Genomic DNA, 288358 nt, shown 5'->3' with positions numbered 1-288358 from the left:
GCCGGTCGGAGACCGCCAAAAGACCGCACCGCGGTCAAATGACCGCGGCGGTCATTCTGACTTTCCCGCTGGGCCGGTGGGCGATCTCCAAAAGTGGCACCCGTCGCCATTTTCAGTGTCTGCAAAGCAGACACTGAAAATCTTTGTGGGGCCCTGTTAGGGGGCCCCTGCACTGCCCATGCCAGTGGCATGGGCAGTGCAGGGGCCCCCAGGGGCCCCACGACACCCGTTCCCGCCATCCTGTTCCTGGCGGTAAAAACCGCCAGGAACAGGATGGCGGGAAGGGGGTCGGAATCCCCATGGCGGCGCTGCTTGGATTCCCTGGGCCAGGGGTAAACCGGCGGGAAACCGCCGGTTCCCCTTTTCTGACCGCGGCTTTACCGCCGCGGTCAGAATGGCCCAGGAAGCACCGCCAGCCTGTTGGCGGTGCTTCCGCGGTCGTTGGCCCTGGCGGTCGGTGACCGCCAGGGTCAGAATGACCCCCATAATGCTCTCTTTTCTCCAAAGCTCAGGTGGTAATTTGCAAAAATCTTCTTCTTTCTATCAAGTACATTAAATGCCTCTAATAAAAGTTCTAATGTTTCTAGTAAATGCTCAGTTTGCAATTGCTAATAATCACATCCAGCATATAGGCCCTCATTATGAACATGGCGGTCCGTTCCGCTCCTCCGGAGGTGGCAGTAGAAACCGCCAACAGAGGAGCGGGCCGGACCACCAAATAATGAACCAAACGAAACACACGCATCCCGCGCACCACCCACTGCCAGGAAAGGAGTCCCGCTGACGACGGCAGAGTCCGCCCACAGGCCGTCAGAAAGGCCCAAACCGCCCATCAAATTATGAACCACCATTCTGCCACCAGTTCCGGGGCGGGAACCACCACCACACAAAGCCAGGTGGAAAAGAAACAAATAGAAGGAAACACTCACCGGAGTTCCACAAAACGTGCAGCTGCAGCCATGGACAGAGAGCTGCAGATCATGCCAGCCTTGCTCCTTGCCATATATCTACACAACCGAGACCGCCGATGAAGACAACAACAGTAAGTACTGCAACCTACGACAAAAGGGAGGAAAGGGCAAAGTTACATACCCACCCACTCCGAAATGCTCCCCCAACCCTTCCCAGCAGCATAAGTCAGATACCCCACACCAAGAGGGACGTCCCCGACCGAAGGCCACTGCAACTTGGCCATAGTACATACAATACCCCCATACACATAAATAATTAAAAAAACACCAGGGTGGAACTGCGTGCAGCCCAAACCGAGGCCACACCGAAACTTTAATATGTAGCTTACTGAGCAAAACAGTGCCAACAGGGCCATAGAAAGTCAATTGTCTTTGGCCACAACTGGCCACACCTGACTCCCACAAATGCTGGGTCCTCTACTGAACAGGGCACCTTATGTGGATCCAGGCACCTCACGGAAGTGGAGTAGTGGGGGTGGGGGTTTATGACGGGGTGGGACTTAGACTTACGTGAGGAGGTTGGAGGGGGTGGGCTTCTCGTTTGAAGGGGTGGGGGCTGTTTGGTTCGGGTGGAGCTGGATGCCTTAGGCTCTGAGCCAGCCTTCTTCTTCACCGGAGAAGGGGCACGGGAATGGGAAGGCTGGACCGGGGTGGGCTGGGATATTGAAGGAGCGGAAAGGGCAAGGAGGTGAGCACATTTCGGGACAAGACGGGGTGGGCCAGTGGGTTCGAACAGCTCTGCACAGGAGAGGAAAAGTTTTTGGGGAGCAATTGGGGTGGACGTGGATGAGGGCGTGGGAGTGAAGGCAGAGGGAGTGGATGTATGGGGTGCAGGTGTGCGTGTAGTAGGTGCAGGTGACTGCTCAGTATGCTGTGGTGTGGTGGATGTCTGATGGATGGGTGTCTTGGTGCGTTTGCGTGTTTTGGGAGGTGGGGGGTGGACACAGTGGGAGAAGACAGACAGCTAGTGTGGATGTATGTTGGGTGGGTGTCTGCAAGTCGAGTGAGTGTGCTGCATGTGTCAACTACAGTGGAGGTGGTGAGTGCAGGTGTGGTGTATGGGGCGCATGTATAGCTGTCTGCTATTGTGGTGAGTGCAGGAAGAGGAGCAGTAAGAGTGAGTGAAGGTGCAGTGTATGAGGGTGTGGATGTAGAGGGGACAGACAGGCAGGCGGAAGAGGTGGGCACACTGGGGGAAGTGGACGTTGTTGTGTGTGCAGGTGTCTGTTGGCTGTGTGAATGCTTGTGGTGGGTGGTGTGGTGCTTGTGTTTGGAAGTGTGCTTCTTGTGTATTGATGTGCCTGTAAGCGGGTCGAATTGTGTGCTTTGGATGGGTGAAGGGAGTGGGGTGCTGGAAGGGGTAGAGGAGGTTGGAGGGGGGACGGAATGGCCAGGGAAACTGGCTGCCGTCCAAGAGGAGGCCAGACCCTGAAAAGATCTCTGTAGGGCAGACACGGCACTGTGAATGCCATTCAGATAGGCATTGGTCTGCAGCACCTCAGAAGCCAGACCCTGGATGGCATTGACAATGGTTGTCTACCCTACAGAGATGGTTCTCAGGAGGTTAATAGCCTCCTCTGGGAGAGCAGCAGGGCTGACTGGGGCAGGGGAGTAGGTGCCTGGGGTGAAGGAGATGCCCACCTTTCTGGGTGGGCGGGCACGGGCAACTCGGTGGGGAGCGGAAGGGAGGGCGTTGATGGTATGGGGGGTAGCGGAAGATCTCACGGTAGTGGTTTGTCTACTAGGGTCTGCCACCGCCGGAGGACCCTCATAGGAACAGGTCTCAGAGTCACTACCACCTGTGGTAGTAGCCTCCCCCGTGGAAGTCCCCTCGCCCTCCCACCCACTGGTCCCCTGGGCGTCCGTTGTCTCTGCCTCCGAGGATCCGTGGGTCGCTGCCTCCCCACTTGCCAGTGCCTCAGCTCCCTCGCCTGATGTTGATGCTGTACCAGACAAACACAAGAGAACAGGGATGGGGAGACAAAACAGGAGAGACACTCGTAAGTAGCTGAATGCTGATACACAATGGATAGACATACACCTACCCAGCAGACACACCCAACAGGCAGCACCGTGCACTATGCCCAGGGCCCTGACTACTGAGCAGTATACTGACCTACACCCATATCATGAAATTGTATTGGAGCTGAGGTAGGTGAAACCTGACAGGGGCACCCCTACGCCCTTTGGGGAGCAGACGGTAGCTGGACACCAGTCAACTTCCCACTCTAAGCACCATGAGCCCTATCGCACACACACGCATCCTTCCAGGCTGAAGTATGGTCTGTGAGTACTCACCCCCTTGTGACTGCTGTGCAGCCTTCAAGCGCCCATCCAGGTCTGGGTACGCCACCACCAGGATCCTTCACACGAGGGGGGTCAGTGCCCGATGGGCACCCCTTCCACGTTGGGAGGACTTCCCCAGCTGGGACTCAGTGATCTTCCGCGCCCAGCGCCGCAGGTCCTCCCACCTCTTTCGACAGTGGGTGCTCCGCCGGTTGTAGACCCCCAAGGTCCATACCTCCTTGGCGATGGCATGCCAATGTGCCCTCTTCTGGTGGGCGCTGACCTAGTAGGGTGACACAGAAATGGAACACAGAGGTAAGCACCTGCACGATGGCAACAGCTGGCAGATTGTCAGACATAGGACAGACAGTACCCCCAGACATGCAGGACAGTGGCACGCAGCATTCCCTGCACTGAGGCCCATCCTGGCTCACAGGAGCACACATCTGTGCAATCCACTCCATCCACCACTCACACAGTGCCCCCCAAACCCAGACTCACCTGTATCTCTGGCCGGCCGTAGAGTCTGCCGTGCATGGGCAGGACCCCTTCCACAAGTTTCTTCAGTTATTCCTGGGTGAAGGCCGGGGCCCTTTCCCCTGCACCACGTGGAACATCCATAGCCAGAGGCAGGCCACAGCAGTACACAGAGTGGAGTACCTGTCCACACAAGATCTGGGAGTCAAGTGATCAAACAATGACGAACGCGCGTACGTTCCGTGGCGGTCTGCACCGTCACTGCCGGCGGTGTTCATGATACGCCAGGATTCCCTATTGGCATCCATGTTAGCCAATGAGGGTGCAAACAGCTGTCAAAACCGCCGTACGCTGTGACGTCAACCGCTAGCGGTATTAGGTCACTTCCACAACAAAGGGGCAGAACTACAGTGGGCAGACATTTTGCCATCACCTACGCATCTCGAATGTATTACTACTCACAATTCTGGGCCTACTAGACATATGAAGCACCTAGGCCTCGATCCATTGAGTATATGATCACACATGATTTACTCCGTTCCCTCCTAGTGATGTACATGTACATCTGTCAGGTTGCAGTTATTGTACAGACACTACTATGAAGAATGCACTGCATGTATGTAGCAAATCTGCCATTGTATGTGTGCACATCACTCCTTTCTCTTACCTCTCATACGTACCGCCCCTTGTGGTGAGGAAGGGCACCATCAGTGTACAGACCACTTGTGGATATGGGGACCATGGTGGAGCGTCAGATCATAATCACCTACAGACTCACACGTGCAACTATTCAGGACCTATGTGCATTACTGGATCCTACACTGACTCCTGGAAATCGTAATCAGCATGCCATTCCAACTGAGGTGCAGGTGCTCTCCGCACTCCATTTCCTGGCCACAGGCTCATTTCAAGTGACAGTGGGCATGGGTGCTGGTTTCTCACAGCCAATGTTCAGCCGGGTACTGACAAGATTTGTGAATGCATTTGTACAACATCTGCAACCCTATGTGCGATTCCCCCAAAGTGCTGACCTCCCTGCCATCAAGTCTTATTTCTATGCCTTTGAAAAACATTCCCCATTTCATAGGTGCCATCGATGGCACCCACATAGCTATCATCCCCCCAAGAGTGAGTGAACAGGTGTACAGAAACAGGAAGAACTTTCACTCCATGAACATCCAATTGGTATGTACTGCAGACCAGTACATATCCCATGTGAATGCCATGTTGCCGGGTTCTGTCCATGATTCATTTGTTTTGAGTAAAAGTAGTGTGCCACAGAAGATGGAACAACTACAAGAGGACAGAGGGTGGATCATCGATAAGTTTGCCTGTCACAAACTGGCACATTGCAGAAAAACAGCCTCTCTGACTAAGGACATTCCAATGATGACTCTGTATTGACCCTTTCTCTAGGTGATTCTGGCTATCCAAACTTGCGTTGGCTCCTGACACCAGTGAGGAATCCCGGGACAAATGCAGAGAGGAAATACAATGAGGCCCATGGACGTACTAAGAGGGTGATAGAGCGTACTATAGGTCTCCTGAAGGCCAGATTTCGGTGCCTACATATCTCTGGGGCCTATGGGCCTGATAAGGTGTGTAGAATAGTGGTGGGCTGCTACATGCTGCATAACGTGGCAGTGAGACATTCAATCCCCCTTTTGGAGGTGGAGGGTGCTATAGGTCATGATCAGTTACCTCAGAGAGGTGAGGAGAGTGATGGTGAGGATGAGGAAGGGGAAGATGTCAATTCCAGGAACCAACTGATACGACTCTACTTCCAATAACTGTGTGGGACTTAAGCCTGTAATTGTGGTTAGTGACTGATACTGTAAGTGTGGCATGGCATATAGGGGGAATTGTCATGATAGGCGAGACATGGACCTCTTCAGCATGGTGCTGACAGACAATATATGCATTACCTCCTTGCATAATTTGAAACACACATTACCACCCCCAGGCACAAATTGACAATAAAGTTGTTCCCTGCCAGTTGCATCCATACTCCACTTTGTTCAACATTGAAGACAGGGGACAGTGTTACAGGTGTGAAATGTTGTTTATTTGTCGAATACAGTGAAATGTGCTATGCACAGTGATGGAAGTCGTAAGGGTTGGGTGTCAATTGTTGGAGGGGGGCTTGTTCTTAGCTGGGTTACCAGTGCCATATCTTTGCCTAAGACTACGTTTGGGCGCCTGCTGTGGAGCTGCTTGGGGTGGCATGGTTGGCCCTTGTGATTCCTGGGAGGGTATTTCCTGTGCTGTTTCTACTGCTTGGGTTATCTGTTGCTGGTTGTCCAGGGCAGTTGTGGGGGCCTCTTGTACGGTGTGGGTGTCTGACTGTTTGTTGACCAACTGCAGCAGTGTTTCAGCAATGGTGGCCATTGTGGCATTGTGTTCTTTCCACTGCTCCATGGCCTGTTGGTATTGTTCCAGCTGCATCCTCTGATTTTGCTCCAAGGTGGATACAATCTGTGCCAACCTGTCTTGGGTATGTTGGTAGGCCCCCAATACCTTTGCAATGACGTCCTGGGCTGCTGCATCCATCCGGTGCCCTACCCCCTGATCCACTGGGGCACTTGACCTTGGCCTGGCCCCCTGTGCCTGTGTCCCCTGCGCAGGTCTTGACGTGCCACTTGTACTGGGGACCTCGCCTTCCTGCATGTTGGGAGTGTGAGACTGTGGCCTCTGTAGCTGTGTTCCACCTGTCTGTGACCTGGGTTCACTGGTGTGGGTACGCCTCCCCTGGCCTGCTGGTCTTGACTGGGTGTTAGGGGTGACAGTGTTTTCCTGAGTGGGGCTGCTGCATGGTGAGCATCCAGGGCTGTGTGAGCGGCCTGCCTGCTCATCAGTGTCCAGGGGTCCTTCGCCAGGGTCTTGTGATGTGCCTCTGTCTCCCTGGAGTGCTGTGGCACTCCTTGTCCCCTCCGTTGGGGTTGCATGGGTGGTGGTGCCTGTTGGGGGACATAGGGATGTCTGTTACATATGCATGAGGGTTTGAGGTGTACAGAACTGTGCAATTTTGTGCTGGTGTGCCTTTCAATGGCCTTCCAGGGTGTCTTTGTGATGTGGTCATTCCATTTAGTGGCAGTGATGGGGTTACATTGTGGGTACGTGCAGGGGTGGGTGGCTGTGCACAGAGGTGGTGATGTGGGCCTGGTAGTGAGTTGTGGGTGATGCAGGGTGGTGGATGTGGTGGGTAACGGCTAGGTGGGGTATGGGTCTAGGTAGGTGTGGGTGGGGTGGGGTGGGGTGGTGCATGCATTACAGGTATGGTGTATATGGGATAATTGTAGATGACTTACCCGAGTCCATTCCTCCAGTGAGTCCAGTGAGTCCCTCTGGGTGCGGGATGGCAAGTACCTTCTCCTCCCAGTCGGTGTATTCGGGTGGTGTCAGTGGCGGTCCTCCCCCAGTCTTCTGCACTGCGATGTGGTGCCTGGATGTCATGGCCCTGACCTTCCCCCGCAGGTCGTTCCATCTCTTGCGGATGTCGTCCCTGGCGCGTGGATGGTGTCCCACTGCATTCATCCTGTTGACAATCGTCTGCCACAGCTCCATTTTCTGCGCAATGGGTGTGTGCTGCACCTCGGACCCGAATATTTGTGGCTCCACTTTTAGGATCTCGTCCACCATGGTCCTTAGCTCCCTTTCGGTGAAGCGTGGATTTTTGGGGGGGACATGGTGAGGGTGGTGGATGGCGTCTGGACTGGGGATGGGCTGCTCCTGTATGGGTCGCTATGCGTGTCCTGTCTGCTGCCGTTCTCTGTCTGGCTCTGGTGCTCTCCATCTTGTGCTCCTGGTTTCGTTGCAAGGGATTGTGAGGTGTGTCTGGGGGTGTTTTATAGTGTTCTGGATTTTTGTCAGGTGTGTGGGTGCTAGGCCTAGCCAATGTGTGCACTGGTTGCTGTTGGGCACACGTGCCGCCTGTGGCGGTTGCAGCCGCCAATGGTTGTCCGGCCTCCACTGTCCGCCGAGGTGATTTGTGCATCATTATTTGGAGGGCGGGATGTGGGTGTGCTTGGCAGTGGAGGGGTGGGGTGGGCTGGGATTCCTGCCGACAGGGTCCTGGCGAGGAGTGGTGGTCTGGAAATTTTTGGCGGCGTTGGGTTTTTCTATCATTATATGGCGGGTTTCCATTCGCCGCCGCCGGCGGGTTTCTGTTCACCGCCGCCACGGCGGTCTTTCCCGCCATAATCATAATGACCGCCATAATGTCTCAGCCTGTCAATTAGCAATGAAATTTCAAAGTTCAGCTCCGCCACAAGAAAAGAAATTTAAGGAGGCTCAACTGGATACGTATTGTTAAAACAAAACAAAAGTTTGCAAACTCCTTCTCCAATTCATTTGCTACAGAATATGTCCCATCAAGGGCTGCATACTTTTGACAAAGTATTCTCCTTCATTTCGATCTCTGAGCTACTGGTCTTTCTGTATCACTGTCACTCTGAACCAACTCTTCTGTTCAGTTTGTTCACTTGGCCACTGATCTTCAGGCACAACTCTTGTTGCTGCAGCACTATGGGGCTCATTCTGAGCCCGGCGGGCGGCGGGAGCCGCCAAATGACCGCACCGCGGTCAAAAGACCGCGGCGGCCATTCAGACATTTCTCTCCAAAAGAGCGCCCGCCGGCCCAGAGGAAATGCCCCTGCAACGAGGACGCCGGCTCAGAATTGAGCCGGCGTAGTTGCAGGGGTGCGAAGGGTGCAGTTTGCACCCGTCGCGTATTTCAGTGTCTGCATTGCAGACACTGAAATACACAGTGGGGCCCTCTTACGGGGGCCCCGCGGCACCCCCTACCGCCATCCTGATCCTGGCGGGAGACCCGCCAGGAACAGGATGGCGGTAGGGGGTGTCAGAATCCCCATGGCGGCGGAGCGCGCTCCGCCGCCATGGAGGATTCCCTCGAGCAGCGGGAAGTCGGCGGGAGACCGCCGACTTTCCGCTTCTGACCGCGACTGAACCGCCGCGGTCAGAATGCTCATGGGAGCACCGCCAGCCTGTTGGCGGTGCTCCTGTGGTCGTTGGCCCTGGTCAGAATGACCCCCTATGTCCTTTGTCAGCATCTGAGCTTTGCAAAGTCAACTGCGTTGTCTCGATCATTCTGCACCATCTGATGCTGTTGACTCACTTAAACCCCCTCAGACTGTAAATGTGTTGTCTCATTTACTTGCTCATCCCCAGCAGCTTGACTTACCTGCTCCCTGTGTCTCGCTGTAACCGGCCCCTCAGGGACAGATGCTGTTTCATCAAAGGGACCTGGAAATTTGCAAGTATGTGCTGCATGCACCCAGTTAGGGAGACCAGCACGCTTCACAGCTGTTGTTGTAAAAAGTACTACTTGGAAATGCCCCTTCCACCGAGTTTCCAAGCAGGACTTTCTTACATGATTCTTGACCATGACTTAGTCACTTGGACACAGGTCATGACACAACTCCTGCTGCGGCAACCTGATGAGACACAGAACAAACCACATCAGCCAGTCCTTTGCAATAATCTTGTACCATGTAATTTGTAATGTTCACAAGAGCATTTGCAGGTTCCGTTAGTAGCCTCATGGCACAGTTTAGTCAAGAGGCGATAAGCCTGTTTTCCTGTCTGGAGTACTACAAAGACTCATCAACACAAGAGGCAATGCATCAGGCCATTTCAATGAGGTGGAAGCATAAACTTTTGCCAACCTGGACTTTAGAGTACTATTTACTTGTGCCACGAATTCAGAAGATTCCGGCCTGTAACTGCAATGTAATCTCTGCTCAACTTGTAATGCTGCACACAGTAATTTCAAAACCTCACTATTAAGGTGGTCTTCTCAGTCTGATTCTAGAGAAGTTGGAAAACCAAACCTTGCTATTAGCTCCCTAAGCAACAGTTTTGCTACTGTGAGTCTGTCATTTCTCCTGGTTGGGTAAACTTCAGACTAATGAGAGAAAATAACTACAATGACCAAGACATATCGCAGTCCATTTTATACAGGTAGCTCAGTAAAGTTGAGCTGCATTCTGTTGACGGGTCCTCCTGATCTCCCTATATGACTCATTGTAACTGCAGTACATTTACCTACATTCATCGGCTGACAAGAGTTTCTGCCATCAGTTTGAATCTAGGGTTAAACCACATCTGCCAAAAAGTTTGCATCACGACCAATATGAGCTAAACCATGGGAATGCCTTGCCATAGGTGGCAACAAACTATTAGGCATCACGTCTCTTCCATCACTTGAAATCCAAACATCATCTTCATCTCTTTTGACACAGCCTGCATTAATCCAACTCTGCATTAATCCAACTCGGCTGTTCTTTCTCTTACACTTCTTCCTGTAAACTTTTAACTTCCTCCCATGTATCTGTAGAAGTTAACAATAGACTTTAATCTGTTTCATCATTGCCTTCGTATGATTATTCCCCATTAAAGGCAGTGCAAATGAAGGCACATTATTTAGCCATCTGAGTATAGCTCTTGGCAACAGCTCAGCATAGCTATTGTTGAGAGAAACATAATCAGTGGTATTTCGATGAACGGAACACTTCACAGATGCAATTTTGGCAGGCAACTGCAATGCATTCAACAAGTTATAAAATTTTTCTCCAATGTGTATCAGTGATCCAGAAGAGGTCATAAAACCTCTCTGAAGACCATAAATGCCCAAAGTCATGTGTGACACCAAAGATAAACTGCCGATTGGTGAAAATCTCCACCTTCAGCTGTTCAGGAACACAGCAGGCTCTCGCAAGAGCAACTAATTCAGCTACTTGGGCAGAAAGGACTCAGTGAAGCCAGGTGGGTTTGACCACACCTGAGACAGTACAGACTGCATAAGCAGCTCTCAGGGTACCTTTATTGTCTCTCAAACAGGAGCCATCAACAAACATCACATAATAAGATTCATGAAATAGAGTTTCCTGAATATCAAGCCTTGACTTGGTGCATAGTTCAGTGACATCTAGACAGCCATGCTCAATTTCATCAACATCACTTGAAATGTCATCATTAACAGGCAAAGGAGGTAGCGTTGCAGGATTGAAAGTCAAACATCTCCTTATTGTAACATTTGGAGCAGCCAGAATGGCGTACTCATAGCAAGTAATTTTAGCACTCGTTAAATGTTGTGTCTTGCTACGTGCTACAAACTTTCCACAGAGTGGGGCACAAAAACATTCAAAGGATGACCCATAACAATGCTTTTGCACTGATCAATGCTCACACTAGCACCAGCAACCGACTTAAGACAGTCGGGCAACACTGAAGCAACAGGATCAAGAGTGGCAAAAAAATAAGCCACTGGTCTGTTTGCATTTCCAGGCAACTGAGTCAAAACTGGGACAGCACCACTCTCCCTTTCAAAGATATACACAGTAAAACATTTATTATTTCCAGGTATTCCCAGAGCTGGGGAACAACAGAGATTTTTCTCTCAGCTCTTTGAAGGCACAAATGCAGTTGCATCCAATGATACCGGATCAGACACATCCTTGTGTCAGCCTCTTGAAAGGCTTTGCCAAGAGGGAAAGGTTTGGAATGCAATGACAGCAGTAGCCAACCATTCCTAGAAACATCCTGACTTCTTTCTGAGTTGTTGGAGGATTCATTTTCAGAATTGCTGAGATTCTTTCTTGCAACACCTTCCATGCACCTTCTTAATGTGGTGTCCTAAGTACAAAACTGCTTTCTTACAGTACTGTAATTTAGTCAGAGAAACTTTATGTCCATCTCAGCTAAGTGGTTCAACAGGGCGACTGTATCTCTCCTGTATACTTCCTGGGTATTTGATGCAACTAATAGATCATCTATGTACTGGATTAGAACTGAGTGATAAGGTATTTTAGATGACTCTTTTTCAAAATCTGGTTAAAGAAGGATGGACTCTTGGAATACCCTTGTGCGACTCGGCACCATGCCAAAACATGACTGGCAAACTAAAGTGGGAAGAGAAACTGGCTCTTCCCATGCAACGGCATAGAAAAAATGCTTGGCACAGGTCAATCACAATGAACCACTCGGCATCACATGGAATTTGAAATAAAATCACTCCTGGATTGGGTACCACAGGACAGCAAAAAACAACAATTGCATTCACCTTTCTCAAATCCTGGGCCAGGTGGTATTTTCCATTGGGCTTCCACAGTTCCAAAATGGGAGAGTTACATGGATTTCCCATTATCTCTTTAAATATTCCCCATTCTATCAATGACTCAATCAATGGAGTAACCCCTGCAATTGTCTTGTGACTTATTATATTGCAGTATTCTTGGATACATGTCATTTGTCTTCACAGCTATTTTGACAGGCTCAACTTCTTTATTGAGTCCTATCTCTTTTCCTGAAAGGTCCCAGACTTTAGGTGACACAGCATATCTAAGATCCATGGGTATTTCATTACAGATCAACACAGGGTACAAGGTGACACGAGGTTTGACTCACCATTTTAAACGCTGCATCCACATAATTTGTCTGCATCTCACTTCCTCTTGGGGTGAATCAAATGGAACAATTGAACTTGCGGAGCAAGTCGCATCCGAGCAAACTCACAAGACTTGAATCACACACAAAAAATTTGTGCTCCTCTTCAAAAGAACCTAGCTTTACAGGGATAGCGCCTGTACAGGGTTGATCAACTGCTGATTTGCAACTCCTACTACTTGGATCTGCTTTCCTGAAAGTGGCAAGTTTGGTACTTCTGCTGTTCTTACAGTAGATCGAGTAGTTCCAGCATCAACTAGAAAGGACATGTGATAACCTTCCTGTCACCATCAACATATGGACCATGCTGATCTACCTCTAGGGCTGCTCCAAGCACACATTCATCATGTTCTTTCGGACACCACAACTGAAAAAACGTCTGAAAAATCCTCACCGCCTGAATCAATCAGGGGAAACCAAGTTGCAATCTGATTTAAATCTACATTTGCAACTTGATTTAAGTTCTGTTCGGAAACATTTGACTGTTGTTAGGGCATTGAAGCTTGAGGAAGTTGCAGCTGTTGTCTTTGGGGCACATTTGCATTTTGCATTCAGGGTCTCTGTACTCTCTGCATTTGGTCCTGGTTATTTCCCTGCATTTGAGCAAATCTATCGTTCTGCAACTGATTATTATTTGCATTAAGGGAACACTCCCTCTTCCAGTGTTCCAATTTGCTGCATATGTGACATAGATTAGTTCTTTTGAAAGTCATCACATTTACAACTTCATTCTGATCTGCTGGAATACCTCATACTCTACCTTGCTGCTGATAAACATTATTTCCTTGCATCATCTGAGCTCCCTGCTGATACACTCCTTGCATTCCACCATTACTCCCTGTAAACTGTGGATTATGATTCCGCTGTGCAGCCTTTAATCGCGTCACCACCATCTTCTGTTTCAACGTTTTCTGCTTCATTTGCAATTCATCACTGAAATATTTTGCATATCGCAGGATCTCATCAATTGGTTAATTTAGCCAACAGATCAAATGCTGCTGAACCATGGTACTCACTTCTGCCTTTAATCCCTGAACAAATCTGAAAAGAAAATATCCATATCTTCTCCCTGTACGGTTCCAATGCCACTGTAATGCTTCAAAGCTTGCAACAATAATGGGAATGTATTGACTCCTGAGTCTTGTGAGTCGTTCGGTTAATTCTCAGCCAATCAATATCCTTAAGAGCCACCTTGGCTTTCAAAAACCCAACTACCTTCTGACACGTTTCCATTACTTCTTCAGATGGCGCATTTGTCACTGGATCTCCTGGAGGTTCACTATCAGGCCAGTGGACAGCAACCTTACATTCAATACAGAAATCACTTGGAACCACAATGTGAAACAGTGTATTCAAATTTTCCCACAGGCACTTTGAAAGCTTCAGAAACCTATCAGTCTGCCTTTACCATTTTATTAGTTTTTCTCTCAATTTTGGGAAATCATTTGTGAAAGACAGAATGTGATTCCTACTCCAAAGTACATTTACATATCCTCCACCATGAACTTCTCTCATGGGAAGTATCTTCACATTTCATTCACTCTGACCTGCACCGGCTGGAGGCAGATCTGTTTTCACTCTCTTCTGATCTCTTTTATTTGTCCATCGTCCTTCCCACCTATCTAAGGCACCTAATTTTTACATATAACAAATAAATTCTTTGTTCTGTTGTTTCATTCCCAGAAGTCTCACGTTCATGATATCCCTGTCACTGAATCCTAATCAATAGCTCTTCTGTAAAGGTTTTGATTTTTCCAAATTGGCATGTCTCAGGGATAATTGAGTTAGTCTTTTGGAAGCTTGTCCTGCACGCTTTGTAACGTTTCTGCATATGAATCACAGTTCATCCTCTCTGTAAGTGTCTAACTGAGTCATATCTGTGGTTCCCAGTATCATCTCATTTAATTCTAATTTTTGTTGGGCTCATCTAGTTGTCTCTCTCTCTTTGGGGTTTGTACTGACCTTCCATTACAAATCGTGTTTCCTGTTGTACCTGTAGGGCTCAAATTATTCAGCCACTCATCTAATTCCTGGGCATTAAGACCTCACAAACTTATTAGATGATTTGACAATGCTTCTGCTCTTGCAGAACTCAAATTTTCCTGCTCAGGGGTGTTCGAAATAGACATGTCTTCTCCCACAGTGTCAAAAGGTAATCTCCTACTTGGGGTACTACAACCAATGGTCTCAGTAGGTTATAATCTGGTTACAAAATATGGCGAGGATCTCTGAGGAAACCCCGCACCCAGAGCAAATCCTGTCGGACTTGTCACTGGAGTCAGATCTCAAATACGTGTTTGGGTCAAAGGTCTCAGAAGAGAAATAATTCTTCCTATTTCTGAACCACTTGGGCTAACAAATCCCTGAGCATGTGTTGAAGCAAGACCTTTTAGAACAACTGGAGTATTTGGGCCATTGTGACCCTTTGGACCATTTAATGCATGTGCATTATTCCTTATCATACCTGGAACATACAAAAGTACAACTGGACCTATTGCCACTGAAACTCTCAGTGCATCTGGATTAGGAAAATTCATTGTAATTGATGGAACTGTCATCCCTACACTCTGTCCTGTCAATGGTGTATTTAGACTATGGCCCTCATTACAACCCTGGCGGTCGGTGGTAAAGCGGCGGTAAGACCGCAAACAGGCCGGCGGAAAAAAAAATGGAATTATGACTGCGGTGAAGACCGCTGGGCTGGAGATTGCGGTCTCCAGCCCGGCGGTCGTCACTAGACCGCCGACGGTATCAGGACCCTGCATACCGCCATGGATCTCGGGTGGCTGGGAACCACCATGAGATCCTTCGCGGTAGGCACTATCAGTGCCAGGGAATTCCTTTCCTGGCACTGATAAGCGTCTCCTCCAACCCCGCTACCCCACACAAATCCTCCCCCCTCACCGCCCACCCCCCTGGCATCCCCCAAAGGAGCACAACCCCCCCTCCCAACCCCGACCCAGAACATGCACATATACACACCCCTACACGCACACACCCCCAACATGCACATATACACACACCTACACGCACACATACACCCCGACAACACATACCCGCACACATACAAACAGACATGCACACCGTCCGACCTGCACACATTTCCCATACACACAGCACCCCCGCACGCATACACTCACTCACTCACCCCCTCTACACTCTCACACGCACACCCCCATGCACGCACACAACACACAACACCCCCCACCACCTTCCCTAAGGGACGATCAACTTATCTTGTCCGTTGATCCTTCAGGAGGGGACGGGATCCATGGGGGCAGCTCCGCCACCAGAACACCGTCACCAGAACCCCGCCACAACGAATCATGGGACGTGATTCAGTGGGCGGTGTTCTGTTGACGTGGCGGTGAACATTGAGCAACCTCCACTTTCCCGCCATCCGCCAGTATGGCTGCTGGTGGCTTTCCGTACGAAAAAGGACGGTGGCCTGCCAGCGGTCATAATACGCGGCATGGAAGACCGCCACAACTGGCGGTCTTCAGCACAGCAGTACCTCGACGGTCTTGTGAAAAGACCGCCAAGGTCGTAATGACCCCCTATGTCCTGTCTGATTTTGATTACAGCTCTGTTCGATTTGATTCAAATTTGGGCCCTGGACTGTCTGACTAGGGTCCTGCTCAGCAGGTGTGCTTGGTATATCAAAGGTCACATTTCTCGATGTCTCACCTTGCACTCCTGTGTACTCAGAATTGAATGGATGCAGACGATTTAACAGTAACTGATGTTTAAAATCACCATCCGAATCACTCTACCAAACATTTGCCTTTTTCTCTTGTCTGCTCTGCCTTTTCTATCTTTTTCTTTCCCTTTGGTTTAGTGTTTTCTCCTTCTTCACTCATTAAAGCAGGATACAATCTAATTACTCCTACTATATCAGCTCTCTAAGCTTCCTGTTGATTATCCCATCTTGCCTCTGCAACAGGTCGTATGGCTTTCTTCATTCTACCTTCATTCTTCTCTATCTGTCTCCGATGAGCTATGTGTTCCCACGTATTTAGCACTTCAAATTGTGTGGGTGGGTCTCGAAGGCGGTTTTATCTCATATAAAATTTGCCTCAGGTTCCATATAATTCTCAAATTAAATGTTCCATAGCGTGGAAATGCTGATGCACCTTCTTTTTCAATAATCTAATGCCATTTTACAAGCCACAAACATGCATGAAGAACTATGTTATGCAATGCATAATGACCTGGAGTACCTTTGGGTGGAGTCTCTACTTCTTCTCTAACCAGAATAAATACATCACCTTTTAGCAAGCTTTTCTATGCCTTAAAGAACTTCATTTTCAATCAATATTTCAATTATATATTATACAATAAACCTTTTGTTTGCAATCAGGAAGTAACTCTGTTCCCACAATGTGTGTTCCAATACCCACAGCCAATAGCAGTACAACACTCTAAGAAGCAGTCCACCAATACCAGCGTGGCTTTACAACAGCCGACCCATATCATTGTGACACAGTGTGACGTCAATCCAACTCCTTGCAGCAGCTCACCCTCCTTTATAATTTCTCTCACAATCACTCTTCATGCAAACCTAATGCGAACTAATGGGGGGAAAAAAACCAACAACTGTCTGCTCACTAAAGGATCAGGTAACCAAACACTTCAAAAGCTGTTACAGAGCTACGCTTTCTGACTATGCTTTCACAATGCCACCTCGTGATGGGGGGGTTGGGCTGCCGCACTCCAGGTGGTCCGACCGCCACATTACACCCCTGGCAGTCCGACCCATGGTTCCCGATGGGCTGATGGAGGTCTGACTCCTGCTCAGCCATGGCAGCGCTGAGTTCAACACTGCCATGCTTAGCACGAGTCCCCTTTCTGTCAGGCTTTCCATGGCAGTTCAACCGCCATGGAAAGGCTGGTGGAAAGGCTGCGCAGGGGCCTACAGGGGGGCCCTGCACTGCCCATGCCCATGCCCAGCGTGCTGGTGTGCTATGGTATTCGTAAGGGAGCCGAGACCAATACTGTAGTACTGTTCCCACCAGCCGGACCGGTGGGAACATCATAATACAATGCTCCCGCTGGTCAACCTAGCAGGAACTTTGTCATACAATGGGGGGATACTGCAGGAATGATGGTAGTGTCCTCCCTGGGGCTTTGACGGTCTGGCGGTGGGACCGCCAAAGTCATAATGACACCCTAAGTCTCCTCAGCTAACCCTTAGGGAAAGCGGGGTAAGAGCAAAGATGTCTGTACCTCTCAATATCTCAGGAAAGAGAGCCCCAAACCCAACTGGGAAATGGTGAATTCAAATCCAAAGTAAACAATGATTTGTCCATTGATCACACAAAACGAATTGGAAGGTTGAATTATTCGATCACAGTCCGTCAGGCAACATGCATATGTATTATCAGGGAAGCTTCCCATTGGCATCATGGGAAGGCATCTATCTTTTCTCTCCTGCACAACTTGAAACAATTGTATACTGTCCATGTTCACAGTATCTCAAAGTGGCAGCTTCAAGGTTATTTTCTCAGACTTTCTACGCAAAAAAAGGGCATCTATTTCCAAACTAACATTTCATGTGAAAGAAGTCTGTAAGAGATGACACGTTAGTAAGAAGAAAAACATTTTTCTCACACATTTTATGAAACAGGGGCTTAGAGGCCTCACATAGACTAACTAAAGCAGATTAAAGTGGTACATTTATTTATGTCAAATAAAGCTCATATAACATCGTATTTATGAATTCATCTTTAATAAATCTTGTCAATGTTCATGTTACAGTAAGTGCAAAATAAAAACAACTTGTTGATCATAACTACAATGGGTAGCTAAAATGTCAACATTAACATGTGACATTTAAAACATAGGCCCTCATTACAACCCTGACAGTCGGTGTTAAAGCGGCAGTAATGCCGCCAACAGGCCAGCGGTAAAAAAAATGGACCATGGCGGTTACCGCCATCCAAAACCGCCACTTTGACACACCGACCGGCAGTGTGGTAACAGCCGCTGGGATGGAAACTTCGGTCTCCAGCCCGGCGGCCACCACAATCCCACTCTCAGGATTATGACCCGGCCTACCGCCATGGTTTTCGTGCCAAACATACCACACGAAAACCATGGCGGTAGGCACTATCAATGCCAGGGAATCCCTTTCCTGGCACTGACAGGGGTCTCCCCCGGCCCCCTCCCCCTCCGCAGAGTCCTCACCCACCCTCCCCCTCCCACTCCTGCCCCCGCACATATACACACCCACATGCGCACCCATATACACTCATGCACACACGCATACCCACCACCACCCATGCATGCACACATGCATACCCACACACCGCAACACGCACCAACATACCTTGTCACACACATGCATTCACAACACACAACACTCACAATCACTCATTCACGCATGCATCTTACGCGGCTCACACCCGCATGCATGCATACCAATACATACATACACAACCCCCCCACATACACACAACACACCCCACCCCCCTCTCCGGTCGGAGAACCCGACTTACCTGCTTGCAGGGGGTCCTCCGACTGGAGATGGTCTGCGGTGCTGCTGTCAGCTGCTGCGTCCGCCAGCAAAACACCCCCAGGCCGTATCCTTGCTCCTGATACGGTCGGCGGTGTTTTGCTGGCATGGCGGTGCTGCTGTCAGCAGCGCCGCCTAACCGCCATCCTCCGCCATGACCGTCGACGGTGTTCCGCCAGCATTCTGGCAGTCATGATACCGGTAGACGGCTGGTAGCCACGGCGGCTGAATGTTTGAGGCCGTCGCCGTGGTGGTAGGCGGTCGATACTGCCAATGTTGAAATGAGGGCCATATTCTTTTAGAAATTCATTATCATTTACATGAAAACTTTTTTTTACATACCTAAAGAAACATATGAAATCAAACCATGTGACTATTCTTTTGTTAAATTCTCTATGCCACGTCACATTAGATCACTAGTCTACAGTGAATGCAATTTAAATATATGGTTTCAGTGCACTACTTCACAATTAACTTGTTAGAACTTCCCACATTCAAATATCAACATGGTCATATATAGATCAACACTGTAAAATCAAATCTCCACTGTATCAGCACCAAAGAATTTAGACTTGCATATGGAATGAGACTAGGTTGTGTGTAGGCCCTTTGCTCTTTTGTTGATTTTTAAATGATATTACCAGCCATCATGACTTTCTAAAACTAGCTATGCCCCCTTCTAGAAGAGGGAAAGATTGCTTTGCTACTGTAGGAAGACGATTTCATCTTTTTTTCCTTGACCAAGATCTTAATTGATCACTTCTCAGGGGGTTGGAATAATTATTTATTGAAAAGAATCTGTTGATTAACATTGGTAAAAAAAAATAGAATACACTTTTATCAATGCAAAACAACTACCGAAAAATGTCCTTTCTCTAGAAGATGGGCAACTTTGACTCCCTGGACATGAGAACAGACTCTGACCTGTACTGGGCCATTAAAAATAGTAAAGTTGAGGGCTATGCTGAGGTTGAAGAAAATACAAGGTAGGAACTCTTTAATCTCTATTATTCAGCAGGTCTACATAGCAAAAAAAGTGACCACCACTGTGTATGACAAATAAATATGGGTGTACATTAAACCATTGATATTCAAGGCAAGAAAATATTTTGCTCTAACATTTTCTGAGCCTGGCTTCAGGGACTGAAGTAGCTGAGTTGAAACTTGAAGTTCACCTCAATCACATCTGATGTAATTGCACTATACCATGTCATGATATGGATGAGGCTACAGTTTAGTTACCATGCTAACACCTGGAGAAGGACTCCCTCTGCCATACTGTCTATGGAACATTGTAGTAGGTGCCACTGGTTAATCCATGTTGTGAAAGACCTAAAGTGGATCAGGTGAGAAGATTAATGCGATAACCCCAAACCCCTTGAGTGATAAATTGTAGATAGTGGCCCAGCAAGCCAGAAGAGCAATTTCAAAACAACATCGGAAGTCTTCTGTTAACCCTTTAAGTGTGGGCATCTGACACCGTCCAACACCTGCACTCCTTCCCCCGTGCATCTACCGGCCGCTGCCTAGCGCTTGGGAATGTTTAAAGGAAACATCTGGTGCTTGCACCAGAGGTTGCATTTTTCGAATTTCCAGGGTGCGGGGCGAAGAGGAATCACTTCTTCTTGTGCCCTCACACTGAAGTCACTGATCTCCACTGGAGCAGGGGAATGAGGTGAGTCCTCTGCTTCTGGGATTTTTTTAGCCTCTGATTCCTCCCCATGTTTGCACGATCATCCCCCCAGGGAAATACAAAATGGCAGCCACAATTTTCAGTTTGGGGGAATGAGCCAACCACCGAAGGGGCATAGTTATTTATTTAGCAGTTTGGTTTTCTATGGGGGGATGATTGCTCCACAAAGGATGATAAGATTGCGCCCCCAGGGGAAAACATAATGGCAGCCAGGATTTTCTGTTGCTTGGGGGGGAGTGTTGAACCCTCTGTGAAAGGGCCGACACTCCCTGAGGCATAAATATTTATAGAAATGTGTGTTTTCTTGAAAACAAGCCTACCCCCAAAGGGGCATAGTTATTTATTTAGAAGTTTGGTTTTCTCTGGGGGCATGATTGCTCCACAAAGGATGATAACATTGCGCCCCCAGGGGAAAACATAATGGCAGCCAGGATTTTCTGTTGCTTGGGGGTGTGTTGAACTCTCTGTGAAATGGGCCGACACTCCCTGAGGCATAAATATTTATAGAAATGTGTGTTTTCCTGTGGGTGGTGGAATTGAACCCCCATGTATTTGGTTTTATTATAATAAATAAGATCCAGACTGACAAAGATTATGCATCATGTAGCGTTACTATTTATCATGCATACCTGATGCTAAATCCATGTTGGGATTTTATAAAACAATACAAACGGCTATTTGTGTTACTTTGTAAAAAAAAAATCACAGAGCATATTGTGCTGCCTTGCATTTCTTTGCATCCGGAAGGCATTCAATGGGTGGTACATGGAGGTTCCTGTGCGTCCACACTTGGTTTTTTATGCAAATCTGTATCTACAAAGCCTTGTAGACATAGATGTGTGACAAAATCAGGCATCTGCCTAAGGCTGGAGTAACAAGTAGAAATATATTTATGTTATTTCCTGTTTGCATTCTGAAGCACACATACATACTGGAATGATATATATATATTTTTTTAACTTACCATTCACCCATCGCCGCTGCTTGCCACTTTGCTGCTCTGCTTTCTTGGTGTCCCAGAAGTCCCTGGGACACCAGCGCAGGCTCCCCACGCAATCCTGGTGTTGTTCTCATGCTATGCTAAGCATGAGAGCAGTGTCAGGATTGATCTGAGTGGCTTGGTTTGCCGCTCAGACAGTTCACTGGGTCTGTGCAGTCTCTCCAACCTGGCTGTGAAATACAGCTGGGTTGGAGAAACCTATGTACAAATGTCAGTTTGGGCAGCCTTAGCCAGCTAGCCAAACTGACGTGCGCACTTGGTGCACTCCACTCCTCCTCCCCCCTCCTCCCTCCCATGACCCTGCCCAGCTCTCCCTGCACATGCTGGCTGAGCCAGGAGCTGAAAAATAAAACAATAATAAAATATTATTTTTGAGCTGCTGGCTCAGCCAGTGTGGTGACGCTCCTTCGCCATTGCGAAGGAGTCGCCCCTGTGTTGTGGAATTGTGCATGTGGCAAGTTGAAGTAATACTTTATTTTTTGTATATTTTTCATATGTCTAGAGAAGCTGGAGCAGCATCAATAAGCTAAATGCTTTTTTGCTTTTACGGTTTGTCACCCACGTGTTACAGTTACACACACCCATCTACTGAAACCAAGTGCTTGTTTGATTTTTAGCTAATACACTTTATCACGCACGTCTCACAGATATATGCACCCTCCCACTGGTTTTGAACCATACTTCTGTCTTCTACGTATGCCAAAGTGTTTCTGAAGGAAGGTTTTAGACAGGTTTCAGAAAGTTTTTAGACAGTGGACAGAGATGGTGCCTCGGCGGCTGGCTGCTGCCCAGGCCCTAACACGAGTTATGGAGACCAACTCTGAGGCAGGATCAGATACTGAGACAGCATACAAGGATTTCCCCCTGTGTCTAGTTTTCAGAAATGTGCAGGTTGGTAGGTTTTCCAGGTGCTGGCTGAGTTAGGGCCTAAACTCCACTGCTAACAAAATTGCAGAAAAGGAACAGTTTTCAGTGGAAAACGTTTATGTGTCCAATGCTGCATTTTGATCCTTTTCTGTCACGGAGACTAAGTACACCCTTACAAGTAAGGGCCTAGAAGGAATACTGTGTAGTAGGAATGTTGTGGCTCCAAAGCTTTCTCTGACAGTAACATGAGCAAAATGTGTGTTTCTAGTCAAGGTTTGAGCTTTGCAAGGACTTCTCTGTAAGGCAGAACATGGTGAGAGCCACTCATGTTGTGCTACCTGCAGTCTCCTGTGTGTCTAGCTTTAAAAAATTTGCAGGTTTGTTAGTTTTCTATAAGCACTTTTGGCCTTAGGGCCCAATATCGACACCTACCCAAATAGAAAAAAAGGGGTTGTTTTTTAGTGAATTGTTTTTTTCCATGTCCTTGTTGCATTTTGGACCCTTTCCTGTTGCGGGGGCCAAGCCCATTCACACATGTGGGGTACCATTTTTGCTGTGGGCCTTGAGGGAATGCTGGGTGATAGAAAATTTGTAGATGACTGTTAGAAATGGGGTCTTTGGTTGACAGTCAGGTTACCCCCTGATCAAGCAAGGACCCTCACTCTAGTCAGGGTAAAAGAGAATCACCCTCAGCTTATCCCTGCTTACCCCCTTGGTAGCTTAGCAGAGCAGTAGGCTTAACCTCAGAGTGCTAGGTGTAAAGTATTTGTATCAACACACACAGTAATTTAATGAAAACACTACAAAATGACACAACACCAGTTTAGAAAAATAGGAAATATTTTTCTAAACAAAACAAGACCAAAACGACAAAAATCCGACATACACAAGTCAAGTTTGAATTTTTAGAGATTAAACTCAAAATTAGCACTTAGAAACAAAAATGCTTCGATGAGATGTTAACACGGCGTCGTGACGGAGTCGTTCCCAACAAGCCGACACCAGCGGCGCCGGACACGGAGTCGTGTAGACCCCCAAGTACAGTACCTATGATGAAGAATGAGAACAAGCCGATGCGCGAAGTTGGAGATTGCGGCGTCTGTGCGAAACGTTGAATCCGTGCACTTCGAGCGGCGTCGGTCACGACGTAGTGCGGCGACTTCCACGGAGTCGCGGACTTCAGCGGGGCTGCTGCGGCGTCGGGCCTGCGAAGAGCGTCGCGTTCCAGTGAAGGTCACGGCGTCGGGTGCAGGCGGCGTTACCGGATTCAGCAGCGGCGTTGTTCCGGAGTCGTCCGAAGTCGATTTCCTTGGATTTCCACCAGCTTTCCTTTCAAGGGCCCAGGAACTGGATAGGGCACCACTTATCAGAGCAGGAGTCTCTCCAGAGACTCCAGGTGCTGGCAGAGAGAAGTCTTTGCTGTCCCTGAGACTTCAAACAACAGGAGGCAAGCTCTAACTGAAGCCCTTGGAGATTTCTTCACAAGATGGAAGGCACACAAAGTCCAGTCTTTGCCCTCTTACTCTGGCAGAAGCAGCACTGCAGGAAAGCTCCACAAAGCACAGTCACAGGCAGGGCAGCACTTCTTCCTCAGCTATCAGCTCTTCTCCAGGCAGAGGTTCCTCTTGGTTCCAGAAGTGTTTCTAAAGTCTGTAGATTTGGGTGCCCTTCTTATACCCATTTTAGTCTTTGAAGTCACCTTTCTTCAAAGGGTACTCACACCTACTTGTGAAATCCTGCCTTGCCCAGGCAAGGCCTCAGACACACACCAGGGGGTTGGAGCCGGCATTGTCAGAGGCAGGCACAGTCCTTTCACATGAGAGTGACCACTCCACCCCTCCCTCCTAGCAGAGATGGCTAATCAGGAAATGTAGGTTACACCCCAGCCCCCTTTGTGTCACTGTCTAGTGCGAGGTGAAAAACAACCCAACTGTCAAACTGACCCAGACAGGGAATCCACAAACAAGGCAGTGTCACAAAATGGTTTAAGCAAGAAAATGCTCACTTTCTAAAAGTGGCATTTCAAACGCACAATCTCAAAATCAACTTTACTAAAAGATGTATTTTTAAATTGTGAGTTCAGGGACCCCAAACTCCACATGTCCATCTACTCTTTAGGGGAATATACGCTTTAATCATATTTAAAGGTAGCCCCCATATTATCCTATGCAACAGTGAAAAACAAAGTTGGCAGTATTTCACTGTCAGGACATATAAACCACATTACTATGGGGGTGATTCTGAGTCTGGCGGGCGGCGGAGGCCGCCCGCCAGACTTCCCCCAACAAAATACCGCTCCGCGGTCGAAAGACCGCTGAGGGTATTTTGGGATTTGCCCTGGGCTGGCGGGCGACCGCCAAAAGGCCGCCCGCCAGCCAAGGGCAAATCAACCTTCCCACAATGACGCCGGCTCAGAATTGAGCCGGCGTAGTGGGAAGGTGCGACGGGTGCAGTGGCACCCGTCGCGTATTTCAGTGTCTGCAAAGCAGACACTGAAATACAAAGTGGGGCCCTCTTACGGGGGCCCCTGCAGTGCCCATGCCATTGGCATGGGCACTGCAGGGGCCCCCAGGGGCCCCGCGGCACCCCCTACCGCCATCCTGTTCCTGGCGGGAGACCCGCCAGGAACAGGATGGCGGTAGGGGGTGTCAGAATCCCCATGGCGGCAGAGGATTCACAGGGGCAGCGGAAAACCGTTGGGAGACCGCCGGTTTTCCTTGTCTGACCGCGGGCGAACCGCCGCGTCAGAATGCCCTGCGGGGCACCGCCGGTCTGTCGGCGGTGCTCCCGCCGACCCTGGCCCCGGCGGTCTCTGACCGCCGGGGTCAGAATGACCCCCTATATGTCCTACCTTATCCATACACTGCACCCTGCCCTTGGGGCTACCTAGGGCCTACCTTAGGGGTGGCTTACATGTAAGAAAAGGGAAGGTTTAGGCCTGGCAAGTGGGTACACTTGCCAAGTCGAATTTACAGTTAAAACTGCGCACACAGACACTGAAGTGGCAGGTCTGAGACATGATTACAGAGCTACTTATGTGGGTGGCACAACCAGTGCTGCAGGCCCACTAGTAGCATTTGATTTACAGGCCAGGGCACCTCTAGTGCACCTTACTAGGGACTTACTAGTAAATCAAATAGGCCAATCATGGATAAACCAATTACATACAATTTACACGGAGAGCATATGCACTTTAGCACTGGTTAGCAGTGGGAAAGTGCTCAGAGTTCAAAAGCCAACAGCAACAGGTCAGGAAAAATAGGAGGCAGGAGGCAAAAAGATTCAGGATGACCCTGCATAAGCAAAAGTCCAACAATGACCATAAATTCCATATCTTTCCATCACATAAAGGTGAGGAAACTATGCAGATTGCTGGCGGTATGGCTGGCTCCCTATTTTGACATTTCCGCTGGGCCAGCGGATGGTAACAGAGTTACCATCCGCTGGCCCAGCGGAGAAGTCACATCAACATTGCCGCCGGCTCGTAATTGAGCCGGCGGCAATACTGATGTGCAGCGGGTGCAGTAGCACCCGTCGCGCATTTCACTGCCCGAAATTCGGGCAGTGAAATGCGCGACGGGGCTCTGTCTGCGGGCCCCTGCTCTGCCCATGCCAAGTGCATGGGCAGTGCAGGGGCCCCCAGGGGCCCCCTGAGTCCCCTTACCGCCAGCCTCTTCCTGGCGGTGCAAACCGCTAGAAACAGGCTGGCGGTAGGGGAGTCATAATCCCCAGGGCAGCGCTGCCCTGGCGGATTATCACCGCCGGGGCTAAAATGGCGGTATACCGCCGGCCCCGGCGATGCGACCGCGGCGCTACCACGGCGGTCCAAATACGCCGGGAGGCACCGCCAGCCTGTTGGCGGTGCTCCCGTCGTTTTGGCCCTGGCGGTCAAAGACCGCCAGGGTCATAATGACCACCTATGTGTTTTAAACACAGTTTAGTGTTTGCAAGGGCTTTTGGGGGAAAACACTTCATTAGAACCACAGAAGTACATCAACCTGGACACCTCTGGATGTTTAGTTTTCAGAAATGTCACAGTATTGTAGATTTTCCTGGTTGGTGAACAAGCAAGGCCTCAAAGTCCACTGGTACCCACATTGTAAACAGAGCATGGTTTCTACTGGATGAAATATGATGACTCCAGGTCGTGTTTTGGGGTGTATTGTGTCGCACATGCTGGGCCTTGTGACACAAGAACAGTTCCTTTTTTGTGGGGAGAAGCGTGGGAACACAGAATAGTAGAACATATGTTATTACCTGTTGCATTTCTATGCATTTGTGCCTTCCAAATGGAAGTCGGTGTGTAAGAAAGAAGATATTTTGCAAAATACCCTCTGATTCACATGCTAGTATGAGAAACCACAAATTCAGGGACATACAAATATCCAATGCTCATAAACTCTGGTGTACATTTCAGAAATACATAGATTTCCTGCATACCCGTTTTATACTCTTTATATTTTACCACATAAATTGCTCTATATTAGGTACACAGTAAAAAGCCTTTAGTAATTGATGCTCAAATTGGTGGCTCTAGGTACCTCAGATTCTTGAAAAACATGCATACCCTGTATATCCTTGAGACTAGAAGGGATTATTGGATGTACTGTGTATTGCTTTTATAAATCAGCCATTGTGATAAGAAGTAACAGATGAAAAACATGTCACAACTGTCTGTTTTTTCCTACTTATTTTTCATATTTTTGCATATTAACAGTTATTTCCTTTGGGAAAACTTTGAGGGATCTACACAAAGGCCCCTTGCTGAATTCAAAATGAATTGTATCTACTTTTAGGAACATGTAGCTTTCCAGCATCACTCATGAGTTTCACATCTGTTTCCATTACAAAGTGGAAATATGGTGAAAACACAAACATCAGAGAAAACGGGCAACCTCTTTCAAAAATGCAAAAGCTGTGGTTAAAAAATGTTTTTATACAGTTCTACATGTTCCTGAAAGCTGTGACGATGGTGATTGTAGCACTGCAAACCTTCCAGTGGTGCCATTTGTAGGAACAAAAAACAGAGACACTTTCTTGTGTATCAACTTTTCTCATTTTTCCTCCAAAACCAAAATGTAGCCATACTTTGGCTATTTTCTCAGTCTCCTCCAGGGAAATCCACAAACCCTCAGTAACTTTAGAATCACCATGAAATTGGGAATAATGGATGCAAATTTGATGTGAATACCTTATGTGGGAAAAAAGCTACAGAGGCATAGGTATAATGTACCTCAAATAGACATAAAAAGGCTTCGCACTGGGGTGGAAAAGCATCAACAGTTAAAGACCAATATGGGATTTGAATTCTATTTAGATGAGATGGCCCCAGAGCTACATCACACTTATTAAGGGCAATGTAGGCTTGGCCAGCTCCCAAAATGCACCTATGCAGCGAAATGAGAACCACAGTGAGTCTCAAGGATACTGTGACTGTGAGCAATTATTTAGCATTTTATGCTAATTTATTCAATAACAATTGATCACTGCAGGTGAAAATTGTTAGGCTTAGTCAAATACTTTTAAATAAAGACTATACAGAAGCTATGGCATTTTGTTACAGAAGAAATATATTATTTATCACACCTTGTATATATAGAGAGCGTGGCTAAAAAGTGGGGATCATTTTACGAATAGACTTGCTAAGCTGGAGGCAATATTTTGGTATGTGTTCTATTGCCTGTTGTTTTAGGTTTAAGATCTCTTTTATTGATTTGGAATATACTCAACAAGAACAACAACACCCACCTACATCCAAAGCCTGGCGGGACAATACTATACATATGCAACAAGAAGATGGAGGATAGAGAAACAAGGGAAACGGGGTCAGGGTACAACATCCTGTGACGAGTGTCTGTGATACTGAAACACCTAGTAAGCAGATTAGAAGGGAGAACAAATATAGTAATTGGGCAGATAACAGGTTTTTAACAAGCCACTCCCGTCCAACTAGATTTGGCCATTGTCATTATTTGTTAGGCGAAGAATATGTAAATATAAGGGGCACGTCAATTCCCAGGACTCATTCTAGAGGTAATGGATACAGGGCCCCCAGGTTCTATCAAAAAGCATCAACGACTGTGTTGCAGTCACCATCAGTTTCTCCATTCCCAATGAGTCCCCCAGTTTATGAAGCCAGTCTGCAAATGTTGGGATTAAGTCCGAACCCTATCAGGAAAGAAAAAGTTGTTTAGCAGCCCCCAGTGCCAAGGGAATGGCACAGCCTTTAGTAGATCTAAAAGGATATGTGTAAGGGTAAATTTTTGTCCACATTGTCACCAGCATGTACTATCACTGACTTTCATTAAGCCGGCAATCCTTGCCAGGGTATAGTTCCAATAATGGGCCACTTTAAGGAACAACTCCTTAGTAGCTGCGTTATGCGCTGAAACCTGAGCGCGATGCAGTAAATCATGCCACTAGCTGTTTGGAAATGTGCATTCACATTCCGTCTCCCATCTACATCGTGGAGGGGTTCTGATCAAGTGTGATTAGAAGGGAATGTATGTCGGAAAGGAGGCATTTGTCAGATGTACAGGTAAGCAGCCATTTCTCAAGCTATGTAAGGGGTCTGCTGGCATGAGAGCAAATTGAGGCAGGGATACCAACATCTTACGGCTAAGTATTGCCAATGAGCCATTGCAGGAAGGCCATTTCCTATCTGGGGCTGAGTAGAGTCCATAAGTCCATCAGCATTGAAGAGGTCACCTACCCTTTTGCAAGTGGTTTCCTGTCACACATGATAAGAGGGGTCTGTCAGAGTGGGTGAAAAGTCCAGGTTCCCTATAATCAGGGTCTGGGGAGATATGGGGGTGGAAAGGGTCTTCCGTGTTAGTACCCTAAACCAAACTCCCATCATGGCTCAGGGAGATGTACACTCCGAGTGGAGGGAGGGGTGTTTTTGGTAGTCAAGGCACTTTCGAAATATGCACCCCTGCCACCGCTTGATCAATAAAGCACCAATTATTTGTGGAGCTCGGGCGGGACCATTCCACCATATAGCACAGTTGGGCAGCTTGATAGTAGCTCATGAGATGAGGGACTCCCAACCCTCCCTCTGCCTGTGGTAAGTAAGCCTGTGTTTTCCCCATTCTTGCCTTCCCAGAGGAACTCCCAAATGAGGTTCTGTAATTTGTCCAATAATTTTGGGAGAGGTTGTAATGGCGATGTCTGCATGTATATATCACCTTTGGCAGATGCGTCATCTTGACCACTGCCAGACAACCCAGCCAAGAGAGGCTTAGCCCTTCTATTTAGCCAAATCTGAGTGAGCATCCCTCAGGAGTGTGGTGTAATTGTGTTCTACCGTGGATATTGGTGTAAGGTATCTGTAGGCCCAGGTATTTCACCACTTGTTTAGCCCAGGTAAATGGGAGGGTGGCCTCCAGCAGAGCTCTGTCAGCCACGGGCACGGTGAGGTTCAGAAGGGATGATTTGTGTAAATTGCCTTTAAACCCCGATACCTCCCCAAAATGTGCACGTTTTTCCATGACAGCTGGAAGGGAGACCCACGGCTTCAACAGGAGGAGCAATACGTCATCTGCATAGAGTGCTAGCTTTTGTGCTTTGTCCCCAATGGGTATACCCCATATATGTGGGTGGCGGCGTATCCATTCAGCAAAAGGTTCCATGTACAGAGAAAATAATAAAGGTGACGGGATAGCCCTGTTATGTGCCCCTAGAAATGGAAAATTGTCAGGACAGGGTTCCCTTAACGTGCACCATGGCCTTCGGTAACTCAAAATTGCATTGAATCCACTTACGAAACCGAAGCCCAACCCACATCGAGCCAATCCTGCATGCAGATAGTGCCAGGCTACTGGATCAATTGCCTTGTCCGCATCGATGGATAGGAGGAGGGTGGGCATTCAGGAGAGTTATGTCTTGTCCAGGGGGTGGCAAATAAACTTGGTGTTGTCGCTGCAATTCGTTTCAGGGATAAACCCGGTTTGGTCCGGGTCTACCAGTTCCTGCATATAAGGGCCAAGCCTGTTGGCTAGAATGCTTGCAAATATTTTTGCATCTACATTTAGTAGGGAAAATAGGACGAGCATAAGTAAATCTACTTGTTGGCCCAACTCACTGACATCTTTCATGAGTTCTTTGGCCTTTGCCGCTATTTCCTGTCTGGGGGTAGCAAAATCTTCCCTGAGGACTCCAAATAGTTGTTTAAGCAATGACTGCCTTATCGGGGCATTTTCACCTTCCAGTACCTCCGCTTCTTCTGCTGAACCCAAGTTTACAGTATTTTCTTTAGTTAAGTTTGCCTTTTTCCCTGGGGTCTTAGTGAAGAGGTCTTTAAGAGTGCCCTCTTTTTTGGTATGGCGCTGTGAGGTCATTGAGATCCGTGGTGGGTTCTTATTTGATGAAGAGGGGAGTGCAGGCTCAAGCACTGGGGGAGAACCAGTTCCCCCATCACCGCCAGGGCAAGCAACTCCATTCCCCAGGCTTCCCCTAATGTTCACTGTGGTCTTGTGGGTTTTGTTCTGACAGCAATGAAAACACCACTATATTGGCATATGTATAGTTGCTTCTACTCCAGGTGCCCGAGTGCCACTTACCTCAGGAGAAACCAGTTCAAGCCTACCTATTCCACATCGTCAGTTCAGGATGCTTTGGTGCATTGGCCCTGCTCAGAGTCTTCACTTTTGCAGGGCCTTAATACTCGGTCTCCAGTAGCGACAAGAACTAACAGTCTCACAACAAGCACAAAACTGATTCCTGGGCCCTCACCTTTGCCCAGCATCCCTCGGGTATCCAGTGTTCACTGTTATGTCTGTTCTCTTGGGTTAATTATGTGCCTGACCTGGCTTGTAGGCAAAGTGACTCTGGCTTCTTTTCAGATCCTATCCTGAACACCTGCACATCAGTCCCCCAGGTGCAGTGGGACTATTGATTCAATTTATAAGTGTCCCCAATAGTTTGCTGTGAGCATCAAGGTCTGATCTGTGTTGGTGCGCAAAACACAGTCTGTGCTCAAGGCCTCTTGACCGTTGGCAGCTTTTAGCAGTCACTGGGGTGGGGTGCATAGGCCGAGGTCTAAGTGTTTGTGTTTTACCGCAGGGCTGTTGTTGATGTGGCAGGTCATCTGGTTCCACATTTGCCTCTGCCATCACTGCGTTCCTCTGACTCTGGGTGGGTCAACACCCCAGGAAGCCCTCCATGGATCCGAAGACTCTGGTTCTCATTCGGCTACCATGTTGGAGGCGCCCCAGCTGATCCGAACAGGCCACGTTGTTGTGCCACAGCTTTGCTGTCTGCGGCAGGTCTGGAGTCCCTCGCTGGATGGCTGATCTCTGGGGACCCAACAAGAAGCGGACCAGCCCAAAAACGCCACAATGGTGGCCAAATTTGCTCCTAATTAATCACCTGCAGCAGAGCTCCAGAGAGACGCTCCTACTTAGTAACCATCTTGGCCACACCCCCACTTGTTGTTTTAACCTTAAATTAATTTGTTGAATGTGTTTTGTGAAACATGTTTTAAAGAATATTTTAAATATTGTACAGCTCAGTATCTGAAACAAAGTTTACCCTAATAACTTAAGAGGTACACTGTATATGCTGGCAAAAATTGAAGCGTAGCTGATCAGCTGGCCATCTGGAGAATCTTCACCTCCCTCATAGTTAGCCACAGGAATTTCAGCTGTAAGTACATCCTGGCAGGTTCACAGTTGTGTGATAACAACAAATGATCTTCCTATGGTGTTCTTACTGGATATTTATTTTTATTCCAGGTCCAGTGTCTATGTGACAGCCATCATAATCAGCACCTCTCTTATCTCACAGATAAGTTCACAGTCTCTGGAGGTTCTCAGCACACTTGAAGACAGGACACCATCAGAATGTGGCCTGAGAAAGGTAAAAAAGAAGGTAGCAGTTCTTTTCCATCTATGCACCTAGGATCTCGAACAACATTCCCCAATTCATCAGAACCGCACAGCTCTTCTCCAACTTAGGTAAGAATTTAAGACTCACCTCTTTAAAAAAGACTGCACCACAGTGCTGTAACCACCCACAAACCAGCCTCCTCTTCTATTACTCGTTAACTGTATGCTTTTGTTTTACAATGTACAGCACTTTGCTGCCTTGTGGCTAGGTTTGCCCTATAGAAATACGATATACATACATCCAAACTGACAATAAAGATCTGATCACTTGGATCAGAAAAGCACATTAGTATAATTTGTCTGACGCTAATGTGGCGTTAGATTGACAAAAATGCCACGCCATAACTAGAAAGTGGAGCAATAAATGCATTGCGCCACTTTGCGACCCTTTGCGGCGCATTATGCGTAAGCAATACCTAATGTATGCAAAGGGGGCAGTTTGGCGCAATGAGACCCACAAAAATGGCACAATGAAATTTACAGGATTTCATTGTGTCATTTTTGGTGCCATTTTTAATGCCTGCTGAAAGCAGGCGTTAAAAGGATGCACCTATTGGATTCAGTGGGCCTCCTGGCACTTTGCTCCACTAGCGTCAGAATTTCTGATGCTAGTCGAGCAAAGCGACACAATAGTGTCAATAATTGTGACTTTATTGTTCCTAATACTGCCATTGTGCGCCGTATCTTCAACACGATGCATAAATGGTGGCATTAGGAGGGTGTAGGGGGCGCAAGAAAGGTGGCACCTCATGATAGGAAGTTCCACTTTTCTTAAATCTGTGCCAAAATACTTTGCCTAGACATAATTTAACATTTTTCCATTTTTGTGCAACACACATGCAAAGTAAATGTTTTGAGAAAATAAAACTTTTCTATAACTTTATGCTTGCTTCGTGGGAACGTACATTTTTGGAGCAAAGTTCTGTCTACCCTTCTTAGTAGACATTAATTTGCTTCAAAGTACACAAGTGGTTGCATGGGAACACTCATGTACCACCCATGGAATGCTCCCTTGACGCATAGTCGCATAAAGTAGCACAAAGTGCTGCTTCTTTGTGTTACTTTGGGGTTATATTCAAATCAGGATTTGCCCTGAAAAGTAAATCCCAGTGCAATATGTTGGTAAATCTGCCTCTAGTGTTTTATAACCTATTGTGGGACCCTATATATATATATATATATATATATATATATATATATATATATATATATATGTAATGATGTTCATTAAGGGCGAGAGCAGGCAAAAAACAACACCTGCACGTGTTGCTGTTTATCAGGCCCCTGTTGAGCAGTCCCGAGTGGATATATACACATTGAATGATAAATGCAGCCTTTTTGTGTGTTTGCCACAGAAGGTGCTGCAAGAGTTTGTGGCTGTTATGCACATTCCCGTGCCTGAGTAAAGCCTTGACAGGTATGCATTAAAGTGAAACCTCCCATTGTAGCAACTAGTAGCCTGTGACAGCGTTGCACCCATTATACAATAAGTGAATCTTTCCTGCCTGTGCTTATAAACATTGTGTGTGCCATGTGTCTTCCTGCCGAGGTCTAGCACTGAAGTCATAACTGCAAGTGTAGGTACATTATCGGATCTTGTGTGTCACTTTAGATCATTGTTTTGGCTTGCCATATTGATTTAAATATGATCTCCAGTGTCAATAAGGAGTTGACTTGCAGGAGGCATTCTTTACGTGTGTAACCAGTGACAACCCTTGAGTATTCATTACTGGCCACAATACAGTCAATGTTCAGGTAAGACTACTGCACTGTATTGTCATATCAGATTATATTGACATTTATCTGCTGTACCTAGGCCTTAGTGAATGCTATCAATTATATTTAATTTCAAAGTCTTCCCTTGATGGACAGGTGCTACATGTCTAAAGGGCTTGTGAAAAATTGAGTTGTACAGTGTGAGATCAATTGGCCAACTGTGAGGGCTGAAGGGGGCTAAAGGAGGCTGTCCAAATGTTTTAACATCTGCTTCGACTAAGCTCCCACAGCAACCATGGGGATGGAACTTACAGAGGCAAACCAAAGCCTAATTTATCTTACTGCAAGTTAGCATAGTCCAGGTTCAGGGCTTACTGTAATAGAGGTGATGGAGCCACAAATAAACAGTTCAAATTAGCAGACAATGGAGAACAAATTATCATCATGCTCTTTGACTCAAATTGAAAACCTTAGTGGATATGAAAATTCCAGGCAGAATATCACACATGTATCCTTACTTGGAGAGGAAAATGTATAGGGCCTTATTATGAGTTCGGCAGACGGTTTAGGCTGTCCGCCGAATTTCGGATGGTGAGATTGCCACCGTAGTGGCTACCTCCCCGCTGGGCCCGTTAAGAGTTTCCAGCTAGGTCAGCAGGTGGAAACCTTGGTTTCCGCCCCCTGGCCTAACAGGAAACAGCCTATAGCATTGTCTCCAGCTCGTAATCGAGCCAGCAGCAATGGTGTAGGATTCAGGGAGCACCAGCACCCTCGCAGCGTTCTCTGTCTGCAAAGCAGACAATGAACATTGCAAAGGTTGCTGGCCATGAGGACCCCTGCACTGCATATGCTAAGTGCATAGGCAGTGCAGGGGCCCCCTGGGGCCTCCTGCACTTGTTCTCCACCAGCCTTTTCATGGCAGTGCGGCCGCCATGAAAAGGCTGGTGGAGAATGAGGTCGTAATCCGCATGGCAGATTAGGACTGCCGCCACAGCCAAACCGACAGGATCTCTGACCGCTGTGGTCAAAATATAGCACTCGGACTGCTGCATTGGTGGCAGTCCGCCCGCCATCTGCGATTCTGGTGGCCAAGTGACCGCCAGACTCATGATGAGGCCCATAGTAATAAACATTTATTACATGAAAAGGTGGGAAACAGAATTACACATTGAAACTTCTGATCAGCCACAACCTTATATGGGAGAAAGCGGTTAAATCAGCTAACTGTAAACATCATAAAAAGGTTGTTATAATTGTGACTATCAATCCGGTTAGACTACATTCGATGTTCGCTGGAACATCTAAACAAAGTCAAAAGTTGTGCTACTCATCATGTTTTCTAATATGGGGCCAGATGTACGTAGCTAATCGTTTGCCATTACAAAATAGCGGATTCTTGCGATTCGCTATTTGGTAATTGCAAACACCCATGTACAAATGTGTGTATTACACATTTTGCAATTCCCAATGGGTCACAGTTAGACCTACCTCATGAATATTAATAAGGTAGGTCTCAGTTTGTGACCCATAGGGAATTGCTAAAATCACAAATATGGTGGCCTGCTGGGGTAGCAGTCCACATGTCTGTGATTGCTTTTAAATAAAGCAATCCTTTTTTTTTTAAATGCAGCCCATTTTCCTTAATGAAAAAGAGAAAGAAAAGTTATCTTGTCATTTTTAGGTCGAACGCAAGTTCTCTGATGTGTTGTAATCGATCTGTGGGCTTTTACCCACCCCCACACCCACTGCCCGACCATCACTATCACTCGTTCATGGGCTTGCCTTTCAAAAAACCTTTGTAATTATTGCTAAATGCTTTACGTTTGTCCCTCCTTGGGACAGTTTTGTTACTGCCTTGGCCATCAAATCTGTTACATGGATAATTGCACGTTTGCCAATACGTTTGACTGCAAGTGAACTTCTTTTTCTTTTTGTTTGTCTCCTCATGGAGGCCGTGGCGCTTTGAATTGGCTTGCTTGTGTCAACTGTTTTACTTTTCATTTTCAATATATGTGGCAAGAAGAGTTCAGTTAGGAATTTACAATGATAATAACTCTAACTTGAACAAACGTGAGACCCATTGCATTGCAAATGCTTGTCTAAGAGTGGGCAGTGGTCTGTGAGACCACTGCCTGCTCTTAAAAATGTTTTTACAACCAGGAGCCCTATGGGGACCCCTTCCTATTCTTATATGGGTTACCACCTATTTGAAGTGGGCAGTAAAATGTGAATGTTTTACAACCACATTTTGGTTACAAAACATTCAAATACCACTGCGATTCGGTATTAGAAAGGGACGCCCTAAACACAACCCTTCCTAATACTGAATTGCATACCCAATTTGAGATTCAGTAATAGGTTACCCAATTGCAAATAGGCCTTTATACACTCAGAATAGACTTTTTGGCTGCGCAAACGGGACGATTTGGTAAATCGCCCCATTTGCTTTGTACATCTGGCCCATGGTGTTTTGGTAAGTCAGGAGTGCAAATGCTGTCCCTTTTGAGCACAAACGCCCATATGTGTGGTTGGCCTGCAACGAGTCTCACTATGACATAATACCTCTGAGAGTCAGAGAAGAGAAATTAGTCTAGTTTTTTCCACTCGAACATTGCTTGCACAGTCTTTAGGTACTGGGTTAATGTAAACTACCCACACAAATTGAGAAAATTTATTTTTGTTTTATTTTAATGGAGAGACTTAAAGAGTGCAGACCTGACTCTGAGGGCAGTGGTGTACTTTATACAGTAAGAGAAACATGTGCATTGTTTGAGACTTTATCTAATCATGTGGGAACTTTACGTAGCAAGGAGAGAGTGTATTTCTATGAGGGGAAAGGGTGTGCCAGAAGGGGGTAGTTTAGGGGAATCAGTATTCTGTGATAAAAGTGTGGGGAAGATGGGAATCTTGAGATGTATCTTGAAGCACTGTACATACTTATTTATTTATTTAGTGAGTAACATCTAGCTCAGGATTCCGTCTGAGAAAATAGGAGACACACCATGCTCCAGGATGATGTCTTTATTAAGTGACCTGAATGGACTGGCTGTAAAACCCTTAATTAAAAGCACTGTAGTCAAGCCCTAGCCTTTATTTGAGTAAGTAGACGAACTGGAAAAGATGTATCGTGGGCCTAGTGTAGGAGGAGTGTCCAGAGGTATACCAATGAGTCATGAATAGAGGTGTGCTAAATTTATGTAAGCAAAAGTATAGCAAAAATTATGCAAAAATTAAATGTTATAACACATAAACAAATCCATTATTTGCCACTTTATTGTATTGTGAAATACATCCTTGCAAGAGAATGAATTTTGCACTACAAAAAAAGCATAATAAACACAAGCTGTGGGAACATGTGCAACTCACTGTTTGGTTGTTTCCATTGTTCCCACACTATATTTGACACTAAGGGGCAGATTTATACTTTTTGATGCAAACCTGAGTCTTGACAGTGTAGTGCCATTTTCTGGCGCACAAGCCCCATGGACATGGCTCCTGTCTTAGTAAAGACAGGAGCCATGCCCACCACCCCAAAGGGCATGGCCATTGGGGCCAGCGCTGTGCAGGGGCCCCAAGTCAGGGTCAGTGGTCAGCAAAAAAACACAAATACTCACCAGACTTACCTTGGATGGGTCCCCCATCCTCATGTGACCTTCTGGTGTGGGTAGGGGTGGGTGAGGGTGTCCCTGGGGACAGGGAAGGGCACCTGTGGGCAATTTCCATAGTCTCCGACCATGGAAATCTACCTACAGGTCCCCTTACGCCTGCCCAGACCCAGGTGTTCAATAATGGCACTAAGCAAGATTAACACCATTATTTAAGGCCCCCATCCCCCCGTGCTGGATTTTAGCACGGGGATAAATATGGCGCAAAGGCCATATTGTCCTTTTCTGGACGAGAATGCCTACCTTGCATCTTATTGATGCAAGGTAGGTTTTCCCCTCCAGCAAATGACGTAAACTCCATAACTTTGGCGCTAGACGTGTCTAGCGCCAAAGAGTAAATATGGATTAAGGTTTGCTCTGAATTAGTGTAAAAAAAATGACGCTAATTCAACGCAAACCAAGTATAAATATGGGCCTAATAGCGGCATAATCATGTGACGTAATAGCATAATTTCAGGAATATCATGTAACAAGTGTAATGGGAAAATTCTAAAATTATGTAAATTATGCTGGAGTAATTTAAAATTCAATGATAAAAATTGAGAGTAACCCCTCACACCAAGGGGACAGGGTTCTGGCAACCAAAAAGTATTAAATTCCCCTAGGTGCCCTCCCTTTCTTTAGTTGAAACTCCAAGGGCTCCAAGGCAAGCGCGAAGAGCAACAGCGACAATGGACGGCCTTGTTGTGTCCCTCTGCCCATCTTCTACGAGGTCGAACACAAGCGGCCCACTTTCACCCTGGCAATGGGTTCTGTGTACAACAATTGCATCCATGATCGGAACTGAGATCAAACCCCATTGCTTCCAGCACACTCATCAGGTCTTACCGGTCAACAGTATCGAACGCCTTGGCTATATCTTTGGAAATTACCACCACATCATCTCTACTGTCTTCCACGTCATGCATTACATGCATTAATCATTGTCATGTTCCTTCGAGGTATAAACCCACATTGATCTAAATGTACTAATCTTGAGACCACCAATCTCAGTCTGAGGGCGAGTAATTTGCAAATGATTTTTGTTTCTGTGTTAATTATTGTGAGCACTCGATATGAGGATGGGTCTGAGGGAGACAAGCCCGGTTTTAATATCATAGTGATACATCCCTCCCTCATGGATGGGGGGAGGATTCCATCCTCCCTAGTCGCTAAGTACACTGGGCATTGTCCACTGAACAAGCTCGGTAAAACTATGCGGGGAAGTCATCACTGCCTGGCGACTTCCCCCAGGAAGACATGCTAGAGCATCTCTTCTAATGTAAGGGCCACATCTAACTTCTGTGGTGGCAATTCCCCCCTCTTGTGGCAAAGTTAGATGCACTAAGAAACTCCTTCACCCTTTCCGGCTCCAAGTTGTGCGACCTGCTATACACCAGTTCTAGGTGATCACTGAGTGTATGTAATATGGCACTCTGCGTGCAGTCATCAGCCCGTGTAGGGGTCTAAAGATGCATTATAGGAGAGCAAGGCACTTCCCTGCGTAGCATCTAGATGAGGAAGCACCCTGAGCTGTCCCCATCTCTGTGTAGCAGTTGTCAATAGGACCTCAAGGTGTAGTCCTCTAATCGGTTCCTAGAAGACATCACCTGACATTGAAAAGTGGCCTCAGCACACCTCCCCTACTCATCATCTGAAGACAACCTTTGAACGGTCGCCAGGTCCCTTTCCTTGCTAAGGAGCTCAGACTGAAGGGCATTGGGCACCATGCATGATAGGTCCATGCACTGCCCCCTCAGTTCCACCTTCATCACCTCCCACTCCGCAGCACGCGTCTGCGTACTCAACCAATTATCTGCAAAGTAATCTTTCAGCACTTCCTCCAGTTTTCCCTGCCATGTCTGTCTTTTAGTATATGGGTGGGGAATCACATGTACTGTGTAACCTAGGGGATACCCCCCTGCAAATATACATACACAGGTGCGTTATCAGATAAATAGCAAGAGAAATGTACCACCTCATTGATCCTAGGGACCAAGTGTTTCAATGTCAATATACGATCCAGCCTACTAAATGTACCATGCTTTGGTGTGTGATGTGTATTCCTGCTTTATAGGGTTTATTTCCCTCCATACATCATTCATCCCCAATTGCATCATAACCTCTTGCAATTACGTTGGCATCCTTGGCTTAGTGTTCTGGCTCGGAGGATGCCGATCCAGTTTCCCATCTATTATGCAATTGAAATCTCCCACCTAGAACAGATGTTTGCAACCGAGACACTAAGGCCCATATTTATGAAAAAGTGGCCCATCAGAGCTTATGTGCTATTTTTTCTGTGCCCCCTACTGGGACCTAACGACACCATTGTTTCTTCATATTTACAACACAGTGTATCATGGCGGTCGTTAGCACAATAGCGCCAACATTTTTTATGCTATTGTGGAGATTTACTACACTAGCGTCAAAAAAGTTTACGCTAGTGTAGCAAAATACAAGGAGGCCCATTGGTTTCTATGGGTTTGTCATTTTAATGCCTGCTCTGAGCAGGCATTGAAAATGACACCAAAATGGTGCAGTGAAACCTGTTAAATTTCACTGTGCCATTTTTGCAGCCTCCCAGCGCTGGAACGCTTCCCTTGCATACATTATGCCTGGCACTAAGGCGACGTAAGAGCTCTTAAATATGCCCCTACGTCTCTTCCAGTGTTTTAGCATAAACCATCATCCACATTTGGTCCGAAGAGAGTTCACAAAGGCCACATCTACCCCATCTAATCTACCTTGTATCGGCCCTCCTCATCAGCTTCCATGTATGTTAGTGCAAACGGTACCACTGGAGCAAACCCCATCAACACCCCTTGGGAGTAGTACGAATAGTTGGCATAATATACTTGACCCCTCCATTGTTTGCTAGTTTGCTTTCTTCCTCATCCATGAGATTCGTCTCCTGCAAGCATGCAATACCTATCCCATGCCATTCAAGCAGGGACAACACTCTGTATTGTTTTTGGTAAGAGCCCCCACACATTCCAGGAGAGGAGTTTCAAATTAGCCAGGATAGTCATTAATGATTAGTTGCAATTGGTCCATTCAGATAAAGCTCATCATGTCAATATGGTAGTGACCCCAAAATGATAACCAGATAATCAGCCCAACAGGAACTCCTCCCCTCCCATCTCAGGACAAGAAACAGCAAACAAATACTGCATACCTGACCACAATACGTGATGTAACATGACTTGCACCATTGTCCCCCTTGTTAGATCACGTGTAGGCGTACCGTCCCACGCAGCCTACTGAGGAATTCCCCTCCCACCCAACCACCCAAGTAACAATGTGTTAAACAAATCTACATCAATTTAAAATATGTGGTTCAAAACATTGCATATTATGTCCATTTCCCAAAATTGTCACTCTCGCAGTGCATCACAATGAACCAAGATGGCAGACAGTGATAGTCTTCCAGCCTACAAGCTCTCCTCAGCTGCTTGCCTCTTGCATTCCACATAGCTAATGATTCACCACTCAGGAAAGCAACAGTATATAGAGTTGTTTCATACCCAATTGTCAGGGACCCTCATCAAACCCATGCATCCCGTCCATGTCAGACACACTTTTCCAGCTCCAATCAGCCCCTCTTGCATCCCTCTCAGATGACCCTACGTATGGTTCCTCTTATACAGTCACAAGACTCTCCCCCTCTCTCAGCCTCAGCCTCACCTGCTTGGTAACATGTTGACTATATTTTTCTACATCTTAACATAGTTTGAGACTGAACCAGTGTGTGTGCCCCTTTCTCCCATACACAGCAACAGAGTTGCCAAGGCTCAAGTCTCTGTTTCTGGTATGACAATTCCGATTCTGGAGGTGAGACTGGGTCCTCGACCTCACTGAAGGAAGCCTCCCCCTCAGTCTTGAAGGCCCTCTGACATTCCACAGTTGGGGTGGCCATCATGCCATCCTCGCAGACCACCACTCAGCCAGAGCTCCCCTCTGTAGGAAGCGTCTTCCGAGCAGGGTGGCGTTTAGGGGCCTCAAACTCTCATGTGAGGTGCCTCTACTTCTGCCAGTGGCCATCCCTTGGTGACATCAGTCATGTCCAGCCAGTTCGACACATCGTCTGGTTGCTCAAAGAAGTGTGATGTACCAGCATATAATAATCTTAGGTTGGCTGGGTAAAGGAGCATATAGCGGAGTCCCATAAGTGTGAGGTGATTTTCACTTCAAGAAAGGTTTTGCAGGGCTCCTGTACTTTGCACGTCTGGGTAAATTGCAATATTCCACCCCTCAAATTGTGGCTGCCCTGAAGATGACATCTCTGTTCAAGATGACATCCCTGCTGCTGTAATTTAGAAGTCTGGCTATAAGGGCCCAGTTAGGGGCACCCAGCAGTGGTTTTGGGGCCAGTGGCCTGTGTGCCCATACTATCAAAAAATGTCCTGACATTTCAAAAAGGATTCAGCTCTGACTGCACCCATTTCTCAAGGAACTGTTCTGTGGACTGCCCCTCTACCCCTCAGCGAATCCCAGGAGGTGGATATTGTTCCTTCCAGAGTGCACCTCTGCGTCCTCAGCTCTGCCCTGTAAAGCAGAGGTGACTGTTGCCACGTGTACTACTTTTTGTTTAAGTTTGCACATCTCAGTTCGCAAGGTTGTTATGTTTGATTCTGCCTCAGACACCTTATCAGCCATCTTGTGCAGATCTGCCCATAGGACATTGACCTAAACCTATACTCTGGCAATCTGTCCCTCCAGTGCTGGTTTTGAACCCTGAATGGCCACCAGGGGCCTAAAAAAGGAAAGGAGGAACAGAATACAAAGGTGTGCCCGAGTGACATTGTAATAACGTCGCTTGGGTGTCCATCAGGGAGATAGGTTCAAAATTATTTAGTGAGCAAATAACTGTAAGTGTTAGGTCATTATCAGTGAATAGAATTGGAATAGGTAAGTATTTGTGTGGAAGCAACAAACTACGCAATAATATAGATGAAGGTCCAAAGGTCAGGTACCAGTTGTACTGTGAAGCCAAATCTAAACATCCATGCAGGTTAATGAGTGCCTTCCTCCCATCTGTGCTGTTGTCAGGGGAGAACATAATTATCTAATTATCTAACATACTTTAATAGCATTACAGTTTCCCGTGTGTGCCCCTAAAAGTTCAAGATCAGGCTGCTGGATTAGTAAACAAAATGATCACAGCTGCATGGAGTGCAAGCACTTTTTTGGAAGCACACAGCTTTTACCCAATCAATACGAGTAGTCCTAGCTCCCAATAAATGGGTGGAGTTAAAGCCTCTCTGTAGTAATGGTCACATAATTTCTGACATCAGCAGCAGTGTCAAGCCAAACAATAAAACACTGTGACATAAACATAAAAAAGCAAGACTCACTGAACAAGTGTAACCTTCTCTAGTTCAGCCAGCAATAATAATAATACACACAAAAGTACATAGAAAAGGAGAGTGTGCTTGGTGAAAACTAAAATAAATTACTGCCCACAAATACTGTAAAGTTAAAAGCCAGAAATATATAAAAAAATTAATACTACCACAAAATTGTCAGCTGTCTGATTCTGATAAACAAATTGCTATTTGTTTTCTCGTGAAATTAGGATTAGGGCAAGAACAACATAAATTACAGATGAAAGGAACAACATAAGCTGCATATGTGGAAAGGCACATTTTCGCAAACTCATTGAGAAAATGTAAAAGTTCAGTGAGGTGAAGTGATAGATGTGGGAGGAGAAAAGAACACCCCTCTGGTTTGCCAATATAATCTTTTTAGTTATTCCTTTCTGAGTAAGGCATGGTAGCTTGAAATGGCAGTGACCACTGAACAAAGTTAATATTTAAAGTACCGGAACACTATACCATTGTCTACTTGATTTTGAATGCCACTGACCATTGTGGTGCATTAGATTGTTGGGAATAAATTGAATTTCATGCGTTTACCTTACATTTACACACCAGAGGGATACAATATGGTGAGAAACATTTATCTGCCATATCTATGTGAAATGACTAATGAAAAACCGTGTCCACACCAGATTGGAAACAAAAAACAGTAAAAAAGGGAAAACCAGAAAACAAGCCTTCTGGATCTAGACTCCAAGGATCTGGAACAACATTTCCATCAACATCAAAACTGCACCAACCCATCTGCAGTTCAAATGGAAGCTAGAGATCCATTGACCATTCTCTTCAGAGAAGATTATGGGGGTCATTACGACCCTGGTGGCCGGCGGAAAACTGGTGGTAACACCGCCAACAGGCTGGCGGTGTTCTGCCGGTGTATTATGACCGGCCCCTCCACTATACTGCCAGGCTTCCGCCAGGCGGTCATAATCCCCAAGGCACCGCTGCTGGATTATGAGTCCCCAACCGCCAGCCTGTCCATGGCGGTAAACATGGAAAGGCTGTTGGTAAGGGGGACTCGGGGTGCCCATGGGTGCCCCTGCCCTGCCCATGCATTTGGCAACCAACCCCCCCCGACAGAGCAAGGCATAGAATTCAGAAGTAAAATCAAGTAGAAGTACCAACTGCTAGAAGCAAAACATCAGGGACTAAAAAAGTAGCAAATGGGTGAAGGGTATTAGAATTCCAGCTGTGGTCACTATGGCAAATGGTGTCATTTTCCTAACTAGATGTTCCCATGACATACCAACTTTGGAGTGTTTCAGAAACGTTTGTAGATATGCCCATTCTTGTCCAGCTGGAATTAGGAAACTGTGCATGTTGCAGAAAATCTAAGAGCATCAATTTATGCTCACTGTTCAAGAACACTGTTTTGAAAACTCCTATATACTCAAAGAAAACCTGGCTCCATTGACCAGGAAGCATGTCTGGTTCAGGTGCCACTTATACATTTGGATTTATAATATGAATACCTTTAACAAAGTGCGGTCATTACACCCTATCACAATGAATTCATGACACCCAGTGCAGCCACAAACCTGTACTTGCCTTGGGGCAGCACATTAGTGAAAGCCAGGCTGGCTGTTTGAAGCCATCTGTCTGCCTTTCACCATGTGGGAAGCAACTAAGCCTGCATTTTTTAAGGGGCACAGAAGTCTCCTTGCAGATAGGTACAATGAGTGAGAGCACATACTAGCAGGCTGATGTCTGGGGATCCAGGGGTCCTCATTTCCCCCTTTTCAAGGTATGTCCTTGGAGTGCACTGACTCTGCACCACCTCTGTGTGGCACACAGTCAGTTCTCCCCCTGACAGTGCCTTGGTCTCGGTGTCTGCCTTTAATACAGCACAGGTGCAGAGGCACACATTTATTCATCTGGGTGCGGTCAGGGCCAATGCAAATAAGGACACCACCTTTAGATCATGTTGGCCCTTCATGATAGCTGGTTCAATCTGTGTTACAGAAGGGGACATACAAGAAATTATAGCCCCTTCTGTAATACCAAAATTCCCCAAGATGATAAAAGCTGTGCACATTGCTGTTCCACCACTGGGCACTTTTGATACCAGGGCTTCTGATCTTTAAAAGATGCCACCTTCAGATTAATTTATTCACCTCTGGGAACCATCAGCCTCTTCTTGAACGTCTTGATAAAATACTTCAATATACCAACCTGAAGTTATTCTCTGAGTCTACTAACACAGCTTTCAAGACTCAGGGCTTGATTTAGATCTTGGAAGATGGGTTACTCTGTCACAAATTTGATGGGTATTCCGTCCACCAAATTACAATTTCTATAGGATATAATGGAATGATAATATGGCGGCTGGGATATCCATCACCTTTGTGACAGAGCAACCCCGTCTGCCAAAATCTAAATCCTTAGCCACATGAATGTCATGCAAAAAAGGGCATAGCTTTTTGTAGCTTACTTGCACAGGTAACAAGTCATCTCTGTTGTGTTGACCATTCTTCACTCTCTTTTTGTCAGGCATCACTGCATAACCTGAAATGCTTTGTAATATTTGAAAATTGTCTTCATCAACATCCAAATCATATGAATATTAGTTGTTTCACGGCTATATTTTGTTAATCATATTTATGGCTATTTCACATTCCCATGGACACGGCTAATAATTGATCAAGCCACTTAAATGGATATGTTGCATATGCACACCAAGAACTAAAAGAAAATATATCTTGCCCATGTATCTTTGAAACAATAACTTAAACCTACTGCTTCCTCTCTTATTGGTGTAAAGAAGATAGCTGTATATTGCACTGGGGTTTTCAATATTGAGAATGGTGTTACTATGTTCGTATTTGCGGTGGTTTCAGTGTTTAGAGTGAAATATCTGCACATTCAGACGCCTGTAGACATCTAAGCCACAATAAAAAAATTCCTGTGAGACTTGATCCGAAAAAGATGCACTGAACCAATCATTATAGCACTTTATGGTAATTATTTCTATGTGGAATTACAATGTTGCGCCTTTGCCAAAGTTTTTATTGTGAAAACCTGCCAAAAAACCCTCATAATAAGGTTTCAACTCCCCAAAAGCAAATCAGCTGTCAGTATTGACATACTGTATTTGGTCCTCGCAGACTTCCCCAATATGAATTAATAATGTGCTTTCCATTCACTCGGCTTCCTTGAGGATTGGAAAATCTGTTCTCACGGTGTCCTTGGCTGCAGGCTGAAACATGCACAGTCAAGGTTCTAGGTTCTCTGAGGATTTAGCTTGTGAGTCACTTAGTTATGTGGGCCTCTGTTGTATTTTTCTGTCTTGATTGTTGGTATTTCCTGTTTGCATGCAAATTGAAGATTATCGAGCCTTGCTCCTCTTCAGACAGTGCATTCGCAAATAGATTCATAAGAAGGCATGTGCAGTTTTTAAATTGCACTAAATTTGAGAAATTATTGAATTGTGCATTATGTAAATTTGTGATATTCAGAAAATGTAGTGCTATGAATTTTTGTGTATTTTGTTTGCTCACGAGAGACTGGTTTCGAGCACAGCATATCTTGCCAGTGCTCAAACTAGTCTCCAGTCAGTATATCAGATAACGTTTTTGGCACGGGATGCCCTCACATGAAAATTTCATGCAAGCAACTTGTGAATCCCATTTCACGCTATTTCCTTAACTTTGCATGGATTTTGTGAAATTCCACATAATTTTGTCAAATTATGCAGATTTACACATAGTACTGCAGTATATTTATGACTTGGATCTGATTCATAGGGGTAAACTTACACTTTTGAGTAAATTTACTATTTTTTGGTATGCACAAACTAATGGGCAGATTTAAGGAAAGTGGCATTGCACCCAGTGCAGGGCCACTTTCCTTGCGCCCCATAGGGCCCACCTACCAGCCCAATGTGTGTGCCTTATTTCAAATATGACACACCATGGCGCAGGGTAGGGGGCAATAGCACAATTTTTTGTGACGCTATTGATGTCCCCTGCATGAGTAGCACTACAATGCTGGCGTTACTCCGCAGAGTACATAGAGGGCATTATAAATAATGGTATAACCCCTTTTAAGGCCTGCTCTGAGCAGGTGTTAAAAGTGCTGAAAAAATGGCGCAAGGAAATCTCCTGGTGCAGGCATTATGTAGCACAAGGGTTTACAAAGTGGCGCAATGTAGGCATTGCACAGTTTGTAAATACGGCGTGTGGGAAATGCCACCTTACGCTACATTTGCGTCAAAATGAATGTTACAAATGTGGCGCAAGGTGGCGCTTATAAATATGCTCCTAAGAGTTTAATATGGAAAATCCACGCTCGTAGAGGGTACTCCTCACATAAAAAGGCATGTCCTATCTTTTTATGTGCAAAGGTTTCTGCCCCGACTGCGGACTTTCTGCAGTTGTAAAATTACTATTAGTCAAATTAAACTCTCAGTTTGTGAATAACAAACAATTAGTAAACTTACTGAAAAGTGTAAGTTTATCTTTGTGAATCAGGCCTCTACTTTCAGATTATTTCTCTTGTCAGCTTCTTACAAAGTGCAAGCATCCAATTTAGTGTCACTGCCAAAATAATAAGGTCAATAAGAGAGAATTTCCTTAAATGTAAATATAATAGGTCGGTCTTTCCTGCGTGAACAAGAGTACAGAGAAAGTTTAGGTAGCACTGTAGGGTGCCAGATTAAAACTGCACTTCCCATTTCTGCCAGCTGTGGGAGACATTTTTACAATATCAACTAACCCATTTGTTTAAACAGTTAGGCCTAGTTACAATTTGGGTGGCAGGGCATTCCCAAGGTGGGTACCACTCAGTCTGATTATGAAAGGGCTGGCGTTTCCGCATCTGGTAACTAGATTGGGGATCATCAACCTAATTTTACCTGTGATGAATTAAGGCCTGTAAAATCAAGTGCCTCCCTCAGTCTGCAGTGATCACCAGACTTCCATTTACCCACTAAATGTAGGTGGTAAATGTGAGGGGAGAAGGACTGGTTACTTCACACTGTCTGCAGATCCCCATACAGATTTTTACCTGCTAAAACATAGTCTGCATAATATTCCCCATTCGGGTGGTATTCATTGTAATTGCTGGATTTAGATTTGGAAATATCATTTGCAAAAATTAATTCCAGGCTCCCATTGTCCCCTCATCTAAATCTGGCTAACCTTTATTAATCGGGCCCATTTTGTAGAGTGTGCGTGTCTCTTGTAGGGCAAGCATGGACCAAACTACGTCACATTTTACAAGATATGCATATAAAACACATCTATATAAATTAATCTAACTGGAAAATTTGTACAAGGTATTTAGCATGAAAATCTGGCACATTTCTAGCCCTCCTTCCTGAACCTATATTTAACATCCATGCAGTAGAGTTTAGAAACTATAGCATGAATCCATCTGCATCAGCTTCTGCAACATTTCAGCTGGCAGGCAGCATCCTGGGTGCATTTGAAGGATATACACACCAGGGGACTTGCCTAATGCTAAATTTGATAACTTGTAAGTTGATGGAGGTATTAATTATAGTGCAACTTGTGTACATGGTCTGGTAGCCACCAATAATCCTTCCTCAAATTGTGGGAAAGTGTAGTTCCTGTTTAAGTGGAAGGAGGGTTGGATGTGTGAATATCTGCGGAGGATCTTACCTCTGTGGTTGATGCAGATGTGACTAGCAATAAACTGCCCTAGGTCCAAAGGGTGCATATCCAGTACTGGGAATCTTCCATTCAGATGATTGAAAACTAGTTCAGGGTGACTTAAGATGGTTGTCACTTCTGATTGCTGTTGTCCTAAATCTAGGACATTGTAACTTAGAGAGGCACAATTTTATCTGAGTTTATAAATGTAGTCCTTCTTTTTGCAATGTGTTTTGGCCATTGAAATATGCCATGACATATGGAAATGGTCATATTGTGTTATACTACAAGTTAGAATCTTAAAGGACGAGACACTTTTATCTGTTCACTACTTGCACTGTGATAAAATTGACCAATAGCTAGTACTGAGACAACTCAAAAAACTAAAGGAATTGATGAAATTAATGTAGTATAAAATAATATAGCTGTGACATACAAATAGTAGACATGCTTCATGTGTGATTTTAATGTTGACCTGTGGGGAGATTTATCCAATGTATGACTAGATAGATTGTATTCACGTGATATATGTAATTAACAATAGGGAGAGGTTAGGCATAGTGGACTGATATGTCAGTTGACAGCCGTACAACATGCTTATACATGTTGGCCAGCTTGGCTAATGGAAGGAGAGGAGCGACATATAGAATTGTTAACTGAGTTTTGGAACTTTGAAATGTACAAGTATCTCAATGGAGGTACAATAGAGGTGCAAATCATATTGAATCTGGATTGTGGAGTAAATATGTGTTTTTTTCTGTATGGTAAAAAAATAATAATAAGACCATCCTCTCTAAATAGCTCAAGCAGTCTGATGTCCTTAGTGAGACAGCTCCTACTCCGTTGGGTTGTTGGAATACGTTTTCCAATGCCATAGTCACAGGGGCAACACCATCAGAAAACTGACAATCCACTGACTCTAATAGAGTGGGTGGATTAAGGGTTTGGCAGACAAATACACCGTCACATTTTTGACAGAGCACTCTGACTTCCAAACTCTGATCAATCCCCATGTCTAACAATGAGTAATGTAGATTGAAATATATTCTCACTGAGTGCTGCAATGTAAGGTAATGTTAATAACTGATTTTACTGTGACTTGGAATTTGCAAAAGCTGTGGCATGAAGTAGCAAATATAACATATTATCATATATGGTGGAAGACAGTGCACAGTTGTTGGAGGCAGCATGCTGTGTTTGGCTGAGGCAAGGCCCTAGCCAGGCAGAACCTACCAGTCCTGTCAGGGGTGGGTGATTAGACTAACTGTATAACCTGCAGTCACCCTTGGGTAGCTTGGCACAGAATAGTGAGGCTAATCACAGAGGCAATGTGTAAAGCATTGGCACAGCAAGTCCATACAGTAAGTACACTGAGTGTTACAAATGAGACTTCATTCAAGGTGCATGTAAACAAAGTTTGCACTCAACATACACATGAATTAACACCACATGAACATCAGGTAAATCTGGGCATAAATCACATTCATAAAGATCACTAGTAGTACGAGACCTAATAGTGTTAACATGACTTCAGCTGCATGTAAGTTTGAGAAAAACAATACTTTCCCTCCCTACATCCACATACTGTATTATCATGTTGGCAGCACAAGACTGACCCAGCGATCACCCTAGTTCAATATAAAATAGTTATAGGATGCATCCCGGCTCCCAACAATAGCGGCAATTTATAGATGCATAGAACTATAAGACTTTTGAAAAAGGTCCTTGGCATAAGCTCCACCAGTAGACGTCAATGCCAACACCTATTGTCAATAAGTGCACTGCCATGCTAATGCACTGTGAAATTAAGCTCAAACACTCGCTCCCACACTCTGCCTTTGCCCCACAGGGGTCTCCATACCAGCCTTCTGGCATGGGCTCTAGTCTGCAAAGCACAGGGGGAAGGTCGCCTTGGGACATGCTGTTCACAGTGATGCCCAACCCAGCCAGACACTCCACAGATAGCTACCAATCTGGGACCTTTCAGGAAAGGAGGCTCTGGGGTACGATGACTTGGACAACCGCAGGTGTCCTGGTTGCACATGAAGAGTTTACCAAACTCCATGCCCTCCTGGTATGGGCACAAGGTGTGGTGTGTGGTGACCTGAGTCGCACCAGACATTTCCGAAAGAACACGCCAAAGTGCTCAATGCTGTGCCTCCCTGGATTGAGGCACAGCATCAAGTGCACGATGACTTGAGTCCCATCGGACAATCCCGCTTACACCCAACAAGTTACCAGTGCTGTGCCTCCCTGGAATGAGGCACAATGTCTGGTGTGTGATGACTTGAGCTGCAACAGACCAATCTGGTCACACACATAGAGACACCAGTTCAGTGGTACCGCATGGGGTAGAATGCAGCACTGCTCTGGGTACGTCCCCAACTCTGAGGGTCGCAAGCAATGACCATGCAATCAGGTGTCACATGAGAGAAATTCGGCACACTCACAACAGCGGGCCACATAGGGCCCTGCAAACAGTCATCTGTTCACTACCAACCAAATGCTTATATGTGACATGGCCCCATGATGAAGGACCACACTCCTTGAATACGGGCAGTACTTGGCATGCTCCACAGCAGGCAGATCTGGTCTCCCGGCACAATTCTTAGTTCTATGCTCACATCGCTGCTGCATGGTGGAATCCAGCAGATGACATAGACAAGTAGGAGGGCACAGCTCTCCAGCTGGCACAGTAAAAGTTGTAGATTGCTGGAACAGGGTCTCTGATGTCCCTGAAACCTCCACAAAGAATAGGAGGCAAGCCAACAAGCCCTTGGAGAGTACCCTTCAGAGTGTCATACTACAGCAAGCAGTGTTCCCAACCCAGCCACAATGCAGGAAGGGTGCACAGTCGCACGCAATGACCATGCAATCAGGTGTCACATGAGAGAAATTCGGCACACTCACAACAGCGGGCCACCTAGGGCCCTGCAAACAGTCATCTGTTCACTACCAACCAAATGCTTATATGTGACATGGCCCCATGATGAAGGACCACACTCCTTGAATACGGGCAGTACTTGGCATGCTCCACAGCAGGCAGATCTGGTCTCCCGGCACAATTCTTAGTTCTATGCTCACATCGCTGCTGCATGGTGGAATCCAGCAGATGACATAGACAAGTAGGAGGGCACAGCTCTCCAGCTGGCACAGTAAAAGTTGTAGATTGCTGGAACAGGGTCTCTGATGTCCCTGAAACCTCCACAAAGAATAGGAGGCAAGCCAACAAGCCCTTGGAGAGTACCCTTCAGAGTGTCATACTACAGCAAGCAGTGTTCCCAACCCAGCCACAATGCAGGAAGGGTGCACAGTCGATTCCTAGGGCAGTAAATACTCCTGTGCACAACAGATTCCTCTGGCAGTGTGCACTCAATTCAGGGACTCTGTCCTGTGCTCCTGCAAGTGTATCTCTAAATTGCTGAAGTGTGGTATCAATACCAAATATGTTCCTTTGAAGTTGGCAATGGTTCAAAGGGTTCACCCTTGAACCACAAATGTCTGCCCCTAAATTTAATCCTTCTCTGCCTTGGAGCCATGGAATATAGATCTTTATCGTTAGTGGTGCCATGATCTGATTCTGAGAGGCCACGTGTCAAAACCTCTCCCTCCAATTTATCCAGCCATGCCCCTAACTGACAGAGGTCTGTCATTCCAATTGCCAAGTTTTATAGATGTCGTCCAGGAATACAGATATGGTTTCCCCATTTCCTCACGCAAATGAAGCTTGAAATAAAAAGGCACTCAAAAGGGAATTTAGAACATGGAAATGTCCACTTTCTAGAAGTTGCATTTCCAAGGTATTTCTGACAAAACCACATTTACCATTGGAACACGTTTGTCTTTAGGAATCTATTGATAGTAAACATGATGATGCTTTTCCACTCCAATCCACAATTATGGCTGGGATTCATTATAAACTTTCCCACATATTAACCTATGGGCAGAGCAACTCTAAATGGTAGAGAAAACACACATTGGCATTTTTCACTCAATGGGCACATGTGCCCTGGTGCACGCACAAGCCTGCAGGGGCTGGCTGGACACAAGCTTTGAGAGCACCACAAGGGTGCAAGTGTGCTCATACAGGCCTGCAGTATCAGGCTCAGTATATATACAAAAACAGTAATGTGCAAGTGTGCTCATACTGGCAAGTTGTACTAGACTCAGTATATACATATGAAAACACCAATGTGAAAGTGCACACATACTGGCAGTCGCCACTTCCTAGCAGGGAAGGGCCCACACACTTTCATACTGTACTCACAGTGGGAAAGTGCAGAGGGCTCGAGGTAAATCCATACAGAGGAGCATGTTAATATACAGTATCTGGTTTCTAGCACCCAGTTGTTTTGCATTAACATTACGAAAATGGCAACATCTCACATAACAATGACTTCCTCATCAAGAATCATTCAGCTAGCAGCCCTGCCATTTGTTTACATGTTCTTGCATGCATTATTTATTTACTTTAGTGGTCCTCACTGTGTAGCTCATGAGCAACATGTTGCCCCCTGGACCCCTATCAGATGTCCTTCTGATAATTCAAAGCCAGAGTATCTTTGTCAGAGCTATGCTGTGAATGTGTTTATTTTCTTTTGAATGGGAGGATTAAGAGACTTTCCTGATTCACTGTCCTCTGTGGTACTACTCTGCTTGTACCTGTTCCCCAGGGTCATTGCCTGACAAAAAGCAATTTTCCTGAATCACAAGATTTGAAGCTGGATTCTTTTTATTCAGAGTTTGACATCTCTGAAAGGGTACTAAAGTCCTCACCAGATTAAGGAGCAGGAAGTATCAAGTGGCTGCTGATGGACAAACATTTGGGGGAAGGATGAGTGGCATTGCAGAAAATGGCAAAGTGTGCTTGGACTGTTACATAAAGTTTGATGACATTCTACTCAGTGCCACAGAGTTACTGGTCATATAAACTACAAAATATCCCTCTGGAGGCAGGGCTTTAATATCCTTCCATATTGTGAGCAATGTCACTAGACTAATCTAGTTAAATTGCACAATTTACTGCCATTCTTTGGATAGAGCAGCCAACCCTCTTCATGTAATGTGATCCTGTAATCTAATCAGGTTTGACCACTGTTGCTTGCAGAATGAGCTCTAGATCTACAATTTGCGACTAAATTTGCAAAAGGTTCTTAGGGGGACAATCTCCAAACTTCTTCCCATATATGTATTTGGGCCCCAACATGTTTTCCTTAATGTTGCTGTATTAATGTGCTTCATACTGCACCATTTCATAATATATTTCCCTAACATTTATTCGACACATGGCCCTCTCCGTCTTCACAGCTGCACCTTCTAGTGGTGCAAACAGAGCACTGTTTGACTCACCCGCACCACTTATTGGCTGCAGTGCTGGCAAGTTGCACAGTACTCTGGTAGTGACACTAGAGGGCTCAGCTGTGAACTTCTCCGACACTAACAGAGCACAGTGAGACTTGCCCTCACCGCTGCCAATCAGCTACTTGATGCAGAATGGAACGAGCAGAAAGAATATTGCAAATCCAGTCTACAAAGAAAATAATTTATCTGACTGCTGAGCAGCAAAGAAAGAGGAAATGCTTTTCCTTGTAGAATATTTTACATGGAGACCTCGGGTTATGATTAGCGGAATCTTAATCCTATTTCGTGACTCATGGTATATATATCCCCAGTGTTATTGCGTTGCTGCAATATTTTTTTTAATGGGTTGCTGAGCAACTAAATGAAGAAAGATGTTGCATAATCTGAACCTCTGCCTTGGTTTAGAATTCCCTCTCTGATCTAAGTATTTCAAGGCAAGAAGCTCACCCACTGATTCAGTGACAAATATCCTAATCTTGTCAGACTATTTTACTGAGCATGTGCTAATCACCAGTTTAGATATTTCACATTCAACATCCATGTACAATTCTGGAGAACCTATTGACTGTTCAGGAACTGATACTTCAGCTACTGTGGGCATGGGAACTTTAGATTCTAGTTAGTATTAAACATTCAATTGATCAAAGTTCTCATCAGACATAGCTAATCCTCCTCCGTGTCTTTCTGAGTCTAATTCTGAGTCTAGTCTTCAATGACTTTGAATAAAATTCTCTTCTCAGACAAATTTATTTTTTGAGCTTTCCTCCTACTTTAAGTTTTGGCTGAATTTCTTTCTGGATTACTCAGTGCAGTTTTACATTTGGTACTAGAACTTCTCCATTTCAGCAAATGATTGCTAGCTGGAGATCTAAAGTGTCTGGGATTATTTCTTGCACTTTGTATGCAAAGACGTATTTCATTTTACAACCAACCTGATAGGGTTAAGATGATCATTTAGCTTTTAGTTTATTTTCTCCTCAATATCCAACACAATGAACAAGCACTCTGTCAACAATGTGTAGATCTTGTTGCTTTACTCTCTGTTAATACCTTACCTTTCCCCTACTGGCATTCTTGATTGCAGCAGCAGTATCAAGTAGATAAGTTGATCCATTTTCTGCTTCTCATTCTTTACTCTGTGATTCTGCGTAGTCTACAACTGTCTGTTTTCTAAAACATAAATCTATTGGAAAATTTGCTGTGGAGCATTGTTTTCAATAGTTGTATGCATTAACTAGACAAATGACATTGTTGTAAAGACTCTCATTACAGTTACAAGACTGCTGGTTTTGGGTGGCAGCACCACCGGGAGCTGGGAAATGAGTCTGATCCCACCAGCTAACAGCACCTCACCAGTACCCAAGAGTAAAAGGTGATTTGTGACAGTCCTTAGCATGTCATCTGGATTTCTCAGGGAAATCAAGGTGGAACAGATATTATCCCTTTCTCTCAACCCCCCTTTCTCTCAGCCCCCCACCCACCTCACCCCTGTTTTACAAATATGGAGGCAAAACAGAAGCAGGACTAGGTTCAATAGATTTTATTGAATCAGCTGCATTCTATGTAAAAGGGCATGTATTGCAATTATGAGGATAATAAAACATAATAAAAGCAAGGCAATGACAAGGAAAGTGAAACAAAGGAACAGTCCCACCATACTGTTACAACAATGGTTCTAAAATCCCTACCTACGCTACTGAGATTCTCTAAAGAATGGCAGTGTAAACCCTAATCTGCCCATAAGCCCCCCCCGGAAGAACCCCATTCCCCATACCAGTTATTTTATGCAGAAGAGGTCTGTTGGTTTACCACCAATTCTCCCACAAGGAGGTAGAGACTGCATCAGGTCTCGACAGAAACTTGCAAAGGCGACGTGGAGTGTACAATGGCAGCTGGTTTGAATTTCCCTCTATCGTGTGGGGAGCAATGAGGTGTTTTATAATAAAACATCTAGGGCCATATGTACGAACACATTTTCCCATTGACACAGAATGGGAAAAAACCTTTGCTACATCTGGCCCCTGGTGTTCTGAGAAAACTGTCCTGACATGACAACACTTATATTTCTGTGTAGAAGAGTTGGGGACATGATGAATGCTTTGTACCAGCAATAATTTGTAATTTATCGCATACAATCTTTGATAGAGCACAGAATAAGAATGCTGTGCAGAGAAAAGAATTACAGAAGACTGTACAAAAGGACAAGCTGATAAAATAATAAAAACATCTCCACTGAAAGAAAGCTTCAGTTAATAAGGCTTCAGCTTTCAGAAAAATAAACATGCATACCTCAGAGTGAAAGGGCGCAAGCTGTAGGCCTAGGCTAAAACAGCATGCCTGTTTAATAGCTAAAGTAACCTCACAACAACATATTGGCTCTGGTTTTCATTTGCACTTTCTTTAGGATGATATGGAGTTGTCCTCGTTTTCTTTAAGCCTACTGTGTTTAAAATCTGCTTGACCATTTCGTCTTCACAGTCTCACAGTTCTTGAAGTTTAATGCAGTTTTCAAAAAGAATTTTAATGACTATGGGTGTCTTCTGCCCTTTGGTCAGGAAAGATTCTCATATCTGTTCTATTTTAAACTGAATATTATGTAAAACCTTCTGATTCACCTCCAAGGATAGGAAGTCAATACACAAGATCCAAGGACCCTGTACTTTCCAGGTGTCCTATAGGTGCATCTATCCTGGGTACTGACTTGCACACAATGCTGTGCATACAATTTATTACTCTATTTTTTCACATCTCGTCCTAGGTATTACAAGTGAAAGTTCTTCTTCACCAGTTCAGGTGTCTTGTTTATGGCAAGATTTTATATCTCAGGTTGATGAATAATGATTTTATAGTTCTTGATTTTGATATGTCAGTCCATTTTGCTGCATGTGGATGGATGAATTAGTGTGACACTGGATCTGAAAAATGTACAAGGATAGAGAAGTGAACCATCTGTGCAAACGGCTTAAAATTTAGCTTTCATCACCATGTGTGTCAAAGGGCTATTGCCAGTTCATAATGTGAGCTTGGTTTCCTGAAGTCATTCATTGTCCAGTTTGTGAGTAGGGTAATTATTCTCAGAAACAGATAAACCGCTGCAGCAAAACAACTGCTCTTGACGCTGTACCTATTTCTTCTTGACTAGAAATTATTGTGGAATATATATGGTAACCATGGATCAGCATCAGCCAATACTTTGGCTGTTGAGTTCTTCAATAAAAATATGTTGTATATATGCTGATGCATTACAGTACAGTGCAGTACAGTGATGCTGTACAGGTCATTTTAAGTAAAAGGTTCACCCACTTTGTAATATGGTGTGTCATCTTTATTTTTACATTTCATTTTCTTTCTAGTATGTGGATTTCATTTTGTTAAATCATTGAGTGGTCTGAATATTTTTGGTAAAATCCTGGTACAAATCTTCTGCAGCGTCTACAAAATGTAACAAACATTGTTTGTCCCGGTGTCAGAAACCGGATTATTAATTTGAAAGCAGATAACCCCTTCCAACTTTAGAAACATAGGCCCTCATTACAACCTTGGCGGTCAGTGTTAAAGCGGTAACACCGCCAACAGGCCGGCGGTAAAAAAATGGAATCATGACCATGGCGGAAACCGCCAACACATACAGCCACTTTAAAACTCTAACCGCCATGGCGGTAGCAACAAACACTGCGGTGGTAACGGCCAGCAGACAGGCAGAAGACAAGGTTCCACCCACTGTATTACAAGAGGCATATCCGCCACCTTTTACGGGGCAGTACCAACGTCATCAAAAGCACGGCGGAAACAGAACACAGGAGGGAAACAACTCACCTCTCGACACTCACGGAAGAACCACGACGCCATGGAGCATGAGCTGCAGGTCTTCCCCAAGCTGGTGTATCTGCTCATACACCAGGAGCACCAACGCCGGTGACGACGACCACGGTGAGTACTGCACCTAGCACAAAAGGGAAGGGGGGAGGAAAAAGAGAGTGACACACACATGCAACACCCCCACCCCCACCCTCACCCCCAACACCATACACACAAACACATGCAACAACATTACGTATACACCCAGTAACCCTCTGGAATAACACAAGGACAAAAGGAAAGGAGTCAAATGAGTGTAATTTTAGAAATAGTTAGAAATACATTCAGAAATCAAAAACAGTATTTACAATATATACAATATAGACAAAAGGCGGGACAATGTCCACTCAAAATGTCCGTGGCCCACTGGGACAAAATCCATAGGCCAAGCCCACACTTGACTCCTGCCTCAATACAAAGAGAACACTGCAGAGGCATCAGGTCGAAAACACACAGGCACCCCAGGGAGACGGGGGATGGGGGTGCACCTCAGCCAGAAGATGGGACAACGCCACTGCACCTGGAGGGGGCTCCTTTCCCAATGCTTGGTCCTGGGGAGTGCAAAGCCACAGTCTCTCAAGTGGGTGGTTTGCCCACTGCTTGGTCCTGGGGAGTGCAAGGCCACAGTCTCTCAAGTAGGTGGTTTGCCCACTGCTTGGTCCTGGGAAGTGCAAGGCCACAGTTTCTCAAGTGGGTGATTTGCCCACTGCCTGGTCCTGTGGAGTGTAAGGACACAGTCTCTGTTCTGGAGGGGGCTTTGTGCCCAGTGTGCTTCATCCTGCAAGGATAGGGTGAGTGGATGCCTTCTTCCGCTGGTTCTGGATGGGGCTTTGTGCCCAGTGTGATTCATCCTGCCAAGGATAGGGTGAGTGAATGCCTTCTTCCACTGGGTCTGGAGGGGGCTTTGTGCCCAGTGATGCAGCACATGGGGAGTGCAAGGTCACAGTCACTCACCTGGGTGTCAGACCCACACGATTTTCTGTGGGCAGGATGCATGACACACCATGGAGGCAGGACTACAGTCCATCCGCCAGCGGAGACAGCTGTACAGTGGTTGCAGTGCTGGTGCAGGTGTCTGTGCTGTCAGTGGTGGGAGGAGGCTCCAGCCCTTCCCCTGCAGCCTTGGACAGCTGCCAACTGGGGCTGCTGCTGCTGACAGTGGTGCTGCTGGCGGTGCAGGTGGTGGTGATTGCAGCGGTGCTAGCGGTGGTGCAGGTGGCAGTGCTGGCCGTGGTGCAGGTGGCGGTGCTGCCAGTGGTGGGGGGAGGCTCCAGCTCTTCCCCTGCAGCCTCGGACAGCTGCCCACTGGGGCTGCAGCTGCTGGCAGTGGTGCTGCTTGCGGCGGTGCAGGTGGTGGTGCTTGTGGCGGTGCAGGTGGCGGTGCTGCCATTGATGGGGGGAGGCTCCAACCCTTCCCTTGCAGCCTCAGACGGCTGAAGTGCCCCGGCTGGTGTTCTGTGCCCCTTCCTGCCCTTGGCAGATGGTGGTGCCTCCTTGCTTTTGCCAGCTGGAGTCTTTGCCTTGGCCTTGCTGGCTGGTTGTGCCTCCTTCTCCTTGCTGGATACTGTCCCCTTTTTGCCCTTTCCTGGTGGCGGAACCTTCTTGGCATTGGCAGGTGTTGGTGGCACATTGGCTGGGCTGACAGGTGCCTCCTTAGAGCCTCTCGGAGCTGCAGAAACCACAGCGGACGTGGACTTGGTGGTTGAGGTGCTGGGCTGGGTTCTGGCCACCGCAGCCTGAGGTGAAGGACGGGAGGGGTAGGGAAGAGGTCAATGTTGGCTAGGAAAAGCTTCTTAGGGACATTGGGGCAGAAAGAAGGTGAAGGTTTGGAAGTGGAGGAAGAGGGAGTGGTTGTAGGAGGTGTCAGTCTGCTGTGTATGGGTGCAGGTGCATGAGCTGTATGCTGCTGTGAGGTGGATGGCTGTTGGGTGGGGGTGTGCTTGCGTTTGTGTACTTTGGGAGGAGGGGTCACAGACACAGTGGGACAGGACACAGGGGATGTGTGCATGGATGTGGGGGTGGTGACTGCCAGTGAGGGGCCTGTAGTAATAGGCGTGCTGGTGATGGAGGTAGTGGATGAGGATTTAGTGCATGCAGGTGTGAGTGGAGATGCTACTGGGAGGAAGGTGGACGAGGATGAGGAGGGGGACACAGCGGAGGCAGTGGACGTTGGTGTGTCTGCATGGGGATGGTGCTTGTGTGAGTGCCTGTGAGATGAAGTATGGTGCTTGTGTTTGCCTGAGCAACTTCTGTGTGTTGATTTGGGTGAATGCTGGTCTGAAGGTGTGCTTGGGATGGGTTGGGGTTGAGGGGATTGGGACTGGGTAGAAGAAGTTGGAGGGGGGAGGCTGGAGACAGGGACAATGGCTGCCATCAGTGCGGAGGCCAGAGCCTGAAATGCTCTCTGCTGGGCCGCTACGCCAGAGTGAATGCCCTCCAGGTATGCATTTGTTTTTTGCAAATGACTTTCAACAGTCTGGATGGCATTCAGTATGGTTGACTGCCCAACAGTGAGGGATCTCAGGAGGTCAATAGCCTCCTCACTGAGGGCAGCAGGGCTGACTGTAGCAGGGCCTGAGGTGCCTGGGGCGAAGGAGATGCCCACTCTCCTGGGTAAGCGGGCACAGGAAACACACTGAGGGACTGCTGGGAAGGCGGTGCTGGTACGGGGTGGCGGCTGTACCTGTTGTTGGGTTGGGCACAGAGGTGTCTGCCACCGAAAGGGAGCTTCTATCGGATGAGGAGTCGCTGTCTGTAGTGTCCCCTCCTGTCTCTGTCGTGGTGCTCCCCTCGCCCTCCGTCCCACTGGTGCCCTCACCGCTGGTGGATTCGGCCTCCAGGCCCATGTGGGATGCAGCTCCCCCCGTCATCGGTGCCTCTGCTCCTCCGCCAGATGATGCCAATGCACACAAGCATAGGGTGACAAAACATGAACGGGGGGAGATACTGAGGATACACTTGGTCAATGCCAGCAACAACACTACAGTTGGCATACACAACACACAGGGATCAGCCCTATGCACTAGGCCAGTTACAAAGCTAGTCATCAGCCCATGGGGTACATTTCCCACCGCCACTGGCTGCACACCTGAAACCAACAGGACCCTGCCCAGCAGTAGAAGCCCACTAACACTACTGGGGTTGGAGTGCTTCAAAGCCTGCCCAACAAGGGACTTAACCCTGACAGTTTGCCCTGGCCTAGGGGCACGCACAGCCCACATGCCCCACCCAGGTACAACCTAAACACGCGCAAAGTAATTATTCTGAATCTGTACTCACCCCCTTGGGGCTGCTGTGATGCCTTCAAGCATCCTATCCAACTCCGGATAGGCCACCGCCAGGATGCGGAACATCAGGGGGGTCAGGGTACTACGGGCACCCCATCCTCGTTGGGAGGCCAGTCCCAGCTGGGCCTCCACCATTTTCCTTGCCTAGTGCCGCAGGTCCTCCCACCTTTTGCAGCAGTAGGTGCTCTGCAAGTCAAAGACCCCCAGGGTTGGCACCTCCTTGGCGATGGTACGCCAAATACCCTTTTTCATGGCCCATGCATCATGCTCACAGTGTACTCACCTGTTTGTCTGGAGGACCATAGAGTAAAGTATACTGGGGTAGAACCCCATCCACCAGTCTCTCCAACTCCTCTCCGCCCTTTCCCCAGACACCCGAGCCATTGACGTTTCCAGACACAGGTCACAGCAGCACTTGCAGTGTAGGTTCTCTCCTATTGAAGGTCAGGTAGCAAGTGATTGAACAGATAGAAAATGGCGGTCACGTCCGCAGCGGTGTGTACCGGCACCACCGGCGTACATCGCCATTGGCTCCTGGAACCCATAGGGCCCAATGATAACCTATGTGGTGTTGCATGGTGGTCGCCGACCGCCGACCGCAATAGCGCACAACGCCAGCGGAATTACCTCATTTCCACTTGGTTCTCCTCACAGGTCAGGCAGCCGCCATTTCAGGGGAGCACAGGCCATGGCACCTAACTGCGTCACAGCAGACATTGGTACATCAACTGACTTTTGTATTCATATACTGTTTCTGTAAAGGAAGAAATGCATTTTTATTTTCACATATGTGTGAATATGACCATCTGCTCACCGTTTTCCACCCTAGATTTCAACCGCTGAGGATGAATGGGAGATGGAGACCACCCCGTGTACAGACCCCTGGTGGACTTGGCGACAATGGAGGACAGGCACATTATCCTTACCTACAGACTTGATAGGACCACAATCCAAGAACTCTGTGTCCAATTGGAGCCAGACCTGATTTCAGCTATCCGCCAGCCCACAGGTATCCCCCCTCTTATGCAGGTCCTGTCAGTTCTCCATTTCCTGGCATGTGGTTACTTCCAAGTAACAGTGGCCATGGCATCAGGGATGTCTCAGCCAATGTTCTCCAACGTGTTGACCAAAGTGTTGTCTGCCCTGCTGAAACACATGCGCAGCTACATCGTATTCCCCCAGGTGGAGGATTTGGCCACAGTGAAGGCTGACTTTTATGCCCTGGGACATATCCCCAACATCATTAGCATTTGTCCCTCCCACCCCCCTGGAGAAATGAACAAGTGTTCAGGAATAGAAAAAGCTTTCACTCTCTGAATATACAGATGGTGTGTTTGGCAGACCAGTACATTTCCATTGTGAATGCCAAGTATCCTGGCTCTGTGCAAAATGACTTTATCTTGAGGAATAGCAGCATTCCATATGTGATGTCTCAACTCCAGAGGCACTGGGTGTGGCTAATAGGTGAGCCCATGGTCCCACCCAGTCGATGTAGGTATATGGGTGTGGGTTTGGCCCTAAGGGTGAGTGTGTGTCTAACAGGTATCCCTCACAAGTGACTCTGGTTACCCCAACCTCTGATGGCTACTGACCCCAGCGAGGAATGCCAGGACAAGGGCAGAGGAACGTTACAATGAGGCACATGGGCGAACAAGGAGGATAATTGAAAGAGCCTTTGGCCTCCTGTAGGCCAGGTTCAGATGCCTCCATCTGACAGGTGGATCCCTGTACTACTCACCCAAGAAGGTGTGCCAGATCATTGTTGCATGTTGCATGTTGCACAACCTAGGCCTTGAAACGCCAGGTGCCTTTTCTGCAGGAGGATGAGCCTGGAGATGGATACTACTTCCAGTGACACACAGGTAAGGCACTGTAACTTCACTTTCCATTGCAATTTTGTGTTAGACATTGGACATGGCAGCCTGATTTCCCTATGTCTATGGCCACTTACTATACCCTTTAGCATCTCTATTTTTCAGATCTCTGTGCCCCACTCTGGCTCCTGGTGTGTTTACTGCTGCCTACTACAGGTCATACCTATATTTATATAACTGTGCATATGAATTGCAATGCTTACAGCTTGTTAAACTAATACATATTTCAATCAATTGAGAGACTCCATACTTGTATTTGTTCCAAGGGTGTTTATTTAAGTGCTAATAAGTAGAGGGGGACATGCAATGGGCTGGGGTGATGGTGGAGGAACGTCCAGGATAGAGTCCAGTCTATTTGTATCACATGTGCATTGTCCAAGGGGGCATAGGAAGTGGAGCAATGTCAGTTCAAGGTGGACGGGGTGACGGAATGGGACATATGGGTGATAGTCAGGAGAATCTTATTTCCTGGCGGTTGTCTTTGCAATGTTCTCTGGCTTCTGCCTGGATCGCAGGGACCATTTGCGGGGTGGTTCTCCTTCTGCAGGGGGTGGGGTTCTGGTGGCCTGTTGGTCCTGTGGGGGGCTGGGGGGCTTTTGTTCACTAGCACCGGCTGAGGTAGAGGGCTGTTCTTCCGTGTGGCTAGTGTCAGGGGCCCGTTGGTGTGCCACTGCCTCCCTCATGGTGTTGGCCATGTCAGCCAGCATCCCCGGAAATGGTGACCAGGATGCTGTGGATGTTTTTAAGGTCCTCCCTGATCCCCAGGTACTGTCCCTTCTGCACCTGCTGGGTCTCCTGCAACTTGTACAGTATCTGGCCCAAGGTCTCCTGGGAATGGTGGTATGCTCCCAGGATCCCTGCAAGTGCCTCATGGAGGGTGGGTTCCCTGGGCCTGTCCTCCTCCTGTCGCACAGCAGTCCTCCCAGCTTCCCTGTTGTCCTGTGCCTCTGTCCCCTGAACCGTGTGCCCACTGCCACTGACCTCAGGTCTCTGATTGTCTTAGGTGTGTGGGGTTGCCTGGGGTCCCTGTAGTGGTGGACACACTGCTGATTGATGTGTCCTGGGGACAGAGGGATGGGCCCGCTGGGTGGGTGCTGTTCTGGTGTTTCCTGAAGGGGGAGGCTCTGTGGTGGGATGGGACTGTGGCAGGGAAACTGACTGTCCAGAGATCCCTGATGGGCAGGTTGGTCATCGTGATTCAGGCGTGCAGAGCTGCTTTCATCAATGTGGGGCTCTTCGGTGGGGGGACTGGATGTTGGTGGCACCTCCTCTCCGGTGACCTTGAGTGGGGGTCCTGTGGGGATATTAATGCAGTGTTATTGTATCAGCGTATGCCATCTTGTGCATGGATATGTTTCCCTCTATGGTTGTTATTAGCAAGGCAGCTTTGGCTTGTGTGAGTTGTTATTGGTTTGGCTATGTGATTGACACTAGTGTGCATGCTGTGGTGATGGGTGTCATGCAGGTCTGTGATGGATGTCCATGCATTGGTGTTGCATGCAGGGCTGGGTATTGGGATGGGTGGGTTGTGATAGTGGGGTATATGTGAGGTGGTGGAGTGATGGGGTGAGGGTAGGGGTAGGAGTTTGTGATGGCATGCAGGCAGGGGGGGTGAAAGTAGTAAAGATTTGACTTAACAGAGTCCAGTCCTCCTGCTATTCCTGCATGGCCCTCAGGATGCATGATCACCAAGACTTGCTCCTCCCATGTTATTAGTTGTGGGGAGGAGGTGGGGGTCCACCGCCAGTCCTCTGTATGGCTACCTGGTGTCTTGCAACGACAGAACCCACCTTCCCCTGTAGGTCGTTCCACCTCTTCCTGATGTCATCCCTTGTTCTGGGTTGCTGTCCCACGGCGTTGACCTTATCCACGACTCTCCGCCATAGCTCCATCTTCCTTACAATGGACGTCTGCTGCACCTGTGATCCGAATAGCTGTAGCTCTACCCAGATGATTTCCTCCACCATGACCCTTAGCTCCTAGTCAGAGAACCTGGGGTGTCTTTGTGGTGCAATGGGTGTGGTGTGAGTGGTATGTGTGGGGCTGTGTGGGGTGATGCGTTGGGGTGTGTGCTGTGAGGTGCGTGGATGGAGTATGGGTGATGGTGTAATGTGGCTCTGATTCAGTGGGTGCTCCTGGCTTGTCTCTCTCTCAGTTGGCTATATTTTTTATCATTGTGAGGGTTTGTGGGTAATGTGGGTGTGTGTTTTATATTGGATTGGGTATGTGGGTGTGTGTATGTGTGTCTGGTGTGTATAGTTTGAATTGTCCAATGTGGTGTTGTTTTGTTAGTGTGTGTGTATTTTGAGTGCGACGGTGTGGACCGCCAATGGTTTACCGCGGTTAAATGACCGCTGCGGTGATTCATGGGTCATGATGCTGTGGGCGTATTTCTGTTGGGGTAACGGTGTGGGTTTTGGTACTGCTGGTTTATCACTGACCTTTGGTCTGGTGGACTTGTGAAGGTGGCTGTATAGTTGCGGATTTGTCTGTGTGGGTCATAATACTCGTAACGTTATACCGCCACGGTCACGGTATGTTGGCGGCCATCAGCACAGCAGTCGCCGGCATTTACCCACAGGGTTGTAATGAGGGCCATAATCTGGTTAGGCCAAATTCAGCTCAAAGGGAATCTCTGCTCAACACCTGGTAGCTATTGTGTGAGCAGTTTTTGAAGCTCCATGAGGCCAGATTTACAGCAAGATCCCAGTGACGTATCACCTGATTTCAGCACTACAAAATGCTTTGAGGTTTTATTGCCCACTTGAGTGCAACCTCCATGGGCAAGTCTCACTAGCTTGTCCTGTTCTTCTGAAAGTGAAAAAAAATGGCTAATTCTCACCTTTTGGGAAGGTTACTTGTAGCCTGCCCTGCAGCCCCTAGATCATCAGAGCTACCTTCAATGTACAATTTTTCCTTTGGCATATCTCCTGCAAAGGGCTGTCTTCTGTGGTTAGCTGGACCGTCTGGAGTCTTTCTGCTTTTTGTGTCAGTGAAGAAGGCAAACAGGAGGTCACCCACTTGACCACTGAAGAGCAGTTTCAGTCCCTAGATGTCAGTAGGAATCATGAGTCCTTGAGTACTTGAGCGAGTCCTCTTCAGAAGTCAGGTGTTTTCTTTCTTTCAGTAAGACCTCCATTTCAAATGTAGTCTTTCCAGGTCAAGCAATATTCAAAGGAGGCAGTAGATGAGGGCCAGAATTATCCTGTCCACTAGTTACTGAGTGGAGAATTTTCCCATCTCAATCCTGGATACTTTCTCTCCCAGCAACCACCTCCATTTGCAGCACTTCTTCTTTGTCTTACTAAAATTGCACAGGGTATCCTCTTTTAAAACATCAGAACACTTCTGCCACTAGACATGCTTCTCTTAAGCTTCCTAGCCACTCCCCTATATAAATGAGCTCTCCTCAATCTTGACATGGTGCAAGCTGGGTTTCTCCCCCACATGACTGCAGACAGACTACCTACAAGGGTCCTGGGAATGAACAGCAAAGCCCCTCTCTGGCAATTCCAGTTGAAAATAATTAATGGCAAGGCTACATTTTTTCTAATGGCTGTTTTGCACCCCTCCCAGATGCCTCATACCTGCTAAGTTGCCAGCAGTTAACACCACTCTGTCCTTCCTGTTGCATGGTCTTCTGAATTATGGCTTTAAACTCTCCTGGAAAAGCATCTGTATTCCTGCTCTGGAGGTTGTGATGAGTGGCAGAACTTTCTTTATGACAATCACACTTAGGTAACCTAAAGCAATGTTTATAAAGTTACTTTTCCACTAAAGTTATAAAAAATCTGATTTCACTATTAAATCAGATTTTTAAAAGTCACTGTCACACAACTTTGAATGGCTTTTCTATCATTTCCCCAGGTGAAGACAGAAAATTAATATTTGAATCCATTTAGGCCATTCTTTTGGAAATGTAGCTGAAACTGCATAGTGGAAATAACTTTCTGGCTTTCAGTCATTGTAAGAGTACACTATCTAAATATATGGTGTGCAATGTTTTTTTTAAATCTCAGGCACCTTGTCTTGTGGGATAATCAGGCACTCTATAGAGGTGAGTTATTAATATATAAAAACAGTTGTTACTATATGGCAAAGGGCCTTTTCTTTGCCATGTGTTACTGCAGTGCCTTTAAACAACAGCCCTGCAAAAGAACAGAGTAGCTCCTTACAGCCATATATTTTGTCATATTTGTGCGTGGTCTATCTACACACCACAGCACACATATGGCATTAACAACATGGCATTGTCACATTTTCAACATCATCTACAATGGTTTTATATAACAGTAAATTTTACTACAGCATTTATAGCCAGACAACATGCATTGTGGCACTGATTATCATTGTCGCAGAGTCTTAATGCCAGCAAACATAAAGCACAGAAAAAGGTACACAATCTGGAGTGACCACGCATAAGAGGTTAATTTGTTGCTGCTGTGTGGTAAGTGCTTCCATTTGGTGTAAATACTGATTAGCACGTCTGCTGATTTAATGTGCCCTATCCATTTGTCCCTGCTTTGGCAACATTGGCATTCATAAAAAAATAACTTTATCTTGTGATTTCAGTGTAACACCTTCAGTAATCTGTTGTGTTCCTCTGTGTCATGTCTGCCTATCCTTTAATGTGCAGAGTCTCTGCTGTAAGTGCTGAGTCTCTGCAGTTTCTACTCGTAAAATTTGTTTTTGAATTGCAAGAGTGTAAGTTTGCCTTTGTGAGTCAGGCCCTACGCTATCATGAAAGTCCACTAGCACATTCAAAGGATTCACATCTCCAACAGTCTTTTCAATGAAGCACTGCAATGCTGCAGTGGCTACTGACATGCCTCAGGGAAACCATCTGGATTTGAAGTATGCAAGCAGAAATGTAAATGCAAACATATCTTCATCTTGAAGATACATAGGCATTTGGCAATATTGATGTCTTATGTCTAAAACTTCTTTACCTTTAAACAGTGTTGTTTGACTTCAAAGCTGACAGTTGTTTATTGTTCAGGTATGATTCAGCTATTCAATCAGATATAATTGATGCACACGCTTACATTCTTGCTCTTCTTTCTATAAATGACAATCAGAGAGGTTTAGGGACTTCTGGATTCTTTAGTGATTCCAGCTGCCAGAAGTCACTTAAGAAATTTTCCTGCATGTAATACATCAGTAGGTGCAAGGCAGTATGATTGTACTCCGAGCCTGTATTGTCAGACAATCTTAAGTTATACTCCACCCTATTAGTATGTTTAAGGTCCACTCACACAATGAGAATATGACAGCTTTGTGCTTGTAATTTTTACTTCTCCCCCTTATGTAGAGGTGAATCTTCAAATTCAAACTTTTCAGGATTAATTTCAAGAGAAATCTCCTGCATGCTAGCAACTTGCAAATTGATGGATGTCAAATGAAATGTAGACATTTTGATTACTCCAGCCAGAATGATATTGTGTTGTTGATAGCATTCATTGTAGCAACATGAATTGTCCACTATTTCCCCTTCTTGGAGGCTAAGATTATACTTCATCAAAAGTATTAATGATGGTGTAGGTTCTGCTGGTTCTTCCATCACCACAACTTGGTCTTTTTCTGTTCTATAACTAGATTTTCTGATACCATTTCTTCCATCACCACAACTTGGTCTTTTTCTGTTCTATAACTAGATTTTCTGATACCATTGTCTACATCCTCAGTCATAATTTTAATGACCATTGTCTGAAAAAAACAACTTTCATCACTGCTCATTTAATTACTTTGTTGGGTCCTTTCTTTTGTGTGGATATGTCTGTTGATGTAACGGATTCATATGGTTATGTTGCTGTAGCAAATCTGGTTTCACTCAGTAGGTGAAAATAAAATGGTGAATTTATTCTATTCTGTTTTTTCATCCACCAGTGTCAGTGATCATCTTGATTGGCTCATCTAATTGATTTCGTAGAGTCTTGCTTCCAGTGAAGCTTTGCATTTAACTATAAAGTACAGAATTAGCTTTCAATGTCTTAGATTCCTCTTCTTTTCCTCTAAGAATCTCCTTTCAGCATAAGATGTTGGGTTTCTTAATCTGTCGCTTGGCTTCAAAATCACTGCAGTCAAGAAAGCTGATCTTGTTCCCCAGGGAATGTATTTTAATTCCAGTGAATCAATTTCATCTGCTTGTACTCCATTCTTTGAGTAGATCAGTTGTAAAATATTCTCTAGCCAATTTTCATAACTGGACACATTTGCTTTTTTCTTTATTTTCTATAAAGGTAAAGAAGTGAGAGCTTCTTTTCTAGTATACTTTTTAACAGATCCAGAATATTTGTTGCAGCAGTCTTTGGTTTTATTGGCCTTAAAGATTTCACAGTTCTTCAGTATGGACTCAAAGGCTTTTCATAATGAATTTCATTTCTCAACTTCTGATACTTGCCAGTCTGACCACATCTAGATGGTAAGATCATACCAGGTACCATATTATGATCACATGTAAAGCCCTGGCAGGAGCAGAAGGGGTCAATGCATTTGTTTTTTTCTGAATGTTTACAGCAACTATACTAATTATTTATTTTATTTGAATTATCTGTTTCTATTGAATTATCACTTGACTTTGTTCATCTCTGTGCATGGAGAACTTTCAGGCTCGCTAAGAGCCTGGCAGGTGACCCTCCAGTACACCAGGTCAAAAGAGGTAATGGCCTTCGTTGCTACTGGGGAGGACCACTCACCCTACTCAGAGATGCCTGCCTTGAAGGCTGAAAGATCTCAAGCCTTTATTGAAAACATTGGTATGGAAGTTGAAGTAAAGGCTTCAAACATTTCCAAGTGGCCTTCAAGTTTGTTGTGGTTGATAAGCAAAGTGTTTTGTATTCCAGAAACAAATCTTTCAGGTGGGGTTTTGTTGCTGAAGAACAAAAGTCCTATGGCCCTTACATGCATGGAGGTTTCTCCTTGTGCATGGGAGGCATTGAATAATTCCTCTGCCTGGAATCACCATACCTTCCATGACTGTCCCACACAGGGAAATATAGTTAGGGTTGCCCCACCATAAAAAGGTTAGGATGACCGCCACTGTGACATAGTGGCCCAATAGAGGGTGGGTCGCCAGATCAGAGCACTCTGAGGCTCAGTCAATAGAAACCCAGTTCTTCCCCCACCTCTAAATGGTATGGAGTACTGCAAATTTGAAGGAGTGAGGTGGGAACAACACAGATTTACAACAGCGACCCTCCCTCTCCAAAAGACTCCATCATTGCCCAAACTAGTTCATTTTTTGACTGTCAGTTCTCTTAGTAAATCTCTAGTTCCAAACTCTATAGATTCATACTCTATAACTTGCATGGTGTGAGAGCGCATTATCAGGAATTTTAGCTAGCTTTATTAGAGTTTTCTCAATTATTAGGTTTATGACTTTGGGATCATCAACATCCACTAGGGATTCCCTTGTACTAGGTTTTTGTGTCTCTATTGTTTAACTGTTCTCATCCATGACTCACACATTTTCTTTGATGTGTCTAAAATCACACCACTTTATAAAAAGTATTGTGCAGTGTGCATTAACATATTAACTCAACGTACTGGGTATTTACCTCAGTTCAGTGCCTCCACTCTTTTATGTGTGTACAACACTGCCTAAGCAATGGCAAGGCCTATAAATGCTAATCAGGAGCACGGGCGGTCACTTTCAGGGTTTCCACTAGAGTAGGTAAATTTGAATTCTTTGAGGAATTGATCATTAGTAATGAGAGTGTGATTCCTCATCCATCATTTCACATCTTTCTTTAAGTTTGCTGTGATCATGGTGGGGTGAGGTACACGCTGAACATTCCTCAACTTCATGTGGATTGCTATAGATCCATGTAAGGTGGAGGAAAGACCAAAAAAGCAACCACTTCCCCACAACTTGTAACAGCAGTGAAGGACAATTTGTTTTTATTGCTGTGATGTAATAGCAGTGAACTACCAGATTTTGAATATCAGTTTCATTCTAAAAGCATAATTTCTTAGCAAATGCGACTTGGACATTCTTGCAATGCAATTTATTGGCACAGGTATACTGATGCTGATGGCAGTGCGGTATTCCTGGTACAGAATTGATTGTGTACCAATGCGTGCATTAAACGCTTTTTCTTGGTTTCCCAAGGGTAGGTCTACCGGAATTCCTTTAGCAGATGGGAACAAGTAATGAAACATATTTCCTCCCTGAGTGACAGCTTCAAAGAAATTCATAAAATTAACATTAGCAATAAATAATTGCTATATTGTCTCCACTCAAAGGACTACCCACCTTATTACAAGTCAGGTGAAATAAAATGAACATATTTTGCCTGTGTTAATTTTGCTGTGCCTGATTATCAGTAGTTAGGTTTTTTCGCACCTGGATTTGCCCAGTGTGGAAGAATGTAAACCGATTTTTTTCCGGCCACAAAAAAACAGCTGGAAAAGTCACATGAGTCTTCGGCTGCAGCGGTAGTCAACTCTTATGCCCCTTTAATAATGAGGAAGCCTGTAAGGTGTGGCACATGCAAGAAGTGCATACAGAAAGAAAGTATTTTTCACCCGACGTACAAAGGTTTTTTGAGGTCGCAAATGGCTGATTTGCAGAATTTTGCCATTTAGGGCAGCAAAAAAATATATTTTACTGTACAAAAGGCAATTTGCGATTCACTATCTTATTACAGAATCTTAACTTCCATCTATGATTCAGTATTTAGAAGGGCCTTGTTTAGGGGGTCCCTTCCAAATATCAATTCACAGTAATATGTATTAATGGTTTGCGACCATATTCTGGTCGCAAAGCATTAATACTTTACCACCAAATTTCAAAGTGGTGGTAACCCATTCGCAAATGGGAAGGGGTCCCTTGTGACCTCTTCCCTTTTGAGAATGTAAAAAAATGTATATTTTAAAAAGTAGACAGTTGTTCCAAAGATCACTGGCTAAACTTAAAAAAAACATACCCTAAACATTTTCTTTTCTTTATTTAAACACAGGCTGTTGGACCAGGATGTTTTTTCAGTGTTATCCCCAAACTTTTTGCCTTCTTCCTCCTTTTTTGTCTGAGATGTGTTTGTTGGCTGTAGGACTCTGGGCACCTTACCAGTGCTAACCGGTGCTAAGGTGCATATGCTCTCTGTCTAAATTGCATTGGTGATTGGTTTTTCCATGATTGGCATATTTGATTTACTAGTAAGTCCCTAATAAACTGAACTATGTGTGACCAGGGCCTGTAACTCAATTGCTACTAGTGAGCCTTCAGCACTGATTGTGCCACTCATATGAGTAGCACTGTAAAAATGTGTCAGACACTGCCACTGCAGTGTCTGTGTGTGCAGCCTTACACTGCCATTTCGACCTGGCAAGTGCACCCACTTGCCAGGCCCAAACCTTCCCTTCTACTATATGTAGGTCAACCCTAAAGTAGGCCCAAGACAGCCCCATTGGTGGGGAGCAGTGTATTTTGAAAGTAGGACATGTACTGGTGTGCTTTACATTTCCTGATAGTGAAATACTGTTAAGTGTGTTTTTCACTATTGCAAGGACTATGTCACCCACAGGGTAACATGGGGATTGCAGTGTAATTTCCCATTGGGAGCAGATAGAGATTTAGAGTTTGGCGTCTTTGAACTCACAATTTAAAAATACATATTTTGGTGAAGTCGGTTTTTGAATTGTAAGTTTGAAAAATACCACTTTAAGAAAGTGGGCATTTTCTTGCTTAACCATTCTGTGCCTCTGCCTCTCTGCTGAATGCACGTCTGTGTCAGAATGGCAGTTGGGCTATTTGTGTATTCACTCTGGACAGTCACACAAAGGGAGCAGAGGTGTGCCCTGCATATCCTGATGGCCCATCACCAGGCTGATGGGCCTTCCTGAGTTAGAGTGGTGGGAGGAGCTGACACTTGCACCTGAATAGGGCTGTGTCTGTTCTCACACAAAGCAGTCTCCAACCCCCTGGAGTGTGTCTGGTGCCAGGGCAGGGAAAGGCAGGGTCTTATGCACTACAAAGACTTATTTTTTAAATTTGCCTTCAAACAGGGTGGGTAAAAGTATTGGATCCCTGACCTCACATAGTTAGAACACTTGTGGACCGAGGGCATTTGGCCAGGAAGAAGAACTGGATGCTGTAGGAGGGACTATTACTCTGCCTTTTGCTTTTTTGTGCTGGCCTGCTGCTTCTGTCCTGGGAGTGAAAGGATTAGACTTTGCTTTCTACATCCTGCTTTCCAAGGTTCTCCAAGGGCTTGAACTGAGCTTGTCTCCTGTTCAGATGTCTCAGGGACATCAAAGGCTTCATCTGCCAGTGCCTGGGCTCTTCTGCTGAGAGTCCTGATTTGCCAAGTGGTGCCAACTCCAGTCCCTGGGGCCTTGGAATATTAACTGATGTGCTGAGGCTGAAAAATCGATGCAATGCCTGCAGAATCTGTCTCACAGTTGAAAAATTGATGCAGTACCTGTAGAATCGACACAGTGCCTGTTCAATCATGGTTCCTTCATCACAGTGTGTCTGGATTTTTCAGGCTTCGTCCCTGGGTGTCAATTTCTCATCGAACCCTCACTACAGTAAGGAACTGAAACTCCATTTCCAGAGATCAACACATCTCCTTTCCTGCGAGGAAAAATTGACGCATCACCTCCCTTGCCGTAAGGAACTGATGCATTGCCTCACCTTCGTAGAAGGAATTAATGCTTCACCTCCCCTGTGCAGTAAGGAACCAACACATCAGTTTGCTTTTTCAGCACCTCATCTTCCCTGCGGCCTGCATCGTCTTTGTTTTTGATGCATCCCAGGTACTTTGGGCTAAAAACAAAGAACCATTAATTCCTACGGAGTAAGACTCATTTAAACCTTTAAAAAGTGATATCTGTACTTGTGCATGTTGGCTTTTTGTCATTTTGAGCTTGTTTTACGCAGATAAATATTGTCTATTTTTCTAAACTGGCATGAAGTCCTTTTGCAGTGTTGTCACTGCGTTACTGTGTGTGTGTGTGTACAAATACTTACACATTGCCTCTGAGATAAGACTAACTGCTTGAGCCAAGCTACCAAGGGGGCAAGCAGGGGTTATCTTAATTGTGTGATTTCCTTAGCCTGCTAGAGTGAAGGTCCCTACTTGGACAGGGTGCAAGCCACTGCCAACTAGAGACCATATTTCCAACACAGCCTTAAAACTAATGCAGACATGATGGTCGGCTGACCCCAGTAGGCCTCCATCACTGTAATGGCCGTCATTTCTAATGGGTTGCAAATTTCAACCTATTTTGTTAATGTTTATAAGGCAAGTAGATTTGTGACCCACTAATTAAAAAAAAAGTTACAAACATTAGGAACAGCGATTTCCTAACTGTGATTTGTAGATAATCGCAATTAGTAAATCACTGTTCATAAAGTTAGTACATCTGGCCCTGTGTAACTGATGTATGCTTAGGCTGTGATGAAAATTCACTTTCACAATATGAAGTACAGAAGGTACTTGATGTTGTGAAGGAGGCATAAATCACCCTAACTGGGAGAATGCATGAGCGTGTTGCTTATATTCGTCAATGTATTTAGTAGTATTCCTATTATTTTTCTAGAAAACTTTGAACCCAACACTTGGAGGTGGTGCCTATTGTTTCAGATCCTACCAACATCACTCTAATTTCCTTGGCCTCTTTGGTCATCCGTATACTTTGCATGCAGAGTTGGTACACTAGAAAGGTGAGCTTGAGGGCTATCCCTTGTAATCTGACTAACAGCACATACCTTCTCTGTTCAGAGTAGGGAAAACTGTACTAGCAGGCAGCTACAAACCTTACAGGGTACAATCTGATATAGAGTTTATATGTGCTTCGAGGTGGGGGTCATGATGGATGTTCCCAAGCTCTAATGGAAATCAAGGGTTAGTACTTATTCTGCTTTCATGAGATGATACAACCAGTTGAAGGGGTCTGAGTTAAATCATTTCTCCTACAGGCTACTGTGCCGAATGGTAGGTCAGTTTCTATTCACCATACATCTCTCTATCTGGGTCCTTCAGAATACGGGTGTACTGCATAGTGACCATGGAACACAGTTGAGGCAGATTCTGCCCTGAGTGCAAATACATCCTCGTGTATTCACTGTTGACAGTTCTCCTCATTTGAGGTTTTTGTTCTTAACTTAATGTGTGGAGCTGGCCCTTCTGTGACTGCCATCTCTTTCTCTTTCCCTTACTAATTCTTTCTGCTTCCATTTTGGAAACCCTGAGATTGGGGTGTCTTTGAAGTGGCTTGACATGCTTACGCTGTTTCCAGAAGTATGGAGACTTCCAGTTTCTGAAATAAATGCTCATTAACAGGTCAACACGGTATAGGATTGAGGGTAAAATGTTATGAAGGAATTTTCAGCCCAGCCCTTCCTCCACACAGAGTGGGCTGATTCCTTTCCAGTCTACCGTCTTGAGCCTTCCCCCCACCACTGAGGCAATGAGTGCAGATATATTAAATAAAGAAGCACAATCTGCTAAATAGAGCCTGATTCACACAAACATTGGTAAAGTAATTAGGTATGGTTTGCATTTTGAGTCCTTGACTAAATTATTTAAAAATCTTACAGTAGTGAAATGCATAACAAACATCAAGGGCTTTCTGTATATGGTACTGGATTATTGGTTGGGGGTTGAAGCCTCAGTCAAGCAACAACCACAGTCCTCGTTAGGGTAAACCACAAAAGTCACTCATTTAACCTGTCTGGTAGCTTTACACAAAGGCAGTCAGCCTAATTTAGACTAAGGTGGTCATTACAACCCTGGCGGTCGGTGTTAAATCGGTGGTAAGACCGCCAACAGGCTGGCGGTAAATAATTTGCAATTACGACCGTGGTGGAAACCGCCAACAAAGACAGCCACTTTAACACTCCGACCGTCACGGCGGTACAGACAAACAGCGCGGCGGTCACCGCCAACAGACAGGCGGAGGACAATGTACTGCCCACACTATTACAACCCACCAATCCGCCACCTTTTCAGGGGCGGATTCACCGTGGATAAAAACACGGTGGAAACAGGAATTCCGAAGGGAAAACGATCACCTCTACACACCTCACGAGGACGAGGACACCATGGACCCAGAACTCCAAATTCTCCCTGCGATAGTCTTCCTGCTCCTCTACCAGGAGCACGAACGCGGGCGGCGAAGATCACGGTGAGTACTGCACCTACGACACAGGGGAGGGAGGAGGGAAAAAACAGGGACACACACACACGCAACACCCCCACCCTCACCCACTACAACAAACACACTAATGCATATTGATACATCACAGTTACACCCACCAACCCCCCTGGAAAAATGCAAAGACAATAGAAAATGAGTGTAACCATTGTAAACTATTAAAATCAAGTAGACAAAAATATATATATACAGCATGTACAAAATATATACCAAGCATAGTAGTCCAGGTAGTGCTCCAATTAAGTCCGGGGAACACTGGGCCCACACAGTATGGGCGAGGCCCACACAAGATCCCCGACCATGATGGAGAGAACACTGCAGGGGCATCAGAGAGCAACAAAACAGGCACCTCAGGGGGAGGGAAAGGGGGGGCACCTCAGCCGCTTGAGTGCACGACGCCAAATCCACGAGGGGGCCACATGCCCACTGTACAATCCTGGGGAGTGCAAAGCCAAAGTCCCTCAAGTCTATACAGTGGGTGGTTTGCCCACTGTTCAATCCTGGGGAGTGCAAAGCCACAGTCTCTCAAGTCTCCACAGTGGGTGGTTTGCCCACTGTTGAGTCCTGGGGAGTGCAAAGCCACAGTCTCTCAAGTCTCTACAGTGGGTGGTTTGCCCACTGTTTAATCCTGGGGAGTGCAAAGCCACAGTCTCTCAAGTCTCTACAGTGGGTGGTTTGCCCACTGTTCAATCCTGGGGAGTGCAAAGCCACAGTCTCTCAAGTGGATAACAGTCTCCACTGGTTCTGGAGGGGGCATTGTGCCCAGAGTGCTTCATCCTGCTAAGGACAGAGGTAGTGGATAAATCTCAGTGCTTCATCCTGCTAAGGACAGAGGTAGTGGATGTATCTCTCCACTGGTTCTGGAGGGGGCTTTGTGCCCAGAGTGCTTCATCCTGCTAAGGACAGAGGTAGTGGATGCATCTCTCCACTGGTTCTGGAGGGGGCTTTGTGCCCAGAGTGCTTCATCCTGCTAAGGACAGGGGTAGTGGATGCATCTCTCCACTGGTTCTGGAGGGGGCTTTGTGCCCAGAGTGCTTCATCCTGCTAAGGACCGAGGTAGTGGATGCATCTCTCCACTGGTTTTGGAGGGGGCATTGTGCCCAGAGTGCTTCATTCTGCCCGTGACGGACTCAGTAGCGTCAGTGCCCTTGGCGCTTATGGGCCAGCGGTGCCTGAGACAGTGGTGCCCTGTACAGCGGTGCCTGAGACGGCGGTGCCCTCTTCACCGGTGCTTTAGACGGTGGTCTCCATTGCAGTGACTCAGCTGCTGGTGGACCTTCATGGCCCAGCGGGTCTTTTACTGGCGGTCCTTCATGGCCCAGCGGGGCTTTTGCTGGCGGTGGCCTCCTTGGCAGCTGGGCTGGTGCTGGCGGTGGCCTCCTTGGCAGCTGGGCTGGTCCTGGCGGTGGCTTCCTGGGCAGCTGGTATGATGGCCGTCTTCTCCGTCGTGCTGCTCTTCCCAGACTTGCTGACCTTCTTGTGGCCCTTCCCCACCTTGGAAGGTGTTGCAGCTGACTCCACACTCCCACCTGTACCCCTGGTAGCGGCTTTGGTGGCTGGAGTCTTCCCCCTCTCCCGCCGGGCACTGGCCAACTTCTGATGCTTCACAGGTCGGGGACTGTCTGTGCTGTGGCTCCGTGCCACACTGCCTGCCCTGGTGGCTGGTGCACTCCAGATTCCGGTGACTACAGGCACCACTGGTCCCGGAAATGTTGTGGCTGAGGTGCTAGTTCGGGACCTAGGAGACGGACGGGGTGGGGGAGGTGTGGGAAAGAGGTCAAGGTTGGACAGGAAAGGTTTTTTGGACACACTGGGACGGGTAGCTGGAGGGGGTTTGGGAGTGGAGGAAGAGGTTGTGTTTGTAGGAGGTGTTCGTTTGTTGACTTTGGGTGAAGGTGCATGCGCTGGAGGCTGTCGTGAGGTGGATGGCTGTTGGGTGGGTGCCTGCGTTTGTGTATCTTGGGAGGGGGCATCACAGTCACACTGGGAGAGGACACAGGGGACGTGTAAATGGTAGTGGGGGTGGTGACTGCACGTGAGCGTGGTGTGGTGGTGGGTGTGCTGGTGATGGTAGCAGTGGCTGTAGAGGTAGTGCATGCAGGTGTGAGTGTAGACGAGACAGGGAGGGAGGAGGGAGACGAGGAGGAGGGGGACACAGTGGAGGCAGTGGATGTTGCTATGTCTGCATGTGTGTGATGCTTGCGTGAGTGCCTGTGGGATGTGTGGTGTTTATGTTTGCCTGAGCTTCCCTTATGTGTTGATGTGTGTGCATGCTGGTCTGTAGGTGTGCTTGGGATAGGCTGAGGTACAGGGGATTGGGTCGGGTGGAGGAAGTTGGAGGGGGGAGGCTAGACACAGGGACAATGGCTGCCATCAGTGCTGAGGCCAGAGTCTGAAAAGCTTGCTGAAGGGCCGCCTGACCAGAATGAATGCCCTCCAGGAATGCATTTGGTTGTTGCAACTGCCTTTCTACACCCTGGATGGCATTCAAAATGGTAGACTGCCCAACAGTGAGGGACCTGAGGAGGTCAATGGCCTCCTCACTGAGGGCAGCAGGGGTGACAGGGGCAGGGCCTGAGGTGCTTGGGGCGAAGGTGATGCCCACCCTCCAGGGTGAGCGGGCATGGGGTGAAGGCTGAGGGGCTGCTGGGAGTGCGGTGCTGGAGTGGGGGTGGCGGCTGTACGTGTAGATGCGGGGGGCACAGATGTTGCCGCCACCACAAGGGAGCTCCCATCAGAGGACGAGTCTGTGTCACTGGTTTCAGCTCCTGTCCCCGCCTTGGCGCTCCCCTCGCCCTCCGTCCCACTGGTGAAGTCCGATTCTGTAGTGTGACCCCCCATGGCCATGTGGGATGCAGCCCCCTCGTGCTCCGGTGCCACTGCTCCTCCGTCTGATGATGCTAATGCACACAAGAACAGGGAGACCACAAAAGGGGGGGGGGGATTACAGAAGAAAGACATGTTGAGTGCATGCATTACCGCTACCGTTGGTGGACACAACAGACACAGAAGCCCCCTGCACTACGCCGCGCTCTTGGGCTCCACTGTTCAATTCCTGGGAAATGGCCCACAAGGCTATGGATGACATCTGCACACATGGATGACACAGGAGCCTGACTAGGTGTACTTGGCACTCTACAGATGGGGGGTGGGGTGCCACATGGCCTGCCTTACGGAGGGACCTTGCCTACTAAACTCGCCCTGGCCTAGGGAAACCCACAGCCCGCCTCCCCCACCCAGACACCTCCACTGCGCTCAAAATCAGCAGAATGCAAGTGTACTCACCCCCTTGTGGCTGCTGTGATGCCCTCAAGCGCCCATCCAACTCCGGGTACACCACCGCCAGGATCCTGAACATCAGGGGGGTCATGGTGCGACGGGCACCCCTCCCAGGTTGGGAGGCCATCCCCAGCTGAGCCTCTGCCGTCTTCTTGCTCCAGCGGCGAATGTCCTCCCATCTTTTCCGGCAGTGGGTGCTCCGTCTGTGGTAGACCCCCAGGGTCCGGACGTCCTTCGCGATGGCACGCCAAATATATTTTTTCTGGTGGGCGCTGACCTACATGATTTGTACAGGGGGAAGAGAAACTTATTACCAACTGCACCGTCAAAGTGATTGGCCCCCATCCCTACCCTTGCCATGTGGCATATGCACTCACTGTCGTTTCATGCACGCCACACTCTTCCCCCTTCCTTCTTACATCCACCCCTGTCCACAGAGGCATAGCCCATACAGCATGCTCCCAGTGTACTTACCTGTTTGTCTGGAGGACCGTAGAGTAGCGTGTACTGGGGGAGGACCCCGTCCACGAGTTTCTCCAACTCCTCCCATGTGAAGGCAGGGGCCCTTTCCCCAGACACTCGAGCCATTATCTCTTCCAGACCGAGGTCACAGCAGCACTTGCAGTGTAGGTCCTCTCCTGTCGAAGATCAGGTATCGAGTGATTGAACAGATAGAAAATGGCAGTCACGTCCGCGGCGGTGCGTACCGTCACCGCCGGCGTACATCGTCATTGGCTCCTGGGACCCATAGGGTCCAATGTTAACCAATGCAACATTGCGCAGCGGTCTTCAACCGCCTACCACAACGGTGTACAACGCCAGTGCAGTTACCTCACATCCCATTGTCCCACTTTACAGGTCAGGCAGCCGCCATTTCAGGGGCCCACATGGCTTCATTTTCAACTGCGTCACACATACCTAGGCCTAGACTGAACACACATACAGGCCACTTTTTGATTATGAATGGTGTTCTGTGTAAGCTGTGGGTACGTGCCTCTGAGTTGTTTGACTCTGTGCTCGCTGTTGTCCTTCATAGGCACCGTCCGCTGGGACATGTGAGGAGATGGCGGCATCCTCTGGTGTACCGACCGTTGGTGGACCTGTCGACAATGGAGGAAAGACATGTGTTAATCACATACAGGTTTGACCGTGCCACAATCCAGGAACTGTGTACTCAGTTAGAGCCAGACCTGATGTCAGCTATCCGCCATCCCACAGGAATCCCCCTCAAGTGCAGGTGCTGTCAGTGCTCCATTTCCTTGCAAGTGGGTCATTTCAGACAACAGTGGCCATAGCATCAGGGATGTCCCAGCCTATGATCTCCAACGTGTTGTCCAGAGTGTTGTCTGCCCTGCTGAAACACATGCGGAGCTACATCGTTTTCCCACAGGTGGAGGATTTGCCTACAGTGAAAGGTGATTTCTATGCCCTGGGACATATCCCCAACATCATAGGTGCCACTGATGGGACACATGTGGCTTTGGTACCCCCCCACAGGAGTGAACAGGTGCACAGAAACCGGAAGAGTTATCATTCCATGAATGTACAGATGTTATGTTTGGCAGACCAGTACATCGTCCATGTGAATGCCATGTTCCCTGGCTCAGTGCATGATGCCTACATCTTGTGGAATAGCAGCAACCCTCATGTGATGGGTAAACTCCAGAGGCACTGTGTGTGGTTATTAGGTGAGCACCTGGAAGCTAGTCAGTGGGAATGATTGTCTGGGTCTGGAGATATCCCTCCAGGTTAGTGTGTGTCTCACAGTTGTCCCTCGCCATTTGCAGGTGACTCTGGTTACCCCAACCTGTCATGGCTACTGACCCCAGTGAGGAATCCCAGGACAAGGGCAGAGGAACGCTACAATGAGGCCTATGGGTGAACTAGGAGGGTGATCGAGAGGACCTTCGGCCTCCTGAAGGCCAGGTTCAGGTGCCTCCATATGACAGGTGGATCCCTATTCTACTCACCAAAGAAGGTGTGCCAGATCATCGTGGCCTGCTGTATGCTTCACAACTTGGCTTTGCGACGACAGGTGCCTTTTCTGCAGAAGAATGGTCTAGATGGCGGTGTTGTTGCAGCTGTGGAGCCTGTGGACAGTGAAGATGAGGAAGAAGACATGGACACCAGGGACTCAGTGATCCAGCAATATTTCCAGTGAGACACAGGTAAGAATACAAACCTGCCTACTACATGTCCTTAAAACCTATTACCTCTCAACTGTCTGTCGTTGTCACCCAGTGTATGGTCACTGAGTTGTCACTTTCCCTTACGATTTCACAGATTTCGGTCCCACTGTGTGACATCTGCTTTGAATTCTCATGGACTAGAGCTGTGTGACATAGGTATGTTGACATTACCAATGAAAATGCTTTTTGCCACAGTTATTGCCAATACAGTATTCCGAAATCACAGACAGACTCCAAATTGTTTTGTGCTTTAAGGGTGTTTATTTCAGTGCTCAATATTGGAGGGGGTTGTAAAATGGTGAGGGGTGATGGTGGAGGAATGTCCATGGCAGAGTCCAATCTATTAGTCTCACAGGTGCATTGCCCATATGGGCATAGGAAGTGGAGTTGGGGCAGTTTAAGGATGGACAGGGTGACAAAGTGGGACAGTAGGATGACAATCAGGGTGGTCTCATTTCTTTGCGGGGGTCTTGGCATTGTTCTCTGTCTTTGTCCTGGATCTCAGGGACCGTTTGCGAGGTGGTTCTCCCTCTGCAGGGGGTGGGGTGCTGGTGTGGTTGTCCTGTGGCAGTGCCTCCTGTCCACTAGCGCCGACGGAGGTGGTGGGCAGTTCATCGTCCATGCTAGTGTCAGGGGCCCCTTGTAGTGCCACAGTGTCCCTCCTGGTGTTGAGTACTTCCTTCAGCACCCCTACGATGGTGCCCAGGGTGGAATTGATGGTTCAGAGTTCCTCCCTGAAGCCCATATACTGTTCCTCCTGCAGGCGCTGGGTCTCCTGAAACTTGGCCAGTACCGTTGCCATCGTCTCCTGGGAGTGGTGGTAGGCTCCCATGATGGAGGAGAGGGCCTCGTGGAGACTGGGTTCCCTGGGCCTGTCCGCCCCTGTTGCACAACAGCCCTCCCAGTTCCCCTGTGTTCCTGTGCCTCCGTTCCCTGGACCGTGTGCCCACTACCACTGCCCCCAGGTCCCTGTTGTTGTTGGGGTGGTGGGTTAGCCTGGGTTCCCTGTAGTGGTGGACACACAGCTGATTGACGTGTCCTGGGTACGGAGGTATGGGCCTGCTGGGTGGGTGCTCTGCTGGTGTTTCCAGAGGGGGGAAGCTCTGTAGTGGCCTGTGACTGGGTGAGAGGAACCAACTGTCCTGAGGTCCCCAATGGGCCGGGCTGGTCATCTAGATCCAGTTGGACAGTGATGCTGTCATCACTGTGGGCCTCTTCTGTTGGTGGTGTGGACATGTGTGGGTCCCTCCTGTCCGGTGACGTTGGGTAGGGGTCCTGCAGGGGTATAAAAGCATGATTATTGCATCTGTGTGTGTCATGGTGTGCAATGGGTGGGTGACCATGTACCCCAGTGCTAGCATTCCTGTGTGGGACCTTGTGTGATGATGGTTTAGGGGGGTGTATTGGTATGTGCAGTGGGCATGCTTTAGTGATGGGTGTCCATGCTTTGTTGTTGCATGCAGGGCTTGGTGTTAGGATGTGTGGTTTGTGATGTTGGGACATTTGTGAGGAGTTGGAATGATGGGGGTGAGAGTGAGGGTGGGGGTATGTGGTGGCGTGCAGGTAGGGTGGGGGATGTAATAGTTAAGATTTGACTTACCAGAGTCCATTCCTCCACCTACTCCTGCGAGGCCCTCAGGATGCAGAGTCGCCAAGACCTGCTCCTCCCATGTTGTTAGTTGTGGTGGAGGAGGTGGGGGTCTGCCGCCAGTCCGCTGAACCGCCAGGAGGTGTCTTGAGAACATGGAACGCACCTTCCCCCGTAGGTCGTTCCACCTCTTCCTGATGTCCTCCCGATTTCTTGGGTGCTGTCCCACTGCGTTGACCCTGTCCACTATTCTTCGCCATAGCTCCATCTTCCTTGCAATGGAGGTGTGCTGCACCTGTGACCCGAATAGCTGTGGCTCTACCCGGACGATTTCCTCCACCATGACCCTGAGCTCCTCCTCCGAGAACCTGGGGTGTCTTTGCCGTGCCATGGGGTGGTGTAAGTGATGTGTGGGGTGGTGTGTGGGGTGATAAGTGTGCTGATATGTGGTGGGGTGTAGTGTGAGGTGCGTGAAAGTTATGTGGGTGATGGTGTTGTGTGCCTGTGGATGCTAGTGTTGTTGATGGTGGTGTCTCTCTCTGGATTTCGTTCGTGAATTTTGGTCGTAAGTGTTTGTGGGTGATGTCGGTGTGTGTTTTATATTATATTGGGTGTGTGGGAGTGGTGTGTGTTTGTGTATCAGGTGTGTGCATTTGGAATTGTCCAATGTGGTTGTGTTTTGTAAGTGTGTGTGTATTTTGAGCGCGGCGGTGTGTACCGCCAATAGAATACCGCGGTTGAAAGACCGCTGTGTGGATTCGTGGGTCGTGATAGTGCGGGCGTATATCTGTTGGCGTGACGGTGGAGGTTTTGTTATCGCCAGTTTATCACTGACCTTTGGTGTGGCGGACTTGTGTGGGTGTCTGAATTTTGGCAGATTCCGAGCTGTGGGTCATAATAGCTGTGGCGGAATTCCGTGGCCGCGGCGGTGTGTTGGCGGTCTTTTGCATGGCGGTAAGCGGCTTTTACCGCCAATGTTGTAATGAGGGCCTACATTTTTAACCCCTTCTGTGCCCAGGACGTAATGGTTACGTCCTGAGGCACAGTGCTCGTGTTCCCAGGATGTAACCATTACGTCCTGGGCACAGAGCCCAGAGGGAGCACTAGCAGGGAAGCCCTTCCCCTTCCACCCGACCCCCCCCACCCGAGCGAGCGCGTGCTGATTGTCACAGAGGGCCTCCTCCCATCCAGCGCAATTGGAAGAGAAATGCAAAAGCATTTCTCTTCCGATCACGTGGAGGAGGCAGAGAGACTTCAAAGGGAAGAAAAGTTATTTCCTTCCCTTTGAAGTCTCTCTCAGCGTTGCAATCCGGCTGTCAAGACGCCCACTAGACACCAGGGATGTTGTTTTAAAATTAAATTGGCATGAGGGGAGCAACCCCTTGGGCAAGAGTCGCTCCCAGGGGGGGCATTTTTTTAAAGGCCTTTTCTGGCCCCTGGGGGCAGAATCCACTAGGCACCGGGGATTTTTGTTGTTGTTGTTTTACAGATGGGGAGTGACCCCTTAGGCAAGGGTCGCTCCCCTGGAGGGGCAAATTGTATTTAGGCCATTTCTGCCCCCTTTGGTGGCAGATCGGCCGATTTTAGGTCAATCTGTCCCCAATGGGGGCAGAAACAACTAGGCACCGGGGATTTCTTTTTAGAGCCAATGTCACGCAATGGGAGCGACCCCGTAGGCAAGGGTCGCTCCCCGAAGGGGAGTTGGGGGGTTCAAATATATTTTAGGCCATTTCTGCCCCCCGGGGGCAGATCAGCCTATTGTTATTAGGCCGATCTGCCACCAAGGGGGGCAGAAACCTCTAGGCACCAGGGCTAATTTTTCTATTTGTGTTTTTTTTTTTGTTTGTTTTTTTAGAGATGGGGAGCGACCCATTAGGCAAGGGTTGCTCCTCTGGGGGGCAAATTGTATTAAGACCATTTCTGCCCCCCCTTGGGGGCAGATCTGCGGATTTAGGTCAATCTGCCCCCAAGGGGGGCAGAAACAACTAGGCACCGGGGATTTTTTTTTTTGCGCAAATGTCACGTAAGTGGAGCGACCCGGTAGGCAAGGGTCGCTCCCCGGCGGGGTTAGGGGGGCAAATTTATTTTAGGCCATTTCTGCCCCCCCTGGGGGCAGATCGGCCTATTGTTATTAGAAACCTCTAGACACCAGGGCAAATTTTTTTTTTGTGTTTGTTTTTTTTTTTTTTAGAGATGGAGAGCGACCCATTAGGCAAGGGTCGCTTCCCTGGGGGGCAAATTGTATTTAGACCATTTCTGCCCCCTAGGGGGCAAATCGGCTGATTTTAGGTCAATCTGCCCCCAAGGGGGGCAGAAACAGCTAGGCACCGGGATCTTTTTTTTTTGTGCCAATGTCACGCAGGAGGAGCGACCCCGTAGGCAAGGGTCGCTCCCCGGGGGGGTTGGAGGGGGGCAAATTTATTTTAGGCCATTTCTGCCCCCCCTGGGACTGGCTGATCTAGAGGCCAAAATCCACAGGTAGGCACTTTACAAAAAACACCTCTGTTTTCTGTGAAAAAATGTGATGTGTCCACGTTGTGTTTTGGGCCGTTTCCTTTCGTGGGCGCTAGGCCTACCCACACAAGTGAGGTACAATTTTTATCGGGAGACTTGGGGGAACGCTGGGTGAAAGGAAATTTGTGGCTCCTCTCAGATTTCAGAACTTTCTGTCACCGAAATGAGAGGAAAAAGTGTTTTTTGGGTCGAATTTTGAGGTTTGCAAAGGATCCTGGTCAGAGCCCCACAAGTCACCCCATCTTGGATTCCTCTAGGTGTCTAGTTTTCAAAAATGCGCTAGTTTGCTAGGTTTCCCCAGGTGACGGCTGAGCTAGAGGCCAAAATCCACAGGTAGGCACTTTGTAAAAAACACCTCTGTTTTCTGTGAAAAAATTTGATGTGTCCACGTTGTGTTTTGGGCCAATTCCTTTCGTGGGCGCTAGGCCTACCCACACAAGTGAGGTACCATTTTCATCGGGAGACTTCGGGGAATGCTGAGTGGAAGGAAATTTGTGGCGCCTCTCAGATTTCCAGAACTTTCTGTCACCGAAATGAGAGGAAAAAGTGTTTTTGGGTCAAATTTTGAGGTTTGCAAAGGATTCTGGGTAACAGAACCTGGTCAGAGCCCCACAAGTCACCCCATTTTGGATTGCCCTAGGTGTCTAGTTTTCAGAAATGCACTGGTTTGCTATGTTTCCCCAGGTGCCGACTGAGCTAGAGGCAAAAATCCACAGTTAGGCACTTTGTAAAAAACACCTCTGTTTTCTGTGAAAAAATGTGATGTGTCCACGTTGTGTTTTGAGCCATTTCCTTTTGTGGGCGCTAGGCCTACCCACACAAGTGAGGTACCATTTTTATCGGGAGACTTGGGGGAACACAGAATAGCAAAACAAGTGTTATTGCCCCTTGTCTTTCTCTACATTTTTTCCTTCCAAATGTAAGGCAGTGTGTAAAAAAGACGTCTATTTGAGAAATGCCCTGTAATTCACATGCTAGTATGGGCACCCCGGAATTCAGAGATGTGCAAATATAACCACTGCTTCTTAACACCTTATCTTGTGGCCATTTTGGAAACACAAAGGTTTTCTTGATACCTATTTTTCACTTTTTATATTTCAGCAAATGAATTGCTGCATACCGGTATAGAATAAAAACCCATTGCAAGGTGCAGCTCATTTATTGGCTCTGGGTACCTAGAGTTCTTGATGAACCTACAAGCCCTATATATCCCCACAACCAAAAGAGTCTAGCTGACGTAACGGTATATTGCTTTAACAAATCTGACATCGCAGGAAAAAGTTGCAGAGTAAAACGTGGAGAAAAATGGCTGTTTTTTTCACCTCAATTTCAATATATTTTTATTTCAGCTGTTATTTTCTGTAGGAAACACTTGTAGGATCTACACAAATGACCCCTTGCTGAATTCAGAATTTTGTGTACTTTTCAGAAATGTTTAGCTTTCTGGGATCCAGCATTGGTTTCTCACCCATTTTGGTCACTAACTGGAAGAAGGCTGAAAGCACAAAAAATAGTAAAAATGGGGTATGTCCCAGTAAAATGTCAAAATTGTATTGAAAAATTGGGTTTTCCAATTCAAGTCTGCCTGTTCCTGAAAGCTGGGAAGATGGTGATCTTGCCACCGCAAACCCTTTGTTAGTGTCATTTTCAGGGAAAAAAACACGAGCTGCCTTCTGCAGCCCTTTTTTCCCTTTTCTTTTGAAAAAAACAAAACTTTTCACTGTATTTTGGCTAATTTCTTGGTCTCCTTCAGGGGAACCCACAAAGTCTGGGTACCTCTAGAATCCCTAGGATGTTGGAAAAAAGGGACGCAAATTTGGCGTGGGTAGTTTATGTGAACAAAAAGTTATGAGGGCCTAAGCGCGAACTGCCCCAAATAGCCAAAAAAAGCCTTGGCACAGGAGGGGGAAAAGGCCTGGCAGTGAAGGGGTTAAAGTATTTTTGCAGCACACAAACACTAATATAGTCAAAACACAACAGACAAAAATTTCCAAACCAATTATGAAAAATACAATACATTTTAACAAATAAAACGATACCAACACAAAGTAAATCCAATCAGTATAACAGGAGTTTTTAACTTTTTAAAGTTTTCAGTGTAAATTGGTGTCTTAAGGATTAAAATGCAACTGCAGTATCGAGGTCGAGGGATACCAGGGCTAAGTCAAAAGCTAAGGCTGAGTGCAATGGCATGTGAGTCAGGTACATGAGGTGGATTAGGTCCAGTCTTGGTTTACTTTTGGACATAAAGAAATTTTGAAGAAAAGCTCCTGAGAAGGGAAAGTTCACTTCGGCAAGGCAGCAGGCTTTGTTCGAGGAGGAGTTTCTCTTACATGGGAGCCACTGGATGAGGTTGTGGTGAAGTCGTAGACAGTGGCAGGACAAAACTACAAGCAGGAAAAGGTGGATTTTCCAGGCCAAGGAGGTAGTTGTCGTCGATCGGGGGGGGATTGGTTGCTGTCGAGCCCAGTGAGATTTTTACCTTCAGACTTAGACAACCTTTGGAAGTCCACAGCCTTCAGCGGGACAATGCTGCTGGCTGTAGAAGAAGAGGGCTTCACAGGCTGTATACCTTTGGTGAGCGGTCCTGCTGAACAGGATTTGCTGCTGCAGAGAAGAACATGGCAAGAGCTACTGCAAAGTCAGGAAGACCGGCATCGCACCTTGAGCAAGATCAGATGGCAGATTGGTTCCGGTCTGCTGTCAGTTCACAGGGCAATTTGGGGTGGAAAGTTTTCAAAGTCCTAACTATTAGGATAAGGCAGAAGCACCACCTCTACTACTACTTCCAAGGGTCCAGGACCCGGGGGTAGGACTCCCTCCAGTAGAGGCCTGTTGCAGGGCCCAAGATCTCTGGGGCTTGGTCCCGATAGCTCACACAGTAGCCCAGCCAGCTAGCCCTTGCTGACACTGGTGGTTCTCGGTTCGAAGAGATCCTTCAAGCAACAATTCAGGCCTTCAAGCAGCAGGGCAGTCATATGGTAGCAGCAGGGTAGTCATCTAGAAGGCTAGCCAGTCCCTCTGAAATCTTCCATTGGTCCAGGAGTGTACTGAAGTTGTGTTCTGAGAGTCCAATATTTATACCCGTGCCAGCCTTTGAAGTGCAGGGACATCTTGGGTTATCCAAACACCTGGTTCTGGAAAGTTCTTCCCTTCACCTGTCAAGGCTCAATAAGTCTGTGGTGGCAAAAGACTAGTGTCAGGTTTCATTGTGTGTGTCAGAGGCAAGTCCCTTTGAAATGTAAGACAGGGAACAGCTTTTTCCTCAGCAATCCTGTCAGGATGGCCCATACTTTCTGTACCCTGTTCCCTTTGTCTCACTGCTTGGCAGGAATAAACAAACTCCAAAAGATTTGTGAGTTAAAATTCAACTTTACCATTAAATTCATTTGAGTCCAAACATGATCTTTCTACCTGCTCTTAATCAAACATTTTCACCTATTACAGGTAATAAGATATTAGGGGGGTTATTACAACTTTGGAGGAGGTGTTAATCCGTCCCAAAAGTGACGGTAAAGTGACGGATATACCACGAGTTCCATAGGATATAATTGACTCGTAATACGGCTGGTGGTATATCCGTCACTTTACTGTCACTTTTGGGATGGATTAACACCTCCTCCAAAGTTGTAATAACCCCCTAAATGTAATAAAGTAACCCAATGTTATTTAATGGGAGAGGCAAGCCTTGCAATAGTGAAAAACAAATTTAGGACTTTGTCACAACCAGGACATGTAAAACTTAAACTCACAGGTCCTACTTGTTAAAAAACAATGCACCCTGTACTACAGGCCTTTATGGCATTCCTGAGGAGTGACATATGTATAATAAAGGAATGATGAGGCCTGGCAAAAGGTTTATGTTGCCATGTCAAGATGTCAGTTTGAAACCTGCACTACAGGCTCTAGTGACAGGCCAGAGGCAAATTTTAAAGTGAAATTTCAGTGGGTGACACAATGAGTGCTGCAGGCCCACCAGTAGAATATAATTTAGAGGCTGGGTTACATGAAGAACAAATCTTCGTAGAAGTAAATTAAATAGGCTGTTCAGCTGCAGGTCAATTTTACCATGCTTGAGAGAGAGAGAGAGAGAGAGAGAAAGAGAGAGAGAGCACAAACACTTTAGCACCAGTTAGCAGTGGTAAGGTGCACATAGTCCTAATGTCAACAAAAACAAATGTAGAAAACAGGAGGGAGAAGGCAAAATGATTTTGGGGAAGACCACATGAAGGATGTCAGGTCTAACATGGTGCATCCATGAGATAAAGAATAAAAGATCACATGTACATAGCATTGTAGCGGTCCCAAACTGTCCAATTTTCAGAATCAGGATGTTTGTGAGTGCTAGAAAGCTTATTGGTATGTACCAAGGCCAAATTGCAATTCAGTAACCTGTTACTGAATCGCTATTTGGCTTTGGGATTCGGTAATAGTAAAGAATGTGTTAAGGGCGTTTCTTACTAATACCCAATCACAGTGGCAAGTATGAATGTTTTGAGACTGAGATGTGGTCGCAAGCCAGTCACAGTTTACCATCAATTTCAAATGGCGGCAGCATATTCACAAGTGGGAAAGAGTCCTTAAGGGACCTTTTACCATTTGTTAAGGTTTGTAAAAGCACTTATTAGCAGGCAGTAGTTCCGGGGACCACTGCCTACTCTTAAAAACAAGCATTTGCATTTGTAGATTATAAACACCACCTAATCTATAATGGGAACGGTGCTTGTTACACGATGCAGAGTGCATCGCCCCTGCTCGTAGTGATTGATCCTATTAGCACAGCATAGACATAGATATACTACATGCATTTCAATGTGCCGCTATCCTGTGTTAGTACAGGAACACTACACATTCAGAGACAAATGTACAACAGAATGTAACAAACACTGGCAAAGCCAATAGGTTGCTCCTATGCAAGAGCTATTGGCTTTGCCAGTGTGTTTTAGCCATGTTACACACCAGCATGGCTGATGTTCAGCATTGCTAAACGTTAGAGGCGTAGAGGAGGGTGAAGTGGAGTATCATAGAGTGGAGTGGTGTAGAGTGGAGAAGAGTGACTTAGAGTGGAGTGGCATAAAGGGGAGTGACATAGAGTGTCACGGGGTGGCAAAGAGTGGAGTGGGGAGTTGCGGAGTGGTGCAGATTGGAGAGGCATGTTATGCAGTGCTGTAGAATCGAAGTGTCATAGAGTGGAGTGTCATGGAGTAGGGTACAGTGGAGTGTTGTGTTGTGAAATAGAGTGGAGTGTCGTGAAGTATAATGAAGAGTCACGGAGTAGAGTGGAGTAGAGTAGAGTAGTGTAGACTGGAGAGTGTAGCTCATTAGCTATTAATGTTGATTTGCCCATTGAAACCCCTTTAACCCAGGTATATGTTTCAAGTAAGGCCCTAACAACCCAAAAACCTCTGTTGACAACACTTCTGTCATGGAATGCTGCTAGCCTAGGTCAAAAATGGTTCAGCCTGACTGGAACAAATTAATTGAGGAACATGACATTTGCTTGCTCCAAGAGACGTGGAGTGTTAATCCAGCATTCATGTCCATGTCCCAGTAAACCCAGTCCATTTGGGAGAGCATCAGTGGGACTAACTGCTTGGATAAGAGCTTCACTTAAATGTAAAATTCTGCAACTAGATATTGTCTGCCAGGATATCCTGGGCATCCAAATAACGATGACGAGAACACTATTGTTGCCATTTTTAACATCTATGCCAGTGGGTCAAGGGTGGTTTGGACTCAAAAACTTTGCAAGCTCTCAAGGATTGCCTGAAAGGGATCCCCCCGATATCTTTTTAACCTAACAGGGGACTTTAGTACCATCCTTGATCACCTGGACAATGAAGATGCTCAGTTAACTTTTGAGGTGGATGAATTATGAGCCATCCCTCAGCTGGATATTGCTCCCATAAAAAGGTGGACTCAGGCTGCTCTCCAGTTAAATGCTCTCTCTATCGAACTTGGGGTCAGGGCCTCCAATGGTCACAGATCTCACAAAAGGCGGGCCACCACATTCAATAAATCCCACCATACGAACTGTATCAACTATATTCTGGTAGATTTGAGGTTGAGGTCACTTGTTGAGTACATGGTTATTACTGAAAAATCAGGGCGATCACAGCCCATTGTCCCTTTATATGTTTGCTCTGTGTCTCAGTCATCAATTTGATTGTCTTCCTCCCTCATATACAAGGGTCATTGAGCCACAACTGATATGTGATGACTGAAATGGCACCAAGTTTTAGCTCATCCGGATATGTTGCCTGCCATTAGTCATGATCTTCAAATGGTGCTTTCCAAAATGCATGGTGGTCCGATTAATGAGTGGACTTTATGGCCATTAGCGATTTTCATAGACACTTTTTAGAGCACATTTAGGAATACTTTACTATTCATGCTGCACATTCCAAGGTGCGTGTCTCAAAATCCAGCTCTCGGTTTAACAGGGAATGCCGTGAATTCAAATGCACTTTGGTGTGGGACATTAAAGTAAAGGACACCGATCAAATTCCTGCCAATAGGGAGGCTTATAAAATGTATGTGTTTGAGGCAAAAAGGGACTGGGATGAGCAAAAGTGGCTGGATCTTAAGGATGTCTCGTCTGTTAAAGATTCCACCAAATTTTGGTCCATGGTCTGGTAATGCTTCAGGGTCTAAACCAACTAACTACGTCTCTCCTTCTGATTGGCTTGATTATTTTAAGATTGTAAACCATGACAGTATTGCTGTTCCTACTGAGAGGTCTTCCTTGTGACAGCACCTTCGAGTAATGTCACTCCAATGTTTGATTTAAACGACATTCAAGAACCGTTTAATGCTATCACAGGAGGCAGGGCCACTGGGCCCGATGGCATACCTGCTGTTATATTTATTCACAAGGTAGAAGCTTGGTCCAAATATGTTCTTATTCTTGCTAATGCCATTGCCAGGGGAGCGCATGTTCTGGGTTCCTTGATGGGTGCTATACTGATTCATATCTATAAAAATGGTGATAGTAATCAACAAGCGACCTATATACTAATAAGTCTAATAGATTGTATTCAAAAAGTTTTTAGTCGCTGTGTATAATTTAAAATCCATGACTGGATGTATAAAATTGATGTCTTAAATCCCTTTCAAGCTGGGTTTCAGAAAATAAACCTCCACCATCGACCAAGTGTTTTGCTTTACAGTAATACATAAGACTGTAGTAACTGGCAGAGTCAACCTTTATGTTGCCTTTGTCGATCTAAAATCAGCATTTGACTCTGTCCCTTGCCCCAAACTATGGCAAATTCTCAGTGACATGGGCATGCCCTCCAGCATCCTCTCTCTAGTCATTCGCCTTCATGAATACAATCATGCTAGAATCCATTGGGGAGCACAGGCCTAGCTGACCCCAACGTTGTTTTTGATGTATTTATATGATATTGTGCACTTACTATCGCTGACTCACACTTACGCCCCCTCACTAGCCAACATGAAAACTCCTATCCTTTTTGCCTGTGATACTTTATTGATCTCCAATATCCTGAGTGAGCTGCAACAACTTTTGGCTCAATTTAATACGTTTTGTTATCCTTGTGGGCTGGTGATCAACATAACAAAAACCAAGCCTATGTTTTTTATTCAGCACAAAACACCCAAAGGGAGCCTAGCAATAGAGGGGACTCAGCTTGAGAAGGTAGACTCATTTAACTACCTGGGTGTCACACTTTTCTCTAATTTGACATGGAAGTCACGTATCAATAAGGTGGTTGTCAAGCATAGACAGATAGTAGGTGTCATCCTTGAAGAGCCCTGTGCTTCCTTTACTAAACCTATAGTTCCTGCTCTTCAGATCTTTGAGGCTAAAACCCTGGGCTCTGCCCTTCATGGTGCGGAGCTCTGGGGCGTTACCAGCATTAATGAACTGAGCAGATCTGAGAACAAACTTTTCCAAACTCTTGCCCTTCCACACCCTAGTATTCCTTCCCACCCCTTGTCATTGGACTTGAGTATGAAATGAAATAAAGGAAAAGCGAGGTTGTGTCCTTTATTATTCTTGAGGAGACCATGGTCCACTCCTAAGCTTGCCTATGATGCTGCTGCCCTGCAGGACGCTATCAAGGAATATTGTTTCAATAATATTACCTGGCTTTTATACATTAAAAAAAAGTTGATGCCCCTTGGTATGAATGATTTATGGGAATCTCCACACAGCAACTATAGTCCATCTGTTTCTGAAAAATCACTACTTGTTAAGTGTAATGTTCAATGGCGCCCAAAAAGCTGCTGGTGCCACTTTGTCTTGGGAATTTCTTGATTTTAATCCCTCTTGTACCTTTGAGCATTTCTGGGACTCTATAGCAATGCTGCTGGACGGGAGGTTGTACTTCCAATTTAGAGTGGGAACTCTGCTGTTGAAGTTGTTTCCCTCTAAACGGCTGGCATTGGAATCTCCGGTTTGCCCAGCATATGCCCGTTCACGCTCTTTTTGATGCTTGCCTATTTTTAGGCAGGTAGGCACTTACAGGCACAGTGTTTCCTCACAAATTTTTAGAACTGTGTTGTGATGTTCCTATTACTTGGGATACGTGTGTGCTAGGTCTAGAGTGGGCTAGGCCTGGAACCTCGTTGCATTCTATGTTCCAGGACTTGATTCCGGAGCCTGGAGAAGCGAGAGGTTCCAGGAACGACAGTTGGGAGTGTTGAGGATGGATGCTTGGGGTTAGATGTAGCTGACATGGATTCCTGTTTGGGTTGGCTGAATCTTCAATAAAACTTACCATATTTCCAAAGCGTTGCTGTCATCTTAACACTGGCGACGAGGGGCCAACCCTGAACCCACGGAGTTACCGGTGTGAGGATGTTCTGTTAACCTTGGATCCGCGTCCTTCCTTCTGCCGAGTTATTCTGCCTTCCGGAAACCCCAGATGCTTTGGACAGCCATCGATCCTCTCTGGACGAGCGTATGAAGTTTTTTTCTTGTTTCTCTCTGTCTGTGTTTCGCCTTACGTTACTGCGAGGCTCGAGATAAGCTTGTGCTCCGTTCGCGCGCACGTTCGCGCGCACGTTCGTTCCAGTATCTTCAGGCTTGTGTTCTCCTGCACTCTTGGACTCTTCTGACGCAGCGTAATTACTTCCTGTTTCTGCAACCTCTCTGGAATTTAGACCGCGCACCACGCCTTTGTTTCATTCAGGAAAAGACGATAACAAGCCACTTGTGGTTTCATTTTCTTCATTTTGTGATCACCGCAACTCTTGACAATTACATTATTATTTCTACTGATTCGTTTTATCCCCTCACTATGTGATTTCATTGTGGGACAAACACTATTCTGCCTTTTCTGCCACACCACTGTTGTAGACAAAGGAAAATAATAAGGAAAAAGGAAACTAATTTCTCCACGTGTTTACCACGATCGCCACACCTACTATGTCTCAACCACCTCCTTTTTTGTCGGACAAAGGTGACCCCATTCTGCCCTGGAAACGATGGAAAAATCTTTTTGACTCTTATCTAATAGCCATAGGGGGAAAAAAATTCTCTCCAGCTAGGAAACAAGCAGTTCTCGTACACAATCTTGGGATTGAGGGCAGAAACATATATGACAGTCTTGAACCTTTGAGCATTGGTGGGTCGGATGGCGAACCCAGGGATGTTTATGAGATGTCTATAACAATTCTTGCGGCACATTTTGAATCCAAATTAAATATAGTGTTGGAAAGACATAAATTCTTCGCCAGATCTCAGGGTAGTACAGAGAGCGTGGGAAATGATGTGGCTGCTTTACGCACACTAGCGCGCACCTGTGATTTTGGTGAAATCACAGATTCCCTAATTCGTGACCAACTTGTACGTTGTACCAATAACAAGAGAGTTCAAGAGAAACTGTTGACTAAGAACCCTGACTTGAGAGAAGCAATTGCTATTGTCGAGGGAATGGAGAGTACCAGCAATTGGATCAAAGAAATGAACCATGCTGAAGGAGACTGTCTCTCTGTTGTGCAAGCACCAAGGAACCAAGAAGAAATCTTGAAAGTTAGCATTGACAATAAAGCTCAAGGGTCTTCGCAAGCAAAGAGAAGAGACATTAAAGGTTTACGTTGTTATCGCTGTGGCAACATGGGTCATATGGCGAATAGTACCAATTGCTTTGCACGTAATTCCTTATGCAGGAAGTGTGGAAAGAGAGGCCATTATGCCAGAGTTTGCAATAACCACAAAAATAATGTAGACCTTGTCACAGAAAATGTCAATAAGATTATTTTATATGTTGAACAAGGAAGTGACCATAGCAAGCATAATATTAACATGGTAGATGAGGGACCTGTGATTATGCCTGAGTGCTCCATAAAACTTGATAATAGTTAAACTGTTACCGTTTTAGCAGATTCAGGTTCGCCCTATACCATGGTTGGTGATAAGAACTGGCAAGATATTTTTGGAGGGTCTCTCAATTCCCTTATTAAGCCTGATATCAGCCCGGTCAGTTATGGGGGTGCCAGAATAGAAGTAATTGGTTACAGAGTAATGAAAATTCAATTCCAAGATAAGGTCACCATAGGTAAGGTTTATGTAGCCAAACGTGGTAATAATCTTTTAGGTTGGTGACACCAACGGGACATGGGTATTAAGTTAGACCCCAATTCTGACAATCAAGTGATGGTGGTAAAGGATACCAGTGACTCTTTGAAAATGTGTAAAGAATTTCCTGGTGTATTCAGTGATAACCTAGGGTGTTTGGTTAATTTTGAATACAAGATCATTCTAAAAACAAATACTGTACCCATTGTACATAAAGTCAGAAGAGTACCGAGGATGATGTTGGAGCCTCTGAAAGTAGAGCTCGACAGGTTACTTGGGGCTGGGGTTATCGAGGAGATTGAATCGTCGGAGTGGTTGGCTCCAGTAGTTTTAGCACCTAAGGACAAAGGGAAGTGTATCCGCATGTGTGTGGATCTCAGAGACCTAAATAAAAACATATGGATAGATCGCCAACCTTTACCTAATATAACGGAGGAGTTGTCATGTTTGGGTGGCTCGAAGGTGTTTAGGGCCATATTTATACTTTTCGACGCACAACTGCGCCAACGCAGTTGTGCGTCAAAAAATTTAACGTCGGCTAACGCCATTCTGAAGCACCATGCGGCCGCCGTATTTATTCAATGACGTTAGCCGGCGTTAGCCGTCGGAGCTGCCTGGTGTGTGTAAAAAAAATGACTTACACCAGGCAGCACCGGCGTAGGGGAAAATGGAGCTTGGGCGTCAAAAAATGGGGCAAGCCAGGCTGAGGCAAAATTTTCGCCTCAACCCGATTTGCGCCATTTTTTTTTACTCCCAACCCCCATTGAAATGACTCCTGTCTTAGCAAAGACAGGAGTCATGCCCCCTTGCCCATTGGCCATGCCCAGGGGACTTATGTTCCCTGGGCATGGCCCTTGGGCATAGTGGCATGTAGGGGGGCACAAATCAGGCCCCCCTATGCCACAAAAAAAAAATATATATATGCTTACAAGCACTTACCTTAATGTCCCAGGGGTGGGTCCCTCCATCCTTGGGCGTCCTCCTGGGGTGGGCAAGGGTGGCAGGGGGTGTCCCTGGGGGCATGGGAGGGCACCTCTGGGCTCCTTCCGAGCCCACAGGTCCCTTAACGCCTGCCCTGACCAGGCGCTAAAAAATGGCGCAAAAGCGGCTGGACGTCATTTTTTTTGACCCGCCCACTCCCGGGCGTCATTTTTGCCCGGGAGTATAAATATGGCGCACATGCCTCAGAGTCATTTTTTAGACGGGAACGCCTACCTTGCATATCATTAACGCAAGGAAGGTGTCCACGCTAAAAAATGACGCAAACTCCATGAACTTTGGCGCTAGATGCGTCTAACGCCAAAGTATAAATATGGAGTTCGTTTTGCGTCGAATTTGCGTTAAAAAAAACGACGCAAATCCGGCGCAAACAGAGTATAAATATGGCCCTTAGTGTATTGGATCTATCCTCTGCTTATCATCAGATTGTTTTGCACCCTGAGTCCAGGCACCTCACTTCCTTTGTTACACCTTTGGGGGCTTATCAGTTTTTGAGGATGCCTTTTGGTGTAGCCTCTGCGGCTGCGTGTTTTCAACGTATCATGAAATGAATCTTGGGAGATATCGTTGGTACGTTATGTTTTCAGGGTGACATTTTGGTGCATGGCAAGTCTGTGGATGAACATGACAAAATATTAAGGACATTTTTAAGCAAGCTAGCAGAGGCTGGACTTACTGTCAAGAAGGAAAAGTGTAAGTTTAGAGTTACCTCAGTGACTTACCTAGGACATACCATTTCTGTAGAGGGAATCAGACCCAAGTTAGAACTTGTTGATTCTATAATTTACACACCTGAACCCAAAGACAAGGACGATGTGAGGTCATTCCTTGGTTTGGCAGAGTACTACTCCAAATTTATTCCCAACTTTTCCAGTGTGACACAACCGTTAAGAACTCTTTTGAAAAAGGTTGTGAGTTCATCTGGGGGAAGGATTGTGTGACAGCTTTTTCTTTTGTAAAAGACTGCATTGGAGCGATGCCTACTTTAGGGCACTTTGATGTGTGTGCGAAAACTTTTTTATACACTGATGCTAGTGTCAAGGGTTTAGGAGCTGTACTTATCCAGAAGGTAGGTCAAGAAGAGAAAGTAATAGCATTTGCTTCTCGTTCCCTGAAGGAGGCTGAACAACACTATTCGGTCATAGAAAGAGAGGCACTTGCTTGCATGTGGGCGATCAAACACTTTAAGTTCTATTTGTGGGGGCTACCTTTTGTTGTTAGGACAGATCACAGACTGCTTGTTCATATTTTTTCTCCAAAAGAAAATTAAGGGCTGACCCCGAGAATTCGTAGGTGGACTGAAGGGTTGTTGGAGTACAATTTTGTTGTGGAATACGTGCCTGGACCAAAAAAATTTATAACAGATTTCTTGTCCCGTTCTTCGGTTAGTAGTGAGGAGGAGGTAGAAGATGAACTTACTATCAATTGGGTAAGAGAGATGGCTATCAACAAAGAGGAGTGGGAAATGGCTTTGGAGAGGGATCCGGACAGACATAAGCTTAGAGAATTCGTTGTTAAGGGGTGTCCAGAGTTTAAAGATGTTCCTGATTCATTGAAGGGCTATTGGAATGTGAGAGATGAACTTTCTTTGAATGGTAATGAGTTATAAAGGGGAGACAAATTCGTACCTTCTTAGGACTTAAGGAACAAGATTTTGAATTTTGCTCACGAAGGACATCTGGGCAGGAGTTTTACCAAATCTAGACTTAGAGCCATTTATTGGTGGCCAGGGTTGGATAGTGAAGCTGAAGCGATTGTAAAGGACTGTTTGAACTGTGCGTGTAACGATAAAAACAAGAAGGTGGTTAGAGCGCCCCTCTCTCCTGTTGTGGTTCCGGAAAAACCCTGGGTTAAACTTGGCTTAGATTTTATGGGTCCTTTCCATCTTTTACCACCGAACGAACATTATGTTATACTCATGGTGGATAATACATCCAAATGGGTGGTGACCAAATGTGTAAACACAGTTGATACCCGTACAGTAATTGAATTTCTTGAGGAAGAATTCTCTAGAGAAGGTATTCCCAGTCATTTAGTTACGGACAATGGGGTACAATTGACTTCACTTGAAATGAAGCAATTCTTAGATTCCCTGGCTATTGTACACTTGAAGACAGCTTTTTATTTGTCACAAGCTAATGGTCTAGCTGAGCGGATGAACAGGATGGTCAAAGCTTGTGTGCAAGAGGCTATTGTGACTAGAACTCCTTTAACTAATCTCCTGAGGGATTTGTGGTGGGCACATCGCAGCACTCCAAATACTGTTACCAATATAGCTCCTTTTGAGCACATGAGAGGAAGAGTGGGTTGCACAAAATTGTTCCTGGCATGGTTCAGTAATACCTTAGCACCGGCCAAATGGGATCTGACTAAATTTGATAAGGCACCAAGTCTCTGGGAGAAGTACCAACATAACTACAAGTTGCGTTTTGATGCCAAGCATGGTGTTGCTAAAGTGTGGTGGAAGGTAGGAGACCTGGTGTTAGTAAAGGACCCGTGTTTTAAAACCAAAGGTAGATCATCTTTTAAAGGCCCTTTCCGTATCAGAGAGATAAAGAAAAATATCGTGATCTTAGACAATGGAGATGCGTGGAGCATGTCCAGAATTGCTAAATGGACAGACTCTCCAAATTTGGATGATCAGAGAAGGAATCATGTCACAGAAGCTTCCAAGGAGTTCCCGCGCACCTGTGTACCATCCAGGACACGTTTCCAACCATTCTGGATGAAAGATCACTTATCTTGACACTTTGCTTGTCAAACTATTTCTATTGTTTCTATAAATTTGTTTCATTTGTATTGTTATTAATTTTAGATCTTTATTATTCAATGTATGGGGGGGGATGTGTTGTGATGTTCCTATTACTTGGGATACGTGTGTGCTAGGTCTAGAGTGGGCTAGGCCTGGAACCTCGTTGCATTCTATGTTCCAGGACTTGATTCGGGAGCCTGGAGAAGCGAGAGGTTCCAGGAACCACAGTTGGGAGTGTTGAGGATGGATGCTTGGGGTTAGATGTAGCTGACACGGATTCCTGTTTGGGTTGGCTGAATCTTCAATAAAACTTACCATATTTCCAACACGTTGCTGTCATCTTAACAAACTGCCTGTCGCCCTTATTTGGCTGTGCGTTTGCCAAATACTTGAGCGTAGTGTGGCTGGTTTGAAGGAACACTCTCCTCCTTCATCAGAGGCAGGGCTGATCGCAATGAAAATTGTCCGATATTTAACAGCGTCTTCTCTTTATTCTGTAACGTTTTAGCTGATGTTTGTACAGCCACCCCACTTGGCTCTTTTTATATATCCATTGAGTTGCATTGGCTGTTGTACTGTGCTGTGATTGTCTGTGATGACTGGCTCTCTCATAATCATACGAAGCTTGCCTGCACTCTACTTATTATTAGGACATATTGCATCCATGTACAAATTTGTTGTTTTTAATATGAATATTTTCGTTTTTCGCTATTATTACGTATTTTGATGTCGCTTGTTTGAACTTTTGTGGCCTTAGCAGCTGAAATAGTTATTTTTGACTTTGAATAGAGTGGAGTGGTGTAAAGTGGCATAGAGTGGAGTGGTGTAGGGTAGAGTGGAGTGGTGCAGAGTGGTGTAGACTGGAGCAGAATGGCCTAGAGTTAACAGGCAAAGAGTGGCATAGAGTGGAGTAGAGAGCCGTGGAGTGGCATAGAGTATCATACACTGAGGTGGCACAGAGTGGTGCAGAGTGATGTAGAGTGGAGTAGTGGAGTAGACTGGAGTAGTTTATCGTAGAGTGGAGTAGCTTAGCATGGACCAAAGTTGCATGGAGTGATGTAGGGGGAGTTGAGTAGAGTGGAGTAGAGTGTCATAAAGTGGGAATAAAAAGTGGAGTAGAGTGTTGTAGAGTAGAGGTACATAGAGAGGCGGGGCATATGGTGGAGGTGCATAGAGTGGAGTATAGTTTCGTAGAGTGTCATAAATTGGAGTGATGAAAAGTGGAGTAGAGTGTTGTGGAGAGCCATAGAGTAGATTGGAGTGAGGCAGAGTGGTGTGTTGTGGCATAAAGGAGAGTATCATAGAGTGCCGTGTTGTAGAGTAGAGTCTCATAGATTGGAGGGTCATGAAGTCAAAGAGCATAGCGGGAAGGTTGTAGAGTGTCCTGGAGGAGAGTTACGCCTCACCTGGGGAGGCATTGGATTTTGGCTCATTCCCTGGTTAACCAGAGTTATTAAATCTGGGAATGCGTCCAAAACCAAGGGAGTTGTATGGGAATACCCATAGAACACTTTTCTAGCGCAGAGGAAGGAAACACAGAGATTTGCGCTGCATAGCCTTACTATTTTTTAAGCCATTCAAAGCCACGCAAAGTGGCTTTGCATGGCTTCAAAATATGACTTAGTGGTTCGCACCATGCATGTACCCCATTGCGTGGTGCAAGCATGGCACCACAAACCCCCCCCTTTAAATATGCCCCTAAATATTTTTCCCCATACCGTGTTCTTTGTTCCAAATCATTGTCAGCAGCTGTGTTACCTATATTGGAAGTTATTATGAATGTCTGGAGGAGAAGTCTGTATTTATTTTACCTGATAAAATCAGAAACCTCAGGATTCCTCATTTGTCTGGTGTACCTATTCCAAGGTTTTTCAGGTAATGGTGAACAAAATGAATATGAAAGAAGGTGTAAATCTGTGGCAGCGCCAAAAGTGAACGCCACCCCAGGGGTAACGTTAGCATGGCGCAAAGAGGTTGAATACTTTTGTTCCTCCTCGTTTTTGCTTTTTCCATGTGTACTGCAGAATGCAGCACACATAGAGCAAAAGGCCATGAATGATTGTTTATGTACAGGAAGGTTTCCCTTCCTGCACATAAACAATCATTCAAAAATGAGGATTTGATACTTCTGTGTGCTGCATTCAGGTTAAGGGTGAATAACATTAATATTTTGGTGTTTACCACACCAAAAAATACATGTCCCCGGTAATTACCTGGCTATTTCCCCTGTTAAAATTCAGGCAAGTTTGCCCTGCCGAAGATTAATAGTGTGTGCGACCTTCATCATTCCAGGTAATTAAGGGGTGCAATAAACTTGGCACACTTATAATTGCGATCCCTGCACGCGTCGCAGTTTAACAGGGCTCCTCTAATAAGGCCCACGTGCGCCTTGTTTTACTTATTTTGTAAAACATTGCTTTCATTCACTTTAAACTAAAAGGTACTATCTTTACTCATTTGACAAATTGCAAGTCTTTGCTCATATATAGACTCCTGAATGCACATTCTTTATGTATGTGAAACAACCTAAGTAGAGACTTAAGGCCTCATTGCGAGTTTGGCGGTGGGGATTACTCTGTCCCAAAAGTGACGGATGTCCTGCTCGCCGTATTACAAGTTCCATTGTGTCCTATGGAACTTGTAAAATGGCAGACCATAATACCCTCCTCCAATCTTGTAATGAGGCCCTTAGTGGGCAACGTATTCCACACTTCCCAGAAACGCGTGATTGTGATTAATACAGCAGTAAACAGCCTTGACTTCCTTTTTCCTATTTTATAAAAAGACCCCATTTTTAGGGTTGAGCCTGTGTCGCATGCGCTTGCACATGCGTTTCGCTTGCAAGACGCTTTAGGAGTTATAAAAGGGCTCAGAGCCCCGTCCACATCACATCAGTGTCTTTTATTGGTTCGTGGGCTTGCCTGTTAAAATCTGCTTGCTTTCATTAGTGGAAGGCACGCATCCGTCATGCCTTTTCCTGTGGTTAGCCCTCCTCGAGCGCAGCGACCAAGGACTGAAAACATGCGAGGCTCGCTGTTTCCCATCAGGTTTGTGGACTACTTTTTATCTTTTGTTCTCAGCGCAATCTCACTTGCCAGAAGTCGAACGCTTTGCATAACATCGACCCTGTTACATAGTTAATTGCACTTTTGCCAGTTATGTAGATAATTGCACTTTTGACGATAGGTTTCATTACGAGTAAACTGTAGCGGCGCAATTGCGCTGTTTTTTGCTTTTAATGTATTAACATTTATATTGACTACAACAGATTTCACAAGCACAGCACAAGCGCTGTGAAGGCGAAACCTAAAAAAGAAACACAGGTTTGGGATGTCTTAGTACAGATAACACAGTAATACCACTGAGTGCCGCCAAATGCAATGTTTCAACTTTCCCACGAGTACGTCTTCCGAATTAGGAGCTGCTTTTTTGTTCAGAAACCTAAAAGTGACCTTGCAAATATTTTAGTCCCCAACAAGGGCGCAGCTTCCATTGGTGCAGCAGGTACAGTGTCTTCGGCCAGAGGCCTGAGGGGCCCACTAAGCTATGAATATTGTTGTATTACACAGTTCGAACGGTGGCCATGGACTCATTTCCTTCTTTACAGTAGGGCCCATGACACACTAGCTATGCCACTGACCCCCGCCCCACCCAAGTTTGTGACACGGCTGCTAGATTACGGTAGTCACTTACCCGAGGGACATGGTCATCCAGTTTACCCAACGATGTCTTTGATCACAAACTCTGGGGTGCTAGTGAGTTGGCTATGACTGTGATTTACTACCTCCTGCCTCTATGCTCGATCAAATGATCCGTCCAGATGTTTAGAGAATCCTACTATTTTTGCGAATGTCCAATATTGTTTTTTCGCTCTGCACTTCCTAAAATGGGCTGTTGATTCCAGCCACTTAGTGATTCCCTCTCAGTACCTTATGACAGAGTCAACTCAATGTTTATAATCCGTAAAATATTTCTCTTTTCAGCCATACATCCCTGTATTTTGTCCGTTTTGCTTGCTTTTTTAAGACATTTAAAATCGTCCATTTATTTCCAATGCCTCATAATTAGAATGTTTGCGTGAGCATGCACTGCCAAAATTGAACATTTGGAAGTGACAGCATAAAGATTATATAATAAATTGTACTGATGTTGTCGGAATAATAATGGTCTTATTCCCTTCCGCACACACACTCAAACAGAATAGTGGCGGCTGGTTCCACCCTGCAGGTGGAAACGTTTTCTGTATTTGACGCTGAAACATGTTGTGGGCTGTGGTGCTAAACAAAAGCAAATTCATAATTAGGACGTCGAGATAAAATCTGTAGGGTGTTGACCGTGATGTAACAAACTGACCAAGTGATGCACATCAGCTCAGGGCCTCAGTCTTTAATAATGGAAAGATAGCTCTGTAGAGTAGCCCAGGAAGCCTCAAGCCACACAGAAGATGGGTAATTGCATTAAGTGTTGTCCCTGTGCTTTACGTTTCACAAAGACTACATCATAAATAACTGTTTCCAAATCTGACATAAGAAGTCCCCTCTCACGTGTGTCTTTAATTGCAGACTGCTGTTAAATTTGGCAGAAGTGAAGGGATGTTTGTACTGGGTTACGGTATCAGAGATAAGGGCGATGCTGTGTTTTTTTTATTTCAAGAGTGTTTTATTGACATTTTCTACCACAGAAGACTAATATAACATAAAGGTATAAAAAAGAAAAACAATTCAATGTATGGTACCATCAGACCATGTGGGAACAGCAGTGTAGGATATAGCATAAGGAGTTAATCCGCATACTTAAAATCAGAGAGTGGATATAAGTGTATTTGTTTGTAATGATGAGGTGAAGTTGATCAGTGCGTGTATGGCGAGGGAGGGGTTTTTAGGTCGAGCGTGGAAGCGCTCTGACATGTTGCAATCTATCTGTGGTGGTTATCATTGGTAAATGCTTTATGTATGTCCCTCCTTGGGGCAGTTTTGTTACCGCCTCGACCATCGACCCTGTTACATGGATAATTGCACGTTTGCCGATATGATTAACTGCAATTGAACTTCTTTTTCCATTTGTGTCTTTCCTTCACACTCGCGCTCATGGTGACCATGGCCCTTTGAATTAACTTGCTTATGTCAACTGTTTTACTTTTATTTTTCAATTTATGTGGCAAGAAAAGTCCAGTTAGGAATTTACAACACTAATGGCTCTAACCCGAGCAAACGCGAGACCCATTGCATTGCAATGTTTGTTAAGTATGGCTGACAAAATGCCTGACCTTTACTATGAGAATATTGCTATTTATTGAACACCATATGCATACACAAAATACACGTTAAGTGCTTAAACACTCGATGCATCGAGTGATACTTAAAAACTGCCAGTCGGTTATTAATTAGAGCACGTTTTAAGTGCAGTCTGTTAATGTCTGGCCCATGTCCAAGTGACAAAGTAGCTGAGATGAATGTATTTTTCTCTGTGTTTGCAGCTGTCCAATACCTTCCGTCATGCAAAACAATAATTATCGCTTTACCTCTCACTGAGAGTCGTAAACAGCCTGTCTGACAATGCTTTCAAAATGGTGATAAAAAAGGCGCACCTGTAAAAAGGACACGACTATTAGCAGTTTTGCTCCCAACCTGACAGACATGATTTCTGAATATTTTTGTGGCATTAATTTAAATCAGTGTACTGTTTGAAAACATTTCAGCCGCTCAGGCAGCTAATGAGGCTTAGATTCAATTATAAGAAATAGCAACACACTGTCAACTCTTTTTACCAAGTCATTAGTCAGGGATTTATGAAATTGCATAGGCACCAAATGGCACTCTGTGCAGGCTGACAGTTCTAATTGATGGAAAATGTTAAAGGATTGCTAATGAACTAGAGCTCTGTTGGGCCTGAAGCTTTCTTCAAGAATGGAGTGTTTTTTTCCTGAAAATGTTCAAGAGATCAAAGCTTGAAAAGGCAGACCATTTGCTAACTTGTCAGCTGCGCTGAGTGAAGCTGCTTGGATCCAAGAGGTGCTAGCCAAAACTTTGATGAAGGAACCATGTCAACAGGACTCCTACCTCAACATTCTCTAATGTGTCAGGAAAAAAATATAGTAAATATTCCAGCAGAAACAAGATATCACTTGGGGCACTGAGTGGCTACTGGGTAGTTCGTTTTGCCACTTCTATCCCAGGACCTTGGGCACTATTTCACTGCTCATTGTTTGCAAACTTTGGCACCCGGATGTTGCAGTCCTGACTCTTTATCCAAGGACACTTTTCAAGATTGGGGACAAAGGCACATACTTATAATGGGAAAAGCAAGTCTTCAATGTCGCAGCATGCAAAGTGTCATTGGCTTATGAGCCTGGGATCAAATCTAGGTGTTACACATCACATAAGACCACTTAGCAGATAAGTTGCCAGGTGTCTGTGATTAGATCTTAACTCCTTATCAGGTATTGTGGGTGAGAAATCAAGGCTTAGTACTGGAGATGATTAGGGTTGGGAACTCAGTGCAGTGTATGACACAAGTTAATGCCACTCAATGTGAGTCTTCCTCCATTGAGGTCACTACATTCTTTCATTGTGGATAAAGGTTCATGCCATTGTTTATAAATCAACTACCACCAGCTATCAGTTTCCCCCTAACGAGGTGAGGGAACCAGAGCTCTAAGTGCACCGGGCAGGGACGGCTCCTCCATGAGAGAGGAGGAGCATTGCCCCTCTGGAAAAATGCCCCAGAGCAGCTGAAAAACAAAATGGTAGTAAAGTTTATTAATTACCATTTTTTTTCAATCAATCAATCAATCTGTGCTTGTAAAGCGCAGCTACTCACCTGTTAGGGTCTTAAGGCGCTGGGGGGGAGGGTAGCATATATGGGATAGGTGGTTTAAAAAAGCCATGTCTTCAGTTCCTTCGTGAGGCCGAGGAAGGAGGTGGTTTGTCTGATGTGGATGGGTAGGGCGTTCCAACGGTGGCTTCGAGGTAGGAGAAGGAGCATCCTCCTGTTCTGGTTTTCCAGATGCGGAGTACTTCTGCGAGAGAGAGCTGGGCTAAGCATAGGGCCCTGTAGGGTTACGTGGAAGTTGAGTCACTGGTTCAGGGAGGCTGGTCAGTTTTTATGGAGGGCTTTGTGTGCGTGGGTGAGGATCTTGAAAGTGATTCTTTTCACTATGGGGAGTTAGTGCAGTGTACGTAGGTGTTGCGAGATGTGGAAGTGTCAAGGACCAGTCTGGCGGCAGCATTCTGGATGTTTTGCAATTTGTGGGTGAGTTTTTTGTTGATTCCGGTGTAGAGAGCGTTGCAATAGTCCAGTCTGCTGGTGATGAGGGTGTGTGTGACGGTCTTTCTATGTTCGAGGGGGATCCATTTGAAGGTCTTGCATAGGAGGTGGAGGGTGCTGAAGCAGGTGGAGGTGACTGAGTTGCTTTGATGGTTCTCGCTGAGGTCAGGGTCTAGGATGATTCTGAGGTTGTGGGTGTGGGCGGGTTTCTGAGGGTGGGTGGCCACCAGGAGTCGCTGGGTTGAGGGCCCTTGATGAGTACTTCTGTCTTGTTTGTGTTGAGTTGAAGGCAGCTGTTTCTCATCCAGTTGGCGACTGCTTCCATGCCTTGGTTTAAATTGTGTCTGACCTTTTTGGGTTCATTGGAGAGGGAGAGGATGAGTTGGCTGTCGTCGGCGTAGGAGATTATGTTTATTCTGTAGCTTCTGATGAGGGTGGCTAGCGAGGCCATGCAGATGTTAAACAGTGTGGGGCTGAGGGGGGATCCCTGGGGCACTCCACAGGTGGTGGGTGTGGGATCTGAGAGGAAGGGGGAGAGTTTCACTTGTTGCGTTCTGCCAGAGAGGAAGAATTGGATGCAGTTGAGGGCCTTGTCTCTGATGCCGGCTTTGTGGAGTCTTCTTATCCGGGAGTGGTAGGAGACTGTGCCGAAAGCCACCGAGAGGTCTAGTTGGATGAGTGCCACCATCTCTTCTTTGTTTAGTAGGGAGTGGATGTCATCTCTTGCAGCCAGGAGGGCTGTTTCAGTGCTGTGGTTTGACCTGAATCTAGATTGGGAGATGTTGAGGATGTTGTGGTCTTCTATAAACGTGGTGAGTTTGCTGTTGCCTGCTTTTTCAATGACTTTCAGCACCCGTCCTGTACTGAGAGTCAGGACAGGGCGGGGCAATTGCAGCTGAGTGGCAGCAGGGAGCTGTGCACTTTGTTTAAAGTGTGCATGTCCTTGCCAGGCATACACACTTTAAAAGTCTCTAACCTAGCTGTCTTATGACAGCTGGGTTACAGAAAGCACGGGGAGAGCCCGTTCCCTCCTATCCTGACGCTTCTCCAATGCATGCAAAAAACAGCTTGAAAGCAGTGCCAGGACTGGTTAGTGCAGTTTCCTGGCTCTGGAGCTTCGAAGACAGTAGACCTTGGAGGAGGAGGACGTCGTGGCAACTAAATAAGGTAAGTGCACTTTTTTAAATTATGCTGTTATTGCTGCCCTGCCGCTTTCTGCATATGGCAGCTGCTACTGGGGCCGAGTCCTGTCGGTCCTCTGCACTGGCAGTTCTAAAAAACAGGTGCTGAGATGGGTCTCTATTGGGTGACAATGTGAAAAAAAATCTTAACTTGAACTGCAGTACCACCCATCACAGGCCTTTGATGAAACTTCAGGGAGACTCCTCTGTTGTTCATGCTGCCACGGTCAGCAGCTAATTAGAAGCTATGATCACCCGATAGTGATTTGGAAGCACCCACCATGGAATCCGCAGAAGAGCATGAAAGGTGAAGAGCAGAACTCAGGCTCTAAATGTAACAGGTCTAAAGCCACTTCATAGTCTGCTGTTGCCTAGTATTGGCATCTTAAAGAGATTGTGTAAGCCCACAATAAATAAAGCTAAATATCTTACGAGTTTGATTTGAAGTTGCTAATGGAAATTTACTGTAATTTCACAATCTCATAATTTCAGAATTGAAGCATGTTCAATAATATTTACAACAGAGTCATTGTTGTTACTCATTTATTTTCTGAAGCTAACAACCATTAGCAAAGCCAATAGTCCTCACATGTTTTAGGTGTAATTTCAGTCATTGTATTACATATCTGAATGTAATAACAGAAAGAGATAGCAAAATATCAGATCATTAGGCCACGCCCCTTTGAGAGACACCTCAATTTTTTCATCCCACTCACAGCCCTGGCGGGGAGAATAATTGTCCTACACTTCCTATGTGTAGGGTGTTTTTTGTGTGTATCCAATCCACCAGAAGGGTAGCATTCTCCTAGGGGAACCATACAATTATTGTGGAAAAAAACAAGCCAAGCAATTTCACACAAAATGGTGCCTGGATGTCACTAGCAACTAACCACAAAGGACTTTCATCCCAAAAACGAAATTGGGCGATATATCCTCATTATGACATTTGTGTCTTCCATAAAAAAATAAGCTGATACAATATTGGAATGGTGCATGTAAACGGATTTTATTGTATAGAGGAATACATATATACTTTGTACCTTAAAAGACAAACAGAAAAGGGAATTTCTTTCTCTTTTCTACTTTCATTATTGAATGGGGCGGATGTATTTTTCTAGGAAGATCACAAAAAAGTTGATGTAATGTTGATGTAGATTTCAATGCCGCAAAAGTGGTCCTCATTACCAATGTGAAGTAGAAACAAGGAAGTAAACCCTTGCATATTAATTTTGTAACTAAGCAGTCCCCTGTCAATCTTTGCTCTCTGAAACAGAAAACAAACTGCTGATCGGAATTACACCTACCTTACCATGAAAGTAGATCTTTATTCAAGGAATTGCCTTTGGTTGGTTTGATGTAAACCCATGAAGTATTTTTTGAAATATTAATGTTTACATAATGTTTCGTGTGGGCATGAAATAACTATATAGTTTGAGACTCACACACCAAATGCAATGCGTGAGACTGCACAATACTTACAGTAATAAGAAACAATATCTGTGACAAAATGATCCTATTTGTATGGTCACCCCTATTTCTTGCTGAATATTACTGCTGTTATTTAGGCTCTGCACAATGGGGAATTGCTGTCCAGTGTAGAATGTATGAGCTCTGACCCCCAAAACCTGTAGAAATTGGCTAATCCCTAATTGATTTACATACGCCTCTCATAAAATCATAGAATATGGTGTAGAAACAGCACCATGGCATGGAAAGCTAAATGTCACCTGTTAACTGCAGCTCCTATTGCGATAGGCACTAATATGACAACGAAAAGCTACCATTGCAGCCTGACTGCTGCAGTGTATAACCTGCCACAAGACCTGTTAAAAAAAACCCTTTAACAGGTAAAAAGCCTCCATTTTAAAACTCACCCCCATGTAATCCTTGTAGCACACAAGGTAAGTTGCATGGTATTTAATAGTGGGATAGGTAGAGAATTAATGCTACCATGTCCCTTCTGTGACAAGCCCCTAAATGTGATTTTCACGTTGGGTGCCTAGCTGACATATGTAGAATATCATACTTCAGATTAATATTCTATATCAGGAATGGGACCAGCTAGAAGCATAATGACGCCATTATTGTTAATAGTCATTAAATAATACATTTAAAGATGGAGTCAGGGTGTTTTAAATAAGTAATAAGGTGAAGTAATTTTAGAAAGTTTACCTTATGCTCCTGAATTGTCAGAAGGCTACTTAGCATTAACCTTTGCCTACTCACAGCCTGTCCTGAGCCTGGGTAGTGGTGTGAAAGAGATGTGAAAGTCCTCCAATGAGTACAGAATAGGCTGACCTGAATGGGCAGAGATGACTTCATGAGTTCAATAAGATATACAGGTAGGGGGCTGTGCCCCTCCGGTTGACACCACCATGTCAAATCCTACACAGCAGGGGTGTCTAAAACATATATGTCGGTTTTGCAATCTTCATAGGAAACAAAGAGGATGTAGGGACAATTCTTATGTATCCCCTGTCTAGTTGCTAAAAGGCCCTGCTTTAGTCTTACCAGACGCCTGTCTCTAGGCTTGAAACTCAATTTTGTCTTAGATGTGGGATGACACTAGGATTACCATAGTACATTCTCTACTCTCCCCCTCCCTCCCCCCCCAGACTCAGAGCCCAAGTTTAAGGTAGCCAAAGACCTTCAATGTCTTGGATTTGCCCTGACATGTTGTATTTTGGGCCTTTTTGCAGAAAAGCAAACAGGAACTATGGCAAAAGTTCAGAGGGCAGGACCTAGGTACATATATTCCATTGGTCAGAGAGAAACTCAGGGCGTCTTATTGTGGCCCCACCCACTGGTTAGAGAGCCTTAAAAAGCTAGACGCTTTCACATCCTTCCTCAGAAGACTGCTGGACTTGAGAATGGACACCAGGTGGACTGAACCTGTTGCACTTGGCATCTGTGACCTGTGAGGACATGAGGCGGTTGAACCCCTTTCCACATGGAATACATGGACGGAAACATCACCAAGAATCATAAGACTGATCTCCTGGGTGGCTTCATGAACATAAAAAACCTACAGAGAACATTGCTGTGAAGAATCCCAGCTGACCAATTGCTAGTAGGCCGGAAGTGAGCTTTGCTGTTTCCCTCTGCCTGACATCCTGAGAGTTTCAAGGTGCTCATCCTGAGGTCCCGGGAGCCTTGGAAGAAACTCATGTGGTTGTTTGGGCTCCAAAAGAAGTTTGGGAACTTTTTCAAAACCTTTGCTCCAGAACTCCGGACCTTCCATTGGGATGGCCAAGAAAAGTGTCAACTAGCGGTTTCACAGCATTGGATTGAATTTCAGGTTTGTCCTGCAAAGAGAGGAATTATTCCTCAGAAAAATGACAAAGCCCCAGATTGGGACTTCAAAACGTTTTTGAGTTTCGCTACTTTCAGGCCCTAGCAAGGCAATATACCAATGGATTTGACCCGTGCTACATTGCAGTTGACCTCCTATTATGCCTAGGTCCCGGTCATCTGCGACCACTGACTACCAATGAGGCTTTGCACTTTTTGGTGCTATTGCTACTTGCATCTTTACAAATTCATATTTTTGGGTTCCTTATTTGGGTTTGTGTTGCTTTGGTGTTGTTTTGATTCCTATATTATTCTCTATTTTTACAAAATGGAGAGGGATTTGTATTGTCTTGTGTATTTGACTTTTAACTGCTTTGGTACTTTTAAATGCTTTACACTTTTTTGTTAAGTTAAAGTATGTCTGCTCTATGCCATAGCTATCAGGAGTTGAGCTTGAATTTAAATTATTGAAATCTTTGACTGGACCTAATATTAAGGTGATTTTATTACTTGTGATAGGCACCAATCCACTCCAACTAATAAACCACATTCCCACAATGCCTAAAAGAATAACCTCAATATATAACAAGAAGTACTCGTTGCATGTATTACATCAAGGCTGAGGTAATCAGCATTGCATTTGGGTCTGAATGTGTGTATAAATATATATAAAGTTTAAAGTAATGTTATAGTAACCTCAGAATATAACACACACACACTCACACACATTAGTCTTATGTTTATTTTCTCATTTTCTCATATTGTCCAACGTTCTTACTAGAGTTGTTCCTCTTTACTCTACATTAGGAGAGCCTGAATGCAAATAATAATAACAGTTTTACTTTTCAACATGTCGGCAAGAAACCAAAAAATATCTGTGGCTGTTCACACTATGGCTCTTTAATGTACCAGGATTAGCAAACGGAATTCAACCACTCAACAGCTCTCTTAATGGTTTCAAGCCTCATGAAGTCACTCCTAGGCTGCTAAAGCTAGTGTCAGTAGGCATTGTTGTACACAGAAATGTGTAGAGTATTGGCATGGACAGGCACAGTTTAAACAGAAGCAACCATGTTTTTGAAAGACCTCTGAACATTCACATCTAGTGGTTGTAAGTATTTCATAGAGGGCATCCTATTATCCACTCGCATACACTGCAAGTCAAAATGCCTTGTTCCAAAATTAAGTGGTCTGCCATCCTACAATGGTATGCATTCTATTTCCAGCACTAAATACCTAATTATGTGTTGCCAGGTTTTTGGAGGGTTAAAACCAAGGATACCAGTGTCCCAGACCGGTATCTCCAGACCAATAAGCACCAAACCAAGTTGTTTCACTCAAAATTGGGACTAGCATGTGGACCTGGAAATATCAGGTTCAGATGCACAAGGCTTTCTCCCATTAGGTCTAATTATGGCCCACATCCACACCCATTCATTACCTGCTTGGAGGAGGTAGGAACCAAGTGCTGGGTCTGTGCAGATGCTCATGGAGTAAGGACAATAGGCAGGGGAGATACAGAGCAGGACAGAGCCCACCTGGGTGGAGAAATGCCTTCTCTTTGTCCTGACCTGTCTTTGCATATGGTTGTTGTGTGTCCCACATTATGGCTTGGAAATATTCCTACACATGATATGAGGAGTGGGACCTGAAGGGACAGTTTCAGGTTTGAGCTCTGACAATACCTGGAGCTGTTGCTGCAGGGCACAAGTCGGCCAGAGGTATCTGTAGGCAGAGAAAGTGGTAGGGGGAGCCTGTACATCTCTTCCTGTGGGGCTGCAGTGGGTTGATGAGGTTAGAGTATGCTCTTCCTTGCAACCCCTCCACTGCCACCTCCTCTCTTCTGGTTTCACCAGGTGATGTATAACAATAGTGAAATCAGGTCTGGTGTCCCGGGGTCCAGGATTACACATCCGGTGTTTGTGGACCTGGAATGACCAGATCTGATGTTTGCCGACCCCCTTAGTTTCAATTTAGAAAGTAGTGGGCTAACCAGAGGGACCTGAAGTGGTATCCCCCAGTGTTACAGCCCTGTGCCACTCGTAACAATAGGCTTAGAAAGTAATTAAAATGGATCAAAAGAAAATTAGATTGATGGGGCCTGGGACAGGGTCGCATCTAGGGGGTCATTACAACCTTGGCGGGCGGCTACAGCCGCCCGCCAAGCTGTAACCGCCGTGCGGCCGCCAATGCGGGCGCACTCCCGCGGTCCCCATCACAACATTCCCGCTGGGCCGGCGGGCGCAAACCTAGTTTACGCCCGCCGGCCCAGTGGGGATGCGGCCGCCACATAGGAGCCGGCTCCTAATGGAGCCGGCGGTGTTGCGGCCGTGCGACGGGTGCAGTAGCACCCGTCGCGCTTTTCACTGTCTGCTATGCAGACAGTGAAAAGCTGCACGGGGCCCTGTTAGGGGGCCCCTGAACTGCCCATGCCAGTGGCATGGGCAGTGCAGGGGCCCCAGGACTCCCCTTACCACCAGCCTCTTCCTGGCGGTGCAAACCGCCAGAAACAGGCTGGTGGTAGGGGAGTCATAATCCCCAGGGCAGCGCTAGCGCTGCCCTGGCGGATTATCGCCGCCGGGGCTAAAACGGCGGGAAACCGCCGGCCCCAGCGGTGCGACCGCGGCGCTACTGCTGCGTCATAATATGGGTCTCCGACCGCCAGGGTCCAAATGACCCCCCTAATGTATCTCACTGGCAAAAATTATACAGTACTTTTCCATCTTTTACAATCCTTTTCTTGCACGTTGATTAATTAGCAATATATTACCACTTAATGTATTCCAAAAAAACAAGTTGGTATACACACTAAGGGCCTGATTTTGATCTTGGTGGACAGGTTACCCTGCCACAAACGTGACGGTTATTCCGTCCACTGTATTACAATCTCCATAGGATATAATGGAATCGTAATAACGAGAATGGGATGTCATTCATGTTTGTGACCGAGTAACCTCACCTGCCAAAATTGAAATCAACCCCTAAGTCTCTCTTTGAGACCATGAAACCAAGCAAATCCTGCAATGATCTCCTCACAGAGAGTAGGAGAAAGTCACAGACTGGAGAGGAATGGAGCCATTAGGTAACGGGCATGTTTACATATGTGGTCATTCTTGAGTATTAAAGCAGCATGCTTGTGCCAGGCCTTAAGAGCACCAAGGAAGAAACATTCTGAATCCTAAACCAAGTATTGCAATACAAATATGTAGCTCATCACTTTTGTTTTTCATAAGACCTGAAGCACGTGCATGCATGGTTGGAAAGGATACTTAAACTGCATAACTGAAAAATAAGCATGCAGGGGCCAAAAAACGCTTCTGGTAGCCCGGGGTTGCTCAACTCCTAATCTGCTTCGTTTTCCAATTCACGCCTCTGTCCACCACCAACCTAAAAGTCCTGTTCTATTGTGACTCACTCAGAGATTCTTTCCTTTTTTGCTTTCTCCATTTGTAACTGTGTTCTTGCCTGTCGTTCTCTTTGTTGTTTCTCCCATTTTTGCCTTTCTCTTGCTCTGGATCAAAGTCTGATGATTGAAAACTTATTTCCCAAAACATGAGTAATAATGCCCACCACCGGGTACCACAGGCACCAATTAAGTAGTGGCATTAATGTCCCACATCCAGTGAGCTTTTCTATGGGACTTCCCTAGGCTAGTTCCTGACTGCAATAGTGGAACTGGAGTTGTGCTTGGTATAAGTCTCTCTGAATGAGAAGTGCTCTGGGATCTGGGCCTGGCAGACCCCATCAGCTCACGTCTGAGTACAGATTTCCTGAGTTACATACAAGTGTGCAAGGCATGTTAGGTACTTGTGTCGCGTAGGTTCTCATTATGCTAATTAGGCTACTGGATTTGGGCAGCAGAATCGCGTAGACTGTGGGGTACTAAGTACAATTCCACACCATATGTCGCCTCTCGGCCTAATCCGGATTTTCCAGGTAACTAGCAGCACCTCATCTCCACCCTAGAGCAGGGATGATTGTGGCAATCGGGCACATGACAAGGAAGGAATTGTCCTCGATCTGATCTCATCCCTTTCTCTCAGGCACATTGGTCTCACACAGGCAAAGACAACAGAGGCAGAATATAGTTCAATAAGGGTTTATTGATGTAACTGCATCTTAGATAAAATGGTATGAATTGCAATAACTAGGATGATAAAACACAATAAAAGCAATAAGGTGACCAGGAGAGTAAAACACAAAAATAGTCCCGCCATACTGTCACTAGGAGTGAGATATAGTTCTCCTACCTACAATATAGAGCACAGCATAATAAGCCTATTCCGCCCTTCAAGTTTCCCCCTGGGAAAACATCATACCTCATACCTTAGTAAGGAAGCCTTTAGTCTAGAAAGACACCGTCCCCATGTAGATCAGGGGTTCAGCTGTCTAAGCACGCAGCTGTGGTGCGGCATTCAGTAATCAGCATGCAGTCATGGTCATCTGGCTGGAATCTCCCTCTAATGTGTTTGGGGCAAAGGAGCGTTTTAATAATAGAACAGTTGACATTCTAAGAAATGGTCCCCATGTAAGAGTGTGTATGTTTCTGCAAATGTTGGAGACCCACATACCACGTTTACCGGCAACCTATCTGACAGTAGCCTTGAAGAAAGCACAAAGTGAAATAAATGTCCTACTGAGAATGTATAGCTTTCCTAGGCAAAAGAACAATTAGAAAGAGAGAAATAAAACAACTCCGCAAATGTGGCTATTGTTAGAAAAATAAAGCGATGCTGAATAAAATGTAACTGGGCTAAAGTGCACAATGGCAGGCCTAGTTTGCTGAAATGAGGTGTTTAAAATGTGGTCAAAATAGCTGTATAACACCCTCCCCTTGCTGGTTAAAAGGTGGTTTAAAAGCTCAAAGTAAAACAAAGCCTAATAAAAATCAATCAGTAAAAAGATATAAACACAAATGTCAATAGTGACAAGTTAAAAGACACTTGAGCAGGAATAAGACGGACAATTTAAAAGCCAATAGTGGTGCCAAAGAATGCCAAATTCAAAGTTCAGTGTCATTCTGAAAATTGCCAATTATATCTGGGACAATTGAAGCCAGGAAATGTTCCACTTTGGCAGGTGGTAAATTATCCAGATCTTTTCCAAGGAAAACCACAGGGCACTCATGTTCCAAAGCCTGAGCTCCAGCCGAGGCAGCAGCATACCGTGTTGTGCCCAATGTTGAGTCGCATTATCCACAAAGGGCAACTCATAGACAGCTTCCCGTAGCAAACGCACCCTCAACGCGCATGTCTGATAATGAGCTCTCAGCGAGAACATCAACAGATCAGCATCCAATGAAAGTAAGCGCTGCATAGAAAGAAAGACTTTCAGTGCACATTTAAAGAGCCAACAAAGGCATCGAAACACCAGCTGCACACAATCCAAAACCGGAAGGAATGACAGGGACCAGTCACACTCCAGTTGTTGCAGGAGTGGTGCTCTGAAATACTGCATCATGCATTCATGACACAGTTGTGATGGTGGAAGCACTTTCAGTCCTCCTTACTGCCAAGGGACAGCCATTGCTGAGAAGAAGTAGCAACAGCAAAATGCCACCCATTATAGCCAATGTAATCGTAAATCCCCCCGAAAATACTTGAAAATATTGAGTGTATGGCTTATGGTATTAAGCCAAATATAGAGAAGAATGTGTGAACAAAACCTGAACCAACAGCCTTAAAGAAATGGGCAATCCCAGTAGTACTAGGCATGTTGAATATTCGTCCCACGAGTTCACCAAAGTGTCTCAGAAAATTTGTGCTTAAAAGGGACTGAATCTCTGCCAATGATGCAACCTGAAGCGCATAGGTCTCGCGTGTAGATGTAAGCACCACAATTTTTTGAAATAATAAAGCCTTGAGTCTGCTCAACTTGTAATTCACATCAGTAGCAATATGAGGCCAAATTTCTGCCACTCCTTTTAGTTGCGTATGGAGAAAAAGGACATTCTCGCAGTATGTAACAATTTAGGAGACCGAAACAACATTAGCTATTCTGGCTCGCATTCCACAGCAGCTCTCACTGTTAAGGATGACATAGCTACCATTTGAGAGCACTTGGAACGCAGGTCTTATCAAGGGGACTGGAACTCCCTACAAATAAGAAGCCAAATTTGCCAGTGAGGCATTACATGCCCTGTGCAAGGACAGCTGTTCACAAACCATTGAATGGCTCACAGAAGTCTTGCATTCACTACTGCTAAGAAAGACTTCTTTCATGCCATTGATACATTTGTACAAAAAGAAAAGCTCCCACACCTTGTGTATATCACTATCTCCCAGCCTTTCATATCTGCCTATTGGAATGTGTTTCAAACAGGATGTTTAGGATAACGTATGTGGCTTCATTTTTGATCATTATTTGTTGTTGTTGCGTTAAATTGAATGTTGAAAAAATATACCTTGCACTAACTTGTTGCCTGGGAACGTGACCTGCTTTCAGTGTCTTTAGTGTCCAACCTAACTGCATAATGGACCTTAGCTGACTTTGTCCATGGTGTAAAGATAACATGCCACTCTGTACTATATCTATTGCAGAGGATACAATGTTATTTAAGGTGTATATCTGGTCAGACAATGGGTTAATCCCATTATCTACAACAGCTAATGCTTTCTGTAAGTTTTCCTGATCAATTTACCTTAACCGGGCATCCGCTTCTTGTTGGGAAAGTTTCCAAATCTCATTATATACTGTATATAAGTAGCGTTTTCTGTGCTGTTTTCTGGGGCCTAACAGGAAATCCTGTAAATCTGTTTCATTGGACAGGAGACTGAGGTGTCCTTTAACAGCATTTCGAGAGGAACTTTTCAACCATTGCCTGCATAGTTTCCCTACACTATGGCCCTCATTATGACATTGGTGGTAAATCCTGCTTGCTGCCGCGGTGACGGCTGCCAACGAATATCTGTTTGCCATATTATGACACACACACACACCAATCTGACAGAATACTATCACATACACAAATCCACCAGCCCAAAGGCCAGTGCTAAAGTGGCGGTACCAAACGCCCATACCGTTACGCCAACAGAACAACGCCCACCACATTATGGCCCACGAATCACCACGGCGGACATTCAATTGTGGTAAACCATTGGGGGTACATACCGCTATGCTCAGAATGGACACCCACGTACAAAACAACATCACATTGGCCAATACTAAAAGCACACACCTGACACTCATACACACACCACAGCCACCCACCCACAGCACTATAAAACACACGCCCACATTACCCACAACCCTTTACAAACAACAATTACTGCTAGGAGATTGATATGAACAGCACAGAGACGACTAGACACATACACCACATACACCCATACATCCCTCACGCACCCCACATCACACACCCCACCACATTACTCAACACACTCTCACCAACACACACCAAACAACACCCAAGTCCCCACAAAGGCACCCCTGTTTTACTGATGAGGAGTTAAGAGTCATGGTGGAGGAAATTGTCAGAGTAGAGCCACAGCTGTTTGGAGCACAGGTACCGCAGATATCCATTGCCAGGAAGATGGAGCTATGGCAGAGAATCGTGGACAGGGTCATTGCCGGAACCAGTGGGAAAGTCACCACTCCAGAGACTGTGGCCTTGCACTCCCCAACACAGAGTAATGGGCATGGAGCCATTTGTACATATCTATTTCTCATACAATTGGTTTATTTGGTAGCTGTTTATATCAATACATTCTCATTACTGCATTCTTGTTGTCCTTGCATTATTCTGCCGTGTATTGTGCGCCATTGTTTTTCGTCTGCAGCTGATTGTGTGTATGGTGTGTGTCGTACGTGTTTGTGTCACTCTCGTTTTCCTCCCTCCCTCCCTTGTGTGCTAGGTGGCTGTACTTACTGTCGTCCTCTTCGTCGGCGTTGGTGTTCCAGGTGGAGCATGAGGTAGATGAGAATTGGGAATCTTGCAGTTCCGGTTCCATGGCTGTTTTGTGCTTCTCTGTGTCTCCGATGGTGAGTCTTTGCTCTTCTTAGCAGTGTTTCCGCCAGGCTTTTGTTGGCATTGGTACCGCCCCGAAAATCGTGGCGGATTGAAGGGTCAAAATATGCTGGACGATACTTTGTCTTGGTGTTGGTGTGGTACATTGGCTGTCTATGGGAGTTTTCTCTGCCATGATCATAATTTGACGGTAATTACCACTGTATCACTCACCCCTAGCGTCATAATGAGGGCCCATATGTTGTCACTATACCCAAGTGTTCTGAGGACACATGGCGAGGGTCCAGCCTTTTTGCTCTAAAACTCCTTGTGGAGTTTGCAAAACGTGTATGGCACCCATTGGTCTACTGGCCACAATAATTACCCAGCTGGACGTGAAAGTGATGTGTTAAATGTTCCATTTTGGACACATTCATCAAGCTGTTGTTCAGAAGCATTTATATATTTTGGCCATTTATAAAATTTCACAGGGCCAGGAATGCCAGGCGCTCTCAATTCCTGAATTTTTGCTAAGCCTAAACAACTTGTCTGTTGTACTGTTTTATTTGAAAATATCATATGAACAGGTATCAGGCATGCTCTAAATAAATCTTCCTTTCCCCTTATCTGCCAATTTTTAGTTCCCCACACACTTTTCAAGTTTATCGACTTCAACCAGTATTCATAGCCCTCTATAGCCAATCGGAAAACAAAGGAATCAGAATACATAAATTTTGTGAATGTCAATGAAATATGTTGACTTTCCATCACTGACAATTTGAATTAATACAACTCAGCATTTTTTACATTGTGCCCAGAAAAATATGCAAACTTTTCAGTATACGGTTTGGAACTCCCCACTGGTAGAGTCAGATAGTGTTCCCACTGTGTACAATTAAAAATAGCCTTTGGGGTACTTGCTCTGTGAATTAAATGATGTCCATAATAATTACAACAGAACATATCACCATAATTTCCTTAATATTGATACACATCTTCATTTTCAAATACTGTATAATACTGTAAATCAGACATCATTGAATCAAATGTTGTCACATCCTAATCATCAGAAAGTACTCCAGGTCTAATTACCTTATTCATAGGAAGTTTGAATGCATATGGAATTTGAATGACCTCTGTCGGGCCATATATATCAAATAATGGTGGAAATGTTCGTTAGGGAGAAGTCTCTGCGGACTTTGTGTGATAAAAAAATGTGGTTTTAGGGCTTCATCCACCAGTTCAACTGCAGAGCGTTCAGGAAGGTAGTGACCATGTGTGAGTAAAAAGAAAACAATGACAAATACAATTCAAAGACAAGTGCAGTTAGTAAGAACCATAGGTAGTTCCAAAGAGAAATAAAGTGATTACATTTTAGCCAAATTATCAGCTTACGTGCTCTTGACAGTTTTGTTGCAGTAGAGGCAGATGAGTCAGTGAAAGTGTCATTGATGTCGGTAAAATATCCAGAAGCAGTTCGGTTCATAGTAGACTATGCCATCCGTCTGTGTAGAATTTGAATAAAATTGATCAATAGTATCGGTGTTATTTGCAGTAGTAGAAATTAGTGGAACCAATGAAAGCTCATTTTCCACCCTCCCCAAGCTCGAAGAGGTGTCAGCGTTGCTGCTGAAAACCTGTAGAGGAACATCCTGGTCCGTAGTGAGAGGGATTCGGGTACTACCCAGGAGTCGATACAGAAAAAGAAGAATACAGCAGGCTCATGAAAAACGCACCAATCCCTGTGAGTTCCTAACTATCCACAACAGAGGTGAAAGGGGTAATTAATTCAAATATCAATAGTGTGCAACACAACCAAAGCTCCTGCTGCAAAAGAAGCTTGACGGGTGCAAAGAACCCTGATAATGAAAACTATAATGGCGGTGCACCACCAGGTAAACAGGAGTATAAATATGATATACAAAAAGTCCAAATCTCCGATGATAAGAGTGAAACAAATCTTCTTCTTTATTGTTTATTTGTTTCCTTCCAAATCCAAAGCATATTTTCACAAAAATCTTGTTACAGCATTATAATGACAGCCAACGCGTTTCGCCCTTTACCTTAGGGCTTCTTCAGGGCTGTAACATAACATAAAACAATGATAAGAGCCAAAAAATGATACAACATGATAAAACAAAAACAAAGATATAAGGTGCACCAACATTACCTTAAGACGCAATACAAGTAAAACAACATGACAATAAAAAACACAAAAGTCCATGAACAGAAGCTTATTAAAAAGTATATGACAGTAGGTCAAATAAAATATAATGAAGAGGAAATCTTTATGTATATAATATACCGAAAATGTAATATAGAGCAGGGAACTGGCCTGGAAGTAGAATCGAACCCAAGATGTGAGAGATCAGTACAAAGGTAAGTGAAATAGAAAAAGAGTGTGACGTGCTATGAATAGTAACGTCAGACTGGATAAAGTCAAGATAGTGCCCAAAAAATAATTTTTTACATATGGTGGCAGTTACAGAAGACATGAGTATACCTAAGTGTAATCCAGTTGGTCATAAATCGAATATTCTTAAAGACATGTAGCCAGTATCCCTAATTGAAAGAAACGGGGAAGGGGGAAGAAGAAAGATAAGAATAATAAGGGCCATATGTCCTTAATATCATGAAAATCATAAAAAAGTCAAAAGAATGCTAATAAATGGAACCCAGAGAAAATATATAACCCCAAAGGTTATTTTGCAAAAAATATAATAAATCCTGAAAAGTGAAACCCGGAAAATCATGGCCCAGAAAGTATAATGAACTCATAACATGACTATTAGTGGAGAAGCCTAGTAACTATCACAGTATAGTGATTATTAAGCAAACGATAAGGCCAAAAGTCCGAAGAATTGGAAACGTTTGCAGCGTAAGTGTGCAGGATCGGCCACATGGTGTAGCTTGACATTGCCAATGGAGACGAAGCGATTTTCTTTAGAACCAGGCAGCGGTGGTAGAATGACAGTTCTGGTACCGTGTATTCCCAGGATTGGATCCGGTGCACGATAAAAAGGAACAAACGACTTTTTCACAGCAATCTTTTCACGCACTAGATCCCCAAGTTTTGGAATCCAGCCAGTAGATGTTACTGGTACATCCCTTATTCCCAAGGAGGCAGCACTGACAGATGTTCTGTCATCAGAGAACTGTTGTAAGTCCTGCAAGACAGTGACACATTCATTTACGTCAAAATGTGTATCTGCCACCTCCACGCCAGGTCCATCAAGATCTGGAACATACATTTGTGTTCTGAACAGGCATTCATATGAAGTACACCCTCCCAGGGACCTTCTAGGCAGATAGTTTAGTGCTCTCTGGACTCCATACAGGTGTGCAAGCCAACTAAGACCAGTGCCTAATACTCTGGCTGTTAAGGATTGCTTTAAATCTCAATTTTGTCGCTCTACAACACTATTCCCGTCGGGATGAAATGAAAACAAGTAATGCAGTTGGACCCTAACAAAGCCATGGCGTCCCTGAAAGCCCTTCAGCCAAAAGCAGTGCCCTGGTCCGAGTGGAAAGCCGCAACAGCACATGTGCCGATAAAGACTTGCAAATATTTAATAACAATTTGAGCGTCAACCGAGCGTTTGGACCAAACACATAGAAATCTGGAGCATGAATCAACAGCGACTTAGTTGTATTTGTATGCACTATCAGGTGTTAGGGGACTACAATGGTCCAAGTACACATATTGTAATGGTTTGTTGGATATAAGGAGGGGTATCTGCGGTGGTCGTTTGACAGTGGTTCCTTTAATTTTGCTGGCAGATGTCACAACAAAGGACATACTGCTTTTCTATTTATTGAGACCAGACCACCAGTAACTTGCTTGTAGCAATGAAATTGTAGCTGCCACACCCCCATGGGGAGAAACAACTCCCTCATGCGCTTGTTTAATTAATTCTGGTCCTTGGTCTTTATTGGGAATCACACAAATTCCCACCCCTGGTATCACTACTAGGGCTGTATTGAGGCATATTATGACACACACACCAATCTGACAGAATTCAGCCACAGACACAAATCCGCCAGCCCAAAGGTCAGTGATAAACTGGCGGTATCAAAACCCACACTGTTACGCCAACAGAACAACGCCCACCACATTAGGACCCACGAATCACCACGGCGGACATTTCACGGCGGTAAACCATTGGCGGTACATACCGTCATGTTCACAATGGACACCCACAGACAAAACAATACTACATTGGACAATTCAAACAACACACACCTGACACCCATACACACACCACACCCACACACCTGTACCACTATAAAACACCCACCCACAACCCTTTACTATTACAATTCATTGGCACAAGACTGACACCAAGACCACTGACACAACTACATACACACACCACATGCACCCAGTCATCCCTCACGCACCCCACTTCAGACACCCCAACACATTACCCAACACACCCTCACCAACACACATCACGTAACACCCATGGCACAACAAAGGCCCCCCCGCTTCACTGAGGAGGAGTTAAGGGTCATAGGGGAGGAAATCATCAGGGTAGAGCCACAGCTATTTGGAGCACAGGTGCATCAAATATCAATAGCCAGGAAGATGGAGCTATGGCGGAGAATTGTGGACAGGGTCAACGCCGTGGGACAGCACCCAAGAACAAGGGACGACATCAGGAAGAGGTGGGAAAGGTACGTTCCATAGAAGAAAGACACCAGCTCGCAATCCAGAGGACTAACGGTGGACCCCCCGCCTCCTCCCCCACAACTCACATCATGGGAGGAGCAAGTCTTGGAAATACTGCATCCAGAGTGCCTGGCCGGAATTGGAGGAGGACAGGACACTGGTAAGTCAACTTTCAACAATTATCACCCCATATACCTGCATGACATCACATACCCTCACTCCCATCACTTCACTACCTCCCACACACACCACCATCACATCTCACTAATCCAAATGCCAAGCCCTGCTTGCTGTACCAATGCATGGACAACTCTCTCAGCCATGCATGGACACTCATCACTACAGCATGCACAGCATAGAGAACTAACAATCCCACCATACACCAACATACACAAGTAAAAGCTGTCAGGGCAACAACAACCATAGAGGGGAAGCCAGGGACGTACAATATGTCATACACATTAACCATAACACATCATTTACGTTCCCACAGTTACCCCAGCCAATGTCACCGGAGAGGAGGTGCCAGCTCTATCCAGTCCCCCAACAAAAGAGGCCCACAGTGATGACAGTAACTCTGGACTTCAAGATCTGGACAATCTACCTGACCCATCAGGGACCACTGAACAGCCGGTTACCCAAGCCCAGTCACAGACCACCACAGAGCATCCCCCATCAGTATCCAACACCACAGCACCCACCCAGCGTACCCAAACCACTGTCCCCAGGACAAATCAGTCAGCATTGTACCCACCTGTACAGGGACCCTAGGCTGCACCTCGCACCCAAGACAATTAGGGATCTGGAGTCAGTGGCAGTGGGCACATCATTCAGGGGACAGAAGCACATGCCCACAGGGACACTGGGTGGACCCCTGTGCCCCAGGGGGGAGGACAGGCCCAGGGAACCGACTCTCCAGGAGGAACCCTCTGAGATCCTGAGAGCCTATCAACATTCCCAGGACATGATGGGCCAGATCCCAGACAACGTGCAGGAGGGACAGTACCGGGGGATCAGGGAGGACTTGCAGGCCATCAACAACACCCTGATCTCCATAGCAGGGCTGCTGGTACACATGGCCAACATTATGAGGGAGGCAGTCTCACACCAGTGGGCCCCTGCCACTAGCCAGTCATCTGAACAGCCTTCCTCTACCGCTGCCGCTAGTGGCCAGGAGGCCCCGTCACAGAACTCACAGGCCACCAGCACCTCTCCCCCTGCAGAAGGTGAACCACCCTGCAAATGTTCCCTGCAATCCAGACAGAAGCAAGAGACACTTGCCTAGACCCTCACCAGGAAATGAGACTCTCCTGATTGTCCCCCTTGTGTCCCACACTGTCTCCCTATCCACCTTGAACTGCCATTTCTCCCCTTCCTATGTCCCCTTGGACAATGCACCTGTCCTAGAAACAGACTGGAACAACACCCAGGACTTTCCTCCATCATCACCCCATCCCATTGTACTTTCCCCTCTATATGTTAGCACTTCAATAAACACCCTTTGATAAAAATCGATTTCGAGCATGTCATGGATTTCAAATATGTATTGATTGAAACAGGTACAACCAGTGCAAATGAACTGTACATGGAATGAGCATAGGATTAATTACCTGTAGCTTGCTGTTGTGATCACATCAGGAGTATTTGTCAAATTACCAACATCTGCAAAATGCATAGCCAGAGGGAACAGTAATTGGACATAGAAGTGTGAAATGCCAGCATGCCAATGCCACACAGAATACAACGAAAGTCATTGAAATGTAAAGTTACACTGTCTCACCTGTGTGTCATTGGTAGTACTGATGGATTACAAATGTTCTGTTGTCCTCATCCTCATCCTCTGCCTCCTCATCTTCACTGTCCACTGGGTCCACTGCTGCCACAGGGGCACTTCCAGTCTCCTCCTCCTTTAGAAAAGGTACATGGCGTCTGAGGGCCAGGTTCTGCAACATGCAGCATGCCACTACTATCTGGCAGACCTTCTTGGGTCACTAACACAGGGATCTACCTGTTAGATGGAGGCACCGGAACCTGGCCTTCGGGAGGCCAAAGGTTCTCTCAATTATCCTTCTGGGACGCACATGTGCCTCATTATAACGTTCTTCTGCCCATATCCTGACATTCCTCACAGGGGTCAGCAGCCATGATAGGTTTGGGTAACCAGAGTCACCTGCAAATACTGAGGGACAACATTTAGCCACACACTATCCTATATGGCCAACACCATAGCCATACACCAACATATACAAGGTTGGAACCAGGGCTCACCTATTAGCCACACCCTGTGCCTCTGTAGTTGTACCATCACATTTGGGCTGCTGCTATTGCTCAAGACAAAGGCATCAGGCACCGACTCAGGATACTTAGCATTGACGTGGGAGATATACTGATCCGCCAAGCACACCATCTGCACATTCATAGAGTGGAAACTCATACGATTCCTGAACACCTGTTCATTCTGGCGGGGGGGGGACAAATGCAATATGTGTTCCGTCAATCGCACCAATTATGTTGGGGATATGTCCCACTGCATAAAACTCTGCCTTCACAGTGGACAAATCCAATGTAACTGCACATGTGTTTTATCAGGGCAGACAACACTCTTGTCAGCACAACTGAGAACATTGGCTGTGACATTCCTGCTGCCAAGCCCACTGTCGCTTGGAAAGAACCAGTTGCCAGGAAATGGAGAACTGATAGCACTTGCACAAGAGGGGGGATCCCAGTCGGATGACGAATAGCAGGTATCAGGTCCGGCTCCAAATGGGCATACAGCTTTGTGATTGTGGCCCTGTCCAGTCTATAGGTGAGTATTGTGTGCCTGTCCTCCAGGGTAGCCAAGTCCACCAGGGGTATGTACACAGGGGTATGTCTCCATATCCTATTCATCCGCAGCAGTAGGAATCTAAGGGATAAAAGAGTGAGGAGGCTGTCACAAACTGAACAATGGAGCCACACAGTAGTCTGCAATCTGTAAAAATTTAATGGGTCAGTGTGATTTGTCCAGTATGTGCCTATTTATCCTGTGACGCAGCATTATTCCAGAGGCCTGCCCCCCCCTGAAAGGCGTCTGCCTGTCCTGTGTGGAGGGACAGGTGGAAGTGAGGTAATGCCGCTGACGTTGTGCGCCATGGCGTGAGGTGGTCGGGAACCTCTGTGCAATTCATCATTGGTTAATATTGGGCCCTATGGGGTACAGTGGCCAATGGTGATCTACGCAGGCGGTGACAGTATGCACCGCCGCGGATGTGACCGAAATTTTCTATCTGATTTCTCACTTGTTTCCTGAGCTTCCATAGGAGAGGACCTACACTGTGTGTGCTGCTGTGACCTGTGTTTGGAATCTACCATGGCCCAAGTGACCGTGGAAAGGGCCCCAGCCTTCACTTCTGAGGAGTTGGGGAGACTAGTGGATGGGGTCCTACCTCAATACGGACTGCTGTATTGGCCTCGAGACCAACAGGTGAGTACACTGTGGGCACGATGCATTTGGCATGAATGTATGGAGGTGTGTGTGAAGGCATCGTGTAAGAGGGGACGGATGTCCTCCTGGCTGGGTACACATTGAGTGCTGGGATATGTGTGTGGCAATAGTGCTGGAAACGTTATGATGGGTCATTGGTGTTACTGGCTGGACTGTTTGTCTAATGGTGTTCTCCTGTCTGAATTGCTCTGCAGGTCAGCCCCCATCAAAAGAAGGGTATATGGTGTCCCTGTTTCAACCGTCTCTGCTCCAACTTCCAGTTCCCAGTTGCATTCTTCTGAACCCCAACCCATCCCAACCACACAGCCAGACGAGCATGCACACAGGACAACACCCAAAAGTGTCACAGGCAAACACAAGCACCACACTTCATCCCACAGGCACTCACACAAACACCATTCAGTTGCAGACACAACAACATCCACTATTTCCCTTGAATCCCCCACCTCCTCCTCCTCTTCCTCCTCCACCTCTCACCCAGGTACGTCCACACTCACACCTGCATGCACTGCATCATCATCCACTACCTGCATCATCACTACACCAAGCCGAACACATAACTCACTGGCAGACACCTCCACAACATCCATGCACACGTCCCCTGTGTCCTCCCCCACTGTGTCTGTCCCCCCTCCTAAAGTACACAAATGCAAGCACTCAGACACCCAACAGCCATCCACCTCACAACAGCATACAACCTATTCACCTGCACCCAAATCCAGCAAACACCTCCAACAACCACTCCATTTCTTCTCCCTCTTCCCGCCCCAATGTCCCTAAAAAGCTTTTCCTTTCCACCATTGACCTCTTCCCTACCCCTACCCCTCCCCCACCATCCTGCACGTATGGCCAGGGTATCAATAGCCCAGCCATGCACCTCAGTCAAACAGTCCACGGTTCCAGTTTCCTCAGCACCTACTTGTGGTGGAAAGGATTCCAGGCCTCAAGTACTGAAGGGGAAGGGCCTGCATCAGCCAGCAGAAAGGGGAAGGTGCCTCCACCAGCAAGCAAGAAGTGGAAGGAGCCTGCACCAGCAAGCAAGAAGGGGATGGAGCCTGCAACAGCAAGCAAGAAGGGGAAGGAGCCTGCACCAGCAAGCAAGAAGGGGAAGGAGCCTGCATCAGCAGCTGTCACAGAGCCCCCACTGCCAGCTGTGGTTGTGCAGCCATCAGTGAGTGCAGGGGCTGAGCAGGAGCCTCCCACTACCACCACCACCACAGTGCAGCCATTGGAGGGTGCAGGGGCTGAGCAGGAGCCTCCCACTACCACCACCACCACAGTGCAGCCATCGGAGTGTGCAGGGGCTGAGCAGGAGCCTTCCACTACCACCACCACCACAGAGCATCTGTCACCGTTGGCGGACGCCATATTATCCAGCCTCCATGGGCTGCTGTGCAGCCTGTCTCCACCAGAACCAGTGGGGTATTCACCCACTCAAGAGACTGTGGCCTTGCTCTCCCCAGGACCAAGCACAGTGCACGTTGCCCCCTCCAGAACCAGTGGGGTATTCACCCACTTGAGAGATTGTGGCCTTTCACTCCCCAGGACCAAGCACAGGGCATATTATCCCCTCCAGAACCAGTGGGTTATTCGCCCACCCAAGAGACTGTGGCCTTGCAGTCCCCAGGACCAAGCACAGGGCATGATGCCACCTCCAGAACCAGTGGTCTTGTTTCCGCATCCGGCTGAGGTGCCCCCCTGAGGTGCCTGCCTGTTTGCCAACTGATGCCCCTGCAGTGTTCTCTCCGTATTGGTGCAGGGAACGAGTGGGGCCTTGGACTTTGCCCTGTGGCCCTGTGAACTGAGGACTGGGCAGTGTCTCTTTTTTGAACATTTGTACATATCTGTTGCATTGCCAAATCGAATTATTACTTTTGATGTTGATCTTCTTACAATCACTTTAGTCAATTCCTGTTGTCCTTGCATTATTCAGCCGATTTACGGGGCTAAATTGTTTTTTTTGTACAGCTAGTTTTGTGTATGATGTGTTTGTGTCTGGTGTGTGTTGTGCATGTCACTCTCGTTTTCCTCCCCCCCCCTTGTGTGCTAGACGGCTGTACTCACCGTTGTCATCTTCGCCGGAGTTGGTGTTCGTGGTGGAGCATAACATAGAAGATCATCGGGAAAACTTGCTGTTCTGGTTCCATGGCGGTCTGGTTCTTCCCTGTGTCTCCAATGGTGAGTCTTTGATTTCTGTGCTCTGTTTCCGCCAGGCTTTTGATGGCGTTGGTATCGCCCAGGAAAGGGTGGCGGATTGCCATGTCATAATATGGTGTGCGTAACTTTGTCTTCTGCCCGGCTGTAGGCGGCTACCGCCGTGGTGACTGTTGTTTCCACCCTGGCGGTCAGTGTGGTACATTGGCTGTCTTTCGGAGATATCACCGCCATAGTCATAATTTGGCGGTACTGACCGCCAGCCTGTTGCCGGTATTACTGCCACTTTGTTACCAATCGCCAGGGTCGTAATGAGGGCCTATGTGTTTGCTGGAACTGGATATTCAAGTTCATTTTGCAAAAACACTTGGGTTTGTAATTTTGAGTAAAAAATGTAATCAACATCAGGGGCCGATAGAGACGTTGCCCATTGGATCCAACGTGGATGTAATGCTTTAGCATTAGGACACTAGCTTTGGTAACTGCCTCAAGGGTTGGAATGGGGGATACAATAATTATACGTTTTCCCTTCACCAGAGGTCTCTCTATAATGACAGCCATCTGAACAACAGTGTGCATTTTCTCAGTGGGAGCAAAGCGATGTTCTGCTGTAGAATATAAATGTGATGTGTATGCTGTAAGGACTGTCTCACTTTTATTGAATGACCAGATGTTTTTTGTTACCCTTGTATGTGAGTGTCTTGCTTCAAGTATGTCTTTTTGTAATGCTCTGAGAATGTGTGTGTGTTCGACTGTCCATTATTTGCTGGGAAAGTCGGGATGTATTAAGTCATATAATGGTTTTATGCTATGTGCATAATATGGAATATATGTTCTGCCAAAATTTAAAAAGCCCAATAAAGACTGGAGCTTTTTTTATTGTGTTTTGGTGGTTGTGACTGTGTGCATTTTTCTAAAAATTGGGGAGCAAGGCTCTTGCCTTAATCCGACAGCTTGTATCCCCAAAACAGGCCACTAAGAAAGGTTATTTTTGTTTTTTAAAATTGAATTTGTAGCCGAATTCGGCAAATCCTACAACAATGCGGGCTATCTGTCTTACATGTTGCATGAGGTCGTCGTCCATGAAATAGATGTCATCCACGTTTGACAACGCCTCAGGGTCAATGTCATGTAAAATGGATGTAACATTAGGGGAGAACAGTCCTGGACTGTTCCTGTACTCTTGTGGGAGTCTACTGAATTGTTCTGAGAGCCTAAAGCGCTGAAACTTGTTAAGTCCCTTTTTTCAGGCGCTATGTTTTGGCAGAAAAACCCATTGGAAATATTCAGTGTCATTTTGTATTTCTTGAGCACTATATTGTTCATAAGTGCTGTGCTGTGTGCATTCTGTATCACAAATGTGCTTGTGTGACTGTTTAAACGTCTATAGTCTAAAACTGTTCTATGTGAATGGTCGGGTTTAGCGACAGGAAACAATGGATTGTTCATTGGTGAAACACAGGGTTCAATTACACCCAGGTATTCTAATTGTTTGAGGATTTCCCTCAAAGGTGCTTTAGATTCACATTTTATGGATACTGGGGTTGAGGTTGGGATTTAATTGGTATTGCATCATAGGGGTTATCGTTATCCCACGCTACGTGATGTGGTATAACGCCGGTGCCTGTGCCACTGCCCAATCAATGGCGTGTATTTCTACACAGTTTTTGGGAGCAAGGGGCAAGGAGTTTTCAATAACCTCTTCTCCATAAGGGAGATTATGGACAATATTGGTGGCCAATCTTTTTCAGCCAATAAAATATCATAAATGGTGACGACACGGTCCCGAAAGATAGCGTTGATTGTGCTTTTGATGTCTCCTTTTAACTGTATAGTTACTTTATACATCCTGTTGGGTGTGGAGACATGTATGTCCGCAGTCTCAACTTGTAAGAAGTCATTAGTTTCTTTCACCTCCAGATGCTCTTGAAGATCCCGGCGAACTATTGTGACCTCTGCTGCACTGTCTAACAGTGCCAGTGCCCACTTTCTATTCTTCAGTAAAGCCCTCTTCCTGAGTGGCATGTCGTATCGCAACTACTGCCACCTTTTTCTTTTTAAAATGGGGTTTTTGCTGGGGAAGTTTCTCTTCTTTCTTACCAGAAACTACAGACGAGTGTTGTGAGTCCTTTCTTTGTTTCACGTAATCCGCTTCCTGCTCTGACCACCCGCCTCTCTCACTGTGTTTTTCTGGTGAGTCCTGAAAGGAATGAGATTGGCATCTATCAGTATACTGATTTCTTTCAGGCATTTTTATATTTTCTCTATTTCTAAGATGATATCTATTCTGACGATTCTCCTCTTTCCTTTTCAGGTGTTTGTTGTTTTTTATCCCAGCAATTTTTAGAACCCTCAGGTGCTTGCTTAGTAAAATCTTTATTAGACCTACCTTGTAATTGTGGTTTCATTGGTCTGGCCCCCAGATTATATCGACCAATACTAGAGTAGGTCTCAACGATAATCTTTGGCAGCTCATGTTGTTCCTGTACAGGAACATCCCAGAGCCACATGTGCACTGCTAGTGCAACTGCTTCCCCTTTAAAGTTACTTAGTATAATTGAAGACACAGTGGCAAAATTGCCCATTAATTTAATCCCCATATCCAGGGCTGCAGCAACCCCGTATTCATCTTGAATTTGTTTTAACACTTCTGGAAGATTGGCAAGTGTTGGTGTGCCATGTGCAGTAATGTAGAGCTTGGCAAATACCGTGCCCCTCGTGTTGCAATTATCTTTTGTGGGAACCATCCCAAATGGCAAGCACATAGTGAGTATTCTATGTTTGTCCTGAGGACCCATATGAGGAAAGACCACTACCAGAGCATTTATTTTTTGAGCTAACCAAAACGGAATTTCTTCCCTCTTGGCGGGTGCTTTACCCATGATCAAATGTATAGTTGCCGGGTTAAGACCTGGCGTAACTGGGTGTGGTTGGCTGGGGCAGGTTGTGCTGGGTTAGTATTTAGTGTTTGCACTACAAACTGTACTAACAGTCTGTATATTTTGGTGAACTCTACATATAAGTGGCAGACCTCAGCTACCACAAAGGTTGCTGCATCAGGGTATGGTTTTATATGTGGCCAATAAGGGCCAGGTGAGCCATCAGTGATGAGAAAAAGGTATTTCTAAGTATGCATAAGCTCAGTGTTGCGCAGGTATGTTTGCAGGTGTTTAGTTATGAAATGTGTTTGCGTTCCTATCGACTGCTGGAAAAGTGACCCAAGAATAAAACATTTCTGTTTTGTAGGCTGTATGGGCCTCAACAACAAATGTGACTGGACTCCCCTGGGCCGTTAAGCCAAATGCCAATAAATGTGCAGTAAGGGTCGGTCTCATATTTACTGCAATTGCAACCCGTTGCTGGCTCACCATGTTAATGGTAAATGTGTGTTCAGAGATAAGGACAATAACTGGGGATTGATCTTTTTAAGGTTCAAGCATGAATAAGCTACAGCTTTAGATAGGTACTACCTATTTAGCTGAAGAGGAAGTCCTCAATACCACAGATGTCTCCGTATATATATTATCGAGGGGTCTTTAGCCTTTAGTGAGAGAGAGGTACTTAGGAGGATCTGAAAATTAGTGCCTGACCAAACTTTAGTGGCGCCATGTCACGTAGGTTCTCATTATGCTAATGAGGCTACTGGATTTGGGCAGCAGAATCACATAGACTGTGGGGTACTAAGTACAATTCCATACCATGTGACGCCTCTCTGCCTAATCTGTTTTTTTTGGCTAACTAGCAGCACCTCATCTCCCCCCAAGAGCAGGGATGATTGTGACAACCGGGCACATGACAAGGAAGACTCCTCAGGGGAATCGTGATCGATCAGATATCATCCCTTTCTCTTAATTACATTGGTCTCACAAAGGCGAAGACAACAGAGGCAGAATATAGTTCAATAAGGGTTTACTGCATCTTAGATAAAATGGCATGTATTGCAATAACTAGGATGATAAAACACAATAAAAGCAATAAGGTGATGAGGAGAGTGGAACACAAAAATAGTTCTACCATACTGTCACTAGGAGTGAGATATAGTTCTCCTGCCTACGCTTTGTTAGAGCACAGAATAATGAGCCTAATCCGCCCTTCAGATTTCCTCCCTGGGAAAACATCCTCCCTCATACCTTAGTAGGGAAACCTGTAGTCTAGAAAGACACCGTCCCCATGTAGATCAGGGATTCGGCTGTCTAAGCAAGCAGCTGTGGTGAGGCAGTCAGCAGTCAGCATTCAGTCGTGGTCATCTGGCTGGAATCTCCTCTAACGTGTATGTGCCAAGGGAGTGTTCTTATAATAAAATAGTTGACATTCTAAGAAATGCTCCCCACGTATGAGTGTGTATGTTTCTGTGAATATTGGAGACACAGCGTACCACTTTTACCTGCAACCTATCTGACTGTAGCCTTGAAGAAAGCACAAAGTGAAATAAATGTCCTACTAAGAACGTATTGCTTTCCTAGTCGGAAAAACAATTAAATAGAGAGAAATAAAACAACACCGCAAATGGGGCTATTGCTAGAAAAATAAAACAATGCTGAATAATATGTAACTGGGCTAAAGTGCACAATGGCAGGCCTAGTTTGCTAAAATGAGGTGTCTAAAATATGGCTAAAATAGCTATACAACACTTGCAGGAAACTTGCCAGCCCATAGGATGTTTTCCCCAGTTGAGATTAGATTGGGGAAATAGTACCTTAATCTGGCCTTTATAGAGCTATAAATCTGCTTCCAGAGAAAGTCTAGATACATTTTTTTTTTTTAAAGAATGCAGAATGATCCATAACTAAAGTGTAACCGTGTCAAGGGTGATGGGGGAGGCAGGAATTAACAAGAGAACACATACAGCAAAGAGATAAAGAATTTACGGTCACACAAAGGAATATATAAACAGTAAACTGTTAATTAAACACCAATAAAAAGTTGATGGAAACATCAACATAACAATTAAATAAATTGATATTTAGAAACATAAAAAACAAGCTTACAAAATATTTAATTTAGGATTAACACTCTTTATCCAAAGTACAATTAAGATCAAAAGAGGGGGACACTTTAAAAATAGTATTTGATAACTCTAAGGCTTTCATTTGGAGGAAGACTATAATGTGACAGATGCAAACAAATTGAATGATGTTTTAACTACCCTCCTCTCTGTTACCCTGCCTCATTTATAGGTTGGATTGACTTCACCAAAGAAGACCTAGTGTGAGGACTGAATGTGAGAGGGAGAGGCATCAGATGGACTTCCCAATTTAGAACATTGTCTCTGACATTATGCCTCAAGTGAGTTCCTTCCAGATCTGCCATATCAACCATAGCAGTCCTGGAAATAAAAGGTTCAGCATTTTTTTTCAAATTCCTAGAGAAAATGTCCAACTCATGGAACACATTAGTTATGACACCTCTGAAGACGGACTTCCAAATCCGAAAGTCTATCTTTAAAAATGGCGCAATGGCATGGAGGACATTCCGTCACAATTTTTCTTCTAGAGCAGCTTTCCATTATGGATATGGGAGTTGATTTGGGGAGTGAAATATCTGCATAAGGGAAGGACAAATTTAAACTTGGAAGTTCGACTGCAGTTGAGGTGGCAGAACTTCTGTCACCCGACAGCCAGCCAGCCGAACTTAAAATGGTGGCATGTATGTTTACTAGAAGACCTGATGTGAATCAGAGTCCTTAATTCAGGCAGCAGGTAGGGTGGTGGACTCAGAGACTATGAACCATTTTTAAGATCAGGTCCTTCCAGAAGGTGGTGAAGCTGGGTACCTGACTCTCAAAAGCACAGTCTGCTGTTGCAAAAAGAATCTCTCTTGCACTATACCATTTGTAGTGAGTCAAAATATGCACTTTATGTTTGCTTTAGCCATTGAATTCCATTAATCCAATGAAGCATATTGAAAACTTGAGCAGGAGCTACTGCAAACACTTCCCTTGGGTAGTTACTAACAAGACACAGGCAGCTTTTTCAGCATTTCCTACAAGCTGAATTTACTGAGTGCCAAATATATAGGAAATTACTTTGCGATCAAAAACCCTGCAGTTCACAAAATCTCTGGCTTTAAGACCACAAAATGCAATTTTTCAAATGCACAAAAGCTATTTTATGAGTTGGAAATATTTTTCTGACTTATAAAGTGGGTTTTGTGACCAATAACGAATGGCAATTTGGAAAAGGGGAATAAAAGGGGTGTTCCTTTAAATTGCAATTCGGTATGCATTGTATCAATGGTTTCCGACCTTAGTTCTAGTTACAAACAATTGATCACTTGGTGACACCTCAAAGGATGTGATAACTCATTCGCAAAAAAGGAGGGAGAGCTGTTGAGACCCTTTCTCCTTTGGGAATTGTGTTGGCTGCCTCTGAAAGAGTAGGCAGTGGTCCTTATGATGTTTTTCGAAATGGGAAACGTTTTTTCTTTATAATGCAAAAAGTGATCCGTTCAGGAATGCAGGCTATTAAAAAAACTTTTCCTATTTGGAAATGCTAATACAGGGATGCTGGTCTGCTTTCCCTTGCTGACCTAGCAAAAGCTAAAAAGGAGAAGGAAAGGAGTCGGCATAGATCTTTGTCGGGGAAGTTGGCGAAGAGTCATAAGCGGCGTCATCATGATTCCCGGCGTTGTTTCAGAAGAAGCCGTTTGAGGTCGAGGTCTCCTTCTACTCGATGACATAAGTCGTGGGAGGTCAGCCCGACGGTGACTCACCAACCTCTGACTCCACAGACTTCAGCCGTCGGTCTTTGAAGTGACAGAACCTCAGAGTCCACGCTTCTCTTCGGGGCAGTCGGATGTCCAAGATCCGGCGCCGGCTCCACAAGGGTATCCTGCTTTCCCTACTCCGGGATCGGATCCGGCAGCATTCCTTAATGCCATGTTTGCCATGTTTACGAATATGGCACCGGAAGGTGGTGCGCTGGCTGGCCCCACTGGTCCCTTGGCATTTTCTCTGTGCACTCCGGCTCCTTACAGACCGACGCCATTTATGACATTCTGTCCAGCAGGGGGCACTAGTTCGGCGCCGGTGCCGTCAACGTCGGTGGAAAGACCTTCGACGCCGGTGTATGTCCCTATGGCGGCAGGAGTTCCGATGGAGTCGCCTCGGAGTCGGACGGCCTCGGTTGGGCAAGATCGGCTATCCACGGCGCGGATGGATCCAATTCCGGTGTCGGATGGTTCCGGAGATTGGATTATGTCACCAACTCCACACCGATCTTCGACGTCGGTCAACTCTTTATCGACTCCGAGGCTGGAGGCCAGATTGCATTCCCAAAGGAAGGCCCTAAGGCTATTGGAGGAAAGAGAGTACCGGAAACAGCTCATGGAGGAAGGGGAAATTGTGGAACCCCTGGGTGACTTTCAGGGGTTAGACTCTGCCAGTGGGCTTGACACTTCCCCGGAATGGGACTTAGCCTCGCCAGGGGAGCTTACCCAGGAGGCAGCCTCGTTTCATTCAGTTGTAAGGAAGGCTGCAGATTTCTTGGATCTTTCACTTCCTTCAGCTGAGGTCAAGACCAATATTTTGACAGAGGTGTTACATCCAGCCTCAGCTGTTGCAGAGCCATTGCTGCCTTTTAATGAGGCTCTCACTGACCCAATTTTGGATGTGTGGAGAAAGCCTGTTTCTTCGCCGGCAGTTAGTAGATCTGTTGCCCGGAGGTATAGAGCGGCTCCAGGGGACCCAGGGTTCCTTGCTAAACATCCGTATCCAGAGAGTCTTGTAGTGCAGGCGTCATGTTCATCGAGGTCTGCTCCTGGCTCTTTCCCTGGTGTGCCTTCTGATAGAGAGTCCAAAAGAATGAAGCAGTCGGCAAAGAAGGTGTGTAGCATGGCTCTCAAGTCGATGAACGAAACCTGCATCCTGGGTAGATACATTTATGCTATTATGGACGCGACTAAGGCTGTGCTGCCTGAAATGCCCCAAGACCTGCAGGGACTTCTCTCGGATGCCCAGGCTGCAGCAAAGCAGATCATACAATCAGGAAAGGACACCACGGATTAGGTTGCAAGAACCATGGGTACCTCCATCGCCACCAGACGACATGCTTGGTTACGATCGTCTGGGTTCTCTACAGATGTCCAAGCTACTTTGTTAGATCTGTCCTTTGATGATGAAAAGCTTTTTGGCGCTAAAGCTGATTCTGCACTGGAGCACTTCAAGGACTTTAGGGCAACGGCAAAGTCCTTGGGCATGCAAACTGCTTCAACCCCATTTAGGTCGTCTAGACGATTTAGAGGATTTGGACGAGGGGCGTCCTTTTGTGGAAGATCTCAGCAAGCAGGCCAGCAGCCCTCAAGTCTGCCTTACAGATCTTTTAGAGGGCGGGGTAGAGTACGCACTAGAGGGGCCACCCAACAGCAGCACCCTGCCTCTTCCTCTTCCTCAGGGGGGTACAGCAGGGGAAGCAACCTTAGTCCTCTCCTGTTGGGGGAAGATTATCTGTTTTTCTTTGCATGTGGGAGTCGATCACATCAGACTCTTGGGTCATCAGTATTGTGAGGTAAGGCTATGCCCTTCCCTTTCAGGAGACTCCTCCTCCCTTCCCTCCCCGTCTTTCTTTTTGTTCAGAAGACCATCTCCTGTTGTTGGAACAGGAGGTTCTATCCCTATTATCAAAAGGTGCAGTGGAGTTGGTTCCGGAGCAGGAAAGGGGTCAGGGATGTTATTCAAGATATTTCCTGATGCCCAAGAAGGATGGTCGTTTGAGACCTATCCTGGACCTGAGGATTTTGAATTGGTTCCTCAAACAGGAGAAATTCAAAATGCTGACTCTATCACAGGTGCTTTTGGAGCTGAACAAGGAGGATTGGATGGTGTCTGTAAGGGCATTTTTAGGTTTTAGGTTGGTATGGGAATTAGGGTGGTAAGGGAATTATTAGGGCTTAGGATGGGTGAGGCTTGTGGCAACGTGTGGGTGAATATACATAAATATATATTTAATGTATATATATAGTAGAAGGCGTTTGCCGAAACGCGTTGACATTCTGTGCAGGAAACTGTGACATAATTATATGGAATAAAATTGAAGAAATTATATATACATATTCTCAAACTAGACACACAGCACTCCAAGAGACTTGATATCCATATTTTAATGATCACCAGAGCAAACCATCACCATCACCTACGCAATTTATATTTAAACATATCAACACATGTACATAAAATACAGAATATATATATGTTTAAATATATACACATATATGTGTGTGTGTATGTATATATATATATATATATATAGGTTATACTTACCATTTTATTTTCTACCACGCATATGTCTTTACCAATCATGCCTTCATCACTACATTTTCATAGTAAAGGCATGCGTGGTAAAGGCATTTTTGTGGAAAAAAACTTTTGTAGTAAGTGCATTCGTTGTAATGACAGCTGCGTTGTAATTACCACGTTGTAAAGGCAATCGTGGTAATTGCACTCGTGCTTCCGTCATACAACTGTAACAGTGCAGAGTGCCTGCACCCTGGGATGAGGACAATTTGAGGGAGGGGTGGAGGCTACCTTGTTTTTACAGGTGCAAGCAATTCGTTTCACTTTCCATACATGGGTGGGGCAGGGGTACCCATCCAGACTGCTGCTACTGTTTATGTGCATTTATGTAGCATGGACTAGGCTAACTAATGCAGGAAGCTATTCAAGCCTTGCCTTAAAATTATAATGCCTATTTCAAGGTGGATGTTTTTAGGTGTGATTAACAGAAGATAGAGTTTTGTGTGTTCAGGGTTCTTTCTTCAAACTATTTTCAGGGCACTGTCACATTTGATTTTAAGAGCCCTACGAAGGGTGTTTTGTCATTTGGTATGAAGAGAACAGTCTAAGCTGGTACCTTGTGTTTTGCTTTATTTTTAACTGAACCAAGATATTCACACTGAAAGGAGTCGAAAAGATTCTCTGGAATGCACTTCTTAATCTGAAGAAGACATTTATTATAACTTCTTGCAAGGTTCGTGAAGGAAGGTTTGAATAGTAAAAAATGTACTTTCAAAATGTGCAGCAACAACATAAGACCATGTATAAAGAATCTTCAATCTGTGAAAAGCAAATATATAAATGCAAGGATACAAACACTTATATTGATATATAGATATATATTCACACACAATGCATAGCAAATAATTAATAAAAATCCATCACCATAGGACCTGTCAGATGCTTCATCTTTCTCATGCCAGCAAGAAGATGACCCCATTCAACTGCGAGAAAGAGATCTCCATCCTCACCGGACAGGTGTCTGGCATTTGACGTCTAAATCCTGACCAAGGTCTCGGAATTCACTGCTACTGAGCAGGGCCATCTTTTTATATCTTAAAGAACCGGGGAAGGGGCTTTCTAGAAAAACCCATCCCATAAAAAAAGAAATATTAAAAAATGCTGGCTAGTTTAGGTAAGCTTTGAAAGAAACGCGTTGAGAATTGGCCAAAATCCTAAGGCGTCCCTCCCAAAGTCAAATCGTTCCCTACTTGTACTATAAACATCAGTCTGGTACATTGTTATCATGCTGACTGCCTAACTCCTCCATATTATGTACTAGTTCTTAGATGATAATGGGGGTCATTCCGACCCTGGCGGTAAATACCGCCAGGGCCGGGGACCGCGGGAGCACCGCCAACAGGCTGGCGGTGCTCAAGCTGCGCCGCCATGGGGGATTCCGACCCCCTCACCGCCATCCTGTTCCTGGCGGTTCCGCCCGCCAGGAACAGGATGGCGGTGAGGGGTGTCGTGGGGCCCCTGCAGTGCCCATGAAATTGGCATGGGCACTGCAGGGGCCCCCGTAAGAGGGCCCCACTTTGTATTTCAGTGTCTGCATTGGAGACACTGAAATACGCGACGGGTGCCACTGCACCTGTCGCACACCCTCCACTCTGCCGGCTCCATTCGGAGCCGGCATCCTCATGGAGGGCTGTTTCCCACTGGGCTGGCGGGCGGCCTTTTGGCGGTCGCCCGCCAGCCCAGTGGGAAAAACAGAATGACCGCCGCGGTCTTTTGACCGCGGTACGGTCTTCTGGCGGTTCCCTCCAGGCGGGCGGCTCCCGCCACCCGCCGGGGTCAGAATGACCCCCAATATGTCTTAGCTCATCGGCGAGAAAGAGAATACGCAGAAATAGAAATCACCTTGCTTAACATGTTTGTACGGAAAAGTACTTGCACCTCTAACATGGCGGTGAAGCTAAGCTGGACACAAAATGGAGTCAAGAATGAATACAAAATGGAGTCTATAACTAGTGACCACTAAAGTAACGGTGGGCAGCTAAACCAGGTGCAAAGTTGTGCAACATGAATTCAGTGGTCAACACACAAATGTCACTACACCTGGGTGCACAGTCATCTAATTATTTGTCCACCAGACATTATACTTTGAAGCTTCAACATTCATTCATCGAAAGCCAGCATAGTGGAATCTTGGCCTGTGTAATATAGTAAGGTCTGTTGAGGCTAAAAACGTTTTTTACTCTGCAATTTACTGGTGAACATGACAGGTAACCCTAGTGGATCACACGCTAGCTGTCAAGATCACATTAAGAATTAGTATAATTCACTATGGAAAAAGCAGGAAGAGGAGAATCCATCACAGGATGCATAGGTAGCGGACTGCATTCTGTGCAAAGTTGTTGACTTGGAAGATTAATTAAGCGCACACAGTCTGTGTACTTTGCACTTGAGTGAGAGGTGGTGCTCCATTGTTGTTTGCAGAACTGCAAACATTGTGTGTTTGTTGGTCCAAATAGTTAGGTGGAGAGCAGCTCCTTTATATGGAACACCCAACACCACAGACACTCTGAAACTGCTCACCTCAAATACCTGGTTTTCTAGCAATGTTTTTAAGCAAAGGATTAGCAAAGTACCATTCATGCCATGCTGAAAAATGACAAGAGCCTTTTTACCACTCCAGGTACAGTATTACAGCTTTGGATTGGTAAAATACCATCCAAACCAACCTGGAATGAATAAAAGCAACACCTGACAGATGTGGTGTGCTCTATTTTGTTCTCTTTCGAAAAAATGCCCAATAGCTCTTATCCTGCTTCTTTAACTGTTTATTTTGTTTTGCTGTTATCCTTTCTTCTTAATAATGCCCTTTCTTCTCAGAGGTCTGTGGTCAGTCTGAACATGAAAGTGAGTGCCAAACAAGTATGGTCTCAGCTTTTTCAAGGACCAAACCACAGCAAAGGCTTCCCTCTCAATGACACTCCATCTTTGCTCACTGGGGAGTAGTCGTCAGCTAATGAATGCAACTGGCTGAACAAGGTTCTCTTCATTTACCTGTGCCAACACTGCCCTAATCCCATGGTCTGAAGCATCTGTCTGAACCACAAATTCCTTTGTAAGGTCATGGGCCAGAAACACTGGTGGTGAACACATAGCATCTTTCGAAGAGTCAAAGGGCTTTTGACACTCTGGGGTCCACATGCTTTTCTTTGGCTTCTTTTTAGAAGTTAGTTCTGTTAGGGGAGCCACAGTGGTCCCATAGATCTGAACAAATCTTCTATAAAACCCATTCAGACCAAGGAAGGCCCTGACCTATGTCTGGGTTGGAGGAGTAGTCCACCACAATATGGTTTCGATTTTAGCCTGGAGAGGTTATACATGGCCTCCATCTACAAGGTGTCCCAGGTACACAACTGAACCTTGCCCTATTTGACTCTTACTGGCCTTAATAGTCAGTCCTGCCTGCTGCAGGGCCTGAAGCACTTCCTTGAGGTGGGTCAGGTGATCCTCCCAGGTGGAACTGTATACAGCTATATCATCCCGAGAAGCTGCACTGAACTGCTCCAGCCCAGACAGGTCCCTGTTCACCAACCTTTAGAAGGTGGAAGGAGCATTCTTTAAGCCAAACTGCATTACTTTAAATTGATAGTGCTCCTCTGGTGGAGAATGCTGACCTCTCCTTTTCTCCTTCATTTAGGGTAATCTGCCAGTAGCCTGCGGTCAAATCAAATGTACTCAGGTACTTAGCAGCCCCTAAACTATCAATGGGCCCATGAGCTATAGGTATAGGAGGAGCATCAGTCTTTGTGACTGCATTCAGTCCTCTGTAGTCCGCACAGAACCTCAACTCTCTCTTCCACCCCTGGGGATTAGGTTTGGGTACCAGTACCACTGGATTGGCCCATGGACTGTCAGAAGGCTCAATTACCCCCAAATCCAGCATCTTAGCTACCTCAGCCTCAATACTGGCTCTGACCTGGTTAGACAACCTGTACAGCTTGCTTTTAACAGGTAGGCTGTCACCAGTGTCAATGTCATGGACACACCAAACGGTAAGTCCAGGGGTCAGGGAGAACAGACCAGCAAACTGCCCCAACACCTGCTTGCAGTCTCTGTGCTGTTGGTCCGTCAATTTGGAAGCGAGTACAACTCCTTCCACTGACCCATCTTGCACATTGTGGGAGAGGAGGTGTGGCTGGGGCTCTGTTTCCTCTTCTCCTCCTTCATCTGTGACCATCAGCATGGTCATGTCTGCCCGGCCTTGGTGGGAGTTCAACCTATTGACATGAAGGAACCTGTGACTGTTCCTGGGGGTGTTAAAGTCTACAAGATAGGTAAATTTACCTTTCCTCTCTAGGATTGAATAGGGTCCAGTCTATTTGTCCTGGAGGGCACAGGATCCAACACCCAAAGCAAATGTCCTGGTTTGTACTCTAGCATGGCAGTTTTCTGCTCAGATCTTCATGACCTCTTGGATGGTCTCTAGGTTTCTGCTTGCTTTGTACATATACTCTGCCATGTGAGATCTCAGGTCTAGTACATAGTCCAGAACATTGTCCTTGGCTTCCTTCAGAAGCTTTTCCCAATACTCTTTCACCAGGCACAATGGCATCTTTCAGGGTGCCGAAACAACAATGCAAAAGGACTAAAGTCAGTTCCTTTTTGTGGGACCTCCCTGTAGACAAACAGTAGGCATGATAAGAGAACATCCCATCTCCTCCTGAGTTTGTCACAAAAAACATTGATCATGCCTTTCAGGGCCTTATTGAGCCTTTCAACTAGCCTATTAGTCTAGGGATGGCATGGGGTGGTGAACTTGTAGGTAACACCACACTGTTCCTTTGGGAAACCCACTCTGGTGAACACACCAAATAGGGCCCTAGCCACTGAAGGAGCAGTGTCTGTTCCAAGGGGAATTGCTTCAGGGTTCCTTGTGGCATGGTCCACTACCACCAAGATATATCTGTTCCCTGATACAGTTGGTGGGTCTAGGGGACCAGCCATGTCTATCCCCACCTTCTCAAAGGGAGCCCCACCACTGTCAGTGATATCAAGAGAGCCTTTGGTTTGCACCCTGTCTTGCCAGTGGCTTGAAAGGTGGCACAGGGGCTACAAAACTCCTTCAGTTTGGCAGACATGTTGGGCCAATAGAAATGGTTCATCAACCAGTTCCGATACTTTTTCTGACCCAAATAACCCAAGGAGATGTCATGGCTCAAAATGAGGAGGAAATCCCTATACTTCTGAGGTACCTCCAACTTCTTGATGACTCCCTCCTTGACGTCTTTTGCCTCACTGTATAGTACTCCCTCATCCCAGTAAACTTTATGGGATCCTATAATATCACCCTCCTCTTGCCTAAAGGCAGTCTGCCTCAGACCCTCAAGAGTGGGACACTCTCTTTGTCCCTGCCAAAACTCCTCTCTGGTGGATCAGATCTTGCAAGGTTGGCATTCCACCCTTAGAGGTTAGATCCTCTCCCTCAAGGTTAGAATACTCCTGCACCTCTGGAGTTTGCTGGATTGTCTCACCACCCCCAGTGCCCTTTCTCTTGTCATTGGATGCTTGTACCATTGTTCCAAGGTCAAGTGTCCAGCCTTTCCCTGCTGTGTAGCCTGTGACCTGGTCACAGCACATACCCACTTAGCGAGATCCAACATCCTTGCATGGACCATTCTCTCTACCCCTGACCAGTCAGAAGCTTCAAGATAACTTTCCAGTGGACACTCCACTAGGAAAGCAGGAGACATAGCTACCTGCTCCTCTCCATTCTCATTACCATGAGATGGAGTTTGGTTCTGCTGTCTGCATAGGTTACTTGGTGGTACACACCGGGTATGATCTGCTCTGGAGAAACCAGCTTCTCTGTGACCATAGTCACACTGGTTCTGGTATCTCTCTGAGCCTCAACCTCCCATTGACTTTAGGCCTCTACCTGCACCTCTCCATGCTAGTTTGCAATTTCCACCCCATCCAGGGAGATTAAGGTTTCCTCTGTTAACCCCTTCCATGTCTCTGGGACAATCTCCACCCCCATGTCTACACTAGCAATCCCTGTGAACTGCCCGCCAGTTCGGGGCTTCTTTGTGCAAACAGAATCTCCTCTCAAGTCTTGGCTGATAACAATCAAAACACTGACCTGCCTTCATCAGTTCACAAAACCTTCCTGCCTTTGTAGGATCAAAGTTCTTCCCCAAATATCTCTTCTTCTTGAAAGTGGTATGGCCTGTGGTCCCACCCTCTTGTACAGGATTATTTGGGTCTTGTGAGGACTCTTTCTGTTTTTGATCTTCTTTCCCATGGGCTTTCCCTCAGGAGGGGACCTGTCCTTTCTTCTTGTCATCTCGTTGGTGTTGATTAGAAACCTGGGTTCTTGACCACTCATTTATCAGCTGTCTTCCCTAGTTCCCTGAGACCAGTCATCTTTGAGTCCACTAGATCCTGGCATAACTTCTCATGTACACAATGAGTCAGGATGTGCTCTTTAAGAATTAAATTATAGAGCTCCTCATAGGTTCTCACTTGGTTACCCTTGATCCAGCCCTCTAGTGCCTTCACTGAGATGTCTACAAAGTCTACCCAGGACTGTGTGCTCAACTACTGGGTGTCCCTGAACTTCACCCTGTACTGTTCCGGGGGCAGGCCACATTTCTTGACTAAGCATTGCTTCATGTGGGAGTAAGATTTTGCTTCATCCTCCTGTAGGATCAGAAGCCTATCCCTCCCAGCTATTGGAATCAGTTCCCACAGGAGTGAACCCCAGTACTAAGAGTTGACCTCTTGCATCTTAAGGGACCTCTCAACTGCAGTCAACGATGTGTCAATATATCATCTCCCTCAGTGCACATGGGAATTTTTCCCTTTGGATGCCTGGAATTGCCACTAACCTGGTGAGCATCTAAGCACCTTCTTCATTGTCGCTGTCACCCTTTCTTCTCTCTTCTTCTCTTGCCCACTTCTTTTTTCCCAGCTCTAGCTTCTCCTTTACCGTAGCTAGGGCTTCCCACTGAGCTTGAAGCATTTTCTCTTTAAGAGACAATGTTGTTCCTCTCTGTGGAAGCCTTCCCTCTCTCCCCTAGTTGAGAGCATGAATCTAGTACTGGAAGTTGTGGACAGGGTGTCATCCTCCTCCTCCTGATGGAGGTTGTTAGAAGGGCGCAACCTTTCCCCTCCCCTTTATTTCTGGTTACTATGTTTATAGGCCATCCATTCTGTTTACACTTTGCTGTTACTTGCTACTTGTGAGAAATGCATCCTTTTAGCATGTTCACCCCCATGTTTTGGACTAATACTGGTATTAACTGACCTAAACTACCTATAAGACCCGAGTATATAATAGGTCAGGGACGTTTAGAGGCCCAGTAGATTTTCTGCACTGGACTGTGCACTGCTGTGTGGCCTGCTGTCATTTTTAAAGGCAGCCCTGCCTTGCAGACTGTCTTTAAAAAGTAAAATCTACTTTATTTTTACATATTATGCCCCCTTAATGTCTCCCTTAAGTACCCCAGGGGTGGGGTGCCATGTAACTATAAGCTGGGACATTATAAAAGATGTTTTATATGCCCCTGTGAGGGAAAAATTGCCCCTTCCATTTTACCTCATCATAGATAGTTAGCTCCATAGTATAATATGAAAATATTTCACATAAGCAAAAGTATTGCTAGGAAGGAGCTCAGATGTCATGAAAGGGCTCAAAAGATTGTTAATGATGAATCCAGCAACTTACCATTGTTGAATTTATTATCGCTAATACAGATAGAGCGCAGGCCCAGGAAAGTAATTTGCAGATGTCTGGTGGGGGGGACTTAATGGAAACGAGCCATACCAGTAGGCTGGTTTAACCAGGTCTTGCTCCTCTGGAGAGAAAATGTCCATTTTAGAATTTCAAAGTGCAGTGCTTAATGGGACAAGAAAATACCACACAAAGCTGTCATGCTTTTGGGTGGCACAGAGGTGCCTCCTGCTAGTCCCCCAAGATGACTGAATAAATCTAGCTGAGCTGCATTGCAACTTTGATCTGCAACCCAAAAGACTGCATTCTGAAGAACTGTTCCTGTTACACACTGGAACAACAGACCTAAGGACTTTGCCTTGCTTGAAAAAGGACTCAGGAGTGGACTCCTTGAAAGCAACAGGTGGACAAAGCTTGCCTGAACCAAATGTTTCAAAAGTCCCCAACTAGGAGCGCACCCAGAGACTTTTAAGGATTTGGCCAGGTGTATTGTGGGAATTGTAGTCCTACATTTCCAAGGACCATCTCAGAGCTTCTAGATCCTTGGATTTCTGTTTTGAACACTTTGAACCCTCAAGAGGAACTTCAGTAAGAAGTTCCAGAAGTTTGGAGAAGTTTGAAAAAAAAGCTCCAAATGTGGACCAACCTGATATTGTGAGTCAAGCTGACTACCTTCAACAGTGACCCCTGAATTTCAGGTTTGTCCCACTGAAAGCTCCGAAGCCCTAGACTTCCAGGATTGGACCTCACAGAAAAGCAGTCCGATGGTGTCACATCAAAATTGGCTTGGTGAGGAGGACTGCACTATATTGAGAGAGAAAAGCTCCAGAAATGTTTCTAAGTGCAAAGGTAAACTTTTGTCAGAGGCCTCCTGCTCAGTGTATCCAAGCAGGGCTCTATAATTGTTGGCCTCAAACTTTGACTTTGTCCCGGTCAAGTGTGACCAGATGTCCCCGGTTGGCGCTATTGATTTCTGAGCACTAGAAAGCACATTTTTAAATTTAACATTTAAAAATTCATAACTTGAGCTCCCTATATTTAATTTTTGCTGTTTTAGTGTCATTTTAAAGATAAACATATTTACTGTTTTTATAAATTGGTGTGGGATTTTTATTGTGTGTTGTGTCTTACTTAGTTACTGTATTGGTGAATTTAAATGTTTTCTATAATTATCACCTAAGGTAAGCCTGCCTGCTCATTGCCAAGCTACTAGTGGTTGAGCCAGGGTCTAATGTTTTGAGACCTTGATTGGACCTTACATTGTCTTGGGGGCATTATTGCTAGAAGTAGGTGTGTACTTACCACTACTAATAACCAGCTTCCAACACTACTCTCTGCCTTCTACTGTGTCATTGATTCTATTGGCCACTCCATATGGTGCTCCTTACACTTTTGGCCACTCCGTCTTTAACACTGGATTACTTTACTGCACCTAATGAACCAAAATGATCCCTCCATCCTACAGTGGCATTGGCTTGTTTTTTGTCAAAAACAACCTTTATAGATCTAACAGTTATGGATTACTAACTGATTGAAGTCTTTTTTTAAAGGTTCATATTCAGAGAAAGATACCAATAAGGTATTTTTTCAAATGTAACATATCTTGTTGTGCATTAAATGGGATTGTTGGGGTGGTTTTATAACATCAAGAAAATAATGCATTTTTGAGGAATAATGTGCAGAATTAACGTGTAGGCTATCATGAAAATAATATAGGTTTAAATGCAAAAATTATAGTAGCCAATCACATTTACTTGTACGGCACCTGAATAGTTAAAAAACATTGCCTGACAAGCTGACATGACTAGAAAATGCTAAATGTTCACAAAATGTTTATTTCCTGACCTTCCCATGGACACATTTTTCATAACGTGGTGGCTGTGAACTTATGCACCGAGACTTGTCATTTAATAATGTGAAGGAGAAGTTCATACGGGAAGATGCAACTTTGATAAACCCAATGAATAGTTTGAAATTTTAAAAGAACTAACTTTGTATTTAATACGAAATGTTTCTTTTGACTGCTGTCAGTGGACTATTGTATTCTCAGTGAGAAGAAGAATGATCCTGCTCTGATGAGGGCATTGAGAGGTGATTGGCTGGCTGTAGAAAAAAGAAACATTGAGTTGAAACAATGGTTATGGGCCTGATTACAACTTTGGCGGAGGGGGTTAATCCGTCCCAAATGTGACGGATATCATGCCCGCCGTATTATTAGTTCCATAGGATATAATGGACTTGTAATACGGCGGGGGGATATCCGTCACATTTGGGACGGATTAACCCCCTCCGCCAAAGTTGTAATCAGGCCCTATGTGTTGTCTGTAATAGTGCATGCTCCAGGAGTAGTATACCACATGGCACTTTCCATATTGCCTTTTCCCTTTCATGCAAAGAGTGCGCTGCTCATGCTGAGATTCTATTGAGTTTCATAAACTTCTCTTTATGGGAAGTTCTGCTTTTATTCTTTATTGAATTACTGAGCTGATATTTTGATGCCAAAGCTTTATGCTTATTATTTCACTCTCTCAAGATTGACCCTCTTTGTAGTTTTCTGACACTTTTTCCACCCTCAGTCTTAGAATTGGGATTCTTTCCTATGTGGAAGACGCTCAATGCATTAACTTGAGTTATTGGTTATTGATTTTTGACAAAACTAATGATTAATTGATGAACCTATATACTGATTCTAATAAGGTGGAATACTAAAGATTTGGTTAATAAAACTTGAACTCATACCTAACTCATTACTGACTAAATGGAGAATAGAAATTGGGATGCCATTTTAATGTAATGTACAGCTCCTGATTAATCTCACTCAACATCAAAGATCCAGAGACCTGACAGAGTTTATAGCAGGCATTTCTCTGGATGGGGTAGTAAATTTACTTGTAAACTGATCATTTAACTGAGCTCCCTGTTCCATCAGGGCTAACTTATATTATAGCCTACTGTTGGTAGGATGTTGTGATTATATACACTGTAAGATGTTGTAAGGGATGGCCTAAAAAGGGCTAGAATATTGGTGTATAATAGAATGTGCTGATATTTTCCGTAAGATGCTAGAATGTGCAGGTTGTTAAAGCCTCTGTGTGTTTATGTTGTGCCATAACTATTTCTCTCTGCTTAAAGCTCATCACGCAGCTTTTGTATGGTGATTCTTCCCTATTAAGAAGGATAGTGATGGAGCAGTGGGACCTTAAATAAATACTTTTGGTTTACAGCAGAAATGTTATCAAGAAACCGGAAACATATAGTCCCCACTATCTCTACTGAACCCAAGGGACTCGGGCCTTTGACGCAAACAGTGGTCAAAGTGCTTTAATAAAGGTGTGGCAACTGTGATGCTGCATGCAGTGGGGGTGATGTCAGTGAGCATGGGGGTGGGGTCAAAGGTGTAGCTATAAAAAACAAAATATTCTGTAAGTTTTTTTGGTCTTTCCCCATCAATTAGTGACATATAAATTAATACAAAGCTTAAATGAAAAATAAATAAAACAAGTTGACTACTCAGTGGGAATTGCACTATAGTACATTATGAAAACTCTATTAGTTCATGCACTGCAGTGGTTTCTGTACAACCAGAAAGCAAAATAATTAAATCTTGGTTAGTGCAAGGAAGAGTAGTAACTTGTGCATTTTTTGTGCTATGAGGTCAGAACTGTGACAGAAAGCACTGTGAAAATTTAACTCATTATTTCAATCTTGCATTACACACACTATAAGACTGAATGTTACACAATATGCAAGAAGGTTTAAGATAAAATGGTGCTTTCAAAATATAGATTTTAGTAATACCCAGATTGGACGTACAGCAACTTTCTTTGACATTGCTGTCATTTCAACATCCCCAGGAGTAGCACATGCTATATAAATTCATTTATAATTAAAAGCACACACTTGACAGCTCAGTGGTTAACTCTTTGCGCTACCACTCAAAAAGAACAAATGTTTGCCATCACAAAGCTTCGAGTGCTTCAATCAATTAGAGCCAGTAACGGCTCACAAGAATCCTTTATGTTTGCAGACTATCCTTTACATTTGCAGATTAACTATTTGCTCTCATTTGCATTTCTTGCAGGTAAGGAGGCCCCTTGGCAGAAAGGCTTGTTTAGCTGTCTGCCTGGCTTTGGTTTCACAGCACAGGAGACTCACTGGAAACATGACAGCTGAAGCATTTAAGCTATCAGAATTAACCAAACCAGGATGGTTGTCTTCTTACAAAAAACACGGGAACGGGTTTTCATTCATCAAAAAAGTATGGGTATATCATGCACCTCCAATCCCGCCCACTTTGACCTCTGGATGCAGGTTAGGAAAGCTGCAAACAATCTATTTATCATGACAGATCATTTATGTTTTCATGGGAGCCAATGATGAGATGATGGTGTGAGTTTTAAAGCTTTATTAAAACCTTTAGTACATATTTCTTTATTGAAAGTCATCAATATGAATCAATTAAGTTTTCAATACAAAACAGAAGAAAAAAAAAAACTATAAGGGTTGATCCCTATTCTAAAGCATTAGTCAGAACCCATAAAGAGCTTTAAGTTGGAGACGTGAAAGCAGGAAGCTTTTAGCTTAAATTTTAAATCATAAGCAGAACCTCCCATAAAGCGAGGTTCAAGGAATTCAGTAAAGTCTCAGAGCAGCATAGATTCTAGCACAGGAAATAAAAAGTCTCCCAGAATGAATCTGAGAATCATCAGCAAAGAGTCTGGGTCTGTAGAGAAGTCATGGGAGGATTACCCCATTATATACTCTAGGAACACACATTTATAATACATTGATCTTTTGTCTGCTACATTTTATTGCCTTCTCTCTGCAGTTCATCCAGTCAGACAGTGGTGTCGTCATGGGAACAGGACAGCTTCCATCGTCTAAGCAAACTAAAACAAAGAGCTCCTAAACACGACATACAAATATGTTATAAATTGTAATGTGTATCAAATCAGAATCGGTTCTCAGCACCTCTTACTGTAAGACAAAAACAGTTCATGGATAGGACACTACATTACTAGGTGAAATCATTCCCTTTGCCATACACTTCTATGGACAAACTTATTCAAAAAGAAACATTCTACTGAAATTAAACTAACCATTTTAATACATTATGATATTTTATGCAAACTATGTTGAAATATAATACTACATCTATTGAAGGTATCTATTTCACAATCCCGAACTAGGTCAGGGTAAGAGAAAGGCAGGGCTTTCCTGCTGTGATCCTGCCATGATTCTAGCCATTTGTTGCTATTTGGACGGTATCCATGCTGGTTCCTGGTTATCATCATTGAGAGACTTTCACCACAAAACCTGCCAGGTTCAGCTGTATGCCAGGTGGGTGAGCCGCTACTGGTGCAGCCGCTGGGGACGGCAAGTCCCATGGCACCTTTTTCATCAACACCTGAACCTACTTAGTGCTACCTAAGTACGCTATGCAGGGCATGTTCGGGCTGCACCCCTGACAAGTGAGGGTCTGCCCTCGCTCATTGAAGCCCAGAAGAGGCTTGACGGGGCCCCCATTCGGTTTTGGTTATTCGGCTGGTCACAATTGTTAATAACAAATACTCTGCATGAACATTAAGATGCTGTGACCTCAGTGGTTCTTTTTCTAAGGTGAGCCAACTCTAGAGACATGTAAAGAGAAATAATCTTGATGGGTTTTGTATGCTCACCTGGGCAGCTGGGACTCAGGTACACTATCAGCACATGGAGCTGAACTGGACCTGTTAAGGGAGCACCGAGTTTTGATTCGACCTGTTTAAGGCATGTGGTTCACCAACGGAGGACCATTCACAATTTATCCACGTCTGTTGGCAATAAAAAGCTGACTTATGGAAAGTAGCTTATTAATTTGACTATCATTTTGACAGCTTGATATTAATCGCCTCAGACAAGACCCAAGTGCAAAGTTTCGACACCTTTGTCAAGTTTATGGATGACCTTGACCTCGATGTTGATATATCAAAAGCACACTTTATGGTGTGCGATAAGCCTATGTGGAATGCTGGACCAATGATGATAAAAGGGAGGCTGATTAATCAGGTAAAGGACTTCTCTAATTTAGGTGTTACTTTCAATTCTAGGGCTATATGGCTGCCCTGCATCTCTAAGAGAAGCCACATTTCAATGCTTCCATGGGAGTGGTTTTTGCGTTAGCCGCAATGTGGGAAACAAACCCAATCCAGCCCTTACTGGAAGTGTTCAAACTTAAATGTCTACCTGTTTTAACCTTTGGGGCCTCCGTTTGAGGGTTTTGATATTGTCCAAACCTGCAGAAGGAGGAAGACAGATTCTGCATATGTCTACTTGAGGTGGGTCCAGGTCTTAGGTTATGTGGGCGATCAAGTTAAGCTAGCTCCTCTATTGTTCTGACTGGCCGTATTGGGAAGCATACATACTAAATTCAATAGGGATGTGATCTCTGACTGCCTGTCGTGTGATTTGGGTCATAAGAACCCCTGGCTAAGTTATAATAAGACCACTGCAGACTGGTTGGGTAGGCTAAAGCTGTTTACCACTGCTCAAAGGTTGTGGAAGGAAGAGACCAATGGGCAGCTAGTGAATTTCTGAGATCAACATCTGCAGTTAGAGGCGAGGGAATTAAGTAGGCCCATCGTGAGGCAATATATCATGTACAAGACTTGTGCTGGTATAGAACCCTATCTACTGCAGGCTGATAGTGTTTGGGAGAGAACACTTCTAACTAGGTTTAGACCGGATTCTATTAGGTGTAACCTCTGTTTCCCTATAGGACAGTTTGGTATGAATGTTATTTTGGTATGCCCATGTGATGATTCTTCTTTACAAACCTTGATGCACTTTACGCTTTTCTGCAAGTCTTATACATCTTTGAGATGCAGATACCTGCTACTTCTTAGAATTCCCAAGTTCCAGTAATGCAGGCCTGTTTTTTATGAGTTGTGTATGGTTGCTGAGACTGATGTGATGTTTGCTTTTGGGGCCTTTTAAAAAGTGCTCTACATTAGTGTGGTAATGTAGACTTTTAAATGCTTTTATTGTTTTGTCTTTTACCTAATGTATATTGTGTTTTGATCTTTTACGATTAATTTTAATAATCAAATAAAGATTTGTTTATGATGATGATGATGATTAAGATACTGTGACCTTAGTGGTTCTCTTTCTAGGGTGGGCCAACTCTGGAGACATCTAAAGAGAAATAACAATGGCGATATTGTGTGTTCACTTGGGTAGCTGGGACTTGGGTACACTATCAGCACATGGGTGTCTCACTGTAAAGCAATCATCTAATAGAAACCCCTTATTAATACAGCCAACGATCAGGAATAATCACAGGACAGTAAAGTGGCCCTGCATTACAGATCATTTAGAGACTATGATTAGCACCTCTGATGCTTTTACAGAGGTGGTGGGTCCATATACTGAACAAGCCCTATCTATAATTCCAATTATGGCCATGCAACAATCACTCGTAGAAGCCCTATGACCACTAATAACAAAAAGGATTGACGATAAACACAGAAATAGGGTACAACATATACCAAAGTGTAATCCTCGGTACACAGTGGACTGCAAACAGGCCAAAAAGTTATTATTAAAAAAATCTAAAGAATTGAAGTGTACAAATAGTAAGAGAGAAAGTACTGGCCAGTGCCCAAAGAAGATGGGAGGTGATGAATTGGAGTAATCTTCTTCAAGTGGCAAAATCAAAAGATAGTGTCACATTTTGGAGAATAGTTACCCATGGAAATAAAGCTGCAAAAGCCCACAGAGAACATTATCTGGACCCTGCCACTTTGGATGAACACTTTATTAATCTATATTCCGCCCCTGAGAAGTCACAGTGGGAATTTCAATCCACTGCAAATAATATGAGATATTTGACCCACTTCAGACTGGAAGAGACTTCACAGGCAATTGATACTGTCAAGCTGGGGAAAGCCCTGGGCTTGGACAAGCTTCCAGGGGATCTTTTTAAACACGATAAGGAAGTCTGGGCTCCCTATGTTAACTTGGTTACTAACTCAGTAGCATTCGTAGCGCCAATACCACCAACATGGAAGGGGGCTGAAATAGTCCCCATCCACAAAAAAAGTAGTAAGCAAGAACCTGGGAACTATAGGCCCATTTGCCTTATAGATATACATGTAATGCTGAAAATGTACGCAAGGCAGATTTTAAACAGATTGAATAAATGGATAGATAATAATAACATTCCCTCAGCTTACCACGCAGACTTAGAGCCACCACAAGTACAATTGTTCAAGTTTTTAGACTTATGTGTACCTCGTGGAAATACATTAAAATAAGGTGTGGCCACACCTACATTGCCTTTATAGATTTAAAGGCAGCGTTTGACCTGGTACCAAGAGGGTCCTTGTGGGCCTCATTAAAAAAGCAAGGAGTACCTGAGGACGGCTTGAGCTAGATAGTCAGGTTGCACCAAGGAAATTATGCTGTGGCCCATTGGGGTTTGCACGGTGAGCTTACCGAACCAATCCCTATAAGTATAGGAGTGAGGTAGGGTTGTGTGCTTGAGCCTACCCTGTTCTCACTCTACATTAACAATGTTGTTGATCTCCTTCAAAAATGTTAACACAACTTCCCAAAACTTGGTGGAACCCCTGTCACTGCGTTATTATTCTCAGATGATACTATGTTGGTCTCACGTAGGGATCTCCAAAATATATTGGATGATTTCAACACAAATTGTACTGAAAAGAGTCTAGAAATAAATATTGGGAAAACTAAATACATGACTGTAAATCCGCAAAGGGACTTTAGGGGGAACATCAAGGATGGCGAGAACATTTTATAGTATGTGTCCAACTACGTTTACCTAGCTGTAACCCTTGATTCCAGATTGTCATGGAACCCACAAATAAACCAGGCCGGTACGGTGCTACCATATAGGTCAAGGGCTGTTCTTAACAAATATAATGCATCTGTGAACAAATTGATCTTACCTGCCCTAGAAATGTATAAATATAAAGCCCAGGCAGTTGCTCTGGATGGTTCTGAGTTGTGGGGTATAGGCAATGTCAAACAGCTCGTACGTACTTGCAGAGAATACATTTATAAGAGGATTATTAGGTCTGCCAGTGGTGACACCTCTAGTACTTATGTACAATGATTTGAATGTTAAACAGATAGAGAGTATTACACGTTTGCTGCAAATACTCTACTGCATTAGACTAGAGATGACACAGAAGCCGGTTCATCACAGAGAGGGCATCCGGAAACTATTCAAACTCAATAATTCCCTATCTTTCCCTTGTCTTAAATACGGCCAGAAGTGGTAAATCAAGCTTGGCCTTTCCTCTTAGTGGACTGAGCCACAATTATAGATGCAGAGTTCAAAGAACTACTTAATGCAAATATACTGGGAACATCTTGTAAAAGCCCTCAACAGTAACCCCAAACTAGGCAGGTTGACAACCCAATTCCTTCCTGTTAAGCCAATGCCATGCTTGGAAGATTTCCCAGATGTTATCCAACCCCTGAAGGCGAGGATCCTATACGTGAAATTACGTTATGATATTCTTCAAATGAAAGCCTATACTGTGAATTGGAAGTCACATGATGAAACTATTTGAACTTTGTGTACTTTAGGCTATATTTTCAAGATATTGCACATGTTTTGTTTTTGTATACAGCCTATGATGAGATGAGGAAGAAATGGACCTGCCCACTATGCAAAAGATTAGGATTTAGGAAATATCAGGAAGCTTTAAGGGTAATGAAGAATGACACAGTACTATACATAATTTTAAGCCCGTGCAAATACTTGCTATCAGTAGGATTTGCAAGGGTTAAGGCGGGCCTGAAATTGTAATGATGAATGACTCAGTTGACAAATGTTGTCGTAAATCAAGTATTGTATTAGTGCTGTGTATCTTATAACAACTGTGTATATATTTTATAGTTTCTAGGAATATTAAAGTATGAAATGCACATTTTTAATGTATACTTATACATTTTGTTAACCAAAATAAAAGTTATAGATGATAAAAGAAAGAAAGAAAAATGCATCTCTTGGTGGTTTTAGATAAATACACGTGGCTATGGAAGCTTACTGCTCAAGTTTTCATTTGAAACACTGCTTTCCTTCTAAGGCCTACATGTTTATTCTATATGGTAATTGTATTAATTTTCATTTGGTTAAAGCACTCCCTCAACCTCCCCCATCTGATGGTTTCTAAACATCACAAAATGTCATTCAAAGATGGTTTCAAAGTTCACTTTCATCTTCAGTTGGGCTTTTCTTTTTCTTTTTGCATTTTCTCTTTCTTTTAGTTTTTCATATTCTTTGCTAATGCGATAACTTAATTTGAAATCTTTCTTTATTCATTTATTCACTTTTTTATTTGTCTTCTTCTGTAATACTGTAGATGAGACACAAACAACTACAATTAGTACAGGTACTAATATAGCCTTGAGATTCCTTCACCTGCTGCTTTAATCAAATTGTCTATTGAAGAAATTCCCTTTGTCAAGCTTCCCACTATACTAGAGGTTTCTAAAGGTTCTAAGTCAAGCATAAGGTCAGAGAGATTCTTTGCAAATTCTAAAAATCTTTTTAGTTTTAGTTGGGTAGGCCTCCGCCCCTCAAGAGAAAATGCACACTATAACCAGGATGTATCTCAGCCCGTTACACTCATATATTAATGATTTAATAGTCTGTGGTGGTGTCCACACAACAATCTGTGAATTCAGTGATGTCAGAATAAACCCGGTCACTGTTGCTTCTTTGATGGCTCCTTGAGCTACTGTATTTGGGACAATAGATGTGCACACCTCTACCGGCTGTGCTGTTACAACCCTAGCAACCCTAGCAAAGGTGCTGGTACAGTCACAATAGAAGCAGTAACACATGCAGGCATCATTTGTTGTACAATCTCAGCTTAAATAGACACATTGGCGGTCATTACAACATTGGCGGTAAAAGCCGCTTACCGCCGTGCAGAAGACCGCCAACACACCGCCGCGGCCGCGGAATTCCGCCACAGCTATTATGACCCACATTTCGGAATCCGCCAAAATTCAGACACCCACACAAGTCCGCCACACCAAAGGTCAGTGATAAACTGGCAAAAACAAAACCTCCACCGTCACGCCAACAGAAATACGCCCACACTATCACGACACACGAATCAATGCAGTGGTCTTTCAACCGCGGTATTCCATTGGCGGTACACTCCGCCGCGCTCAAAATACACACACTCTTACAAAACACAGCCACATTGGACAATTCCAAATACACACACCTGATAAACAAACACACACCACTCCCACACACACAATACAATATAAAACACACACCCACATCACCCACAAACCCCCACGACAAAAAATTCCAGATAGAGAGCACCAGCAAGAACAACAGCATCTACTGGCACACAACACCATCACCCACAGAACTTCCACGCACCTCAAACAACACACCACTACATATCACCCCACATATCACCACACACTCCACCCCACACATCACCTACACCACCCCATGGCACGGCAAAGACACCCCAAGTTCTCGGAGGAGGAGCTCAGGGTCATGGTGGAGGAAATGGTCCGGGTAGAGCCACAGCTATTCGGAGCACAGGTGCAGCACACCTCCATTGCAAGGAAGATGGAGCTAAGGCGAAGAATAGTGGACAGGGTCAACGCAGTGGGACAGCACCCAAGAAATCGGGAGGACATCAGGAAGCAGTAGAACGTCCTACGGGGGAAGGTGCGTTCTGTGGTCTCAAGACACCACCTGGCGGTTCAGCGGACTGGCGGCGGACCCCCACCTCCTCCCCCACAACTAACAACATGGGAGGAGCAGGTCTTGGAGATTCTGCATCCTGAGGGTCTCGCAGGAGTAGGTGGAGGAATGGACTCTGATAAGTCAAATCTTAACTATTACAACCCCCACCCTACCTGCATGCTATCACATACCCCCACCCGCACCCTCACCCCCAGCACCCCAAACTTCTCACATATGTCCCAACATCACAAACCACCCATCTCAACACCAAGCCCTGCATGCAACAACAAATCATGGACACCCATCACTAAAGCATGCCCACTGCACATACCCATACAACCCCTTAAACCATCCTCACACAAGGTCCCACACAGGAATGCAAACACTGGGGTACACGGTCACCCACCCATTGCACACCATGACACAAACAGATGTAATAACCATCCTTTTATACCCCTGCAGGACCCCTACCCAACGTCACCGGACAGGAGGGACCACACATGTCCACACCACCAACAGAAGAGGCCCACAGTGATGACAGCATCTCTGTCCAGCTGGATCTAGATGACCAGCCCGGCCCATCGGGGACCTGGGGACAGTCGGTTCCCATCACACAGTCACAGACCACTACAGACCTTCTACCCTCTGGAAACACCAGCACAGCACCCACCCAGCGGGCCCATACCTCCGTCCCCAGGACACGTCAATCAGCAGTGTGTCCACCACTACAGGGAACCCAGGATAACCCACCACCCCAACAACAACAAGGACCTGGGGGCAGTGGTAGTGGGCACACGGTCCAGGGGACGGAGGCCCAGGAACACAGGGGAACTGGGAGGGCTGCTGTGCGACAGGGAGCGGACAGGCCAAGGAAACCCACTCTCTACGAGGCCCTCTCCTCCATCATGGGAGCATACCACCATTCCCAGGAGACGATAGCAACGGTACTGGCCAAGTTTCAGGAGACCCAGCGCCTGCAGGAGGAACAGTATATGGGCTTCAGGGAGGAACTCAGAACCATCAGCTCCACCCTGGGCACCATCGTAGGGGTGCTGAAGGAACTTGTGAACACCAGGAGGGACGCTGTGGCACTACAAGGGGCCCCTGACACTAGCATGGATGATGAACTTCCCACCACCTCCGCCGGTGCTAGTGGACAGGACGCCCCGCCACAGGACCACCACACCAGCACCCCACCCCCTGCAGAGGGAGAACCACCCCGCAAACGGTCCCTGAAATCCAGGACAAAGACAGAGCATGATGCCAAGACCCCCGCCAAGAAATGAGACCACCCTGATTGTCATCCTACTGTCCCACTTTGTCACTCTGTCCATACTGAAACTGCCCCAGCTCCACTTCCTATGCCCATATGGGCAATGCACCTGTGAGACTAATAGACTGGACTCTGCCATGGACATTCCTCCGCCATCACCCCTCACCATTTCACTACCCCCTCCAATATTGAGCACTTAAATAAACACCCTTAAAGCACAAAACAATCTGGAGTCTGTCTGTGATTTCGAAATAGTGTATTAGCAATTACAGTGACAAAATGCTCTTTCAAGTTTAATGTCAACATACCTATGTCACTCAGCTCTAGTCCATGGGGAATCTAAGCAGATGTCACACAGTGGGACCCACATCTGTGAAATCGTAAGGGAAAGTGACAACTCAGTGACCATACACTGGGTGAAAACGACAGACAGTTGAGAGGTAGTAGTGTTAAAGTACATGTAATAGGCAGGTTTGTATTCTTACCTGTGTCTCACTGGAAATATTGCTGGATCACTGAGTCCCTGTTGTGCATGTCTTCTTCCCCTGCTTCCTCGTCTTCACTGTCCACAGGCTCCACAGCTGCAACAACACCGCCATCTGGACCATCCTCCTGCAGAAAAGGCACCTGTCGTCGCAAAGCCAAGTTATGAAGCATACAGCAGGCCACGATGATCTGGCACACCTTCTTTGGTGAGTAGAATAGGGATCCACCTGTCATATGGAGGCACCTGAACCTGGCCTTCAGGAGGCCGAAAGTCCGCTCGATCACCCTCCTAGTTCGCCCATGGGCCTCATTGTAGCATTCTTCTGCCCTTGTCCTGGGATTCCTCACTGGGGTCAGTAGCCATGACAGGTTGGGGTAACCAGAGTCACCCGCAAATGGTGAGGGACAACTGTTAGACATGCACTAACCTGGAGGGATATCCCTAGACCCAGACAACCATTCCCACTGACTTGCTTCCAGGTGCTCACCTAATAACCACACACGGTGCCTCTGGAGTTGACCCATCACATAAGGGATGCTGCTATTCCGCAGGATGTAGGCGTCATGCAATGAGCCAGGGAACTTGGCATTCACATAGGAGATGTACTGATCTGCCAAACATACCATCTGTACATTCATCGAATGATAACTCTTCCAGTTTCTGTACACCTGTTCACTCCTGTGGGGGGGTACCAAAGCCACATGTGTCCCATCAATGGCACCTATGAGGTCGGGGATGTGTCCCAGGGCATAGAAATCCCCTTTCACTGTAGGCAAATCCTCCACCTGATGGAAAACAATGTAGCTCCGCATGTGTTTCAGAAGGGCAGACAACACTCTGGACAATAGATTGGAAAACATAGGCTGGGACATCCCTGATGCCATGGCCACTGTTGCATGAAATGACCCACTTGCAAGGAAATGGAGCACTGCCAGCACCTGCACTTGAGGGGAGACTCCTGTGGGATGGCGGATTGCTGACATTAGTTCTGGCTCCAACTGGGTACAGAGTTCCTGGATTGTGGGACGGTCAAGCCTGTATGTGATAATCAAATGTCGCTCCTCCATTGTCGACAGGTCCACCAACGGTCCGTACACCGGAGGATGCTGCCATCTCCTCACATGTCCCAGCGGACAGTGCCTATGAAGGACAACAGCGAGCACAGAGTCAAACAACTCAGAGGTACGTACCCACAGTTTACACAGAACACCATTCATACGCAAAAGGTGGCCTGTATGTGTGTTGAGTCTAGGCCTAGGTATGTGTGACGCAGTTGAAAATGAAGCCATGTGGGCCCCTGAAATGGCGGCTGCCTGACCTGTAAAGTGGGACAATGGGATGTGAGGTAACTGCGCTGGCATTGTACACCGTTGCGGTAGGCGGTCGAAGACCGCTGCGCAATGTTGCATTGGTTAACATTGGACCCTATGGGTCCCAGGAGCCAATGACGATGTACACCGGCGATGACGGTACGCACCGCCGCGGACGTGACTGCCATTTTCTATCTGTTCAATCACTCGATACCTGATCTTCGACAGGAGAGGACCTACACTGCAAGTGCTGCTGTGACCTCGGTCTGGAAGAGACAATGGCTTGAGTGTCTGGGGAAAGGGCCCCTGCCTTCACATCGGAGGAGTTGGAGAAACTTGTGGATGGGGTCCTCCCCCAGTACACGCTTCTCTACGGTCCTCCAGACAAACAGGTAAGTACACAAGGAGCATGTTGTATGGGCGATGCCTGTGTGGAGAAGGCTGGAAGTAAGAAGGAAGGGGGCAGAGTGCTGCGTGCATGAAAGACGGTGAATGCATGTGCCACATGGCAAGGGTAGGGTTGGGGGCCAATCAGTTTGACGGTGCAGTTGGTAATAACTTCTCTTTTTCCCCTGTACATTACATGTAGGTCAGCGCCCACCAGAAGAAAGATATTTGGCGTGCCATCGCCAAGGATGTCCGGACCCTGGGGGTCTACCACAGACGGAGCACCCACTACCGGAAAAGATGGGAGGACATTCGCCGCTGGAGCAGGAAGACGGCGGAGGCTCAGCTGGGGATGGCCTCCCAATGTGGGAGGGGTGCCCATCGGACCATGACCCCCCTGATGTTCAGGATCCTGGCGGTGGCCTACCCGGAGTTGGATGGGCGCTAGAGGGCATCAAAGCATCCACATTCTGCTGACTTTGCATGCAGTGGAGGTGTCTGGGTGGGGGAGGTGGGCTGTGGGTTTCCCTAGGCCAGGGCGAGTTCCATAGGCAAGGCCCCTCCGTAAGGCAGGCCATGTGGCATCCCAGCCCACCTCTGTAGAGTGCCAAGTACAGCTAGTCATGCCCCTGTGTCATCTATGTGTGCAGATGTCATCCATAGCCTTGTAGGCCATTTCCGAGAAATTGAACAGTGGAGCCCAAGAGCGCGGCGTAGTGAAGGGGGCTTGTATGTCTGTCGTGTCCGCCAACGGTAGCGGTAATGCATGCACTCAACATGTCTTTCTTCTGTCTTCCCCCCCTTTTTGTGGTCTCCTTGTTCTTGTGTGCATTAGCATCATCAGGCGGAGGAGCAGTGGCACCGGAGCACAAGGGAGCTGCATCCCACATGGCCCTGGAGGCCGACACTACGGAGTCAGAATTCACCAGTGGGACGGAGGGCGAGGGGAGCTCCACGGCGGGGACAGGAGCTGCCACCAGCGACACGGACTCATCCTCTGATGGGAGCTCCCTTGTGGTGGCGGCAACATCTGTGCCCCCGCATCTACAGGTACAGCCGCCACCCCCCTACCAGCACCGCCCTCCCAGCAGCCCCTCAGCCTTTGCCCCGTGCCCGCTCACCCAGGAGGGTAGGCATCACCTTCGCCCGAGGCACCTCAGACCCTGCCCCAGTAACCCCTGCTGCCCTCAGTGAGGAGGCCATTGACCTCCTCAGGTCCCTCACTGTTGGGCAGTCTACCATTTTGAATGCCATCCAGGGTGTAGAGAGGCAGTTGCAACAAATCAATGCATTCCTGGAGGGCATTCATTCTGGTCAGGCGGCCCTTCACCAAGCTTTTCAGACTCTGGCCTCAGCACTGATGGCAGCCATTGTCCCCGTCTCTAGCCTCCCTCCTCCAACTTCCTCAACCCGACCCAATCCCCTGTACCTCAGCCTATCCCAAGCACACCTAATCAATCAATCAATAATTTATAAAGCGCGCTATGTACCCGTTAGGGTTTCGAGGCGCAGGGGGGGGGGTGGTGCTGCTATCGTTCGAAGAGCCATGTCTTGAGGAGTCTCCTGAAGGTGAGGAGGTCCTGGGTCTGGCGTAGTGAGGTTGGGAGTGCGTTCCAGGTCTTTGCGGCGAGGTAGGAGAAGGATCTTCTTCCAGAGGTCTTACGCTGGATTCGGGGGACGATGGCGAGGGCAAGGTTGGCAGAGCGTAGTTGACGTGAGGGAACGTAGAAGTTGAGTCTGGTGTTCAGGTAGGTGGGTCCGGTGTCGTGTAGAGCCTTGTGTGCGTGGGTGAGGAGTTTAAAGGTGATCCTCTTGTCCACGGGGAGCCAGTGGAGGTCCCTCAGGTGAGGGGAGATGTGACATCGGCGGGGTATGTTGAGGATCAGGCGTACGGATGCGTTCTGGATGCGTCGGAGTCGTTTGATGTCTTTTGTTGGGATGCCTGTGTAGAGTGCGTTGCCGTAGTCGTGTCTGCTACTGACGAGGGATTGGGTTACCGTCTTTCTGGTTCCTGTTGGAATCCACTTGAAGATCCTGCGGAGCATACGGAGGGTGTTAAAACAGGAGGATGAGACTGCGTTGACCTGTTTGGACATGGTGAGGGCGGAGTCGAGGATGAAGCCGAGATTTCGTGCGTGGTTGGCTGGGGTGGGTGGAGGGCCCAGGGCGGTGGGCCACCACGAGTTGTTCCAGGCCGAGGGGGTGCGCCCGAGGATGAGGACTTCCGTCTTGTCGGATTTGAGTTTTAGACGGCTAATGCTCATCCATTCGGCGATGGATTTCAGTCCCTCGTGAAGGTTGGCTTTGGCGGTGTGAGGATCTTTGGTCAGGGAGAGGAAGAGCTGGGTGTCGTCGGCGTAGGAGAGGATGCTGAGGTTGTGCTGGCGGGCCAGTTGTGCGAGGGGGGCCATGTAGACGTTGAATAGCGTTGGGCTTACTGGGGAGCCTTGGGGGACGCCGCAGATGAGGTTGGTGGCTTTGGAGTGGAAAGGTGAGAGTCTGACCCTCTGGGTTCTGCCGGAGAGAAAGGAGGAGATCCAGTTGAGGGCTTTGTCTTGGATGCCGGCTTCGTGTTGACGGGTTAGTAGGGTGCGGTGGCAGACTGTATCAAAGGCGGCTGATAGGTCTAAGAGGATCAGGGCTGAGGTTTCGCCGTTGTCCATTTGTAGTCTGATGTCATCTGTGGCGGCGAGGAGTGCAGTCTCTGTGCTGTGGTTTCGTCTGAACCCGGATTGGGAGGGGTCTAGGATGGAGTTGTCTTCAAGGTAGTGGGCGAGCTGTGTGTTGACGATCTTCTCGATGACTTTCGCTGGGAAAAGGAGGAGGGAGATTGGTCTGAAGTTTTTGAGATCGTTGAGGTAAGCCTTAGGTTTCTTGAGGAGAGGTTGGATTTCTGCGTGCTTCCAGCTGTCCGGGAAGGTAGCGGTGTTGAAGGAAAGGTTGATGAGTATGGGGGCAATGGTGACGTCGGCTTTGTTGAAGACGTGATGAGGGCAGGGGTCAGAGGGAGATCCTGTGTGGATGGAGTTCATGGTTTTTAGGGTTTTGGCGTCGTCTACTTGGGTCCAGGTGGTGATGTGGTCGGCGTGGGAGGAGTTGTTGGGGGTGGGGTCTGGCGGAGGTGAGGTGTTGAAGCTGTCGTGGATGGCTGCGATTTTCTGGTAGAAGAAGGTGGAGAGATCGTCGCAGAGTTTCTGGGATGGAGGGATGTCGTTGACGTTGGTGTTGGGGTTGGAGAGTTCCTTCACGATGCTGAAGAGTTCCTTGCAGTCGTGAGCGTTGTTGTTAAGGCGTTCTGTGAAGTGGGAGCGCTTGGCGAGTCGGATCAGTTGGTGGTGTTTACGGTTGGCTTCCTTGAGGGTAGCAAGGTTCTCGGGTGTGCACTCGAGGATCCATTTTTTCTTGAGTTTCTGGCAGGTGCGTTTGGAGGTGGTTAGTTCGTCTGTGAACCAGGCTGGTTTTTCTTTTCTTGGTTGGCGGTGGGTCTCTTGAGTGGGGCTAGGATGTTGGCGCAGTTGACCTACAGACCAACATGCACACACGTCAACACCCAAGGGTAGCTCAGGCAAACATAAGCACCACACATCCCACAGGCACTCATGCAAGCATCACACACATGCAGACACACCAACATCCACTGCCTCCACTGTGTCCCCCTCCTCCTCGTCTCCCTCCTCTCTCCCAGTCTCGTCTACACTCACACCTGCATGCACTACCTCTACAACCACTACGTCCCTCTCCAGCACACCCACCACCACACCCCGCTCACGTGCAGTCACCACCCCCACTACCATTCACACATCCCCTGTGTCCTCTCCCAGTGTGTCTGTGACACCCCCTCCCAAGATACACAAACGCAGGCACACACCCACCCAACAGTCATCCACCTCACGACAGCCTCCAGCACATGCACCTTCACCTAAAGTCACCAAACGTACACCTCCTACAGCCAAAACATCTTCCTCCACTCCCAAACCCCCTCCAGCTACCCATCCCAGTGTGTCCAAAAAACTTTTCCTGTCCAAACTTGACCTCTTTCCCACACCTCCCCCACCCCGTCCGTCTCCTAGGTCCCGAACTAGCACCTCAGCCACAACATCTCCGGGACCAGTGGTGCCTGTAGTCATTGGAATGTGGAGTGCACCGGCCACCAGGGCAGCCAGTGTGGCATGGAGCCACAGCACAGACAGTCCCCCACCTGTGAAACATCTTTAGTGTTTTTTAGACTGCTCATTTTTTTCATTTGTAATGGCAGGATAAAATCTAAGTCCCCCCACTATGTTCTTTCCCCATCTTAGTTGTTGCACATCCCAAATTGCATCAGCATAATTTCTCATTGTCCTTTTTGTTCCTCTTTGGTATCTCTCCCTCCCTCCTATTGCAAACCATCTTCTCCCATGCACTTAGTGCTTCAAATTGTGTAGGTTTAATTTCACAAGGTTTTTCTCATAATCGTTCTATGATTCTCAAATTAAATATACTCCATCTAGGAAGGCTTAATGATCCATGTTTCTCAGTAGTCTTGTACCATTAGCAAAGCCATACATGTGTGTAACCCTTCCTCAATCATCGTACGATAAGCAGGCATACCACAGGGGAGTGCCTCTTCACCCTCCCATACAACAATATTCACATCACCTCTCATCAAACTTCTAATAGACTTGAAAAATGTCATGATCTCAAATTTAAATCAACAAATAGCAAACAAATGAAATATAAATCTTCAGTTTTTTGATTCTGTTACGTATATGTCAGATTTCAATAAGCGCTTCTCCCAATTGAGGTGTGGTACTGTAAACCAAACAACCAATGCCTGCACGGCTCTTCACACAGCTTAACCAACTTCAGCACAGAGTTTCACATCAACCAACTAATACCAATACTGCACAATATGACATAACAAGCTGCTCTGTGCAGCCGCTCAACTTCCTTTACAGGTTCTTCATATCCATATGAAGCATTAAGTCTACTAAACTATGCAACATAAAATAACAGTGTTTGTTTGCTTCGTCTAAAGAAAAACAAAAGAACAACTCAAAAAACTGAATTTAGTAGGTGTTTACACCTTCCGTCTTTTCTCAATCTAAAGAGTGTGATACACACCAATGAAATCTCAACCAGTGGGAATTCGCCTAATTATCGCAGTTTCACATTTGCATATCAGGTTACACTAACATTGGCCAATATTATTACAATCACAACAAACTGTTACTGTTCCTAACTCAAAAGTGCAGTTGACGACCTCTCACGACTTGAAATATAAATGATTAGCAGACAAGAATATCATAAATCACCTCCTATTTATCTGTCTCAGGATTTTGGACTACTTCTTAGTCTGATACCTTCTTTGTATTATTTGATAAAAGTGCATAAGCGTCAACAATTTATGAGCATAATTCATAAGATTCAATACCTCATTTTGTACACATCATTAATATCAATACTTGAGCAAACCACATTAAGCAATATTCTATGGTCAAAGTTGATACTCACACCTCCAAATTTGCAACCACATCAGCAAACCGCACTCCGTTAAATTTCAAGCTTGGGCTTTGGGCATTGGGGCATCGACATTCATCTAGCTCAGGACACTTTTTTATTTTGCAGCTCCTCTTTCCCAGTGTGTAAACTTTCCTCTGCTACCAGCTTTTGACAGAGCAGTGGGACCTCAAACAAATAATTTTGGTTTACTGTGTAAATCTTAACAACGTAATATGAAATATAAATTCCCTGCTCTCAATACTGGGCTCAAGGGGGACAGACCTTGGATGCAAGTAAAGGAATTATTCAGAAACTGTCAACAATCTATTTATAGTTAAAAATCATTTATGTTTTCTTGTGAGTCACTGATGAGATTTTGGTGTGAATTGTAAAGCTTTATTAAGTCTCTTAGTAAATATTTCTTTATTGGAAGTCATCAATATTAATCACTCACAACTCTCCTTCCTCCATTCTTCAATGGCTTTGATATTCACTCACACTTGTTCATCTCCACATTCTCCAGTGTCTAATCATTTTCACAATTCTTAAATTCACACACAACTGTTAAAGTGTTTCTTTTCTCATCACATTTTGTGTTTGTTCAAGTATGTAAGGCTTATAAATTCTCCTTTATTCAAATCAAATCTACACCTACCTCATTCACCACTCTATCAAGTTTCTTATGTCCATGACAAGCATACTTACCTGCTTCTAAATTTAAATGCACCCATTCATCAAAAGTCAATTTCGGAACATTATTTTGACCAGCCTTTAATAAAAATGAGCATCAATAATTTGTAACAAATTCAATTTACTAGTTGAAGTATCATTCTAAGCAACTACAATCTCAATCTTTGGTGACATTTTCAATACTGAAGTTTTAATTTCCAGACCCAACTACAATTTACCAACCTCATTGTAAGGTAGCAGAGTAGTCACAGTCAATAATCCATCCATTAATTCATTCTTTTTATCAGGATCACTCTTTTCAGAATTTCTATTTTTAATTTACTTTAGTTTGTCATTAATTGAATCATTGGCAAACACAGGACACACTCCCACTTTGTCCAGCACTTCAGGATCCTATGTTTTTTTTCCAAACACAATCTAGGCCTCATTATGACCTTGGAGGCCAGGTGATCGCCACGCAGTCGATGGCGGTAGTACGGTCGCCAGACCGGCGATAATGACGCCAAATCATGACATTGGCGGTGATCCCTCCCATAGACAGTCAATGTACCACACCAACCGCCAGCTCGGTACGACCACTGAACACGGTGGTAGGCACCTACAGGCAGACGGAAGACAAGGATCTGCCCACCATACTATGACATAGCATTCCGCCAGGATTTGACGTGGCCGTAGCAACGTCACCAAAAGCCTGGCAGAAACACATATAAAAGGAGACACTCACCTCCAGGGACACAGCGGAGTCCGCGGCTGCCATGGAACCTGAACAGCAAGTCTTCCCGATACTGTACCATGCCATGGCAGTCCTGGAGCCCCAATGCCGACGAAGATGACGGTGACTACAGCTGCCTCGCACACAAAGGAGGAAGGGAGGAGGGGAGAGTGACACACACACAACACACACCATACACACACACTACACACCCAGAACAATCATCAGAATAAATCAACAGCAGCAGAACCCAGGAGCAAAGAAAGCTAGGACACATACCTCCGTCCAACTACTGTAATCATGATGGATAACAAGCGTAAATATAAATAATGTCAAAGTACATATTTACAAGCAGGCCCATTGGCCAGTCTAAAGTACACAAATGGTCACAGGGCAACGTCCAAGGGTCCAACTTGACTCCTGACAACATTGGCACTCTACTGGGCAGGGGCATCATGGAGATGGCAGGCAAGCACCTCAGGGGGGCGGGGGGTGGGTCGTGGGAGGTGCTACTCATTGGGAGGGGGCTCCTTGCCCTTAGTTTTGGGAGGGGCCTCCTTGGCTTTTGTTTCAGGAGGGGTCTTCTTGGCCTTTGTTTTGGGAGGGGTCTCCTTGGCCTTTGGTTTTGGAGGTGGCTCCATGGATTTGGTTGTTTGCTTGGGAGGGGGTGGCACTTTAGCCCTCCATTTTCGGGGCGGAGGAGTGTACTTTGGGTGGCAGCTGGAGACTTTGGGGGTTGAACAGGGTCAGACTGGGTGCTGGAGGTACTGGGCTGAGGGGGTGGGACCTTCCTCTTATGTGCAGGACGGGGGAGGGGAGGGAAGAGGTCAAGGTGGGAAAGAAAAAGCTTCTTAGGGCCAATGGGATGGGATGTGGGAGGAGGGATGGGAGTAGTGATAGAGGGAGTGATCATTCAAGTGAAAACGTGGTTGATTTGGGTATTGGCGCTCACAATCATGCTTTAGTAGTGATAGATAACTACATGTATCAAATTTAACTTCCAAGAGTTAGATGATGCTCTGAAAGGGAACCACCCAAAGCCCTAAAATAACAGCCAAAGGTTGTTACAATATAGTAGAAAAATCAGGCACACATCTGTCTAGTAATCCAGTCGATATGATGAGTCTCTTTATTCCAACTTGATGGTTTATATAATTCCACATTCAGCCTGGCCAACACGTGTTTCGTCTGGGACAATCACCCAATGATTTTTTCAAGGCTTGTTATGGCTGAAAGATGATTACAAGTATCAATAATCTCAAATAAGTTGCTATTTAGAAAGTCTGAAGAATCACATCATGTCAATTAAGTGCTCTCCAATTTAAATGTGGAAACCTCTCATGCTATGTTCCCAAAATGCACACATATCAACCCAATACCATCAGCATACTTCACATAGAAATCACCATAGTCCTGAGTCACAATTAAATTTACCATTGTGAATACATTCACTTATTAGTTTAAGTGTGTAATTATTGCTTGGCGTACTCACGGAATAATCAGAAATCAAGGGACTGGTGAGTTGGCATTGCAGGGATACTCTAAGTTGAGCTCGTGTTTAAGGTAACGCTCACATTTAAAGCTTGCATTATATTCATGTTTTTAGGAGGATTACTAAACTCACATATAGGATATACATTTTTATGGATTATCCAGATGCAAGGAAATATATTTAGGTAAGTGGCCACCATTTAGTTTTACAGCACGTGGCCTTTTGGGGCATTTTTTACTATATTTAAAGCTTACAACTTTTGTTGTTAAATACAGGAGTCTCACAAATAAATGAAATCTCAACTTATTGGAAGTAAACATATTTTGAACAAAGGAGATTCTACACATTAGGTACAGGACAAGTTTTTTAAATACTCGCCATAGGGTTATAAGGCATACATTATTTCTTCTCACATGTGTGTGCCTGCATGTTATTAGACCCGCACTCTACTTAGATTTTACGAAGCAATAATTACACACTTAAACTAATAAGTGAATGTATTTACAATGCTAAATTCAATTGTGTCTCACGACTATGGTGATTTCTATATGAAGTATGCTGATGTAATTGGGTTGATAACGGTGCATTTTGGGAACATAACATGAGAGGTTTCCACATTTAAATTGGAGAGCACTTAATTGACATGATGTGATTCTTCAGACTGTCTAAATAGCAACTTAATGAGATTATTGATATTTGTAATCATCTTTCAGCGGTAACAAGCCATAAGAAAGTCGTTGGGTGATTGTCCCAGACGAAACACGTGTTGGCCAGGCTGAATGTGGAATTATATGAACCATCAAGTTGGAATAAAGAGACTCATCATATCGACTGGATTACTTGACAGATGTGTGCCTGATTTTTCTACTATGAGGTAGAAGGAGTGGTTGTAGAAGGAGGAGATGTGCTGGACTTGGGTACAAGTGCATGAAGAGTGTGCGTGAGTGAGGTGGATGGCTGTTGGGGGTCTGAGTGCGAGCGTGTGTGTGTCTTTGGAGGGGGCAGACAGGGTGGGGGAGGACAAACATGACATGTGGATGGATGTTGTGGTGGGGTCTGCAAGTGAGGTGGGTGTGCTGAATGAGGTGGTGATGGTCGTGGTGGTGACTGCGCATGTGGTTGTAGGGGTGCTTGTCTGTGGGTTTGCTGTTGTGGTGACTGTGGGGAAGGCTGTGCAGGTGGCAGGTTCTGTGACTGTTGATGCAGTGCGTGCAGGTATGAGTGTGGATGTGACTGTGAGGGACGAGGGGGAGACAGTAGAGGCAGTGGCTGATGGTGTGTGTGCATCTGTATGTTCGCTGTGTGAGTGCTTGTGGACTGAAGTGTGCTGCCTGTGTTTGTCTGTGAGAGTGTGATGTTTTGTGTGCATGCTTGTCAGAATGTGTGCGTGGGATGGGTTTGGGGTGAGGAGACTGGGACTGAGAAGTTGTAGTTGGATGGGGGACAGAAGAAACGGGGACACTGGCTGCCATCAGTGAAGAGGCCAGAGCCTGAAACGATCTCTGTTGGGCCGCCAAGCCACCGTGAATGCCCTCGGGAAGGCATTGCATCGCTGCATCTGGGATGCCAGCCCCTGGATGGCATTCACTATGGTTGACTGCCCTATAGAGATGGATCTCAGGAGGTCAAAATCCTCCTCACTGAGGGCAGAAAGGCTGACTGGGGCAGGGCCTGAGGTACCTTGGGCAAAGGAGATGCCCACCCTCCTGGTTGAGCAGGCACGGGCAGCTCAGTGGGGGGCTAATGGGAGTGCAGTGTTTTATGGGGGGTGGCAGTAGAACCTGTAGCTGGGGTGGTCCTAGACAGGTCTGACACCACCAGGGAGCTCCCATCAGAGGAGGAATCAGAGTCAGTGGTTTCGGCTCCAATCCCCGCCATGGTGCTCCCCTCACCCTCCATCCACTGGTCCCCTTGGTGCCAGTGGACTCTGCCTCCTGGGTCCCGTAGGATCCCTCACTCACCGGTGCCCTTGCTCCTTCACCAGATGATACTAATAAACACATGGACAGGATGACAAAAGGAGGGGGGGGAGAAACGGTCAATTACAGCAACAACAGCACAGATGGCATACACATCACTGTCACACACTGAGACTGAGAATAGGCAGTATGGACCATACGGGCATACCACTGGCTAAGTATCACAGCAGGTAGGAGCCAAACACTGCCATCTGCACACCAGCTTGGATCAACTAAGCCCTGTCTGCCATGGAAAGCCAACTACTTAGCTATCAAAATGTGCATTTCACCTAATTAACCTAAGCTGGACCACACAGCAATGTCTAAACTGGCATATTGGGGCATCCACTGACTAGTACACTGCACCAAAATCCCATGCCAGGCAACAGAGATGGTTATCAAACACACTGTATTCACCCCCTTGTGGCTGCTGTGATGCCCTCAAGCGTCCATCCAGCTCTGGGTAGACCAACGCCAGTATGTGGGCCATCAGGGGGGTCAGGTTCCGAGGAACACCCTTCCCCGTTGGGAGGCCATCCCCAGCTGGGCCTCCATGGTCTTCCGGGCCCAGCTTTTCAGGTCCTCCCACCATTTCCTGTAGTGAGTGCTCCACCTGCTATAGACCCCCTAGGTCCGCACATCCTTGGCAGTCGCACACCACAACCCCTTCTTCTGATGGGTGCTGACCTGCAGGGGAATCACAAACAAAGGGACACTATGAACCAAACAATCCAGCCTGTCACACATATGGCCTACAAACTGCATTTGCCCCTCATCAGGCACACACATGACCCGTGCCTCTGCATTAACACTGCCACCAGCCATACTCCCCCAAATGACCCACTGCCAGCACACACACACACATCGACATGCAGCCATGTCTCATGCAACGTACCATGGTGCACTTACCTGTTGGTCTGGAGGCCCATACAACTGCCCATACAGGGGTAGGACCCCATCCACAACCCTCTCCAACTCCTCCAATGTGAAAGCCGGTGCCCTTTTCCCTGATGCATGGGCCATGGCAGGTTCCAGACACAGGTCACAGCAGCACACTCAGTGGAGCTGTTTCCTTGTGGAAAGTCAGGAATCAAGTGAAGTGGTGGAAATAAAATGGCGGTCACGTCCGTGGTGGTGAACACCGTCACTGCCAGCATTGATCATCATTGGTTCCCATACTCCATAGAGGGCCATTACTGCCACTCGCCATGACACAAACGCCGGCAGAGTGAGGTCCCTTCCACCTTACCCTGCATACAGGACAGGCCGTTGCCATTTTCTACTGCTAGTACACATGTACAGATTTAAAAGTGTGTAATTGTAGTCAAATGTACACCCTAGACAATTCCAGTGTCCAACATACAAACATGCTCTCTGTATACTTCTGTAGTGTGTTCATAGTTCCTGTTGTCACTCTCTTCTTACTTTTGGGTCCCTTAGGTACCAACTACTGTGGAGGAATAGGAGGAGAAGGCAAGCACCCATGTACAGACCCCTTGTGGACTTGGCTAGACTGGAGGACAGGCACATCATACTCACCTATCATCTTGACGGAGCCACAATCACAGAGCTGTGTACACAATTGGAGTCTGATCTGTTACCTGCTATCCCTTACACAACAGTAATACCCTCTCTTGTGCAGGTACTCTCAGTTCTCCATCTTCTGGCAACTGGCTCTTTTCAGGTGACAATGGGCTTGGCAGCAGGAATGTCACAGCCAATGTTCTCTATTGTGCTTGCAAGGGTTTTGGCAGTCTTGCTCAAACATGTGCAGCTAGATCGCATTCCCTCAGGTAGATGAATTACCCAGTGTGAAGGCTGGATTCCATGCAACGGGACATATGCCACATGATATTGGGACCATTGACGGGACCCATATTGCCTTAGTCCCCCCCAGGGCTAATGAATAAGTGTACAGGAATTGGAAGAGTTTCCACTCATTCAATGTCCAGCTGGTGTGCCTTGCTGACCAGTTCATCTCCCATGTCACTGCCAAGTATCCTGGGTCGGTGCAAGATGCCTTTGCCCTGAGGAATAACAGTGTCCCACAGTTGATGGCACAACTACAGAGGCAAAGAGTGTGGCTTATAGGTGAGCCTGAGTCCCCACCCAACTTATGTCAGTGTATACCTTCAGGAGTCATACCCCATGCCATTGTTCATGGCTAATGTGTGTCCCTCACTTCTTGCAGGTGATTCCGACTACTCAAACCTGTCCTGGAGCCTGGCCCCTGTTAGGAATCTGAGATCAGGGGCTGAGAATAGGTACAATGATGCTCATGGGCGTACCAGGAGGATTGTTGAAGGAACCCTCGGTCTCCTGAAGGCCAGGTTCAGGTGCCTCCATCTGACAGGCGGATCCCTATGCTACTCCCCTGAGAAGGTCTGCAGGATTATTGTTGTGTGCTGCATATTGCACAAGTTGGCCCTCAGACGCCATGTGCCCTATCTGTAGGAGGAGGGGAGTGACAATGCAGCTGTGGCAGCTGTGGACACTGAGGACAGTGAGGAAGAGGACGAGGAGGAGGATGTGGACAACAGGACACACATGATACTGCAGTACTTCCAATGACACTCAGGTAAGACCGTTGAACTATACATTTCTCCATTTAAGTGTTGTGATGTGTGGATGTGGCATAATGCCAGTCATTACCTTTGCATCCCACCTGACTGTCACCTATGCCTTCCCTTATTGCAGATGTTGCTGTGGTTACAACAGTGTAATGCTGTGATGTATGCAGATTGCTGAGACACATTTGTAGGATGGATCAACATATTACTGAGACATTTGCACAGGATCATGCAGTTCATTACAGTACAATACATTGTACATTACCTTCAGATAAAGCACTATTACTCAAGTTGTGTCCAAGGGTGTTTATTAAAATTTGGTATACAATGCAAAGTGCAATAGAGCAGGGTGATGGTTGGGAAAAGTCCAGTGTAATGGGCCATTCTGTTTGTTGCACAGGTCAAGTGTCCAAGGGCACATTGGAAGGGAACAGTGGCAGTTCTAAGTGGACAAGGTGACACAGTGTGACACAAGGGGGATATTCAGGAGGGGCTAATTTCCTGGAGGTGGTTTTGGTCTTGGCAACTGTCTCTGGTTTCTGTCTGGGTCAGAAGGAGAGTTTGTGGGGTGGTTCACCTTCTGCAGGAGGAGGGGTGCTGGTGGCCTGTGGGTCCTGTGGCAGGGCCTCCTGTCCACTACCTGCAGCAGATGTGGAGGGCTGGTCAGTACACTGGCTAGTGGAAGGGGCCCGCTGGTGTGCTGTGTAGTCCCTCATGATGTTGGCCATGTCATCCAGCATCCCTGCAATGGAGACCATAGTGGAATTGAGGGCATGTAATTCTTGCTTGATTTCCTGGTGGTGTTCCTCCTGCAGCTACTGGTTCTTCTGCATGATGTTTAACACCTGACCCATCTTCTCCTGGGATTGTTGGTAAGCCCCCAGGACATTAGTGAGTGCCTCCTGGGCAGTTGGTTCCCTGGGCCTGTCATCCCTCTGGTGCGCAGCTCTCCTCTGAACGTCCCTGGCCCCCTGTGCCTGTGTCCCCTGAACGGTGTGCCCACTCCCACTGACCCCGGGAACCTCATTGTCTTGCCCGTGAGGTGTAGACTGGGGTCCCTGTAGAGGTGGGCACACTACTGACTGACGTGTCCTGGGGACAGAGGTCTGGGGACGTTGGGTGGCTGCTGTGGTGTTGGATTCTGAGGGGGGAGGGTATGTACGGACTGGGTGTGGGATGGGGTAGCCGACTGACCAGTGGTCCTTGATGGGCCAGGGAGTTCATCCAGATCCAGAGCTCCAGAGATGCTGTCATCACTGGGGGCATCTTCTGGTGGAGGACTGGGTAGCCGTGGCACCTCCTCGCCGCTCAGATTGGCTGGGGCACCTCTGGGGATGTAAGTGATGTATTATGCTACATGTCTTTGACATATTCTGCATCACCAGCTTCCCCTATATTATTGCTGTTGCCCTGCCACCTTTGGTTGTGTATGGTGATGGATTGTTAGTTCTCCATGCTGTGCATGCATTGGTGGTTGGTGTGCATGCAGGGTTGGAAGGGATGTGTATGCAGTGGGTATGGCATGCAGGGCTTGACATTTCATTTTGGTAATTGTGGTAATGCACTGTGTGGGATGGAGCGGGGCGATGGGTGTCAGGGTGAGAGGTTGTGGTGGCAAGCAATTATGGGGGGGTGATAAGTGTTAAATGTTGACTTACCAGTGTCTAGCCCTCAGGCTACTCCAGTGAATCCCTTAGGATGCAGGATTGCCAAGACTCGCTCCTCCCATGCTGCCAGCTGTGGGGGAGGAGATGGGGGTCAACCGCCAGTCCTCCTGATGGCGAGCTGGTGCCTTGCTGCAGTGGAACACACCTTCCCCATAGGTCATTCCACCTCTTCCTTATGTCATCCCTTGTGTATGGATGTCGTTGCGACTCGCAATTTCCGACTCGCAAAATGGTATCCAACAAGAAAAAGCGACTTCATTTTGCGACTCGCAAATGAAGTCGCACCGCAGATTGCGAGTCCGCTGTTTGCGAGGTCGCTTTTTGCGACCTTACTAAAAACGGACGCGCAAATTGCAAGTGGGTGTCGCAAATTGCGACTGTGCCGTAAATTGCATGCAGGTGCAGCATAACAGTTTGGAAAACACTTCCTGGCTCTTGCTGATGACATCACAGCCAGGAAGTTAACAAATACACCTGGGAGGAGGGAGGACCACACCCTTTTCTAACTGCTGAGCAACCACCTGGAGGAACAGCAGCAAGAATGGAAGACTGGCAGGAAGAGAAAACTGAAGTTTTCAGAAAAGGAACTTGAGGTGCTGACAGACGAATGCTGCCAGCACCATGACCAGCTTTTTGGAAGGGCTGCCCTGAGTGTTCCAGACACGGAAAAAAGGAGGATCTGGAATGACATCCAGGAGAGGGTCAACGCCACAGGGGTGAGCCACAGGAGTATAGAGGAGATAAAAAAGAGATGGTATGACCTGTGCTCCAGCACCAAGGAGAGGGTGGCAGAGCGCCTCCGGGAGAAGAGGGGCACAGGAGGAGGCCCATCCACCGTCCCACCACCCACACCCATGGAGGAACTTGTGGAACAGATCCTTGAGCCTGAGGCAGTGGCTGGAATGGGAGTGCTGGACACGTCAGCGCCAGGGACATCAGCATGTGAGTACCATGAAACATGCATGTACACCCATATCTGCCATACCCCCACCCACCCAGTACACAGCAGCATGCACAACCAAACTAGCTCCATTCCAGACTTGCAACCACCAGAATGGTGCATTATGGGCAATGTAGTTCAGTAGTCAGCTGATAGGCAACAGTTTATTAGGAGGCATACAACAGATGTTAGATACTGACAGTGTGTTCCCTATGTCCCACAGGTCTCCCACAAGACACCCCCAACAGCCAGTCCATCCAGGGTGCAGAGAGCAGCCAACAGGCAGCACAGGAGTCCGAAGCAGCCACTACAGGGCCCAGCACCACACCACCACAGCCCCCTCCAGCTGCACCAATGGACATTGTGGAAATCGACACAGCACCTGGTCCCAGCCACAGTGTCATACAGCAGGACCCTGAAGCTCCACCGCGTCGCAGACGCAGACTCCATGTCCCAGCAGTGTCCCAGGAGGATGTAGGTGACTCAACTATGTCTGCCGTGGAGGCAGCCCTCATATCTGGTCAGCGCCTTCAAACAAGGCAGATGAGAATAATATAAGGGGCAATGCAACGGATGGAGCGTAATTTCACCACAGGGCTGGCACAGGTGAACACACAGTTCACACGTCTAAACGAGAATGTCGGTGACCTTGCACTCTCCATCCGTCAACTCATAACAGAACTAGTGTCAGAGAGACAGAGTGCAAGGCGCCGTGAGCGGCAACTCGTACACAGGTTGGACCGCATGGCTGCATCCATCGTCCGCCTGGCAGTCAACACCACAGGGCTGTCACGCTGTACAGTTAGTTTGCAGGTGGACTTGGGCCACTTTGCGGGGGATGTGGCTCGGGGACTTGGTCGCATCAGCCATGCTGTGGACATGCTGGAGGCTAGACAGGTGGCTAGGGGCACGGCAGAGCCACCTCAGGATAGTGAGGAGGGGTCCACCGTCAGCAGCGCATCTGGCACGGACACACGAGTCTTGAGGAGTGGCAGTGCACATCAGGGGTCTGCTGACACACCAAGCACTAGCCATGCTGGGCGTCACAGGCGGAGGTGTTGAGCCCATGCACTGCAGGACACACGAGGCTCATGAAGTGAATGTGTCCTCATTGCAGGTGGACATTTACAGCCCCTTCACAAAAGTTCAGTTCATCACTAATTAGGTTCACTTAATGAAAGTTCTTGTTTGTTCCACTTCACAACTGGGCTCTTTGTGTGTGATATAAGTGTGTGTGGTGACTGTTACCACGTACCTTCCAAAGTATTGGTTTGCAATGTGGTCCCGTCTCTGTCTGCCTTGATTTGCAATGCTTCTATCCCCATGATGGCGATGTGGTAGCTCTTGCTCGTCATCCTCCGATTCTGGGTCTTCAGGGGTGAGATGTAGCCCACGTCTCGTGGCAATGTTGTGTAGTATAGCGCATGCGCCAACTATCTTGAATACTGTTATTGGGGCATACTGGAGCGCACCTCTACTTCTGTGGAGGCATCGGAATCTTGCCTTTAACAGTCCAAAGGTCCTCTCTATGACATTTCTGGTCCTCCTATGTGCAGTGTTATATCGCCTCTCATTCTCATTGCTGGGTGTTAGGTACGGGGTAAGTATCCATGGTCGTAGCGCATATGCACTGTCACCTGTTTGTCAAAAATGGACAATGTTAGCAGGGCATCGATGGTTTCTACTGTGACCTGTGTGTATGTCTTCAGGGTGTCTGCATCAATACCTAATAGATATCCGTCTCCAAACTCCCCACGTTCTAGGCGTTGGTGTATCCCACTGTGACTGAATATGTAAGAGTCACGTGTACTCCCTGGAAATTTGGCTACCATGTCAGTGATGACATAATGGGCGTCACATACCATCTGGATGTTCAGTGAGTGGGTACACTTCCAGTTGCGGAACAGATATTCCAGATTTGCAGGAGGGCATATTTGTATATGTGTCCCGTCTACACACCCTATTACATGAGGGAAGTTGGCAATCCTGTAGAATTCCAACTTGGTGCTGTTGATTTCTGCCTCATTCCTGGGTAGGTATAAGTCTCTGGACATGTGTGTGAGTATGGCATCTAAGAAACATCTGAAGAACCGTGAGAGTGCACTTTGGGATACCCCACCTGCCACAGCAATGACCCCCTGATAGCTACCCGAGGCCAAGAGGTGCAGTGAGCATAGCACTTGCACATTTGTGGGGATGGCGCTGCCGCGCACAGTCTGGCGTTGCAGCTGCGGATTGAGTAGATCTATTAATTCTAATATTGCTGCATTGCTGAGTCTGTATTTATCATATATCTCCTCCTCTGTTTGTTGGAAAAGTGTCTGCCTGGTTCTGTATATCCTCTCCTGTCTCTGGCTCCTCCTCCTCCTCTGCTGTGCGGCGTGAACTCTCCTCCTCCTTGCTATCACATATATCTCCGCCATCTTGAGTAACCCAGATGCCTTCTGGGTCTCCTTTTATACTTTGGTTCTGGTTACCACCTGCTCTGAGTTAGTGGTAAATTGGGTGTGCAAAATGGGCTTTTTGCGACTAGTTGCAATTTGCGAGTGGCTTTTTCATATGGTTTGCGACTCGCAAATTGCGTCTCCCTATTTGCGAGTCGCACAATGGGGTCGCAGAATTTGCGAGTCGGTAATGGCTCGCGTCGCAATTTGCGATTCGGAAATGGGGTTTTTGCATCCCATTTCCGATTTTGTGGGGTCGCAAATTGCGATTCGGGCCATTTGTTACTCGCAAATTTTTGCAACATCTGGCCTTAAGTTTCTTCAATTCAAATGTGCCTCTCCCATGAAATTGTAAGTTTTTACATTTATAGTATCTGTGTGTCCCTTTTTAAACCATAAGTAAGTATGCATGCTAGCATTTAAAATCATCTCATGGGTTGGAATTCCAGCTGGCTGAGGAGTTTCCCCTTCTGTCAGTGAGTTCTTTTTAGATGAACCCAGATTCACACCTATTATACTTTCAATCCAACTTCACACTGCACCACTGTGAGGAAGTGCCTTTTTGTGTGGTAACCCCAATTTTTGTGTGGACTGATGCTGCTGTTTTTTGGCTGGGTGCACTGGATCACTGCCAGCGAGGCCCCAGTGCATGTGCTCTGACCCCTGTAATATGTACCACATAATTGGCATATTTAACTTTCCCACATGTCCATAGTACATGGTGTCCAAAGTATGCCTAAGGCATGGAATGTTTAATTTCCCCTATGGACTACAGCACTACTGCCACTAATGTGACCACACAAATATGACTCCAAGCCTGTGGCAGTAGCCTGGTAGCTACAGTTTAAACCTGTAACCAAAAACCCTTTGTTTTAAATATTAAGCCATCCATATATAGACCTTGTAGTCCATAAGGCAGAATGCAAAGTATCTAACAGTAGGACATATAGAAATGTAAAGTTGACATGTCTTTACAGTGACTAGCACCCAAACTCTATTTTCATTATTGGAATGCTGGTGGACTATAGAGAAACAATGGGAAACAATACTAAATTTTACTTTGGCAATCTCCGGCTAGGGACAAGCCAGAAACATAAATAATTGAAGGACTATATTTAATATTTATTAACTGCTCAATTCAATGGTGAAGTTGGACGTTTAATAAATAGTAGGGCAATGGAACTTTTAGAAACTTATCCTTTCCTTGTCTGAAGCTCCTAGAGGCTAATTTATATTAGCCTCCAACTGCCATCCAGCTGGTGAATAGCCTTGATGAAGTGTGAAATCTGCTCCCAGAGCAGAGATAAAGGCCTGGGTGTAAGGAGGTTCCTCCGGCAGGTCGACCGGTTAGACTGTGCCCAGGAATATCATTTACTTCAAAGGGGCCTCTCTTGTGACACACCGATGTAGATCACACCTGCACATGTCCTCTCTATTGCACCCCCAGTCAGGCAGTCACCAAACCCAGAAGGAGGTCCTCATGCTAGGTTTGGAATGACTTAGGAGGAGAAAACACTGATTACAATGGCCACACCTCTGGGTTGGCACACAGGCTCTGTACAAGGGAAGACAGGTTTCTCCATGTTGGATTTAGTGAGAGAAGGGCACTGTGGGATAATTTGCAGTAGAGCACAAATGAATTGCTGCAATATGGGTAGAGTTACTCCTACAAACTTTTTCCTTTTGGTTAGAGAGATGTCAGGAGTCACCCCCACCCATAAGCTAGTGCCAGGCATACATATGACATCCCCTGGTACCCTCCATAGAACACTCTGGACCTGTGGATCAACAGAAATACTGCACTGGCTGTTTGAGACTTGTGAGGAGACCTGAAGTGCTAGACCTGCTCCCTCATGTGCCCTGGACAAGGAAGTGGACTCAAACAGCCAGTTAGCTAACCTCCTGTGTAATCTGCAGGGACACAACAAGATGCTAGATGCTCTTTCTCCAAGGAGCCCAGATGACCAGTACCAACTAGACATGACTGGACCCTGATGGTGGCATCTGGTGAAATTGGACCCTTGAATGTGTCAAAGCGTACTCCTTCTAATTTCCCTGAAAGACCTGGGACTTATAAACGTTTTGGACTAGAAGACCTCCGGAGGTTTGCAAAAAACTTGCCAAGCCTATGTAATTGAGGAGCACTGCCGCTAGGCAGATGAAACAGGTGTACCCTGCTTTGGGATTCCCCAGGCAGCAAATCCAATTCAATAATACCTCATTGAAAAGGTAGCTGGCATTGTGGGCCCCCCATCAGATACAATCTGCAGCCTTGCCCTGCTGGAGGATTCCAAGCACTAAAAAACAGACTTATGGGCAGATGTACAAAGCTGTTTTGCAATGGCAGAAGATCTTATTTAGAAAATTGGGTCAATTTTGATAGCAAAAAAATCATTTTGGTGTGTAACAAACCCAAAGTGTGAATAGGTAATATATTATTGATTTTTAGAAGAGGCTTGTTTAGGGCATCCCTTTCAAATTCCAATTCGAAATGCAATGTGTTAATGATTTGCGGCCGAAATCCCACTAAAACAAATGCAGTGGTATCCTCTTCGGAACAAGAAGGAGTGCCCAAAGGATCCCCTCTTCTTTGTGAATGTTGACAAATGAAAATTGTAATTGTTGGCAGTGATCCCATGGACCACTGCAGAGTCTTGAAAAATGTTACTTCACCTTTTATTTTTTTTAAAAAAGCCTCATTTTCCTGAAGGAAAAAATGGGCTGCATTTAAAATAAAATTATTGCTTTAATTTAAAGCAATCATCAACATTGTGGACTTCTGACCCCTGCAGGTCAACATTCTTGTGACATCTGTGAATCACATTGCTATTTATCTCATTATTATTCATGAGGTAGGACAAATTGCAAATCATCACGATTCAGTATTTTGCAAACTGACCTTTTTGTGCACAAGTCACTTCACAAAATACATCACTGGTTGCAAAAATATTGGTTGAAAATTGCGACGAGTATTTTGTGGCCAGTGCTTTGCACATCTGGCCCTTGTTCAAAAGAAGAAAGCTTGACCAAGTGAAGATACCAAAGTATCTTGCCAGCAAGAGGGCTTCCCTAGATACAAAATTGTAATTTCTCTCGCTTAGAGCTTTTTCTGGAAAAAACAATGGCTTCACTCAAACTTTGTCTAATGCCTATCCAATGTCCTGGAGCCCTCTTCAGGGCCAGCTTGCTGCCTGAAGGATTTCGATTTCCAATAAAAAGACTAAGGACCCAATTTATTTTTGGGCAGAAAGCCGTAACCTACCAGGGAGACTGAAATGCACCAGCCCAACTGACATTTCAAGCATTGACAGTAATGGGGCAAATTTCCTCATTTTGCAAATTAAACAATTTTAACTTAAAAGCACTAATTTCAATGCTGGATAACACATGCATAGTAAATGAAATAAATTGTAGTAGGTAATCATGTTTAGCCATTATAAGAAAATAGACACATTTAGAATATTGTACTGGCTTGAGTTAGCCTAACTGCTAATGTCAATTTAAATGTTGACTTTAGGGTTAAGAGGCCTGGTTTCACATTTAAACTGCTGTTTTCCAGAAGTCTTCTTTTACCTAGTAAATAGGGATTTGTTATGCATTAAACAACTGATAGTGGGGTTCTCACCAAGAGGCGAGGAGGTGGCAGGAAATACAACTCATGGGAAGAACTGTCTGAATCACAAGAGTAGGGGGCAGGAGATGCAGAGACACCAGCCACAAGACCAGGAAGGTCAAGACCCTAAGAGATACCAAAATTAAAGGTTGAACTAGAAGAAATCATTAGGGGATGTTTAGGCATCTCACAGCTGAGTCAGCATCAGAAAACTGAACTGATATACCTGAGTAAGAAAATCACAAGGCGTGTAGATACTACATATAATAAATGAACAGAAATGGCAGAGAAATACGAGGTAGATCAAGAATGGTCCCTTGAAGAAAATGTTTTAAGGCACAACCATATGACGAAGCAATTGTCACTATGTGATCTTCAGGAATTAAACTACACATTGCCGCACTGGTAAAATGGACTTGGAAATGGAGCTATTTTGACAGATTAGACAGCAAATGGGCGAAAAGCCAGGGAAGAAAAAAAATCAACCAGACAGTGTAGACCACCTCCATTACCCCCCGATGAAGATGAGGGTTTGACATTCCCTATGAGGGAGATACCATGTGGAGGATATGTTCAAGTGCCATAGAGTTGAGGTGCGACATTCACAAACAACTTCCCTAAACTAAGAGAGAATTCTGCTCAATGATATACTGAAGTTGAGAGTTTTGTGAAAAATGTTGTAGGTTTTGTGGAGATTACAATAGCTTTTTCAATGTTGTGGTACTGAGCGATATATGGGCCGAATGTAGGATAGCCGTACAGTGCCCATGTACTGCGCCCCCATGGAATCTGTGTACCTGTGCACCTTCACCTAAGGGTGACAAAATATAATGAGGTGATTCATTTCTTGAAAGGAAAGATTCAAGCTAGGGACATTGATTGCTTTAATATCAATATACTGGCAGAGGAAACTAAGTAATAAGTCCATTGTTATTTTGAATGGTTGTTACAGATGTTGAAACAGCACAGTGGACAAAAAAATCCTGAAAGGGCAGATATGGGAATCTTTGTGTCACAGTGTGTTCATGTGTTGTATCTAGAGAATGGGATGCACGCACAACAGAATATGTTTTTCTGGCATACTAAACTTTAAGAGGAGATCATGATATATGTAAAGTACTGTAGTGATGAACAGGGGATGAATCAGAAAAGCCTTAGCTTGGGCAAACAAAGCATGGAGGTAAAATGTTGAAAGGTGGAGTTGGTTTTCCACAAGATAGAGGCCGAGCTGTTTGGCAGAGTCAACAGATCCTCGGGGTCTGTGCACTTTCCCAACACTTCCACCGCACGACAGCTCCAATACTCTGATTAGAATTGTCACAGAGTCTAAGACAGTCCAAGTGGGGAAAAGGGGATTAGGAAGGGAACAGCTGGGAAGGAGACCTGTAGGAAGCAAAAGGTTAAAACACACAATATCAAGATTATATCATATGAATCAATACTAGGCTATGACTCTAAGCATTGTCATTCTGAAAACATGGACAACCCCATGCATAGACTTAAAATGACTAGGCTCCAAGATGACTGGATAACTGTGAGGGAATCAAGAAAAGGTTTAATGCAACTTTCAAATTCAAGTATTATCTTTTGCATGAGAATCAGGAAACAATCTGAAATGATTTCTAAACCATCATATGAATTGTGTTTGAGAAACATATTATGTACACAGAACATTACATCTAGAACTCTGGCTTTTTTGTTCTCTCAAATTGCCGGAACATGAATTGCGCACATTGCAGGTTTTCACATAGGTTGTAAATACCATAGAATGATTGTGCACCATGAGTAACACAAATTAGACTCGAGAAATAAATCACGCGCCTCGCCAACTCGAAAGCCACCAAGTAAATGCCTTAAAATGGTAACGCATAATGAACACCGTGATTTTAAACACAGAAAAGGAATCACGCGGCTTGCCGATTCGAATGTCACCATATGAATGTCAGGCAATGGTAGCGTACAATGAATAACATGAATTACACACAGGAAATGATTCGCACGTCTTGCCGATTCTAATGCCACCATGTAACTGCCAAGGAAAGGTAGCGCACAATGAATATCAAGGGTTAAAGCATGAGAAAAGAATTGCGCGTCTTGCTGATTCGAATGCCACCATGTCACTGCCAAGGAATGGTAGCGCACAATGAATATCAAGGGTTAAAGCTCGAGAAAAGAATTGCGCGTCTTTTGCGATTCGAATGCCACCATGTAACTGCAAAGGAATGGTAGCGCTCAATGAATAACATGAATTAAGCCCGAGAAAAGAATTGCGCGTCCTGCCGATTCGAATGCTACCATGTAAATGCCAAGGAATGGTAGCGCACAATGAATAACATGAATTAAGCATGAGAAAAGAATTGCGCGTCTTGCCGATTCGAATGTTACCTTGTAAATGCCATAAAATGGTAGTGCACAATGAATATCAAGAGTTAACACACAAGCAAAGAATCGCGCGTCTTGCCGATTCGAGTATCAGCATGTAAATGCCATGAAACGACCAAGCGCACATTCACACGCACAAGAGTAAAATTGTTTATCATGCAAGATTAGGCCCAAGAACTCGAAAGTTTCGATAACGGGATCGGGGATCCAGCGCGACCACCGTCTTACCGCCCTGATCAAGGATCACCAACTAAGTGAAAAGGGCAAGGCCTGGAGGATCAAAGTAGGCCACCGGAACAGGAGCTCAGGAAGTTGCTACTGCTCTGCACCGGGACCTCTGTAATAGTGAGCACGTGGAGCTGGGCTGGCTCCCTTATATAGAGTCTTGGCCCAGCCCACAAAACACACCCAGGCATGCTGCAGGGAAAGCTTCTAGAAGGCCCTGGAAGGGGACCACACCCTGACACAGTCTGAAAGCCTGCAGCATTACATTACATGTGAACAGTATTTATATGCATGCTAAACATAAGTCTTCAAGATTAAACTCTGCAATGCAAAAGGTTAAACACCATCATATCAGCACAATGCATAAATTATGTTAGCTTGAAATTGTTAGGTTTTTGCATTCTAGTCGCCCGTAGAGCGCGCACTGCACTGATGTTGACAGTACTCCCCTCTCCCAGACGCGCTCTAGGGCCTGGTTTGTCTGGATTGAGACGATGAAAACGCCTCACAAGTACTGGATCATGGATATCAGATGCGGAAACCCATTAGTTACTTTCAGGGCCATAACCTTTCCATGAGATTAAGTACCATAGGTTACGCCCTCTCAGTTTAGAATCCAACACTTTCTTGACTTCATATTCTTCTTCCCCCTATACTAGAACTGGAGCTGGATGAGGGCAGACCTTCTGGACTGCCTTTTTCAAGAGGGAAGTGTGAAACACTGGATGAATCCTCAGTGATCTTGGCAATTGCAGTTTATAGGTCACAGGATTGATTTGCTGAAGGACAGTGTAAGGACCTATAAATTAGGGGTTGAGCATGTGCTTCTTCTTGAAGTCTATATGTTTTGTGGAAAGCCACACTTTGTCACCTGGTTGATACTGCGGTCCCTCACAATGTTTCTTGTCATAATGCTTTTTGTATTTTTGTTTGGCCTTTTCTAAATGCTGTTGAATCAATTTCTGGGTTTGATGCAAATGTTGAATGGTTTCTGACAAAGCTGGAGTAAGAGAACTTTCTTGATTGATTGTGATGGGCAAGGTGTCAGGATGATAGCCAAACAACCCAAAAAAAGGTTTAACGCCAGTAGAAGTGTGGAATGAGTTATTGTAGGCTAACTCAGCTAACCAGAGCATTGATGTCCAAGAGTGAAGTGCTTTTTCAGTGTAAGCACGTAGATATTGCTTCACAGTCTGATTTAGCCTCTCCATTTGACCATCTGTTTGAGGATGGTGGCTAGTAGATGGTGTAGATGTCACTTGGATTGTTTTACACCATGTCTTCCAGAAATTGGAGGCAAATTGCGACCCCCCCCCCCCAATCGGAGAGGATCATTTTTGGCAGTCGATGATGACGAACCACTCTATTCAGTAAAATAGTTGCCAGTTCACTGGAGGTGGGCAATTTCTTAGAGGCAATGAAATTTCCATATTTCGTGAGACTATCTACTACCACCAGAATTACTGCATGTTGTTGAACCACTGGTAGACCGGTAATAAAGTCTAAAGAAATGTGCTCCCTTGGACGACTTGGAGTTGGGAGTGGATGCAATAACCCTTTCGGTTTTGAATGACTTGTTTTAGTGCGAGCACAGACTTCGCAGTTGTTTACCATCGCCTTTACATCTTTTGTTAGGGTAGGCCACCAAAAATAGCGTTGGATTAATTCAAGAGTTTTAGGAGTACCTGGATGACCTGCCGTAGGTATAACATGTAACCAATGAAACACTATCTTGAGAAGTTTGGTAGTGGGCACGAACAAACGAGTGTCATGAAAAGGTAATCCTTGCTTGATTGACCTTTTGGGATCTGCTTGGGCCCATGTCTGACATTTTTCAACAGTGAAAGAATTGCGGATGCCTTCAAAGAAATCTTCAGTTTTTATGATACATAGGACTTTGTCTGGAGCAATGATAGCTCTGGAGGTTTGAACTGCAGGCAACGTGGTAGACTCTTAGCGGGACCAGGCGTCAGCTTTGCGATTGTCTTTACCAGGCCGGAAGGTTACCACAAAATCAAATTTGGCAAAAAACAGCATCCAGCGTAATTGCCGAGGAGTCAAAAGTCTGGCGGAACTCATGAACTGAAGATTGCGATGATCAGTATACACCGTGACAGTGTATTTGGCACCCAACAAATTATGTCTCCATTCTTTAAAGGCGTCACGAATCGCCAGAATCTCTTTTTAAGCAATGACATAGTTATGTTCGGCTTCATTCAACTTCCGAGATATGTAAGCTACAGGATGAAGTTGACCAGTGTCCTTGTTTCGTTGCGACAAGACTGCTCCTATTGCCACATCTGAAGCATCAGCTTCCACTATGAAGGGTCGATCTGCGTCAGGATGAGTCAAGACTGGGGCAGTGGAAAAAGCTTCCTTCAAAGTTGAAAAGGCGTGGTCAGCTTCTAGGGACCATACAAATTTCTCCTTCTTTCTTAATAACTTAGTGAATGGAGCCACTGTCTGGGAGAAATGATTTATGAACCACCGGTAAAAATTTGCGAACCCCAGGAAACATTGTACATTACGAACATTATTTGGGGTGGGCCAATCAGATACGGCCTTTACTTTCTTTTCTGCCATCACCATACCTTGAGGGGTAAGGATAACCCCCAAAAACTCAACTGTGGTAACATGAAACTCACACTTGGTTAGTTTGCAATATAATGGTGCTTTCGATGTTGGACATGTTCATTTTCATTGTCTGAGTAGATCAAAATGTCATTGATGTAGACTATGTCAAATATGTCGAGGTACTCTCTAAGAACATCTTTGAAGAAAAATTGAAATGCTGCTGGAGCATTACACAGACCAAAAGGCATGACGGTGTATTCAAAAAGGCCATATCTTGTCTTGAACGCTGTTTTCCATTTGTCTCCCTCTCTCATTCTGACCAAATTATAAGCACCTTGAAGATCAAGCTTCGTGTGGATTTTTGCTTTCTTTACTTGCTCCAGTAAGACCGGAGTTAGGGGCAAAGGATATTTATTCTTGATGGTGACTTTGTTCAATCCCCTATAGTCGATACAAGTTCAAAGTTCTCCATTCGCCTGTGGAACAAAAAACAAAGGAGAAGCTGCAGGAGACTTAGAAGAGCGAATGAAACCATTCTCCAAGAATTGATCTAGATATTTTCGTAAATGTTGATTTTCATGTTCAGACAGGGCATAGACAGGACAGTTGGGAAGTATCGCACCTGGAACTAGATCAATTTGACAGTCATAAGATCTATGAGGAGGTAATTTCTCTGCTTCTTTCTCATCGAATACATCTTCGTAAGATGAATACTGTTTGGGCAATTTAACTTCTTTCTCCGTAGCAGTAGCTATGTAAGAGTTGCAAACTTTTGATACTTGAATCTTTTGGAGGCATTGTTCTTTACATAGCGCAGATGAGAACACGACCTTTCGTTCTGCCCAATTAATTTCTGGATTGTGATGAGTTAACCATGGTAAGCCAAGGATAATTCCATACTGGGGGGCATGGATCACATCAAGGATGAGTTTCTCTTTATGTTTCTTTTTTTGATTCATTTCTTCACAAATCACTGACAAGGGGACAGTCTGAACAGTTACCGGACCTCCAGTCAAGAGTTTTCCATCGACTTCCTGGTTGATTTCTGGGGTCTTTTTTTCAATACAGGGGATCCCCCATGCACGAACCAATTGGGCGTCAACAAAGTTCCCGGTAGCCCCAGAATCGACTAGAGCCTTTTTGAAAAAGGTCTTTCCCTTTACCTGAAGTCTTATTCCCAGTTTGAGATGTCTAGATTGTGAAGGGTCCACGGTGACACCCAAGAGCAACCCTTCTGTGCATCTTGGGTGCTTTAGTTGTCCGACTCGACTTGTGCATTGGCTGCAACCTTCTGAACTGGACCTTGTTTGCTCTTTGGCTTGATTGGACATTCTTTGGCAAAATGACCCTTGCGCCCACAATAGAGACATTGTCGTCCATTCTTTCTACATAGGTCCTTTTCATCTTTGGTCAAAGGTCTCCTGATGGTTCCAATTTCCTTCGGTTCCAGCGTTCTTTCTTTTGGAGTTCTTGAGCAGCGGTGCTTGAGACGGCGGTGCCCAGTTCAGCGGGCCATGGCGGGGAGGTCATTTGCCACCTGTCCTGTGGCTGGCGGGGCCCTCCTGCCCATCTGTCCTACGGCTGGCGGGGCCCTCCTGGGCAGCTGTGCCGGGCCTGTTGGTGGCCTCCTGCCTACCTGGGATGGGGCTGGCGGGGCCCTCCTGGCCAGCTGGGCTGATGGCGGTGTTGTCGGGCGTGCTGCCCGACCCAGCCTTCCCTGATTGCCTGTGGCCCTTCCCCACCTTGGGCGGTGTGCCAGCTGTCTCCACACTTCCTGCCGGAGCCATGGTAGGGGTTTTAGTCCCTGGGGTTTTCCCCCTCTCGCGCCAGCCACTGCCTATCTTTGGATGTTTCTCCGGGGGTGGGCTGCCCGTGCCTTGGCTTCGTACCGAACTGGCTGCCCTTGAGGGTGGGGCACTCCACAGCCCATGGCAGACTGTGATGACAGGGGCCGGTTTTGTCGTGGCTGAGGTGCTGACTGTAGTCCTATGACATGGACGGGGTGGGGGAGTTGGGGGAAAGAGGTTGAGTTTGGACAGGAAAAACTTTTTAGGAGCAGTGGGACGGGTAGGTGTAGTGGATATGGGAGTGGAGGAAGAGGTTGTGGTTGTAGGAGTTGTAAGTTTGGTGTCTTTGGGTGCAGGTGCTTGGGTTGGAGGCTGTCGTGAGGTGGATGGCTGTTGGGTGGGTGGCTGCCTGCGTTTGTGTATCTTGGAAGAGGGGGTCACAGACACACTCGGAGAGGACACAGGGGACGTGTAAATGGCAGTGGGGGTGGTGACTGCACGTGTGCGGGGTGTTTTGGTGTGTGTGCTGCTGAGGGACGTAGTGGCTGAAGATGTTGTGCATGCAGGTGTGAGTGGAGACGTGACAGGGAGGGAGGAGGGAGACGAGGAGGAGGGGGACACAGTGGAGGCAGTGGGTGTTGGTATGTCTGTATGTGGATGTTGCTTGGGTGAATGCCTGTGTGATGTGTGGTGCTTATGTTTGCCTGAGCTTCCCTTGGGTGTTGAGGTGTGTGCAGGCTGGTCTGATGGTGTGTCTGGGATAGGCAGAGGTACAGGTGATAGGGTATGGGTGGAGTAAGTTGGAGGGGGGAGGCTAGAGACAGGGACAATGGCTGCCATCAGTGCTGAGGCCAGAGTCTGGAACGATCGCTGAAGGGCAGCCTGACCAGAATGAATGCCCTCCAGGTATGCATTACTCTGGTGCACCTCCCTTTCTACACCCTGGATGGCATTCAAAATGGTAGACTGCCCAACAGTGAGCGTCCTCAGGAGGTCAATGACCTCCTCACTGAGGGCAGCAGGGGTGATTGAGGCAGGGCCTGAGGCGCCTGGGGCGAAGGAGATACCCACCTTCCTGGGTGAGCGGGCACGGGCCAAACGCTGAGGGGCTGCTGGGAGGGCGGCGCTGGTGCGGTGGGTGGCGGCTGTACCTGTTGTTGCGGGGGGCACAGATGTTGCCGCCACCACAAGGGAGCTCCCTTCAGAGGACGAGTTGGTGTCACTGATGTCTGCCCGAGTCCCCGCTGTGGAGCTCCCCTCGCCCTCTGTCCCACTGGTGAATTCGCAGTCCGTTGCATGGCCCTCCATTGGCATGTGGGATGCAGCTCCCTCGTGCTCCGATGCCACTTCTCCTCCGCCTGATGATGCTAATGCACACATGAACAGGAAGAGCACAAAAAAGTGGGGGGAGAAAATAAAGACATGTTGAGTGCATGCATTGGCGACACCGTTGGTGGACAGGACAGACACAGAAGCCCCCTGCACTACGCCGCGCACTTGGGGTCGACTATTCAATCCGTGGGACATGGCCTACAAGCCTATGGACGACATCTGCACACATAGATGACACAGGGCCATGAATAGCTGTACTAGGCACCCTACAGAGGTGGGGTGTGGGGGCACAGGGCCATGCCTTACGGAGGGGCCTAGCCTACAGAAATCGCCCTGGCCTAGGGATACCCACAGCCCTCCTCCCCCACCCAGACACCTCCACTGCGCGCAAAGTCAACAGAATGAGAGTGTACTCACCCCCTTGTGTCTGCTGTGATGTCCTCACGCGCCCATCCAAATCGGGGTAGGCCACCGCCAGGATCCGGGACATCAGGGGGTCAAAGTCCGACTGGCATCCCTCCCACGTTGGGAGGCCATCCCCAGCTGAGCCTCCACCGTCTTCCTGCTCCAGCAGCGGATGTCCTCCCATCTCTTCCGGCAGTGGGTGCCCCGTCTGCGGTGGACCCCCAGGGTCCGGACGTCCTTGGCGATGGCACGCCAAATATCGATCTTCTGGTGGGCGCTGACCTATGTGAAATGTACAGGGGGAGAAAAATAGTCATCACCTTCTGCATATTCAATGTGAGTGGCCCCCCATCCCTACCCTTGCCATGTGGCACATGCTCTCACCGTCGTTTGATGCATGCCTCAATCGCTCCCCTCCCCACCATCTTTCATCCACCCCACTCAACACAGGCATTGCCCATAAAGCATGCTCCCTCAGTACTAAAATGTTGGTCTGGAGGACCGTAGAGTAGCGCGTACTGGGGGAGGACCCCATCCACAAGTTTCTCCAACTCCTGAGCTGTGAAGGCAGGGGCCCTTTCCCCAGTCGCATGAGCCATTGTCTCTTCCAGACCGAGGTCACAGCAGCACTTGCAGTGTAGGTCCTCTCCTGTCGAAGATCAGGTATCGAGTGATTAAGCAGATAGAAAATGGCGGTCACGCCCGCGGCGGTGCGTACTGCGGCGGTGCGTACCGCGACCGCCGGCGCACATCGTCATTGGCTCATGAGACCCATAGGGTTCAATGTTAACCAATGCTGCTTTGCGCCGCAGTCTTCGACCGCCTACCGCCACGGTGTGCCACACCAGCGCATTTACCTCACATCCCATTGTCGCACTTCACAGGTCAGGCAGCCGCCATTTCAGGGGCCCACATGGCTTACTTTTTACTGCGTCACACACATCTAGGCCTTGCATCAACACTCATACAAAGCATTCATTGGAGTGAGAATCGTGTTATGTGCAAGCTGTGGTTACGTACCTGTGGGTTGATTGACTCTGTGCTCGCTGTTGTCCTTCATAGGCACCGTCCGCTGGGACATGCGAGGAGATGGCGGAATCTTCCTGTGTACAGACCGCTGGTGGACCTGTCGACAATGGAGGAAAGACATGTCATATTGACATACAGGCTTGACCGTGCCACTATTCATGAACTGTGTGCCCAGCTAGAGCCAGACCTGATGTCACCAATCCGCCAACCCACAGGGATCTCCCTCTAGTGCAGGTGCTGTCAGTGCTCCATTTCCTTGCAAGTGGGTCATTTCAAACAACAGTGGCCATAGCATCAGGGATGTCCCAGTCTATGTTTTCCAAGGTGTTGTCCAGAGTGTTGTCTGCCCTGCTGAAACACATGCGCAGCTACATCGTTTTCCCTGAGGTGGGGGATTTGGCTACAGTGAAGGGTGATTTCTATGCTCTTGGACGTATCCCCAACATCATAGGTGCCATTGATGGGACCCATGTGGCTTTGGTTCCCCCCCACAGGAGTGAACAGGTGTACAGAAACAGGAAGAGTTATTATTCGATGAATGTGCAGATAGTATGTTTGGCAGACCAGTACATCTCCCATGTTAATGCCAAGTTCCCAGGCTCAGTGCATGACGCGTACATCATGCGGAATAGCAGCATCCCTTACGTGATGGGTCAACTCCAGAGGCAACGTGTGTGGCTAATTGGTGACTCTGGTTACCCCAACCTGTCATGGCTACTGACCCCAGTGAGGAATCCCAGGACAAGGGCAGAGGAACGCTACAATGAGGCCCATGGGAGAACTAGGAGGGTGATCGAGCGGACCTTCTGGCTCCTGAAGGCCAGGTTCAGGTGCCTCCATATGACAGGTGGATCACTATTCTACTCACCAAAGAAGGTGTGTCAGATCATCGTGGCCTGCTGTATGCTTCACAACCTGGCTTTGCGACGACAGGTGCCTTTTCTGCAGGAGGATGGTCCAGATGGTGGTGTTGTAGCAGCTGTGGAGCCTGTGGAGAGTGAAGACGAGGAAGCCGAAGAAGACGACATAGACAACAGGAACACAGTAATACAGCAGTATTTCCAATGACACACAGGTAAGAATACACACCGGCATATTACATATACTTAAACACAACTACCTCTCTACTGTCTGTCCTTTTCCCCCAGTGTATGGTAACTGAGTTGTGACTTTCCCTTCCGATTTCAGAGATGTGGGCCCCACTGCGTCACATCTGCTTCGTTTCCCCATGAACTACAGCTGTGTGACATTTGTATGTTGGCATCACAATGTAAATAAGCATTTTGGCACGTTAATGTCTAATACATTTGTTCAAAATCACAGCCAGACTCCTGATTGTTTTGTGCAATAACTGTGTTTATTACAGTGCTCTATATTGGTGGGTGGTTGCAAATCGGTGAGGGGTGATGGTGGAGGATTGTCCATGGCAGAGTCCAGACTATTTGTATCACAGGTGCATTGTCCAAATGCCTGTGGAAAGTGGAGCAGGGGCAGTTTAAGGATGGACAGGGTGACAATGTGGAACAGTGGGATGACAATCAGGGAGGTATCCTTTCCTGGCAGGGGTCTTGGCATCTTACTCTGTCTTCTTCCTGGATCTCAGGGCCCGCTTGCGGGGTGGTTCTCCTTCTGCAGGGGGTGGGGTTCTGGTGACCTGTTGGTCCTGTGGCGGGGCCTCCTGTCCACTAGCGCCGGCAGAGGTGGTAGCCAGTTCTTGGTCCATGCTAGTGTCAGGGGCCCTTTGTGGTGCCACAGTGTCCCGCAATGTGGTGACTATCAGATTCAGAGCCCCTACAATGGTGCCCAGGGCGGAACTGATGGTTCGTAGTTCCTCCCTGAACCCCCCATACTGTTCCTCCTGCAGGAGCTGGATCTCCTGAAACCTGGCCAGTACCGTCGCCATCGTCTCCTGGGAATGATGGTAGGCTCCCATGATGGAGGAGAGGGCCTCGTGGAGAGTGGGTTCCCTGGGCCTGTCCCCCCCCTGTCGCACAGCAGCCCTCCCAGTTGCCCTGTTTCCCTGGGCCTCTGTCCCCTGGACCGTGTGCCCACTACCACTGCCCCCAGGTCCCTGTTGTTGTTGGGGTGGTGGTTTAACCTGGGTGCCCTGTAGTGGTGGACACACCGCTGATTGACGTGTCCTGGGGACAGAGGTATGGGCCCGCTGGGGGGGGGGCTGTGCTGATGTTCCCAGAGGGGGGAAGGTCTGCTGTAGCCTGTGGCTGTCTGAGGGGAACCGACTGTCCCGAGGTCCCCGATGGGCCGGGCTGGTCATCTAGATCCAGGTTGACAGAGGTGCTGTCGTCACTGTGGGCCTCTTCTGGGGGTGGAGTGGACATTTGTGGACCCTCCTGCGCGGTGACGTGGCGTTCGGGTCCTGCAGGGGTTTAAAGGGATGGTTATTGCATCGGTGTGTGCCATAGCGTGCAATGGGTGGGTGCCCGTGTACCCCAGTGCTTGCATTCCTGTGTGGGGGCTTTTGTGACGGTGGTTTGGGGGGGATGGGGATGTGCAGTGGGCATGCTTTGGTGATGGGTGTCCATGCTTTGTGGTCGCATGCAGGGCTTGCGGTTGGTATGGGTGGGTTGTGACGGTGAGATATTTGCAAGGAGTAGGTGTGATGGGGGGGAGGGTGTGGGTGGGGGTATGAGTTGGCATGCTGGTGGGGTGGGGGGGATGAAGTAGTGAGGATGAGACTTACCAGAGTCCATTCCTCCAGATACTCCGCCGAGGCCCTCAGGATGCAGGATCGCCAAGACCTGCTCCTCCCATGTTGTAAATTCTGGGGGAGGAGGTGGTGGACCGCCGCCAGTCCGCTGAACCGCGATGTTGTGCCTGGATACCATTGAACGCACCTTCCCCTGTAGGTCGTTCCACTGCTTCCTGATGTCGTCCCTATTTCTTCGTTGCTGTCCCACAGCGTTGACCCTGTCGACTATTCGGCTCCATAGCTCCATCTTCCTGGCAATGGAGGTGTGCTGCACCTTTGTTCCGAAGAGCTGTGGCTCTACCCGTGCGATTTCCTCCACCATGACCCTGAGTTCATCCTCAGAAAACCTGGGGTGTCTTTGCGGTGCCATGGGGTGGTGTGGGGGGATGTGTGGGGTGGATTGTGTGGTGCTAAGTGTGGTGATGTGTATTGGTGTGTTGTGTGAAGTGCGTGGTAATATTGCTGGGTGAATGTAATATGCGCGTCTGGGTGCTCGGATATCTATTTCTCAGTGCGTGGTACCAATTCTCTAGGAGTGGAGGTTTGTGGGTGATGTGGGTGTGTGTTTTATATTTAATTGGGTGTGTGGGTGTGGTGTGTGTATGTGTCTCAGGTGTGTGTATTTCAAATTGTCCAATGTGGCTGTGTTTAGTAAGAGTGTGTGTATTTTGAGCGCGGCGGTGTGTACCGCCAATGGAATACCGCGGTTGAAAGACCGCCGCGTGGATTCGTGTGTCGTGATAGTGTGGGTGTATTTCTGTTGGCGTGACGGTGGAGGTTTGGTCATCGCCAGTTTCTCGCTGACCTTTGGTGTGGCGGACTTTTGTGGATGTCTGTATTTTGGCGGTTTGCCTGTTGTGGGTCAGAATGACCGTGGCGGTTTACCGCGGCCGCGGCGGTATGGTGGCGGTCTTCTGACAGCGGTAAGAGGCTTTTACCGCCGACGTTGGAATGACCGCCTAAGTCCTGATTCCCTTGTCGTAAGTCTAATAATTCACGATCTGCTGACAGTGATACAGTTCTACGATCAAAAGCTCGCTCAAACTCGCAAACAGAATTTCTCCAATTGTACAACAGGGGCTATCTTTTCGCACCAGAGGAATAGCCCAGGTAGCTGCATCTCCAGACAGGTATGATAACAAGAAAGCTACTTTGGACTGAGCATTGGGGAAAGTATGTAATTCCACTTGAACAAGGAAAGATTGCGCTTTCAAGGGGTCACCTGAGAAACATTCTGGGGGAGCTAAAGGAATGGCTGAAAGAACATTGGGGAAATGTTTGTCGGATTACCTCCAGAAGTCTGAGAAGAAGGACCTGGCCAAGACACACCCGTGGGATTCTGTTCCTTCTTCTCTACCTTATCCTGTAACTGACTCACTCTCTCAGCTAGGCTAGTTGCCAAATCTTTTGATGATACCACCTCTGCTTGGAGCTGAGTGATAGCCTTGACTAGCTCGTCCAGTGTGGCCATGTTGAGAACATACACAAACCAGGAGTATAATAATTCGTGAGCCCACTATTCTGTCAGAGTCACCAGATCCTCGGAGCCTGTGCACGTTCCCAACACTTCCACCACAAGACAGCTCCAATACTCTGATTAGAATTATCCCAGAGTCTGAGAGAGTCCAAGTGGGGAAAAGGGAATTAGGAAGGGAACAGTTGGGAAGGAGACCTGTAGGAAGCAAAAGGTTAAAACACACAATATCTAGATTATATCATATGAATCAATACTAGGCTATGACTCTAAGCATTGCCATTCTGAAAACATGGACAACCCCAAGCATAGACTTAAAATGGCTAGGCTTCAAGGTGACTGGATATCTGTGGGGGAATCAAGAAAAGGTTAACTGCAACTTTCAAATTCAAGTATTATCTTTTGCATGAGGATCAGGAAACAATCTGAAATGATTTCTAAACCATCATATGAATCGTGTTTGAGAAACATATTATGTACACAGAACATTACATCTAAAACTCTGGCTTTTTTGTTCTCTCAAATTGCCGGAACATGAATTGCGCACATTGCAGATTTTCGCATAAGGGGGTCATTACGACCTCAGCGGTCTTATGAAAAGACCGCCGAGGCCGCGGGAGACAGAATACCGCCATTGCCGGCGGTATTCCTGTCTCCCTATTATGACATTTCCGCTGGGCCAGTGGACGGTAACAATGTTACCGTCTGCTGGCCCATCGGAAATGTCACATCAATATTGCAGCCGGCTCGTAATAGAGCCGGCGGCAATGCTGATGTGCAGCGGGTGCAGTAGCACCCGTCGCGCATTTCACTGCCCGAAATTCGGGCAGTGAAATGCGCGACGGGGCTATGCCTGGGTGCCCCTGCACTGCCCATGCCAAGTTCATGGGCAGTGCAGGGGCCCCCAGGGGCACCCCAAGTCCCCTTACCTCCGGCCTTTCAATGGCGGTGTGTACCGCCACGGACAGGCCGGCGGTCGGGGACTCATAATCCCCAGGGCAGCGGTGCTTGCACCGCTGCCCTGGGGATTATGACGGCCAGGCGGAATCCTGGCGGGAAAATGGAGGGGCCGGCGGTATGGCCGTGGCAATTCCACCAAGGTCATAATTGCTGGCGGAACACCGCCAGCCTGTTGGCGGTGTTACCGCCAACATACCGCCGGCCGCCAGGGTCGTAATGACCCCCATAGTTTGTAAATACCATAGAATGATTGTGCTCCATGAATAACACAAATTAGACTTGAGAAATAAATCACGCGCCTTGCCAACTCAAAAGCCACCAAGTAAATGCCTTAAAATGGTAACGCATACTGAACACCGTGATTTTAAACACAGAAAAGGAATCGCGAGGCTTGCCGATTTGAATGTCACCATATGAATGTCAGGAAATGGTAGCGTACAGTGAATAACATGAATTACACACAGGAAGTGAATCGCGCATCTTGACGATTCGAATGCCACCATGTAACTGCCAAGGAAAGGTAGTGCACAATGAATATCAAGGGTGAAAGCATGAGAAAAGAATCACGCATCTTGCCGATTCGAATGCCACCATGTAACTGCCAAGGAATGGTAGCGCACAATGAATATCAAGGGTTAAAGCACGAGAAAAGAATTACGCTTCTTGCCGATTCGAATGCCACCACGTAACTGCCAAGGAATGGTAGCGCACAATGAATATCAAGGGTTAAAGCACAAGAAAAACGAATTGCGCGTCTTGCCGATTCAAATGCCATCATGTAACTGCCAAGGAATGGTAGCGTACAATGAATAACATGAATTAAGCATGAGAAAAGAATTGCGCGTCTTGCCGATTCGAATGCTACCTTGTAAATGCCAAGGAATGGTAGCGTACAATGAATAACATGAATTAAGCCTGGTATTCCTGTCTCCCTATTATGACATTTCCGCTGGGCCAGTGGACGGTAACAATGTTACCGTCTGCTGGCCCATCGGAAATGTCACATCAATATTGCAGCCGGCTCGTAATAGAGCCGGCGGCAATGCTGATGTGCAGCGGGTGCAGTAGCACCCGTCGCGCATTTCACTGCCCGAAATTCGGGCAGTGAAATGCGCGACGGGGCTATGCCTGGGTGCCCCTGCACTGCCCATGCCAAGTTCATGGGCAGTGCAGGGGCCCCCAGGGGCACCCCAAGTCCCCTTACCTCCGGCCTTTCAATGGCGGTGTGTACCGCCACGGACAGGCCGGCGGTCGGGGACTCATAATCCCCAGGGCAGCGGTGCTTGCACCGCTGCCCTGGGGATTATGACGGCCAGGCGGAATCCTGGCGGGAAAATGGAGGGGCCGGCGGTATGGCCGTGGCAATTCCACCAAGGTCATAATTGCTGGCGGAACACCGCCAGCCTGTTGGCGGTGTTACCGCCAACATACCGCCGGCCGCCAGGGTCGTAATGACCCCCATAGTTTGTAAATACCATAGAATGATTGTGCTCCATGAATAACACAAATTAGACTTGAGAAATAAATCACGCGCCTTGCCAACTCAAAAGCCACCAAGTAAATGCCTTAAAATGGTAACGCATACTGAACACCGTGATTTTAAACACAGAAAAGGAATCGCGAGGCTTGCCGATTTGAATGTCACCATATGAATGTCAGGAAATGGTAGCGTACAGTGAATAACATGAATTACACACAGGAAGTGAATCGCGCATCTTGACGATTCGAATGCCACCATGTAACTGCCAAGGAAAGGTAGTGCACAATGAATATCAAGGGTGAAAGCATGAGAAAAGAATCACGCATCTTGCCGATTCGAATGCCACCATGTAACTGCCAAGGAATGGTAGCGCACAATGAATATCAAGGGTTAAAGCACGAGAAAAGAATTACGCTTCTTGCCGATTCGAATGCCACCACGTAACTGCCAAGGAATGGTAGCGCACAATGAATATCAAGGGTTAAAGCACAAGAAAAACGAATTGCGCGTCTTGCCGATTCAAATGCCATCATGTAACTGCCAAGGAATGGTAGCGTACAATGAATAACATGAATTAAGCATGAGAAAAGAATTGCGCGTCTTGCCGATTCGAATGCTACCTTGTAAATGCCAAGGAATGGTAGCGTACAATGAATAACATGAATTAAGCATGAGAAAATATTTGCGCGTCTTGCCGATTCGAATGCTACCTTGTAAATGCCATAAAATGGTAGCGCACAATGAATATCAAGAGTTAACACACAAGCAAAGAATCGCGCGTCTTGCCGATTCGAGTATCAGTATGTAAATGCCATGAAACGACCAAGCGCACATTCACACGCACAAGAATAAAATTGTTTATCATGCAAGATTAGGCCCAAGAACTCGAAAGTCTTCAATAACGGGATCGGGGGCCCAGCCGACCTCCGTCTTACCGCCCTGATCAAGGATCACCAACTAAGTGAAAAGGGCAAGGCCTGGAGGATCAAAGTAGGCCACCGGAACAGGAGCTCAGGAAGTTGCTACTGCTCTGCACCGGGACCTCTGTAATAGTGAGCACGTGGAGCTGGGCTGGCTCCCTTACATAGAGTCTTGGCCCAGCCCACAAACCACACCCAGGCATGCTGCAGGGAAAGCTTCTAAAAGGCCCTGGAAGGGGACCACACCCTGACACAGTCTGAAAGCCTGCAGCAATACATTACATGTGAACAGTATTCATATGCATGCTGAACATAAGTCTTCAAGATTAAACACTGCAATGCAAAAGGTTAAACATCATATCAGCAAAAATGCATAAATTATGTTAGCTTGAAATTGTTAGGTTTTTGCATTCTAGTTGCCTGTAGAGCGCGCTCTGCCCTGATGTAGACACTTGATCCAAATTCAAGGGTAGATACTGCAAAGTTGAAGAGATTGACTCCTTGTCATTATTGTTAAAATCTCAGGCACTTGAAGAGTGAGTGTCAACAGAATCCTAATAGAGTCGGTGCTGATGGGCAAATGCAAAGTGTGAATCCGACTCAAATTCAGAATGTCCCAGCTCAGTGAATGCAAGCTCCAAATCAGTCAAAAGCCCCAATGATGCATGTCCCACAAGCTCTGGTGGCTCCACAGAACTTAGGTAACCCCAGATTTCATGTGAATCAAACACCAAGACCAAGCCTTCCAAATCAGTCACAATCCCCAATCATGCATGTCCCACAAGCTCTGATGGTTCCACAGAATGTAGGTAAACCCAGCTTTAATAGGAATCAAGCACCAAGACTGAACCTGAATCCTTTCCAAAATCAGAATACATTTCACCATTTCCCTATTTTGAGAACTTGAGCTTTGACTCTGATAATTCACAATGAGGGTGCCTAGGGTGAGAGGAAAACTGCACACTTAGTACAATCTTAGAGGTAGACCAGAGCGGTCAATTTGTGGAAAATTAAGTAAATGGTCACCAACTGTAATTTTTGATTGAAACCAGAGCTATGAGTTCCACTGTTAGAACAGAAGGAGTTTCTAACCTGCCCCTTGTGGGAACGAAGATCCAAGTTGTAGGTGACACAAATAAGTAAATAACTAAACCTGCTTCAAAGAAGGTTGGTGCGGTTTGTTGTGTGTGATTCAACTTGTGTAAATCTGCTCAGAATTACACTGTGAAATTTAATGCACACTAGAAGGTGTTGAGTTTCAATTGGATGATGAAGATGTTGAATTTAAAATGGCCAGACATGGAACAGCTGTTGGATTGTTCCTTGTGAGAATGGTAGAGGACCTAACTCTGATCTATGAGATACTGTGAAATCCGAAGTATTTAGGGAAAGTCATTAGACTCAATTAAGGTGTAGAACCTGTCCGAATAACAACTAAACAAAATGCTGAATTTCCAAGTACACTACCATACAAGCTCACATTTGAGACAGTGGTTGGAATCATTCCATTGACTGGGTCAATGATACAACAAGGAATTATGAGAGAGATTTTCAAAAGTCCTCAAAAGACAACTTACTTGTGGCATCAGGTAGACAAGAACCCTGCAAACAGTATGCAATTACCTTGTTAAATGATTTGTCTGAGAATGGACATCGAGGCCCACATTTATGAAAAGTTTGCTCCATCTTTGGATCATTTTTTTTTACGCAAATGTGGTGCTCACTTAACTCCATATGTACATTTTGACCTTAGACTCATCAGAGTCAGCATAGTTTTTTGGGAGTGCCAACCCACCTTGTGTCACATTGCGACAATGATTTGCAAGGTAGGTGTTCCCTTCCTAATAATGACGCTGGCCCTCCTGCGCCATATTTACAGCCCCGCACCTCAATGATGCTCACTAAGGAAGCGGACCCAAAAAATGACACTAAGGCCGATTTGCATCAAACTGTAACGCCTGGACAGACCAGGCGTTAAAAAGAGGCCCACACACCACCTCTGAAGGAAAAGACACAGAAGAAGCATTTTCAACCTCCAGGCCAACACAGAAGTGTTACTACTCTGGCTTGGCATACGCCGCAGACATTAGCAAAGACAGCAGGTCCCTCTTCCACCACCGCAGCAATCCCAAGCACCACCACAGCAGCCACAAAGGTAGCGCAGAAGGCGGGAGAGGATATTTAGACAGCGTACAACCACCCTTGGGCTCAGTGAACAAGATGTGATCAGGAATTACCGACTGAACCAAGAGTCAATTGTACGCCTGCTGCACCACTATGAGCCAGACATTACTGCAAGGGTGGAAACTTCAACAACTATTCCACCCATGACCAAACTCCTCGCAGCCGTCCATATGCTGGCGTCTGGATCTTGTCAGACAACGGGCGACCAAGTGTCTGGTATCTCTCAGCCATCCTTCTCGGTCTTCCTTCCAAAGGTCCTGGATGCAATCATATGCCTCACAACCCACTACAACACCCAGCAACTGCAGCAGGAGACCAAGAATTTTTTTTGTCTAATTACTGGGATACCGCATGTGCTGGGTGCAATGTACTACACCCATGTCCAACTGGTGCCACCTGCAGCAACTGAACATCTATATAGGAACCACAAGCACACCCATTCCATAAATGTACAGGCCATTGTGGACCACCCTGGACAGAAATATCATTGCAAAATACCACGGCAGCATGTATGATGCATACATTGTTCAGCATTCCACCATCAACGAGTAGTTCCAATATGACAATGGCCTACTCGTAGGTAATCCACCATGCCAATCAGTACATAGACAAAACACCAACCTTGTAGGACTAACAAGACATACTCCACACTAAACACACATAAGCAGGGGAACACAGAAGTACAGAGAACAACACATATGCCACATGCCACACTACACTGCAGTCATTGCACATCACACACACACACACACACATACACGTACATAAAACAGCCACAACCTAACTGGCACACCACATGATGACAGGCATAGCTATGTCCCCTTTGCATACAGAAGCTGAGCTCAAACCACTACTAGTGTCCACTGGTCCACACCTAAATACAGATTCCACACACATTACACCAAACAATCAATAGCTCAGCTATGTGAATAGCATAGGCCATGTCAATGGAAAGAAAGTCACACATAGGCACAGCCCTACATTAATCATTGTGTTCAAGCCTCTGACAGCACCAGTATTAAATGCCACCCAAGTGGTGCCATTACCAATGCATATCACCCACACATACCCGACATACCTGTACTGTGCACATTTACCTGTCTGCTGCATTGTGTCACACACATAGGAATACAACATTACCTGCCACGAAAAACCACGGGCAGAATAATGAGAAATGGTGCAGCACCTACTCCACTGCCACCTCACATTCGGACCTTAGTGCCCCCTAACACCACCATGTGTGTCTCCTATACAAGAAATGGTTCATCATGATGCAGAGTTTGTTCAATACTGTAAAGATCATGGTTGCTATAGTAGGACTCTGTAGGAGTTTAGAGGACATACTTGACCTTTCAGGCCCCATTCACAGGGACCCATGTAAAAAAATGGTGTGCCCCCTCCCAACGCCTGCACTGTGCATGTGTTGAAAGTGTCTGTGAGAAATCATGTATAGGAACTGTGGAGATTCCACTGCACCACATTTTGCACATCCTCCAGTTGTGTGATTCACACCCTAGTACACTTGTTGGCTAGCACTGCCACCATCTGCCACGGGGGTCAATAAATGTTGCACTGCATGGTTAGTGCCACATGGTAACATCAAGGCCTGAGTTTGGCTTTGTAGGGTTACCATGGTGTCTCTACATATGACACCACTGTGGTGCAAGGAGATGGTAGGTTCCCCCAACAATAGAAAACTGCCGCAAATATGGGCAACACAACACATACTTGCAATGGTTGAACCATCAGTTTGGATTTAATTTGACAATCCCCAGGTCCCTGAGCCACAACCCAAGACTGTCATGTCCATCAACACAGACCTATTAAACGATTTCACAAAACATGAACATACACTATACCAGAAGCAAGTCAGAGTCAACACTCCATTGAAAACTAACAACTGCAATGGTATATACCAAACCATTATCAAGCTTTACCAACACATCTTCTCTCATTCCTTTGCAGCCGATCAAGTTTACGCATACAGCCATGGGTCATGACTCCATTTGCCAATCCCCCAATGGTGGAAGAGCGTGCATTTAAGGAAGGGCACAGAAGAACACGGAATGTGGTAGAGATGACATTTGGGCTTCTGAAGTCATGGTTAAGGTGCCTGGCCTGACAGGAGGAAGCCTGTTGTATGCCCCACCACTGGTATGTAAGATCATACTGGTCTGTGCAATCCTGCATTATATATATATATATATATATATGTATATATATATATATATATATATATACAGACTAATGTTCCCTGAGATGTACAGGTAGATGTCCCCATCGAGGAAGATGATGACAATGGTGCAGCACATTTGGAGGGGGAACTACAAAACACTGCTGCAGGAGGAGTTTGCAGGAGGTTACAAATTGTACAGAACTTTTACACATAGTGACTGTACAATCATTATCACTTTGTAAATAGCACCAATAAAATACTGCACCTGAATCTCCTTGGTCTACTCATTCTCCACTACATATATACATCTATATTAGAATGTAACTCAAACCTCAGAAAGCAGGAAAGAAACACAATAGTTACAAGTATGGTAGCAACATCGTTTGTGATGTAAGAGGGTCCAGTGCCTCCATGTCACATATCAGTGACATGTAACTCACGGGTATGTGACTCTTGAATGCCTAGATCCATGCACGACAACATATAAAGTGCTGTCAAGTGAGCAATGTGCTAATAATTAGCCCTTTTCCCACATCATCACCATGCTTACCAGGATGTATGCAAGGGGGCATACATACGGTAGGGGCTGTTAACAAATGGTGGAACAAATGGTGTTTAAGTAATGTAGGGCCTGAACAGTGTCACATCTCAGGGGAATTGCTGTTTTGCCCGCACTGTGCATGTGTGATGGAGGGGCATTATTGATAACTATGGACCTTCTGTAACTGTACAGGGTCATTCACCAATGTTAGAGGCAGGCCCTGCACTGTGTATCCATGGGTTATGTCCTGGCACTGCCATTGGGCAGAACCCTGTCACATGGTGCGCTGTACCTCACTTATGTCACACACACATTGGCTGTTCAGTGCGCTATGGGTTGGCAGACAAATGAAGCAGCAATTGGTGCTAAATCACTATACCAACATATGACATATTGTCAGGATCTAATGGGACAATGCACCACAAAATTATTGTCTGGGTTGAATGTAGGCAGAGTGTGTTCCGCTCCCAATGTACATAAGATACACACTTGTCACACAAATCTGCTGTCTTGACACATGCCTACAGCAATTCCAGATATACATGTGTACGGGTATATGTCCTAGGAGGCAAAGGGTTTCCAAGTACCAACAATGGTTGACATGTGTCAGCATGGTTACCTAGTATTCACTGTATAACAACATCACGCAGCACATAGAAATACACACCACTCTTTGTCACTCACATGCCAGACCAAGAGCAAGCTACTAACAGTTACAAATTATCATAAATATGTTTTGGTCTCCAACATGGCAATCAAGTGTGGAATGTGCAACTATGTCCAGCATTGTCCAAACATGTCAGAGACCCATTGAAAAATGAATGGGAGTAGAAGTAAACATATATGTTGCATTTGGCTAATAAAAACAGCAGCAACGAGATGATTTCACACATCAACATCATACAGTCATGGTAAGAGTTACATAGGTAGTGGCATGCAGGAATAAATGCATACTCATGTTCAACGGAGGATGTGGATGGACAGCTGACAGATGCCCACAGATACTTGAAAATACAACATGGGAGGTCACTTGGAGATGACACAAGTGCTGTGGCAGGTGTAATGTCATGTGTGTGTGGCACTCATGAAATCCCGCAAATACTGGCAGTGGGACAGTAACTATCATGTAGCCAGTAGCAGAATATATGTCCATCTAGAATTTACACAAGTCACACGTTGCATCCTGTTCATGTGTGACTAGACAATGTTGCTGTAGAAGATGTGTACAAAGGTTAAGCAGCCTTAAGAGTGGCAGCAATGTGGGACACAAACTATCCTTACAAATAATGGGTAAAAACGTAGAGAAGGAACACACAAAGACCAATAGTGACTGTGCAACACATCAATGTCTACATGTGATCACCCAACATATGTACAGAGAAGGTGGCTAGGTCATAACCCAGTCATGTTTGCCACTACCATAACCTTGTAGTTGGCCATCGCATGATAACATGACAGGAGGCAGTGACAGATAACACCATCAGTCCCCTGGCACGTTCCCAAAATAGAAGTCACAAGTGAGATACAATCCCTAACCAAGCTGCCGATGGAAATTACTAAGGACATCAATTGATGAGACATGTCCAACACGTGCAAGTTGGCAATCCTCAGTACATTATAGGAGAAGGCTGACATAAGGTGCCCCAGGGGAAAAATTTATATTTCAGACCATTGGATCACAATTGTGCATGTGTCTGTTTGCAGGGGACTGTGTATTGCTCTGCTGATTAGCAATCATGAAGAGGCTCTATCCTACCCTAACACCACTGCTCTGGCTACATAAACCTTTGACATTGTCAGGGGACTGATGCATGTGCACAATGGACTGAGTAATCTGGAGCTCCGTAAACCTGCCCCACTTGCAACCATGGGTTTGTGTTGGCATAATAACTCCCACGGTAGTGATGAAGAGTAGGCTGCCATCCTTGTCAGACTCTAACACTGCTACACAGTGGTATGCCATTGTTTGTGACAGTCATAATGAACATGATGTGGATGAATGTGAGTGCCTAGTTGGTGGCATGCACACATATACCAGATGTCTAAGCACACATGTACCACTTAAATGGCTCAGGCATGGTAATGTCTATTGGAGTCTAAACAAAAGGCAACTTACCACAAATGTAATTGCATATGTATAACAAGATCATTGACAGAAATAAATTACCTTCAAATGTATTCCAACATACAGAAATATAGATGGCACTGATATGACTACATAGGGAGTTGTCAAAGTCCAACATGTGTCCATGCAGGAAGATAGATATGTGAGGTTTCATATCCCATGAACACACCACTGTGGGAATGTTACTGAAATTACACTAGGTATATCTTTACACATACATGTCATATAGCAACCTTCACTGACACATTTTTCTACCATCTCCTGCATCTAACAACACACCACAGATTGCACTCACATGCACATGCAAATTGCCAGGGGTAACATGATTTCAACCCAGCCATGGTCCACTGTATGTTCTGAGTACAAATTCTCATGACTGTCACTTACCTTACTTACCATGTATTGTACATAGGCCATTATATATATTGTGTTGTTGGTATGTGTACATTGGCCATACCATTATGACAACTTTATTGCATAGTCTTTGTAACATGGTATGTGAATCTGGGTGCACTCCTGGCCTATATAGCAAAATTCCACGCATTTCCGTAACACATCTAAAACTTATGACGCAAACCGCTCAATTTCTCTTGAGCGTCTAGTGCAGGTTTAGAGGCCTTTTCAAGCACAATGGGACACAATCAACGCATAACCATCATGCTTCATAAACGTAGGCACAAACGCTTAAACTTCATATTTTTCAATGCGGCAAAAAGACTTCTGGCCCCTGAGCATCTACAACACTTCCAAAGGCCTTTTCAAGCACAATGGGAAAAATTTGACGCATGACCGCCATGCGTCAAAAATGTATATGCAAACGCCTAAACCATACTTTTCTATGAAGCAAAAAGACCCCTGGCCCCTGAGCGTCTATGGCAAGTCCACAGTCCTTTTCACACACCATGATACAAAATCAATGGATGACCGTCAAGCGTAAAAAAAACTACGCATAGCTGAAAACGTGACACACACGCCCAGGAAGTGATGAAACAGGACATCTTGCCTGCATACATGGTACAGTTAATTCACTTTCACTTCACAGTCTTATTTTCTGTGACTGTGTGAGGGTGTTGTTGATGGTTCGGTGTTTTTGGAGTGTTTTTGTGCTGTGTCCTGTAGCTGTTGTGTCTTTTTTGTCTTTTTATCTGTCTTTTGTAGTGTTTTTGTACTGTATCTGTCACTGTATTGTGCAGTGTTTGTCTAGGGGTAGGATAGTTTGTTGGGTAGTTGGGGTAGTTTTACATTTTAATTTTTTCCCTGCAACTGCATTTGAAGTTAATATACACTGCATGATGTCAGGGAAAAGGAGGATGGACAAGATGTTTTCAGATGACCTGAGGGGCTTCATTTGGCTTGTGCAGCATTCTCTCTCTATGATGCTTGCACTGGGTGACTGAGTAATCCAGGGCTACGCCACAGAGGCCAAGAGCTGCAGTGGGCAAGGTGCTCTTTCACCTGACGCGAGTATTTGGCACCGGACGCAATGACCATCAACTAAAACACAGTTGGGCTGACCTTATTGCAAGGGAGCAAGATCTACTGGATCACCTGTGCATTGGGGCTTGGTGGAGCAGTTGGTAAGTAACCCATTTCCATAGCAACACCATTATTTGCATGTGCATAACAGGTGCTGATAAGGTTGAGTGAAGCATGTTTTGTCAAATGATCTGGACATGTAGTAAGCTGCCTGTATTAAGAGCCCCAGCGCTACCTTAGGTCTGCCATTATAATATATAATTATGAAGCAGAGGCATGGTAGAAGTGCCATATTCCCTGAATAATCATAACAAAGTGTTGTAATGAATGCATAGCGCCACTCTGTTTTGACCAGTACAACATGAGGCCTGCACCCGGAATCATGTATGGGAGGAGGGGGCCCAGCACCTGTTTTGGGAGCAAAAGTATATGCATCTGGGAAATGTGAGAAATTGCTTAATGCCATATTTCCTGCACTTTGAACTGCAGCTGAGAGCTGGTGTTATAAGGGGGCATATAATTGTATATGATGGGCCCCTATGTACTCAGCAGAAGTCATGATGATCTGTTTTGTTGCTACTCCTGCTGAGTACATAATTTTCCAACAGATGCCCTTGGACCCTACCAGCATCATGCTGTGCCTTATTTCTCATTAGGCGCACACATGGCAGAGAAAAGGGGTGCACTAAGGGCCACAAAGACTGTAGTGATGCACTTGGTACAGCACCACTTTCCTTCAATCTGCCCCTTTGTGTCATTGGCCCAGGCCAGGGAGCTTTACTATGCACTAGGTGCAGACTACTAGCACTTTCCTCTTCCTGTACATTGTGTATCACATACAGCCCAAACTTTGTCTATTACCCTACACACATGTGCTGATTTAGTACCACAAGCCTGCCACATCTTACTGACAGTATGGGGCTGCCCTGCATCTGCACCATCACTGGCACATTAATCAGAAACCTGTACCAACATATGCATCCTTGGACCACAGAGCAAGGGTATTTGTGTTGAGGCATATGTCTCTGCGCATGTTCTTATCCCTTCCTGGACAAATTATGGTATACCATGCCCCCAATAGCTAGCCACACAGTATTGGCAATACATCTGTAATTTCAATCAGGTATTGTGCAGGTAGGTACAACTGAAATAACATAAGTAAACTCCCATGGCATTATTGCTCAAGTGTGTGTGCCTTGTAATGGCACACACATATTGATAACTACAAACAAGAATGTATCAAAGCATTCCTCAACACTTTGGAATACTCACACAATCCCTGGGCAGTTGTTCGTCAGTTAGTGGTGAAAATGAGGTAGATGTCTTCAACATCTGGGGCAGCCTCAAAAGCTATGGGTGTCACAATGGGATGGCCATTGCAACAACCATTGCATGCCCATCAGATGCACAATACAGTGTCATGCAGTTCCATATGGTCATGGAGATGTAAAGCTGCAAAATACCTGCATAACAATGCCATGTACAAATGGTGCAGTGAAAAAGCACCACAGGAGTGTCAGAGAAAGTGTTGGTTTGTAGGTGGCAGGGTTCTCCATTATCTGAGACTATGGCCCTCATTACAACCTTGGTGGTAAATGTTGACTACCGCCATGCTGATGGCTGCCAACATACCGTGACTCCGGCGGTATACTGCTACGGGTATTATGACCCACACAGAAAAATGCGCCACTATACAGACACCCACACAAGTCCGCCAGCCCAAAGGTCAGGGATAAACTGGAGGTACCAAAACCCACACCGTTACGCCCACGAATCACTGCGGCGGTCTTTCAACCGCGGTAAACCATTGGCGGTACAGACCGCCGCGCTCAAAATACACATACACTAACAAATCTACACCACATTCGACAATTCAAACTACACACACCTGACACACATACACACCACACCCACACACTGACACCACTATAAAACACACACCCACATTACCCACAACCCTTTCAATGAAAACAAAATATTGCCAACAGAGAGAGAGAGACAAGCCAGGAGCACCCACTCAATATGAGCCACAGAAGACCATCACCCATACACCATCCACGCATCTCATGGCACACACCACAACACATCACCCCACACATCCTCACACATACCACTCACACCGCATTCATGGCACCCTAAGGACACCCCAGGTTTTCCGAGGAGGAGCTAAGGGCTATGGTGGTAGAAATCATCTGGGTAGAGCCACAGCTATTCGGATCACAGGTGCAGCAGACATCCATTGCAAGGAAGATGGAGCTATGGCGGAGAGTCATGGACAGGGTCAACGCCGTGGGACAGCACCCCAGAACAAGGGATGACATCAGGAAGAGGTGGAACGACCTACGGGGGAAGGTGCGTTCTGTGGGAGCAAGACACCAGGAAGAAGTACAGAGGACTGGCGGTAGACCCCCACCTCCTCCACAACTAACAACATGGGAGAAGCAAGTCTTGGCGATCATGCATCCTGAGGGCCTCGCAGGAGTAGCAGGAGGACTGGACTCTGGTAAGTCAAATATTTACTGCTATATCCCCCACCCTCCCTGCATGCCATGACAAACTCCTACCCCTACCCTCACCCCCATCACTCCACCACCTCAAATATACCCCACTATCACAACTCACCCATCCCAATACCAAGCCCTGCATGCCACACCAATGCATGGACCCCCATCACAGACCTGCATGGACACCCATCACCACAGCATACCCATTAGAGAGAATCACATAGCCCACAAAATCACCATGCACACAAGGCAAAGCTGACAGGGCAATCACAACCATACAGGGAAACACACCCATGCATAAGATGCCACACGCAGATACAACAACACTGCATTTTAATCCCCACAGGACCCCCACTCAACGTCACCGGAGAGGAGGGGCCACCAACATCCAATCCCCCCACAGAAGAGGCCCACAGTGATGACAGCAGATCTGCACACCTGGATCACGATGACCAACCTGGCCCATTAGGGACCTCTGGACAGTCGTTACCCTGCCATAGTCCCATACCACCACGAAGCCTCCCCCCCAGGAAACACCACCATAGCACCGACCCAGCGGGCCCATACCACTGTCCCCAGGACACGTCAATCAGCAGTGTGTCGACCACTACAGGGACCACAGGCAACCCCAAAAACCCAAGAAAATCAAAGACCTGGGGTCAGTGGCAGTGGGCACACAGCTCAGGGGACAGAGACACAGGACAACAGGGAAGCTGGGAGGACTGCTGTACGACAGGGGGAGGACAGGCACAGGGAACCCACTCTCCATGAGGCACTTGCAGGGTTCCTGGGAGCATACCAACATTCCCAGGAGACCTTGGCAGATACTGGCCAAGTTGCAGGAGACCCAGCGGCTCCAGGAGGGACAGTACCTGGGAGGGTACCAGGGAGGACCTCAAACACATCCACACCATCCTGGTCGCCACTGCAGGGATGCTGGCTGACATGGCCAACACCATGAGGAAGGCAGTGGCACAACAACGGGCCCCTGACACTAGCCACACCTATGAACAGCCCTCCACCTTCGCCGGCGCTAGTGGATAGGAGGCCACCCCACCGGACCAACAGGCCACCAGCACCCCACCCCGTGCAGAAGGAGAACCACCCTGCAAATGGTCCCTGCAATCCAGGCAGAAACCAGAGAACATTGCCAAGACCCCCGCCAGGAAATCAGACTCTCCTGATTGTCACCCTTCTGTCCAACTCTGTCACCCTGTCCACCTTGAACTGCCATTGCTCCCCTTCCTATGCCCCATTGGACAATGCACCTGTGATACCAAGAGACTGGACTCTAACTGGGCATTTCTCCACCATCACCCCAACCCATTGCACATCCCCCTCTACTTATTAGCACTTAAATAAACACCCTTGGAAAAATACAATTCTGGAGTCTGTCAATTGATTGAAATATGTATGAGTACAACATTCTGAAAACATTGCAATTCATATGTGCAGTAATTTATACATTGGTATGACTTGCAGTGGGCAGCAATAAACATACCAGGAGCCAGAGTGGGGCACAGAGATCTGAAAAATAGAGATGCCAAAGGGTACAGTAAGTGGCCATAAACATGGGGAAATCATGCTGCCATGTACAATGTCCAACAGAAAACTGAAAAGTAAAGTGAAGTTCCAGTGTCTTACCTGTGTGTCACTGGAAGTACTGCTGTTCGATATTACTTCTGTTGCCCACATCTTCTTCCTCTGCTTCCTCTTCCTCTCTGTCCACAGGCTCCACCGCTGCCACAAGACCATCTCCAAGCTCTTCCTCCTGCAGAAAAGGCACCTGCCGTCTCAAAGCCAGGTTGTGCAACATGTAACATGCAACGATGATCTGGCATACCTTCTTGGGTGAGGAGTACAGGGATCCACCTGTCAGATTGAGGCACCCGAACCTGGCCTTCAGGAGGCCGAAGCTTCTCACAATAATCCTCCTTGTTCGCCAATGTGCCTCATTGTAACGTTCCTCTGCCCTTGTCCTGGGATTCCTCACTAGGGTCAGTAGCCATGAGAGGTTGGGGTAACCAGAGTCACCTGCAAATATCGAGGGACAACTGTTAGACACACACTAACCCTTAGGGAAAACCTCATACCCAGACACCAACATATACTGGGTGGGGACCTTGGGCTCACCTATTAGCCACGCCCAGTGCCTCTGGAGTTGAGCCATCACAAGTGGGATGCTGCTATTTCTCAAGATAAAGGCATCATGCACAGATCCAGGATACTTGGCATTCACATGGGAGATGTACTGGTCAGCCAAACACACCATCTGCGCATTCATAGAATGATAGCTTTTTCTATGGGGATAGGGCAGAAAAGTCAGCTTTCACGGTGGCCAAATCCTCCACCTGGGGGAATACGATGTAGCGGCGCATGTGTTTCATCAGGGCAGACAACACTCTGGTCAACACGTTTGATAACATTGGCTGAGACATCCCTGATGCCATGGCCTCTGTTGTGTGGAAGGAACCAATTGCCAGGAAATGGAGCACTGACAGTACCTGCACTAGAGGGGGTATACCTGTGGGCTGGCAAATAGCTGACATCAGGTCTGGCTCCAATTGGGCACACAGTTTTTGGATTGTGGCTCAATCAAGTCTTTATGTTAGGATAATGTGTCTGTCCTCCATTGTCGCAAGGTCCACCAGGGGTCTGTACACTGGAGGATGTCTCCATCTCATATTCATCCTCAGCGGTTAAAGCCTATGGAGGAAAACGGTGAGCAGAGGGTCATATCCACACATCTATTGCAATAATGATGCATCTCTTCATTTACAGAACCAGTATGCGAATCCGAGAGTCAGTTGATGTGCCAATGTCTGCTGTGACGCAGTTAGTTGCCATCTCCTGTGTCCCGCTGAAATGGCGGCTGCCTGACCTGTGAGGAGGGACAAGTGGAAATGAGGTAATTCTGCTGGCGTTGTGTGCCATTATGGTAGGCGGTCGATGACTGCCGCGCAACTTCGCCTGGGTTATCATTGGGCCTATGGGTTCCAGGAGCCAATGACGATGTACGCCGGCGGTGACGGTACGCATCGCCGCAGACGTGACCGCCATTTTCTATCTCTTCCCTCACTTGCTACCTGACCTTCAACAGGAGAGGACCTACACTGCAAGTGCTGCTGTGACCTGTGTCTGGAAGCGACAATGGCTCATGTGTCTGGGGAAGGGGCCCCTGCCTTCACTACGGAGGAGTTGGAGAGACTGGTGGATGGGATCCTACCCCAGTACACTTCACTCTATGGTCCTCCAGACAAACAGGTGATTACACTATGAGCATGATGTGTGGGCCATGAATGTATGGAGTGCTGTGTGTGTAAGCCACATGTAGGGGGGATTGAGGTGTCCTGGGCAGAGTGGTGCATGTATGGTGGTCAATGTATGTGCATTAGTGGATGGGAGGGATATGGTGGGCCATGAGTGTGACTGTCCGGACGGTATTACTAATCCCTTTTCTGCTGTATTTTTCCTGCAGGTCAGCGCCCATCAGAAAAAGGGTATTTGGCGTGCTATCACCAAGGAGGTGCCGACCCTGGAGGTCTTTAACAGGCGGAGCACCCACTGCCATAAACAATGGGAGGACCTGCACCGCTAGGCAAGGAAGACTACGGAGGCCCAGCTGGGGCTGGCCTCCCAAAGAGGAAGGGGTGCCCGTCCTACCCTGACCCCTCTGATGTTCTGCATCCTGGCGGTGGCCTATCTGGAGTTGGATGGGTGCTTGAGGGCATCACAGCAGCCACAAGGGGGTGAGTACAAATTCAGATTCATGAGTTGGCGCGTGTTAAGGTTTTACCTGGGTGGGGGATGTAGACTGTGGGTGCCCCTAGGCCAGGGTGAACCTGGCAGGGTAGGACCCCTGTTGGGCAGGCTGTGAAGCACTCCAAATACAATGGTTTTAGTGGGCATCTACTACTGGGCAGGGTCCTGTGAGTGTCAAAGCCCAGCTCACCTGAGTTCTTGTTCAGTTCTGATGGAGGTTGAAGACAATCCGACCCCACCCTGAAACTGCTTGTTCCAGCACACTAGTTTTTAAAACAGTGCACTAAGAACAGAAGCTCAAGGGAAGGGGGGAAGTGGATAAAATAAAAAAAAGAGAGACAACACCGTTCTTGCGTTTCCACTGTTGAAGTGCTGCACAAATCTGCGGCCCTTTCTGACTTCTGTAGAAACTGGTGCCTAATGAAACATAAACAAAGAACAGATAAGTGCAACCTATTCCTAAATGGGTTCCTGACTATCCCTTTATTTATTGGAAATTCTCTTCTAAAAGTACCTCTTGGATCCTGGTCTCTAGTTTCCAGGTTTGGAATGTGTTACTGCTCTGGGATGTGTTTTCTATTACTGTTAAGCTTCTAAAAAATTAAACAAATACCGTTATCAGAATTACCAATATCAAACATTCATCATAATATAACTAAAGCCTAAATTCCCAATAGCAGACTCACTTTTCGCATATTTCCAGAATCTTTTATAAAACAAATACTGTACTTTTACATCAAAATACAGCATGTAATTTGTGCAAGTCCTTGATTTACTGTTTTCCTTGCTGTCAATGGTTTCCACTGTTCGATTCCCAAAAGTTCCATGAAAAAAAACAATGTCCGCTTCACAAAGTCCTGCAAAATAATCCTGCAACAAAGAGTCTTAATCACAATGCTCGTGGAAGGCACTTCGCCTCAAACTGTCTATACACGAATCCAGAAATTGCCGTCAAAGCTCCCTCAGGTAATAAAAAGTTTTGCACTTACTTGTTGCTGGCAAGAGATACTGATCAGTCTAACCTTGTCTTCTTTCTCTTTTGCAGGTTACTCGTAGGAGAGAGGCTGAGGCAAGGAGGAACCGGAAACCGGAAGAAGGAAGAGCCAGCAGCTGCGCCAATCGAAGTCAAAGAAAGTCTGCAAAGAGCAGGAGTGCCAGCGCCGAGGGATCCGTTCTCAGGCAAGCGGGAGGTAGACGAGCACAAGCACTGGGTGAGGCTCGGGGATGCCTTTTATAGACAGGGCTGGGTGTGGTTCGAAGAGCTGGGTGTGGTTTGAAGGGCTGGGTGTGGTCCTCACATGCTGCACATGTTCTTGGAAGGTGTGCAGAGCTGGGTGTGGTTTGAAGAGCTGGGTGTGGTCCTCACATGCTGCACATGTTCTTGAAAGGTGTGCAGAGTTTCAGTTATTATGCAAATGAGTTGGATTAACACATGGCCTAGGGAGGAGTGTTTTAAAGAAGCCTTGGTAAAAGCAAGGCCCAATGTGTAAACAAAACAGCACATTAAACAACATACACAGAAGCCTGGGGGGGGGGAAGGTGAGATAACAAGAAAGGCTTTGAATAGTAAGTTTAAAAGGGAGCTATTACAGAACCCACTAGTGCAGTGAGAGGGGACATGCTCTTTGCTGTGTACAAACCCTAACAGTGAGTTTCAGGTGTGCAGCTGATGGTGTTATGCCATGTTCCCCATGGGTTGGTGACTAGCATTGTAACTGGTAGTGCATGGCCTAGTGCATAGGACAGCTCCCTTTGTGTTGTGTACGCCAACTGTAGTGTTGTTGCTGGCATTGACCAAGTGTATCCTCTGTCTTTCCCCCCACTTTTTGCTTTGTCACCCTGTCCTTGTGTGCATTAGCATCATCTGGCAGAGGAGCAGAGGCACAGGTGACAGAGGGATCTGCATCCCACATGGGCCTGAAGGCCGAATCCACCGAGGGTGAGGGCACCAGTGGGACAGAGGGTGAGGGGAGCACCACGACGGAGACAGAAGGGGACAGTACAGACAGCGACTTCTCCTCCGATGGAAGCTCCCTAGCGGTGGCGGACAACTCTGTGCCCACCCTAACAACAGGTACAGCCACCACCCCCTACCAGCACCGCCCTCCCAGCAGCCCCTCAGCCTGTTTCCCATGTCCGCTCACCTCACCCAGGAGGGTGGGCATCTCCTTCACCCCAGGCACCTCAGGCACTGGCCCAGTCAGCCCTGCTGCCCTCAGTGAAGAGGCTATTAACCTCCTGAGATCCCTCACTGTTGGGGAGTCAACCATTCTGAATGCCATCCAGGGTGTAGAGAGGCATTTGCAATAAACAAATGCATACCTGGAGGGCATTCACTCTGGCGTGGCGGCCCAACAGAGAGCATTTCAGGCTCTGGCCTCTGCACTGATGGCAGCCATTGTACCGGTCTCCAGCCTCCCCCCTCCAACTTCCTTTACCCAGTCCCAATCCCCTCAACCCCAGCCTATCCCAAGAACACCTATAGACCACCATTCACCCAAATCAACACACAAAAGTGGCTCAGGCAAACACAAGCACCACACTTCATCTCACAGGCACTCACACAAGCACCATCCCCATGCAGACACACCAACATCCGCTGCCTCCACTGTGTCCCCCTCCTCCTTCTCGTCCACCTCCCTCCTAGTAGCGTCTCTACTCACACCTGCATGCACTACATCCTCATCCACTACCTCCATCAGCAGCATACCCATCACTACACACCCCTCACTGGCAGTCACCACCCCCATATCCATGCACACATCCCCTGTGTCCTCTCCCACTGTGTCTGTGACCCCTCCTCCCAAAGAACACAAACACAAGCACACCCCCACCCAACAGCCATCCACCTCACAACAGCATCCAGCTCATGCACCTCCACCCAAACACTGCAGACTGACACCTCCTACAACCGCTCCCTCTTCCTCCACTCCAAACCTTCACCCTCTTCCCGCCCCAATGTCCCTAAGAAGCTTTTCCTAGCCAACATTGACCTGTTCCCAACCCCTCCTGCCCCCCCGTCCTTTCCCTCGGTCCAGGGTGGCCAAAACCCAACCCAGGACCTCAGCCACCAAGTTCTTGTCCGCTGTGATTCCTGCAGCTGTCAGAGGCTCAAAGGGGGCACCCATCAGGCCAGCCAGTGTGCCACCAACCCCTGCCAAGGCAAAGAACATTCTGCCACCTGGCAATGTGAAGAAGGGGACCGCATCCAGTAAGGGGAAGGAGCCACAACCACTCAGCAAGGCCACCTCAAAGACTCCACCGGTCAGACCCAAGGTGACACCACCATATGCCAAGGGCAGGAAGGGGCACAAAACACCAGCCAAGGCACTTCTGCCATCTGATCATGCAGGTGAAGTCCTGGTGGCTACCAGCACTGCCGCAAGCACTGCCATCTGCACTCCCACCTGCACTGCCGCAAGCACCACTACTCTCAGCAGCAGCAGGCCCAGTGGGCAGCTGTCCGAGGCTGCAGGAGAAGGGCTGGAGCCTCCCCCCGCCACTGGCAGCAGCAGCACCTCCACTGTGGCCAGCACCACCACCTGCACCGCCGCAAGCCCTGCCGCAAGCCCTGCCGCAAGCCCCGCCGCAAGCACTGCCACCTGCACCGCTGACAGTAGCACCACTGCCAGCAGCAGCAGCCCCAGTGGGCAGCCGTCCGAGGCTGCAGAAGAAGAGCTGGAGCCTCCCCCCACCACTGGCAGCCCCACCACCACCACCGGCACTACCACCACTCTGCAGCCGTAGCCGCTGGCGGATGGACTGTAGCCCTGCCTCCATGGACCATCATGCATCCTGACCACTGCAAATCTCGTGGCCCTGACACCCAGGTGAGGGACTGTTACCTGGCACCCCCCAGGTGCTGCATCACTGGGCACAATGCCCCATCCAGAACCAGTGGAGAAAGGCATCCACTCACCCTATCCTTGGCAGAATGAAGCACACTGGGCACAATGCCCCCTCCAGAACCAGTGGAGAAAGGCATCCACTCACCCTATCTTTGGCAGGATGAAGCACACTGGGCACAAAGCCCCCTCTGGAACCAGTAGAGAAAGGCATCCACTCACCCTATCCTTGGCAGGATGCAGCACACTGGGCACAAAGCCCCCTCCAGAACCAGTGGAAGAAGCTATCCACTTGAGAGACTGTGGCCTTGCACTCCCCAGGACCAATCAGTGGGCAAACCACCCACTTGAGAGACTGTGGCTCTGCACTTCCCAGGACCAAGCAGTGGGCAAACCACCCACTTGAGAGACTTGAGAGACTGTAGCCTTGCACTCCCCGGGACACGTTGTGGGCATGGAGCCCCCTCCAGGAGCAGTGGCATTGTACCATCTTCCGGCTGAGGTGCCCCACGCCCCCCTGAGGTGCCTGTGTGTTTTTGACCTGATGCCCCTGCAGTGTTCTCTCCGTTTTGAGGCAGGAGTGAAGTGTGGGCTTGGCCTATGTGTTATGGCCCAGTGGGCCATGAACTATTTTTGTGTTGACATTGTCCCTCATTTTGTATATATTGTATATATTGTACATACTGTTTATTTATTTATGAACATATTTCTCTAAAATTCTAATATTGCACTAATTTGACTCAATTCCTTTGGTCCTTGCGTTCTTCCAGAGGGTTACGAGGTGTATATGTAATGTTGTTGCATGTGTTTGTGTGTATGGTGTTGGGGGTGAGGGTGGGGGTGGGGATGTTGCGTGTGTGTGTCACTCTCTTGCCCCCCCTCCCTTGTCTACTAGGTGATGTACTCACCGTGGTCATCGTCACCGCCGTTGGTACTCCTGATACATGAGAAGATACACCAGCATGGGCAGGACGTGCAGCTCAGGCTCCATGGCATCCTTGTTCTTCCTTGAGTGTCGAGAGGTGAGTGGTTTCCCTTCCAAGTACTGTTTCTGCCGTGCTTTTGATGGCATTGGTACCGCCCTGAAAAATCTGGCTGATGGGCGGGTTGTAATGGGGTGGGCAGTATATTGTCTTCTGCCTGGCTGTTGGGGGTTACCACTGCGGTGTTTGTTGCTACCACCGTGGCGGTCGGATTGTTAAAGTGGCTATATGTGTTGGTGGTTTCCGCCGTGGTCGTGATTTCAGTTTTTTTACAGCCGGCCTGTTGGTGGTATTACCGCCGCTTTAACACCTACTGCCAGGGTTGTAATGAGGGCCTATGTGTGATTGATTATTGATGTTTGACAGTTGATCTGATCTACTGCTAGGTTGACTTGCCCACTCAGCCTTACAAGCTGACTTTAAACACTGTTGTTCATTCACAGAAATGTCCAAATTTCACAAAGCTATGTTTTCCTTTCATGTATTGCAGGCGGACCTCCATCCTACACCTTTGGAGAGGTCGCCAGATTTGAAGACCCCAATGCTGCCAGTAAGTGTCACCTTGTGCGTCATGTGTGGCAATCCAGGGTTTGGTGTGAGTCAGTCTGATGTGTCTGATGAATGCAATGTAATGAATAAAAGTTTTGCTTGACCAATGCTATGATAATTTTGGAATTAGGATGGTGACACCATGTCTGTTGCAATGTTGAGCATTGAGAATGGCTTGATTGTTGCACAAGTGCTAACATGTGCTGTTATGGAATTGTGATGTCTATTCTGATAGGTGTCAGAGCAGCTGTTTTTGTAATTAGCATGCCTGTTGACAACAACTTTGTCACAGTACTTTTGACAACACTGTGTGAAACACATAGCTTACACTTACCCACAAAACAGTACATATGAAGGAAATGTAAAGAGATCTCTAGGGGGCTTATGTAGGAGACACTTGCCCCATTGGTGCCTCAGTACCCTTCAGATATAAATGAGGCCACAGTAGTGCAAGGAGCCATATTTTGCAGGACAACAGTCAGTAGAGTACACAATTAGTTGACAACTCAGCTCCAGATGGTTGTGGGAAATGTCTATGGATTGTAGCAAGCTAGATCTCAGCAGAATTACCAACATGGTCCTGCAACCATGATATTTGTGAGTGATCTTGGTCACCTCACATATGATGTGAATGCTGAGCACGTACCTCGTACTTAGATGATGTCTGACATGGATGTACACATGATATTCAATATATAAGAATACTGTTGCAGCACCCAGTGCAGTGCCAAACTCACTGTGGCCCTAAGGGCACACATACAGCCACCATGTGTGTGTCCCTTTACACATTTAACACAACATAGCACCGAGTAGGGGGCATTAGATAGGTAATCTGTAGACAACTTTGATGTGCTGGTCATGCTTTAGCCAAACTTTTTGCATTATTTGAAAATGTGGGCACATCATGAGCAATGATGTGCGCCCTTGTAACGTATGCTCAGACCAGGTCTTCAACCAGGACCCATGAATGAAGCTTTACCAAACCGTCAATAAACTAAAATAGCTGGTGGGAAGTTTTCAGCACCCATATCTGATAACCCCCACCTTGCATCCATGATGCCTGGGCATTCCTTGATGTAGCACCAGGGGTGTCAAAGTGGTGGATTGCATACATAGCCCCTCATATTGACAAGGACACAGGAAATCTAGACTTGTTGGTCCATGTGACCCTCACAAGTTTGTTAGCACATATGTTGAGCAAGGACACATTGGTCAGCTCACTCCTGGGGCCTGATAGTCAACAATGGATAGCCATCATCCCAGTGAGATGTACATGATCCCGTAGATGGCTTGTAGGAAACAGTCATAGATTAGGAATAAGTCATTGTTGAGGAATGTGTGGTAGACTTCATGTGTCATCTGTGGATGTAGTTTACATTATATCTGTTCTACCTCCACCCAATGCTGTATTTAATGCTTGATTCGGCCAAACTCCAAACAAAGCTGCAATGAGTCCAGAACGCTTACGCCCGCCTCATTCTTGACATCCCATGCCGCAACCACATCTCCCCCCACCTCAGAGACCTACACTGGCTACCCGTATCGAAGAGGATCACCTTCAAACTCCTCACCCATGCACACAAAGCCCTCCACAACACAGGTCCAGCCTACCTCAATGACAGACCCACCTTCCACACCCCGACCCGCAATCTTCGCTCCGCCAGCTTCGCCCTCGCCTCCGTCCCCCGCATCCGCCGCACCACCACCTGAGGAAGATCATTTTCCCACCTAGCTGCCAAGACCACTCCACCTTCGCCAGACCCAGGACCTCCTGACATTCAGGAAACGCCTCAAGACATGGCTCTTCGACCCGTAGCGCCTCTCTCCACCAGCACCTTGAGACCCTAACGGGTGAGTAGTGCGCTTTACAAATCTGTTGATTGACAGATTCTCCTCATTTTTCAACTGCTAACATGACACCTGAGGAGGGTCATGCTTTCCACAAAAGAGGCAGACAGGTACCGTCACATTTTGGATGTTGAGGCCGTGTACCAAAGAATGGTAAGGAGGTTCCGGAAGGAAAAGGCCACAGGGGCAGGGAGAGCCTTCCCACATGGGGGACCTCCAGAGCAGCCACAAAAAAAGCAGGCGACATTGGGGAAAACATCAGTGGTCCAGGGGGCCTCTGCGGCTCTGACCCTATCGATATCTGCTGCACCTGTCACAGGCCAGGCACCGATGCAGCCACCTGCTGCAGTATTGAGCTCAAACTTTGAAAGTGAAATGAGACAGGACATGGCCGCCATGGTGCCGAGATTGGACAGATTGGAGCAGGAGAGTGCTAAAAACAGAACATTATTTAAGTACTGCAAAAGAAAGTTGATAAATTTGTGATGTGGCACAGGCACACCCTCACAGTTCTTTCCCTCTCCCTTTTACTGTTGTAAATAGTTTTAGATTGAGTATGTAGATGGGTAGTATTAGGTTAGTGAAGTAGTGTAGGGTAGACATTGGTTAGATTCAGTATAGTTGGGGGTGGGTATTAGTACTTTTTTTATTTGGGGGTTGGGTGGGGGGTCATGTTGGGGTATATGTGTAAAAAGAAAATTACAAAATTAAAAGCTTTAATAAAATTAAAATACCCCCCCAAAATATATATATTTGTTTAGGCCATAAGTTAAGTTGGTCCATGTGTAGTCATAGTTTATGTTGTCCTACTTGTATCTTGTCTCTTAAAGGGGGTGGGGGGCAGTTTTTAGAGTGCTGTGTTACATGTGTAAGATTAGTTTAGAATAGGTTAGATAGGTTTAGTTGTAAGTTAAGTTAAGTTAAGTTAGTTTAGATTAGTTTAGTGTAGGGTAGTTTTTAGGATAGGTTTAGGAATGAAGTTTCAAATATTTTTTGATAAATCCCATTTGTATTAGGATATTTTTTCTCCATGTTGATTGAGTGTCTGGGTGTTCTCATGTGTGCACTGTTTAAGTAGGAGGAATGGCTTATGGTATGCTTACTGTCTTCCTTTCCATGGATTACCATGTGCATATCCTATGACCAAGGATCTGTTATATTGGCTGCTAAATAACATCAACTAGTCCATACTTTTTATCATCCACTGTTCCAGCCATTCACATTGTGTATGTTATGTTGGACAGGCAAGTATAGACCTTCAACTGTCACTGGGGGGTCTTGCAGTATAATTGTTGGCAAGGGTCTCACGTATAACAACAACCAAATTTTGGGCTGTATCCTGCAACACTGACAGGTGTCCATCACTGATTAGGGTAGGCTCTTCTGTACCACACATATTAGTTGTACTGGTACTCCCATCTTGGTTAATTACAATTGACTTGCTTCTGACCCACACATGCCATAAGTCAATTTCAGGTGCAAGTGTAATTTCAAATGCTATACAATATCAAATTCACAGACCCCATGAGAGAACCTTAGCCATTTGTAGTACAATCCGAGTTCAGAGGTGAGGGACATGGTTAGGAGAAGTTTGCATTGGCGAGGAGGTGTCAAAATTGCCTATAGGTACGAATTGAGACAATGGCAGGCAAGTCAACAGTGGTTGAGTGAAGAGGGCACATTTCCTACTGTCACAACACTGGCAGGATCTTAAAGCCAGGACTAAGGAGATACTGTCCAAGTGGCACAGACTGGTGCTACCGGGTGGTTTTTCTTGTGAATGTTGTTCCTTTCACATTTTCATCCACTGATGTGTGTGGTGCCTCCTATGACATGAGTGGTGCTGTTGTTAAGGTTGAAAGGGCCACACACACATCAGGGGATAGAGATGTGGAGTCAAAGGTCATGGCAGCTGCCATTTGTGGGAACACATAAGGCATCACTGGAGCAAGGAGGAGCTGCTGATTTTTCAAGACTGCAGCAACATCACTGTGGTAGGCAGCCATGTTTTCCCAGAGGGAGGCTACTTCCCACTGTTTGGACACTAGGATATTCTGCATAGCCCCCAGCATGTTGTCTATCATGCTACTGCCAGTGTGGGAGGGCAATTGTTGTAGCCTGTGCCTCATGACAGAAGCTATGTCGGCCAGTGACTGCTGGAGTCCACGTAGCAGGTGCCTCTGATGGCAGCTGAGTTGTCCTTTATTGGACTGAGGCACCTCTGCACTCCCTCTAGGCTGCCTGCCATGGTCTCCATCCTCGACCGCACCTGCTTGGCCAGCTTGTGCTGGACTCCTACCACTGTCTTCTGAAAGGTGATCTCTGGGTCCTCGGAGTCCAGGGCTGTGTCAGTACTGGCTGGTGGTGTGTGTTGGTAGCTGGGTGGTTCATGTGGAAATGGTCTGCAGCTGGTCATCAATGTCATCTGTAAAATCTAGGACAGGCAGGTCAGCAAGAGGCAAGCCATCATCCTCTGCAATAAGACAGTGTAAAGTCAATCTCAGATTGTTGTGGCATTTGACACAGCAGATCATTTAGTTGCAACTGTAGGCTCAGTGACATATTAGTGACCCTACGTTGTAGTTGTATATTATGGGTAGCATTGTGAATTACACACGGGTCAAGCTCACACGGTATTTTGGGGCATACTTAGGTGACTCTAGCACTACCTGGATGTCACTTGTCATGATGCTGGGTGGCACAATGTCCCATGACGGTGTTACAATGTGGCACTAAGGGGCATATTTATACTCTGTTTGCGCCGAATGTGCGTCAAAATTTTTGACGCACATTCGGCGCAAACACTGCCCCATATTTATACTTTGACGTCTGACCCCGCGGGCGTCAAAGTTCCACCATGGGCATCATTTTTTAGAAGGTGAACCAGCCTTGCGTTAATTATATGCAAGGTAGGCGTTCCCTTCCAAAAAATGACTTTAAGGCCTGTGCCCCATATTTATACTGTGACGTCATTTTGACGCACAGGAGGGGGCAGGCCTTAAAAAACGGCGCCCAGCCTGATGGGCGCTGTTTTTTAACGCCTGGGTCAGGGCAGGCGTTAAGGGACCTGTGGGCTCAGAAGGAGCCCAGAGGTGCCCTCCCATGCCCCCAGGGACACCCACTGCCACCCTTGCCCACCCCAGGAGGACACCAAAGGATGGAGGGACCCATCCCAGGGAAGTTAAGGTAAGTTCAGGTAAGTATATTTTTTCAAATTTTTTTTGTGGCATAGGGGGGCCTGATTTGTTCCCCCATATTGCCACTATGCCCAATGACCATGCCCAGGAAACATAAGTCCCCTGGGCATGGCCATTGGGCAAGGGGGCATGACTTCTGTCTTTGCTAAGACAGGAGTCATTTCAATGGGGGTTGGGCGTAAAAAAAAATGGCACAAATCGGGTTGAGGCCAAAATTGTGCCTCAGACCTGACTTGCCCCATTTTTTGACGCCCAAGCTCCATTTTCCCCTACGCCGCCGCTGCCTGGTGTGAGTCATTTTTTTTGACGCACACCAGTCAGCTGCACCGGCTAACGTCATTCAATAAATAAGGTGCCCGCATGGCGCTTTGGAATGGCGTTAGCCGGCGTTAAAATTTTTGACGCACAACTGCGTTGGTGCAGTTGTGCGTCAAAAAGTATAAATAAGGCCCTAAGTGACTTATTGTGGCTTTTGGCCATCTTTTAAGAGGGTCCCTTCACACGCAGCACTTTGGGGAATACTTAAGAGCCCCTAGCACCACCCGAGTTTCACTTTTCGTGACGCTCCGGTGGCGCTAAGCACTGCTCCATATTTACAAGGAGGTGTAATGCCACTTTTTTTGTGGTGTTACGCCTTGTTGTAAATATGAGCCTCTCCGATGCAGTTTTCTGCATCAGAGGGGCATGCAATAGGTGCTGTAGTGGGCGTTCCACCTCAACACCTATTGACATTGACGCTACCTTAGATTTATGAGCTGTAGTAAACCTGAGGTAGTGCCAAAAACGAAGAGGAATGCTTTTCTCCCTCCTCGTTTTTTGCTTTTTCTATGTTTGCTGCATTCTGCAGCACACATAGAAGAAGCAAGATGCCATGGATGAGTGTTTATATGCAGGAAGGGACACTTTCCTGCACATAAACAATCTATTTCCTCAACACAGACGTCCTTGCACTATAGTGCAAGGATTCCTGCGTTGAGGCTAGCACCTTAATTCAGAGCCAGTGCAGGGGGAAACGTAGGGCTGCATCATATTCCTCTAAATGCAGCGCAGCTTGCGTTTCTAAAGTGGCACAGCTTGACGCTGCTATTTTTGGCCCAGCACCACAGTGTGCCACTTTTACATAAATCTGGGCCTTTGTGTGATAGAGGCGTGCAATGGGTGTTCGTGTGGGCATGCCACAGCAATACTCACTGCTTTTTGACAGTGCCTCAGACTGACAAGCTTTTGTAAACCAGAGTCATTGCCAACATATCACACCACCCCAGGGGTGGAATTGGCATGGTGCAATGTTGTAAAATGCCATATTTTCTCCTTATTTTGAACTTGTTCCAAGTGTGCTGCATTTAGCAACACACATGTACAAAGCTAATGGCCTTTTAGGAATGTTTTTGTACAGAAAGGTGCTCCTTTCAGCACAAAAAACAATCTCCACCTCAACGCAGCCATCCTTGCACTATGGTGGAAGGCTTGCTGCGTTGGCCCACGTCAGTTATTCTAGTGACTACTGGCCATCAGTGCACTTTGAAAATGACGGTGCGCAACGCTGACACATTTGGGATAGTGTGGAACACCATCACTTCCTATTACATCTGGGCATTTGTGATTTTATCCCACACCACCTACTTCCTAGCAGGCTCCGTGTCCCTGCCATTGACACAATGGTGGCATGTAATTAGCCTTCCTATTCACCGTTGCCGACATTGCCACAGTAGTGTAATGTGTGCTGTCACTCTTTTGGTGCAATGATACATTGGCACCATGAATGATGGGACTACTGCAGCATAGCACAGGTTGATCCATTGCATATAATGCTTTTGATACGTTCTCAACTGCATGTAGCAGGCCCCACGCATGTGCTAATTGGAGGTGACATTGCAACCATTATGGATTGTCTTCCCCATTAGATTGTCCCTAACTAACTTTGTAACATTGCCTTGCACACAAGATATCAGCAACAGGCATGTGTTGGTGTAAGGATGTTGAATGTGGATCATTGAATGTTTTTTGTGACTTTGTAGATGTGGCACTGGTGAATGTGCAGCTTGGTTCCACATGGGCTATTATTAGAAAGAGGATACAGTTACATTACAGGCTAGTGACATTGTGCTGGTAGTGCAACATTGATGCCCCTTGTGCCAGTTATCACGCATGTTGAACGTGCCACTAAGCAGTAGATTAACCTTTCACATGAGACACTCTGGGGGTCATTCCGACCCCGGCGGGCGACGGCCAGAAGACCGTACCGCGGTCAAATGACCGCGGCGGTCATTCTGACTTTCCCGCTGGTCCGGCGGGCGACCGCCAGAATGCCGCCCGCCGGCCCAGCGGGAAAGCCCCTTCAACAATGAAGCCGGCTCCGAATGGAGCCGGCGGAGTTGAAGGGGTGCGACGGGTGCAGTGGCACCCGTCGTGATTTTCAGTGTCTGCAAAGCAGACACTGAAAATCTTTATGTGGCCCTGTTAGGGGGCCCCATGCCCTGCCCATGCCAGTGGCATGGGCAGTGCAGGGGCCCCCAGGGGCCCCACGACACCCGTTCCCACCATCCTGTTCCTGGCGGTAAGAACCGCAAGGAACAGGATGGCGGGAAGGGGGTCGGAATCCCCATTGCCGCCATGGAGGATTCCTATGGCCAGGGGAAAACCGGCGGGAAACCGCCGGTTTCCCTTTTCTGACCGCGGCTTTACCGCCGCGGTCAGAATTGGCCAGGAAGCACCGCCAGCCTGTTGGCGGTGCTTCCGCGGTCGTTGGCCCTGGCGGTCGATGACCGCCAGGGTCAGAATGACCCCCTCTATCTTGTCAGATGGTGAGATTGCAGCTACTTGTACAGCTGCACACATAATGTTCACAGACATGCGCCATGTGTTGTATGTGTTATATTTTGTGGCCATTCCCATATGGCGCATAGAGTTGTGTGTGAGTTGTTGAAAGTTCACCATGTGTGGTTTGTGTTCCACAGGTTTCACACTTTAGGGCTGATTTTGTTCTCAAGTGGCAAAGCTCAGTGCAGCAGCAGTATGTGTTGCACAACACTTCCCCAGTTTAGAAAAACAGGGATGAGCCATGGTTACTAAAATATAGTACACACCTGAAATTCCCCCTGCACCTGCACAGATTTGTTCTCCCCGTGCCAACACAGGCATTGTTGCAGCATGATGAAGGGGTGCCTGCCTTGAGGGGATAATTTGTTTATGTGCGGAAAGGTGTCCCTTCCTGCACATGTACAAGCTATATTTGCTAATCTGGAATTTCAATGTGTGCTGCAAGATGTGGCACACATGAGAAAGGCAATGAGACAAGGAGGAATGGAAGCATTTTGACCACTTACACCACTGTGACACCACCCCTGGAGTGGTACTGACTTCAGTCCTAGTCTCTGATGTCCAAGTTGTATAGGTACAGGGGCTTTGACAATATGCAATGGATGTTGTCGTGGCATTGCCACAGCCACACTATTTGCACGTCCCTTCCAGGTAATGTGCTGCATATTTATACGGTGGAGTATAGCCATTTTGAGTGGCTTATGTCCATGTTGTGTATATGTTGGAGTGCATTGCACAACCAAAGCGTTGGTACATGTGTGGCTTGTGTGGGGATGGTGTGTCATTATTCAGGCCCTATGTGTCCAGATACAACCCTTTATCATGCATTGAGTGTGTCCTATGTGCCTCCCTCTTCTGCCATTTGTGGAATTCAGGATATTTCCCACCTGCAAATTACCCTGCATTTGCGGTGGTTCATGGTAGTCTTGACTGTCTTGTCTGACAGTGCGTCCTGTCCGGCGATTCCAGTGACCACCTCCTCCGGGATGACCACTGCAACTATTTCCTCCAGCTCATCCAGGTTCTCTTGTAGTGCGGGACTTCCATCTCCAGTCTGCAGTGCTGCCTTTCGGTACCGGGCCAGTTTCTCCTTAGTCCTGCGCTTGTAATCGTGCCAGCGCTTCTAGCACTTGATGACAGTCCTCTTCACCTCTGCCACGCTGTTGACTTTGTCTACTATTGCCTGCCATATTGTGTCTCTCCTCCCTATTGACAATATTGAGGTGACAAAAAGCTGATGTTGGTGCTCTGTCACCTCTCTGACCAGGATGTCATGCTCCTCCTCACTAAAGCGACACTTGCACTTCCTCTTCTCCTTCTCCTGGGACTTTTCTGGACCCTCCGAGCTGGTTCTTGGGCGATTGGGGTATCCCTTGCATCTCTCCTGGCCTGCAATCGCCATCTTGTTTCAATTTCAATTTTTCTTACATGGGCTTTTTTTTTTCACTAATGCAGTAAAAAGATGGTCCTAACCCGTTTTGCATCATATATATACGTGCTGCAAAATGGTCTAGTGCCACCTTTGCAGCATTAGCGGCATTTTTCCTTATGGCATGTCTCAATGGTTACCGTCATTTTTTTTCATGCTACCCATTGCTTAGCGCCATTTTTTAAATATGGAGCACGGATGGCACTAGAGAATTACGTTAGCTTGTGCAAAAACTTTTAACGCACAACTGACTCGCGCAGTTATGCACCGTTTTCTATAAATATGGGCGAAAGTGTCCTCAAGTAAGTAGCAATACTTCCAAAAAGAGATCGTGTATTTTGGACATCTCTTTGAGAAAGAAACAAGGAAGATGTCACAAGAGATAATTATTTCAGTTCTGAAAATAAATCTACCTAAAATGCAGAGAGAAGTCAGAATGGGGTAATTACAGTAAAACAATCATCTTGTTTTACAGTGAGAAAGAGGACTGCACTCTCTAATGCTTTCTCATTTGCATGGAGATTTTCAATGACATGTGGCATATTTTTCATCTACTCTTGACCCTACTGCCAAAGAACTGCCTGGCTGCCTTAAAGCGGTTGCGACGGCTGGTATCAGAATTGAGAGAAGCAAGGGTTTATTCATAGAACATCCTCTAGCAATGATGGACCCTCATTCAGTGTAAATCCTGCTCACATGAACCAAAACACAGCATATGACAAACAGCAGAGTCACTAAATATGACTAATAGATTCTTGCAGTGGGGAATGTCACTTTAAAACAATGTGAAACACTTAATAAGGCAACATTGTTACAATTGTCAGTAAATGAAATTGTTGGGAAGAGGCTGAGCATAACTGTCTCGAAGTCTCATGCTTATGCACTAAGCCAAGACTTGATATTAAGAATGAACCCCCCCCTTCATATAAGCTTGGCTATGTAATATTTGTTGATGGCTCATGCCTAATAGGTAATAAAGGGAATTTGCAAGCAGCTTATGCTGTCTGTACAATTCAGGGAGTGGTAGAAGCCTCCTGACTTCAAGGTGTTACCTCTGCTCAAGTATCAGAAGAGGTCACTCTTACCGGAGCATGTTATCTTTCAGAGCAATTACGGATGAGAATATTTACCAACAGTCATTATTACTTTGGTGTGGTCCATGATTTTGGACAGTTATGATCACTGAGGTGATTCATAACTTTCGTCAGATATCCAGTTTGGAATGAAGAATATGTGATGGACCTGTTGGAAGCTTTACAATTGCCACTAGAAATTGCAGTTGTTAAATGTGCAGCCCACATGAGTGGAAATTATTAGGTGACTGTTGGAAACATATATGCTGTTGAAGTTGCTCATTATTGTGCAACTGTGGCATGATTTAACAGAGAATATTCAAATTAATTTGATGAGGATATTTTTTTCATTGCTTTTGTCAGTAGCCAATACTAGGGAGGAAATCAAGAGATTGCCAGAGGCAGAAGTGTCAGAGGCAGAGCAACAAGGATTGGTCAGAGTAGGATGTGTTAAAAAAGCAAATGCGCTTTGGGTCTCAGGTGATGGGAGACTTGTGTTGCCTGATAACATATTTCACAGGATGAGACATTTTCATGGCCCTAAACACATCGGAAGGGATGCCATTGTGGGACTATCTAGGCGGAATTAGTTCAATCCCCGATGTAGAGTTCTAGCTGAGGAATTGTGCCACTTTTGTGTGAATTGTCAGCAAATTAATGTAGGGAGAAGAACCCTGGAAACCATGAGTCACTTAGGTAGATCAGGAGGGCCCCTTAACAGAATGTAGTTGGATTTTATTGAACTGCCTCTATATAATGGGCTGAGATATATCCTGGTCATAGTGTGCATTTTCTCCTGACAGCTGGAAGCCGACCAGAAATGGGGAAATGACAGTCTCATTGTAGCCAGTGCTGTTGCAAGAACTCATACCAAGGTTTAGATTTCCGGTTTCTCTGGAGTCAGTCTAAGGGATTCATTTATTAATGAGATCCTAAGAATGCTGTGTGTGACAATACAAGTGGAACAGAGACTGCTTTGTAGTTACTGACCAGAAGCTTAGCCCAGGAACGTAACGCAAACTGGAATCTTGTTTGACAAAAGTATGCACATCTTCCCCTTTAAAATGCCCAGGTGGTTTGACCCCAGTACTGATGAGTCTCCAAAGCACTCCTTACAGGGTTGTCACCACATAAAATACTCATGGGATGTGCCATGCGACTTCCTGCTGTGCCTGCAAATGCACTTGTAAATATCACAGATGACATGATTCTTGAACACTGCAAGGGATTGGCTAATGTGGTAAGTTCGGTCTCTCAACAGGTTAGAGCTGCTACTGCCATCCCAAATTAGGAGCAATGCCTTTATTTTAGCCCTGGAGACCAGGTATTAATAAAAAAGCACAGTTGAAAATCTTGTTTGAAGCCAACATGGAAAGGGTCCTATCAGGTGATCCTGATCACCAACTATGCAGTGAAGTTTAGTGGGATACCCAACTGGATTACATACCCAGAGGGTGAGTTGTCTGGTGGTGACATTTGAACCATGTCTGCAACCTCTTGTGTCTGTATGTTTGAATGATCAGAGGGTGGGGTAACATCCATCAGAGTTCCTCATCTAACCAGGTCCTGAAATCTTGCAGAGTGGTCTCCCCTGAAGATGGAGATCCGAGATCTGAAAAAGGGATGCTGCAGAAACATCACAAGTACAATCAAATGATTCTCGTGGAGGAACAAGCAAAAGAAGTCAGAGACTTTGAAGAAGAGAGGAATGGACATAGAGCAGGAAGCAACTAAAATCTAGTATGCCAGTGACGCGCATACCACAAACCATTGATGAAGAAATAGAGTCTAGTGATTTATATGATATAGAAGAAAATCAACACATATCTAGGAGATATAAGAGATCAAGATTACCTTGTCACAGGTATTCAGCACTTAAATGTACTTATTATACAGACAATGGAGGTCATTATGACCCCGTCAGTGAGTAGTAATGTGGCGGCAGTACCGCAAACAGGCTGGTGGTACATACCACCACATTATGAGACCGGCGGGTTGGCTGCAGCCACCCGCCACTTCTCCACTCAGACTACTATGGCGGTAGCAGCCGCTGGGCCAGAGATGTCAATCTGTAGCCCGGCAGATGGCATAGTACCGCAGGCAGTATTTTAGCCTGCCTACCACCATGGTCTTCGTGGCGTTAGCAACGCCACGAATACCATGGCGGTAGGCCCTACCGGTGACAGGGAATTCCTTCCCTGTCACCGGTAGTCGGCACCCCCACCCCCCAACATTCACCTGACACCCCCACCCCCTCATCCAAACTCCCCCCTTCCGATCCCCTCACCCTTCCAATCCTCTCACCCCTGGATCCTCTCACCCCCACCCTTCCGATCCTCTCACGACCCGGATCCTCTCACCCTCCACCCTTGCGATCCCCTCACCCCCCGGATCCTCTCACCCTCAACCCTTATGATCCTGTCACCCCCTCCATAATACATGCACACACCCGCAGACAGGCACCACGCATACACCCACTTACTCACACTGGCATACACAAATTCATACACGCATACATCCAGTCATGCTCGCACACATTCGTACACACATTCACACTGACATGCAGACACACACTCACATTACCACTCTTACACGCATTCACACACGTGGGGAAGTCCAGCAGTGATCATAGTATGGTAGATGGATGGTAGCCGCAGTGACAGTATTTTGGCGGTCGCCACCGCAGCAGTAGCCGTTTTTTACTGCCAATTACATAAAGAGGGCCAATGTCTCATATCCAACTCTATATGATCTGAACAAACTGATAACAGAAATATTTGAACCTTCATGATCACAGCACATAATTTAAACCTTTGAGACAAATTTATAATTAAGCGTGACTCAGTTGTTATCTGATTGATTCAATTCAACTATAATTGATTCTTCAAACTATGAACTGTGTCTGAAATGAACGATTGACTAAACGGTGACAACTGATTAATGAACATAACATTTATTGCCTAACAAATAAGTACAAAAATAAAAAAGAATAAAGAATTCCCCAGGATCAAGGTTCCAGTAGAAGAGTAGGGTTGACATTCTAGGAAGAATACAGAACTGGGCGAGGGATGTCTCACAAAAACTGCTGTATATAAGCTGAATGAAATAACTGTAAAATAACCATGAAAGGTTTGCTCGTTTTGCACAGGTGGAAATAAACACAGAATATTAAGTCTGCATGCTGCTATATTCTACTGAAGGTCTGAATGTAGACAAACATATGTTTGCTTAACAAAGCTAGATGTAGAATAGTGATTGCTATAACCATAACTGTTATTGAGTTAGTATTCATAGTCCTATTAGTTGGTATGAGTATCACCCTATAGATAGAAATGCTTAGATCCAGTCCTGCACCTACACCACTTGCAAAGACAATTGAAAAGAGAAAATCAAAAGCAACGTTAATAGAAGCTTCAGAGGGGGGTTTCATATCATTTATTCTAGATCAGTTCAAGATACACACACGTTTTAGATGCTAAGGATTGCTGTGTTTTTTAGGCACACTTACCTGCTTCAGCTACTGAAGATGTGACTTACCATCATATTCCACTTTCATACGCAGTTACATGTAGTATATTGCTTAGTTGATTCTAAAGGCAGAATAATTTTGAATGTTATTTTTCCAATTATGACTTCATACTTTCTTAAAATCCTCTTCACAAAAGAAATAATCCTTACCCACAGGCCAAGGAGATTAAAACAGCTTGTTTTTTCTTTATGTCCCCTACGAAAACTGACACCATAAAGGCATATGAAGGAAATCTGACATGCTCAATGAGTCCATTGAAAAATTACATTGATCCAAACTTTAGAAGAAAGAAGAGCTCACATATTTCATAATGAGACAAAACAAGAAGGTGTTTTGAAGAAGCTGTGGAAAATTATGTATTTCAGATTGAAATTAGGCAGTTGGCAGAGAACGAAACCATGGGGCATATTTAAGAAAAGTGGCGCTGCACACAGTGCCGCACCACTTTTCTTGCACCCCTTAGTGCCCCCTAACAACACCATGTGTGCGCCATATCATGTGTGCAGCGTATTTAAAATACGGTGCACCATGGCAGTAGTCAAGGGACTCGCGTCAGAATTGTTTACGCTAGTCCGGCGCTCTGAGCAGGCATTAAAAGTGCCCAAAATAATGACGCAAAGAAATCTCTTTGATTTGTTTTTGCCATTTTTTTGGCCCCCCTAACAGGTGAACACCCCCTTTACATACATTATGCCCCTTCACAGGCATAATGTAGCTCAAAGGTTACAAAGTGGCGCAATGCATGCACTGCGCCACTTTGTAAATATGGTGCAGCAATTTTGGCCTCATTGGGCCACATTAATGTAAAATAAATTAAGCTGATGTGGCGCAAGGAGGCACTAGGTGCTCCTAAATATGCCCCAATGCTTTTAGAAAAGAAGAAATCACGTCAAAACTAGATACATAGGGATAGGTAGCTGTACACATACAATAGAAGTTCCGGGAGGGCCTGTTTAAACAATAACAGGGGAATAATCAGTTATCCCTGGAATATACTTTATAGGTGGACAAGATGCATTTTTCCAATTGCCTGGTGACTGGGGGGTTGTTAATTAACTTTATTATTTCATAAAATGTATCATATGTATCAATGAAGCTTTGACTATTAATCCATCTCATGGGTCAAGATGCAATTCAAATTATAGGACACAACCTAGTAGGAGTAGCCCTACATGACAAGAAAATCTGTAAGCGTTCTACAGCAGTAGATACATTGGCCACTAGTACATCTGGCACTTTGTTAGCAGTAAAAACTGAATTAGTAGCTATTAGATTGACAGTTTTGCAAGGTTGATTAACTTTGCACATACACTTGGCAGTAAAAGGCAGAGTCTATAATATGTTGAAGGTACAACATTACCGTTCACACGTACCAGACAAAAGTAAGACAACAGAAGAATTTGTAAATAACTTTTCTGTCTTAATACGTGCATTAGAAAACCTAGAAGCAACTAGTATGTTAGGAACCTTAAGTAAGGGAGCTTCTACTATAGGTAGTTGGCTTGGACGTAGTGGTAATGGATTTGTAGGTATTATATTAAATCCTATGTTGATTTTTAGCATTGGGTTAATATGCTCATATGATTTATACAAGAGATTTAGATGTTATGTAGTGAAAAAGAAAAAAAAGAAAAAGGCAAAGGAGAGAAAAAAAACAGGAATGGTAGAAAGAAAGAACAAGCTTTACCAAGAGTTGATGGAGATGCAAAATATAAAGGATAAGAAAGATGACTCGGCAAAGGAAGGAGGTGCACCCTGAAGATTCATTTGTGATACCTTTTGAAGGCTATTCTTGCAATCAGGTTGGGGAATTGATAGTGCAAATTTCCTCATTTCGCATATTACACAAATTTAACTAAAAAATTCAAATTTAAATGCTGAATAACACATGCATAATAAACAAAACTTTTTGAAGTATGTCATCATAGTTAGGCATTATAATCAAATATGCAAATTGTAAACATTGTACTGGTTTAAGTTAGTCTAACTGCTGATGTTAATTTAAATGTCAACTTTACACGTTAGGTATTAGAAGCCTGTTTTCACATTCAAACTGTTGGTTTGCACAAGATGTTTTCGCTTTCCACTTCGATACTGTAATTTTCCAGAAGCCTTCTATTAGCTAGTGAATAGGCATTTGTTATGTATTAAACAAGCAATAGTAAATTTCTCACCAGCAGGAGAGGAGATGGCAGGAAATGTGACTTGGGAGAAGAACTGTCTGAACCACCAGATCTATTCAAAGTCACAAGCCATGGACATAGAGAGTTTATCTGCTCCTAGAGTATGCTGAAGACTGATTGGTTTGCGGGAGCGGAGAATGAGAAAATTGTTGTTGGCATTAATACTTTGTTTGAATACATTATTGTGTGTTCCTTAAATTAGTAAGAGAGCCCCTTTTTGTTTTTTCTAGAGCCTTTCCAAGAGACTTCAGAGAGCTTGCTGAAGAATTTACTAGAAAGATCCTAGAGGTGCCTGCTTAAGAGCTCAGAATATTCTTCCATCCTCTGCTAATCTCTACTGCTTGAGCACTAAGTCTTCATGCCTATGCATTCTTATTCTCTCATCAGGAGCACTTCATTTGGGTTTCCGAAACTGACACCTTACCATGCTTATTAAAGAAAATTGCTATTTTATGCCCAAAACGTCATTAATTTAGATTAGGGATTTTCCTGCATGGAAATACTTGCCGCATTTTCTCCATCCTATTTGTAATTCTTGCCAATGTGGTATTTTATCTTGTCTTAAAATATCAACTTATAGACTATTTGAATTTGTAATAATGAAGACAAAATATTAATACTTACCAAATTAATAATTGATTTTGAATTATTTGTTGATAAACCCTTTAAACTCCTTCTTTCTTTGTTGATTGCTGTGAAGCCCCAATTGGACTTCACTGTTCATAGTAATTGATGCAAATAATAGCTTCTTATTATCTCTCCTCATTAACTTAGAAAGGTCCATGCGACCAATGGAGGGAGTCATTTAATGATTATACACGACAATTAAGATGTAAGAATCCCTGCAATGGCAGCAGGAACTACTGTTAGGTCGGTTTCTGCCAATGCATTGTAACTTTGTCAGACGGCTCTGTCAAGCATGACAAAGCCTTATATTAAAGTTACTTTTTTATCAAAATGAAAATGTCGTCATAAGATTTTTTTGAAATATAAAGAAAAATACACCCCTTGCCATGGAAGTTTCCTTCCATGGTGTGTGTGTGTGTGTGAGTGTGGGGGCACTGAGAAGTTTTCAATACTCCTCACTGCCAGGCTTTTCCTGGTGGTGATGGGTATTGAAAAAACAGCTTTATGTCCGCCCATCCAAATTAGGTGGGTAGACTTACTGGGTCGAACCTGGTTGATGTATTGGTTCTGCATTCCATTGCAGTCAGTCTGAAATTGTGCCATCTCAAATCAAAACACAAATCTAATCACAAAACAATATCTTCAAACACAATAATTTGTAAGCCAAAACAATAAACAATAAAACCTGTTAATGTGTACCAGGAAACAGGACAGAAATCAGACTCACCACAAGAGAGAAGTAGATCTTCAAGGCACCCTCCAACCACATACACACTGACCTAGACTTTGGCCAGCAATGACCTAACTTGGAATCAGTATAGCTGATCCTTGTGCACTGAATAAACACACCTATTCCACTCTTAATAAGTACTCACTCATAACTAGACTGTAAAGGGATTCATAAACTTCAAAACCTCGGCACCACCTTTAAACGTCCACAGACAGCAAGCACAGGTAGAGAGTTGAAGAGCACCAGATTTTAACAGATATGGCACTCTTCAGCTATCTTGTGTATAGTTCATAAAGGAAGATAGGATAACAATGTTACTATCTAATTCTTTAGAGTCTCTTCAGTTTCTTTGTAAGGAGGGATCCTGCTCTTCCATGTTGTTTTACTTTCAAAGGATCTTGACACCCAATTGTGGGTCAGTTGTGCTATATAAAGATGTGAAATAAAATACAATAGTCAAGACTTGCCCACTCAATAAATATAACGGTAAGTACAGCTGCAATGTGAGTGAATTCTGTATCCCAAGGTGAAGAAGGAACAGAGATGGTTTTACTCTGGTGGTGCCCCTTTACATTCATAGTACAGCAGTATGGCCACTTGCCTACACCTCAGGCTTGGAACATCAGTAAGTAGTGCTTTTTGCCTCTCATGTTTATCATATCGAGGAGGGACAGAGGTGGGCAGCAAGGCTCCAGCTGCTTGGTGCCTCTCGGAGGATGACAGGATCAATGGGTACTTCATCCTTAGCATGAGGAAAATATTATAGCTCTCTGGAAACCTCTCATATGCATGTTGAGGCATGACATGCATGAAGAGTTTGGGGATGGCATTATCTGGGCAGAGATGATACTTGTGGCTGTATTTTTCCTCATAAAATTGGTATCATAATTGTGTTCTGTATACAATGCACCTATAATAAAAATAATTTATTGTATGATGATTCAGCATAGTTTTGAAATGTAAACTAGGCCTGCATTGATTATAATCCAAGCACTTCATTGGAATGTTTATTTTAAAAAATGCAACAAAGGGGGCATGGCCAGGTGAGCCATCATGGCGGTCGCATTCTCAGGGAGCTCCCGCTCCTCCTCAGTGTCAGACAATCCTGCCTGACAGCAGATCATCCCTGCCAGGATAAATGGGTGGGGGTGACGCAGGGTGACCGAGGGGGGCCCGCCGAGTCCAGAGTCCGGTGATCCAGAGGCAGGCGTCTAGATGGGCTGCAGAGGGGGGCCTGGGGAAGGACCCCTTCTCCGGACGGCCCCACCTACCAGCAACAACACAGTGAGGGGGGCCGAGAGCAGCTGAGTGGGCACCGTAGAGGCGACCTGTGATGGGCCCGCGTGGCGGTGCGGCCTGATTGGCTGCTGCCTCGGTTGGCTGCTGTGAGGAACCCAGTGTGCTGCCCCCAAAATCTACTTTCGCATTGGATGATCTTGGCCTGGGGAGGTAACCAGTGCCCCCCAGAGACACGCATTGGTCCTACAGACATGCTGGGGAGGTGATCTCTCCCTCAGTGGATGCGAGCTGCCGCTGCCGCTGACTGGGGTGGCTGGACTGAGCACGCTGCATGACATGGCTGGTGATCGTGGGAGCCCTGGAGTTGGGACTGTATCGCGGCCCCGGCCTGCAGTGATGTGAGACCTGTCTCTGATTGTGAGGCGGCATCATGGAGCTCAGGATGGGGCCGGACTGGGCATCGATGGTCTGTGGGAGCGAGCCGATATAACTGGGGGTATTTGGCGCACTGCCCATGTGTCCGTAGACGTTTCTCCTGTCACGATCTTGCACTCATCAATGTCTAAGGTGAGACGAGTCTACTGTAGGGCCCCACAATCCAAGGGGGATATGCTGCGGACTGGTGTGAGAGGGCTGCTAAACTGAGTGCTGGCGCAGCCCTCGGCCTCCGGGGTCCCTGGCCCTGCTCCTCTGAGGGACTATTCTTTTTGAGTGGGGGGACTGTCGAGCAGAGGTAGCCCGAAAATGGGTCGGAACAAGCCCGCCCAGACTAAGGCGGCACAAATTAAAATGGATCAGTACACAGTGCCCATGGACTCCGGCAAGACACCGGGTGCGGCGTAGGAGGCAGACAGGACTCCCCCTACTGGACATGGCAACGCTTCTGAAGGCAATCCAAGACTCAAGGGAGGCGGTGGAGTCAAAGGTGGATGGGGTCCATGTGGACCTCTCCCTGGTGTGTCAGGATTTGTGGCGAGTGGCTGAAAGAGTGACTGAGACTGAGACTAGAATTTTTACAGTGGAGGAAGAAGTAACCACCCATCAGAGATGCAGAGAATTGGTTGCGGAGAAACAATCTTCACCTGGTGGGGCTGCTGGAGGAAATAACAGGAGGCAGAATGGAAGACTTTATGGAGACCTGGTTCTGATCATGGTTCCCTGAGGGTAAGCTCTTGAGTTGCTTTGTGGTGGAAAAGGCGCACCCAGCGCTTGCCAGGCATCATCCACCGGGGGCTCCTCCCCGGGCGGGGGTGGTCCGACTCCTCAACTACAGAGACCATGATACTATTCTGTGGGAGGCTCGCTCCCAAGGGGAGATACGCTATTATTCTTCCAAAATTTCCCCAGACTACACTTGTGCTGTTCAACAACGCAGGCGATCATACGAGGAAGTTAAGCAGAAACTATGGACGCTGAACGTACTCTAAATGCTCCTCTTTCCGGCTAAGTTGAAGGTGATCTATGGTGCTTCTTCTTGGTTCTTTGAAATGACGCAGCAGGCATGGGAGTGGGCAACGGAGAAGAGGGAGCTGCATCCCAGGAGTGGTTTGGTAGCGGATCTTGTGAACGCTGCAGGTGCTCGGCCGCCAAGGCGCTCCAGCAGAAGTCCAAGCAGAGGTGCCGCCAGCATGGTGGCGGAAGAGTTGCCTTAGCACGCCCGTCCCTGGGACTGGATCCGCTGCAGGTGGAGACCCGTGACTCTTCTCTGTCAGACACTCTGGCCATCTTCAACTCTAATGGGTGTCCTCCTCAATTGGTGCCGGGATGCAGCCTTGAACTATGGAACTGTGAATGCCACTGTAACAAGTACTGTGGTATGTTGGACAGAAGTGCAGCGGTGTTGGGTCCTCTCCCCATGAGCAGGCTGGGGGATAAGATTGTGTTTATGTTTGAGGGTGGGGCTGTAAGTGCGGGGTAATGCCTCTCATGACATGTTTAGTACTATTATAATTAAAGCTGTCAGGCGGATTATCCGTACATGAGATGGGGTATCCAGATGCAGATCGCCTAACACCTCCACGAGTTACCTTAGGTTAGGATGTTCGAGGGGCCGACAGAAGCTTCTTCGGTGGAAGTGTGGAACGGGGGGAAGTTGAGGGAAGGGTACTGAGGTTGTTAGTACAGTAGTTCATATTGCATGCTGTTTTCAAGTTTACATGCAGATTTTGTGCACAACAGATGTTCCACACAATTATTCCTTCAGATACAGCCATAGTCTGAGTGATGGAGTGCAAGCGTCTGGTTGTGCAGTCCACAGCCCCGCATGCTGTCCTTTGCCTGTCAAGGTGCCCTGTGGGCCAGGCACCTATACTCTTGCGCACAAGATGATTTTGATCATTTCATGGAATGTTAATGGGCTCCTAGACCGCAAGAAAACAGACCACAGTACTTTGATACATCAAGAGACATGCCCCGGAGGTTGTCCTACTGCAGGAGACGCACCTACTGGGAACCCGTTGCTCCTTTTTGGGGCGCTTCGGATATGATAGGGTCTACCATTCGGGGTTTATGCGAGGGTCCCGGGCAGTGGCTCTGCTGCTTCATAAGTTGTTACCATTGACTTTTACTAAGGTTCACGAGGACCCATGGGGGAGGTATATTGGAGTAGAGGGTCAGATGGAGGCCAAGCACTATAATTTGGTGTCCTGCTACATTCCCCCACATCTGTTGCAGTCTACCTGTGAGGTGATTGGATCACTGTTGGCATTACTTCCGGCCGGCTTCACACTGGTAGGGTGTGACTTTAACGCAGTGCCAGACTCCCTTTGGGATGTTTCTGCAGAGCCCAGCTTCGACCGATGTATCCGTTCGACTCGTGGGGACTTTGTTATGTATGGCGGGTGTGGCACCCACGCGAGCGTGCCTACACCCATCGTTCCGCCGCCCATCACACCTAGGCCCGAATTGACCTTGTGTGGATTCCAGCGATGCATGTAATGAGTCTGAAGTCTGTTCAGATCCTTCCTAGGGGCATATCTGATGATGCCCCACTGATTCTGGAATGGAGTGTTGTGTACCCAACACATCGACTGATCTGGAGGCTCAATGCTTGCCATCTGAAGTCCCTGGAGTGTTCCAGTTTTATAGAGGGGGAACTTGGGGCTTTCTTTCGATGTAATGTGGGCTCGGTGGCCTCGGGCGATGGTGTGGGCAGCCTGCAAGCCAGCAATCAGGGGTGTTATTAAAAGCTATATTTGTGGGCAGGAGCGACGCCAGAGGGCGCAATGTGTACATCTCGATGCTAAGATATTGGAGCTGGAGGGGCGAGCTAGACTCTCGGATGCACCAGTGGTGCAACGCCAACTAGCCCTGGCACAGTCAGAACTATGCCAAATATCTCTTGAGGAGGCCAAACAATGTTGGCAGACATCGACTAGGAGAGTGTATGAGATGGGTGATATGTCAAGTAAACTGCTCTATTGGTTAGCGACGCGTGGGGCAGCAGCTAGAGTAGTGCCTGCCATACAAGATAGAGAGGGAAACAACCAAGTAGAGTTGGTAGCGATTGCCCAGACCTTCGCGCCTACTACCAGGACTTGTATGCTAAAGACACCCTCTTGCGTCTGGTGGAGCAGGGTTCCATGATTTGGGACCTTCCGGTACCAGCCATCCCATCTACTCTTGCCCATGACCTAGACCAGTCACTAACAGTGGAGGAAGTGGATGTCACCATTTTGGAGCTTAGTGGGAGTAGAACTGCTGAGCTGGATGGGTACTCAATAAAGTACTACAAAAGATTCTGTTCACTATTGGAACCTCATTTCCTGAATATTTATGGTGAGGTTCTGTCGATGGGGGCTTTTCCCCATGAACTTGACTGCACCATAATTGTGGTCCTGCCCAAGGAGGGGCAGGCCCAGACCATTGTGCGTCACATCGGCCAATCCCCCTCATTAATGCTGAAATAAAGACATAAGCCAAAGTACTGGCTATACGCCTGACACGTACGCTGACCGACCCCATTCATCCGGTTCAGTTCGGCTTTATCCCTGGCAGGAGCACGCATCATTGTATCCGAGGAGTTCAGGTGGCCTTATCTCATGGCTCATGCTCCAGTGGTCCCCTGGCCCTTCTCCTCATCGTTTTTTGTAAGCCATTTGACACGATCTCATGGGATTACATAGAGGTAATCCTAGCACGTATGGGGCTGTGGCCATTGCTTCGCCGGATGATCTGTCTCCTATATCAACACCCCATGGCCCAGGTTTGGGTAAATAGGGTGCTCTCCCAGACATTTCCAATTCAACGGGGAATGCTCCAGGGTTAACCCTTATCCCCACTGCTCTACGCGCTAGCAATTGAGCCCCTGGCATGCTTGCTGCTGAGCGATCCTCTGATGTGGGGCTGGAGATGGGGAGATCGAGTGGAGGACAAAGTGGCGCTGTATGCGGATGACATCTTAGTATTTCTTAGCTGTCCGCCTGCGTTGGGACCCAGATGCATGGAACTACTGGAGTGGTTTGGGGAGGTATCTGGTCTCTGGGTCAATGACCAAAAGTCTACATTGGTGGAAGTCAGGGGGGATGCAGAGGGTCAACAGTGGTGTCCCCAATTCCCAGTGCGGAGGAACGTGTTTGAATATTTGGGAGTCCACGTTTCTGTTCTGACTGACTTAGCATGGGTACTAAATTTTAGGGACTTGTCAGTGCATCTGGACAGGGACTTGCAGAATTGTAAGGACCTCCCCTTAAACCCCACTGGGCATACTGCCCTACTCAAAATTATGTGACTCCCCCGATACATGTATGCCCTCGTGAATTATCCATTCGAGATACCAAGGGCATGGTCCTTACTCTCCCAACAAAATTTACCAACGTCTTTTGGAATTGAGGGCAGCATAAAGTGGCTTTTAACACCACGCGGAAGTTCCCGTACGGGGCTACGGGAGTCCCAGATCATATATATCTACTATTTAGCTGCCCATGTGGTGCCCATAAACGACTAGTTTGCTGGACTTTGGGATGACCCGGCGTATCAACTTGAGATCCAAGAGATGGACTTTGCAGGCCTATTGGGTATGCTTTACGGTGGCAGGATTCCTGTCCAGACTGCATCTTGCTCCTGGGTGGCGGTGGGTTGCTGGATGGTGGCCCTAAAACTCATAAAATAGGATGGGTGTTTTACTTGAATGACCCCATTGTGGCACGCAGACTGGCTGCACCAACTCACTGTATTAAAGAGCTTTCAGCACTGGGACTTAATAGGGGTTACTTACTTAGGAGATGTGTACACAGGGGCTAGCCTTGTGTCATTCCAGGGCATAAGAGAAGAGTATTGGCTACACCAGACACAATTATTCCGATACCTGCAGCTGCACCACGCCTTAGTTGCCCACGTTCCAGCAAATACCCAGCTCCCTGACTTTAACTCGCTTGATGCAAAATTGGTAACTGGGAGACTGGGGAGGAAAGCAGTGCCCCAGGTTTATAAATCTCTACTTACGAATGCACCACATGGGTTTGACCACTTGCGACTGAAGTGGGCGCTCTGGGTGGGGGAGCTGGACGAAGTCAAATGGCAGGAGGCACTGTTCCCCCCTCCCGGGAATTAGCCATCTTAGCTAGGCTGTGAATGGTGTAATTCAACTGCCTTCAGGCATCCTAATTGACCTCTGCAATAATGTCAAGGATGTCCGGCGGGGCGGGGTCCGCCTGTGCTAGGTGTGGTCTCCTGGGGGAGACTTCCTCCATGTGATTCAGAGCTGTCCCCAAATATGACCCTTTTGGGAGGTGGTTGGCAAGGAAACTGCGGAGGTACTGGGGCGTCCTATAGATTTAATCCCCAAGGTTGCATTACTGGGGCTATTGGAGGAATTGGGGGGCCCCCGTGCTGACCGGATATTTGTAGGAGTTGCATGCCTTGAGCTAAGAGAGATATTACTCACAGGTGGAGGATTCCTGGGGCCCCTTCATTGGCTGGATGGAGGGCAGGGCTGACTGGTGTGCGCATCAAGAAAAAACGATCTATGCAGCTCGAGGGTGCCAGTAAAAACGTGATAAAATATGAGGTAAAGAGTGGGCCTACCACAATGTTTTATCGTAATGTAACACTGAACAATGGATGTCCAGCAATGGATTGTGTCCTATGCTCAGTAACTGTATTATTGATGTTGTCGGAACTCAACTGTATGTACTGTTTTCAAACGTAACGAAAATAATAAAAATTTGGTTCTAAAAAAAAAAATGCAACAAATGAATATGAACACTATGCACTAATGGATACTATAGTGTGTACCGCCCACAAAATATCAACATCCAAGAAATGCCCTGAGCTGTTTCCCAGACGTGAATAGCAACCCATCCCGTCAGTGGCTGACCAGACCCTGCCAAAGCAAGTCTTTTGGTAAAGGAAGCAGACCCAAAGCTCCTTTCTTAATAAGCTATATACTATGTGTTGTGAGCTGTGTGTGTGCATTCTATGTTTTTTGTGATAGCTAAGGCAGGGTGACTTGACCAAGAAATTACAGTGCCTTTATGAGTGAAAATACACGAGCTACATGTAAACTGCCTTATGCAATGTTAATCAATTGCATTTATACCTTAGTATTTTAATGAATTATATATGTTATGGCCACACATTTCTTGTGTTTAAAAGAATTGCATTTGTGAATGTATAACTAAACTGTGCATTTCTTATCCATGTTCAGGCTGGAGTTAAGGCCTACAGGATTCCTATGTTTAATTTTGACATAGAACTTGCTTTCTTTGTGCATTATTTTTCTTTCTTCTGCAGGTGTTAGATAAGGGAGTGTGAGTTGGGTTGCCGACAACAAACATCAGTAACAAAGAGCTGCAAGAATGACTCCCTTTTTTGGATTCCTTAACATGAATGTAATCCAAAGCCGAGCAGATGTGTTCAAAAGAAGATAAAAGTTAAATTAATGTAATTCAAAATGGTGTCTTGTTAGTGCAAATTTCCTTTAATGCGATGTCAATTACAGGTAGATTCTGAGATTGATACACTGTCATTAATTTGTTGTGAGTAAAGGTGTTACTCCTGGCCCCTCAGGACTCTTAAAAAGATTCACTGGACCTAGAAGAAGAAGAAAAGGCCAATTCTGGATCAGATGGTAGAAGAGTGATGAAGTTTAGGTTCCCGAAGTAAGGAGAGCTAGCTGTTTTCTAGATTAGCTAGTCTTTAGACCCCAGCCCCTAGAGTCCAAGACCAAATCGAGGAAGATTACCAAAGTTGTGGAGATGCAGACGAATGTCATATTGAAGAATGAGGTGTGAGTATTAATAGGATTACAAATTGCAGTGACTTGTACTTAGCCTGCGGTTCTTGTGAGTCTGAATGATGTCTTGCAGAGATGTTTGCTTACTGTGTGAGTGTGATCTGTAAGAGGTTAAAGATGTTATCAAATCCAAAGTGACTTTAGATCCCGGGATGGTATTTAAAGGTTTAGAAGACACCATATTAAATTGTCTGCTATGAGGTTGTGAGAAGTCGTCAATGACACAGTTGTGATGGGGACTTGCTTTGTGTGAATGTGAGGCGATTGGTATACTGGATCTTAATGCACAGAGTGAACCTGTACTGATCTGGATGATACCCCGCAGGTCCAGGTTTCATTTGAAGTGTTTGGAAACTTCTTGTGTGTTTGAAACTATTCATTCCTCAGTGAAACAGACAAAAAGTTAGTTGTATTGTATTTGCTGCATGTATGTGATATTACGGAGAGAGTGTGCATGCAGAGTGTAAAAGAGGGGAGCTGTGTGAGGAGCAAAATGTACATCATTGTGTGCCATGCTGCTATAGTTCAATTGGTGTGGTGCTGCACTGTTATTGGTCGACAACATCATAAGAGACCCTGCTGTAATTGGTAGTTGTTACGGAGCAAAGGATTGTGGAAACGGTGCTATTTCGGAGTTGAAATTCAGTTGTAATTGTAGACATTTAGGCCCTGATTTATACTTTTTGGTGCAAAACTACACCAACGCAGTTTTGCACCAAAAAGTTTAGCACCGGCTTGCACCATTTCTGTGCACCAGCTGGGTACTATATTTATGGAATGGTGCAAGCTTGGGCAAAGGGTAGGCTAGCGTTAAAAAAAATGACGTTAGCCGAGTGGGGCTGGCGGTATGGAAGAAGGGAGTTTTGCCCCCAAAAATTATGTCAGGTTAGAGCAAACAAAAATGACTCTAACCTGCCTAGAGTCATTTTCTGACGCACAACCATCCATACCACATGACTCCTGTCTTAGGAAAGACAGGAGTCATGCCCACCACCCCAATGGCCAGCACAGGGGACCAGGATTTCCTGGGCATGGCCATTGCACCCAGTGCCATGTAGAGGGACCCATTTCAGGGCCCCAATGGCACTCTAAAAAAAAAAATTACCTTCACTTACCTATACTTACCTGGGATGGGGTCCCCCATCCTCCGCTGTCCCTCTGGTGTGGGTGGGGGTGTCCCTGGGGCCCGGGGATGGCACCTGTGGGCTTATTCCATTGTGTTCCACCATGGAAATAGGCCCACAGGTCCCCTAACAACTGCCCTGACCCAGGCGTTAAAAATAGGTGCAAAGCAAGCTTTGCACCATTTTTTGACCCCTACTCCCTCGGGCGTGATTTTTGCACGGGAGGATAAATAAGGTGCTAGGGCCTTCGAGTAATTTTTTGCCGGGGAATGCCTACCTTGCATCTCATTGATGCAAGGTAGTTTTCCGCAAGCAAAAAATGACTTTAACTCCAATATTTTGGCGCTAGACCTGTCCTGCTCCTAAATATAAATATGGAGTTAAGTTTGCGCCGGATTTGCATAAAAAAAAATGACACAAATCCAGCGCAGAGTATAAATATGCCCCTTAGTTGTGGAAAATGAAATGGTTTAAGATTACGCATGAATAATTTAGAGGTGATGTTCATATTCCTAGTAGAGAGGATGAAGAAACAACTTCAAAAGATATCCTAGGTCACTATATGGCAATTCATGTAGGGCTCCTACATGTGTATGGCTTGATCAATGGCATATGATCACAGAAAATTAAGGTGCATTGAGGTTTCCACTGTATTGCCCATTCAATTTGAGAATGATTGAAAACTTGAGGAGGATATTTTATGAGAGGAAACCACCTCCCAGGCCCACACAATATGAAGCAATTAATGCTTGGGAACGTGCCACTCATGCCAGAGAAAGAGAGAAATACCAGGCTAGGGCAAAAGAAGCCATGCACTCTTATGTGGATGTTAGGTGGGATGCTAAGCAGAAAAGATGGAGAACAGATATAATAGAAGGAGCTAGACTGTATCCAGCTTTGACTACCGATGTGGTTGAGGGAGAAGGGGAAAGGAAACTGAACAGAAAACAGAAACAGAAGAAACAAAAAGAGCCAGATGACATGAGTGTAGAAAGTGATGACGACTCTGGAGACAGTATTTTGGATGTGTTATTATCCCATACAATGAGGGCAGAAATGAGAGTGCCAACCAAGATACTGGTGGAATGGCTTGATCATTTTTGCAACTGCCTCATCTAAACTTGCTCCTAGTCACGTGGGAGTCACTTCACTAAACATGCCCCTTGTGAACCAAGAAGTGAGAGGTTGAGGAAATATGCCACAGTTGATCCTACTGTGAGTACTGTTGACGCTCTTATAGTTCCAGTTACTATTGGCCCAGTAGCTCCTACGTATAATTAAGAAGGCTCCGGCAAGACTGCTTACAACCGGACTGCACCCATTAATGTTGGGGGACAGAGTGGAATTCCAAATAGTCCAGATGTTAGGGAGGTTGTCATTTTGGTTCCAACACACGCTAGTACCCCATGTAGAGCAAGTCAGGATGCACATCGATAGGTACTTATCAGAAAGTGCCTACCCAGATGACTACCATGTTTGACAATGTTCAGCATTCCGTCCATCACTTGTTGTTTTTGCTTTGTCACCCTAAGTGGGAAGGGTATGCCCAGACGTGGGTCCCGTGCTTCCCATGCCACTGGATTCAAGCTAGCCTGGCTGATGAGGGGTGAAACCCCGAAACCGGTCCCAGGATGCTTGTTTCCAGTCCAGGGAAGATCTGGCCCAGCAGTTCGGGCTGGACTGTTCCCATGGGGAACAGGGTCAAGACTGATTTGCATATGGCTGGGTCCAAACTGGAATGGCATGGGCAGCAAAAAAACGATGGATTTAGGCCCAGATCACTGTACTGAGGGTGAATGTTTGACAATGTTCAGCATTCCGTCGATCACTTGTTGTTTTTACTTACTCACCTAACCCTACTGTACCATCTATTGTACCATCTGTTGTACCCCAGCAGGAAGAGAGATGCAAACACATGATGAAGATGCTGTCTTCAAACTGACAAATCAAGATCCTATTGTTTCATATTCACCTTGTTGACTGTTGATGAATTACCCACAGATTTAAGAGAGATAGGCCCTCTTTATAACATTGGCGGTAAAAACCACCTACCGCCATGGCGATGGTTGCCAAAAGACTGCCGCCGCAGCTACCAGCTGTCCACCATATTATGACCACAGCCGAATTTCTGCCACAAGAAGGGTGGAAATCCGGCTGTGGCCATACTGGCAGACCACCAGCAGCCCCAGACCAGTAGACCACCACCAGCCGTATTATGAGAAATAATACGGCCTGGTGGTGTTCAGCTGGCAGGCGCTGCTGGTGGTAGCAGCGCCCCATCCCGTCTCCTGCTGAAAGACCCCCTGGATCCAGGTAAGTCGGGTCTCCGACAGGGAAGGGGGATGTTGTGTGTTTGTTTGGGGGTGTGTGCATGTATGTGTGTGCGTGATTGTGGGTGTGTGTTGGATGTTGACTGTGTGTGTGAATGTATGGAAGTGTGAGTGCGTGTATGTATAGTAATCGTAATGCGTGTCTGCGTGTTTGTTTTGAAGTGTGTGTGTGATTGAATGTATGCATGTGTGTATGTAAGTGTGAATGAGTGTCTGTCGGCGTGTGTGTGTGTGTGAAGGGGAGTAGATGTAGGGGGGGTGGGGGTCCTTGGAGAGGTAGGGAGGTGTCTTTGAAGAGGTAGGTGGGTGGGGGCCACCTATCAGTGACAGGGAACTAATTCCCTGTCACTGATAGGGCTTCCACCATGGTTTTCGTGGCATTACGAATGCCACGAAAACCATGGTGGTAGGCGGGTTCATAATGCCGCAGGTGGAACAATGGCGGCCGTTGGGCTGGAGATGGTGATCTCCAGCCCAGCGGCTGTTACCGCCATGGCGGTCCGAGTGGTACATTGACGGGTTGGCTTCAACCCAATGTCATAATGTGGCGGTAAGTACCACCAGCCTGATGGCAGTACTACCGCCACATTATCGCTGACCGCCTGGCTCATAATGACCCACATAGTCAGGATTGAAGTGTGGGATTTTTTAGGGAAATATATTGGACTGATGAAAGGAGTTAAACCTGTTAAAATAACAGTCAAACCCGATACTGAGTTCCCAAGAAGACCATAATACAAACTGACACCTGAGACAATTGCAGGGATTCATCCTGTGTTTAAGTATATGATTCAACAGGGAATCTTGAGGGGATCATGGGCAGTCCTTGTAATTCCCCTATCATAGGCTTGCAAAAGCCAAGTGGGAAGTACAGGATTGTACAGAATTTGCATACAGTGAACAATATAGTCATCCTTTGTTGTCCTGTAGTACCAAATCTAGCTGTGATACTGTTTACATGTGAGGCTAAGCAGTTCACTGTCATCGGTTTGAGCCAGGCCTTCTTTTTGATTCCGTTGCATGAGGACAGTCAGTTCCTTTTTGCATTTTGATTCAAGTATGGGGTTTTGGCATGGTGCCGAGTTCTTCCGGGATATGGTTAGAGTCCATCCATTTTTAACATGTTCTTTAGAAAAATCTATAATCTTTGGTTATGCCTTGAAACTCAGCCTTAATACTATACATCAACAACCTCTTGGTGATGTTGAATACCAAGAAAGCATGTAAACCGGATGCGATTGCTTTGTTGAACCACCTGTCTGAGAATGAACATAAAGGCCCTCAATATGTCATTGGCGGTAAATCCCGCTTACTGCCACAGTGATGGCTGCCAACATACCGCCACAGTTGCAAATATCCGTTCCCCATTTAATGACACACACACACACCAATTCGACAGAATACAGCCACAGACACAAATCCGCTAGGCCAAAGGTAAGTGCTAAAGTGGCGGTATCAACACCCATACCGTTACGCCAACAAAACAACGCCCACCACATCATGACCCACGATTTACCACGGCAGACATTCAATGGTGGTAAGCAATTGGATGTACATTCCGCTGCGCTCAGAATGGACACCCACATACAAAACAACTCTACATTGGCCAATATTAAAAACACCCACCTGACACCCATACACACTCTACACCCACCCACCCACAGCACGATAAAACACACCCACATTTCCCAGAACCCCTTACCAACAACAATTACTGCCAGGAGACTGACACGAACAGCACAGAGACAATTAGACACACACCACATACACCCATACATCCCTCACGCACCCCACATCACACACCCCACCACATTACTCAACACACTCTCACCAACACATACCAAACAACACCCATGTCCCCACTAAGGCACCCCCGTTTCACTGATGAGGATTTTTGGGTCATGGTGGAGGAAATAGTCAGGGTAGAGCCACAGCACAGGTACAGAAAATATCCATTGCCAGGAAGGAGCTATGGCAGAGAATTGTGGATAGGGTGAATGCCGTGTGACAGCATCCAAGAAGGACGACATCAGGAAGAGGTGGAGCGACCTACGGGGGAAGGTACGTTCCATGGCAGAAAGGCATCAGCTCGCCATACAGAGGACTGGTGGTGGACCGTCACCTCCTCCCCACAGCTCACAGCATGGGAGGAGCAAGTCTTGGCATTACTGCATACTGAGGGACTAGCTGGAGTAGCCGGAGGACTGGACACTGGTGAGACAATATTTACTACTTATCACCCCCATACCTGCATGCCATCACATCCCCTCACCCTCACTCCCATCACTCCCCTCCATCCCACACACTGCATCTACACATCTGATTAACCCCAATGGGAAATCCTGCATGCCATACCAATGTATGGACAGCCCTCCCAGCCCTACCTGGACACCAATCACTAAAGCATGCACAGCATAGGGAAACTAACAATCCCACAATACATCACCATACACAAACAAAGGTAGCAGGACAACAGCAACAATATAGGGAAGCCAGGGATGTACAATATGTCACAGACATGAAGCATAATACATCACTTACACCCCCACAGGTGCCCAATACAATCCCAGCGGAGAGGAGGTGCCACGACTATCCAGTTCCCCAACAGAAGATACCCCCAGTGATGACAGTAACTCTGGACTTCAGGATCTGGACCAACAACCTGGCCCATCAGGGGCCACTGGACAGTCGGTCACCCCAGCCAACTCACAGTCCACCACAGTTCCTCCTCCATCAGTATCCAACACCACAGCACCCAACCAGCGTACTCACACCTCTGTCCCCAGGACACGTCAATCAGCAGTGTGGCCACCTGTACAGGGACCCCAGTCCACACCTCTCCCCCAAGACAATGATGGACCTGGAGTCAGTGGCAGTGGGCTCACTGTTCAGGGAACAGAGGCACAGGACAACAAGGACACTGGGAGGACCGCTGTACACCAGGGGGAGGGCAGGCCCAGGGAACCAAATTTCCAGGACGCACTCACCTAGATCCTGGGAGCCTACCAACATTACCAGGACACGATGGGTCAGATTCTTGACAACATGGAGGAGAACAGGCGGCTGCAAGAGGTACAGTATCAGGGGATCAGGAAGGACTTGCAGGCCATCAACGCCACCTTGATCTCCAAGCAGAGGTGCTGGCAGACATGGCCAAGATCATGAGGGAAGCAACAGCACACCAGCGGGCCCCTACCACTAGCCAGTCCATTGACCAGCCCTCCACTTCCGCTGCAGCTAGTGGGCAGGAGGCCCAGCCACAGAACCCACAGGCCACCAGCACCCCTCCCCCTGCAGAAGGTGAACCACCCCTCAAACATTCCCTGCAACCCAGACAGAAGCCAGAAACACTTGCCGAGACCACTGCCAGGAAATGAGGCTCTCCTAATTGTCCCCCTGGTGTCCCACCCTGTCACCTTGTCCACATTGAACTGCCTTTGCTCCCCTACGTATGGCCCCTTGGACACTGGACCTGTGCTACAAACAGACTAGAACAATTCCCTGGACTTTCCTCCATCATTACCCCATTCCATTGGACTTTTCTCTCAATTTCATAGCACTACAATAAACACCCTTGAACACAACCTGACTATTAGTATTTTATGCGTTGAAAATGTGCATTTATGGAAACAGTCACATCTAGCCTAAATTATCTGAAAACTGTGAGAACATAGAAGTAATGACCCGTAGCTGTCTGTAGTCATCACATCAGTACACAGTTGTTATCTCACCAACATCTGTAAAATGACAAGCCATAGTTGACAGTAAGTTGAGATGCAATGGAAGTTAATGCCATCATGCTACATCCATACAGAAAACATCAATAGTCAGAGGAATGGTCAGTTGCACTGTCTCACCTGTGTGTCATTGGAAGTATTGATGTATTACTGATGTTCGGTTGTCCTCATCCTTCTCCTCTGCCTCCTCATTCTCACTGTCCCCAGGGTCCACTGCTGCCACAGGGGCATCTCCAGTCTCCTCCTCCTGCAGAAAAGGTACATGCCGTCTGAGGGCCAGATTGTGCAACATGCAGCATGCCACTACTATCTGGCAGTCCTTGCCAGGTAATTAGCACAGGGATCCACCTGTCAGATGGAGGCACCTGAACATGGCCCTCAGGAGCCCAAAGGTCCTCTTGATGATCCTTCTGGTTTGCTCTCAGCCCCTGTCCTGGCATTCCTCACAGGGGTCAGCAGCCACGATAGGTTTGGGTAGCCAGAGTCACCAGTAAGTATTGATGGACAACATTTAGCCTCACATAATGCTATGTGGATGCCACCTGAAGGCATACACTAACATACAGTGGGTGGCACATGGCTCACCTATTAGCCACACCCTGTGCCTCTGTAGTTGGGCCATATTTTGGTATGCTGCTATTCCTCAGGCTCATGCACCGACCCAGGATACTTAGCAGTGACATTGGAGATGCACATTTAGTGAGTGGAAACTCTTCAGATTCCTGAACAACTGTTCATTCTGGTGGGGGGGGGGCTAACGCAATATGTGTACCATCAATCGCCCCAAAAATATTGGGGATATGTCCTGTTGCATAGAATCCGGCCTTCACAGCGGCCAGATCTTCCACCTGGGGGAAAGCTATGTAGCTACACATGTGTTTGACCACGGCAGGCAAAACTCTTGCCAGCACAATTGAAAACATTGGCTGTGACATTCCTGCTGCCAAGCCCACTGTCACTTGGAAAGAACCAGTTGCCAGGAAATGGAGCACTGATAGCACTTGCACAAGAGGGGGGATCCGAGTCAAATGATGGATAGCAGATATCAGGTCAGGCTCCAATGGGGCTCACAGCTCCGTGATTGCGGCCCTGTCCTGTCTATATTTGAGTATAATGTACCTGTCCTCCAGTGTAGCCAAGTCCACAAGGGGTCTGCACATGGTGGTTTGTCTCTTACTCCTATTCATCGGCAGCGGTAGGTATCTAAGGGACACAGGAGTGAGTAGGCTGTCACAATTTGAACCACAACGTCAGTGTACATAGTGCATTTATGTGATGGGTCTGTGGGAATGGCGAGGTATGTGCTAATCTAGGCTGTGACGCAGTTAAGGTTGATATGATCGTTGTCCACCTCCATGAAATGGCGACCACCTGTCCTGTATATTGGGGCAGGTAGAAGCGAGGTAACTCCACCGACATTGGGCGTTGTGGCAGAAGGCGGTCTTGCTCCGTGGTGCAATTCCTCATTGGATAATATGGGGCTCTATGTAGTACAGTGGCCTATGGGGATCCGCGCCGGCGGTGACAGTGTACACCGCCGCAGACGTGACCGCCATTTTCTATCAGATTCCTCACTTGTTTCCTGACATTCAACAGGAGAATACCTACACTGTGTGTGCTACTGTGACCTGTGTCTGGAACCTACCATGGCCCGTGTGACCAGGGATAGGGCCCCTGCCTTCACTTCGGAGGAGCTGGAGCAATTGGTGGATGGGGTCCTACCCCAGGACAGACTGCAGTATGGGCCTCCAGACCAACAGGTGAGTAAACCTTGGGCACAATGCATGGAGGAAGAATGCATGGAGATGTGTGTGCAAGCATCGTGTCATGGGGGTGATGTAATGTGGTGGTGTACATGGTGTGCGCTGGGCGATGTGTGTGCCAATGGTGATGGAAATGGAACTGGTGGGCCATATGTGTGACAGGCTGGATTGTATGTGTAATGGTGTCCTTCTGACTGTATTACCTCTGCAGGTCAGCGCCCATCAAAAGAAGGGAATATGGTGTGCCATCGCCAAGGACGTGCAGACCCTGGGGGTCTATGGCAGGAGGAGCACCCACTGTCGGAAACGGTGGGAAGGCCTGAGATGCTGGGGATGGAAGATCGTGGAGGCCCAGCCGGGGATGGTCTCCCAACGAGTGCCCGTCGGAACCTGACCTCCATGATGGCCTGCATACTGGCAGTGGCCTACCCAGAGCTGGATGGGCACTTGAGGGCATCACAGCAGCCACAAGGGTGTGAGTACAGGGGGCATTACTACAATAATTGGTTTGTGGCATGGGATCCGGGTGGTTGGTGTGAGTTAGTAGGTGCCAGTATGATCTAGATCGAGGGTAATGTGTGTATGGCAAATGCAGGTAACCTAGCTTGTTAGTATTCCATGTTAGTCAGGGCTTTGTGGGTCCCAGGAGGGATGCAGTTGGCGGTGTGTGGCCCTCATCTTGCCGTGGCTTCTAGCCAAATCACTGTCAGTGCAATGCATAGCTCTTCAGGTCTGATCCCTGTGTGTGACGGTGCTGTGTATGCCAACTGTGGTGTTGGTGCAGAAATTGACCCAGTGTTTCCTTTCTCTCTCTCCCCCTCCTTTTTAGGTCGAGCATTCGAGACCTCTTGTATACACTTTAATATATACTTTTATACTGCTTTGTGGGGTCTCTGCTTTTTCACTGGTTTGCTTCAGTGTCCTTAAAAAATCCTTGCTTGCTAGTGGTCAATCTTTGCTCTTTGTCTTACCTTTTCCACAGTTGTACACACCCCTGGAGCACGGCCCTAGTACTTGTACCCTTCCACTTGTGCCTATGTAGCATGTGCTTAGGGATTACTTTTTTCAAAGGCTAATAGCATTTGACCAGAGCGTTGGAGGTTTCAGTGGCTCCAGTTTGTTTCTGTTAAAAGAGCTCTAGTCTATTACTTACTTTCATCTGCAGTCATGTGTGACTTTGTTTGTTCTATTCCTTAATCTCCCTTGCGCATTTTCTGTTCTTGCATTGCAAATGCTTGTTCCTTTTAATTGTCTCTGTGAGCTCACAGCAGCGCTTTGAACCGGCTGCTTTTGTCAACTGTTTTACCTTTTATTTTCAGTTTGTGTGGCAAGAAAACACTAATAGCTCTAACTCCAGGGAACGTGAGACCCATTGCAGTTCAAATGCTTGTTTCTTCTGTCATCCTGTCCATGTGTGCATTAGCATAATCTGGTAGAGGAGCAGGGGCACCAGCAACAGAGGGAGCTGCATCCCACAGGACCCTGGAGGCAGAGTCCACTAATGCCAAGGGAACCAGTGGGATGGAGGACAAGGGGAGCCCCACGGCAGAGACAGGAGGTGACAACAAAGACTCACATACCTCCTCCGAAGCTCCCTGGTGGTGGCTGACACCTCTGTGACCACCCCAGCTGCAGGTACAGCTGCCACCCCCACACCAGCACTGCCCTCACAGTAGCACCTCAGCGAGTTGCATGTGCCCGCTCACCCTGGAGGGTGGGAATCTCCTTCGCCACAGGCACCTCTGGCCCTGCCCCAGTGAGCCCTGCTGCCTTGAGTGAGGAGGCTATTGACCTCCTGAGATCCATCTCTGTGGGGCAGTCAGCCATTGTGAATGCCATCCAGGGGCTGGCATCCCAGATGCAGCAATGCAATGAATTCCTGGAGGGCATCCATGGTGGATTGGCAGCCTAACAGAGATCGAGTCAGGCTCTAGCCTCCTCTCTGATGGCAGCCATTGTCCCTGTTCCTACCGTCCCTCCTCCAGCTACCACTTCCCAGTCCAAGTCTGCTCAACCCAACCCATCCCATGCACACATACAGACGAGCATGCACACAAGACAACACACAAGAGTGGCACAGTCAAACACAGGCACCACACTTCATCCCATAAGCACTCATGCAAACACCAGACAGTTGCAGACACAACCACATACACTGCCTCCACTGTCTCCCCTCCTCCTCTTCCACCTCCCTCACAGTCACGTCCACACTCACACCTGCATTGACTTCATCAACATCCACCACCAGCATCACAACACCAAGCAGCACGCACACCTCACTAGCAGACACCTCCACTACATCCATCCACACGTCCCCTGTGTCCTCTCAACCCTGTCTGCCCCCCCTCCTAAAGGACACAAACGCAAGCAGTCAGACACCCACCAGCCATCCACCTCACATCAGCACACTGCCCATGTACCTGTACCCAAGTCCAGCAGACATACACCTCCAACAACCACTCCCTCAACCACCACTCCCATCCCTCCTTCCTCATCCAGCCCAGAAGTCTCTAAGATGCTTTTCCTTGCCCAACTTGATCTCTTCCCTGCCTCCGTCCTGCCCATAAGAGCAGGGTCCCAACAACCGAGCCGAGCACCTCAGCCAAACAGTCCACGCGGACAGTGGTGTCACCACCTATTCATGGTGGCAAGTCAGTGAGGGATCCCACTCCACCAGCCAGGAAGGTTAAGGATCCCACACCTCCTGTCATGAAGGGGAAGGAGCCCCCACCTCCTGCCATAAAGGGGCAGAAGCTCCCGACTCCTCCCAGGAAGGCTATGGAGCCCGCACATCCTGCCATGAAGGGGAAGAAGCCCTCAACCCCTGCCAGGAAGGATAAGGATCCAACACCTCCTGCTATGAAGGGAAAGAAGCCCTCGACTCCAGCGGAGGCTGTCAGGGTGACACCACCACCACCAGTGGTCACTGGGCCCTCACTGTCGGCTGAGGAAGTACAGCCTACTCCTCCTGCAGAGGCTCCCCAGGAGACACCTTTACCTGCTGACACTGTGCAACCCTCACCTCCAGATGACACAGGGCAGCCCTCACCACCAATGGAAGCCATGTAGGCCACCCTCCAGGACTGTGGCCTAGCACTCCCCAGCAGAGAGAAACTGGCATGGAGCCCCCTCCAGAACCAATGGGAAAGTCACCCACTCCAGAGATGGTGGCCTTGCACTCCCCAGCAGAGAGAAATGGGTATGGAGCCCCCTCTAGAACCAGTGAGAAAGTCACCCACTTCAGAGACTGTGGCCTTGCACTTCCCAGCAGAGAGAAATGGGCATGGAGCCCCCTCCAGAACCAGTGGGAAAAGGCACCCACTCCAGAGACTGTGGCTTTGCACTCCCCAACAGAGAGAAATGGGCATGGAGCCCCCTCCAGAACCAGTGGGAAAAGTCACCCACCAGAGAGACTGTGGCCTTGTACTCCCCAGCAGAGAGAAATTGGGATGGAGCCCACTCCAGAATCAGTGGGATAGTCACCCACTCCAGAGACTGTGGCCTTGCACTCCCCAGCAGAGAGAAATGGGCATGGAGCCCCCTCTAGAACCAGTGGGAAAGTCACCCACTCCAGAGACTCTGGCCTTGCACTCCCCATCAGAGAGAAATGGACATGGAGCCCCCTCCAGAGCCAGTGGGAAAAGTCACCAACCTGAGAGACTGTGGCCTTGTACTCCCCAGCAGAGAGAAATGGGCATTGAGTCCCCTCCAGAACCAGTGGGAAAGTCACCCACTCCAGAGACTGTGGCCTGGCACTCCCCAGCAGAGAGAAATGGGCATGGAGCCCCCTCCAGAACCAGTGGGAAAGTCACCCACTCCAGAGACTGTGGCCTTGCACTCCCCAGCAGAGAGAAATGGGCATGGAGCCCCCTCCAGAACAAGTGGGCTTGATCCCGTATTCGGCTGAGGTGCCCCCCACCCCATCTCCCTGAGGTGCCTGCCCATTTGTAAACTGGTGCCCCTGCAGAGTTCTATCTGGATGAAATCAGGATTCGATTTAGGCCTTGGACTGTGCCCTGTGGCCCTGTGGGCCCTTAGTACTTTGGACAGGGCATTGGCCCTTTGTGTACATTTGTACATATCTGTTTATTGGTTCTTTTAGTAGCTGTTCACAATCAATACATTCCCATTACTGCATTCTTGTTGTCCTTGCATTATTATGCCATGTGTTCTGTGCCATTGTTTTTTGTGTGCAGCTGGTTGTGTGTATGGTGTGTGTGTGTGTCGGGTGTGTGTCGTGCATGTGTGTGTCACTCTCATTTTCCTCCCGCCCTCCCTCCCTTGTGAGGTAGGCGGCTGTACTCACTGTCCTCGTCTTCATCATCGTTGGTGTTCTAGGTGGAGCATGGTGTAGAAGAGCATCGGGAAGTCTTGCAGTTCCAGTTCCATGGTGGCGTTGTTCTTCCCTGTGTCTCCGATGGTGAGTCTATGGTCTTCTGTTTCCGCTAAGCTTTTGATGGCGTTGGTACCGCCCCGGAAATCGTGGTGGTTTCCTGGGTCATGATATGGTGGATGGTACTTTGTCTTCCGCCTGGCTGTTGACGGCTACTGCTGTGGTCAGTGGTGTTAACGCACTGGCGGTTGGTGTGGTACATTGGCTATCTATGGAAGTAATTTGGCAGTAATTACCGCCAGCCTGTTGGCAGTATTACTGCCACTTTTTCACCCACCGCCAATGTCACAATGAGGGCCACAGTGTCCACAGGAAAGTTTCAATACTTTCAGAAAGATGTGCATTATCTTGGCTATTATATTGAGAAGGGAGCGAGGAAAGTGTCACAAGAGAGAGTTTAAGCAATCTTGAAAATGAGTCCACTGGCAACACAAAAGGAAGTCAGGATGTTTATTTGAATGGTGGACTATGTAGGCAATGGATACCCAACCTTTTCCTGGAAGCTAAGCCTTTACAGAGGCTGTCACACAAGGATGTGTCTGATCTTGTACCACGGCATTACGATTGCCTTGTCACATTTCAAGAGCTGAGAGAATGTCTCTGTCATGCCCTGGCACAAGGGATGCCCAATTATAACAAACCTTTTGCTCTCTTCTGTAGTGAGAGGGAGGGCGGTGCTCTCTCAGTGCTTAATCCCATGGAAATGCCAGGAGGCCCGTGGCATATTTTTTGGCTACATTAGATACAGTAGCCTCTGCATTGCCCAGCTGTCTTAAGGCCATGGCCTCAGTCAGCACCAGCATTTAGAGATGTGAGTATATTGTAATGGGACACCCCTTAACAGTGTATGTGCTTCACTCTGTCAATTTATTATTGACCAAAACAAAAACCCAGCACATGTCCAGCAGCCATCTGACCAAATATGAACAAGTCATTTTGGCAGGGGAGAATGTAACTGTCAAGAGCTGTGGTATTTTGAACCCTCTTACTTTGTTGCCTGTCCCAATGTTGAAAGTGATTTTTAGAAATGGCCCTTTTTGCAGGGTCATCCCCAGATGTTTTGCCTTTTCCCTCTGCTTTTTGTTAAATTTGTTTTGTTGGCTCTAGCACTCTGGGCACTTTACCATTGCTAACCAGTGTTAAAGAGCATGTAATCACTGTTTAAAACATGGTAACATTGGCTTATCCACAGTTGACGTATTTAGTTTACTTTTGAGTCCCTAATGAAGTGCACTGCCTGTGCCCTGGGTCTGTAAATTAAATGCTACTAGTGGGCCTGCAGCACTGATTGTGACACCCACTACTGTAGCACTTTAAATATGACTTATGCCTGACACTGCAGGGCCTGTGTATGGGTTTTAAACTACATACGGCTTGGTCCTAACTGGGGTGGCATGGCGAGCAAAATAACAATGGATTCAACCCAGATCTGTGACTGAAGGTGAGTGTTTGAAAAGTTTCAGCATTCCTTTCATCATCTCTTTGTGTGTTGCTTTGCTCGCCCTAAGTGGCCAGGGTATACCCAGACATGGGTCCTTTGCCCACTGTGCCACTGGATTTCAACTAGCCTGGCTGATGAGTGGTGAAACCCTGAAACTGGTTCCAGGATGCTTGTTTCTCGTCAAGGGAGGACCTGGCCTGGCAGTTAGGGCTGGACTGTTCCCATGGGAGCAGGGTCAAAACTGATTTGCATATGGCTGGGTCTAAACTGGGGTGGTATGGTGAGCAAAAGAATGATGGATTTAAACTAGATCTGTGACTGAGTGTTAGTGTTTGAAAACATTTAACACTCTATCCATCATCTCCTTGTGTGCTGCTTTGTTTGCCCTAAGTGGCCAGGATATGCCCAGACGTGGGTCCCTTGTTCACTGTGCCACTGGATTCAAGCTAACCTGGCTCATGAGGGCTGATACCCTGAAAATGGTCCCAGGATGCTTGTTACAAGTCCAGGGAGGACCTGGCCTGGCAGTTTAGGCAGGGGGCAGGGTCTATACTTATTGGCATGCAGTTGGATCCAGACTGGGGTAGCTTGGTGGGCAAAGGAACAATGGATTGAATCCAGATTTGTTACTGGGGGTGAGTGTTTGAAAACTTTCAGTACTTCGTCCATCATCTCTTTGTGTGTTGCTATGTTCGTCATAAGTGGCCAGTGTATGCCCAGACGTGAGTCATTTGCTCACTGTGCCACTGGATTCAAACTGCCTTGGCTGCGAAGGGGTGATACCCCTGAAACTGGTCCCAGAATGCTTGTTTCCAGTCCAGGGAGGACCTGGCCTGGCAGTTCTTGCTGGACTGCTCCCATGGGGGCAGAGTCAAAACTTATTGGCATATGGCTGGATCTAAACTGGGGTGGCATGGTGAGCAATAGAACAATGGATTTAATCCAGATTTGTGACTGGGGGTGTGTTTGAAAAATGTCAGCAATTTGTCCATCATCTCTTTGTGTGTTGCTATGTTCGCCATAAGTGGCCAGGGTATGCCCAGACGTGGGTCCCTTACCCACTTTGCAGTGAATTCAAGCTAGCCTGGCTAATGAGGGGTGATACCCAGAAACCAGTTTGAGGATGCTTGATTCCAGTTCAGGGACGACCTGGCCTGGTAGTTCAGGCTTGACTGTTCCCATGAGGAGCAGCATCCATACTAATTTGCATATGACTGGGTCGAAAGTGGGGTGGCATGGGAGCAAAAAAATGAAATGCTGGATTTAACCCAGATCTGTGACTGAGTGTTAGTGTTTGAAAAGTTTCAGCACTCCTTCCATCATCTCTTTGTGTGCTGCTATGTTCACCCTGTGTGGCCAGGGTATGCCCAGACGTGGGACCCTTGCTCACTGTGCCTCTGGACTCAAGCTACCCTGGCTGATAAGGGGTGATAACCTGAAACCGGACCCAGGTTGCTTGTTTTGGATCCAGGTAGGACCTGGTCTGGCAGTTCTGGCTGGACTCTTACCATGGGAAACAGAGTCAAAACCTATTGGCACATGGTTGGGTCCAAACTAGGGTTGCATGGTGAGCAAAAGAATGATGGATTTAATCCAGATCTGTGACTGGGGGCGAGTGTTTGAAAAGTTTCAGCACTCTGTCTATCATCTCTTGCATGTGTTACAGGTTTAAACTGCCAGTTCGACCTAGCAAGTGCACCCACTTCCCAGGCTCAAACTTTCTTTTTTATTACATGTAAGTCTCTCCTTAGGTAGGTTCATCTTAGCCCTGAGGGCAGGGTGCAGTGTATTTAAAAAGTTGGACATGTACTTTTAAGTTTAACATGTCTAGGTAGTACAAAAACAGCTAAATCTGTTATTCACTATAGCAAGGCCTATCCCTCCTATAAGGATAACATGGGGATTACCTTAAAACATCTTTTAAGTGTAACTCCCAATAGGAAAAAGAAAGGAATGGGAAAATGTGTGTCTCTGGGCTCACAATCTAAAATCACAACTTATGGTGAAGTTAGACTTTAAATTGTAATTCTAGAAGTGCCACTTTTAGAAAGTTAGCACTTTGTTACTTTAACCACTCTGCCTCTGCCTGCCTCTGAATACACATCTACGCTGGGCGGCAGCTGGGTTTTGTGCATTCCCTCTAGACAGCCACACACAAAGGGAGTTTAGGTTTGACTTGATGGGCCTTAATGGACCATTAACTGGCTTGATGTGGGGCAGAGCTTAGCACGGCCTTACTCACACCTGAATAGACTTGTCCTGTCCATCCAGAATAGGGCTTAACAACCCTGTATTGTCACTCCAGCCAGCTTGGAGCTAGGACAGGGGAGGCAGGGCATCTATACATTTCAAAGGAAGGCCTGGAGGTTTCTCCCACCTTCCTGAACCAGGGCACCAAAGAAAGTATAAATGCTGGACCCCAAACTCTACCAAATCAGATCCTACGGAAACCAAGAGCACTCTACCAGAAAGAAGGACTGACTTGCTGCCAGGAAGGACTACCACTCTTGCAACTTAATTGCTGTGTTGGCCTCCTGCTGCTGTTGTAGGAGGGATTGTCACTTTGCTAGTTGCTCTTCTCCGTTGGCATACTGCTGCTGCTGTAGGAGCGACTGCTACTTTGCTGTTTGCTCTGCTGTTTTTGCTTACTGCCTGCTGCTTCTGTCCTGCAGTAAGAGGGATGGACTTGCTCTCTACATACTGCTGCAACTAACCAGCTGCAGCACCTGGACTCTGCCACCTGTGCTTCTACTCTGCCAAATAGTGCCACCTCAGTCCTGGACCCTTCAAATTGGGCCTAAGGTGCTCTGCCTTCTGTGATTTTCATCAGAACTGCCATGAAGCAATGCAAAGCCTTGCTTTGCAGCTGCCAACATCACCGGAATACACGCCCGGTGATGCAAAGTCTTGCAACGCTTTCTCCCACAGCTGCCAGCCCATCGGAACCCACGCACTAGGATTTAAGGTACTGTGTTCAGCGGGCCCATGTGGGTCTATGTAGCCGACCCACGCTCCATTATGGTCAGCCTGAATTTGTGGCTTTGTCCCTGTCCTTCGTGACCAGATAACCATCATTGGTGCTTTGTGCTTCTATGTGCTATTTTCACCTAAATCTTTAAAATTATATATCTCAGGATATACTTACTGGATTTTTGTTGTTTTGGTCTTGTTTTAATCAGATAAATATTATCTATTTTCTAACCCGGTGTCGTTCACTGTGTTAATGTAATGAAGTGTTTCACAAATACTTTGCACATTGCCTTCTAAATTAAGCCTGCCTGCTCTATGTCAAGTCAACAGAGGTTGAGCACAGGTTAATATAGGTTGTGTGTCTGACTTACCCTGACTAGGATTGTGGTCCCTACTTGGCCAGGGTTCATACCTTTGCCAACTAGATACCCAATTTCTAACAGTGATGAAGAATGTGAAGTGGCCCATGATTCTCTGGATATCACTGAACTGTGTACCAAACCAAGCACAGATATATGAGATGAGTCATTTCCTGAATGTGATTATGTGCTTTATGTAGATGGTTCATGTTTTTGAGTCAATGGAGGAAGCCTAAAAGCAGTTTATGCTGTTGGCACTCTTTAAGGTGTTGTTGAAGCTTCCTGGCTTTAAGGAATATTTTCTGCCCAAGTGGCTGACTTGATTGCTCTTACTAGGGTATGCTGTGTTTCAGACCAGTTGAAAGTGAAAATCTTTACCAACAGTCAGGACAGCTTTGGTGTTGTTCATGACTTCAGACAATCATGGTCCCAGAGGGAATAGATGATGTTATCTGGGTGTCTGAATCGTAATGGCAAACAGGTAAGAAACTCCTCGACGCATTACAATTGCCTGAGCAAGTCGCAGTGGTCAAGTGCATGGCTCATCGTACTGGCACTAATAATGTGACTTTGGGCAATAATTATGATGGTTGTGAAATATTGTGAATATAATGTTTGTACCTTCAATGGGGAATACACAAATGAAGGTATGGATGAGACTAACACCAACCTTTTGTGGACCACCCCTGAGACCTGAGAGGAAATCAAGAGGCTGCAGGAGGAAGTGTCAGAGGAGTAACTCCAATGTTAAGTCACAGGTTGTGTCAAAAGAGATGATGATATTTGGGTTTCAACAGACGGAAGACCAGTGTTGCCGAACAGTTTGTTACCTCCGGTGGCTAGACATTTCCATGGTCCTGCTCATGTTGGTAGGGATGGCATGTTGAGGCTATTCAGACATTCAGATTGATGGTGTAGGCTTTGGGTCACAGTTGTGTTGTGTGTCAACAAAACAAGGCCTGATACATTGCCTCTTGTGTTGATGAGTCCTTGGAGTGTACCTGGTCGAAAAGACTTTACTGTGCCCCCATGAGATCATAATAGGGAGGGCGATGAGACTGCCAGCAATTCCCACAAATGTGCTAGTGAATATTACCGATAATATGGTCCTTGATTATTGGTAAGGCCTAGTTGATGTGTTGTGTCTCATCAGGTTGGAGTACCTACAAATTTCCCGCATCAGGAGCAGTGCCATGACCTCAGTCCCAGCAAATGGATCTTGGTTAAGAAACACATAAGGAAAACATGTCTGGAACCTTGATGCCGTGGGCCATATCAGGTGATTTCAGTCACCACGACTGCTGTAAAGTGCAGAGGTCTCCCAAACTGGATTCACGCTTTCCATACTTGCAGAGTTGAATGTCCTTTTGATATGAGAGCACCTGTTCCAAAAGTGCTGATGGTTTCAGAGAGAGAAGAGCAGGAGGTTAGTCAAGCTGTCGGGGTCAAACAGAGTCTGATATAGCATTTGATTGGCTGAGAGGGATCAAGAACCAGCCACGGGTGAAATCAAAACTGAAGTTGAGCAGACGGATTCTTGTCCCATGGTGGTGAATGAGACAGGCTCAGAGTCTGACCCTGATGAAGGATCCAGTGTTGTGAGAAGATGAGTGGAATCTGGAGATTAATGGCCCAGAATACAAGACAGGGGAAGAGTGATCTTGCCTAGAGAACAGGTGCAACAGATAACACCCGAGGATACTGAGAACTCTGATGTATGTAAAAGTCAGGGCAAAAGTGTGGCTGTGAGGAGATCGAGGAAAACAAGAGATACACCACACCTGAGTGGTCGGATTTTGCAAATGACACAGCCAAAGAGTTCTGGAGTTATTGGGGTAACACTTTAAGTTCAACTGAAACTCAATAATCTGAACATTTTGCTTGAACTGTACCTTGAACTCTTATTTCCATTGATGAGTTTGAACTGTGTAATTCTCAGAGACCTTTATATTGATTGCGATAGGGAAATCAGAAGAATACCTAGGCCCGAGTAGAAGAAGAAAAGGGTTGCCCCATTAGCAGAACACTGAGTAGGGTTAGGGAAGTCACACGCAGATTTGTATATATTTTGAAATCTTTGAACCTTGTTTGCTGTTTTCACTGGTGGAATTAACATAGGGATTCTCTGTGCTGCTGCATTCTACCTAATTGTAGATCAGAGTTTAGAGAAGTAATGGAGCCAAATCAGAGAAGTAGATGTAGGTACATAGTAGGTCTAATATTGCTTATTATTTTCACTGTACTAGTAGTGTTATTAGTAGGAATATTTTTCTCACTCCCATCTATAGACAATCATCTATCCTTAATGCTCGCCAAGCCATGTCAAACCCTAGGAATAGCAAAATTCATAATTTAGCTGAGAATGCTTTACACTTAGATGCATCTAGAGATTATTCTGCAAATGTATACATTTGCCTATTATACAAATATGTTGACACAATGAAGGCAAGGAATTGCTATATGTGTACACAACTGTCTGCCTCTGTGTCAGAAGGTATCACCTATCATCATATTCCTGTTACTTATGGGATTTCATGCAGTCTTTTGATGAATCTGTTTTATGGGACAGGACCTTATCAATATTACTTCTCAAATTATGATCTGATTCTTTCAGAAATCTCTATAATTGACCATTTGAACAGACATCCCACTCCCTTAGAGATCAAAATAATTGCAAGATTATTTAACCCTGCTACAACATTAGTCACAGTTTATGCACATAGACGCAATTTAATATATATGTTGTCAATAGTTGAGAAGAAGTTTCTACTTTCGGTTGAGGACCAAAGAAGGGAATTAGAAGCTAGCTCAAAATCAGGTGATAGCTTTCAAAGTCAGAATAAATTAACCAAGGAAGAGATTGAATATCATCTTGAAATCCAGCTGCATTAGCGTTGGATTGGAAACATAAGGGAAGATTGTGCATTTGGATGGAAAGATCCGATTCAAACAATGTATTCGTGGGAAACAGCGAATAGGAACATACCTACCAAGTTCGAGGGAATTACAAGTTGTTTCTGGATGGAGAAGACCGTTATTCCTGGAGCTTAAGTTATTTGTGGAGAGCGTGCTTATTTTAAACTGCCCAAGAAAACAGAGTCTGTTGGATGCTGCAGAGTGAGCAATGCTGCACTTACATTATGGACAACAGTAAGGATTTGGAGATGTGCATTCAGAATATTCCAGGCTTGATGAAGGATTTGAAGGAGCTGGAAGCGACGGGTGCATGGGAAGTGATGGGAGATGGATTTTCTGCTATTGTCAGGTGGTTTGGCAAACTGGGAAGTGGAGCTGTGGGTTTAGTTTTGAAACCTTTGTTGGTTATTGCAAAATGTGCAATAGTTTTGGTGGTGGGATATTAAGTTTTCCAAAGAGTGAAAATCCAGCAGGGAAGGAAAAGCAAGAGAGCTGAAGCTGTGTTAGAGGACAATCAGTGTAGGTATTATGATGAGAAGAAGTGTTTGGAAAAAGCTAGGCAAAGGTTGGTCTAAACCACTAGGTTGTAGAGAGTCTCATTCCAGAAAGAAAGTAGTGTGTGGGATCATCAGAGGGTGGGTTGATAGAGCATAACATGGCTGTGCCCCAATGCTTTGTTGAAAGAAGAGTAATGAAGCATTTAACATCATATATTATTATTAGTATAACTATATCCATGTAAATGTGCCACGTTAAAAGACCACAACATCACAGTGCATTTATAAGTAAAAATACACGAGCTACATGTAAACTGCCCTATGCATGTTAATAAAATGCATTTATACCCTAGTATCTTAACAAACAATATATTTTATAATCACTCTTTATTTCTTGTGCTTAAAAGAACTGCATTTGTGAATGTATAAGTGGACTGTGAATTGCTTCTCCATTGTTCAGGCTGGGGTTATGACCTACAAGATTCCTATGTTTAATTTCAACACGAAATCTGCTTTCTTTGTGCACTATTTTTCTTTCCTCTGCATGTGACAGATAAGGGAGCATGAGTTGGGTTGCCAAGAATGAAAATTGGTAACAAGGAGCTACAAGAATGACTCCCTTTTTTGGATTCCTGAGTGTGGATGTAATCCAAGGCAAAGCAGATGTGTTCAAAAGAAGAAAAAAGTTAATTGAATATAATTTACAATGCTGTCTTGTTAGCAGAAATTTCCTTTGGTGAGATGTCAGTTACTGGAAGGTTCTGAGGTTGATTAAAGTGCTGTTTAGTCAGTTGAAGAGAAAACAGATTTCCTTTGCTCCTTGACTTGAGCGGACCCCTAGGGAAAGATAGATCTCCTTTCTTTAATAGGTTAAGTAGCCTTATGCTACTCGCATCTCTCAAAAGGACTTTTGCCAAAGTTTCCTGTGATGCTGATGCTTTCCTTTATATTCTTCTTTGGATTATTAGAATAGTTAGAGACTTAGGGGCCAGATGTAGGTACGTATCAAATTGCGACTTGCAATTTGCGAGTCATAGCGACTCGCAAATTGCAACTCGCAATAAGAGATGCAGAAAGGTGTCTCAGACACCTTCTGCGACTCGCTATAGGGTCACAAAGACCCACCTCATGAATATTATTGAGGTGGGTCGCAGTTTGCGACCCCATAGCGAGTCTAGGCACTCACAGGGATGGGGGCCTAATGGAGACAGCAGACCACCATGTCCGTGACTGCTTTTTTAATAAAGCAGTTTTTTTATTTTCTTTTTGCAGCCCGTTTTCCTTAAAGGAAAACGAGCTGCAAAAAGAAAAAATACCGAAACCATTTAGTTTCGTTTTTTTCAGAGCCTGCTCTGAAAAAATATTTTTTTGGGCATTCACAAAGGGGAAGGGGTCCCATGGGGACCCCTTCCCTTTTGCGAATGAGTTACCATTCACTTCAAGTGGATGGTAACTGCGAGTTGATTTGCGACCGCATTTGCGGTCCCAAAGCAACTCTGCATGGCGATGCGGTCGCAAATAGGAAGGGAACACCCCTTCCTATTTGCGAGTCGCAGCCTCAAATTGCGAGTCGGTACCGACTCGCAATTTGAGGCTGTGCATCGCGTTTGGCCTTTTGCGCCTCGTAAACTGCGTTTTTCGCCGTTTGCGAGGCGCAAAAGGCTTCCTACATCTGGCCCTTAGATCCGATGATTAGGCAGGAAAATCTGAATCTGCATTCAAACCATCATATGCTTTTTCCTATCTTCTGCATTATCAGTATTGAATTACGTGTCTTTTATATGTTAGTGAAATTTAACATTGAGCGAAGTTTTGATTCTCCTTTGGTGATCATATACATGTATACTTATTTATTATATATGTATTTATCACAAGTGTCAAAAATATTACTGCGAGCTAACGTCATTCCCTACTGCCATCTGTGCACCATATTTATAAAATGACACACGATGGTGCTAAGGAATGGTTACGGTAACCAAAATGACGCTAACCACTGCGACACGCCATAAGAAAAAATTACAATAATACTGCAAAGTGCCATTAGAATGTTTTCCAGCACGTTTTTTGGTGCAAAACAGGTTAGCGCCATATTTAACAGAATTAGCAGGAAAAAAACACGCAAAGAAGAAAAAAACATTTGGGAAGCCAAATAGAGAATGCAGGCCAGGAGAAACTACTGGGAGATCCCAATCAGCCAAGTACCATCCAGGAGGATCCAGCAAAGTCCCAGGAGAAGGACAAGAGGACGTGAAAGTGTCACTTTAATGAGGAGGAGCATGACTTCTTGGTCAGAGATGTGGCAGAGCACCAACACCAGCTCTTCATCACCTCCAAATTGCCAATAGGTAGGAGAGAGGCTATATGGCAGGCAACAGTAGGTAAAGTCGACAGCGTTGCAGAGGTGAAGAGGACTGTCACTGATTGCAAGATGTGCTGGCACGATTGCAAGCACAGAACCAAGGAGAAACTGGCCTGGAACCAAAAGGCAGCACCGCAGACTGGAGGTGGAAGTCTGCACCCCAGGAGGACACGGATGAGCTGGAGAAGATGGTGGCAGCGGTCATCCCGAAGGAGCTGGTCACTGGAATTGCAGGACAGAACAGCACAGACTACAAAGAACTACCACAAATGCAGAGTAAGTTGCGGGGGGAACTATCTAAAATCTCACAAATGGCAGAAAGGGCAGGCACATCGGAAACACTCAATGCATGCTAAAGGGTCGCATTGGGATATATAGGGCCTGAATGAAAAGGCCACATTGCCACCCAAGCCTCACTTTTAGTGATGCTCTGGTGGTGCAATGCACTCCGACATATACACAACGTCGTCTTAAGCCACTTACTGTGGCTTTACACCACCTTGTGAAAATGCAGAACATTGCCTGGAAGGGACATGCAATTAGTGTGGCTATGGCTGTGCCACAACAACACCCATTGCATACAGTTGTTGCCTCAGATCCAAGACAACATGTTCACCAGAGACTGTGACTGAAGTCAACTCCACTCCAGGGGTGTTGTCAGGATGGTGCAACAAAGCAAAATGCTTTACATCTTTCTCGCGTCATTGTCCTTCTCAAGTGTGCTGCATCCTGCGGCACACATAGAAATGCCACCTTGCCATAATAGATATTTTATGTGCAGGAAGGGACAACTCCCTACATATAAATGATCTATCCCCTCAATGCAGGCATCCTTGCAGTATGGTGCAAGGATGCCTGCACTGGTGCAAGGAGAAAAAATCTGCACAGGTGCTGGGGGAAATGCAGTGGTGTGTCGTATTCCAGTAAACACGGTGCAAATCTGCATTTCAAAAGTGGTGCAGCGCTGTGCAACTAATATTGCTGCTGCACTGAGCTGTGTCACTTGAGAAAAAATCAGGGCCTTAGTGTGCAACATGTGGAATGCAATCCACACAGGGTGGCCTAACAACAACTCTCACACACCTCCATGTGCCATTTAGGAATGGGCACAAACGTGAACTCATACAACACATGGGGCATGTCTGTGATTGTCATTTGTGCTGCTGTACAAGTAGCTTCAATGTCACCATGTAACAAGGTTGTCTATGTTGTGTGAATGGTTGGTGTTTTGCATAAAAAGGCATCTACATGCGTAAGAACTGGCACAAGTTGCATCAATCTTGCACTATGGGCACAATGTCACTGGCCCGTAATGCAACTGTACCATCATACAAATAGTTGCCCATGTGGATCCTAGCTGCCCATTCCCTGTGTGCCACATCAACAAAGTCTCAAAATGCATGCATTCACCCACATTGTACATGCTTACACCAACATATGAAAGTGGCAGATATGCTGTATGCAAGGAAATGTACGAAATGTAGGGAGGGACAAACTAATAGGGCAGACAATCCATAATGGTTGCACTGTCCCATCCAATTAGCATATGTGTGGGGCCTGCTAAAGGCAGATGACAAAGTAACACAAGCATTGTAAGCAATGGACCTACCTGTGCTTTGCTGCACTAGTGCCATCATTCATGGTGCCAATGTAGTAAAGCACCAAAAGAGTGACAACACACATTACACTACTGTGGGAATGTCCACCATGGTGAATAGGAAGGTAAATGACGTGCTACCATGGTGTCAGTGGCGGAGGCAAGGGTTTTGCAAGGAAGATGGTAGTATGGGATCAATGCACAACATACCTTGAAAGGTTGCCCCATGTGTGATGCACAATGCAACACATAATTTACAACTACAACCTGGGGTCTGTACCATGTCACTGAGCCTCCAGTAGCAAATAAATGATGAGCCATGTCAACAGCCACTACAGTCAAAGATTGACATTTCACTATCTCATTGCTGGGGATGATGCCTTAGCTCCTGTTGACCTGCCTGTCCTTGATTTTACAGATGATGTGGATGACCAGCTGCCGACCATCAATGAAGAGACTCTCCATTATGTCCTAGGTTCCCTCCAAACACCACTTCCAGTCACAGGGAGGACTCACAGCGTTGCGGGGTCTCCACATGAACCGCCCAGCTACCAACACAGAGTACCAACCAGTCCTGCCACAGCCCTGGACTCAGAGGACCCAGAAATAACCTTTCACAGGACAGTAGTAGGCATCCAGCAGGAGTGGCCAAGCAGGTGCGGGTGGGGATGGAGACCATGGCAGGTAGCCTAGAGGGAGTGCAGAGGTGCCTCAGTCCAAATAAGGACAACTCAGCAGCCATCAGACGCATCCACTTCCCGCGACGTGGACTCCAGCAGTCCCTGGCCAACATAGCTGCTGTCATGAGGCAGAGGCTTCAACAATTGCACTGCCAAAGTGGCAGCAGCATTATAGACAACAGGCTGGGGGCTATACAAAATACCCTGTCATCCATACAGAGGGAGTGGCCTCCCTCAGGGGAAACATAACTGCCTACCATCGTGATGTTGCTGCGATGTTGAGAAATCAGCAGTTCCTCATTGCTGCAGAGACGCCTTATGTGTTCCCACAAATGGCGGCTGCTGGGACCTTTGACTACACATCTCTATCCCCTGATGTGTGTGTGTGTCCCTCAACTTCTACAACAGCACCACACATGGCACAGGAGGCACCACACTCATCAGAGGATGGAGCTGTGGAAGGAACAACATCCACATGGACAACTACCCGGTAGCACCAGTCTGTGCAACATGGACAGTATCTGTTTAGTTCTGTGCTTAAGATCATACTGTGTTGTGACAGCTAGCAATATGCCCTCTTCTCTCAAAGTCTGCTATAGACTGTCATCATCTCAATTCCTACCTATGGTCAATTTGGACACCTCCTCAATAATTCACACTTCTCCTACCCATGTCTCATGACATGTCCCTCACCCCTGGACTCTGAATGTCTAACAAATGGCTCAGGATCTCTCATGGGATCTGTGAACTGGACAATTCATTGCTTTGAAAAATACACTTGCACATGTTAATAAATCTCCATATACACATGTCTCATGTCAACTTTTACTGTGCTCCATCAACTCATCTAAATGTATGCATTGTGTGAAGCTATGCCAATGAGGACAGAACCTAATTACATGTGGGGCTTACTGTCAGACACAATGCCATGAACTAGGACTCTAAGATGAAAAATGTAACTGGTGTTGTTGGGGCTACAACCAACTTACAAAACCTTAAAAGCATGTACTGAACAGATATGTATTCAAGTTGACATATGGCATTATTGGGTCAGAACCAAGTGTCTGGAATTTTTCCCGAAGAAATCACCAGTACTACTAATATGCGTAGAACAGAAGAGGCAATTTTGATCAGTGATGGGCAGCTGTCAGTGTGCAGGGATACAAACCCCAAATGAGTTTAAGAAATATTCTCAAGTAGGTCCAACCTTGCCATTATGGCTGCCACGTTCCTCCTCATGTCAGCCTCAGAGTTTGAGGATGTGACTGCTGCAGGTAGATGTTGAGGGGCTGACTAGGCATAGGTGCAGATGATGTGGATGGGGTTGGACAAGATGAGGCCCCCTGATGCCAGAATTTGTGCCTGATGTTGCCTGCACTGTTGTGGCCTGTAGCGGAGGTCCCCCATGTTGAAATGCAAGCCAAGCACCTAATGCTTTCTCACCTCCATACCTCCTGCCCATGTTTTGGTACTGGCCTGGACCTCCGTGATGTGGCAGTAATGTTCTGCCCTCTTTTTCAAACGCACGCCTCTTTGCTGGGGTCATAGTGGCAGCTAAAACATGAGGAGAACATGGCATCTAATACTGCATTGGGTAGACGTAGACCAAACATGCAATTTAAGCAGCATCCTCAGATGTCCACCAGACATTCCACAACAATGTCAATCTCCAAATCAAGACTAATCTTCCTACCCGCCATCTACAGTATCATGTACATGTCACTGGGCAAACGGCTATCCATTGTTCACCATTATGGCCCAGAGGTAAGTGGACTACTGCCTCCTTGTGCAACATTTGTGTCATCATACTAGTGAGGACCAAGTGGCACAACAAGTCCAAAATCCCTGTGCAATTGTCAAAAAGAGGCACAATGCATGCATTCCCCCACTTTGACACTCTTGCGCTACTTTAAGCCTTGGCCAAGCATTATGGACGCAATGTGGGGTTCACCCGGTAGGGGGACAGGAAAAAAGGCACTGGGAATTCTAAGGCATGCCAATGATTCATTCATGTGTCCTTGGATTATCACCTAATCAGAGCACATGTTACAAGAGGGCACACCATTGCATACAATGGGCCCCTAGGTACAGTTCAAGGTTAGTGACCATATAGTTTGCCCTAAGCCTGCACATAACATCTATATTGTCTACAGATGTTGTACCTATTGCCCCCTACTCTGTGGTTTGGTATGCAAAATTTCTAATGTGGCGCACACATGGTGGCTGCATGGTTACCCTAAGGGGCACAGGAAGGGTGGCACTGCACTGAAGGCAGCTACAGTATTCCTTCTTATTGAACTATCTGTGCACATGCATGTCTGACATCTCCTAAGGAACAGGTATACACTCAGCATTCGCATTCTATACACATGTGAAATGACCCAGCCCACTCACAATCATCATGATGGGTTGGTTATGTTGGTAAATGTGCACACATCTAGTTGGCTACAATCTGTACGCATGTCCCACGTCCATCTGGATCAGAGTTGTATTCTCCTTGTGTACTCAACTGACTGTTGCCCAGCACAATAAGGCTCCTTGCACCGCCGCTGCCTCACTTAAATTCTAAAGAGCAGTGGTGCTTCGTTGGTGCACCATTCTCTTACATAAGCCCCCTACAGACCTCAACACATGCACATCATCTGTACCATTTCCTGAGTAACTTAAAGAAAAGTGTAGCACTCAGTGCTGTAAATAGCGTTGTGACAATTATGTTGGCAAAAAGCATGCTAATCAGATAAACAGCACTTCCGACACATATCTTGAGTGACATCACTGTGTATGAGGGCATGCTTTCCTGTTCGTAACACCCACAATTCCAGAGCAGCACACATTGGCACTTGTGTAAAATCAACTTATTCTCCATCCTCAACATAGCATCAGACATTATTATATCTATATCCTAAATCAGATGATGTCATCTCATTGGTCAGACATTATATTTCAACATTGCATTGCACACATCATAGCCTCTCAGACAAAAACCTGGAATGAAACGTGACGCACAAGATGACACATACTAGCAGCATCAGGATCTTCAAATTGGGAAACTTCTCCAATAGTGTAGGGTGAGGCCCACCTGCAAGACATGACGGGAAGACATGGCTTAGTGAATTTTGAAACATTTATGCACATGCGCAACTGTTACACATTCAACTTGTTAAGCTGAGTAAGCAAGTCATCTTCGTGGTAGGACTGAACAACTGCCAAACATTACAATTCTGTCCATAAGACAAAGGGCCAGATATTAGAGGCCCTGGCACCACCAAAGCGTCACTTTCTCTGACGCTCCTGTGGTGCATTTCACTGCACAATATGTACAAAGATCTTTTATGCAGCTTTTTGTTGCATTACACCTTCATGTACATATGGGGCAGTGTGACACAGTATTCTGCATCAGAGGGATATGCAGTGGTTGTTGCAGTGGCCGTCCCATTGTAACACCCATTCCTTTTGATGCTGCCCCAGATGTTGAAGACATCTTACTAATTATCAACTACAAAAGACTAACAACAGCCCAGGGGTGGTGTAAGCATAGCAAAGTGTTGAGGAAAGCATTGTTACTTTCTTGTTTCTTGCTTTTTATATGTGTGCGTCATTTGAAGGCACACACAGTATAGCTAGAATGCCATAGATGTTTGCTTATTTGCATGTAGGTGTCCCTTCCTGCACATTAACAAAATACCATAACGGATGTCTTGGCACTATTATGTGGGTAGTCATTGTCTCCATTGTAGACTGTTCATGTCCAGGAAGGGATACCAATCTGCACATGGACACTCCCCTCAACACAGACACACTTGGACTATGGTTCAAGCATGGCTGCGTTGGCGCAGGCTGCTGAGTTATGTGCCAGTGCAGACACAGACGGGGGCCTGCCCCATACTCTTGATAACAGGGGGCAGGCCTGTGTTAAAAAATCAGAATGTGTGTCTGATATTTGACACTTTATGGGGTGTACGTGATCCATAATGTACACAAAGAGGAATGTGCAAGAAGTCTGCATTTGGTGCATAGCTAAGCTCTCTTGCCATTTGCTTGAATCACAAAACTTCCTGTCCTGACCCTTGACAAAGAATTCTGCAGTAAACCTTATGTCCTCCTGTCATGGACATGCAAATAAGGATATTGCTATGCAAACGGGGTACTTACACCAACTGGTCCACCAATCCAAATCCCCAGGTGATCCAATAGAGCTTGCTCTCGTGCAATGAGGTCTGCCTAATGGTGCTTGATCTGGTGGTCGGTGCGCACAACTCTAAATATCCAGCGTAGATGGTGGAGCACCTTGCCCCATCGCAGCTTCCAGCAGGACAAAAACACTACACAAGACTCTGGAAAATGACAAAATGCACAGTACAACAATAGGACACAGCACAAAACTCTGAAAAACCACCACTCCTTGACCAGCACCAGGCTCCACACACCCTCTCACAATCACAGACAAAAAGACTGTAAAGTAAAAGTGAAAGTGAAATCACTGTACCATGTATGCAGCAAGGAAGTCCTGTTTCATCACTTCCTGGGCGTGAGCATCATATATTCTGATATGTGTCAGGTTTTTTTGATGCATGACGGTCATCCGTGTTTTTTAAACCATTATGGCTGGCAAGGCCTGTCGACTTGTGATTGACACACAGGGGCCAGGAGTCATTTTGTTGATTAGCTAAGAATGGAGTATTTGCGTTAAAAATGTTGACGCATGACGGTTATGCGTGGTATTCCATCTCATGAAGGCTGACAAGGTCTGTCGTCTTGTGATTGACGCACCAGGCCAGATGTCATTTTTTGGAATAGCACAGTATGGAGTATTGCCGTTTGCGTCAAAAATTTTGACGAATAACAGGAATGCATGGATTTTGTTGGAAAGGCTGACAGTGCACCCAGATTCACATATCATGTCACAGGGGCTATGCATGTATGTAGTCAGTATGATATGCTACATGTGTATGCATGTGCATTCATATTGTAATGGTAACATCAGGATGTGTTACCATATGTTCATATGTGTGTGTGATGCATGCGATGACTGATATAGATGAATCTCTGCATATGTTGGTAGACTTGTTCTACATACATGTTACCACATGTGTACTTGGAGTATGCATATGTGATGTAACACATAATTGTGGGTCTACCACATTGTCATGTCTGATTTCCAAATGTACGTTTGACAACAGTACATTAGATATGATGGGCCATGTCCAATACATGTTTATGCATGTAATACCCTTGACAAATAATACTCAGAGGATGCAGTGGACTACGGATGGGTCAATGTCACGTAACCCATGGCGATATGAGTGCATATGTGTCAACACTGTGTTGTGTTGTATGGCTCAGGGTTAATGATGTTATGCTACACGTATAACATATGGTTCCCCATGCATCTATGATGCAGGAGATGGAGTACTCACGTGTCAATGAAGGTTGGTATGTGACGTGTGTATGAAAAGTCATGTGTAGTGTAATAAGTGTAAAGAATGCCAAAATGGTGTGTTAATGGTAAATTAAACCTCTCAAATCTATCTTCCTGCATGGACATATGTTGTACATTGTTTAATGGTTGTTTAGTCATATCAGTGCCACCTATGTTTCTGTATATGGGAACACATCTGAAGGTCATTGAAGTCTACATATAATCATGTGATACAAATACATTTTCATTAGTGGAAAGTAGACTTTTGTGCAAGGCACAAACTAGATACATACAATCGACCACAACATGTTTGTTATGACTGTTACATACAATGGCATACAACTGTGTAGCAGGGTTGCATTTAGGCAATGATGGCACCCTGGTCATCATTGCTCCTGTGGGACTTTGTGTGCCCACACAGACCCATAGTTGCATGTTTTGATGCAGGTTGATGGTGCTCAATTCAGCTCAGTCCACTGTGCACATTCATCAGGCCCCTGACAGTGTCAAGAGTCAATGTAGCCTCAGCATGGGAGTTAGGGGGTGTTAGGTGGGGATTTACCCTCATTATGATAGCTCTTCAGCTGCGCAATGTTCAGTCCCCTGCATACAGACACCTGCACAAATGTGATCCCATAGACTAGGATTTTCCATTTCCTCTGGGGCACTTGATGTCAGACATGCCCTATCATGTACAGGGGACTGGTTGCTGGTACGTGTAGAACATGTAGATCATTTGGCATAGTCTGACACAAATGGTTATAGATTGTTTGTATCTTCCATATGCAGCTTGGTTAGGGCATGTATATCTAGTATAACTTGTTTATGTTTTCCGACCGAGGGGACAGATGATACAAATGATGTCATCTGTCACTGCCTTCTGTCAGAATAGTATGCGATGGGCAACTACATTGTTGTTGTTGTTGCAAACACGAATGGTTTATGAACTGACCTAGACATCCTCTGTGAACATATGTTGGGTGATCACATTGTAGCATTGTTGTGTTGCACAGTCAGTTTTGGTCTATGTGTGTACCTTCTCCAACATTAATGGCATATCTTGTTTGGAATTGATTTGGTCCTACATTGCTGGCATTCTTTAGGCTGATTACACTTTGTGCACATCTTCTATTGCAATATTGTCCAGACATACATGGACAGGATGGTACGTGTGACTTGTGTGATTTGAGTATGTACACATTTCCTATTCCTGGCTACGTGATAGTTTCCCTCCCATTTCCAGGCTTTGCAAGATTACAAGACTTCCACACACACATGACAGTAGACCAGCCACAGCACTTGTGTAGTGCCCAAGTGACCTCCACATGTTGTATCGCCAAGTGTATGAGAGAGTCTCTCAGATGTTTTTCCACATCCTTTGGTGTACATGGACATCACTCACATCTGCATTTCAAAACCTACGTCTCATTCACCATGAGTGCATCTTGTTAGTGTATGAAGTTATCTCAGCTATGATTATTTGATTTGCCACATGAAACATTTCTATCTCCTTCACCCATACAATTTAGCATGGGTCTGTGACATGTTTGGACATTGTTAGACTTACATGTACATCCCAAACCAGATTGGCATGTTGGAGACCTAGACATTTTAGGGTATTGGTCCCAGTAGATCACTTTCTCTTGGTTAGGCATGTGAGTGTCAATAAGAGGTGTGGTTTCAAATGTGCTTTGTGCTGATATTATACAGACTATACAGGGTTACCTTGCTGACACATATCAACCATTATAGGTAATTGCAAACGCTTTCCTACCTAGGCCATATACCAGTACATCAGTCTTCACATGTGTTTCCAGATTAGCTGCAGGTATATGTCAAGACAGCACAATTTTTGACATGTGTGTTAGAATGTCCGTGTAAGTGCTACAGACTCTGCCTACATTCCACCCATGCATTCATGTGGTGGTGCATTCTCCCATTTTATTAATCCTTCCTGGCTATGGGGCATATGTGTGAAGAGTAGGTCAACATCCCCTGCTGCTTCACTTGTCTAGCGACCCTTAGTACACTCCACAGCCAACATGTGTGTGCTATATTTGCGGTATAGCACACCATGTTGGCAGGGTTAGGGCCAATAGTGCTCACAATACGTAACGCCATTGATATACAGTGCAGGGTTAGGCTCAAACTTTTGTCCCTGATCCTGAACAGCCCATGAAGGTCCAGTGATACCAATTGTGTTCCCCCTTGTCACACGTGGTCAGTGCTGGCATTACAGCTACCCTCCTGAGATGTGACACAGTTTAGTTCCCTATTTTCAAATACACCATTCGGAAAAAGCCCCTACTATATGTACATCCCCTTGCATACATCTTGCCTGGCGTAGCCATGATGTGGTGAAAGGAGTAGGATTTTGCACGATGCCTATTTAACACCACTTTGTTTTTCTGGTGCGTGATTCTAGGCCTTCGAGAGACACATGATCGTGAGTTATGTGATGCTAATGTATAGCATGGAGGAGCTAGACCCTCTTACACCACAACCTATGTTCCAACAATCTTTGTAACTGTTGCATTTTTTTCCTGCTCTCTGAGGTTTGAGCAAAATTCCAATGGTATATGTAGTAAAGAATGAGTACCCCATGGACAATCAGGTACAAAGTGATTTAATGACGATATTTACAAGGTGATTCTAGTCGTACAGTGTGTAGGTGTAGAAGTTTTGTACAATTTGCTGTCTCCTGAGAACTCTAGCGGTAATGTTTTTTTGTTCCCCCTCCACCTGTGCTGCACCTCTGTCATCCTCCTCCTCATTGGGGTCATCTACCAGTTCATCACAGGGGACATTAGTCCTATTGCATATGTTATGCAAGATTGCAAATACATGGATCATCTTGCATACCAGGTGTGGTGCATACAACAAGCTTCCTCCTGTCAGGGCCAGGCACTTAAACCTTGACTTCAGGAGCCCAGAGTCCTCTTTTCCACATTTCGCGTCCTTCTGTGCCCTTCATTGCATGCCTGCTTTGACAAAAGGGGTTGACAAAATGAGTCATCACCCATGGCTGGATGCTGTAACCTTGGTCGGCTGCACAGAAATGAGAGAACATGTGTTGATCATGCATATTTGCGGTTTCGTATGTGCCATAGCAGATGTTAGTTTTAGGTGGAATGGTGACTCAGAACTGATTCTGGTATTGTGTGTGTTCCTGTTTTGTTGAATGGTAGCACTGGTATGTGGTGGTGGACATTACCATCATGGGTTATGGCTCAGGGACCTGGTGATTGTCAATTTAAATCTGGACTGACAGTTTGACCATGCAAAATATGTGTTGTGTTGTTCATATTTTAGGCTGTGTCCTAATGTTAGTGAAACCTACCACCTCCTTGCACCACTATAGTGTCAAACTCAGGTCTCCGTGTTACCATGTGGCACTACACATGCAGTGCGACACTTAGTGACCCTTTGTGGCAGATTATGCCTATGCCAGCAATCATGTGTACAAGGGTGAGATTCACACAATGGGAGGAGTAGCAAAATTGTTGCAGAGGAATCTCCAAGGTTCCTAGACATGATTTATCACAGACACTTTCAAGACATGCACAGAGCAGGCATTAGGAGGGGGCACTCCATAGTTGTGAATAGGTCCCTGTTTACTGTGCATGAAATGGTCAGGTATGTTCTCAATACTCCTACAGAGTCCTGCTATGGCATCCATTATCTTGACACTATTTCACCTACTCTGCATCATGGTGTGTCATTTATTGCACATGGGGCACACATGGTGGCGATACAGAGACACTAAGGGGTGCAAGAAAAGTGTTGGTTGACTAGGTGCAACACCACTTTACATAAATCTGCCCCATGGTCTTTCATGACTGTTGATGTTGTATTCCTATGTGTGCGGCACAATGCACCATACAGGTGAAGGTGCACACAATGGGTACGTTTGGTATGATTAGGTGATATGTAGTTGGTGATGGCAACACTTGGATATCATTTGATATTGGTACCGCCAGAGGCTTCGATACCCTGACAAATGTGGCGCTGTGCCTATATGTGAATTTCTTTACATTGACATGGCCAATGTCATTCACATAGCTAAGATATTTGTTGTTAGGTGTTATGTGTGTGGGATCTGTATTTAGTTGTCAACACTGGACACTTGTAGTGGTTTCGGCCCAGCTTCTCTATGCAAAGAGAACATAGCTCCACCTGTCCTTCACACGGTGTGCCAATCAGGTTATGGCTGTATTATGTACATATGGGTTTATGTGTGTGTGATGAGCAATGAACGCGGTGTAGTGCAGCATGTGTTGTTGTCTGTACATCTGTGTTCCCCTATCCATGTGTGTTTAGTGTGGTGTATGTATTGTTTGTCCTACAAGGTTGGTGTGTAGTCTGTGTAATGATTGGTATGATGGCTTACCTACGAGTAGCCCATTGTCATATTGCCCATCCTGGAACCGCTCGTTGAAGATGGAGTGCCGGAATATGTAGGCATCATGATGGACATTGCCGGTATATTTGGGTAGGATGTTTTGGACAGTGGTCCACAATGGTCTGCACAATAATTAAAATGGGTGTGTTTGCTGTTCCTGTAGAGGTGCTCCGTTGGTGGACATGGGTGCAGTCCATTGCACCCAGGACATGTGGGAACCCATCAATTTGGTGGAAACCTTGCTTGGTCTCCTGCTGCAGTTGATGGGAGTTGGGGAAGCAGATGTGGTGGGGTATGAGTCAGATTATTGCGTCCACAACCTTTGGTAGGAAGGCCGAGAAGGATAGCTGGGAGATACCACCTACTTGTGCGCCGGTTCTCTGGAATGATCCTGACACCAGCATATGGAGGACAGCCAGGTCTTTGGTCATGAGTGGAATAGTTGTTGGAGTTTCCACCCTTGCTTTAATGTCTGGCACAATGTGGTGCAGTAGGCGTACAATGGACTTCCGCTTTAGATGGTAGGTTCTGATGACATCTTGTTCCCTGAGCACAAGGATGTTTGTGTGCTCTTGAAATATCCTCTCCCGCCTTTTGTGCCGCCTTTGTGGCTGCTGTGGTTGTGTTTGGGGTTGCTGTGGTAGTGCTGGTGGGACCTGTTGTCGTTGTTGTCATCTTAGAGAGTGTGAAAAGCTGTTGCCATAACAGTTCTTTGTTGTCCCGGGGAGTTGCTAATGCTCCTTCAGTGTGTTTTCCTTAAGTAGTAGTGGGTGGGCCTCATTTTAAAGCATTGTCTGACCAGGCATTAAAATTTGACGCATTTGGGGACCGGTTCCTTCAAGTGCATTGTTTTTGCATCAGGCAGTTAATATGGCAGTGGAAGCCTAGCATCGATTTTTGGAAGGGACTGTCTACCTTGCATATCATTGTAGGTAAACGACGCAAGGTGGGATGGTTCTCCCAAAAAATGACGCTAATTCTGAAATTTGGCAGCTAGACAGGTCTAACGACAAACTATAAAGATGGCGCTAGGTTAGCGTCGCTTTTGCGTCAAAAAGAAAGGCTCAAAGGTGGCGCTAACTTTTCTTAAATATGGGCCCTAGCTTCTAAAACTCATTTATGTAAGTTTGGCTTTGAGTCCGTAATAAATCCCTTTCTAAACGTCTCTGAGATTTAATGTGTAACCAAATGGGTTGCATTGTCATTAACTTGAGTGAAGGTGTTACTCCTTGCCCCCTTGGACTCCTAAAAAGATTCATAGGATCTAGAAGGATTAAAAAAGGACAACGCTGGATAAGGCCCAAACCCCATACGTGTTTATTAAAAGATGCAAAAGATGCAACAAATGAATGTGCTATGCTCTGAAGGCTACTATTTTGTGTACTGCCTGCAAGATACCACCATCGGTGAAATGCCCTGGGCTGCTCCTAAAACATGAAGAACAACGCAGCCAGTCAATGGCTAAATGAAGTGCACTAAAGCAAGCCTTTTGGTAAGGGGCAGACCTAAAGCTCATTTCTGAAAATGTTGTATGTGTACTATGTGCTTTGCTCTGTGTGTGTGCCTGCTATGTTTTTTGTGACAGCTAAGTTAGGGTGACTAGGAGTCTAGGATTTGTTAGCACAGTCCTGGTTTTTCACCAGCTGGCCTGGCAGATTTTGGCATATTTAGCACATATCCAGTTTTTCCGAGCGCAACTATAAACAGTTGAAGCGCATTTGTATGTGCTCCAAGACAGGTTTGTTAACATCACCTAATAGAAAACAATTTAATTAACACACATGAGGCTGTATGTAAACATTGCATTTAATTTAGTCCTGTTGCGCCTTTTTATCTGTACATTATGTTGATGAGTAAGCACTGTCATTTAAGCCATTCTGTGCCCTCTGACTGATGTAGAACTGTAGTCCTTCTTCTATGTTTGCTAAATGTCGCATTTTTTGGTTTGGAAAATCTTGCAACCCTAAAATAAGGCTTTAGGTAGTGATAAAAACACATGAGCCTTAAGGCCCATATTTATACTTTTTTGCTCTGCGTTTGCATAATTTTTTTACGCAAAAGTGGTGCAAACTTACAAAATACAATTATCTTTTGTAAGTTTGTGCCGCTTTTGCGTCAAAAAATGACGCAAATGCGGCACAAAAAAAGTATAAATATGGGCCCAAGTGTGTTAAAGACCCTTGCACTGAAAGAATCGATAAGCAGTAGGTAATCCAAAATACAACAAAGCGGTTGTGTAGATTTAGGCCCATATTTATACTTTTTAGGGCCGCGTTTGTGCTGCTTTTTGATGCAAAAATGGCACAAACTTACAAAACACAATTGTATTTTGCAAGTTTGTGCTGCTTTTGTGTCACAAAATGACACAAATGCGGCGCTAAAAAAGTATAAATATGGCCCTTAGTTTGCACTGTTATCCTCCCAGAATCAGGCACAAGTGAAGTGAATGTTTCTTTCAAACTTCAGATTTATGTTTTCAGAGCATATGTAGCCTATGCAGGAAACAACAAACAAGCACTAGCAAACCCATTTAATTTGGCTTGCATTTTGAGTCCTGGTTAAAGGTATTTTGAAACCCTTGTTGCAGTGTAAAAAGCAAAAGCAAAGGCAATTGTGCTCTGTGTACAATGCATCTATGTGATATATAATTTATTGTGTGAGGACTCGGCGTAGTTTTGGAATGTAAATCAGCCCTTCTTCCATTGGAATCCATGCACTCCGTCAGAGGCAGATTGATAAACCGAACAACTAATAGCATGGGGAGAGGGTAATACCCTGGGGTGGGCCTAAAACCCTCTCTGTGTATTTGTTAAAGAATTGGCAACTCTAGGTCTTCAAACAGTTATGCTATCAAGCCAGACCTAAAAAGGGACGGCATAAATTGCGGTCATGTGGAAGAAAGAGTCTTCTTCTGCTCTATCATTAATCCCACCATGACATTCTTTGCCAGTATTAGAAACTTTACAATAGGCCATTAGCATTAGTGTATACGCAGCCTTTGGATGATGGTTGCTAAAAGGAGAGCAGGGCTCTAGAACAAAGGTCCAGATTTACAAGGCCCTTGCACCACATTAGCATCATTTTCTTATGCTAATGTGGCATTAGGTAGGCTTTTCTGATGCACAATATTTACAAAGTGGCACAATGCTAGCATTTTGTAACTCCTTGGGCCACATTCTGCCTGCACCAGACATAATGTATGCAAGGGGGGCCTTCACCCTCAGGGAGATCATAAAAAATGGCCCAGTGAAATCTACAAGAATTAACTGTCTTTAGTAGTAGTAGTAAAATCTTTATTTGGATAGAATAATATCCACAAAAGAAACACCAATACAAACATGCAGGCAAATCACCAAGACCATACATAAGTTCAAGATACTAAAATTCATGCGAGATAAAGAGGCATATACAATATAAATAACACTTACAGGTCCTCTCCTATATGCAATTCAAACAAACACCTATCACATGCAATGTAAAAACATATAAAACATTAAAAACACTTACAGGTTCTCGCCAACGAACAAATCATCCCAACTGTTTTAAAAACAGCATCCTCTTACTCCAGGCCACCGCTCCTTAAAAAAACTGGCCCACAGACCAACATACCTTGTAATCATTTAACTGGTGAAGAAAAAGCAAAGCAGCCCTGCAATTGGTAAAGCTATAATTTCATAACAGAGGTACAAAGTGCAATTTTCTTATAGGCGCATAGTATTTACAGAAGAACATAAAATGTAGCAGCGTTTGTGGGGAATGCTCATTACAGGTGCAAATACAGATAGTGCTGAAGGAGAACTGTCTTTGAGGAAAGGACAGTAACCAGTGAAGAGACCCTAGTCTGAAGCGGGTTAAAAGCAATCTCTCATACACATTATGAACAAACAATAAAGAAGGGGCTGGGCCCGGGCACATTTGCACCAGACAGTAATCTTTGACAGTTACCTTGACCACTTCATTTGATTCACGAGCCACCCGCCTTAGCTCAAGGAAGCAGTCACGTATCCACGTTTCATCTTTTTTGGTAATCAAATGCAGATTTTTAAACAAATGTGGGCAACCCACTTCATTCAGAAATCATTTGATGTATTTCAGCCATGGGATTGAACAACCGGGATCACTAAGAAGGCAATCCTGAATTATCAGCTGGTTGAGGGTGGCTTGTTTATTAAGCCAAATTGCACACACAGCTCCAACGGGCGACACTAATTTTATCCTGTAAGTATTCAAGACCCAATTCCTGGTGGACAGGAAAATGGGGAATAGAGGGCGGGACACCTAACAACCGGCTACAGAATCGATTTTCCTCTACCTGAGGGCTCCCAACATCTTTATACCCCAACAACCGCATGCCAGAGGTCACAACCGGCAGACATTTTATCTTATAAACCTCCAATATGGGGCCAACTGGCTTCCACCCTATATTGGCGGCCAGGGAGTGGGTAATACCCACTGTACGCACCGTGCGTAAAACCCTGTTTTTTAAGCAGGGACTACCAACGACATGCTTCGTCAAATTCTAGACCCAGATACGAGAAGGAACCTACTTTTGTTAAAGTTCATTCTCCTATTCGCATAGGGCACATCTTGATATTTTTAGGGCCACAAACCATTACAAAGGTCTTCGAGCAGTTGGTTTCCAATTCAAGATTTTTCATGAACTCAACAAAGCTATCCACTAGCAGTTTGAGCCCATTTGCAGTCCTCGCCAGTAAGACTGCATCATCTGCATTAAGTAGGTCTGAAATGGCGCTATTGTGTATGGGTGGCACATCAGCTCCTGTAGAAACCCAGGTTTTCCCTAGGTCATTGATGCATAAAAGAAATAGAATGAGGGCGAGGACACACCCCTGGCAAACACCCTGACTTACACCAAAATGGGAGTTGGTCTCGCCATTCAACCCATACCTTATTTTTGTCCTCTGGCCCTGGTGAAGGAGTCTAAAGAGATCTACTAGGCCGTCATCAAGACCCATGTTTAAAAGAATTGCCCAGGGCTTTTCCCCATGAACATAATCAAATGCACTAGACAAGTCCATAAAGGTCAAGTGAATGGACCCACCTTTCACATACTTGTACTTGGCCTTAAGAAGGTAAAGGTTCAGGCACTGCTCAATAGTGCCCAGACCATTCCTGAAACCATATTGGGCCCAAGAAAGAATTTTTTTCTCCTGCACCCAAGAGATAAAGTGTTCTGAGTAACTGAGTCATTTTTTCCGTCATTTTTAATACTTGCACATTTCAGGCATTAAAGTGATGAGCCCATAATAACCTATGGACTTCCCTAGTGCTTTGCTGGACTAGCGCTGTCATTAATGGCGATAATCCAGAAAAGCACCACACTAGCTACATAAAGTCTGACGCTATTGTGCTAACGTGCGTCAAGGTGCACTGCTTTGTAAATACAGCGCTAC

The sequence above is a fragment of the Pleurodeles waltl genome, chromosome 8 (assembly GCF_031143425.1).
Source record: "Pleurodeles waltl isolate 20211129_DDA chromosome 8, aPleWal1.hap1.20221129, whole genome shotgun sequence".
NCBI classification, from domain to species: Eukaryota; Metazoa; Chordata; class Amphibia; order Caudata; family Salamandridae; genus Pleurodeles; species Pleurodeles waltl.
The sequence above is the reverse complement of the archived record's forward strand: the minus strand, read 5'-3'. Positions refer to the sequence as shown.